Raw genomic sequence first — 288,358 nt, 5'->3', positions numbered from 1 at the left:
ACATAGCAAATGTGAAGGGATTTTTGCAGATAAAATTAGGTTCATAATCAGTGGATTTTGACTTAATCAAAAGAGATATTATACTGGGTGGGTCTGACCTAACGAGATGAGTCCTTTAAAAGAGGGTCTGGAGCACTCCTTGAGCTCAGAGAGATTCTTCTGCTGGTCATGAAAAAGAAACTGACATGTAGTAAGAAGACGTCATTCTATTAAACATTCCATAACCATGTGTATGCCCTCTCCCAGGTTGTAGGACACAAACATGAATAAGACACAGCATTTGCTTTTTTTTTAAAGAGAGTTATTTATTTTGTTTGAGAGAGAGCACATGCATGAGCACAGATGCTCTGGGGAGGGGCAGAGAGAGAGGGAGAGAGAGAATCCCAAGCAGTCTCCATGCCCCATGCAGAGGCCCGATGTGGGACTAGATCCTATGACTGTGAGATCATGACCTGAGCCAAAATCAATAGTTTGATGCTCAACTGACTGAGCCCCTAGAATTTGCTTTTAAACAGGTCTCCTAATATTATGAGAGAGGAAATGCACACCCTTGCAATAATAGAATAAATGGAAATTGAAAAATTTGCAGAAGATAATAGTTGAACCAAAGCTCATGGACTACTCTCTTCTCCCTAGATACAAAGTCTGTCCCAAGAGAAGTCTGCTGGCATGTAAGCTGAATCCTGAGGATATGTAGGACTTGCCTAGTGGATGAAGAGCAGGGGGAGGGAAGAGCATTACTATTAGAGGTAAAGGAATAGCCAAGAACAGAGGTAACAGAGTGCTTACAGGGAACAGAAAGAATGAGGCTGAAAAACAGGTAAGACCATTGAACAAACAGTTCTTTATGTTGTACCAAGAATTTTATACTGTATTGTATAGGGAATGGAATTATTATTATTTTAATATTTTTTTGTTTTGTTTTGGAGAGAGACAGTGCAAGTGGGAGAGGGGCAGAGAGAGAGGGAGACACAGAACCTGAGGAAGGCTCCAGGCTCTGAGCTGTCAGCGCAGAGCCAGATCTGGAGCTTGAATACACAAACCATGAGATCATGACATGAGCTGAAGCTGGACCCTTAACTGCCTGAGACACCCAGGTGCCCTAGCAGTGGAATTATAAGATTTGTACTTTTTAATAACATTCTGAATAAAAATGGAAAATGGTTGGGAGTGAAAAAGGAAGAGTGAAGTAAGGAGATGAGCTATTAGATTGTCCCAATTGTCCAAGCAAGCAAAAAAGAAAAAAAATATATTTGATCTAAGAGAGCACCTGTACCACTGGAAAAGGGTCAGATGTGGAGATGAAGATTTAGGAGTCATTAGCATTTCCATCTAGTAAATGCTCTGGGTATAGATTAAATCACTGTGGGTGAACATATAAAATAAGGACAGAGGGGCGTGAGAAACAAATCCTAGAGTGTATCAACATTTAAAGGGAAGGTGGTGTAAAAGTAGCTGAATATGTAAACCAATATCAACCATCAGAAACATGGGGCAGTTGTAAGAGTCAGGTGAAAGCCAAAAAAGAGAGAACTTCAGAATGGGAGAAATGATAAACTTTGGCATATGCTTCAGAGAGTTTGATTAAGCCAGCAACTAAAAGATACCCACTGATTTTGAGTTCAGGGGAATAATTGGCATTTTGTTTTGCTTCTGGCCTCCCCTTCTCCTTTGCAGCATAAGTACTCAGATTTTGTTTCAGGGCAACTTGACCTTGACTTCTTCACTACTAGTTTGTGTGCATTGGGTAAAGCTGACTCTACCCCAGCAGTGGGGTAGAGTGACCTAAACCAAGCCAACAACAAATTCTAGCTTCCTGGTCATAGAGATTGGCTTAGGGAAAACCTGTAGCACAAGTTAGGCTAACCAGAGCCAAGAAGATAAAATTTCCTGGACTCTTTTTCTTTTTTTCTTTCTTTTTTTTTTTTTTTTACCATAAGCTTAAAAGATATTTCATCTTCTGGGTCAGTGTGAATCAGAGTAGACTGAAGCAGCTTCTGCCATTTTGTGACCATGTTCATCCTGAAAATGGAACCAGTACTGAGGAAGTGACTTGAGAAATAGGGGGAAGCCACAATCTAGCTTGAAACTAAATTCAACCCTGTATTGTTCAGCTACAGGATCTGAAATATTCCATTTGAACCTGTGAAGCAGGCCAGGAGTGTTGGTTCCCTGTAGTGCACCTTTAATGTGCTGATTTCAAATTTCTCTAAGGAAAACAAATTTCTTTTATACATTCATTCAAGAAACATGTATTGAGACCACTCTTTGCCTTATGCTTTTCTAGGCACTAAAGATAGGGGACTTAGCAGTAAATAAGCAGTGCAATGTCTTTATCCACTAGAACATAGATTTTAATGGGAGATACAGAAATCAATGTAACTAAACACATACACACCTAAGTGTAATTCAAATAATAATTCTGGGAAAAAAGTTAAGAATAAAAAGAGTGGGGGCGCCTGGGTGGCTCAGTCGGTTAAGCGTCTGACTTCAGCTCAGGTCATGATCTCATGGTCCGTGAGTTCAAGCCCCACATCAGGCTCTGTGCTGACAGCTCAAAGGCTGGAGCCTGCTTCAGATTCTGTGTCTCCCTCTCTCTCTCTGACCCTCCCCTGTCTCTCTCTGTCTCAAAAATAAAAACGTTGAAAAAAATTTTAAAAAAGGATAAAAAGAGTGATTTTGTGTACATATTTGAGATAGATAAGATAGGGAGTTTAGGGGAGTGAATTTCTTCATATCACATCAGTGAATGGGAACATTTTACTGAAAAAAAAAAACAACTAAAGGGTTGAAATTCATTCAACAATCCCTTGATCTTCAGAGAAGAGTTTGTTAGTTTGTTTGCTTTTTTTTCCTTCCCTCTTTCCTCTTCCATACTCCCAGGGAAACAAAGTCCATCAGTACTACTTTTGAGTATCTCAGGCCCAAGTTAAAAAAAGATTTATGTAATATGAATTGCATCTGGAGCAATAACATTTAATGGAATTGGTTGAGGCCATTCTGGGTCCTACACCCTTAAATGGTTAATATAATATTAATCTCCAAAAAGATGGCCTGAAAGCGACAGACTTTAGAATGAGATGCTCTGTGAAAGGTGAATATTCAATCACAGGCTACAGTTGTTGCTTTTGAATATGTTTCTTTAAAGCTGAGCTAGAAGATGGCTGGCCATAGGCTTACAGGGAAAGGGCGGTCTTGGCAAGGAAACAGACCCTAAGCTGTGTCCTTTTCATCTGTCTTTAAAATTAAAGTGAGGTTCAGCAGATACCTTGAGGAAAGATATTAAATTGCAGATTTTGCAGTTTTGTTGTGCCTGCAGTTTCCCAGTGTTGCTAGTGAGAAGCTGAGAAGGCCCTTAAAAGCCTTTGTGCTTGGCACCTGCAGAAATCTAATTTCTGATGAATAGGGCCCTAATTGGGTCAATTATTCTATTATACTACACAAGAGTACTTCAAACTGCTGCTTCAGTAAAGAGAGAGCTTTAGTCTCCCCACTGGTGTTCTCCAATTTGAACAGAACTCAGATTCCTACATTTAACTTCTCCTTTCCAAGTGTCAATTTGTCCTTCCAATCTCACTTTGTCGTATGTGAGTCAACTGTGAATAGAAGTGAAACCATTTTTTCACCTTCTCAGAACATGGGTAAGGTTGCCAAAAAGGTTTTCTGACTTCTTTAAACACTGTTTCTCATACATTTGCAAATATATGAGGCAACTCCTTCAGAGCAGCTTAGTCAAAGGGAAAATTTTGTTTTTGATTAATTGTTATTATCTTTGGAGGAGAAAGAACAGAGGAGTCTGCATTTTGTTTGTGGATTATATTACATTTTTGTACATTTGTAAGGCTTTGTTTTTGACTTTATTCCCTTATTATTTCAAAGGATTGCACCAGTTACTTTTCCATAACCACATGTAACATGTGACTTAGAAAGGAAAACCATGTTTGGTAGCCTACACATGATGACACTTACAGACTCATTATTTTAGTGAGATTTATTTCTTAGACATTTCCTTTATGCTAAATATTCTACTTTGTAACTTAAAAAAGAAGCTTTTCTAATTAGAATGAATACTTTCACTTGAGAGTTGATCTGTAGTTCAGACTTGACTTGGGAGAATGTAAAATTATGCCACTACTAACTGTATATTAAAAGCCTTGCTGTGTGATAACTTAAAGCCTGTGAAGAAGCTTTTGCTTTGGTATGGGTAAAACAGAAAGGGCATCGTCTTAACTTTTTGTAAGAATCCAAGGATACTTGCGTCACTTCAAAACATTGAATTCAATAATGTACTTAATGAGATGTTCTGTAAGAAACTCTAAGCTTAGTGTCTGGCACATATTAAATATCCTTAAAATTGATTTTTTAAGAAGTTTTCTTGAGCTGTGCAAGGTAGTGATGTTGGCAGTGAAAAAATGAGCAAAGCATAGTCTTTATTTTCAAGTGGTGTGTAGTCTAAAAGGGAGATGAAAAACTGCGTGCTTGATTGAAATATAATATATTCTGTAATAAGTGTCATCAGAGAGTTACAAAGTACTATGAAAACTTAAAAGCGTGTGCACGTGTGTGTGTGTGTGTGTGTGTGTGTGTGTGTGTGTGTTTCCACTGTGTAGTATCCTGGCTTACTCATTTTATGATTTTTGAGTAGATGCACGCATGTCTGGAGTTACAGATACCAGCTGTGTAACTTTCCTAAGGTATATGTTGATACTTCCCACACACTACACTGCAATTGATTTGTCTCTGTCTGCTCTGGAAACTATCCATCTAGTAAGAAACATGCTTTGATTGATTTTATGGTGAGTCAGAAGGAGGAGGACTTAGTACGCCACTTTTTCTGGTTTCTTTCAAGAGGAGCAGGAAAGAAGTTATATGTTTACTATTTTGTAGGAATTCTCCATGGATTAATTTCTCTCATAATATCATTTTGGTTAACTCTTTTTCTTCCTCAAAGAAATTTTGGAAGTTGAAAATTCCTATTTTAAAGCCTTTTACATTTGTCTTCATTAAAATTTGGCATTTTCTCATAAACATATTGACCTCTTTATTCCTCAGGTAGAGCAATATTTTAAATGTGTTTTGTCTTTTTCTCCCTTATCACATATGTATCTTTGCTATGTCCTTTATTATTTAATTTTGCAACTCCTATAAACTTTCAGTATTTCGGAGGAATTCCATTACCTAATTGGTCATAAGTTTAAAAGGGACATTTGGCAAATACTTGTCATATCTCCCATCAACATAAATGGTATGGGTTGTTTATGGCAACAGTGTGTTATCATATATTAAGTATTCTACATGAATTACCTCCATCCTTAGGGATCTTTTAAAGAGGTATTAAAATCCCCATTTTAAAGGTGAAACTGAGGCCCAGATGGATGAGCCTGTTTAAATTCCTATAGTTAATACATACATTCTAAGCCCAACCTTGTATTTTTCACCATTCTGCTCAGTTCCAGTCCCTAAGTTACTCCCTAATATTATAACTGCTTGTGGAGGGGCGCCTGGGTGGCTCAGTCGGTTAAGCGTCCGACTTCGGCTCAGGTCATGATCTCACGGTCCGTGAGTTCGAACCCCGCGTCGGGCTCTGTGCTGACGGCTCAGAGCCTGGAGCCTGTTTCAGATTCTGTGTCTCCCTCTCTCTCTGACCCTCCCCCGTTCATGCTCTGTCTCTCTCTGTCTCTGTCTCAAAAATAAATAAACATTAAAAAAAATTTATAACTGTGGAATCGCATAGTTTCAGAAAGTTGGAAATGCTGTGCTAGCAATGTCCCTTTGAATATTCATTCCCACAAACTTAGCAGCAGCGGCCTAAAGATTAACTTTCCCCCACCATTTTTAAAGCTCAACATTCAATGTTGTTCTCCAAGTAAGTGGAACAGATAAGGGTTTGATCATTAAGCATGTTGCTTTGAAGATATAAAGAGGAAGAATAACTCCTTTGGGCAAAGAACCTTCTACCACAGTTCTAGATGTAGCTAAGCAGATTAAGTCAAACACACTATAGATCTAGACTTCTACTGAACACTTCAAATGAGATCCTCACTCAATCATCTCTGCTGTCTTAAGGCTGTCAGTCAGTCAATAGTGATGTGTGAGAAGAAATAGTCTCTCCCTTCAGAGAGGTCTTAATCTGTTAAGTGAGGCCAGACATGCCCACAAGTAGTTATGAGACAAGATGTAAAAGATGACTTAAGAAGCAAATAAGGTTGATATGAACTATGACAGGCAAGAAAAAGAATCACAGATGAGGTATCCCCTAGTTTTTTTAACTATAAATGCCATGATGGTAGGGTGCCCCAGCAATCAACATAGCACCTGGCATATAGGACATGCACTATATAAAATTAGTTCTGGTAACTAATTTCAACCCATTCTGTGTGCCCATAATGTCTAGGAAAGTTAGGAGGGATAAGCTCCTAGTCAGTAATTTGTGCACAGTGTCCAGTCAGCTGCAAAATGGATCCTTCCCTACTCTGCCAAGTCCCCAGTAGACATGTAGAGTATGTCTCAGATAAGCATCCCTGAGACTCCTTCACACTCCAGGATCTCTTCCTGTTTTTCCCTCAGATCTTCTTGTCTTTTCTGTTCTCTCTCTCTAGTACCCTTCTCTATATTGAAAGGACAGGGCATCAAATACTTTGACCAGGCCCTTATCTTAAGGGAGTCTTAAAACTTTCCAGTTCTCAGAATGAAGCATCATAAAAGGTCAATAAAATTTTCTCTTGCTTATTACTGATCACCTTTCAAAACATAATTCAAATGTGCTATTATGGGAATAAAGCCTTTGTTATTGTTTTATTTATGTTAGTAAGATCTCCCCACTGGGGGAAAAGAAATAAAAGGTTTGGGGGAATACTGTGGCATGGACAGTGAGGGAGGGGGCAGGAGGAGGAAACCCTTCCTGATCCTCTTGAATGAAAGAGCAGTGGTAGAGGATTCCTTGGCAGAGTAGGAGGGAAGAGATTCTTGGTGATTTATAGCATGTTGGGCATGTTTGGTGAAGGGCATTATTATTCTACTGGAACCTAGGGTACTCATAGTAATGCACCAGAGTTGACAGAAAGAAAAGCATCTCCCTTTCTGTCTGCAGTAGAAGCCTTGATGTCCTGCACCAAATCTGCTCTATCCAACTCTGAGTTCACCCGGCTGCTGCAGAAGACAGTTTTGAAAGGAGGTGACAGCTTTCATTTCTGGCACCTTTTGCCCAGAAGCTTTGTCAGGGGGTATAGGAGTTTCTTCAACTAGATAGCCAGAAACTGGCTGGGGGAGGGAGTCATATAATTCTGAGGTCAACTCTCAGACAATACAATACAGAATTTGATGGCTAATGCTTCATATTCAACCAGTGGTGAAATAATTCTAAGGGTGGTTTATATGATTTCTTAGTGTCCTTACAGGTTTGAACCCTATAGCATGGTCATAAACACATCCTTTATTGCCTCTTTTCCCATTCTGGCTTTAACTCCCTGTGCCTCACTTGTGTTTTCTGCAACTAAATTCTTCCTTAGGGTCTGCTTTGGGAGAGACCTAAACTAAGATGCCCTCCTAAAACTTATCTCTATATTCACCAAGCTTTCCTTTCTTTTCTCTTTCCAGAAAACAAAAGAGTATCATTTTTTCCCCTAAAATCAGATATTTTTCTGTTTTGTTTTGTTTTGCTTTCCCTACTTTCTCCTTTCTATTTTTGGCCATTCTCACCATTATGATCCCCTTTCTTTGCTAAATTTGTAATTTCCTCTTTGCTGGTTTCTTATCTTTAAAAAAAAAAAAAACCTCAAACTACATCTAAGCAAGAGAAGCAGAAGGAAATAAAGAAAAGGAAAGAATTTTTTCTTTGATCATGATTATCTCAAAGGTTTTACTTTTATCCTTCTCATTGTCTTCTAGTCCTTGCAGTTTACAAAATCTGTCTTAACCACCAATTTGCTTCTTGATTTAAAATAACTAACAATTCCTGCAACCAGTTGAACATTTTTTTTTTGAAATGTTCACCCAATAACTACCAAACTGGAAAATATAACTGCCCCGCAAATGTCATCTCATGTAATTTCTTAGTATCATGCAGTGTTGTTGAACACCCTTTCTTCCTTTTCCTCTGCTAATATCACATCTAATAATCTTTCTTGATTATTTTCCTTCCTCTCATCTCTTCCAATAATCTCTGCTTAGTGATTTCAATCCTTCCGATGTCTTTATCCTAATATGGATGATTTACAATGTCTTCACTCCTGGCAGGTTCCCAAATGAATTTTATGAAATGGATTTTTTTAAATCTTCCTCTAACCCAAAAAGTAGTTTATTCTTATGTTTTTCCTATATTAATTGATAACATCACTATTGATCATGTTCACCAAACTTGGAACTTTTGGGCTCTTCTTTCTCATATGTGGTGGCCTATTACATCTAATGGCTACCAATTCACATCATTCTTCTTCTGAAATAGCACTTGAGTCCTTCTACCTTACCACATTTATGTTGGACCTTCCTTCCACCGCTTTTCTGCTCTAGATTCCTAACAGATTCTTTTCATGATTCCATTATTTTCCTTCTCCATTTTCCATAGCATGGTAGAGATTACCAATGCTGGTAAAGCTAACACACAAGGGTGATCAGTCTACAGTTAATTTATCAACTACACTGTCATTTATCATAGCTCATTGCCTTGCTGTACACGTGTATTCTTTCCTTCTGTAAGAAAAATTTTGAGTAACAGATACTGCATTTAAAATACTTCTGTCATTCTGGATAATTGCCAAATGTTCTTGAGCTTTAAAATGTTCATTACCAGAAAAAAAAAAAAACTTTTTGATGTTCCCTAATACTAGAAGTAATTTTCTAATGTATTTGCTTTTTTTTTTTCCCATAGAAAGGGATATCTTTTAAGATATCTGCCAGATTTTTAGTACATAAAATTTAGGGTGGGTTGCTGTTGATTCCCTGTTCTTAGCTCTCCTGGCAATGGTAAGGGCAAAGAGGATCTTCTGAACTGTCTGCTGCCAGGATGGATCTGGACCCAGGCCTCAGCCTTTTCCAGGTGCATGGATTTCTCCAAGCAGAGATGTAGCCTGACAAGTAAAACCGGAGAGGGAAGTTGGATCTACATTTCATTTACTGTCACACTGTCTGCATCAGCAGGAAAACTACACAGTACTCCACACCAGGTGTTCTCAAACATACATCCTTAGATTGACAAATGCGTACAAAATCCAAAGGCAGTTTTTTCATTATTTTCCCTTGTAACTTCATTTGGGTTCCTCATTTGTAACTGAAGGATTTACAAAAGAATAAGATTAACCCAGCAAAGACCAAGGAGACCAAGATAAATGGAGAAGCAAGACGTGTTTAATCAAGAAGAGTAATGTTTTTCAAGGATTTATTTAATTTCCATGATCCTATCCCTTCAATTTCAGTGTTGGTTAGAGATGGAGTTTATTCAATAGTAGAACAAGAATCAGATTTAGGGAAACTTACTTTTCTGTCAAGTGACTTATAGCAACCTAGAATATACATTCAGTAATATCATATCATCAAATGTGAATATTTTATATATTGCATTATATATTAGATGATCTTTGTAGAGACTCTTAGTAGTTTGGGTTCACAGGGACACTCCTAAAACAAATATAAGATGCTATTGATGTACATCAAAGCTAACAACCCAGGATTTCTCAGCCTCACATATGGTATATACATTAAAATCACTTGAAATCATACTTACTAGTAAGACATTTTAATAAGAATTCCAAAAATATGACTTACAATTATTCATTAATTCATAATAATTTTAAGTTTACCTATATCTAAACTATTGTTTAGGTAAAATTGCACAGTCTTTAAATTTATACTATCTTAGTTTCCTTAGCAATTCTAAGCAATGCACTGTTAACAAAACTTTTTTGGGAAGAAATCAAAGTCAGTTTCCAGCAGAGAAAATACTAGATTTTGGTTAAGGAAGCAAATGGAAATTTTTGATCTTTACATTTCCCCCTGTAGGTGATTACAGTTCAATCTATGGTCTAAGCCTCTGGAAACTATATTAAAATGAGGATTCTCATTTTGGCTGGTAAAGCGAATACTTTGCATAACATATACTGCCCCAGGTATCACTACTATTTTTATAGAAAGAAAGTGTCAGTACTCTTGCTATCTGAACCAACTTTTTTCAAAACAGAATTTTTTAAGTGAACAAAAATGTTTACTTAGATATAAGGAGAGTTTCTTAAAAATTCAAATAAATAGAGAAAGCTTTCTATCAAAGTGAATGAAAAAAAAAAAACTTCATCAAATTATTGGACCAAATCTGGACTCCCAAAGAAGGTAAGACTTGCCACATAATCCTACTTAATGTTGACTATATTGGCTAGTGATACAAACCAATTGGAACTGCTTTCTAGCATTTCTAGCTTACTTTCATTTCAATTATATCTAACTTTACATTCGTATTGTGTTTGACGATGTTCAGTGTGCTTTCACAGACCTTTCTCCTTTGATTCTCACATTTGATCTACTTTGTTTCCATATATCAAAACTAATCCAGAATGAAAGTTATTAAAATGTACTTTTTTGCATTGATTGATCCTGATAAAGGGCCAACTCAATGTCCAGGTAGATGAAATAGTCTCTTTAATGCCCTGCTTTTTTTCATGGTACATTTGCTTCCTAAAATCTCCCTCACTGGCCTGTTTCATCCTTGGAAAATCTTCATTAAAAAAAATTCATTCATGCATTCAAATTTCAAATATTTACTGAAGTCTAATTTAACATAATTTACTGTATTTCTAGTCATGGAGTAGATATAATATTGGGTCTAAATCTTAGCATTTGACCCTACAGAACATTCAGTGGTTTCACTTTCTCTCTGGAAGCAAAAGTAATAAGCCCAACCATCTGTCATTTAAACAAGAAAATATATTGCTTAAGCAAAAGGTATTTATTATACCAGAAAAATGATATCCCTCAGCAAAAATAAATTCAGATTTTTGCACATTGTCAGTGTTCCAATTAAACTCCCATTGTGACATTTGCTGCATGATTATCAAAGGATGTAGCATCCAATAACCAGAAAGAGTGAAAAATGGATGGTGAGCTGAAGTATCTTTGACCTCTACTCTCTACGATACTGATGATTTTTTTGATTAGGACAACTTTGTAGTTTAGGCAGAGTTGAAAGGCTGTTATCCAAAATAATTCAAGGTGATTATTCATTAGGTGGTTCAAATAATACTACAATGATTCAACCACTATTAAATGAAGAAGGAAGGACAAAGTTATCTATCATTGGGACATTAGGCTGGTGGGACAGGTTTAGATTAACAGGGGCCATTTGGAATATTGCTTGGTAAAAGCAATGATGTAGTTTCTGGGGATAAAAAATACTAATAGTAATACAAGCAGAAATTAGGTTTTATTGCCTTTAAAACATTTATAGCTAAGTGAAGATGAGACAAATTCCTAAAAGAGAGGGTTAAATAATGTGTAAGTAAATGCTATGAAAAATAGAAAGGAGGGTACTATTCTGGCTGGAGGTATTAGCGAAACTTTGCAGAGGAGGTATTTACATTTTATAGCATGGGGAGCTTTTGAATATATGGCAATTGAAGGGAGGGGGAGAGAAGCCCTGGGAAAGTGAATGAGGTAATTGCTGAAACGTCAACAATGGCATGGTCTCAGGGCTGTCGAACGCAATGGCACTGTGAGATTCAGAGCCCCATGATCTCCCAGGACCCAGTTAGGGAACAGACCCACTGTAATTGCCTAGCAGTTCTTGAAACTGCACATCTTCCCTGCATGCTCTCCTGTAAACACCAGATGTGTGTTTGGCCTATCTCTGGAGGCTCCATGTGTTTTCCTCCCAAGCTTTAACATTCTTTGATTTTTATACCTGGTGAACATGAGATAAAGACTATGTGCGGTTTGTTGCTGCTGATGTTGCATCTGCAGAGGCAGCTCTGCATGTCCACTCAGTCTAACTGTCTGAGAACTTTTTCTTCAGTGCATGGCGCTATAACAATGTATATGATCCTAAGGGTAGGTTACGTATAAATTTTGTAAGGGCACACTAGCCAGAATTCAGTTGTAGATGGCATAATCCACTCTAGCTAGTTCAAGCCAAGAGGGAATTAAACAGATGATTACATATCTTACAGCATCAATGGAAAGTTTGGGGAAGGTGCTCAGGGCTGAGCTTCCAAAATTTCTTCATAGTTCAGAATCATATTGTGAAAGTAGCTTAGAAAGGGAACAACTGCCACAGTGGCCACTATAGGAAACAACCTTCCTTCTTTAAACATAATTGCCAAGAGACTGGTTCAAAGGAGAGGAGCTTCCACTTTAGCTCAGCATCCAAAAATAGGAATTGACCAGACAGAAGAGATTCTTAGATAGCTGCAACATGTAGCTATCTCCACATTTACCGAAGAGCCATATGCTTACCATTTGCTCTTTTCACTTTCTCTTCCCAAGTTCTGAAAGGGTGTCTGTTTCTTGAAGCTAAGTCATATGCAGAGACCCCAACTGCAAGACAATTTGAGGCATGCAATCTTTCTTTTCTGAAGTCTGACAGGAAATCACACTAAAAGCTGTTGGAGAAGAATTGAGTTGGCCAATCTATCATATCACTTAATATATTAGATGGTGACACAAAATATGTTACTTAGTGTTCATTGGGAAACCATCACAGATTTCCTTTTTTTTTTTCTTTTTGTTTTCCATCATAGATTTTTAAGTGAAGGAGGAATATATTAAAGACTGAGACTTGGATGTATTAATCTGGTGGATTAAAAAACTTCTGACCATTTATTTCATGTTTCTGACTAACATGAATTATATAGGCTTCAGATGCCAAGTAAATATGTAGCATATTTGACACACAAAGATACTGAATGAAGAACCAGTCTAGAGATTTCAATTTAAGTCACTAAATTGAAGAGATAATTGAGTCTGGGCAGAGAAAATGATGGCCAAGCTCACTTGGAGAGCTTGAAGAAAGTAAAGAGAGAAGAAAGTAAAGAGGAAAATGAAGAAGGGCAGCCAAGGGAATATAAAAGACATAGAAAACACCTATATTTAAGGGTTAGAATGAGCTAAAGGAAATATAAAAAGAGAGCTAAGGAATAGAAGAATCAATCATCATGGACATTTAGAGAAGAGAGAACGCCAGAATGAATCAAGAAGAGGATGATCAATAATGATGCATGTTACAGTTAAATGAAATTGAGCCTGAAAATTTACAACTGAATGGCAGGAAGCTGCTATGTTTTAAAATATAAATTCCTATAAAGTGGTGAGGAGAGGAGTCTTTTGAGGATTAAGGAGTGAGTGCTCTTTGAGAAGTCAAAGCAAGAAATATAGTGGAAGCAACAACAGCTCAGACTTCTCTGTCAAGTGGGGTTGGGATGGAGGAGGGAGAAAAGTGGGGGAGAGAGAGAGAGAGTTTCAGGAAAGGAGAGACAATGAGAATCTCTTCCTTTTAAGTGGAGAGTTTCACTGACAATTACTATAATTATTGATATAATTGTAACATATCTACCCTTTTATTATTTATTTTGCATTTGCCCCCTCAATTCTTTGTTTCTATTTACTTTTCTGCTTTCTTTTGGATTAATCAAATATGTTTCAGAAATCCATTTTACTTTGTTGGCTATTTAGATATATCTACTTATTTTATTACATTGTTTTTAATGTTTACTATAGAGAAGATAGTATATAGTCCTTACTTTTCACAGTCCATTGAGTTATTTCATCAATTCACCTAAAATATAGAAGCTTTGCAACTACATATGTTCATCTGCCATCATATCTATTATATCTGCATATGATAAAATCCTACACTGTATTAGAATATTTGCTTTGAACTACCATATGTATTTTAAAGAAATTTAAGAGAAAAAATATATTTTATTCTTATTCATGTGATTCCTAATGTTCTTCATTCCTTTCTATAGATATAAGTTATCATCTGACAATTTACCTTTATTTCCCTTTCTCCTAGTTATCTTTTTTTCTGAAAATGTGTTTGTTTTCTTCTCATTTTTTCTCCTCATTTTTAAAGAATATTTTTGGTTAATATAGAACTCTATGTTGATGATTTATTTTACTTTTTTCCCCAGCAATTTAAAGATTTTGTTTCACTGTTTTCTAGTCAATAGTGTTTCTAATGAGAACCCAGCAGTTATTAAAACTGTGGCTCTCAATATGTACTAGGTGATTTTGAAAATTTTCAATTGTTCTTTGATTTTCAGCAATGAGTATGATGTCCCTATGTATGATTTTTTATGAATTTAGTCTTAGAGTTTTCTGAGTTTCTTGAATCTTTAAATTTATGTTCTTCAACAAATTTGGGAAATTTTCGATCATTATTTCCTCAAGTATTTTTAGACCCTATGTCTTTCTTCTGTCCTTTTACAACTCTATGCATGTATGTTATACCTTGTAATACTACCTGAGGTTCTTGAGTATCTGCTCATTTTTTAAAATAGAGTTTATATTTAGAAACAATTTTAGACTTGCAGTAAAGATGCAAGGCAGTGCTAAAATTTCTTGCATTTAACAAATATCTTACATTTAAACAAATGTTATTGTGCATTTGTTAAAATTAAGACATCAGTTTTTATACATTACTGTTAAATAAATTGCAGACTTGATTTGTATTTCACCAGTTTTTTTTTTTTTTTAAGTAATGTCCTTTTTCTGTTCCAGAATTCAGTGCAGGATATCACATTGTATTTAGTTTCTTTAGTCTTGTATCAAATCTCCTTAGTCTTCTTTGGTCTGTGAAAATTTTGCTGTGTGGCATGACTTTGAGAATTTTGAAGAATACTGGTAAAATATTTTGTAAAATATTCCCCAGTTTACATTTGTCTGATGTTTTTCTCATGATGAAACTAGGTTAGGGATCTCTGAAAGAATACTATAGAGGTGATGTGCCCTTCTCACCAGATCATATCAGAAGGTAGATAATATTCACACAATATTCCTGGTGATGTTAATTTCACCAGTTGGACAAGATAGTGTTTCCCAGGTCTCTACACAGGAAAGTTCCAATTTTTCCCTTGCCTTTGGAAGTGAATCTGTTAGTCTAGCTCACCCTCAGGGGATGGAGATTAAATTTAATCTCTTGGATGAGGGAGTAGGTATATATATTACTTAGAATTCTTCTATAAGTAACAGTTTGTCTCCATTCCCTTTTATGTAGTTATTCATTCATTTATGTATATAAGTATGGATTTATATGTGTTTAGTGTACACTTTGGGTTATAATCCAATATTGCATTATTTTGTAGCAGATTGTTCTCACATTGACTGTTGGGAGTATTTTCAGTCTTTGTTTGGGAGTATTGAGGTTCTTTGATATGTACCCTTCTGTTTGCTTTTTTGAGCGCTTTGTTACTTCTTGGTATTGTAAAATGTCCCAACCCATCTTACATATTTTTTGGCTTCAGCCCTAGATCAGCCATTTCTCCAAGAAGATCTGGATCCATTTATTGAGAATAGTATTCAGAAAACAATATGTGGGCACTAGGTAGTATTTATTTATTTTTCATTTTTTTTCCTCACTGTTCTTCATATTAGATAATTTGTATTCATTTATCTCCAAGTTTTCTCATTGTCTGGCCTTTTCCTTTTTCTGTTAAGTCTTTCTCTTTCCAGAGATCTGGTCAGGTTTTATACAGAGAATTTTCTCAATCCAGACTTCCACTTAGTTTATTTTTTTTATAGCTTGTGTCTTTCTAGTGAGATTTCATATTTGTTTATTCATTTAAAACATATTTTCCTTTCTTTTTCTTTATTTCCTTGAGCATAGCTATGATGGCTTTAAAATCTTTAAAATCCTTATTCACTAATTCCAACATCCGGATTTTCTTGAGGTTTGTTTCTACTAACTATATTTATCTTGAGAAAGATCACATTTTTCTTTATTTTTCAGGCACTAGTCTGCTTTAAACTGTGTCCTGAACATTGCAGGTCACTTCCTGTAGAGAATGTAGATTCTGTTATATTCCTTTGAGAATTTTAATTTATTTTTCTCCTTTGTCTCCTTGTTTGAAAGCTATAGTTTAATTTATCTAGACTCAAATTGGAAGTTTTGTATCTCTTGCACTGGGCAGCACCTTAAATCTCAGTTGTTTTTGAGCCTTGTCTGTGCTACTTGGGGGCTCCCTTATGCACATATGGTATGGAAAGCTGTCATTTGGGCAGGGTTTATTTGTAGAATTGAGACTACGCTTCCATGACTCCTTTCCTAGATTTACCTCCTCTTGTTCTTCAAAATCATAGACTATAGCTTTCTAATAAAAATTTTAGTTGTTTCACATGGGGCTGATAGGATGAAATTCAGGCTGAAATTTTTAAAAATTATTTTTTTTAGAAAGTTTCACCCAATGCTATTCCTTCTTCTTAGTTAAAACCCCGCCAAAATCTTCCTATTTTTAGTCTCTCACCAGTGTTTTCAGATAATTATTTCTTTTCTATTTTTATCAGAATTCATCATTATTTTATGGATCTGCCAGCTTATAGGCTTATACTTAAAGCAAAAAACATTAAGATGACAAAATTTGGGGGAAATATCCCTGGTTTTGGGATATTTTAGGAAATTATCAAATTTTACCTCCCAGACAAGGTATCATATACTAAATTCACTAATTGGTACCCAGAATGAACAGAAACTTAAATAAACCAAGAAGAGTTGACTAGTGAAAAGAGAGGTATTATGTTAAGTGTAAAAAAAAATGTACACTTAAGAAAATTTAAGACTTTGAGGAATGACTATAAGCTTATTTTTGCTTCATAAGCTCCTTAATAATGTGAGTCATTAATATGTAGAATACACATCTACACTAGGGTAAAGATTTCAAATGATAACAATAGTAGGATTATATGAATATAAATATATAAAGAATATAATTATATTGCATATTTTCTCTTTTTTATTTCCTGGCTATGAAAGAAGGGAAATTCATGAGTGTCTGTTCATTATGTCTATTTTTGTCATCCAACAAAAGTCCTGTTCATGAATAATATTACCTTAGAAAACTTAGAAGTTAAATGTGTGGCTCTCTTGCCAGGTGCACTCAGTGTGAACATTGTCAAGACTGTTTTTCTGTTCATGATGGAATCCAGCCTTTATTAATAAAAGTGTATTCTTCTATACTTGAAGAAATACTTCAAGTAGATATACTTCTAAAATACTTATTTAAATTTAGAGACTTTGTCTAAGTGAAGGGAAGATCAGCCTCCTCTTCCCCAAAAATTCGGGCTATAATTTTACCAAGTTAATTTTTATAAGGTTGACAATAATATAACTTTTTAAATGATATTCAGTTGTTGGTAAAATTGAATTCCACTTTAAGTCCTTCCTAAAGTTACTTTTTTAGTAATTTTTTGTTATTTATTTAAAGAAGACTTTCTAGGGTCAATTGGTTGGCTCAGTCAGTTGAGTGTCAGACTCTTGATTTCTGCTCAGGTTATGATCCGAGGGTTGTGGGATTGAGCCCTGCATCAGGCTCTGCACTGAGTGTGGAGCCTGCTTGAGATTCTCTCTCTTTCTCCCCGTCTCTCCCTCTGCCCCTCTTGCCTGCTTGCCTTCTTTCTCTAAAATTAAAATAAAGAAAGAAAGAAAGAAAGAAAGAAAGAAAGAAAGAAAGAAAGAAAGGAAAGAAAGAAAGAAGGCTTTTTTTTAATATATGAAATTTATTGTTAAATTGGTTTCCATACAACACCCAGTGCTCATCCCAAAAGATGCCCTCTTCAATGGCCATCACCTACCTCCCCTCCCTCCCACCCCCCCATCAACCCTCAGTTTGTTCTCAGTTTTTAACAGTCTCTTATGCTTTGGCTCTCTCCCACTCTAACCTCTTTTTTTTTTTTCCTTCCCCTCCCCCATGGGTTCCAAGAAGGCTTTTTAAGTAGGAAAACAGAACATAATGGGGCACTTATGTGGCTCAGTCAGTTAAGCATCTGACTCTTGGTTTCAGTTAAGGTCATAATCTTGCTGCCATGAGATCGAACCTACAACAGGCTCCATGCACTGGGCATGGAACCTGGTTGGGATTCTTTCTCTTCCTCTCTCTCTACCTCTCCTCCCCCCATCCCCTCTCTCTCTCTAAAAATAAACAAGCATTTAAAACAGCAAACAGAGAATAGTTTAATAGTACTGACTATCTGGGTTTGCATTCCAGTTTTATCACTTATTCATTATGCACCCATGAGCAACGACCTCAGCTTTCTTGTCTACTAAATGGAGCTAATATGGGTACTTTCCACATAGATTTGTTAAGAAGATTAATGGATGAAGTGAGATTTTTCCCATAGAGGTTTCAGAGAGGCACCTACTACATAGAAGGCATGCCATACACTGATTCTACGTATTATGGACTTTCACAGGAAAGTCCCTAACAACCTGAGATTATGTAATATTAGATGTATTAGCAATTATGTACAATAAAAAAACCATTTATTTTACTTTATCTGAAATGTTGAAATGCTTCTGTGTATGTTATTTCTGTATCATTGTCCATTATGACACATGGTTATTTCCCAGTGACTGCTAGTGGAGAATTGAAATCTAAATTCCTAGAGGATACACTTAAAAACAACAACAATGACAACTCGTGAATGGTTCCTCTTTATGGTAAGAAGAATGTTAATAAGAGAATAGTCTCCTTAGTGTATATATCTCTTTCTATTCTCACACCTTGCAGTATTTCTGATTTTTTAGCACTAGCAATATATTTCCAAGCTCTGCTTTGCAATATACCAGGTAATTTCTCTGTTCCTCTTAACACCAGGTGATTTTTTAAACTCTTCTCAGCAACATTGCTCCCACCTAGACACAATCCACTCTGCTTCCTCCATAAAATAGTGATAAATGAGTGGAGCAGTGACCTTTTATAATGAGAAAATATCACAAGACTGTCTTTCTCACAGTATTTCAAGTGCATTTCCTACGGAAAGATCATAAGAAACTACCTTTTATGCTCTTCTCTCTGTAAAATCGGTCAGCTCTTGGATTTTGTGCTGATTCCTTTATGTGTAGAACCAGATAGGATAAAATTCATCATATTCTATTAAAATAATCAAAGACTTTGGTAGCCTGTTCATGTAGGTATGTAAATGAACATATTCATAAAAATAATGTGGCTATCCTTGCTTTATCATATTTTTGAATTTCAGTCAATATTTCCTTATATATTTAGACTTCTGAGTTATAAAGTTTAATCCTAAATACCCTAAGGGTTTAAGAATAATAAGTATATTACAATGAATTGAGCATTTGATAAAATGGGCCTTTGTTCTCACAAGGATAAAACTGAATATATATTAAATTACAGTGTTATCTTCTTGACCAACTCGGGCAGAACTGAAGCATCTGGATTAAGTCAGGTTATCAAAAGCCATCAGTCAATTTTTGGTGGAAGAACCAGTGCTACTGCAGACATTTTGGACTGATACATGTCAATTCCATTCTTTCAGGAAATAAATTATTTCTGTAATTTTCTTAGTTATCATTTGTGATATTGAGAATAAACTCTACTTAAACTCCTGTGATGGTGGGGTGCTAGGTAAAAATTTAGGAAAGACAGTAAATTCTTATCACTATTTCTGAATCTGGTAAGAAATAATAAATAATAATAATAATAGGTAGTGTGGGGTAAGTGCTTAATGCTTTGGAATTAAAAAAAAAACTTTTTTCTGATTAGAAAATAAGGCAAATAAAACATGGAGTAAGTAACCTTTGAGAATAGATTAAGACAAGGCAGACATTTACCAAGGTATTAGAACCACAGAAGCAAAGTAGGTGTGTGTGGAGAGGTGGGTAACAGCAGAGGTTATTATGACACAAATGTGCCACAGAACTAGTTATTGGTGGGAGAAAATGTCCCAGGTGGATGCAGGTGGCCCCTTAATCTCTTGGCATCATATTGAAAAGGATGCATGTCAAACATGGGCGAATGCACCATGATTGTGTTTCAGGGAAGGGTTCCTATCCCTACTATCTCCTCTAATGTGTGACTTCTCTTAGTGCAAGCATGAGAATAACCTTATGAGTAGGAAAATAAATACTTAGAACTCAGCCATCAGAGTCTGAGCAGCAATTTTTGTAAGCACAGAGAAAGCCTTCTGTGCAAAATTGAGATATGGGAGACTGTGAGATATTGCATTCCCTCACACTGGTGGGAGGAAGGAAGTGACTGCAAAATGGGAAGCTGACCTTTGGGTGTCTTCCCTCATGCTAGGAGAGGAGAAAACATCAGTTCCTGTCAGTCTGTTACTAAACAAACCAAAGAGAAATCCTAGGGAATTTGTTATATAAAAAGTATGTTTTAGGATAGTGATAGTTTACAGGATAGTTCAATTTGCGTGAAACTTGGCATATAAGTAAGAAAGTACTAAAAAACTAAATGATAGTTTCAGGATGGATTGTGAATGGTAAGGACACTTTCTGGTGTTGAAACAACATTCAGAAAGTAGTACAAATTTTTAAGCACTAAAAAATGTGTATTATTATCAAAATTTTGCTTGGGAGGGGTGCCTTGGGTGGCTTGGTCAGAAGCATCTGAGTCTTGGTTTCGACTCAGGTCATGAACTCTGTGCTGACAGCATGGGGCCTGTTTAGTATTCTCTCCCTTTCTCTTTGCCCATCGCCTGATCATGCTGTCTCTGTCTCTCTCTAAATAAATAAATAAACTTAATTTTTTTAAAATATTTATTCATCTTTGAGAGACAGAGAGAGAGAGAGAGAGCGTGAGTGAGGGAGGAGCAGAGAGAGAGGGAGACACAGAATCTGAAGCAGGTTCCAGGCTCTGAGCTGTCAGCACAGAGCCCGATGCAGGACCTGAACTCACTGGTAACGAGATCATGACCTGAGCTGAAGTCGGACGTTCAACCCACTGAGCCACCCAGGCGCCCCTAAATAAATAAACTTTTAAAAAAACGTTGCTTGGGAAATTATTCTAGCAGTAAGGTGCAAGATGACTATACATGAACAAATTCCTGGAGTCACAATACCTATTTGAAAGCCATTAAAAATGATCCACTAATAAGAGTTTTTACTGAAAAAAATTACCTTGGAAGTTGAGAAAGGGATGTATATGAGGAAGGTTATAAACATTAAAATTATAGACTATTGATATGAGGGAGTAAACATTTATGAGTTTTCAAGCTTGAGTTATAATCCAGTGGAAAACAGTCTGAAGAAAATACATCAGAGAGAGATGAGAGGCCTGTCAGCTAATGTTGTGAAGCTAGTGGCACATTGAGGAGACGATGCTCTAGATCTTGGACATAGGTTGGAATTGAAAGTACAGATTAAAAGTCATCTACTTATAGATAATGCCCTCAGTCTAAAGAGTCTACCTAAATTGAAAGTGTCTACGTTCACAAGCCAAATGAATTAGCACTTGATGCACTAAGATTGACAACTGGTATGAGATTAAGAGTGGGATGAAGATCTTTAAAAAATTGCCTAGAGTGAAGGACAAATAATTCTGAAGTCTCTTCAACTAAATTCTCTTTAACTAACATTCTGAGGAGTTCAAAGGAAAACATAGTTAAGTGGATAGCAAATTTTAACAGGCACTTTCTTTGATATGAATGTTTTGGGCAGTGATTTTTTAAATGTTGTCATAAGTCTATTCTCTAAAATTTCCACTCTGTTCCTCTTTAAAGAATGTGTGTACAGGGCACCTGGGTGGTTGAGTCAGTTGAGCATCCAACTCTTGGTTTCAGCTCAGGTCATGATTTCACGGGTGGATGAGTTCAAGCCTGGCATCAGGCTCTGCGCTGACAGTGGGGAGCCTGCTTGGGATTCTTTCTCTCCCTCTCTCTGCTCCTCCCCTGCTCTCTCTGTCTCTAAAAAAGTAAATAAACTAAAAAAAAATAAAGAATTAATTTTCATTTCTTTCGGTGACTGTATCATACCTATCATTACCACATATCCTCCAATAACATCACCTGGGTGAGTATCATAATGAAAAGAAATGCAATGTGACTTCTCCAGCTTTGGGAAAGTTTCTTCTGAGAAGAAAATTTAACTCAGCATTCACATAAAAGAATCTTGCCTGAGTTTCATATTTTTCTCAGCATGGTTTATGAGTACCACTTAATACATTCTGGAATCTTATATGAGACAGTATTGCAGAGGCTAACAGCAAATACTAAACAAGTCCAGCTTTCAGTCCTCATTCTGCCATGTCACAGTGCGAGACCTGAAGAGAATTAGTTTCCTGTGTGTTTAAAATAGAGCTGGTAATATTTTCATCCCAAAATCTTATGAGGAAAGAAAGTTTGTAAGCAGCATAGAGACTGTACCTATTGAACACTTAGTAAGTATTTGTTTTCCTTACAATTAATTAAATTATTTTATTCTATGCTACAGCTACAGGGCTCTAATAACCTGTGAATAACCCAAGCCTACCCAATGACACATTATTTAATGTGCTGTTTTCTTTAGTTTATGCTGAGGACTTATCAATTTTAAGTTTCTCAGGAGGTTCTGTTCTTCTGCTTACTGAGTAATTGTTCACATAATGTAGCTGGCATTGGTTATATGAATTAACAGTTTATATATGGAGAGCATTGCATTAAAACTAGAAACTTTTATTATTGTGACATGAAAAATGTAGTCTCAAAGCCAAGAACTCTGTTTTATTTTTTATTTTTAAGAATCAAATATTTAAGGTCTGGAGGCCAAGTTCAATTCTTCAAGAAATCTTAATGAAGTAAAAGTACCATTAATGCTAATGGCTCTCAATACCACTTAGTAGATCTATAGACTGCCTCCTGTTAGCCATTGTTCTTTGTGATTACAATTGCTTCCTTGTCCACAGGAGGTGGAAGAGGAAAAAGTGGCATCTTTCTAATTTAGAATCCCCAAATCCCCTAACTTCTTTTGAAACACAAGCACAAACTTTCTTCTGAGAAATACCCTTACTTAATATTCACTTTCATACTCAGTTTATAATAAAATATTGTATTAGTTTTTTATTGCTAAATAAGAAATTACCATAATCTTAGCAGCTTAAAAAAATAAATATTTCTTATCTTGCTGTTTCCATGGGTCAGGAGCACAAGCACAGTTTATCTGACTGCTCTGCTCAGCGTTCACAAGGCTGTACTTAAGATGTCAGCCAGACTGAGTTCCCTACTGGAGCTCAGTATCCTCTTTGAAGTTCAAGTGGTTGTTAGAATTCTGTTCCTTGTAACTGTAGAACTCATGGTGCCTTGCTTCTTCAAGGCTAGGAGGAAAGAGTTCCTTCCTTTCCTTTCCTTTCCTTTCCTTTCCTTTCCTTTCCTTTCCTTTCCTTTCCTTTCCTTTCCTTTCCTTTCCTTTCCTCCTGTCTTTCTTCTTTCCTTCTTTCCTTCCTTCTTTCCTTCCTTCCTTCCTTCCTTCCTTCCTTCCTTCCTTCCTTTCCTCTAGACCCTCTTCAAAAGGCTTTTCTGATTAGGTTAAGCAGATTCAAGATAATCTCCTCTTTGATTAACTTAAAATAAATTGATCAGGAACGTTAACTGCATCTGCAAAGTCCTTTCAGTTTGTTTTATAATATAATCATAGTAGTGATATTATAACATGTTTGCCATATTCTATTGTTTAGAAGCAAGTTTCATTTGAGGTAGCTTAGGTCTAAAAGCCTATTTATTAACTCTTTGTTGTAACCAAACTAACAAAATGAGAAGAGTTGGGATGAAGATAAAAACAGAGACTCTCATTTCATCAAGATTTTATTTTCTTGCTCCTGTCCCCTGCTTCTGTATGCATGTCAACTTTTCAGGCTCTCAAACCAGCTATTTCCATTAGGCTAAAACCATGGGAATTTATGAAGCTCATGAAATCACAGATTTGGAAACTGAAATACAAGAACCCTTTTTCCTTTTTCTAGTATGGAAAAATACCTCAGAGGTATTATGATTTACTCCATCATAGGTTATATCCTCTTCTCTATAGAAGCAGTAAAATAGTGTGATTGGCAGTCTCTACCATTATCATTTAGATAGGTAAAAGGAAGAGGACAATTTTCCAAAAGAAGGATGGGTGGCACTAACATGTCCATTATGAAAATTGTTTTAAATTGAGGAACTACCTCCATTTTTTAAAAAAGCCAGTACCTGAGCCAGAATTTTACCTTCTGAGATGGAGAGAAAATATTTGGAGTCACAGAGCCTGGGAAAATATAAAGGAATTTGTGTCTGGCAGGGGTGGATTATTTGTGTCTTCTTAAATTTCTTTCATCAATATCTTATAATTTTTACTGTATAGATTTTGTTGTTAATGAAACGATGTATTGCTATAAATTTCCCTCTTAGAACTGCTTGTGCTACATCCCATAAGTTTTGGTATGCTGTGTTTTCATTTCATTTGTCTCAAAATACTTTCTGATTTCCCTTTTGATTTATTCGTTGACTCATGATTGTTCAGGAGCGTATTTTATTTCCTCATATTTGTGAATTTCCCAGCTTTCCACCTGTCATTGATTTCTAGTTTTAGACCACTGTAGTTGGAAAAAATAGTTAATATAGTTTATATCTTCTCAAATTTGTTGAGACTTGTTTCATGTACTAACATATTACTTATCAAACATGTTGTGTATGTGCTTGAGAAGAATGTGTGTATATTCAGTTGCTGTTAGATGGAATGTTCTGCACATGTCCATTGGGTCCATTTGGTTTATAATGGTATTCAAATACACTGTTTCTTTATTCATTCCCTGTCCAACAATGGATGATATATCCATTGTTGAGAGTGGGTGATTAAAGTTTCCAACTATTATTATAGTGCTGTTTATTTCTTCTTATAGTTCTGTTAGTGTTTGGTTTACATATTTAGGTGCTCCAATGTTGGGTATGCACCATTGACTTCTAAGTCCTTTGTTCTGACTCTTTAAATATGTCTATGAAGCAGTCAGAATACTGGTATTATAATTTCTATTTTACAGGTGGGAAAGTTTAAATATATTTCCTAGAAATGTAGTGCTGGTTGAATTAGAATAAAAAACCTTGGTTGACTCCTGGGCTGAGGCTAACCTTGAGGGGAGCTGCTTTGTGTCTATATCCTGACCAGCCCTAACTTTGCCTGTGTTCTGCTCTGGCCGCTATTTTGGTCAGTTTGGCAGAGATACTTTTGACATAGTACTTCCTGCCATCTGTCCATGTGTATGAAGGCTAAGTTTTCCATATGATTATAGAGGTTCATCCATTCCCATTAGGGCCTTTGCACTTGATGCTACCTTTTCTCCAAAAGCTATTCCCACAGATAATCCTATGAATTGCTATAATTTTTCCTTTAGGGGTCTTCTCAAATGAAAATTCCTTGGAGGGAGATCTTTCCTGACAAGCATGTCAAAGAATACACTTAGTTTATTCTTTATCTTCTTACTTTGGTCTATTTTCTGTCACTGTACTCATCTTTCCTTGACATTTATACTCTGTATTTGTCTATTTCTCCACTAGAACATATACTTCATAAGAAGAGAGACTTTTTGTTTTTGTTGCCTCTGTTTACAGCACATAAAACTTGAAGGGTGGGGGTGAGATTGATTGTATACATTGTATACATTGTTACCATATTGAAGGGGATATTAGAATTGGGATGTCCCTCAAGGATCATAAAGGAGAGGGAGAAATTCATTCATGACAACACAGTGACTGAATTAACAGATTCCTTACTTAAATTTCTTGTAAGAACAAGAGAAAACTCAAATATACCACCCTAGTCACACAATCAAGTGTACCAGTTTTATCCTTTGGTTTTGTGCCATTCCAAATAATCATGACAGATTGCTGAAGAAGTTAATTAATAGCTATTAATAGATGTAGACAATAACAGAAACATAGAAAATGTGGAGAAAGTGGGTTGAGATTTAAAAGAAACATACTGTTTTTGCCTCTAATATCCTTAGTACCTTGTTAAATGCCCAAAATTAGGTACTTGAATATTCCTTGAATGTTCTGAGAATATATCTTATACTTCTTTTTTTTTTTTTTATCTTTTACATTTTCTTTATTGTTTTTTACTTGGATAAATAATGCATTCTTGTTGCAACGAGTATACTAATTAAAAAATGTATAAAGAAGAAATGAATAGTTTTATCCATTTATATCCCAATATAACTTTATAATGTAACTTAGTTTGCTTCTCTTTATTCTCTTCTCCATGCCATTAACCAATTATTTGTACACATATTTACAAAAATGGAATTATAGTTCATACTATTCTACAATTTGCTTTTTTCATTTAGTGACATATCATGGTCATCTTTCCAATTTAGGGATATAAAACTATCTCCAATTAAAAGCTACATGTTATTTCTCATGGATATATATTCATTTACTAAACTATTCTCTTATTGATGAATATTACAGTTGATTCCAGATCTTTGCCATCATAAAAATGCTTTAGTAAATATGTTGTGCCAGTATATATTTTGTGAATAGTAGATTCCCAAAAGGGGGATTACCAAATCAAAGGCATTGTGTACCTCTAATTATAAGAGGTAATGAGGGATTATCCTCCAAAAAGATTGTAAAATAAAATATTTATCTTCCTTTAAATTTGTAATACCTAGATACTGCTGAACTTCCTGCTGTTTTATTATGAATTCCAGATGATTCAGGTATAATTTCTAAATCTAAAAAAAAGGTCCTAGTATCAATAATCATAGGCAATCCATGGACATATGCAAATATTCATAAAAATGCATGTTTTTCAAATTCTAGTGAATTGCCTGAAACCAAGTTATTATATTAAAAGCATGTTGAACTTTGAGTGCGATATGTTTGCATAAACCAGAATCTTCTATTCTCTCCATGGAACATATTCAGGAGCAAAAATAATGAAAATTAAAACAGGCAAAATTCCTTACCTGTAAAGTTAGCAAAAAGTAGCATAAATAGAGCATAAGGCATACAGTGGTGAACACAAGTTGTTGAGAGAATTCTCAGCAGTGCAGCAGCTTTATTCAAAAAGTCATGCAGATTTCCCTCCTCAAGAAGAAAACTGTGCCATCTTCAGGATACATTCTTATTTCCCCTATTACTATAACTAGGATTAATTCATAGCATAACTGAATCAGAGCCAAATATAAAAAAGAACAAGGAAGGAAGGTGTCTCTAGCACAAAGGAATACAAGTCCTAGCTTCAGTAACTGGGAGATAAGTACAGACTGAATCTTGAAGACACTTCAGCAAAGGGGTCAGGACACAAATCAAATAAGGGAAAGTTTATTGATTTGGGGGCACTCTTCCGAAATGTAGGATTTCATATTCTGCCAAAGACCACAAGAGATATGGGCAAACATGCTGTGGCTATCTTCAGTGAGGCTAAAATTTCTATGTCAGACAATGGAAGAATATATATATTTAAATAAAATTTTTAAATATACTTATATAAAAAATTTTAAATATACTTATATAAAAATATATAAAAAGCTCAGAAGTGTGCATGCTAGAGTGAATATGCTATATAATATTGGAAGACCCACCAGTTACTGTATTCTGTGGGAATGTGTGGGGGATATACCATTTACCAAGGTAAGAAAGTCATCAGAATCACTGAAAAGTTCAATGATTGTTTTCCTCTGTTGCTCAGGTTTGATTGTAGGAGAGTCCATTACCTAACTAGACTCACTGATGGCAATGAGAACAATAGGACCCAGACACAGAATTCCTGTAGGATGGTAGGTGGGGCTCACCTGTCCAGAGTGCAATAGCTGTAATTGTTATAATGAATGGCAAGGTCCTAATGATAGCCAAGAGGGCCTCACCCACAGAGAATGGTGTCACTGGAGGCATAATAGATGGGTAACCAGAAAGAGTACCAATCAGCTTGAACTACCAGAAGAATTAAAGGATGGATGACCAGTAGGTAAGGATAGTTGTCGCAATAAAAAGCCATAATGCCTGCCTAGTTTCCAGACTTCAGCCAATTTCAGTCTGTAATCTACTAATTGAAGAAAAGGCTATATACCCAGGGAAAGGTCTATGTAATACCACACATACATGGTCAGAAATCTTCATGTTCTTCCACAAAGGAACCTACAATTATTCGCTTGAATAAATATACACTTGGGAAAGGGGAAAGTTTTGATGACTCTTGTCCATGTCAATGTTCACGCTCAGAGATCCAAATGGGTGTTCTGTTAAAATAGGAGCACATAAAGGATAGGTAATGGATAGGGTACTGACCATGTTCAAATTCACATTGGGGCTATTGCAGACTTATTTTCTGATCATTTCCCGGTACTGAATATATAATTGGGATAGACAACCGGATAGATACTTGTTGACGCAAACCCAACACTGGGCCACTGGCTTGTGTGTTAAGAGCTATCACAGTGTGGGAGGTCAAGTAAAAGCTTTTGGAACTAAACCACCTCTGTGCAAGGTAGTAAGTCAAAACAAAATTACATTTGGGGGGGTGGGCATGGAAATTAGTGCTATGTTCAAAGTTTCAAAAGATTTGTGAGGGGTTATCTCCATCATAACTCCATTTAACTTGTCAGTTTTGTCCCTGAAGAAACCAGATGTATCCTAGAGAGTACCTGAAAGGAGAATTGCCAAATAATGAAATACAACAAATAGTAAATAGACTGTTCAAGAAAAGACTTCTCTGAAATACAAGAGCTAAAATTTACACATTAAAAAAGGGAATGTGCCAGGAAAAATTGACTCAGGTTAGCAGCATGACATAGCCTAGTAAAATTATGGACACCAGGATAGGAGAAAACTTTGAGCTTCTAAGGAGAAATACCAAATGTCTTGTAAGGGCAACATGTCAGATTGGCTTCACTTGTCTTTTCACTAACATTCAACGTCAGCGGACAATGAAGAAACATACACAGAGAAAAAAAGAAGTATGCTCTAAAGAGTATAAACATGAAATTGCTCGTCAGCTATAAAGGTCACAGTCATGCTTAACTAAACATGCAGGACCTCAGGAAAATGTTTTGCCATGAGCCTTCATTGAGAAATTGCTAGAGGACAAACTTTACATGACTAAGAGATGACTGGGGATACCATGACTAAAGAATGGGCAACAAGAATTGAAAATATATAACTGTGGAATTATATCTATAATGGGTAGATTAGGGAAATAAAATAGAATGTAAATGTTGTATGTCATGGCAAGTAGAGATGGCACATCTAACCAGATTTGGTAGGGAGTGAGGTATTAAAAGATAAACTGAGGCATATTAAAAATTTTAAGTTTATTTGAGCAAAAATGGAATGGGCAGTGCCAAGCCAGAGCTCATTAGGAGCACTCTGCTGACAGAAGCTAGGAGTAAGACTTACAGAGAAAATGTGGGATTAAAGACCGAAAATTATTTGATTGGCTATAGCTGAGAGCCTAGTTGGCTGTTTATAGTCCATTGTCTTTAGGTTTTGATATCATTGTAACTTTGAGGCACTTACAGACTTGGATTATGTTTGTTTAAGTAGTCTGCCACAACATTAGAGCCACCTCAGTCTAATGGTCTCCTGTATAATTAATTTAACAGGGGTAAGCAAGGTAGGGGATTAAGTGCTTTCTTAGATTGCCTCATTTGTAATAGCTGGAATTCGAAGTATATTAAAGTAGGGTGCCTGGGTGGCTCAGTTGTTAAGCATCTGACTTTGGCTCAGGTCATGATCTCACAGCCTGTGAGTTGGAATCCTACATGGGGTGAGCTCAAGCCCTATTTTGGGTGAACATGAGATCCACTTTGGGTAAAACACAAGCCCCAGGTGAGCCCCGCTTCTCTGTCTCCCATCCCCTCTCTCTCTGCCTCTCATGGGATTCTCCCTCTCCTTCTCTCTCTCTGCCTCTTGCTCACTTATGCCCCCTCTCAAAAAAAAAGTATATTAAAGTATATTTTACTCTAATAGATACAATATAATCATCTTTAACATTGCAAAAGTACTAAATTAGAAAAAAATCTTACTAATATACATTTGTGAAGAAGAGAGTATAGAGGAAGAAATAAGTTAAGTTTAATATTGCTCACAATACAAAATTAATATTCTATTAATTTTGAAACTAAACACACCATGTAAAATTGTAAAGCTAGTCATAATAGAACAACAGAAGCAACTCTTAATAAATAGAAGAATTACGCACACACACATACACACACAGACACACACACATAATTATCAAACATACCAAATTTGAAAAGGATTTAAAAAAAAAACAAGCAAACAAAACAAAAACAAACTGCTAAAATCAAATGTTTGTCATTTTAACCAATGAAAATTTTCTCAATGCATCTATTAAATGCCAACATCAGAATGGATCACAGTGAAGAAGGCAATTCTGGACTGTATACCAGAGAACTATCTAAGACAAAGTGAGAGCGATATTCATTACCTTAATATCAAAGTAGAAGTCAGTTCTGAAGGCAATAAATGAATATCAGCTTCTGCCTTTGAAGGATTAAATGTCGGGACAATTGCTGTCCACTCTAAATAAGTGGATAACGAACTGGAAACAAAGGGAAATAATGGTTTTCAGACAATGGACAAGGGGAGGAAGGACAGGACTGTGATCTCTGAGAGAAGAGACACAAATGATATGAAGTAGAGGTGATATCCTGATTACAGTGCAAGGAGAGGAACTGACATAAAGCACCGATGAGCTGAAAGAACAAAAATCAAAATTCTGAGAAACTGAAGGGCCTGGAATTTGAAACTTTGAATGAAACTGACAGGAGGGAGCTGAAGAAGAAGAAGAGAGAGAGCAAGAGAAAAAAGGAAGAGAGAATGAGAAGTGCCAGGAATGGTAACTATTTGAATAACATAAAAGATTCTTTTTTCTAATTTCTAAACTTTTTGAAAGATACTTGATGTAACAAAATGTGAGCTAAAAATATAAAAAACAAAATCAAATCCAAAAGAAGACAAGAAAGAGAAAAAAATAAAATCACATGAAAAAAATATTAGATCTCAGAAAACTAAACCTTAGCAAACTAAAAATTATAGAGGATTTCTTCAATCTGACAAAAAGACAATATGAAAAATTTACAGCTAACATTATACTTACTAATAAAAATGGGATTTTTTCTCTACTACTGGAAATTAGGTAAAGATATCTCTTCTCATTATCTATATTCAAAAATCTACTGGATGTTTCAGCTAGTGGAATAAGGGAAGAAAAAGAAACAAAAGGCATAAAGTTGAACATAAAGAAATAAAACTATTTTTGTTCACAGATAATGTATGCAGAAAACTCAAAGGAATATACAAAAAAAGTAAACTAGTGAGTCAGTTTACCATGGCTGAGGACATAAGGTCAATGTAAGAAATCAGTTGAATTTTTACATAAAGCAACAAAAAGCTGGAAATTGAAATTAAAACTACCTGTTACAATAACACAAAAGCATATGAAATACAGAGAGTCCTCATTTGAAATAGATGCAAACAGGAAGCATACCCTTGCTTTGCACAACTCCATGGTAACTGAGAGAGGGACACATTTAACAAAAACTATGCACTGTAACCTATAAATTATTGCTGAAATAAATACAAAAATACCTACTAAACCTACTGATAAACCATGTTAATTGAATGAAAGACATGTTATTAAGTTGGCTCTTCTCTCCAAATTGGTCTATAAATCCAACACAACTTCTTTAAAAATACTTGCAGGCTTATTTTTGTTGATGTAAAATTTACAAGTTGTGGGGCACCTGGGTGGTTCAGTTGGTTAATCATCCAACTTTGGCTCAGGTCATGATCTCGTGGTTCATGAGTTTGAGCCCTGCATCAGGCTCTGTGCTGACAGCTCAGAGCCTGGAGCCTGCTTCAGATTCTGTCTCCCTTCCTCTCTCTGCCCCTCCCCTGCTCATGCTATTTCTCAAAAATAAAATAAACATTAAAAAAATTAAAATAAATTAACAAGTTGAGTCTAAAATTTCATGAAAATGTAAAGGACTTAGAAAAACTGAAAAAGTTTGAAAAAGAAGTTAAAGGACTTTGCTGTCATATTTTAAGTTACTGTATGGCCACAGCAATCAAAACAATGTGGTGGTAAAGTACATACAGAGAAAAGTTTCGTGCATAAGACAAGGTAATTCAGAAATCAGTTCATGAATACATGATAAATTGATTTTTAAAAAATTTACTATTATAATTGAATTGGGAAAGAAATGTTTTTGATAATCCTGGCACAATTAATATCTATGGGAAAATTATCGTTGGTCTTCATCTCACAGCATATATAAAAATTAACTCAAAATATATCACATACATGAACAAAGCAGCTAAAACTCTAGAACTTCTTGAAGAAAATACAGGAAAATATTTTTTACTACATTTGATTAATTGAGGATTTCTTAGTGAAGACAGTAAAAGCAAGAATCATGGAAGAAAATAGTTGATAAATTGAAATTAATTGTAATTAAAATCTCTGTTTCATGAAAACTGCATTTAAGAAACAAAAATGACAAGCCATAGACTGGGATAAAATACTTTCAGAATGTAAATCTGGTAAAGGAATTGTATCTAGACCATAAATAACTCTTACAACTGAATAAGATGAAAATTAAGTTCTTTTTTTTTTTTCCTTTTAAAGCTGGCAACAATTTTGGAGAGAAACATCTCCAAAGAACTTATGTGACTGGCACATAAGCAGAGGAAAAGATGTTCAATGTCATTATCCATTAGAGAAAAGCGAAGCAATACTGTAGCAAGTTACCACCACAAATCCACTAGAATGGCTAAAATGAAGAAGATGGACAATACCAAGTGCCATCAGTAGTGTGGAGTAACTTGAAGTGTCACAAATTGCTAGTGGTTGTGGGAGTGCAAAATGGTGTAATCTGGAAGGTATCTTGGCAGTGTCTTATCAAGTTATGCGTATACTACTGCCCTTTCGGGATTCCAGTTCTATGTATTTACACACACACAAAAATGATATATGTCCACACAAAGATACATATTTGTGAATGTTCTTTGCAGATTTATTAGTAACTGCCCCAAGCTGGAAACAACTCAAATTTCCATCAATTAGTGAATGAATAAACAAATGATGGTATTTTCATACAATGGAATACAGTTCAGCAATAAAACAGAATCAAGTACTGATACATGAAGCAACAGAGAAGCATCTCAAAAGCATTATGGAAGGGGCACCTGGATGGCTCAGTCAGTTAAGCGCCAACTTCAGCTCAGGTCATGATCTCAGTGTGAGTTCGAGCCCCATGTCACGCTGTCTGTTGACAGCTCGGAGCCTGGAGCCTGTTTCAGTTTCTGTGTCTCCCTCTCTCTCTGCCCCTCACCCACTCATGCTCTGCCTCTCTTTCTCAAAAATAAATAAACATTTAAAAATTTTAAAAAAAGCATTATGGAAGATGGAAACAGACACAAAAGACTCTTTAGTGTGTGATTCCATTAATGTGAATTTCTAGTGGCAAAAAAACCCCCACAAAATTACTGTAACAGAAAGCAGATCAATGGTTACTATGATGTTGTGGCTTAAAGAGAGAAATTTCAAATGGGCACAAGGGCACTTGTAGGGGAGATAGAAATGTTTTATATATTGATGTTTGTGTTAGTAACACAACATGTATTTGTCAAATCACATTAAATTGTACAGTTAATAACCAGTTGACAAAAATCTAATAATTTCTGACAATGTGTTATTGTTTGTTCATCTTTTTAATTCTGTATAGATATAAACATTTTAAACCATCACTGTTCAGTAGAATTTTCTGTCATGATAAAAATGCTTTATATCTCTGCTGCCCAATATGATAGCCACTAGCTAAATGTGGCCATTAAGCACTTGAAATATAGATAGTATGACTAAGGAACTAAATTTCTGCATTTTATCTAATTGTAATTAATTTAATTTCAGCATCACAGATGATAATTTATATTCAGTGTCAAACAGCTATACTTGGTATCTAAATTTCTAAATATTATTGTTGTTATTGTTTTCTCCTGACTTTCAGTCATGCTGATTTGCTTCCTAATGTGTTGGATTATATTTGGTTGTGAGATCAGTACTTGATTCTCATTTGTATAAACTATATGGGCTTAAGTTAGAGGATTCTTCTTGCAGAGAATAATGTTTCTATCTTCTGATAAAAAAATCCTGGATCTGCTGAGATCCAGGATTTACTTCTGACTTAGGACAACTTCAGCCACTATTGAAGGTTCTGGCTTAAATTAAGAATGACAATTAAAGCAAGACAAATACTTTGATCCTAGTAAGATTCGGTATACCTTTTATAGTGCTATTTTTTCAGGAATCTGAGTACAGGGAAATCTGTATGCATCTTTGTTCAAAACTGTGAGTACCCAGTATTCCTAAAGACCTTTATTAAAGAGACTATATTTACCCACTGCATGTTGACACACTTGTCAGAGATCAGGTGACTGCACGTGTGGATTGATTTCTGGGCTGTCTGTTTTGTTCTGTTGATCTATATGTCTGTTTTAAAGCTAGTGCCATAATGTTAATTTGTAGCTTTGTAATATATTTTAAAATCAGAAAGTGTGATGCCTTCAGATTTCTTCTTTACTCAAAGTTGATTTGGCTATTCAAGGTCTTTTGTGACCTTTAGGTTCTTAATTTTTAGATTTATTTTTGTATTTCTGTCAAGGATGTCATTGGAATTTTGAGAGGGTTTGCACTTAATCTGTAGATCACTTTGTGTAGTATGGACATTTTAACAATATTATTTTTTTCCAAATCATTGGCATGGAATGTCTTCCGATTTATTTCTGTCTTCTTTAATGTTCTTCAGTAATATTTTATAATTTTTAGTGTACAAATCTTTTACTTCTTTGGCTAAGTTTATTCCTAAGTATTTTAATATTTTTGATGCTATTGTGAATGGGATCATTTTCTTAATTTCCTTTTTGGATAGTTTGTTGGTTGTCTAGAGAAACACCATTCACATTGGATCCTTACCTTGTATCATATACAAAATGAACTCAACATGGATAAAGGAGTTAAAAATAAGACCTGAAACCAAGAAGCTACTAGAAGGAAAAATAGGGGAACAACTTTTTGACATTAGTCTGGGTAATGTTTTTTTTTTTTGTTATTGTTGTTTGTTTTGTTTTGTTTTTTGTTTTTTTGTTTTTGTTTTTGTTTTGATGCGACACCAAAAGCCCAGTCAGCAAAAGGAAAAATAGATAAATGGGATTGTGTCCAACTAAAAAGTTTCTGCACAGCAAAGGAAAGGATCAAAACAGTGAAAAGCTAATGATCAAAAGTAAAAAGGGAAACAATTTTGTAAACCATAGATGTGATAGGGGTTAATATCCAAAATATAAGGAACTCATATGACTCAATTGAAAAGAATCAAATAATCCAATTAAGAAATGAGCAAAGGAGGGTGGGGAGTGGGTTAAATGGGTAGCAGGCATTAAGGAGGACACTTTTGGGGATGAGCACTGGGTGTCATATGTAAGAAATGGATCACTGGGTTCTACTCTTAAAGCCAAGACTACACTGTTTGTTAACTAACTTGACACTTAAAAAAAAAAAAATCCCAGGATCTGAATAAACACTTCTCAAAAGAAGATATATAAATGGCCAATAGCTGGATGAAATAGTGTTCATCTTCACTAATTATCAAGGAAATGGAAATTGGTAAAGACATTATGGAAGACAGTATAGAAGTCCCTAAAAAAATAAAAATAGAACTATATTATGACCCAGAAATACCACTTCTGGTGGTGTATTCAAGGAAATTAAATCCTTGAATTCAGTATTAACAGCATTATTAATTAATTGCAGCATTATTCACAATAGCCAATATGTGTAAACAACCCATGTCCTTTGATGGATGAATAAAGGAAAAAATATCTATATGCACATTTATACACACAATAGAATATTATTCAGCCTTAAAAACGAAGAAAAAATCTGCCATTTGTGATAACATGGATGAAACTGGAAGACATTATTCTAAGTGAAATAAGGCAGAAGCAGGAAGACAAATACTGCGTGACTGCACTGATTTGTGGAATCTAAAAATAGTCAAACTTATAGAAGCATAGGTAGAATGGTGGTTAGGGGCTAAGGGTAAGTGGAAATGGAGTGATGTTGCATCATCTTATGCAAGATGAATAAGGTTTGGAGATATAATGTACAACAATTTATAGTTAACAATATTGTACTGTTTAGTTGAGACTTGCTAAGAGGATAGTAGATCTTAAGTGTCCTCACTAAAAAATAAAATAAAAATAAAATAGGGGCGCTTGGGTGGCTCAGTTGGTTAAGTGTCCAACTTTCGCTAAGGTCATGATTTTACGGTTGATGAGTTCGAGCCCTGCATCCGCTCTGTGCTGACAACTCAGCGCCTGGAGCCTACTTAAGATTCATTGTCTCCCTCTCTCTGCCCCTCCCCCACTCAATACTCTGTCTCTGTCTCCCTCTCTCTCTCTCTGTGTGTCAAAAAATAAATAAACTTAAAAAAATAAAAAAATAAAATAAAATAAAACTATGTGAAGTGATGGATATATTAAGTACCTTAATTTTGGTGACAATTTTTCATTGTTTATGTATATTAAGTCATCAGTTGTATACCTTAAATATATCTGATTTTAAATTGTCAGATATATCTCAGTAAAGCTGGAAAAAATCAAGATTACCAACTATAGTCAGTACATGAGTTTTGTTCTATTTATTGTTTAGTTGTTCTACAGTGAGAGTCTCCAGTTACTAACACTCTCTATGCCTGAAATGAAAGTCTTATTTTTGATTTGTAAATGAATAGTAGTTATGTCTAGTACATGATACTAAAGGATGTACCAAAATATTTATGTCTAGTAATTAGATTATGAGAAATTTTATATACCTTTTTTCATATTTTAATGCCCCAATGTTTCTGTATTGAGTATAAATCATGTTTGTAAAAAATTATAGTTTTCTGGAGAAAAATACAGTGAAATAATGTTTACAGCTTTCTTGATTTCTTTGGACTAATACGCTTGAAATTCTTTTGGCCCTTTGCTTCCTTACTTGTATCTAGACTATTAGTAGCTATGGAATGTTTGTTACTTACAATCAACTCTTCTAAACATTGGAGTATTGTTGTTTCCTCTTACTTGAATCTTCAAAAATTACTCTAGCTGCTGAGATTTCCTCTCATTGAAAAGAATCAGTGAGCCAGTTCTAACTGTCCTGTTTTATACCTTTTCCCATTTCTCTCAGTGAGTAGTCCCAGTCTTCTGGATAAAAGATTATGAATACTAATTTACCATATTTACCTATGCCACCAGACAACTGGATCACTTCTGTAGTCATAGCAACCCTTTTAGAGGCCTACTCATACCCTTTCTAATTAAAAAAAGGAGCCATTTTTCATAGACTGAAATTGTTCGGAAGTACCAAGAGCTGAAGCTATATTCTGTGTTATGTATTACGCTATTCTATATTTCACTTGATCCTTTATAAACAATGGTTCACTATACTAATGGGCACATCACTTCTTGATGAGTCACTTTGTTTAACTATTTTGATGTCTAGAACATTTGCATTAAGGAACATTTTCACATGAACTTGAAAATCAATTTTTATACTTTAAAAATTTTATTCCTACAATATTTTCATATGTGTAACACTTTATTTCTCAGTCTCTGAAACTCAAGAAATGCAGAGATGAAATAAGAAATGCACTATATTCATAGTTGATACAATGTTTGAGGATAGAGTAAGAATCAGAAAAGGCTTGTGGTTCCGGGATAAGTTGCGTGTTAGGGCTGGCATAAAGGGTGAGATAACAGCAAGGAGTGGTGTGTTTTATATTTTGAAACAGGAATTTTGGATTAGCTGAGTTAAAAAAATAGCCATTTTAGAATTTTCTACTGTGGCTTAAGGTGGCTGAGTTAGGACAAGGCACCCAGCCCATATAGCGCTTTGTGTTCTAACCAGTTCATAAAACTGAGGCAAACAGATTGGTGAACAGAAGAGTCCTGGTTCTGGGACCAAGAGGCATGCTGTCTAACTTCTCAACTCTTTGAACTTGAACCACCTCTACTAATCATGACTGATTTGGTGCTCTGAAGGGCCATTACTGATGGCTATTCTGATTAATGCTGTGTGGTGTGGCAGTCGTTCCAATTTCCTGTGACTTCCCATCTGGGTAAATAGCTGTCATCATTAGGTAATGGCTGCTTTGCTAGGCTATCAAATTACTAGGCAGTTACTACAATCCAGTGCTGATTTAACATGATTTGACTTAATAATTAGTTATGATTTTCTCATTTTCACTTTTAGAAGAATAGTAATTTAAAGTGTCTTCTTTTTGCCTTCTGTTTCCTTGCTCTTTGATATTTGTGTATTCCCTCACAAATATACTATATCATTTTTTAAGAACAAAATAATAGAGGAGTTAATGGCCACTATAATTTAACTGTCATGATTGTCTTTCATAGTAGGAATATAATCCATAAAACCCTTGTTTTTTTTTTTTTCTTTTCATTTGCATAATTTCATGGGTATAGTGGCCTGGGAGCAATAAAGAGTGAGGTTTTACATTAAAGTTCAGGGAAGAACCCTGACTGGTGTGTGTGATTAAAAACTCTGATGACACCTATATTACTAATCAGAATAGGGGAGAGTATCGGATGGGGATATATAATCCCATTTACCAAAATATATTAGATCCTCCTACACCGAAAGAGTTATAGGTCAAAGGTATTACTTACATGAGTTTTCCATAATGTTGATTACAGACTTGCTGAAGAAATCACTATAAAACCCACAGCCCAAGCAAAGACAAATTTATGGCTTACTGTAGAGAGGGAGGATCCTATATTGACAGAACCCTGGTAGCATCTCCAAAGGGAAAGTTCAAAGGCAGAATATTTCCAAATCTTGGGCAACCGGGTTTTGAGGTATGTCTTTTTATATGAAATACTGAAAAGGACTGAGGAAATTCCATGATACAATAGGTAATGAAAAGTAGTAAAGATGATTGATACCAAGAGTTCCCAAATATTCCACGCCCGGTTTCCCCTATTGGTAACATCTTACGTCATTACAAAATGTCCATTTTCTCTCAAGGATCTTACTCAGGATACTATATTATATTCAGTCATTGTGCCTTAGGCTCCTCTTGGCTCTAACAGTTTCTCAGTCATTGCTTATTTTTATGACTTTGAGAGTCTTGAGGAGTACTGGTCAGAAATTTTGTAGAATGCACCTCAGTTGGGATCTGCTGATATTTTTCTCAAAATTAGACTGGGGTTATATGTTTGGGGAGGAAGTCCACAGAAGTAAAGTGCCCTTCTCCTCGTAACATAGCAGGGTTACCTGCTATCAACATGACTTCAATGTTGATGCTAACCTTGATCACCTAGATGAAGTAGTGTTTATCAGGTTTCTCCACTCTAAACTTCTTCTTTTTCTTCCTCTCCCTATGCTGTACTCTTTGGAAAAGCTCACTGTGTACAGCTCACACTTAAGGGGTGAGGACTAATTTTCTACTTCCTTCAGGGGGCAGTATCACATAAATTATTTGGAATTCTTCTGGACAGTAGATTGTTTATTCTCTCTCATTTAAAAAAATGCAGATATTTGTTTATATCAGTATAGAGTCATGGATATTTATGTTGTACTTTGGGTTACAATCTACCAATACAGCATTAGCATTTTTTTAACCATATTGTCAAGTTCATATCCTATTTTTCCAAATGCATGGGCTATAAAGATTTTCCTAACTGGCTCTTTGTTTATTTTTCCGGACTCTTTCTGCTACTCCTTTACTCATCCACTTAACAGAATTACATGAATTGCCCAAGGCAGCCAAATTATCTGTCCCCTTTGTCTTAGCATATTCTCTTTAATTTGCCTGGAATATTCTTCCCTTTTGCATTCAATTGTTCAACTTCTACATATTCCTCTGGACTCAGTTCAGCATCCCTGGGAAGCTCACCCTGACACCTTTGACACCCATGGTCTTGCTTGGAGCACTTCTATCATTCTCATGAATTTGTTTTTAAGACTTATTAAATATATTGTAAATTATTGTTTTACTTATATTGTATTTTAATAAATGTGAAGACATCCAGAGAATAGGTTTGTTTTAATAATTCCCATATTCCTATGTTAGTAGGTATATAAAACCCCATAATCCATTATCTGTGATTTCATAGTTGAAAAATTCCATAAGAAAGCTATTAAAACCAAAAGATTTTTTCTTACTTATTTGGTGACAGAACTTGGTCTGACGTGAACTTCTTTGGCAGCAAAATTGTATCTGAATATCTGAATTGATGAGGGGCTATTAATCATCTTATACCATTGTTTTGTTGTAGAAATACTGTATTTGATTACCAAGTACTGAGCCAGACCTCACTGTACCATATTACCTCTCCAAATTTGAAGAATTTTTGAAATGCATAGAGTGCTAATAATTCTGTATTACGGATTGTGTCTCTCTATTATATTCTCATAAAATTTTAATATATTTGAATTTCAATAGAATAACAAAAAATGACTCTCAGCCAACCCTGTAGAAAGATGAGACAACCACACAGTATCTGAAAAGCAGCAGAATTTATTACTTACTTAAGTAGTAAACAACCATGTTGGTCAGACTTAGTCTCTGAACAAAGTAACTTATTTTACATGGGTTTTAAAGGAAGCATTCTTTTAAAGTTGTATTGTTTACAACAGAGAGAGTAGGTTAACACAGCCTTGAGAGTGTTCATTGGAGTGAATCTGCCACCTATTGGCTGACCTTCAAAGCATGAGGCCAATACTGATTGTGGGCTTACAGAGGCATGTTCACTAAAGCTAGGTGTCCTTGATTGATTATATGGGTTAAATACACCAGTTCTGGGTTATAGAACTGACATTGATTGATTAAATAGGATTAAAACCTGATCTGCCAGATCTGCTTTAATGACTGACAATCTTTTTCTAAAAGCATGGGGACACTTTCCCCTAATTTTCAGGGCACACCTAAGTGATTTTTTTCTCCCTCAGAGTGTAACTTTAAGAATCTTATTCTTAAAAACCAAAGTCTTGCTTATAACATCTTTTTCAGTACCAAATTGATGAAATGATTCTTAATAAGCTTTTTAAAAAATATTTATTTTTGAGAGAGACAGAAAGAACATGTGCATGAGAGTGTAGGGGAGGGCAGACAGAGAGGGAGACAAGAATCCCAAGCAGGCTCCATGCTGTCAGCGCAAACCCTGATTCCGGGCTTAAACCCACTAAACCTACGAACCCTGAGATCATGACCCGAGCCGAAATCTAGAGTCAGATGGTTAGCTGACTGAGCCACTCAAGCGCCCCTGATGAAATAATTCTTTATATTTGTTCATTCAGATGTAGAAATGAACAGGGCTTGAACTGGATGTCTCTGGCAAAAGCCATAGAAATAATTTTAATAAAAATTTGGATCATTTGGTTAGGATCCTTTTTTTAAAAAAGCATGTAACTCTGTAATAAAAAAAAATCTTTCATTCTTCTAGTTTGCCTTGAAATAGTTTCACTACTATCTTGGCTTTATTTGCTGTAGAAATTCTCAGAGACTTACAGCAATCAGAAGATCTGTGTTGTATTATTTCTATTAGCAGCAAAGGAATCTGGTGTTCCTGGCATTTCACTCAGTTAGAACTCTTAGGATATTTTCCAAATTCAAAAGGATATATGTCAAAGCTTCGGGTGCAGATGAAATGCCTAGGAGTGTGAGGATATGAGGTTTTACTACCAATGTGTACATTTCTAATGAACATATTAACCAAGTCATCCTTAAAGGATTTTGAAACATGCAGTACTATAAAATCTATTGCTTTTTTATCAATATGTTCTCAGTTACTCCTGATGTCAATCCATATACAAGAAAATAGAAGATGGCTTACAGATTATAGAGTTCTTATTCATTTATATAAGATGAAATTTTGAAATAATTAAAAGATCTATGTGGCAAGAAAGAATTTTATTTTTTATTCCTCTTCTTTTCCTTCCTTGTCTATTGACTGCCTGGAAGGAAAAAGGTCTTTGATGAAAAAAGGTCAAATATAAATTGTATATGTGGTTAATCCATGGTCATTGTGCTATGAAGTTGTCAGTGTTACAAAAGATGGCTTGACTTGTAGATATTTCATTCTAGTTCGTCTGAAAGACTTAAAGCCTTCTCCTATAACATACTGTTGGGTTCTGTCTCATTGAAAGGAGTCTGGAAGGCACTCAGAACTTTAGGAACATTGTGCTACTTCTTTGGAAACCCAGAAGGAGGGCAGAAAAGTAGAAAAAGGAAAGTGATGTTAGGAAAAGAGAAGAGGGGAGAAACCCTCAGTGAGCTTTGAATTAAAAAGTGAATGAGCAAGAAAAGTAAATATATGTTTTTACCATCTACTGGATTCTGTATGTAATTAGTAAGCACCTAACTAAAGTTTGGTTCCTTCCCAGAATGTAATTTTCCTGATTGCCTTCCCCTACGTTTCTTCCCTTGTACATGGAACATTCTTCCTCCAGCTCGTAGTCACCCCTTCATTTGTATGTTACCACCTCAGAAAGCCAATGTCCACTCTACCTTAAGCAATCCTCTTCCAGTGAGCCATCACCTTGTCTCTTTCCTTCACTGTACTTTTACTAGAATATGTAATATCCTGTGGAGTTTCTAGTTTTCTTGTTAATTATCTGCCTCTACCAACAGAAGACTGAAATTCCATTGTTATGGTAGAGTCAGCTCATACTGGTTTGTAAAGTCCAGTAGTTATTCTGGAAGCACCACAAGTGGTGTGTTATTGCACATGGAGCCATGGTGGAGTATGTATACGATGGAAATTGGCAAGTGCTACAAAGCAGGACTTTGTTTTCTCCACAGAGTTTATCGTGAATCATTTACCAGCACATCCTTGGTAAGGAAAAGGTCTGTATTGATTACTATCCTCTTGGGCTCCTGCCCTGTGGTTGGCATGTATTAGTGCTCAATAAATACATGCGAATGAGTGCACAATAAATTGAGAGGGTTACAATTATTTTCAGCTGCAGTGTATTTACTTTTTAGCACATTACATGTATACTAAAGACAAAATGCGATTACTTTTTTGTACATTTACTTTAATGCATTACATATGTACTACAGAGGATTTTTTGTTTGTTTGATGCACATTCACAGTGAATGTGTTAATTTGAATCTGTTAATTTCTCCAGATTATTGAGAATAACATTATTTAGGGTAATTGAGTGAGGAAAAAAAAATCAGCCCTGTGCCTTGAGAAGTTGGACGGGTTTGTTATATAGAGTGCTGACCCAGTAAATCAAATGATTGGATCCAAGCTCTGATTCTGCTACTAACCAGTTCTGTGACTTTAAGCAAGTTGTCACGTTTTTACGAGCTTTATTTCCCTACTCTCTAAAATGATAAGATTGTATTTGGCAATACTTAATTTCTTTTAGTTTTAAGATCTTATGTTTAATCTTTGCTAGTGTACTGTTATTTTTTAACAATAATTAAAGCCTATGTCTAAAAATTAGTGTGAACTTATATCCCAGACATATCTTGTCATTTATGATGTCTCTCTAATTACACATATATATCTCATCTCTGTGATTTATGTGTGTGTATGTGTATATATATATATAATGTGTGTGTGTGTGTGTGTATAAATGTATATATAAATGTGTGTATGTGTGTGTATATATATATATATTCTTCTCCCAACTTCTCCCTGCTACACCTGGTAAGGTTGGATATCTTAATGTCCTTTTAACCCTGCTTCCTTTTCTTTTTCTTCCAGAATCTGAAACCTTTCTTTTTCTCAGACTTCCCAGGACTTATCTTCACCATCTTTGATCCATTTTCTACCAAACTTGCTTATAGAACCCGTGATTATTCTTCTTTGTTCAATATTACTCCATTTTCTTTTTAAATACTGTGTCTATGTTTATGGTCTTTTGCATGGAATTGTGTTTATCAAAATGTTCTTTTGGTTTGTTCTTCTAAAAGTAATTATAGTAGGTGGCAAATTTTCTGAGCTTGCCATTTTAAACTTTGTTATAAAATTATCCTATCTCAAGACAAACCTAAATTTCTTACTGTCCCAAACGTGAAGATGCTTCTTTATTTTCTTTCCCTGGTAGAAAATGTAGCACAAAGCGTTACTTTGATAGGAAGGCTTTTAAACATTTTTTTTGATATTTTACTTGGAACATTTATTTACCTTTTCAAAAAGAATCCTTTAGATCTTCTTGGAGAAGTTTAAAACTTTATGCTTGAAAATAAGTTGCAAACATCCAGTGCTGCTCTTGCATATTATGGAAAGTCAGATGATTTGCTTATGTTTTGGACATTAATTGAATATGGGGTACAAAAATGGTTCATTTTCCCCATCTTTCTTTTTTTGCCCCATTGTTTTTGCCTGTGTAGCTTTCATCATCCCCCATTGGTTTAGCCACTTGCCCATCATACTCTCTACTTCACATAATCTCTTTGGTTTCTGTTATAGGTTGAAATTTTTTGTGGTATACCCATGTATATATAGAAAGCATAATCAGATTTGCTTATGAATCAGGCACACAAAGTGTGCCAAGTGTATGCCTAGAACTTTTATAAACCCTTTACTATTATGAACATTAATTTTTACAACAGGACTGTGAGGTAGGTACTATTATTAAGCCTCATCAAAAAAATAATGTTTATTTATTTTTGAGAGAGAGAGAGAGAGAGCGTGAATGAGCGGGGGAAGGGCAGAGACAGAGGGAGACACAGAATCTGAAGCAGGCTCCAGGCTCAAAGATGTCAGCACAAAGCCTGACGTGGGGCTCGAACTCACAAACTGTGAGATCATGAACTGAGCCACCCAGGCACCGTCTATACTCAAGTTCTTAAGCACTAATCTGTACTGCTCTTTAAAGATACTTTCCTGAAATAATAAGAACTCTAAGAAAAAGTCTCTGAAGTAATGGAAATTCCATGGATTTGGGTATTTTATGTGTTTTATCCAAGCAGAACTGATCTTCTCTTACATGAAGCGCCAAGCATTGCTTTTAAAAGGAATGAATGCCAGACCACATGACTGCCTTTGTTATTAGCAATTTCTCCATTTTATTTTATGAATACCTATCCTTTTTCTTATTGAATAGTGAACATTTTAAATAGTAAGAAACTACTTATTGAATTGATTTTTTGAAAATGTGGAAATATTTTAATGCTCTAGGCACAGAAGAAATGTTTAGTAAGATAATTGTCTTGGTATATAGAAGCTTCAGAGTATATAGAAGACAACCCAAAGCAGCATGTGACAGGAAAGGAGAGAAATATAATGTCACTGAATGATATTGTTGGTTAATATAAAATTTTAACTATTTTAGCTTTTATATTACCTGAAAATTGATCACCAGCAAGTGACAGTAATGAAGCCATTGGATAAATTGGGATGTTATGATACTAATTATCTCTTAAATAACTACCCATTTGTAGTCAGATATTTTGTATTTTTATCTTTTTTTTTTCCATAATGGTATATATTATTAATTTGATGAAAATCCTACATGGCAAAATCACCACTTTCCATGACCTATTGTAACAAATACAGTACTATACATCCAACTGAGAACAGGATAAATATTAAAACCAAAATGTTAGAACTAGAAGAGAACTTAGAAACCAGATGGTTTACCACTTACTGTTATTTTTAATAGTTTTTTATTTTTTTTTAATTGAAGTACAGTTGACTTATTATATTAGTTTTAGGTGTACAGCATAGTGATTTGACAATTACATACATTATGAAATGCTCACCATGATTAAGTGTAGTTACCATACAAGACTACTACAATATTATTGACTGTATTTCCTATGCTGTACTTTTCTTCCCTGTGACTTACTTATTTTATAACTGGAAATTTGTACCTCTTAATCCCCTTCACCTATTTCACCTTTTACCCCGTTCTTCTTCCCTTTGACGACCACCAGTTTGTTCCCTGTATTTATGAATCTGTTTCTGTTTAAGCTTTGTTTTTTGAATTCTGCATTAAGTGAAATGATACGGTATTTGTCTTTCTCTGTCAGACTTATTTCACTTAGCATAATACCCTTTAGGTCCATCTATAATGTCACAAATGGCAAAATTTCATTCTTTTATATAGACTGTAATATTTTATTGTGTACATATACCCATCTTCTTTGTTGATTCATCTGTCAATGAACACTTAGGTTGCTTCCATATCTTAACCATTGTAAATGGTATATATCTTGTCAAATTAGTGTTTTCGTTTTCTTCAGATGAATACCCAGAAGTGGAATTACTGGATTCTATAGTGTTTCTGGTTTTAAATCTGAGGACCATCCACACTGTTTTCCATGGTGGCTGCACCAATTTACATTCCCACCAGCAGGGCATAGGGGTTCCCCTTTCTCCAGACATCCTTGCCAACACTTGTTATTGTCTTTTTGATACCAGTCATTCTGATTGGTGTGAGATGTTACCTCATTGTGTTTTTGTTTGCATTTCCCTAATGATTCGTGACAAGCATCTCCTCATGTGTCTGTTGGCCATCTATCACTTAGTTTTATACATGAAAAATAAATAGCCAAAGGGAGAGTGACTATTCCAAGAAAAAATATCTGGTTGTTGGTAGAGTCTGACACATGACAGCAAAGGATTCTGTTACAGGGGTTGAAAATGTTATTTCTTTACTTGTTAGGTGAATTTAGGAAAAGTACTTCCTCTTCAACAAAATGGGAATGTGTTTACTCAGTTATTTATAAAATAGTTATGATAATCAATTCCACATCAATCACTCTTCTAGATTATTGTATTATGGAGATGAATAAAAATAGTCCCTGCTCTGTTAGAACTTCCAGACACATAAATAAACAATGATAATTAATTAATACTATAATAAAAGGTTATGAAGATACTTTCTGGAGAATAAGAAATGAGGAACCTGTCTATAAAGTGAGATTAATCAATATTTGTGCAAAAAATAGTTTTTGAGAGTTGATACTCTTATGGCTTCATAATCATAATTTAGCCTTTGATGTTCTGGAATATTAAGGCTAATTTAGTAAATATTTTAACCCCTCCTTTTCAGTTTGTTTGCCTATCACATCTTTTTCTGTTATTGAACTCTAGATTTCTTTTTTTTTTACTGTTTATTTGAGAGAGAAAGAGAGAGAGAGAGAGCGCACATGTGTATGCAGGAGGGACAGAAAGAGGAAGAGAGAGAATCCCAAGCAGACTCTGTGCTGCCAGTGCAGAGCCCCACCTGGGGCTTGATCTCATGAACTGTGAGATCATGACCTGAGCCCAAACCAAGAGTCCAGCTCTTAACTGACTGAGCCACCCAGGCATTCCTGAAGTATAGATTTCATGAAGTAAAAAGAAACTCAATTAAATAGCATTTGCACACCAGTTTGTTAAGGATTGCATTTTTCATATATGACCAACAACAAAAAATTATATTTATGTTTTAAAAGACAGAAACCTTTGTCATAGCTTCTTGTATGTTTCTTTATTAAATACAAGCAACTTCTGTTAATTTTTGTTGCTCTAGCCAAAGGGTATCTGACAAATGGAAACGGGATGACTTTGACTAAAGTCAATGGTCCTATTCCCTAAATTACTTCTTAAATTAGAAAAAAACTAGATTAGTATGAAATTTAAGTGAAATAGTTATATCACTTCAAAATGGACCCACAAAGATCTACTTTTCAACTATTCTGAAGATGTTTCATAATGTAACTTTAATGTTTCTGCAATTTATTATCTTCTACTCTCTCATATGAAAAATCAAATTACCTATTTCCTAGTAGCAACATGTTGTTTTTGTTTAATAAAGGAACTTAATAAATTTAAAGACAAGATAGCGTAGATTAACCTCTGTCCTTCAAAAATCTTACAAAAATGTTTTTGTATTTTTCATATGATAACATTGCAAACTATTTTTTTCTTTCCATACTTTTGCATTAATTAATAATAAATGATATGAAGAGTGAGGTTGGTGCTTAATCTGCAATGTTGTGTGTGCGTGTGTTGTGGGTATGTCTACTCATTTTGTTGAGGTGCTTAAGTAATGTCATACCTATTCCACCTCTCAGGTTGTGTTTTGTCTTTGTCATCCTAGAACAAAAATTTTCAAAATGTGAAATAGAAATCCCTGGTGGACCCTAAGAGCCTTTTAAGAGGACTTTGAGGTTGTAATAACACTAACATGTCCTTTGCCTTTTTTACTAGCATTCTCTCATGAACATTCAGTGGAGTCTTTCAGAGACTACATGATGTTTGATATTGCATTAGTTTGAATGCAGAAACAGATAAAAGAATTCAGGTACCTTCTATTAAACCAGGTATTAAAGATGTTTGCAAAATGTAAAATGATAATATTCTTCTCACTGAATGTTCCAAATATGTTATTTATGTACTACATAAAGTTTATTAGTGTTGCATAAAATAAGTAAATATATAAATAAATTCAAAATTCTCCCTTAATTTCTAATTTGGTAAATATCGAAAGTGATGACCCACATTGAAACAAGTAGCTTTTTATTCTTTCTACATAATAATAGATTTTGAAACCAAAAAGTTTGAGAACAGCTCTCCTAAATAAATAAGCTAATGAAGCTCATAGCCTTTGTTGTTCTAGTAGCTAAAACATTAACTTAACCAAATGGCCAAGTAATCGCTTAGCATTGCATAGATGCCTAACTATGAATAAGCTTGAATAGGTTGTATATAGTAAAATAACTTGTGCAGATACATGTTAGATATAGAGAAAACTAGACAGTAGCTAAAATAATTCTCACAGTGATTAATAAATCTCAACTGAATCTAAATTAAAAGAGAATGATGATAATGATAATTCCTACTTTAGTTATAATCATGAGGACAATATCCCAATCATTCATAAATAGCTCTACTGATAGTCTCAGAGCATTTCCCTTGCTTTTCTGTCCTGGACAAAACTGCATGATTTAATAATTGAAGATTTCACTGTAATCTAAGAACTGGGATAAAAGTTCTCACTTTTATCCTCACTTCTTCCTACCTGTCTCCTCCACACCTTGACCTCTCTAACTCTTCCAAGCTCTGTCCAGCTCTAGGTGTTACTAATCTGTATTGGGTGTTTTGGAATATGTAATATTACTCCTTTTTCCAACACAATGTAAATCTGTGTAATGAAAGCAGCACACACAAACTCTGTTTACATATTCAAAAGAGAGAGAGCTTAATTTTAAAAATATATTGTTTCAGAGAGGCTAAGGTTTTTTAAAAATATTTTTTAATGTTTCATTTTATTTTTGAGAGACAGAGAGAGAAGTCATGAGTGGGGGAGGAGCAGAGAGAAAAGGAGACACAGAATCCAAAGCAGGCTCCAGGCTCTGAGCTGTCAGCACAGAGCCTGATGCAGGGCTCGAACGCACAAACTGTGAGATCATTACCTGAGCCGAAGTCGGATGCCTAACCAACTGAGCCACCCAGACACCCCATCAGAGAGGCTAACGTTTTAGAACTAGAAAGGAGGTGGAAAGTATTTTATTTGTTTTATTTGTTTTCCATTTCTAAAAACTTTTTATTGAAAGTAATGTAAGTATAGAAAAGTACACAAATCATAAATGAGGGAACTGATGAAGTTTCACAAACTGAATACAATCATGCCACCATATTATCTATTGAAAGAATACATTCCCAGCTCCCCTGAAGCTCCCTTATGCCCCAGCCAGGTCCCTCCCTTAGCCCAATGCACCCCCAAGGCTGTCTTGATTCCTAGCATCACAAGTGAATGTGTCTGTTCTTCACATCAGTGGACAAATACGGCATGCCCTCTTGTCTCTGACTTCTTTCATTAATCACGTTTGTGAGATGCATCTCCGTGGTGGACTGCTTCTTCTCATCGCTGTAGAGAACTTCATCCTATGAAAGTCCCATGATTTGTCCACTCCACTGCTGATGGACAGCAAGTACATTTATGTTCAGAGGAAACTTTGTGAAAATGAAGTAAATGGAACACCAGCATCCCTTGCTGTAAATAGAAAAGGCTAGTGCTATTGTTCTCTAGCTCACATTGGAACCACAAAAGTACAAAACTTTGATCCGTGTACTCCCTGGACTCCTTGTGAGCTCCCTTTCTCAGAGAGATGTTGAACTGGCACCTGCTCCTGCTTGTTGTTAGCACTCTGTGGCTCTCTGCCTGCCCCCTTCTTGCTTCCACACACCTCCTACTGCTTGCAGGTGTGAATGGGCCAAAGGAGACCAGCAGCCAAGAGCCTTGCTGTCCTCAGAGTCCTGCAGACCCAGATTCAAGCCCTGTTTCTCTGCTTCTTAACTGAGTGTCCTAGGCAAGCTGCTTAGGCACTGGGAGCCTTGGTTTCTGGTCCATGAAATGGTGGTTCCCACCCAGGTGTGTGGGAGGATGAAGTGGAAAAGATTTTAAAGGATGAGTCTGATGAGAAGATAGGAAATTCTAAATTTGGTGGGGGGGGGTGGCAAGAAATGTCTATCATTTTTTTCTACTTAGTTATCATAAAATGAGAAAAAATTCTAAAGCGTGGATAAAATTATATACTGAACATGATACTCAAATCAGGAAAATAGTCAAAGATCATACACTCCTTTAAAGTTGTGAACCTAAAGGATTGCTTGAAGTAGTTCCTTTGAAATAGTAATAATCAATTGGATTCACCTTTAAGGGTAAAATTATTCTTTAAAGCATTTGTAAGCTTGGTGTTAGACGAAAAAAGGTCAGTAGTTGACAAAATTATGAACCTTGTGTTACATATTATCACATAGTTTAATAAAAGGAAGACACCTTGTTTGGTCTCTTTTGATGTGGAAAAAAATCTTTGATTCTCCCTGGTGCTGGCTTTTCTTTTCAAAAGGGTATTGCCTGGTGAAATTCTTAAACTTCTTTTTCCTTGCCTTATTCTTTGAAACATTTCTTTGTATGTTAACAATGATCCCTTTAACATTCTAAAGTACTTATTTTTGGCATCCAGATTATGAATGTAACCTGTAGTTTTTAATATAATAAATTAATGACTAAAAGAGAAGCCTCTCAAATTTGTAAATTTTAGAGTGCTAGAAATATCCTTTGATTGTTGATGTATTTTGAAAACTAATTTTATTTTATTGCTGCTGCTATTGTTATTCCAAAGGAACTTCCAAATTTAAGGAAATCATTGGGGTTAAAAATTATATTAAAAATTCTGGGAAAAATATTTTTGCTAGCTGACTCACTCAGCAAACTCTTTTTCCTAAAAGAGGTAAACAGCCATATTGACAGGACCACATGGCAAAGAATAGAGGGCAACTTGTAGGTGAAAGCTAGCGAGAAGCCTAGTCTCTTAGCCTACAAGATAATAAATTCTGCCAGTCATCTAAGTGATCTTGGAAGCTGCAACTTCTTCAGCCAGAACTGAAAAAGTTCTGATAAGAACAGATCCCAGAAGGCACTTTTATTACAGCCTTGTGAGACCCTAGGTAGAGAATCCACTAACCTATTCCTGGACTCCTGACTCAGAGAGACTTTGAGATAATAAATGTGTATTGCTTTAATCTTTTAAGTTTGTGGTAATTACATAATAATAGATTGTTAATAAACAGTCCCATCTAGATTTAAGAAAATTTGTCAAAAACTTGATTACAATATTTTAAGATATTTTATTTAATTGTACCTGCTAAATTATATTATAGAAAAAAAATAATGGTCTCCATATCCTTTGAGAACTTGTTGCAAAATCACTGCCCCATCCTCATAAATAAACAATGAGGCTGGATGGGATTTTAATACCACATGCTTCCCTAAAGCACTTTGTTATCACATCAAATTCGTATATTTTTGCTACCAGGAGTTTTTGTATCTCCCAATGCAATGTGCTGCTCTAGGGGTTTGAGCTCATATTTAAGGAGAGGGCAGGGGGGAGAGAATAAAAATAAGGAATGGACTTTGGCTGATGAAATTAAGCCAGTATAAAATGTGTAGGATTTGCACATAAAATTTGTGATGTTAAAACTGCATCAAATAACCTGTATAAGTGGAAACAAAAGAACATATTCAGTATGTGTATTGTTGTCATTAAGAAAAAAAAATTCCATTTCCTGTCAATGAAGGACTTTATTTTAAAGGGAATATCTCTACTCAGCATATTAGAAATGAGCAACTTTGATTAGGAATAGAGATGCTATAGATTTTATTCTTCAGTGAAAACAAAATTTGGTATGCACAACTGCTAGGCAGGAGGAATCGGATTGCTCTAAAGCTAGTGATAAATATTCATGGAAATAATCTAGACAGATAAGAAAATAACCAATTTTTGTATGTAAGCTTTTATCCCTTGATTTTAGAAAGGATTATTTTAGTAATGTGTTTAGAATTTTTGAAAAAAACTTGAACCAGGGTTGAACAAAGAAAATATAAAGTTGGTGAGTATTGGAATTGAAGACTATATTGAATCTCCCTTGAGCTCTAAAGATAATCCAGACCCTCTAATAATGCAGCTCTTTCAAGGAGGCCTGGTGTTCTGTCAACAGGCTCTTTCTGTTTCAGATTGTAGCAACTACAGGTTTTTAAAATTCTCATTTAATCACTCCATTGAATTTCTTTTCTTTTCAATTTTCAAGATTTGGGGCTGACACTCCTTGAAGTCCACCAACAGGTTCATTCCATGACTACTGAGAGATGAGACTTGGGAAATACAAAAATTATTCAAGCAATATTTTCAGTCTGTGAGATGGGATACATGGGCCCTTTTGCTGCTGATTTCCTTTTGACTTTGTGCCCTGATTTCAGACTGGTCTGGATGGAATCCTGCCTCTACATTTATGAGATCAACAATCTTAGGGAGTTCCTTAACCTCTCCAAGCTGTTTTTCTACTTTCCAAAACGGGAATTATAATAATTTCTACTTTATAATAATGATGTGAAAATTAAGTGAGATACTTCATGTAAAGTACATGTAATTAACATATTTTACATGGTCAATAAACATTGGTAATAATATGATTTTTCCGACAACTAGGCTTTTTTGCCATCGTTTCCTAGGGTCAAACCTAATTCTCTGTATTGTTCATTTCTGCCTTGTTTCTCTGGCTGTGTCTTATAATTGGTTGAGCATCCTGCCCCCAATTTTCTGCTAATGAATCTTCCTAAATTGTCTGTCTTTTCTTTGATTGTTCAAGTTGTATCCAGTCTCAACTCCTTGCCTGACCTATGAATATGTCTAGTTTGGCGGTTTCTCTGACACTCTTAGTACATATATCCTACCCTAATATTGCCCTTAATTGACCTAGTGTAGCAGATAATTTATTAGGTTAGATCTCAAGTATCTTCAGTTTTCATACTGCTTATGCCACTAATAAATTTTTAAATTAATGATTCTGAATCTTAGATATTAGAGTTGTCTATGGAGTTTGCTAAAAATTTGGGGGCCATTAATCCAGAAATTCTGATTAATACCTCTGGAGTATGCCCACCTTTATGAGGTATTTTTGCTTGATTTTTTGGCTTTTTGTTTGTTTGTTTTTAAATATACCTAGGAGAGATACTGATTCATAACTAAGGTTCAAAACTACTTCCTCATTCCCTTAAAATTCACTCACAAAAACTTTGATTGAAGACACAAGGCTGTTTGTTAGGCCCCGAGTGTACAACCTCTAACACCACACAATCCCTGCTTTCATCCCACCTAGTCAGATAACAAATCAGGACTATATCTATTTTTTCAGTAAAATTTTGGTATAGAGTAGATGTTTAAAGAATATTCATTAAAAAGTAGAGTAGGTTTCATTTTTGTTTCATCTATAAAATGATTTAGATTAGTATGTGTCAAACACAAGTTCCAGATGTACTAGAATGTTGATGACAGAAAGGTTTTAAAATTTAAAAAAAAAATAATAAATTTTTAAAATAAAGAATAAAAACAATAAAATACTTTGAGAAATAGAAATAACCATTCATATTTTTAGCACTTCACAGAATATGTTAATATGTTAAAGGAGAAATTCTGAACTAAATAAATCTGTTGAGTATTGAAAGTTCCCAAGTCCAGAACTCACTTTCCCTCCAATATCCTACAGCATCCTACAGTGTTTTATAGACTATCTGTTTAGGAAATACTGATTTACACCATTCTTCAGGCCTCTTGCAGTTTTAGATGTTTCCATTTCTAAGTCCGTAGGAAACACCATCATACTGCAGAGGTGGACTGTTAGAGAGCTTGGGACTCCCATAGCCCTGTGGGTAGAAATACCCCTTGGCCAATGAATATACAGTGATTTAGTTAATATTTTAAATTGCATGTGCCCATGATCCTTCTATGCTAATTGACTGGGCAAGAATAGACACATGACTCCAGGGCTTCCTTCTCATAATGCAGTATTGACTAATTAGTTTGTTCTCTAAATAATCTGAATTAAGAAATATTGGTCAAATGATGTATTTACTGCTGAAACTTACAGATAAAGCAGAATTTGCAAGCTGCAAAGCATACATGTTTCTGTTTTATAAAGTTGTATTGGACAATCTGTTCATGGAACGTGCATTGTCCAAGAGCTTCCCACTCCCTAATTCTTATATCCAGCCGCTTCATTCATGGAGAGTAAATTTCAGGTCCCCAAATATATTTGTGTTTGCTTTCCTTGAAGTGGAACATGTGCGAGGTGGCTGGCATGCAAGTTATAGCTTTAGAAATAAAAGAAGTGGTCAAAACAGTGTTAATCAGGTGGCGTTGTGGCCATTCACCTCAACTCCAGAAGAAAGAAAGGGCAATTTCCAGGAAAAGATACTAAAACAAAATGAGCCCCACCTTGCACGAATGATATGTTGGCCATTTTTGCTTTACAGCTAATTGGTAAGATCAAAAGCAATTACTCACTTCATTGAAGAATTAGAACCCTGCAGGTTCCTACTGTTCCTACTGTTGGCACCTTATTTGAGTCCCAGACTCCCAGACTGTTTCCTGGCAAATGCTAAACTCCTGTGTGGAAACTGGGTGGGAGGAAGGCTGGGCACTGCTGACCAGAGCACTATGAGAGAGGGAGGAGGGTGCGTGACAGTGAGTGGAAAAGAGAGAGAGAGAGCCCAAGAGAGAGAGAACTGACACAGTAGGCACAGCCACTTGTTCAAAGAGAAAAGTGATTCTTCCCTCAGTGACTCAGATTCTCAGGTTTTAAATTCGTATAACCTGCACAGAAACCGCCAGCTCATCACTTTGCTTCTCCTCTGACAGCCAGCAATCCACAGCCTGGTGAAAGGAACTGAATTCCACAAGCTACAAGAGCTCTGTTTCTTTGAATTACTCCTTTAACTTGACCAAGCAAGTTTTGGGTAACAATGGTTACATTTTCTTTCCTATAATAGCTAAATTTTCTCACTCGCCTTTGGGCAGTGAGTTTCTTTTTTGGTGAAGGAACAGTGGTTATAATTTCAAATGAAGTTATTCAGTCTCACTTTTGTTGACACTTAACTGAATCCTTTTTAGAAATAAATGGTGGCATTGAAAGTGTACTTTCATTTCATCAACCACACGTTACTCAGTCCTAAAAGGCCTTTTGAAATGCTGCTACCTCTTGGGGCAGCTTATTTCTGTATTTTGGTTTATTCTGAGTTTGAGAAAAAAAAGGTATTATCCTAGGTACTCATTTCAGAAATGCCAGAAAAGAAATACTTCTTATCCTTTTATTTTCAAGCATTATTGTCTGTGAACTAGTGAAGAAAAGCGGACAAGCAGGGCTTCTGAATGCAAAGAGGGAAAACTGTACATCTTTCACACAGACTGATGAAGCTATTGCAACTATAAGAAGGACTTTGGCCAGAGGCAAAACCCCAAAAAGTAAATCCTTTCTCACCCTGAATTATAAAATACTTCCTGTATTCCTTGCTGCATATATTATCATGGAAGATTTTTAGTGAGAAAAATTCTCCTTCCCCTATAACCAGATAAATTGGAGCTCTTTAAGCTGTGCCAATGTCCTGTCTTACCTTTCACTACACATTGTTTAAATATCTCCAAAGGGTTGATGAGGAAACTTTACCTAATAATTCTATTATTCTTCTATAGAGGAGGAAATAAAAAATACAGTAAAGAGAAACTCATCCCATGTTTTCACTTGATCTCTGATCACTGCAGTACTAGACAGCTACACACCATGGTTTTGTCTTTTTAAAAATGAAAGCCTATTTATCCAGGTTGGCTTCTAATTCAGTCATTATTTTATCTGGTATTCCTACCAATCTAGTACAGACACTGAGTCTCTGAGTTTAGAAGTCAGAGAGACGGGTTCAAATTATGACTTCGTAAATTTCTAGTTGTCTCACTGTGGGCAGGTTAAGTTTTTCTCTCTGTTCTTTATATCTGCCTGGCTAAAATAGTTAAAATATATACTTAACAGTGTTGCTGAGGGGCTGAAATAAGGCACGGACATAACACAGCCCTGCGTCAGGGCCTCATGACCATTGTAGCTTAGTATTCTAAAGTGCATTAAAGCAAAACAAAACAAAAATTTGAGAGTCCACTAATTTGGAAATATTTGCTTTGAATTGACCAGAATTATTTAAATAACATTTTGCCTACTAAAGAAAATATTAATGTTCCATTCATTCAACAAATATTTATAGCACACCCACTTTGTGCCAGCCTCTCTTGGGATACCTCAGTGAGCAAGAGATGCAATTTCCTGCCTCATGATATTCATAGTCAAGTTTATAAAATTATAATATAAATCCTTTATCTGTTGCCATTTTATTTCTTTTACCAAGCCTAAGAATTAAGCCACACTTTTAATTACATTGAATGGCTTTAAGAGTAGAAGGAAACAGATTTAACATCTTAATTTAGACAGGAATTTAAAACTTTTTCTTTTTTTGGTCTTTATTTTTGACACACAGAGAGAGAGAGAGAGAGAGAGAGGGATGGAGGGAGGGAGATGGGGAGGGTCAGACAGAGAGGGAGACAGGATCTGAAGTGGGCTCTGTGCTGAGATGATGACATGAGCTGAAGTCTGGCACTTAACCAACTGAGCCACCCAGGGCCCCTAGAGCTTTTTTTTTTTTCTTTTCTTTTTTAATTTTTTTAAATGTTTATTTATTTTTGAGAGAGAGAGGGAGAAAGAGAGAGAGAGAGAGCGCCAGAGCAGAAGAGGGGCAGAGAGAGAGGGAGACAGAGAATCCAAAGCAGGCTCCAGGTTTTGAGCTGTCAGCACAGAGCCCCACACGAGGCTCCAACCCACGAACCGTGAGATCGTGACCTGAGCCAAAGTCAGACATTCAACCAACTGAGCCACCCAAGTGCCCCCCTAGAGCTTTTTAATAGAAGGATTTGGAATACAAATTTATTTTCTTTATATGTTTTGTAATTATCTACTCTTACTATAGAATTTCTGTCCTTGTAAAAAAAAAAAAAAGAATTTCCATTTTTGTCATGAAATGTTGAAGCCTTTGAATCTCCCCTCAGATCTTGGAAAAATGTGGAGCAAAGATTGTGAAATGCAGGAGACTGGAATCTTGAGCTGGGTAGGCAGGTGGAGGATTGCTTTCAAGGGGACCTCAGGCTTGTTTGGGTCCATTTGCCTCATCCTGATGCCAAGTAACTAGGAGTAATGTGCATCACCTGTGCGCGTAGACATTTGTCTCAAACAAAATATTATATAAATGTGCTGAACAATATCTTCCTAATTGTTTTCCTCGTGTAACTAAACTAATCTTTTTCTATCCAAAATATAAACAAACAAACAAAACACCCAAAACTTTATTACTTTACTCCTTTTCCTCATTTTCTTTTCTCAAGATCAGATTCTTAGAGTTGATTCAAGTCACCTCTATCATATGATGATGTGTAATAACATTTCAATTTATGTAATGGTTTTTCAAAGACTTTTTGAAAACCTTCCAAGTCGTTTCCCTCCTCTTCCCCTCATCTGCTTTTCTACCTTTCTACAAACTTAACTTTTTTCTAGAAGGGTCTTATTTTCTAGAAGGTTTATTTTCAATGACACTGATTTTACTTCGTTAAAGTAAGTAATGCTTTTTAAATTGAAAACAAGCTTTCAGGACAAATTCCTCCAGAGTTGGGTTTTGAACTTCTAAGCATATTTCTTCAAACACATTTAAATGAGTATAATTTAATAGTAATATAAGATACTGAAATAAAATTACCTATAACTACAATTACAGTGCTTGTGAATCTAAAGCATAGGAAGTAATCATCTCCTCAAAGCACCAATTTTATTCATGGAGCAAGGAAAATTTATAGAGAGATCTTTAAGAAATGTGGAACAGTTTGTTAGGAGGAAAAAAGTAAGACAAATTGTAAAAGGAATGAATCCATTGTAGTATTGGGAAGCCGTATTACCACATACCTCTTGGGGAGGCAGTATTTGGATACACAAAGGTGAATGGACAAGATTGAATAAATGCAGTGCAGCTGAAAAGTAAATTCTGGAATAGGAATTCTTCTTTAGTCTTTATTTTTGTAATCTTAATTTGGCAATTAGATGTTGATAAAATAACACATGTTCCTTGAACTTGTCCCAGGTAAAGGGATGAAATTAGCTTCAAAGAGAAATGATGTATCGTTAAAATAAAAAAAGAAAAACATTGTAAAATCTTTTAATTCATTCTTCCTGTAATTCTTATTCAGATTTGGATTGCATTTTTGGAGTAGCAAGAATTTGGTATAGTAAGTACTGACTGATATTTTAGGTTTTTGTTTGAGATTGGGGAAATGGATATCAGTTTTTGTATCTTAGTAGATTCAAGAAATAGAATATAAATTCATTGTGTCACTAAACCTTTTCAGTTCTACCATCAAAATATCTCTTCTGTTTAGACTTCTAATTATACCTTTTTGTTTTAAATCTCTGTCCTTTTATCGATGTTTATTTAGTCTAAAATTTTCTACCACTACATACATCTCAAAAATGACACTTCAAGAAACAAATGAAGAATCTCATCCTCTGTAAAAAATTTCCTGAAATCCAAAAGAGAATTTACAACTTTCTTCATATGTCAGTACTTGTTAGTTTTGTAATGACACTTGTAATGCAGTTTTAATATTACTTGTTTACGTGATGTATCCGTTACTAGACTTTGAGATCTTTGAGGAGATATAGCTCATTTATCTCTACTAGGTAGGAAACCACATAAAGCAGACACTAAGCTCTTAGCTGGATCAATGGAATCTACATTGATTGTTTTCAAAGTTAAGTTTTTATTCTGAAAGCTAAAATTGAGTTTAACAAGTTTTAGGGAGTAGAAATCCCTTTTTTGATATTTCAAAAATGCCATGACAGTTACTGGATTTGAGAATTAAATGCTTCTTGAATAAAGCAGTATATGTTTCTGTAAAAACTGATGTTTTATAAACACTTATAATATGTAATAAAGATGTTATTAACTAATATACGTAATAACTACATACATACATGCGTGCCTTATAAATATATATAGTGAATTAGTAGAGAGAATGTAATGCACATACAACATTTCAGTATGGAGATATATTCTGGTAGTTGCTAGAATGGAGTATCTCTTAAGATATTTTCCACTGCCAATAACTGAAAACTTGATATCAAAACAGCTGAAACAATTAGGGAATATATTATCTTTTATAACAGAAAAGTTCAGAGATAGGCTTCTGAACTGGAACAATATAACTTGATTTTTTTTCCTGCTATTTTCACATGTTTGTCATTCTGTTTGTTTTAAACTTCTACTTTCCTCGTTCAGTCTTTTAAGTATGGTAGTAGATGGTAGTAGATGGGGTTATGTGCTTCCTTCTTCATGTCTAAAGAGAAAAGAAAATCTTTCACCTACACCTGAAGTACAAATTACTTCCTTCTTTCTGAGTAATTCATGGTATATTCATTATTTTGTTTCAGTAACAGTTATTAGGAAAATGTCATGCATTTATTGGTTTAATCCTGAATTCCTGAGCCAGTCAATAGTGGCATGGTTTATGGGTTGATCATGTTTGGACTATTTTGGCCCATCACTCAGTATTTCAGGATGCAGTCAACTTTCCTGAATTGCAGCTACAAGAGGGAAGAGTGCATTTTTTTTTTTTTGGAATAATGCATGCTTAAACAAAATATAGGTTCTAGTCAAATTATGAGGAATGAATATTTGTTGAATAGACATTTATAATGTCCACTATAAATAGTGTTTATATTTTTTAACTATATAATAAAATTAGTAGGCTTCAGAAACATCTGAGTATAAGGTGGAAGAATTCTAGTGTTTTAAAAATCTTAACTGAACTGAAACTAAATAGACTCTGAGATTCTTTTTCCATAATATAATTTATCATATACTGAGTTTTGTTTGTGCTTTGTTTGTGCTTTTTAAGGTACCTTTACTTACCCAAGATCATATTGTATGGAAATGAAAATGCAATTGAAAATCAGTATTCAATAGCTAGAAGATTGAAGAGAGAGTTAATAAATTGGAATTTAGAATTATTGGAAAACATCCAGAATGAATTTCATAGAGGAATAATATTGAAGAATACAAAACAGAATATAAGACATCAGGGGACAAAGACTAGGGAGAGAAGATACATGAGCTATCCAACTCCCCAACCCCTGCCTCACCAAAAGGAAGAAAGAACAGAAGGAAAGGAGAGGAGAGGAGAGAGGAGAGGAGAGGAGATGAGAAAGGAGAGGAAATATAGAGTAGATAAGACAAATACAAAGGAAATTATGAGATGGTAAATTTAAGCCCTAGTATATTAATATGTACCTTACATATAAACTTAATAACCCTAAATCAACTCAAAAAGATAAGCAACTTAATAAGAAGAATACAAACACAAATGAATATAAGATAACATTACATTCTTATCATATTGCTAGAATTAAAAAGATTGACACTATCAAGTATTGGTGAGAATGTGGAGCAACTGGAACTCATCTCAATTTATTTGGTTACTTTAGAGAGAAAAAGGGGTGTAGTAGCTAGAAGGAATTATGAAGGGCTTCCACGTTGCTGGGAATATTCTATTTCCTAATCTGGGTAGTAATTACATGGGTGTGTTAATGAAATGCATTAATCTGTAATTTTATGATATTTTACTTTCTTGCATATATATTATACTTCTGTAAAGTGTTCAGTGGAAATTATCACTTATTTTAACAAGTAAGCCTTGTTAAAATGTAGTTAAACTGCAGTTTTGAGGAAATGTAGTTAAACTGCGGTTTTGAGATTTATTACTACATACACAGTGTTACATAGTTACAATTGACTTTGCAAATTTGTATTCCCTTAAATGCTTCTGAAAAGGATACAATCATGGTAAATCACCAAAAAACAAAACAAAACAAAATCTATAGAAATGAATATGAAAAGATACACCCAATGAATTTAGAAGATTATTTAATGTAATACGTGGTATTGAATTTCATTTTTACGTATCAGATAGGTAAATGCCGGAAAAATTCATCATGTAATATATCAAAAAGCTCTGTGACCTTGAATTTCAAAGTTAATTCTGGTTATGTGACCTCTCAAAATTCTATCATGTCCTCTCAATGGTAGAGAAAATACAATTAATGAATAACCTCTCTTACTAGATTTAAACTTCTTTCCCATTGATGTATCGCCTTTCTTTCTTCCTTGTTCAGATCTTAGCCTAAAAGACTTTTCATCACAATAACCTTTCCTCTTTTTTTTTTTTAAGCTTATTTATTGATTTCGAGAGAGAGAGAGTGCGAGTGGGGGAGAGGCAGAAAGAGAGGGAGAATCTCAAGTTGGCTCTGTGCTGTCAGCACAGGGCCTGATGTGGGGTTTGAACTTATGAAACTGTGAGATCATGACCTGAGCTGAAATCAGGAGTCCGACGCTTAACCAACTGAGCAACCCAGGCGCCCCTCCCTGACTCCTAAGTATGTTGTCTTCTTACCTTTGCGTTTGTTCTTTTTTTTTTTCAATATATGAAGTTTATTGTCAAATTGGTTTCCATACAACACCCAGTGCTCATCCCAAAAGGTGCCCTCCTCAATATCCATCACCCACCCTCCCCTCCCTCCCACCCCCCATCAACCCTCAGTTTGTTCTCAGTGTTTAAGAGTCTCTTATGCTTTGGCTCTCTCCCACTCTAACCTCTTTTTTTTTCCTTCCCCTCCCCCATGGGTTTCTGTTAAGTTTCTCAGGATCCACATAAGAGTGAAACCTTTGCGTTTGTTCTAAAGACTAATTGTTATAGAACTTCACCAACAAGTTTTATGGGTTTACCTATTTTCCCAAATCTTTGAAGTCTTTGAAGTCAGGGATTGCATCAAACATGAAGACATCTTTTTAATCCCTGTCATTAGAGTAGAATGCACTGCCCATGCCCCAAATATATTTATTAAATAGAGAATAAATGAATCAATGAATCAATGCGGTGTTAGCCTCTGGCCGATAGTGGAGTTTGTAAACTGTGAAAGCAATTTTGGGAAATTTCTCTTCTGAGGTCATATTTACAAATGCCAATCGTGAAGTAACAGTTTTTACTGGAAGTGAAAATATGAAGTGTTCCATAGACCATGCAATGTCCTATAAATATCTCTAGAAACAACTTTGCTAGAGTTTTGTTTTCATTTTATGTATGTCTATTTTGAATACTTTGGGTTAGTAACTGCTTTCACAGCAAATAATTTTGACATGGTTGTCTAGATTTGCCCAATCAGGATTTACTCTCCCTGAAACAGCTTTTGGAATAGAAAGGCACAAACTCTCTTCATTTATCTTATTAGAAGACTCAAGGTTTTCAAACTATGTTTAGGTTGTATATATTTTCCATTCTTCTCTCTGCAATGCTTTTTTCTTCTCTCTGCACATAATACTTACACTTAGTTTATCCCTAGATGATAATTTCTCATCATTTTCTTGTTTAGTAAGTACATACTAGTACTTTTTAATATACCGTGAGGGTTAGATCTCCAAATTACCAGTGAATGCTTTGATAATATATATCATATCCTACAAGTATAAAGTATTTCAGTAGCTATTTCTGCTTAAAAAGGCCCAGTGGTGCTCATATTATGTACATTCTCTCTTTTCCTTCTATATAGGAACATACATACAGACACACATATACACACACCCTTATATATTTTAATTTTTTTTAATATTTATTCATTTTTCAGAGACAGAGTACGAGTGGGGGGAGGGCAGAGAGAGAGGGCAACACAGGATCTGAAACAGGCTCCAGGCTCTGAGCTGTCAACACAGAGCCTGACCAGGGGCTTGAATTCACGGAGTGCGAGATCATGACCTGAGCCGAAGTCAAATGCTTAACCAACTGAGCCACCCAGGTGCCCCTACACACCCTTATATTTATATCTACCTGTCTACATAACTTTTTTTCCAAAAAAGGAATAAAGCTATCATAAAAACTAAATTTTCCCAAGTGTGTCATTAAAATTGAAAAGGCCAATCTTGAATATGTACTCAAGAGAATCTCAGAAGTATGAATGATTGTTGTTTTGGGGAGTATATTCCTCTGATGCAGCAATAATCTGATCTGCTTTCCAACTCTAATTGTTTGAATTTTATTTCTTTCTATAAATGAGGTAATGAGATTTAGAGATTGAAGGGCAGAAATTTAATTGACAATGCAATAAACAGCCATCTAAAGTAAGCTTTCACAAAATGACACCACCACTCACTGGAAATCTCAACTATATTCAGAGTGAATATAAATGGTTACTTTTGAAATATTTGATGAAATTTCATACCCTTTGAGAATTCCTTTCAATCAGTATTAAGCAAAAGATTCTTTTAAAAGAAGTGAAGATGAGCAATTATGTTTTGTGATTTTCCAATACTTCTTTAACATTTCTTCTGTAAGTTAGGTGATATATCTGCACATTCCAGGGTAAATTCAAAAGAAATAGTACAAACTGGCTGTGTTTCATTAGGGCAAAATAGAGCAGATATTTTTACACGCAATAATATATTTTATATTAACACCTGCACTGTTTTGCAACAGAAATACTGCCATTCGTGTGATAGTACAACTGTAATTCAGGTGATATATTTGGTTATATTTCATTTCCTGTTGTTTATATCTTCCTCAAAATAACATTAAAAAGTGATGAGAGGCTTATATTAGTATGGTTCAAACTGTGACCACAAAGTCTGTTGTCATGGCAACTCTGTCCAATTAAAAAAGTACCATACTCCAATTTGTGGTACAATATTCCTTGAAACACAATTATACTGTACAAAACATTTGACAATTCCTTGAGATTTACTAGTAGGGTATTTGAACTATAGAAATAATTTTATTGGGGAAATGAAGATAACTAATTTGCTTATTTGTATGGTTTTTTAATTTGATCTAAATTAGTTAGCATTATTTTTCTTGGTCTTAGTATTTCATTAGATATTACAGACATATCAAATATACACATATTAAATAATATTACATATTAATATCACATTCATATTATTTATTCTATTAATGCTATTGTATTGGAGGTTAGTGAGGGTTTATTTAAATCACCTGATTGATTATTTAAATAGGATTCTACTTCAGGGCCAAGAGATTTAAATGGAAGTGTGACTAAATATATTTTATTTATAATCATTTAATCACACGCATCATTTAAGTTTCATTCTTCTGGATCGTATTTTTTCTGTGTCTCACTTTATTTTGATTCTTAGATTTTGTCAGATGGCACCTTACTCTTTGGCTTCATTAGACCACTTTGGACTTTGAACAAGGAATATTTCAAATGATTAAATGATGTATGCCATTGTGTCATTGTACTTCTGATTTTCACACCCATTGAATCTGTAAACGTGGCTCATCTGTGGTGGCCAGCATCGTTCAATAGATCTCACATGACATGTGTTGATGATCTTTGTGCTAGATGTAGGAATGGCAATAAAACCATATGGATTAACTGTAATCTTTCTCCACATTAACATGATGTCCAGAGATCCAGAATTATTCATCACTTTTCAGAGTACTCAATGTACATAACAACAACGTGTTACATCGTATCTATGGTAGACACTTTGAAATCTTGATTTTACTTCCAAAAAAATATCCACACCATCAGCAAACTGGGTGCTACCTTTGAAATCAGATTTTTTTTACTCCTCAGAGAAAATAGACAAAAACTTCAAGTTTAATGAATTCAAAAATTTCAGGCATAGGCACTGCCAAAATTGTAGTAAGTTACAGTAAATGACTTTACAAAGTTGCATTACAGTTCCTTGATTATAAGTATTTAAAAATAAACACATCAATAGGAACTTAAATTAATTTAAGGTAAGTGGTATGCCTTTTCTCTCCTCTCAAGAGTCTTCTGCCAGTACTTAAGGCAAGACTATGTACACATAGTTTGCAAGGATCTGTAGAATTACCAGTGAAGAAATGAGACTGAAATGACAACTACAATGGCAATTCCATTTTGATCTTTGCAATCCAGAAAATTTACCATTGTTCCTCAAATAAACATTGTTTGATATTCATCTAGTCAGTATTCCTCATTTGGTTCTATTATGTTAAAATAACAAATCACCTCATGCATAAAGCTAGCTCAGTAGCATTTATGTTTAGTTATAATTTGTTGAAAGATTCCTTATTGTTTTCCTGATGTTTTATCATATGCATGTGGGATACTGTTGGTTTGAGCAACAATGAAAAGCCAATATCACACTCCAGGATCTTGCTGCCTGTAGAATGGTTAACAATAGATAAAACGCATTTATTCTTGGCAGTCTTTGAAAAGTACCTTGGAGAATTACTGTAGCATTATGTACTGTAAGCTTCAGTGAAACTACAGACTAAAGTGTGATTTTCACAGGCTTATTGTATTCAAAACGCATTGCATGTTGTTAAAATAGCAAAGCTTTTTATGTTGATATTTGTGACATCCCTGAAACAAGATAATGCAATATGGAGAAAAGTCAGTAGAATTACATAGGAGAGGTGTTGTGTCCTGACATATTTACTAAGTAAAATGTAAGATAATGAAAATTATTAATTGGGAAACTGAATTTTAACAGGATCTATAATGCTGCTTGTAGCACAGTTTTCTGGACCATTCCTGCGTGGACGCACCTTTCAATTTATTGGCATTAGCTTTCATAATCATTGTCCAGTAAAACACCCCGGGGTAAGCTCCTTTCATTACAATATGGTTCTGCGGCTCACCATCAGAACTGTCACTTGTCCTGTACAGTGGCCCACCTGATCCCTGGGTACAGCAAATCTCTGGCCTAGAAATGGCCTTCGCAGGGGCTCCTGGGTGGCTCAGTCAGTTGAGCATCCAGCTGTGACTCAGTTCATGATCCCATGGTTCATGATTTCCAGCCCCGCGTCATGCTCTGTGGAGCCTGCTTCAGAGTCTGTGTCTCCCTTTCTCTCTGCCCCTCCGCCCATTTATGTTCTGTCCCCCTCTCTCTCAAAACTAAATAAACATTAAAAAAAAAAAAGAAATGGCCTTCTCAGCCTTTCTTTGTAATAATGGGATAGGAAGGGAAGACACAGATTGGCAAAACAGAAGGAAAAGGAAAACAAAACTCCCAAAGGATTATGTTGGCAGTGAGTATAATCTTTGAGGGTAAAGTTACAACATGGTAAACAGAGGCATAAATTTTAGTGGTAAAGGGAATTATTTTTTGAGGAGTGTTAGCAACTGATACAAACTATATATTTTTTTTGCTTTTGTGAGAGGAAGAAGTTATTTCAAAGGTTAGCTAAGGTAGGATGGGCACTAATGTTTATTATCTATCATATGCCAAGCACTGTATTAGGCATGAATATAGATTTTCAGTAATGCTCATATTAGTTATGCAGGGAAGGCATTTTCATCCCATTTTATCAATGAGGATATTTACTTCTACCAACTTGCATTGTTTTCTATTAACAGCCCAGTAGAATACATTTTTATCTTATTTAGGGTGGCCTAAAGGGTCAGATGCTATTCATAAATCTTGAGACTGAGAATAAGGAAAACAATTTAATGGCAATTGGGTGACAGTGTGTAGAACACTATGCTCTACTAAAAATGTAGGTGTTCTCGTTTCTGATGGAATCTGCATTTAATGTGAGACATGATACGCAAATGTTGAAAAAAAATGAAATAGAAATGCCCAGTAATTGTTTATAGTGCTCTAAAGTTAATACAGCTCCTTCATGAAATTCTCACATTTGAACCCAAAAGCAATTATGTCAAAATGGTATTAGTATTTTTTACTCCCATTTTATGGTGATAACATTGAGAACTGGACAATTTTAGTGAATTGCATAAACTGTAACAGATGAGAAGTATTGAAACAAGAACTCAAACTTAGCTCTTCTTACCGTGTTTTTTTATTACATCATATTGAATATAGGTAAAATATAATAGCAATGATGATGAGTGTATTACGGTGCTTTCCTTATGCAGTATTTATATATTAAATCAGCTAATGCTTACAACAAATCTAGGAGGCAACTCTTCAATTATCCCAATTGTAGAGATGATAAACCTGAGGCATAGAAGTTAAATGACTTGTTGAAATGACTTAGTAGCTATAGAGCTAGTAAGTGGCAAAGACGTGCTTTGGATTCAGATAGTGTGGTTCCTCAGCTCATGCCTTAAATGCCATGTTATATTATCTCTATGTCACACTGGTTTGGAAGACTGTCTATGAGCCCTGCATCAAATAGTTATTGTGAGAATCAAGTGAGTTAATACATATAATGAGTTGGAGCAGTGCCCAGCCCTCAATAAATGTTAGCTGTCATTGGCATAACCTATATATTTATTCAAGCACTAGCAATATACTGTTGCAAATGGAAAAGGATGGCTAGTTTGGAAAATTTCAATGGGAAGGTGAGCTTTGAGCAATATCAATTTATTATTTCTCATGACTCTGCAGATTGACTGGACAGTTCTTTGTTTCATGTGGTAATAGCTGGGGATGCAGTCCTCGAAGCTCACTCGGTCAGACATAGCCTCATTTTCTTTGTTAAAATGAATCACAGAGCCAGCCCAGTTTAGAGATGGGAGGGAATGCACAAGAGTATAAATACCATCTTATTGAAAGCCATCCTTAGACATCAGTTACCAGGGGAACATTTAGCAATGTAGTCATGAAATCCCATTTGCTTACTCTTTAAAATCATATTTATAAAGTTATAATCTATCTTTTTTAAGTGAACAGTTCGGAGTCTTGACAAATGTATACATTCATATAACCATTACCACAAACAAGAAATGTAAACTTTCCATTAACTTTGTTTCCTTGTATCCTTTTGGAGTCAATCTTCTCCCCTCACTTCAGCAGGGGACATCCATTGGTCTGAAATCTGTTCTTTAATTCACCTTTTGCAGAATGTCATTGAAATAGAATCATACAGTTTGTAGATATTTGGAACTGGATTGTTTCACTTAGCCTAATGCTTGTGTTGTGTCTGGCATTGCTAAGTAATCTTTCATTGGATGAATGTATGACAGTATGTTTATCCATTGATGGATAGTGTTTCCAGTGTTTGGTGATTATGAATAAAGCTGCGGAAGGGATTCATATACAGGTGTTTTTTTGTTTGTTTGTTTGCTTTTGTGTTTTGTTTTAGATGTATGTTTTTCTTTTCTTGGGTAAATACCTAAGTATAAGAATACTGGATCATATAATAAATGTATATTTAAGTTTATGAGAACTGCCAAACTATTTTCCAGAGAAAGTGAGCTATGTTACAATCCTACCAGAAATCTATGAGTTGTTTTAACTCCTTGTCAGACCTTGGCACTTGGCATTGTCAAAGATTTTTTTTCTCTGTATTCTAATGGACATGCAGTGGTATCTCACTTAGTTTTTTTTTTTAAGTTTTTATTTATTTATTTTGAGAGAGAACAAGAGAGAGAGAGAGAGAGCTTGTGCATGCACACAAACAGGGGAAGAGCAGAGACAGAGGGAGAGAGAGAATCCCAGTGCCCAGCCTGATGCCAGGGCTTGACCCCATGAATTGTGAGATCATGACCTGTGCCAAAATCAAGAGTCAGATGCTTAACCTACTGAGCCACCCAGGTGCCCTGGTATCTCATTTAGTTTTAATGACTGAGAATGTCAAGTATATTTTTATGCACTCATTTACAATTCATTTGTCTTTTTTGGTAACAAGTCTATTCAATTTTTTGCTCATTTTGGATTGGGTTGTTTTATTTTGTTTTTTGAATTTTGAGAGTTTGTTATATATTCTCAGTCCTAGTCATTGTCATATATAAGTTTTGCTAGTATTTTTTGTTATTAGTGGGTTTTTTCGTGTGTTTTTCAATGAAAGTTTTGCCTAAATAAAAATAACAAAAATGTTTTCTTATTTCCTTCAAGAAGCTTTATAGTTTTAGGTATTACATTTATGTCTATCATCCAGTTTTCATATATGGTAGGAGATGTGAATCATGAGCAGAATTTTGAAGGACAAACATGTTCTGTTTATCACCTGGATATTTTTATATATTTCTTGTATAAAATAATAAGAACAGCACACTTCACATATTAAAATTCTACGGAATCAATTCAAAATTAATTAACCTAACTGTATTAGTGATCCATGAGGAATCTTTGCCTACTGGTTTGGAGTGTTTCATTTGACACAAATGAAAGACAATACCATTTCTTTTTTTTTATTTTTTAATATTTATTTTTGAGAGAAAGAGAGACAGACTGTGAACAGGGGAGGGGCAGAGAGAGGGAGAGAGACACAGAATCTGAAGCAGGCTCCAGGCTCTGAGCTGTCAGCACAGAGCCCAACGCAGAGCTTGATGGACCATGAGATCATGACTTGAACGAAAGTTGGGTGCTGAACCAACTAAGCCACCTAGGTGTCCCAAAACAATACCATTTCTTTAATTGTAAGTTTAGCAAACATTTAGCCAGATTGAGTATACTTCCAAAATAATTTAGTTAGTTACTTTCAAATTAATTTTGACTCTAAGCTAATTTTACTCTGCTCTGGAAGTTTTAAAAATACAAGTCTAAGGAAGAGGATATTTGAGGTAATCCCATCATTGACACCTTAATTTGTGCTTGAATGGGACATTAAACTCTGTTCCAATTTTTTGACAAGCTAAATTGAGATGTTGAAAGGAAGAAGTGAGACATTGTATGTGAAATATCTTAAAGAATATAAAATGCCCTGATGATGATGATGACAGTGATGATATTCTTATTTAACCTGCAACTATTCTAAGTCACTCTAGGCATGTCTGCTAGAATAATCTTCCAGGTTGAAGCTGTAAGCCATTCCATAATTCACTGCCTTCTAATAAGTATCCAGTTCTCAACAGATGTCCACAAACTATAGCCATCTGCTTGCTCTTCTGCTCTGCAATATTAAGGCTTGCCGTATTCATACCTCAATACTTATTTCTTTTTCTTCTTCCTGTCATTGTTGATATGCTTAGGCAATTGTCACTCTTAATTATACTGTGAGTTTCCTGAGGCAGTCTAAATGTAAGAACATGTGGGATGGAAGTAGTAAAGCTTTGAAAATTTTGGATAGAGGTCCATAGAATGAATGTTCTACTTATAATTGATGAGGGTGAGAAGATTTTGATTGTCATAAGGACCAATAATGCTTTTTTTGTTTTTTTTTTTTAATTTTTACTGATATTTACAATGGCTTGACTCCTTTACAATTTTTTTTTGTATGTATTTGTTTCCACATCTATAGATAAGGTTTAATGATGGTGTTTTAAGAATGGTCTGAAAACCTTTGGTAAAAAGCAGTATATAAGTGCAAAGTGTTGTCTTTCTGTTGATTGTGTCTTAGAATTTTGCACAGCTTGAGAAAATATATGAGAAAATGTCTTTTCAAGGCATTGTATCCTAAGCTAATTTTGCTTCTCTTTATTTTGATTTGATTGATATTGAAAAAAAATATCTATTTCAACAACAGTTCTTTGAATATAACATAGACTGGAAAAAATAGAACAATAGTTTATCAGAAAGTGTTATATTCCCAGTTGAGAAATGATTTGTAACAGGCCACATAAATATTTCAATCACCTAAAATACCACATTGAAAACTGCCTGTGAGATCGATGCCTGTTGAAAGAATCTAGCAACTCCTTTGAGTGAAAGTCATCATTTCCTACACATATTTTAAGATATTGTTCACAGAAACTTGTATCTGGTACTCACAAAGTTCCAGTGGGTATAGATTTTATGTCAACTGAAAGTAGCATTGATGTTGCTGGGTTGTAATAGAATTATGCCCTGTTAGCAAGAAAGGCAAGGAAAGAACAAAAATAATCCTCTGGTGTAGGTAAAATAAATTAACTGTTTTATTTTTAAAAATAATTCAGATATTATTTTATACATTCCTCTTTTTTAAATAACTTCTTCTCTTTGTTGTTTACTTTTAAGTTTTATGTTCTTTCCCACCATTGTTTTATTCCCCTTTTTATTAAGAAGGGATGAACACTTTTCATGCTTGAATCCTGAGCTGCTTAATGAGTTCTTGCTAAGTATGTTTTTTAGTGTTTATTTACTTTTGAGAGAGAGGAAGAGAGAGACAGACAGATTGGGGGAGGTGCAGAGAGAGGAGACACAGAATCTGAAGCAGGGTCCAGGCTCTCAGTTGTCAGCACAGAGCCCAAAGCAGAGCTCCATGGGCCCATGAGATCATGACCTGAGCAAAAGTCAGATGCTCAGCAGACTGAGCCACCCAGGCATCCTGACTTGCTAAGGATTTTTAGAGCAGTTGCTTTCTTCATTGTTTATGAAAGAACATAGCTATATATTTTTCACAACATTTTGAAGTATTTTTGTAAAATTAAAGGCAATCCATACTGATAATCTTTATATTGAACTGCTTGAACTGCTTGGAGGAAAAGAGAAGTGGGGCTGCTGAGAAGGAGGGAGGGAGGGAGGAAGGGAGGGGAGAGAGAGAGAGAGAGATCAAAGCCAATCTCAATCAGTTGTTATGGAGGTTTAGAGAGTCACAGTTTAATCTCATTGCTTTATTCTATATCTATTTTCAAACCTCTATAATTATTTTTATTTATTTATTTCAGGGAAAAGATGTTACAGCTTTTATTTCTGAATCTAAACTCAAAGAGAACTTGAATTTTTTCTGTTTCACCCTATTTGAATGCAGAAATCCTTGGGATGTTGTGGTGAAAAGGGAGGGCTGGATGCTCATTGTGCACATCCAGAAGGCCAAAGGACAAAAACACTCCTTGTTTTGTTTTTGAAAACACAAAATGTAATTAGAAAAGAGTAATGCTAATGCTGTGTTAGGGATTTTTCTGTATTCTGTTAAAAGCTAAGAGAATGGAATACTTATTCCACACCAGAAACTAATAATTTTAGAATACTTTAACCAGTTTGGGTCAACTTGGCAATAATGGAAGGATGATAAAGACAACTGTATAATTTTTGCCTCTGTAGATTTATTTAATTTCTCTGCTTCATGCCTCAAATACATGTTCAGTACAATATGGCTTCACATGTCAGAAATAAAGCTGTGCCCTCAATGAATTTATATTATTCATTATATCATTAAATATTTTGAACACTTACTAAGAGCCAGGTGATATGTTATACTTTAAAGAAGATAGAGGCACAAAGTCCTTGCCTTTAAAGAGCTCCTATCTATATTGGGAGAGTTAGGCAAACCAGTGATCTCAACACAGTGAAGTAATTATTATAAAATAGCATCCCCATGAAGCCATAGCATGATGAGTTCTATCCTGGTAGCATTAAGTTTGAGATGTGATATAATATCTAGTTTACAAGTAAAAATATCTCTCTGTAGTTCTGGTGATTGCCTGGATTATCTGTAAAGATTTGGAATTAATAAGCTTATAGCTAAAGCTAAAGAAAGGAATTATCTGAAAGAAAAAATAAAGTGAGATTAAGAAAATACTGAAAACAGAATGCTGGGAACTTAAAAGAATAATGGAGAAGGAACGACAAAGATGGGGAAAGAGAAATTGAATAGTAATGATCAGAAAGATAGAGGAGAATTGGGAGACCTGAATAGCCCTGAAAGGGACTGAGAATGCACAGGTGGATGGAGAAAGGGCAGTGCATGGGAGATGTAATCAATAAATTAAGCAATGCATAAGTTAGTTAGGGTATACCATGAAGTGTGACCCCTGGATTTATCATTTGGAAAGGTAAATGTAGCCTTAAAAATAAGCAATTGTGAAGCTAATGAGGGCTGGAAATTGATACAAGGTAGAGAATGAAAAGCATACCCTTGGGAAGATCACTTACACTGAAGGTATAAACAAAGACCAAAAAACATAATTACAAAGATGGTAGAGAAATAGGCCAAGGATAACATGGGCTATCACAGAAAGTAACAAAAGGAGGGATTTTTCAAAGAAGGTGGTACACTTTACCAATGTGACTGATAAAGCAGAACCATACTGAAAATAATTCCATGGTTTTGGCAATTAGATAGATTTTAATTATATAGTAATTTGTGTGATTATTTGGGTAATTTTTATTCTCTCCATTAGATGGTAAACCCTAGGAGGGCAAGTTGCAAGTGTGTGTTTATATATGTATGTATGTATGTATATATATATATATATATATTTAGGTTAATGGCAGGAGGTCTAAGATAGAAGCTTGGTCACAATGATAGGCAATGGGGAAATAATTGGGAAAGAAGAGATTGAAGACAAAGAAAAGGAATAGCTCACAAAGCAATACCTTGAGCAATACTTTGAGGGGAAGATGGGATTTAGAGCACTGTGTAGGGATTAGCCCAACACAAGAAGAGGGACCTTGTATTTATTTTACTATTTTAAATAGCATTCTTTAGTTTATTTCAGCTTTATGTATCTTTTTGTCAATAGACTGAATTTTAAACATAATAATATTAACTGTGAGATTGGAAAGTCCAATTTGTCAGGTGAAAATATACTTCTGCACATTTCAAAAATACTTTTAGATCCTTTCCCCTATTTTAAAGCTTATATAATGTATACCATCGTGCCTATAGTTAATAATACCACATTGCATATTTGAAAGTTGCTAAGAGAGTAAATCTTGGAAGTTCCCATTATAAGAAAAAAAAATTGTACCTATGTATGGTGATGATGGTAATTAGACTAATTGTGGGGATCATTTTGCAGTGTATACAATTTCAAATTATTATGTTGTACCCCTGAAACTGCTATAATGTTATAAGCCAATTATACCTCAATAAAAATCAAAAGCATGGGGTTACCTGGGTGGCTCAGTCAGTTAAGTGTCTGACTTTAGCCCAGGTCATGATCTCACAGTTTGTGAGTTCAAGCCCTGCTTAGGGCTCTGTGCTGACAGCTCAGAGCCTGGAGCCTGCCTCAGATTCTGTGCCTCTCTCTCTGTCTGTTCCTCCCCTGCTCTCACTCTGTCTCTCTCTCTCTCTCACTCTTTAAAAAATAAATAAAGATTAAAAAAAGAATAATAATAAAACAAAAGCATGTATATCCTCTAAGCATGCTAGGTTTTTTGTTGTTGTTGTTTTCGTTTCTCTGAGCCAGGTTATTTTAACAACTTCAAAAACAAGCACACAGTAGAATTATATAATTATTTAATAATTATAAGTTATATGATTATGTGAGATGTATATAATAAATCTTAATATTTATAAATAAATCTTATATAATATTTATAAATAAATCTTATACAATATTTATAAATAAAAATTATATAAAACTTATGTAATAATCATAAAGGATTGAATTCTTCCTGTCAATGGGATAAATTTAAAGTTTAGTATATCAGACTTTAAGACATTAAAAAATATAACTTTAGTTTACCTTACTTGTTCTACAACTGAAGAAACATGTACTAGGAATGTAATGTTTATCATGTTATTATAACCATTCAGATAAAACCTCAGCTTTTTATTCAGCAAGGAAATATGATAAGACTATCAATAGCATGTGATTGATTGTATTTTAGACTCATACTATTCATTCTGTAATTCTTTGAATTCCCTACTTTTTCATATTACCTCTCCAAAACATTTGGAAACACCTGATAGAGTTGTTTAGTGGTAGATGTCTCTATAATGCTTTTTCTTTGAGCTTATGCAGGAAAGTGATACTATTTAAGAGAAATCAGATATGATAGAGGTGATGCAGATCAGAGTGTCTGTGACTCTTATCCATGTGGGTGGGAAGTGGTGATGAATATTTAGCTTAAGTTCTTCCAGTGTACTTTGTTGTTTAAGCTGACATGTCAAAGGAATTGATACTCCTACAATAACATGCTGGAAGTCATATATTTGTGTACAGTAATGATCTCATTGAAAAATGACTTAATTTGATACATAGAACTTCTCAGCAGAGCCACAAACAGGCTCTTTTGGGTTATCCATTTCCTGGTGGCATAATTATAGTAACAGCATAGCAGTCTTTTCTTATTCTTTCTCTTAGAAGAAGTAAGCATATTTTATTGAAGTCATGTACACAGCTGTGATTCGAATGGCAATATTTCTCTTACATCTGTGAAGGCTAATTTTCCTGACCTTTGCTTCAGCACAATTGAGTTAAATACTCAGGGGACCAAGTTACTATATTTAAGACAAAAATGCATAATGGGTGTTATTCAGCTGAGTAAGATGTGGTGCCTGCCCAGTAGGAGCTCACAGTCCAGTGAGAGAGGCAGACTTACATGTCAACAATTGTTACATGAGGTTAACTGTAATTAAGGGCACTAGGGGAGCAGGAGTGGAGGCCCCTTATGTTTCTCTTATTGGCTGGATCACCTCCCTCAAGCAGCCAGTGTTTTGACCAATCTAAGGTATGTGGTATTTTCATTCTCTTATATCCTGACTTCTGTGTCTCTGTTGGAAATCACTCATCCTGACCTTGAATCTTGACTTCACTCATTACTCAGTGAGTAGTTTGGAAGGCTTCTCTTGGGTCTATGTCATGGCTCTGAGTAATCTTGCATAATGGCTTGGAATGAAGGTATACCAACAGGGTAGCCTGCAGAATAAAAAAAATCCCTAAAATAGCTGTGAGATAAGATGGCTAATTATTTTTTCCCTCAATTATGTACTCCTTGGGAGAAAGAATGCAGACTGCCAATCATGGGGTAGATCTTCCATGAGGCACATGAAGACTAAATCTGTGAAGTCCTCTTTTGGCTCCTGCTTCTTTGTGGTTACCATTTCTACCTTTAACCATTATTCCTAGGCTGAATGGAAAATCACCAAAGATTCATTATCTCACTACTCTCTATAGACTGAGAAGAGCTCACTTGTAGAAAATGTCTTTTTTTTCCTGTTACACACAAGAGTATTTGGCTTAGAAACATTTTCTTCTGGCATAGGTCACAAAATGCTCTATTTAAACATTGGTAAATCATTGTGTTCAAGTACATAGAGCACTTAAACTTTCCTTAAAAAAATTGAAGCAAAAAGAAAGAGGAAGAAATAAACATCCAGTCACTACCATTAACATTGTTGCTATAATTGAAGAATAAAATTTAACTCTGAGCATTCTGGAAGTCAGAACTCAAAATAAAGCAAGATGATAGAAAGGAGTAAACATATTAATTACTAAAGGGATATGTTGCATTCCTGGCTATATGCTGAAATCTTTCCTTGTGGAACATTATATAGAGGTTAATGTTTGCTTACAATTTTATTGCAAGTGAAAGCAGTTTTTAGATAAAAGTTTAGGACATCAAGTGTAACAGAGTCAAAGTGCTCTTAAAACAAAAGTCGAAATTATCAGAACCCAGAAAATAACTCAGTTTTTGCCACTTTTTTTTTAAGACTATCTGAAAACAAAATAACAGGAAATGCATTCACGTAGCCCTCTTTCACCAATATATACATTCCAAAAAACATAGAACCTTTCAAGGTGTGGTATGTGTTCAGTAGAGAATTAACCTTCCTGAAGTTTCTAAAACAGCTCATTTATTGTATAATTATTGTTAAAGAATAAAGAAACTGAGTAATAAAAACCTCCTCAATCTTTATGGCAAATGTTACCATGATTCCCCTCAGTATTTTTTTAATCAAAGTATAGTTGACACACAATGTTACATTAGTTTCAGATGTATAGTATAGGGATTCAGTGATTCCACAAGTCTATATGTTATGCTATGATCACCTCAAGTATAGCTACCATCTGTCACCACACAAGCATCTTACAATACCATTGACTATACAGTAAAACCTTGAATTGTGAGTAATCCTTGTTCTGTGAGTGTTATGCAAGAGGAGAAAACATTTCTAATAAATTTTAACTTGATAAACGAGTGGCTTGCAATATGAATGAGTAGTACATGATGCCTAACATCACATGATCACAACTGAGCCAATGGCTCTTGAAATTTGCTTTGATATGTAAGTGCTTTGGGTTGCAAGCATGTTTCCAAAATGAACTTTTCTCACAAACAAAGGTTTTACTGTGTTCCCTATGTTGTGCCTTTTATCCTCATGACTTATTCATTCTATAACTGGATGCCTGTTTTTCCCACTCCTCTTCTCCTATTTTGCCCATTCCCCCAGCACCTTCCCCTCTGGCATCATTAGTTTGTTCTCTGTTTTTATGCATCTGTTCTGCTTTTCATTTGTTAATCCCTTTGCTTTGTTTTTTAGATTCCCTTTATAAGTAAAAGCATATGGTATTTGTCCTTCTCTGTCTGACTTATTTCATTTAGCACAATGCCCTCTAGGTCCATCCATATTGTTGCAAGTCTCAGCGCCTCAGTACTCTCAAGGACTCTTGGAACCTTAATCTTATTATCAAATTGTTAAGTCTACAGCAAAATCAAACCCCAGTTGTTTACAGTAGATATTGGCTCATTTACACACACTATACTGACTCTCTTCCTTTTTTCTGTCTCACTTTTCCATTATTCCACCAGTGATTCTTGCAGTCATCTCTAGAACTACTCACACTGAAGTCCTAGTTTCAAAATCTGCTTTTGGAGAAGCCAATCTAACACAGTCATTAAAGAAAGAGTAAATTATATTTGGCAAAGTACGTTCTATGTCAGGAAGGATATGCAGAATAATAAAACTTTGATTTTTTAATAATAAAACAAAAGGAATTTAGAGTATCAGTTAATTGAAATTTATTTTCAGGGCACCTGGGTGGCTTAGTCACATAAGCATCCAACTTCGGCTCACGTCATGATCTCACAGTTCATTGGTTTGAGCCCTGCAAAGGGCTCTGTGCTGACAGCTCAGCCTGGAGCCTGCTTTGGATTCTGTGTCTTCAGCTCTCTCTGCCCCTTCCCTGTTCGTGCACTCTCACTCTCTCTCACTCTCTCACTCTCTCTCTCTCTCTCCCTCTCTCAAAAATAAATAAAAGTTAAAAAAATTAAAAATAAGAAAAAGAAATTTATTTTCTATGAATATCAAGTTATCGTATCTTGCTTCTTGTTTTTGGTACTTTACTTAAGAATCTAGTTTCTTTTTATTTTGTCTCCATTATTTCAACTCTGATAAAACCGGTCTGCCTTGCCAACACCTTTGTTTAGAGTAAGTCTTTGATGGTCTATCACAGAGTAGGATTAGAATTTAATTTTGAATATCCCTTCTCCTAACTACGTACTGTCTTAAATTAAGGGTAGCCTAAAAGGCAAAATAGTGATCCCATTTATCGGGAAGTCTCAAGAATCCCAACTTTAACAACAGAATCACTACTACCGACTCTGAGTCTATCAAAAGGAAAATAAGGTCTCATAACTACCATGTGTCAGGTCAGCAAACAGAATGTATTCCTAATAAATGTATTTGGACTTTCCTATGATGCAAGTCAGTGAAGATCAGGCGTTTTCTTGTACAGATTTTGATATGTTTATAAAGGACATTTTCAACTATATGCCCTTCAAGAAGGCATTTCATGTATTGTGTCAGGGAGGTAGCTCATTAGACAAGAGTACCTTCCAGGCTCAGTCACTAATTACACAGATCTGCCTTCAAAAAGATCAGGGTATTAATCAGCTTATATATAACTGTATATTACATAACTAAGATATTACGTAGCTGAAAATCTTGGGAATATGTACATCTGGTTTCTCCAGCTGTCTTGACAAGAAGATATCATTTCTCAAGAGGATAGTAGTAGATTGATTCCCCCCCCCCACCATCGCAACTTGAAAGACATTTTTTCCCCACTGAATGTTAGACCTGGTTTTGATTCTATTAGCTAGAATTTAATGTATTTTTCTATTTTCCTTTAAAAATAACCACAGTTGCTTTTAAATATTTTTAATACTTTTTCTTACAGTCAAATGGAATTATAGGTATTGGATTTACACTTTACTCCCCAAACATTCAAGAATTGGAATATTATAAGAAAAACAGCCGTATTTATGATACTGGGCATTAGGCAATGAAAGAAAGTGATTTGGGGGAAACAGGGAACAAATGAAGTGAGATCCTATGATTGCCCTTTGTAAGAGTTTCCAGGCAAGGATTCCTGGAGAAGAGGAGATGAGCTGAGGGTCTGTGGAGACTAAAGCAGGTAGAATTTTCAGGAAATATTACTAGATAAAAGGGAAATGCATGGAGAGACAACTATGGAGATGATTATTCTACTTGAGTATTCAGCTGGATACTTTCCAGCACAAACCTGTGAAGAAACAACCTTATAAAATTACTTTTGGGGCACCTGAGTGGTTCAGTTAAGGGTTCAACTTCTGCTGAGGTCATGAACTCATAATTTGCTGATAGTGCAGAGGCTGCTTGGGATTCTCTGACTCCCTCTCTCTCTCTCTCCCCCTCTCCCTCTCCCTGAATGAATGAATGAATGAATGAATGAATAAACAAAAATTATTTTTTAAAAAATTACTTTTTTCCTCTTCCTCCACCTCCTGTTCCTTTTTTTGTTTTCTCTTTGACTCGGCCTCTGTCTTTTGGAACAGATTTATCAATATTATTGGTCTTTTTGGTACTTTCATTTTCTTTATTTTTCTTTTATTATTTTCCTCTTTTTAAATTTATGGGGCTTAATTTGCTCCTCTTTTTGTTTCTTCCTGAGATTGAAGTTAAGGTAATGAATTTTCAGGGTTTTTTTTTTTCCAGTATATGCATTTAGGGCACAGCTTGTCTGTTTTGAGTATAAATTTGAGTGCATCTCACCAGTTTTATATGTCAGAAATTCAGTATGATTTGAGTGGCTGAGTGGCTCAGTTGGTTAGGCATCCAACTTTGGCTCAGGTCATGATCTCACAGTTGGTGAGTTCAGGCCCCTCCTTGGGCTTTGTGCTGTCAGTTCAGAGCCTGGAGCCTGCTTAGGATTCTGTGTCTCCCCTCCCCCACTTGCACACTCTCTCTGTCTCTTATAAATAAATAAAAATGTTAAAAAATTAAAAAAAAAGAAATTCTGTATGATTCAGTTCAAAATATTTCTAATTGTCATTGTGATTTCTTCTTTGTTCCACTGGTCATTTGAAATGTGATGTTTTGATTGCCAAACATTTAGGTTTCTTGAGTTACTTTTAATGGTGATTTCTTTATTAATTTCACTGTGATCAAAGTATTTATTTCCTTTGCATATTTTTAATCTTTTAAACTATTGAACACTATTTTACGGCCTAATATATGATCCATTTTGGTAACTGTTACTCGAAAATAATGTGCTCAGAAAGAATGGTCATCTGCAGTTGTTGGATAGGCTTTTCTATAAATGCCAGGTTTAATTTTCTTGCATGCTTATTCTATTTTTTTTCCTATTTATGTTACTGAAAGAAATATATTAAAGTCTTCTATTATTTATTTGGATGTGTGAATTTTGCTTTTATTTCAGAAATTTTAATTTTGTTTTGTATTTTGAGGATATGTTTTTGCTGCATAAAAAATGTAATGCTATTAGTTGATTCTTTATTGTTAAAAACTTCCCTTTTTGTGTTTTGTAATATTTTGTTCCTATAGTCTGCCCTGTCTGATTATAACTGTTTTAAGATATCTTAATATTCTCATGCTTTCATCCTTTCTGTATTTATTCACATATATGTGCAAATATAATATAATTAATATAATATAATATAAAATATAATATACTATAATATATTTATATGTGTTATATCTTTCTAAGCAGAAATAGCTGTATTTTTATTTATCCAGCATAACAATCTTTCTTTGTCTATGACTTAGAGTATTTAATATATATAACACTTGCATGTTTGAATTTATATAATCTTATAATTAATCTGTATCCCATCTGTTCTTTGTTCCATATTTCATTATGTAGTTTTTAAAAAATAAATTCTTATTCTTTTAGTTCTTTAAATGCTTACCTATATATTACAATAGGCGTCTTTTACTGATTACAATATATCTTTATTACTTTTACAGTTTCTTTTATTTAAAAAATTTGTTGTTAATGTTTATTTATTATTTTTGAGAGAGAGAGAGAGACAGAGTGTGAGTGGGGGAGGGGCAGAGAGGGAGAGACACAGAATCTGAAGCAGGCTCCAGGCTCTGAGCTGTCAGCACAAAGCCTGATGTGAGGCTGGAAACCAGGAACTGTGAGATCGTGACCTAAGCCGAAGTCAGATGCTTAACCGACTGAGCCACCCAGGCGCCCCTATTACTTCTACATTTTCTGATTAAAGTGCTTAAAAAATGTCCTTCACAACTTTTGCACTATTCATTCTGCAAATATTAATTCTACATATATTTTGAAGTGCATGTATGTTATTATTATTGTTTTATTTTTTAATATTGTCTAACATTTCCCCTTTCTGGTGCTTTTTATTCTTCCTATATTATTATACTTTAATCAGGGTTCTTTTCTTTTTGTGTAAAGAATTATGTTTGATATTTCATTTAAGACAAGAGCTCTGGCTTTATTGTCTCTGAGTTTTTATTTGTCCAAAAGAGTCTTTATTTAGCCTTCATTTTTGAAGAATTTTTTTTTTCTAAATATCAATTAAGTTGCTTCTTTCAGCATGTGAATGGTCTCTCTCTCCCATTGTTTTGTTTCAGAAGTCAGCTTTCAGGGCGCATGGGCAGCTCACTTGGTTGAGCATCCACTTCAGCTCAGGTCGGCTCAGGTCATGATCTCTCAGTCGTCCAAATCCTGCTTAGGGCTGTGTGCTGACACCTCAGAGCCTGGAGCCTGTTTCAGATCCTGTGTCTCCCTCTATCTCTGCCCCTCCCCCTTCTTATGCTCTGTCTCTCTCAAAAATAAAATTAAACATAAAAAAAAAAATTTAAGTCAGCTTTCAGTGTTATTATTAGTCCTTTGAAACTAATGTGTCTTTTTTTTTATTTAAATGCTTTAAAGTTTTTCCTTTTGTCTTACTTTTTAGTGGTTTTACATGATGTATCTAGGTGTTATTTTGGATTTAGCCAGGCTGTGATTCATAGAGCTTTCTGAATATTACAGTGGCTTGATGTTTTTCATCAATTTGGGGAAATTGTTGGCCAGTATTTCTTCTTATGCTTCAATTTCCCTGTCTGTCTTTTCTCCTTGGATTCCAGTAATATATATGAGGCTTATTTATCAAGGTTCCACATATCTTTTATTTTCCATTCCATCTCTCTTACTTGATTTCTTCAACGATATACTTTGTATGTGTATATGTATAGAATGCTGTAGGTATACATTTTCTTTCTTCTACTGTGATTAATCTGTTCAATTCCTCTATATCTAAATTTCAGTTTTTTTGTAAGGTCCATGATTTATACTTGATTTTATTTTATTTTTTAATTTTTTTAACGTTTATTTATTTTTGAAACAGAGAGAGACACAGCATGAACGGGGGAGGGGCAGAGAGAGAGGGAAACACAGAATGGGAAGCAGGATCCAGGCTCTGAGCCATCAGCCCAGAGCCCGATGCGGGGCTGAACTCGCAGACCACGAGATGGAGACCTGAGCTGAAGTCGGACGCTTAACCGACTGAGCCACCCAGGCGCCCCTATACTTGATTTTAAAATTAAATTCTAATTCTCTGGTGAAAATATTCCATCTTTACATTTATATTTGGAACATATTAAACATAGCTGTTTTAAAATCTACTCCTCATAACTCAAATATCTAAAACTTCTGTTGGTTTACTTTTGCCTTTTTACTCTTAGACTTCTCAGTCATTTGGTCCTGTTTTCTAGCCTGTCTGGTAATTTTTGACTGAATGCCAGATGTTGTCAGTGAAAAAGTCCTGGGACTCTGGATCATATTCCCTCCATCTTCTTGTAGGCCAGTAAAGTCTGTGCAGATGGCCTTGTTTCACTTGAGCATGTTCTATTTCTGGTTTGCTTCTAGTCCATAGGTATCATCTCTTCAGGAGTCTCAAATGAAAGTCTGAAATTTTTATTATATTTTTGTAGTGATCCTCAACTCCAATTTTCATCTCCCCAGCACTACAAGACTGCCCAAATGTATGCTTACATTTTTAATATCTCAACTTCTGCTTTCTGCTTATTTTATTTTCATTTTGTTCTTTACATTTTATCACTCAGCTAATGCCTCCAGGGAAATTTTTACACAATGCCGTGACCAGTCCTCTGAAGTTCTCTTGGTCTAGAAAGCTTGATCTGTCAAATTCTTACTGTTCGTATAGCGCAGAACTCCAGTTATGGTCTCCTTAGCTCACTGAGGCTACTACAAGTTCCAGACACCTACTTTCCTATCATGGTCTATGTCTCATGCTTTTTGTCATCAAAATTCCTAAAGGAAAAGTGGGCTTACATTAGAAACATAAATGTTTGTGTTCTGCTTCTGTTTTTCGCAATGAGTGTTTCAAAGCAGCTGTTAGAAGCATATATTTAGGGCCAAAGGGTAATATCACTCACATCTGAATGGGGTGAGGGGAGGATAACTGAATGATGAAATGTGCTTTAGGAAACAATGGAAGCAAAAAAACAATGCCAGAATGGTGTCCACAGTGGAGAGGAAAAAGCCAAACTCTGAACAAAGGTTGCTAAACAAATCAGTCCCTATGCAATTAGATGGAAAAGCACTTAGCAACAGTATGAAAATGAGACTAGTTAGAAATCAGGCACAATGAAAGATGACTCAGATTCTCTAAAGTTTGCATACTTTATAACATTACTTTCAATTCCACATAGAGTTAGTTCACATGAGATATGATGATACAAGTAATAGAGGAAGAAGAAATCATTTCTAGATTCCAGATATAAAATCAATACTAATCTGTCATTTAGTGAAGGAACTCAAACTCTCTGAGCTGTTATTAATTAATTCCTACTGGAATTCCCCTCAAAATCTTCAGGACTGATACAGTTTGGCATTGTTATAGGTGTAAAACTGGCATTAAAACTTCTGGTCTCGTTAAACATTTCTGGTCTCTTTGTTCTTTTTAAAACCTTGTATTCCAAATACCAAGCTTTACTGGGATCTGAAACATGATTAAATATGAATATGAATTCAGTCCCTCTCCATAAAAGTCTGTTCTGTATGATGCACACATTCCTCTTGGTGTAACATCATTGTTTCAGTTTTACAGGCTTAAACTTATGAGTATTTAGTCTGCCAAACCCTCCTTGAAAGTGTGTGTATGCGCGTGCACGTGGGTGTGTATGCGTGTGCACGTGTGTGTGTGTGTGTGTGTATGTGACAGAGACAGAGACAAACAAGGGAGAGCAAAATGGGCTTCACAATTTGCAGAACCCAGTGCCAAATAAAAATGCAGGACCTCTTTTTCAAGAGTTATTAAGAATTTCAAGAAGATGACAGCAGAGCATTGAATCAAGTATGGGACCTTTCTGAGTACAAGCCTGTGTGACCGCACAAGTACATGCTGAGAGAATGGCCTCAAGGGAGAGAGAAAGAGAGAAGATAGAACAAGTGCATATTTTATTTCACTCACTTCATACTCTCAAGAGAATGTGTCCTAACAGTTTGAAGGCTTGCTTAATCTGATCACTTTGATGATTTGGTTGTACAAGTTTGAGATTAGATGTTAAAGTGGAGTAAATTACTCTGCATAAAACTGGAAGTTCATGGGATTGGGGGGGGGGGTGGAATTCAGTGACAGAGAATGAGACAAGCCTTTGAGACTGGATAATACACAGGAGAACCTGCAGTGTAGTTCAGAGTCTGGGAGAAATATGAGTTTAAATATATACATATAGATAAATTCATTCATATATGTGGGAAACACACACACACACACACACACACACACACAACATGATAGCAGAATGGTCAGGAGAGACTTTGGAGAAGGGAGAGATCTAACAGAGATTTTAAAAATATATTTTCTCTGTGGGCTATATATATAACACCTCTCTTGTATTCTTGCCTTGAAATCTTTAATACAGTTTGCTTTAATATATTACTCACAGGCTAACATTTGAAAAAAACAAGTAAGTTGTTTAAAAAACTCAACATTTCCTTTCCCATATGAGTGAATTATTTGTCACAAGTCTTCTTTTGATATATATGTGTATAGACCGATCGATCAATAGATCTTTTAGTACTTGTCTATCTATCTATCTATCTCCATGTATCTATATCTATGTATATCTTCATATTTCTTCCTGGCTGGGTTGGAGTGCAAGCTCTCTTAATATTTCACTGACAAGAAATGAACCATCTTCAATGTATTTCCACCAGCAAAGAAGACTTTGTTAAGTTTTACTTTCTCTGGTTTGTTTTCTAAAAGCAGCAGTTTACTTCCATTTTCAGTATGAAAATGTAACCATAAATATTCTGTTAGCATATCTACCTACTCCTATCCAGGAGTTTGGATACTATTCCTTTGTTTCCTAAATATTTATCAGTTGGAATTTACTAATTCAAAAAATTTTAGAAAAAATATTTACTTTCTTGATACATGCTAAATTAAGACCCTTTGAAGGTCTTTATCCTTTTTAAATGATAAAGAAAAAATCTTTATCCTTTTTAAACCACAATGATGGAGAAATGTGTGTTAATATTTAGCATGCGGTAGTGTATGCAATAGTCAATTTACGTTCCATTGGTACTATTAACTGACCCATTTCCATTTGGGAATTAATCTGAGTAGATATTTTGGAACTTTTGATGAATGATGTATAAATCTGTATTCAACTCTTCTCTAGTTATTTACTTAGTATCATATTTACTACTATTTTTTTCTAAAACTTTCTTATTAACAGGGATACCTGGGTAGCTCAGTTGGTTGAGCCTCTGGCCCTTGGTTGTGGCTCAGGTCATGATCTCACAGTTCATGAGTTCAAGCCCTGTTTTGGGCTCCGTGCTGATAGTGCAGAGCCTGCTTGGGATTCTCTCTCTCCTTTTCTCTCTGTCCCTACTCTGCTTGCGCACTTTCTGTCTCTCAATATAAGTAAATTAATATATATATATTATATATATTATAATTAATTATAATTATATTATATATATAATATATTTTTATATTTTATTTTTATAATTATATATTTTAGAATATATAATTATATTATATATTATATATTAATAATAATATAAAATTAATATATATGTATATATGTATATATATGTAATATATGTATATATATATATGTAATAAAACTTCCTTAGCAATTTTTTAATACTAATTTTTCCAATAAAGTTCAGAATCATTTTGTCCAGTTTGGAGAAAAAAAAAGGACTCTAATAGTAATTGCCTCAAGTTCACATACTCATAAAAGAAAGACACTTTGTAATTTTTAAGTTGTATTAGCTCAGAAAACAGTATCTCTCTCCAACTACTCAGGGTTTCTGTCAAGTCTCTAAATAAAAGTTTAGTTTTTTCATCTTGTAGGCATTGTAAATTTTCTATTAAAACTCATAATAATGTTAAAGCTTTTGTTGCTAATGTAAAAATTATATTACATATATAATTGCATAATATTTTATTATAGTTGATGTTATTTATGATAAACCATACCAAATAAATTAATTATATTTGTTATATATATTTATAAATATATGTACATTCCATTCATTTATTTAATCAGTCAAGTAATGCTCGGTATTGAGGATACAGTAATGAATATGACCTTTATGATTTCTGCTGTTATGGAGTTTTCTAGTTGGGAAACAAAACATAGGTAAATGCACTAAAAATAATTATAGCTCACAACCAATTCACAAAAGATAGAAACAGAGTAATGTTTTTTTTAACGTTTATTTATTTTTGAGACAGAGAGAGACAGAGCTTGAATGGGGGAGGATCAGAGAGAGAGGGAGACACAGAATCTGAAACAGGCTCAAGGCTCTGAGCTGTCAGCACAGAGCCGGATGCGGGGCTTGAACTCACGGACCGTGAGATCATGACCTGAGCCTAAGAGGGACACTTAACCAACTCAGCCACCCAGGCGCCCCTAGAGTAGTGGTTTTTAAACATACATTATCAAATACACATAGTAGGTAATAATTTTGTATACCCCTTGTAGAAACATATTTGTTTAAATGTATATATGTTTGCATATATACATGTGAGAGTATACAATTATTTTGTAGTATAAGTAATATAAAACATATACACCATAGATATTTGAAAGGTTGTAATAAAAATAAATACAAAGCAACAATGTAGTATTTTCTTCCTATATCCCATTGGAGCATCTATTTGTCCTTCCCATGTACACACATCCCACTTTGGAGGCTAAAAGAATACCTCAGTGTGTGGTAGGGAAGTCTTTTCTCACGCGGTGACATTTAAGCTTAGTTCTGAAGTACAAAAAGTGCCCCTGGGAGGCCATGGAAAGAGCATTCCAGGAATAGATAATTACAGGTATAAATTCCTGACGTTAGAGTATGGTGTGTCTCAGGAAATGTCACAAGGCAGTGTTGTTGGATCATGGTGGCTGATGGTGTTGGGGAGGAATAGAGGAGGTAAGGATAGAGTGATAGGCATGCTCAAAAGAATCTGTATTTTACAGATTTTGTGAGGCATTTAGATTTTATAATAAGTGTAATGGAATATTAAGGAAGAATTGTGGGTTTGAGAGTGACATGTCTAATTGTGGTTTCAATTCTGTATGATGAGTGTGATCTCTGCGAAGGAGTGCTTCTAGGGACAATTAGGGGAGTCAGGACTGAGTCCCAAGGTAGTCACCATTAAAAAGTTGAGTGGAGGAGAAACCTATAAAGAAGAATGAGGAGAAATGGTAAGGTATAGGAGAAAAGAAACGCCAGCATGTATCACAAGATCTCAAGGAGAAAAGTGTTCAAGAAAGCAGCAGTGGCTCATTGACAGATAAATCATTTATAGGTAGGGTAAGATAAAGACAGAAAAGGATCCATTGATTTTGGCCACATGAAAACCTTTGGTAACTGATAAGAGCAGTTTCAGTGGAGCTATGGGACTAGAAGACAGATTGCAAAAGGTGAGTAGGATAAATTGTGGATGCAGTTTTGCCTCAGAACATAAAAGACCATCACTTTTTTAAATAGCTATAGATTATTCCACTCTATGGGTGTATAATAATTTATTTAATCAGTTGTATTATGTTGACATTTATGTTGTTTCCAGTCTTTTGCTAACACAAGCATTGCTTACAAGAATAGCTCTGTATTAAAAGTTCTGTTCACCATAGGAACATACATGCAGAATACATTTTTAGAAATGGAAGAACTGAATGGCCAACTTTGAGAAATATCCTCATAAAACTGTAGAACTTCAAGATTTATAAAATCCTCAAAGTTTTCAGACAAATGAGATCAAATAATATACAAGGGTAAGAGGATTAAATTGGCATGATTCTGGCAAAAGCAGCAGGCAAAGCAGGGAAAAACTCAAGAGAAGAAAGACATTGTGACACAAAAGGCTATAGCTAACTAAACCATCCTTCAAATTCCAAGGCTATGGACAATTATTTTAGTCATTTAAAAACTCAGAAAATGCTTTAACTTTGAACCCTTACTCAGCAATCTACTAGAGAACGAACTTTATTAAAGTATGACATAAGAAGGGAGACTTTGGCAAAATGAATATTGGTGACAGTACTTGTAGATTGAGGACTCACACAAAGCTGAGTTTAAGAGAGAAAAACAACACAAAAACTATATTCTTTCCTATACTTTATAGGAAAGAATAAAATGTGTACATTTTATATTCTGAGAAAGTAGATACAATGAAAATAAAATGAGAGAAGACAAAGGGTATGGACAGAGCAATATAGAATAGGCAATAGGTGAAAGTCAAAGATAGAATTAACCACTGACAAAACAGGTAGTAAAAAAAATTAAGAACAGAGAGTTAAGGACATTTTTAAAAAGGTATAAAGGGGAAGGTGACCACTAGAACAAAAATGCGCACCTTCCAAATTTCAAAAGAAATTTACCTGTTAGAAAGGAAGGAAAATCATTCAACTGCAGAAAGCAAATATCATATAATATTCATAGTAATTTAACAAAAATCGATTAACAAAAATTGATTAATAGATCAAACATCACACCCATATCAATAAATTGAATGGGCTTAATTTAACCTTATAAAATAAAACAATTTTCAATTGGGCTCAAAAAGAAAAACACAATGATAAGCTATATAAAGGAGACACCTGCAAAACAAATGATTCAGCTATTCTAAAAATTAAAAAATACAAAGTATAAAACAAACAAGAGTAAAAAGAACAGATTTTGAGTTTGGAATCAGCCAAAGTAAAATTCAATGGAAAATAATTAGCCCTAACCCTAATGAGGACTTTTTAAGTGCTAAAAGCCATCATTTATAATAAAGATACAGCAGTTATGTCTATATAGCAGCTATGTCTTTCGATCACTTATCTATCTTTCTATCTCTACCATCTATCTATTTATCATCATCATCATCAACATCATCTATCCATAACAACCACCTCTATGAAAGAGAAACCACAGAAGACAAAGTTCACATAAATATGAACAAAGAACTACAAGGACATGCAATGATCGTTGCAAATCATTATTTCCTGAAATATAGTAGGATCTTTCAGTATGGAATTCAAGTCTTCTTTTATTTCTGTAATTTTTTTTTGTTCTGCTTAAAGGAAGCTTTTATACATCGCTCTGTGTTCAAGTCAGATCAAGTGGAAAGGAAAAGTTATAATAGAAAAAGAGCATCTCTCCAGCATTCTCTAAACCTTTAACATTCACTGTCTTTCCATGATACAGTAATTATTAACTTACTTCTTGCCTGTCTTCCCCTGCTGACAATGTATACTCTCTACCAAATCCTTATGACTTGGAGAGAGTGTCTGGTATGTGGTATGTGCTTAACAAGTAACTAGTGAAAGATTGAACTATTGAAGGAATGAATCCTGTCTGGTCATGAGTGATTCCTTTCAATATAAATTAAAACATGTTTTTCAATTGATTATTTCTTCAGTTATTGTTTTCCTCCACAAGTTTACTTTTAGCTTTCTAATAACTTCTTTAATCAATTATTTTTTTTTAGTGTTTATTTATTTTTGAAGGAGAGAGAGACAGAGTGTGAGTGGGGGAGGGGCAGAGAGAGAGGGAGTCACAGAATCTGAAACAGGCTCCAGGCTCTGAGCTGTCAGCACAGACCCCGACGCCGGGCTGGAACTCACAACCCTTGAGATCATGACCTGAGCCTAAGTCAGACACTCAACCGACTGAGCTACCCAGGTGCCCCTAATCAATTATTTTTATCTCCTGGGTGCGCTCCCAAATTCTCTTCCTTTTTATTCTTGAGTTAAAATTTGTTCTTACTCAATATTGTGAACTACTGCTTCTGGTTCATCTTCTAAAGTTCTAATTACATATTTTATTCTTGCATTTCACTTTAAATTCATAAGGCATAATTTATGTGCTTTAATATTATTTATTCTTGTTAGTTGCCATATATGTGTGGTTTTTCTCCTACAGTTTCTGTATTTTTTTTTAATGTTTATTTATTTTTGAGAGAGAGAGAGACAGACCACAAGGGGGGAGGGGCAGAGACAGACAGGGCGACACAGAATCTGAAACAGGCTCCAGGCTCTGAGCTGTCAGCACAGAGCCTGACATGGGGCTCAACACAGGAAGCGAGATCATGACCTGAGCTGAAGTCAGATGCTTAACCGACTGAGCCACCCAGGTGCCCCTTTCTATGTCATTTTTATTAAAGGTCTTCTCTTGTTCCATTAGCTATGAATCTGTAGGAACACATATCCTGGTTATTCTGTTTAGTTTATTTTCTTTAAAACATAAAATACTATGCATTATACATTGATGGTTTGCTAAAAGAGAATGATTAAGATCAGTTTGAAAATTTTAGAAAGATTATTTAGGAAGACTAGAATTTTTGTTTATTATGACTTTATTTTTATTTAGTAATAGTTTATTGCAAAGTACTCTGCTACACACAGGGTGTGTAAAATCAAACCAAAAGTTTGACTCGTAGTAGAGGATACATGTTATATATTTCATGTTAATCAGTTCCCATTATGTATGGTCTGGAGGGAGGCTCAGCAAGAATTAGCAATTGCAGAACACTCAGCAATTACCGACTAAGGGGTATTATGTTTGAAAGCCAAACTGAAGCATTCAGCTTTAGTAAAATCTGTTTCCCAAATTAGGACACAGAAAGTCTGATCTTATGAGTTTGGACTGCTGAAGAAAGTTGTCCTACTTCTGAAACACTGATTTGTTCTCTTTATGTAGTGACTTACTGCCTTTACTTTATATTGCTTTCCTCATCACAACTACACAGAGAAAGTGGGATACATTCCATATTTGTCATTATCAGAACTTCTGTGTTTTAGTTGTGATTAATGGGAAAAAAAATACTCAAAGTTACAACTAAGCATTGGATAATGTTTAGTGTGAAACCCGGGAGATTTTATAAACAGGTAAATGTAAATCATTTCAGCAGTTTTCCTTCTTGTTCATGCCAATTAATTCCCACATGAATATCTACGATCTTTGAAGCTGCTTTAAACTGATTCAGCATTTCCTCTCAAAACTGCAGATATAAAATATCTAGCATTTAAATTTGCTTTAGCCTGATACTGGAAATGAGTGTCAATGTAACTGCAAATACATTTTGAATGACTGGTTTTGATTTTATCTGCCTTTATAGTTTATTAGTCCTATAACTGGATACAGACACAAAATACTTATTAAAATAGGGTTATTTTTTCTGTTCACCAAAATTTGCACAATTAGGCAAGGTTTTCGTTCTGGATTTACTAGCTGCACTTCGCTTTACTGGTAACTTTAAAAGGGCAGAGTACAAATACCTTTATACCTGTGTTACTGACACAGTCGTGTAAAGAGGAATAGTGGTCATGATGTTCCAAAATCGCTTTCTGGTCATTAGGTTACTGAGATTATATCCTTCAGAAAGAGGCTTTTCTTAACAAGGAGGAAGAGCCATCACTAGAGTTTATGTCTTCCAGGCATGCACTAAGACAATTTTCAATGACTAATTATAGCTGGAGGAAGCAGAAAAAGACTACCAGAAAAAAAAAAAATCCATCAGAGGAGTTAATTTAGAGAAAGAAGGAGTGCAGTTTGAAAGCAATTTTGTAAATTCCAAGCATAACTACTTTGCATTCTTCAAAACAATCTCGATTTTACTGACTTCATGATAGGGCATTGGTTATTGAGGAGAGCAAATGCTCATTTCATAACTGTAGTGCCTATATTTGTACAAGGTGTTCTCCAGAAGAAGTCAACCTGATTCCTTTAGGAAAGAATTGGGGGAATATTTGAAATATTAAAACCTATGGTCTTTACAGCTAAACATCTCACAACTTAAAACTTAGTCCACATTTATAATCCTTTATTGATAGTTCTGAAATTTTGAAGAAAGTAGATGTATCCACTCTAATGTTGAAGCATACATTTTTAGTAGTCAAATACATTTTGCAAATTTCTTTAACTTACAAAAAAATGTTAAAAATATAAGTGGGGTTGATCTTATCAAATGATGACTTACAAATTCTATGAAAACAAGTGTTTGCCTAAATCTGTTGGCTACATTTAAGTTACCTTTAGTAATGAAAATCAAGAAATATTTATATAGTTCTAAAGCTCAGCAAAATTCTCATTCTAAAATTGGATGATTATCATCAGGAAAGTTAGCACAGTGACATCATCTACTAACTTATCTGATTTCTGTGCAAAGCCTGGCTAGCAGTGAAGAATCAGCCACCTGTCATGTAGAGTACTCCAAGCAGTACTCAAGTACTGCTTCAGTCTTGACAGCCAGAGTGGTGTTTTATGCTATGTAAAATACTTCAAACATTAAGGAAAAATATAGAGAATAATCTGAATTCTTGTGGAGTTTTTTTAAAATTTTTTAAAGTTTTTATTTATTTTTGAGAGAGAGAAAGAGAGAGCAGGGAAGGGGCAGAAAAAGAGGGACAGAGAGAGAGCCCCAAGCAGGCTCTATGTTGCCAGCACTAAACCATACATGGGGCTCAAAGTCACAAATGTGAGATCATGGCCTGAGCTGAAAGCAAGAGTCAGATGCTTAACCGACTGAGCCACCCAGGAACCTGCTGTGGAATTTTAATAGAATAATATCACAACAAAATAAATAGAGGCACAGATTTGGGATAGTGGGAAATTAAAATTCCCTGTGGTCAAGGAAGCCTGGGCTGAAGAACTAACACTGCATTAGTAAAATGAAGTTCAGAAGCAAAAGGACTCAAAAACATGGTGACAGACTTGAGGAACTATCATCAAGCATTTTTAAGAGTAAAATGATAAAATCAATACGTGAAAAGAATTTATGTGATAATTGGCTGGAAAGGTGAATTAAGCCTGAGCCCTTACATTAACCGAGCATTGGAAAAGCCAAAGTAAGTATTGATAAGGCTTCTGTCTAGGGTGATGGCATAACTAGTTGAAAATAAAAGAAAAGTCTAAGAATATATAAAAGAAAAAGGTGTGTTAGATGTTTACCAGAACTTTGGCATAAAGAACAGGAAAAAGTTAGAAGTGACTCATATTCATAGGTTTGAAGCTTGGGAGAATTATGTTACCATTGATAACCAAAGGAAAATGTAGAAACTGAGGGGGAATGGGCTCAGGTTGCAATCATGTTAAGAAGGCTCAGTAGCAATGAGCAGGTAGAAGTCAGAAACGAGATTCATTTGCAGAGAACAAACAGAAAACAAAGATAAAAGTGGATATTCTAAATATTTTTAATGTTTATTTATTTTTGAGAGAGACAGAGACAGAGCATGAGTGAAGGAGGGGCAGGGAGAGAAGGAGACACAGGATCTGAGGCAGGCTCTAGGCTCTGAGCTGTCAGCATAGAGCCTGACGTGGGGTTTGAACCCTTGAGCAATGAGATCATGACCTGAACCTAAGTCGGACACTTAACCGATTGAGCCACCCAGGCGCCCCAAAAGATGAATATTTTATATTAAATTGTTTCTTGACTTTTGACCTATTAGTCAGGCATAGTCAGAAGTATTTTTTTTTCCAAAACACATGTTGTGAAGGTTAGATTTCTTGTTCTATGAACAAGTGTTGATTATTTTTTCTGGTGAATAATCAAACATTTATGTAGTCAATATAGATAAAAATAAAAGGCAAGCATTTAAATTGTATCAATTTGACTTAGCTATTTTTGATTCATACGTTAGAATTTCATAAATGTCTAAGTTAAAATTTAACAATGACATAATTTGTATACAAATTGAAAAACTGCTTTATGGTTATTGTTCTACCTATAACTCAATCAAAGTGTTAAATAAATTTGGACTATGGTTAAGAATTTGAGTGAATGGTGGGCCGTATGAGAAAGGATGCTAATTTACTTTTAAGCCACTTAGATTAACATCAATATTGTTTGGCTAGCATAGGCCTAAACATAGGAGAATTCATTTAGGAATTAAGCCATTGCAAAGAGTTGTAACTTGCTCAAAATTTCTATTTACTCTTGAATTCTAATAAGACCCATTATCATAACTGATTACTTCCTAAGGAACAGCAAAGTTAAAAAAAAAAACAACAAAACAACAAAAATAAAACTCCAAATCTTTCTGATTAGATAGCGCTTTTACAGAAAAGAAGTGTTAGAATGATTATGGGTCAGTATAGTGGTGGTCCCTTTAAGGGAGTGCTGTAACCATTAATGTTTATATATGACAAGAAGTTCCTCATTTGCAGAACAGAATGATAGTGTTTTGGAATATCCATTTTCAGTAATTACTATTATTATTATTTTATTTTATTTCCGTTGCCCTTTATTAAACCAAAAGCATATCTGGAAGTCCAATACTTAAAGCAGACAGCATTCTTGCAGCTATAAAGTGAGGCTGGGAGTACAGAGCCTGGTTCTACTGATGCCTCCACTCATTTGACCCTAGCTTCCCCTGTTAGGGCTCATACACTCATAGCCTTCCTAACATAAGAGCCATTTACAAGTAAAAACATTTTAGGGCTGCCCACATTGCAATAGTAATAATTTTAGTATCTACTGATGAATAGATCAATGGCTGTTTATATTGAATAGGTTCCAGGGATTTTTTAGTCCCTGGTTGGAAGCTTGTCAACACCCTAGGGCAATGTACTGCAGGCAAATGCTCCCATAAACAGTAACTAGCTGCATTCACCTGATTCCCTATCCTTGAAGATACTGAGCTACCATGATCATCTTTTAATAATTGGAGTAGGCTGAATAATGGCCCCAAATGCATCCACATCCTATTCCCTAGAACCTGTGAATGTAACCTTAGAGGAAAGGTACTTTTCAGATTTGACTAAGTTAAGACTCTTGAGATGAGGAAATTATTCTAGATTATCATGGTGGACACAAAATATAACCAGAAGGGTCCCTAGAAGAGGAAGGCAGAAGAAGATTTAATGAGAGAAAAAGAGATGCAACTTGATGACAGACTAAAGAGGTTGGACTCATGCAAGGAAAGTGTCATTGGCTTAGAGCACAGTTGGCGTCCAGAAGCAGAAAAGGCAAGGAAAAGGGAACTTCTCCTAAAGCCTCTAGAAGGAACCAACCCAGTGAAGCTAGCTTCAGCGCTTAGAACTAGTAGAGAATCAGTTGGTGGTGTTTTAAGCTTCCAAGTTTGTGGTAGTTTGTTATAGTAGCCATAAGAAGCTAATGTAGGGGCGCTTGGGTGGCTCAGTCGGTTAAGCGTCCGACTTCGGCTGAGGTCATGATCTCACAGCTTGTGGGTTCGAGCCCCACGTCGGGCTCTGTGCTGACTGCTCAGAGCCTGGAGCCTGTTTCGGATTCTGTGTCTCCCTCTCTGTCTGACCCTCCCCCGTTCATGCTCTGTCTCTCTCTGTCTCAAAAATAAATAAACGTTAAAAAAAAAGAAGCTAATGTAATAATCATCAATATTTTCATAATCATGTAATAATAAAACTAATAACCATGCATTGTTTATAAATAAAAGGCTTCCCTTTAAGAATGGTTATATGTTTCACTACCATAGCCTTTATAGTTTTTAGTGCTTTTACTTTATTATCGCATTTGATTCTCAAAATAATTCTATAAAGTAAGCAATTAAGATATTATACCTGTTTTATTTATGAGGACACTGGAACTTGGGAAGCTTACACAACTTGCAGTAAAAAGAGGTTCTTTGACTCCTTGCCTATTGTTTCCTGCCTATACAGTCCTGCCTCTTTAGAAAGAACTTAGAAAAGTATGCGTAACAATTTATATAGACCACATTTATTTAAGGGTAGGCAATGGCCTCCCCTAAACTAGGAAAATAGAAAATTCATCACAAAAAGGAAACCTTCTATCTTAAGTTTATGTTGAATAGCAGCTTATTGACTGGTAAATGCCAAGTCCTTTCCACACAAGAAAGAATTGGTCAGAATATTCATCTGAATTCGTATTATTTAACATGGAGTGTACAGTTTAACATGGAACACAAATAGAGATTTATGGAATGAGACCATAAATAAATATTTTCAGAAGTAATTAAATATCTTTTTTTAATGTATGGAGAGCTAAATAGAAAGAATGAAAAACTAAATGAAAGTGTATGCCATAAGAATTCATTTTTAGTGATTTTTTATATTTCTAAATATCATTTAAGGAGAGATATGAGTCTAGAAATTAGAATGAAAGTACATTTTTAGAAGGTATTAAAGAGATTATAACTATGTCCAGCTTTATTTTCATGCTGTGTCTGCAATCTCCTGTAGGGAAGCTGATAATATGCCTATCACCAAGGCTTACTTTCTCATTTTCCATGGTCAACATGATAATTACTCTAAAGGCAAATATCACTGGGTACAGGTATATTCAACAGGTAAAGCATACAGTATAAAGTCTATACTGTAACTATGCAAATGCCCTCATTCTCAAAACCTCAAGCAAATATTGATTAAGAATTTTAAGCTCTTCAAAGGGTTGTTGGAGCAAAGTGAATAAGTTTAGGAGCTTTTAGAAGTTGTTTTTGCCTCAGGTGGGCTTCTGGAACTGAGTGATTCCATACTTCTCAAAGAAGGCAGTGCATTAAACAGCTGTAAATGGTACCAGGCAACAACTCAGGGAAAATTTTAAATGAGATAAAAATTATTTCATTTTTTCTGAAAAAAAAACTCAGCAGAAATCCATTTTAACTCTAACCTTTTCATTATTAACTAGAAGTCATTTTATTTTAGTTCCTTTCATGTAAGTAAGATTGACCATGAGGTATTGCTTAAGAGAGACTCAGGAAAGATGATGTGATGGGACACTACTGTTAAGTTGATTTTATTGAGTCCTTATTGAATTGGTTAAGTCCATAATGTAATGTTAGACCTGGAGACAACTTAGAAATCAACCCCTTCACTTTACACCAGAAGAAACAGAGGCCTAGAATGATGTGTGGATGGCATCACCATCCATGCTGTTAATCAAATTAAAAATGCAAACAACCAACAAAATTAAAGAGTTCTTTATATACCTAAAGGAAGTTTGTTTAGTAATTTGCCACTTAAAAAAAGTTCTAAAGTCTGTCTACTATCTTCTCGCAAAGGTTGATTGCCCCAGCTACCATTTTCTCTCATTTGGAATACTCCGATAGCCTATTACCTTTGCTTCCATCATTCTCTCTCCTTTCCCTCTAATTTATTCTCTTCATAAAGCCAGAGTGACTTCTTTGAAGTTCATATATGACCAGATCACTTCCTACTGAAATGATTTCAGTGGCTTCCCACTGTTCTTGAGATGAAGAATGAGCTCCCTAACTTGAACCCTGGCTTCTTCTCATTTCGACTTTGGCCACCCATTCCACCACATTGGTCACAGCTTTGCAGGCACACATTCCTTCTTCACATGCTCTTCATTATACAAGGCTTTCCCTGCTCTAGTCCGGTTACTCCCTCAGGCCTTCCTTGGGACAAAGCTTCCTTGAAGCTTTCCTTGACTTTCTGACTTATTTTAAAAATCCCTGTCAGACTCTCATACAACATGTGCCTTTCTCTTATAGCACTTATGATAGTTGTAATTTCACACTGATGTGTGGTATTGTCTCCCCTGTGAGACTGTAAGTTCCAGAAATGACAGTGTCCACATTGTAATTTTTTCCCACCACTACTGCTCAACGCCAATTACAATATCTAAAGAATAAAATTCTAAAAGTGAGCTGACAAACCAAAAAAATGTACAGTGATTTTCTAACTATTTTAGCAATAGAAATATTTCATTAAAATCTCACATAAATCCCTAGAAAATAAAGAAAATAGAAGTAACATATTAATAGTATACATTAAGTACAGTTTTATAGGATTTAGGTAAAATGAAGTTATCAAAAATGTGGCTATTTGAAATAACAAAATATCTTAGGAAATAACCAAAAAGTTGAATTAGGATATGTTGCATTTAAAAAAAAATCAAGCACAAATAAGTCTTAGCATCCATTTTATCTTGAAATATTGTTTTGGTTAATTGAACAAAGAAATCCAAGTATGTCTAGTTAGACAACTGAAGCACTAACAGTTAGCATTCTATTCACAGGATGCTTTTCATTTAAAATGTGGCAGAATCCTGAATAGCAGATTTTTTTTTTTTTTACTGTGCAATCCATAGCAACCTCTAATAATTTCTTAGGTCTTCTGATAGGTGAAACATTTAGAATGAGTATAAGTCTGTTTAGCCAGGTTATAACATTATTTTTGAGTAATTTTTAAAATATATCTTAAATATCATAAATTGAGTGATCTTTTAAATTAAATATCAGGTGAGTGACATTTGTCTCAGATATTCTCTTACAGCAGGGCACTCAATATTTATTCTGTTTGTCAAGTTGAATCCAGAATCCATTCACTAACACTTTACCTACAACATTGTACTTTAGGAATCCAATCCCCCACTGCCAAAATGAGCTTAGGAAAAAATAAATATATCTAACCTGTTCTAAATGCATCGTACAAACATGTTTGGGAGAGATTGTATGTTTGAGATATTAAGCAAATGGGTTGTTTTCATCAGCAAAAATAATGAGTTTGTCTTCTGTGACATATTTAAACCTCCACCTAGACTGTTAGAACTATTTCTGAAAAAGTCTTCTATTTAATAAGATTGTTAATACATTTGACAATTCTGTGACATTTCCCAAAAATGTTTTTGAAAGATGCTGGCTTCTATAATTTCTTTGCAACATGTGGTGCTGACTTGAACACATTTGGGCAGTAGATTCATACTTGCCATCTCGGCAGTTGTTGACCTCAGTGCTTTCACACTGTCAGTACAGATGTCACTACATTTTTGCCAACATCCTTTATGGTGTGTTAAAACCTGATCCAAACACTAGCAAAAAAATTCCCCTGTTGTCCAAGTGTCAAGTGTTTATATTAATGCAGCCTCCTCACATGCACCTGCATGTACAGTAAAAAACAAGCAAATGGAAATCAGAAATACGTGCATTCTCATTCAATTGAACTGTAAATGTGGCAGTTATGAATCTCAGCCCATAAATTCAAGTGCAGAGGAATATAAATATTTAATCTGAAGCTTTGTACTCCAAGCCCCCATTTACCGGAGTGGAAGTAGCTTAACCAGTTCTCTGAGTGTGGCTTCTTATGCTCAGAAATGTCTTAAGGTTTTAGCAAGTTTAGGTCTGCCACCTCCTGTACTTGATCCGTGAGCTCCGTTAGTGACTGCTGAAACCTTCACTTCCCTTTTCAGATCCTGTGAGTACTTCTGTTACCTCCATGCTTGCTAGGGTATAGAGGGCTAGGGCATAGGAATCTGCACATGGGAATCTATACCCTTCCACACCATGACACAGCTCTCAAGAGTCATTCCCTTTCAGGAATCTTTGTGCCTCTCTGGCACTCTCCATGCGTTTAAGGCCCAGGTCTCCTCTCTCCACTAACTCCCCACTCTCATCATTTCTTCTTTATTTTTCCTTCCAGCCTGGGGTCATCTTTTTTTTTTTTTAACTCTAGGAACAGAATGTATTATTATTTTCTCTCTGCTTCTTATGAAAGAAAAAAAATCCCACAAAACTCAAATCTTCCAAGTTTTATAAGGCTACGATTTCTGGAATATGTATTCATTTAGTTAGCAAGCACTTAAATACCTACTAAATGCCAACCATGCTTCTCTGGCTGTTTATCAGTAAGAAAAATGACAAAGTCTCTGCCTTCATGGAACTAATATTCTTGAAAAAAAATAATAAGCAATGTAATATATATTTTAAGCATGTTCTCTGATAATGTGAATCTCTGAAGATAATGCGATATATGAGGGTAGATGGAGACAAGTTCTTTGAAAAAGTGATATTTGAGCAGAATGTGTGAATGAAATAAATAATTTAGAAAGCAAAAATCAGTGTGTGAAATGGCCTTGGTGTAGGCTGGACTTGGGTAGTTTTAGGAATAGCAAGAAGGCCAATGTAGTTGGAGCTGGGAATGGCAGATGAGGAATTGTCATAAGATAAAAACCAATGTGGAAATAATAGCCTTTTAAACTTTTTCTATCATTTTCCATTTCTATAATCAGCACAGGGGTGAAAATGGGAAAAAACAAAAATAAATATGAAATAGAAACAGAAAGGAAAAGGAATATAAACTTAATATCCCAAATGTTATCTGGTTTCACAAAGATCCACATTTCAGACTTTGGAAAAATGCATCAGTCTTATTGCATGATCATTCTTGGAATCCTTTCTGCTCTGGGTTATCTGACAGTGGGACTAATTCTATTTCCCTCCCAGCCAATCCATAGCACATGTTTGTTGCAATATTAATAATCTAGGATTTAACTATTTTTTTTCCTAATTTTATCTGTCTCTCTTTCAAATGTGATGAGTTTAACTCACCTTATCTGTTACCTAAACCTTTTTTTAGTAATAGTAAGCTTTTCACAATTAGCATAAAGGAAGCAGAAGCTCTAATTGTTTACATTCTTTATTTTATCTTTCAAAATTATATGTAATTTTGCAGGGACTACAACACTATTGTGTAACAGTGGACAACTTAAAATTCGTTAGAATTTGGACAGTGTCTGCATTTATGAAAACACAAAAGACAATGTTCTGTCTTTGAGTGAACTCACATGAAAATTTTGAGGCTGCCCCTTTAGTTTATCACTATTGTTGATGTGGTTGATATTAGGATAAGAAATACTCATTGGGAGTTGAATAAAAATTGTCCTTTGATCTCAAGTCTGCTTAATCACGTCAGAGTCATTCGTCACCATGATATCTTATTTTTAAATGATTTGCTTTTAAAAGATGATAGAATCTATTTTTAAGAGTAATTGTGCACCACACTTGAAAACAGATAACATTGTAAACATAAATTTAGTCAGGTTTATCAAAAACAAAAAATTTATATATTCTAAAGGTACAGTAAGGTCCCAAACCATTTTTAATACATAATGCAGCAGTATTAGGACATGGTAAATGATATTTTCATTGTCACTATATAATTCTCAAGAGTATGCATGGAGCTTTGCCTGGCATTTAATTAAGTCCATTTCATGTCTGCCATGAAAGAACACTGGCTTGCAGAAAGGAGTCATGCAGACCCAAGTTCAAAGAATGACATGTGCAAAGTTAGAAACTTCTTACTCAATGATACACAGAAAAAAATAAATATATGCTAAGGATGGCAATACAATTTTATCTGGGTTATACAAAACTGAATTAAACTGCCAACAAAAGTTAATAATAGTCGATGTGTTACAGATGCTAAAGTCACATATGTGTGTGTAGCTTACCCATAACATTTAAAATATTTAAATATGTTTTTAAAATGAAAATGAAATCCTACATTTGTAGAATATTTGAAGCTCAACCAAAAGTTGGAAACTTTTATTATACACACTGATCTGAATATAATAAAAAACAAAATGATACACGGATTGCTGGTCTGTACAGTCTGATCAACCTTGTAAACAGAAAATAACATAATATGAACTGAGTATAAAAAAGAACAGTTAGCAACTCTACATTTTTCAGAGATCCAACAAGTTTCACCAGGCCCAATGTAGAGTCAGAGCCAAGGGCATCATAGAAAATGCTTAATAGCACAAGCAAGACCATAGGAACCAAATCAGCAAGCCTTGGTCTACCTTTTATGAAACCACAGTAAACCTGACTTGGATATCGTATATAACTGTGACCTGTCTTTAAGAAGGGTATGACAGAGTTGCAGAAGCCTAAGGAAGACTACTTTTAAATAATCCAGCAGCAAATCAGTTTCTACAAAATAAAAGATTGGCTTCTTCAGTCTCCAAAATAGATTAAGATGGACTGATTCGCTTTCATTTGTCTAACTCGTTGTCTTTTTTTTCTAATTCATCTTCTGATCTATCACTGGAATTCTATTTCCAAAACACAAATCTGATACCACCCACCTATTAAAAACTTTTTAGAGACTTACTACTCGCTATGTGATAAAATCTACTTTCCCTATATGGCATGGAGAGTCCATCACACTGTAGGTTTCAATTATATTTGCGGTCATTTTCTCTTTCCTCACATGTTGTTTAGTTTGTGTAGGAATACTCATCATTTCCCAAGAGCTGCTTGAAACTTTGAATATGCCATTCACTCTAGCAGAAACAACTTTACTCCCAATCAGACTTTACCACCTCATTGAAATTATATTGTAAGGAAAAAGAATAGAAGGAAATTAAAGTTCCCCTCATCTCTATCTCCATTAACAACCTTACCCCCTCCTATAACAATATTTATTTTCTTTTTTTTTTCATTACTCATAGGGCCCCACTTTTTCTATAATAGCCATATGTATTTCTTAAGAAGAAAAAAAGACATTTCCAAGAATCCCTTACAATTAGGGGTGGCCCAAAATAGATAATAAGATACAAGTGGAAATCATTTGAGGATTTCCAGGACTTTCATTTATCCTTTGCCTTTCCCTCTGTGATTGTGAAACATGACCATCTACTAAGAACAATGGTATAAAAAAAACATAAGGAATCTGGGTCCTTGAGATGCTATACTTCCAGATTTCATGTTACATGTGAAAGATTATTCCTCTCAAATTTTAAGACATTGTTCAGTTATGTTCTGTGTACTCCAGCATTATAGTTACCTGTTTGCCTTTAGTCTCCTCCATTGAAGTGTAAATTAAGAAAAAAATATATTCCTCTTTGTTTGCACATAGTATAATATATAGCACAAATAAGTGGTCATTTATTAGCAATGGTAATATAATTGCTACTATTATTAACTTAATCCCATTAAAAAGACAATGTGTCCAATCAGAAGTAGATGGGCAAAAGTTTTGATAAATGTATGGATCATTGATTAATAGATGATTGATAGCAGAATTATAGCTACAGGGGAGTATATTTGACTTTTGTAGTATCATAGGAAGGCCAACCTTCAAGTACCCTTTGAGCCATTATAAACCCTAGAATAGGGAAGAGGATGTAACTTTTACTTAACCCAACATGATGTGTTCTCCTACTAATGAAAAAGTCCATGAGAAGAAAATCATGATGCTGAAGGACTCTCAAAAGAAAATCTGTCACAGATATAAGACAGAAAGTAATTTTGCAACAAAGTTTTGTGCCAATAATCTCAAATTACTTTAAAAATCAGGAGTCTTGGGCTTCTGCTTCAGTGAAGATGAAGTAGCGATGCTGAGAAGTTTAACTACAACCCTGGACACGATATATAAAACAAACATAAGAAAATTCTGACATATGCAGAGGAAGGAAGACTGATTAAGAACTTCAGAATCAAAAGATTGGCACAGTGGGTTTCTTTTTACTTTATACACCCTTAGACATAGAGCTGAAAAAGCTAGCAACCTGGAAAAGCCAACTGGCATGGACCTCTGCCACTCCTTCCATCCTGTTTTCTTAAGCCAAAGGATAAGTAAAGTGAAGCCTAACAAAACAGTAAAATTTTAGGTAATAACCTTTCTATGTGAGTTACACCTCACATATAACACTGTGGCCTGACCCCAACCCACACCACCAAATGTCCAGTGGGATGCCTGGGCTTTCTTTATCACCAGGTTGAAATGAGACATCCTCTCTTCCTCTACCCCTGACCAGAGTGGTGCCAGAGAAAGACAAGTAAGGAGCTGAAACATTCATCCCCTTTGAGTGCCAACACCTAGCCCCCCTGTAGTGTCATTGATGATGGAGGGAAACTGGACATCCACCTCCACCCACAGTGACATGGCAGCCTTCCTCCTCCTTGCTTGTGTGTTGCCAGAAGATGCCTAGGGGAGAGTAAGGACTTTAAACAGTGTCCAGAGATAATGAGCTTGGAACAGGCCTTATGAGAAACAGTGAAAAGGCACCCTTTTACTCGTACCTCACAGCCAGGGAGATATCAGTAGGTTTCTAGTGAGGATCTGAAACGCCCACTCCATCCAGCAGTAACAAGGAGCCACTCCTGGGTATCAATAGAAACTGAGTGGCGAATGTTGACTTCTACCTCCATCTGGCAGCAATGAGATGTAGCTTCCCTTCCCTTACTCTGCTGGAGCAACTAACTACAAAAGAAATCAGCAAAATCAAAAGGTCTAACTAAGGTCTAGTGTTTTATAGCATGGTATCCCAAGAGGCCAGTTTTTAAATAAAAAAGTTACTTATCAGGAACCAGGAAAATCTTAAACTGAATGAAAAAGGACAATCGATAGATGCCAACACCAAAATGACAGTGATTTTGGAATCAGCCGACAATGATTTTAAAGCAGCTATCCTAAAAATGATTCAATAAGCAATTGAAAAAATGAAAAAAAAAAAGTGTCAGTAAAGAAATTGAAAGTCTAAGCAAAGAAATAGAAGCTATAATGAACCACATAGTATCTTACCTACCAGGGCAAAACAGTGTCAATGGCAACAGATTTCTCATCATCATCAATGGATGCTGGAAAGTAGTGTTATATTTTTCAAGAGCGAAAATCTAAGAACTGTCAACCCAGAATCCTATGTCCAGAAAAGCATCCTTTAGGAACAAAGGAGAATTCAAGATGTTATCAGATGAAGGAATACTAAAGGAACTTTTCAGCAGTAGAACTACTCTAAAAGAACAGCTAAAGAATTCTGTAAACAGAAATGAAATGATAAAGTTATCTTGAAACATCACGAGGGAAGAAAGAACAATGTAAGAAAAAAATATGGGTAAATAGACTTTTCTTCTTTTAAGTTTTATAAATGATGTTTCATGGTGAAAGCCAAAATTATAACACTGATGTGATAAATATATGTAAAGGAAATATTTAACACAACAACCTGTTATGTTCATACAACCTTTATGTAAATGTTTATACCATCTGTATTCATAATAGCTCCAAACTAGACACGACACAGGCGTCTTTCAGCAGGTTAGTAGTGAAACAAACTGTGGTACATTCACATTATGGAATACTTTCAATACAAAGGAGCAAACTATTGATACAAGCAACAACCTGGATACATCTTCAGGAAATTAAGCCAAATGAAAAAAGCCAATCTTCAAAATGTGACATACCAGTGTGATTCCATTTATGTAATATTCTTGAAATGACAAAATTCTAGAAATTGAGGACAGATTAATTGTTGCCTATAATTAAAGAAGGGGTGTGGGTTAAAAGGAAATGTGTATGTCTTTAAGAGAGCACCACGATAAATGATTGATCACTAAATCCTATAACTGAATTGAATATTATTTTACTGTATGTTAACTAACTGGAATTTAAGCAAAAATTTGAAGAGATAATAAATAAATCAATGAATAAATAAATAAACAAAAGGCCACCAGGAGGGATCTTTGTTTTGATAGAAACATTCTGTACTGACTCCATTAATGTCAACATCCTTGACATGATATTAGATTATAGTTTTGTAAGATATTACCATGAGGGCAAATTAAGTAAAGAGTACAATGTATTATTATAATACTCTGTATTATTTCTTACAGCTGCAATATGAATTATAATAATCTCAAATAGAGCATTTACTTCAAAAATTAAGGTGAAATAAAGGTGTTTATAAAATGACTGGTCTCACATAGTTTTAAACTTAAATTTCATTAAAATGACTGATGTCACCTGATAGCCACACACAAAGAATAAAATATCATCAAGAGGTGATTTTTTCATTGTTCAGGAAAATTACAATGAGATAGATTACAATTTTTATTTCTCTAAGTTTTAGTTGCCAGAATTCAATTGCTGAGGTCCTAAAATTTTAGCAAATTATTTTTGCAAAAATTTGTCTATCAGTAAAAACTATGTATTTGTTTATTTAGTATTTGATTGGCTAAAATAAGATTTTAACCTTAGAAATTTAAATGTCAGCACTTGGTTTGTGCAGAACTTAAAAAAGGCAATAGCTTTTTTTCCTAATGAAAGCTATCATCCATATTTAGTTTTATCTTAAATATTTTCTATGAATAAATAAAGCCAAATTATATGTGAACTAATCACAGGTCTGTGGGGTCAGAGGAGACTTACAAAGTCATTTAACTATATCCTTGTTCCTCACTTTCCAAATTACAGGGAAAAAAAATCAGTGGTTCCAATAATGAACAACGCAGGCTATTGTCACCTTCTCAGTCACCCAAATGTTCTTTCTATGCAAAATGCATAAATCTGGAGAAATACAGCAATGGAGCTGACTTACAGAGAAAATAATGTCTGTGGGTATTTGTACACACATCTTATATCTTCTCTGTGTAGGTGTTCGTGTACATCTTGTATCTTCTCTGTCTCTTCATATATATTTAATTTTCACTTGTAGAAATTTCTCTGTGCTTTTCCAAAGCTCAGTTGAGCTGCTGTGGCTATAAAGGTGAAGTAGAAGGCCTAGGGGCACTTTGTTTCATAGGTATGCTGTTTGCCTCATAACACAATAGGCTTTACTATAAAATAAGAAAATCCTTGAACAATAAAGCTATAATCTTCAAATCCTACGTAGCTTTGCAGGCTTTCTTTATAGCCAAATCCATCAGAGCACTAAAAGTGGGATCTGACTTCCAATGAAAATATGTGAAAACAATAATCATAACATCTTAGTGAAAGCTCTCTTGCTTTTCTTAGGCATGTTGTTCTTTGCCTACTTTTAAAAAACATTTTTTTTTCTTATTTACAACAACAAACAGAAAAGTGAAATAAAAGTGCTTTTGTTTGCTTCGTTAAAGAGAGACGAGATTTTTTTTTCCCTTAAATGCTTTCCTCATCTCAAAGTTTTATCTACATAGTGGCACTATAATCTATTTTTCTGCTGGTGTAGTTTCTAAAAATTGTTCTATGGGAAACCGTAGTCATAGATATAGTAATAGTGTACTTGTGATTTCTTAATGTTGTTTTAATTTGTAATAGTGTATAAAGTCTCCTTTTTGTGTGGGTCAATTTTTACTGGCAATAAGCAAAAATTATTGGAAAATTATATTATCTTTCTCATATCTAATAATTTTGTATTTATAAAATGCTTTCTTTTCTGAAGTTGTTTTAAAGATAATTCATTACCTTTTTCATCACTATTTTGAAGAAAAATATAACATTTCCTTTTGATTATCTAACCACTTATTGTTTTCCTATATTTCTTATTTACTAAAAGGTAGTATATTAAAAGCATTGTACTTTTCAGTTGGAGTTGGAAAAAAAGTAAAAATCAGATAAATTAACTTTGCCCGAAAATATATGTTTAAGAAATAAGATTGTTAATAGAAACATTCCATGCAGCCTAGCAACCAAGGCAAAAACGAAAATGCTATGAGTTTCATAAAGAATTATACTAGTTCATCAGGGTAAAAATAAAGCTGTAATACAGAAATATGTGTGATGCGAATGTGCTAGAAATTATTACTTTCAATAAATCTTTCATGAAATCTACAGAAACATGATTTCCATGGATTAGAGATTTTTTTATTATATATTTCAGGGGATGTATGCAAAAGCTTTATTCAGAACTATCCTATGTTAGAAGCAGAGCTAAAATTGTGAACCTGATCTTTCAATTCTGCTGTGTTACAGTCTAGACTACAACTTTCCATTTTGGAGAACCAATTCAACTCCATGAAGTTATAAACATAGGTATTATTTAGGATCATTGTATCGGCTGGGCCTCTGGACCCCAGGGTTGGACTTGTTTAACAAATTAGAAAATTGGCTGTAATGAGATGGTTTAAACACTCATATTTGCCTACGTCTAAAATTCTTTTATAGAAAATTAGAAACATTTGTTTCACTATTAAAGTAATGCACATAAAAGTAATTTTTTTCTACAGAAATTAACAATTGTCTCGATATATCACTAAGTTTTGATTAAAGAGAAAACTGATAGCTTTATTATGCTGGACTGGGTTTTAAAAGTCTGTGTATTTAAAAAGCAAATTCTTGGGCTGTCAATGGACTTCATGCAAAGAGGCCATCAATGGAAGGGAGAATCAGCAGCAAAGGCCATTTTGACAGCAGGATCCACAGGTAAAGATGGGCTCCAAATACTCTATAGTGGCCAATCACAAAAAGAGTCTATCTTCCCAAAGAAACATTAATTAGAGACTTTCAAATAAAGCTTGTACACCATAAATCACTCTTTTGAAGCTGAAAATGTGTTCAAACTACTCTTTAATTGCTAACCTTTATGTATGCTTACTATGTGACAGACAGTTTTCTCAGTGTTTTTCATCCATTGACTCTTTTATCCTTGAATTAACAGCCATGAATTTGCCTCTCAAATATCATTTAATGAGAGAAATTTAATTTAATTTTAATATAAGAAAATATACATACCTCATAACATATGACTTGAAATCTGAGGAACATAAAAAACCTACCAGATATTAATTTTAGGATGCATTTTATTATTAACTGAATGCTGGAGCAGCCTTAAGAAAGTCCAAGTTTGAGGGTTTCATGTTGTCCTTATATACTCCTATAGTCGCAGCAATAAGCTATTCTACAATAAACTCATCATCATTCTATTATTGAGAAGAGAAAAACCAGAAAGAAAAATAAGATAAATAAAGAGGAAATGAAGGGACTTAAAATATTCAGAAAAAAAAAAAACCTCAAAGGCACCGAAACTAATGAGGTAAAATGACCTAGTTATAAAATCAGTAAAGCAAAGATTGATGGACTCTCTTTTTGTTTTTTGCCACAAGCACTAAGTGAGTAGGTAGATTAGAAATAAGACCAAAAGACATCAGCTGATAGAATTGTTTCAAAATTATACAGTGAAATAAAAAGCTCCATAATTTTTATAGTTGCTCAAATACTTTTGAGTTAGCTTTGTTATATCAAGGGCTTTAGATATGTTGACATTTATTTTTCACATATATTTTGTCAATTTATATTATTTGGAGACACTTCACAATCTGTGTTACAGGTTAATCTTACTACTTAAAAGTTATTTGTTTTAATTTAAATTTTAATTAACATGCAGTGCAATATTGGTTCAGGAATAAAAGTTCTTTGTAAGGGAATTTTCTTATCCTAATAAAATATATTCTGAGCCTTAGATAATGCATGAAGATTTAGTACAATTGCAAATACAGAGCATTTTAAATTTCATTTCAAATTTTAAATACTTAATCCAAGATTACTTTTAATGTATCAAAGAGGTTAAAATATCTACTTCTTAGTATAGATTTGTTTTCTCACTCATAGCTATGATGGAGAAAAAAAACAAAACAAAATAAAAAAGAAAATGATACATTGAGGAAAAAAATGCCAGTCCTTAAATATGTTATATATTCACATCATAGCTCCACATACAGTAATCTTTTGGATATAAACCTTATTTTTTTTAATTCAATTTAAAGTTATTGCCTAATGAAATATTTTGTTGGGTGTGTAAGGAAAAATTTAATTATGAAAATGTTAAAGTATAATTTTTTTCAAATACGGATAAATCTCTTTCAAAGTAACATATATTTAAATACTTGTCTCTTCCTTTTAAGATCATCTTTATAGTCACTAAAAATACCTTGTATCATCTCTGTAACTATATAAAATCTACTCAAATTTATCTGTGTGAAACAAAGTGAAATATCATATTGTTGTTTTTTGAGTTTTTTTGAAAGTTACTGGACAGTCCATACTTTTCATTCTGTCAGTCAAAGCCACTCTTATATTTTGAAGAGAATAGTGGAGTTTGTTCAACAGATGGTAGATCCCAGGTGTTCTATCATTTCATATTTTGCATCATAGTTCGACTACATGTTTATAAAGCTTGAGACAAATTTATGTTGAAAGGTAAATATCATTCTAGTAATATAATTTATAAATATTTAAAAAAGAATAGAAAAACACAAACATTAAGAATTAAACTAACTTTAATGCATCTGGGAGTCTTTTAGAATATTTCTTTGGGAACTGAAAGAAGTTCTTTTGAACAAGTCATTTTAAACTATTCAATAAAAATCATGCAAAATAATATTAAATTAGAAAAATGATTCAATATGGTCATTTAAAAAATTTCAAGTTTCCTCTAAAGTTGACAGTGATAATATACTTTCCTATAAGACAGGGACCATAACATTTTCAAATGTGCACATTTTACTTACCTTTTTTTTTTTTTTTTAATTTCCAAAGTGTCCCTGAAAAAAGGTTTTCATCCAATTACTGAAGACAAAAATGGCAGGACTAAGGGAGTTGTTGCCTAGAGAAGGGTTGGCTTTGAACCATTCGGCACTTCATTATCCTCTAATCAAGTAGTCAAGTTTCCTCACCTCTAGAATTCACATTCTGCTGATTATCATTTAAGTACATTAATTGGTTACACTGTAATTTCTGGCCAGGCTGGGATGAACAAAGAACAGTTACTGATGGCTCATTCACGGTTTTACTCCCTTTTGTGTAGTTGGCTAAGAGATTCCCTCCAGATTTCTCTATCATCACCTACACAGCTCTCCCACTGGCTATAAAATACTGCAGCAGCTTGTAGGTAATTGATCAGACAAGTGAACTGTAAAATATTCATTTTCTACTTCAACAGCCAGATAAATCTCTTGGGAAGAGGATGAAAATATTGCTTATGCACATCAGGGTCGGGAGAGTAATAGCAAGGTTGCTGATAAGCAGGGGTCCACTACACAGCTAATACTTAATTCGGTGCTATGCCAGAGACTGAAAGCATGCAACATCCCTTTGCCTGAAGCTACAAGTCTTATTATACACTCAACCTGAGGCATCAACATCAGTGCCCTAGTCATGTTGCTCAAAGGATAGTGCTTCCTCTTTTAATTAATCAGGTTCATCTTGGCATAACATGCCAAATAGCCAATTAACACTTAGCTACTGTAACCAACATGCTAAACATGAAATTGCTAATGAAATGAGAGTTTGTAGAAAGGTAACCGTGCAAAGGATGGGAAAGCAGGTTGTGTGTGTGTGTGTGTGTGTGTGCGCGCGTGTGTGTTTAATAGCACCTGTGTTTGGTTTTTTTTTTTTTTTCTCCTTCACTTAGTTTCTTCCCTCTCTGCCAACTTTTCAAATAACTATCAAAGCTTCTTTAATTGGAAGTTGTTAGAACTAGACTGTATTCAGACTAGTTAAGCTAGAGCAAAAAGTAGTACATTATTTTAATCCTTTGCTCTAGGGGTTTTAATAGTAAAAAAAAATGTGCTAAGAGACATTTTCCTTGGTCTTGTCCCTATTTCTTATCTGTAACAGCTTTTTAAGGAGTCTCAAATCAGTGAAATATGAACCTGAAATCGTTACTTTTTTCTACAATCATCACCTTCACCATAGCTTTGATATATTTTCCTTTCCTGTCCTGTAATGGAATCTAGGCAGATTTTACAAAGAGTCCAGAAACTTTGATCATTAAAATACTGGATACTTTATAATTTAAATTGTAATCTAAGTTTCAAAATCATCTACTTCTCTCTGTAGCAAAGGCATGGGTCCTTCACCCTTCCCACTAAAGCCTTGGTTCTCCAATGTAGATGAACTGGGAAGGAGAAGGAGGACTTGTTACAGTCACACTGCTCCCTCCTGTTTCTTAGACTTACTCTGATGAAACACTGATGCCCTCTTTCTGGAAGGTGTCCACAGGATGGTTTTCAGAAGATCATTGCATTGGAGATCCTGTGGAATCTGTCCACAAAACACTTCTCTGCTGTAGAAGGTCTGGCTCTGGCTCAACTCCTGCCAAGAGTCTACTCATCTCCTTCCCTTAGCATATATGCTCTTGCTGAGATCCTCCCACTTTGAGATGGAATACCGGAAAGATAGTCCATGGTTTGTGATGTCCATTTGACTTTTGAAAGGAAACATGCGTTCCTTTCCATACCACATTGCAGGGCATGTGCAGCTCTTTCACCATCCTTTCTCTCTCCCTACTACCTCTCTTCACTTACCTCTGCTGCTCAGACAGGTGTAGAGTTTGGATACTTAAACAGACATCCAGGTAAGGAGTGGAAAATATATCCCTCTAATTTCAGGCACTTCTAAGACCTTTGTTGTACAAGTTATTTTCTTCCCTCTATACTCTGTTGTCTTGAGATTGAAAAGAAGCACTCTCCTCTCCCTCTCTGTCATCAACAAGGTGAGTTTACCAATATGTTGTTTAGGGAGAACCCTGCATGGTTCTTTCTGTAAACCTGCTGACTCTCCCTTTCAGTCTCCTCTCTTATAAAGTCAAGAAAGTTGTAGTGGAGGTAAGGGGTTCTCTTAACTCTTAATAAACTTTGATAAAATGTTCCCGGTCTCAACACTTAGTAATCAGTAGTTTGTGAAGAGCATTGTTTTTAGCTCTGAGCCACACTAATAATTCTGGGGCAACAAGAAAAAAAAATTACTCCATATCCTTTTATGTATCTAATCTGTGCTAAGAAGCTTAATGGAAAACCAAAAAGCAATCAGAAAATGCCTGCACTGCCTTCCATCTGGCTTTATTCCTTACATAACAAAGGAAAATTGGAAAGATAGTTAAAAACAAGAGCTTCTTGTTTAAAATTGCATGTGGCTAGTGGAAAGGTCAGAGAATATAAATTTTTCTCCCTGGAAATGGAGTTCTTCTCTATCAGCCTTCTCTTTCTATGTGTTTAAAAGTTTAGCTTCAGCACAATGAACACATTCCTATATTTTTTTTTCTGGTTTATGTCATTTTTACATTTGTGGATTCAGTGTATTGGAGAAATGAAATACTTTGTAAACATTCTGATACTGACAGGTTTACTCTATTTTTACGGAGGAAATCATTAATAGCCAGCCAATTATGTGTTTACTTCCGTTTAATTGTAATAACAAGTAGTAGAAGTCACTTCAGCATTTTGGCAACAAATAAAAATGGATGGATGGTTGGATGGTTGTAGGTTTCACATCCTCCCCAATCAAGAATATCAAAGGCAGGTAGTTGGGAGAAAGAGCCACACTACTTGAGCAGAATCCTAGTAAAGAAGGGGAGAATGGATACTGAGGTGGCAGCCAGCAGTATCTACTCAAAGGTGATTTACATTTTGTTCTTCACAGATTTTATATTTTGCTGCTGTTCTATAACATGTATGCCATTTTTATAATTACTAAAAGAATTAAGTTGATAAATACATTTAAAATTTTTAATATTTATTTATTTTTGAGAGAGAGAGAGACAGAGACAGAAACAGATCATGAGTGGGAGAAGGGCAGAGAGAGAGAGCGAGTCACAGAATCCAAAGCAGGCTCCAGGCTCTGAGCTGTCAGCACAGAGCCATATGTGGGACTTGAACTCATAGACCGTGAGATCATGACTTGAGCTGAAGTCGGACACTCAACCAACTGAGCTACCCAGATGTCCCGTAAATATATTTTTAAAGGCCAAAAGATCATAATTATATAGAAGCTTATTTACTGGGAAAAAAAGCGGGGGGGGTAGGGGTGGGGGTGACACCGAAATGTTAGCACTGGCTAGTTCTAAGTAGAAGCAATTTCAGTGCTTCTTTTCTTTTTTTCTATTTTAATTTATTTTCCAATTATTTTGTAATGAACATGTAGATCTTTTCTAATGAGGAAATTTAATTATTATTAAATTAATTTTATTTTTCTACTAGTTCTTAAACTGATTAAAATTGTAGTCACATTTTGCAGCTCTGTTGAAGGGGCATTAGACTACAGCTTAAGAGGTATATTGGATATGTCAGTATCTTGTAGTCAACAGAGTCATGGATTCCTGGAGAAGACAAATTGAACACCACAGGTTTTTAATACTAAAGCAAGTACATTTGAAAGAAATGCAACAGTGATGCTACAAATACAACAAGTCAAAGTTTTGTAGAGCAGAACAGTTGCTCAGTTGTTAACCTAAGTTATAGGTGTTCTCATATATGTTACCTTTTGATATTTTCAAATAAATTCTAGAAATAAAAATTATAGCCACTCAATACACTTACTTACAGGGCTTTTAAATGCCCGTTAGAATGTTTTCAGAAGCTGAAGAACGTACGTGCCCCTTGAGATTGACTTCCTTTCCACAGAAACAATTTTTGATAAAATAACCTTAAAACAAGATAATATTTTAATTTCTTCTATAATTCTCAAGTTCATATTGTTATTTCAGACATTCTTCTTTTTTTAATATTTTATATGGAATATTTGAGGCATACAAAAGAAAAATAAAATACAGTAATCCACATATTCATGTGTACCTTAAGAGAAATTAAAAGTTTTCAACAGATTTCCTATTTCCAGTACCTCATCCAAGCTCAGAAGTCACTACGTCATCTTAACAAGTAAAAAGTTTAATAGACTGAAGACCGGCAACTCTTCCCGGTTCCACTGCCCCCAAGATCAGATTAACAGTGAGGCATATACAGGGAGTTACAGCTACCTGGAACAGAGACTTGGGAGTGGAGGCTGCAGGGGAAGCTGGTAATTGATGGGAAAACCTGAACTGTAATTTGTGAATTGCTGGTGGCTGAGTGTGGACAACTCTAAGAGTTAGAAACTCGAGAGGGACTCCGTCATAGAGGAGCTCCTACAGTTTTATGAGATTTACCTTGAATAGCTTAACTGGGTTTTCACAGTAAATATCAGAGAAAAATCCCCTCATGCTTCCAGCAGAGAGAGAGAGAGGGAAAAGAACCATTTTGAAATCTGCCAGAGCACTCTCTTCTTCCTAAGAGGACCTCAGAAGAAAGAAGTTCACAAAAGCATAATCTGCTGGGGAATGATAGGAACCTAACTGACCTGGAGAAAGGAAAATCTCCAACTCCAGTCAGCTCTAACCTTCAGTGAGAGAACGGAAATGCCAAACTACAGCCCACTCTAGGCTTCCTGTCTACTGAAGGGGGGAGAAAAAACTGACAATGTTTGTAAGGTTCACATTCCAGAGGCATAGGCTCCCTGAAAGACTGAGATCTAATTTTCGAGTTATAAAACACTTCCCCTCCCCTGACAACTTAGTACCACATTAGTAAGGGGCTATTTACAACAGTTACTTGTGCTCATTGCATCATGTCTGAGTATAAAGAAAAAATTACAAGGCATACCAAAAGGCAAAAAATACAATTTAAAGAGACAGTAAGCATTAGAAAGTGAAATAACAGGGATGCTGGAATTGTCAGGTTTCTATTATTTATACAGCACTTGATTATTCTTTAAACTTTTACTTGAGAGATTATAATATACATTCTTAGTGCTTACAGTAAATCACAAATAAATAAACGTATTTTTGACAATGCTAGTACCTTGATTTTAATTTTATTAAACTACTTTAATTTTATTTACTCCCTCCAATGTTTTGTGTTATTATTGTCATTTACTTTATTTAAACATATATTCCTCATATAACATATGTTCCTAATAACATACATTGTATTCCTCCTCCTAATAATAATGATATATTTATCATTATTAGTTTACACTAAAAATATTACTTAGATTGTCCGTATATTTATCTTTTCTTTTACTTTTTATTCACTCTTGCATTGTTATGCCTAATAATCATTTTAAGAACTTTCCTTAATGTTTTTATTCAGATTATTTATTTTGAGAAATAGAGTGTGAGTGGAGGGGGGGGGCAGAGGGCGAGAGAAAGAGAGAAAAGGAAAGAGAGAATCCCAAGCAGGCTCCACACTCAGCACAGAGCCCAATGTGGGCTCGATCTCAAAACCCTGCAAGCGACTGTACCACTCAGGTTCCCCTCCCCTTAGTATTTTTAAATGCCTTGTTAGTGAATGTCTGCTGGAGAAGATTTCTGTTTTTGTTATTCCAAATGTTTCTTTTCACCTTACTCTTTAAAGAAATTCTTCAATAGGAATGAAATTCCCGGTTGGCTGTTTTTATCTTTTAGCAATTTGAAGATACCATTCCATTGTCTTTTACTTTCCATCACTTCTGTTGAAAAATCAGGTTAAATCCTATTTTTGCTTCTTTGAAGGTAGTGTGTCTTTATTGTCTGACAGAATTTAAGACTTCGTTTGTTTTTAATTTTCACAAATTTTGCTATTATATGCCTGGCATAGTTTGTTTTGAAACTGCTTTTGGTTAATAGTGGCTCCTCAAACTATGTCTAGATATCTAATTTAGAAATTCTTAGCTATTATCTCTTTAAAAATTATTTCTGCCATTGCCACCTAATCTCCTTTTTAGAAGTATAATAAAATGTACACACTGTAATATACATATAACTATAATAATATATATAACTGTAATAATATATATATACATATAATTTACTATCTTATCTGTGTTATCATACTTTTTTGTATTTCCAATTCTGTTTATTTCTTTTTGCTTCAGCCCTCATATGAAAATATGATTTCTACTGTTCTTTATTTATTTTCTCTTTTGCTTGGTCTAATTTTATGTTAAATCTATTACTGTTCTTAATTTTAGTTGCTATGTAATTTAGGTCTTGATTTTCATTTGATTCTATTTTTCTAAAGTTCAGTTTTCTGATATTTGTTTCCATTTCCTCATCTCTTTTTTAAAATTAGCAGTAGCAATTATTTTTAAACTGATTTATTATATCTCCAATATTTGGAGAAACTATAGATCTGTTTTATCATATTGTTCTTTTGATCCTATCTACTCTACCCTTATGACTAGCAATTTTTGATTGAACATAGTTATGATTTAGGAAAAAACAGTAATCTCTAGATAAGGTGTTTATTGAAAGTTAACACGTATTTCAGACAGGGAGAGAAAGCATGTATTTTCTTAATTTATTTAAACAGTGAGCATTATACAAGCTGAGTTTCAAAACTTTTAAAGCCTTATCTATTTAAACTAAGTTGTAGAGTTTTAGAGAATCTCAATTTTGGTGTGCCCTAGCTCCAATTTTTATCTCTCCTGAATTGTGGAAGGGCTGTATGCTTGGTTTATCTTTTCTTCTACTTACCTGTAAATTTCCATTGAAGTGTTCAGCCTCTCTTCCCCTTTGAATCTTCAAATGCCATAAGGCAAAAACTGAGAGGTTAACTTGAATGCATTTCCAATCCAAGAGATCCTGATATGTCAAATTTTGGTGTCTTAGTAACTCTTCAATGACTTCAAAGCAATTCATTTTTCATATTATCAAGTTTTACTAAATTTTCTCAGCAAGATATTTGTCTGATACCGGTTAATCCATCATAGTCAAAATAGAGTTTCTCTTATATTTTTTCCTTCAGCATTTCAATAGTCACTCTTGACATTGTCACTACTGGACGATCCACTGGGGAAAATAAAATGAGTAGATCACCAACCTCAAACTAAGAAAAGATTCTTGACAATAGGGATTGCATCTTATTTATCACTGAGATATAGCATTTTTTGAATAGAAAATGGTGTACAATGGACAGCCTTTTTATTGAATTAAATTTCAGTGTTTAAGTGAAAATCTTCATTTTGTTTGCAAAGAAGGTCAAGATCATTTTAGCTTTTTCACTGCAGCCTCTCAGAGCTGCTATACTTATAACTGTCAATCAGTATTTTTAATGGTTTACTGGGACTTCCCGTCCTAACGACTTTTGTACTATACTCTTTCCTCACTCAGTCTAACAAAAGCTCCTAACTTTATTTATTTAAAGTCTTTTTTCACTACGAAATTAATTTCTGCAAATAAGACAATAAGAATCAAGTTTAACTTAGATAATCTTAAGACCATGCTTCATCACAGACATTTTTAATATTTTTCATAATATTTGAAATATATAGAAGATAACCTTCTCTGAATGAAACAGGGGTAGAGGGCCTAAACCCTTGATCTTTTAGCCTCTCCATCATACCTAGGACAGTCTCTACCCACCTCCTAAATGTAGTCCTTCATGCTTTGGGGAACACAAATGTACAACTGCTTTAAAGAAAAAGAAAAATATATAAAGGAATGTAAAAAGGGAGAAAGGAGGGAAAGAAGGAAGAGAGAAGAAGAAATAAAGTGGGCAGCAATTTGTTGTCTCTAGCAGAGTAAGAAGCTTTCAGTTAAGCAGAGTAATTGGTAAATACTTAAATGTTTAGTTCAGGTATGGGATGATGATCCATATATATTATTATAAGAGAGAAAATCTAATAATCATTTCTGTTCACTTTCTATTTTGAGCTTGTGCTCTAATTTAGAGGTTGAAATAATCATTCCTTTCTAATCAAAGTGCCTACAACCTTTGTGAAAATAGTCAGCCCTGATTGATACATGATGGTCACACCATATGGTTTTTCCAGCTCTGGTTTGCTTAGAGTTCTCATTGTTCTGTCTGCAAGTATTGGGGTAGAAATTAGGATAGATAAGCACATGAGGGATTCATTTCCAAAGAAGTCACATCTTTTTTTTTTGAAAAGGAAGCATAAAAAACCCAGGCAAAAAATAAAACCCATGAATTATTTTTTGTTCAACTAATTAAGTATACAGGTAAGAATCATGTAAAATAAGGTACTTGTTAAAATTGAAGAATTGGAATTATATTTTAAACTTCATTAGTGTTATTTCCTATGGGCTTAGTAGCATGAAAAAAGTCTCTTTTAACCAAAACATTAGAATCATAAGTTTCACTTATTATATCATACATGAAGCAAGAGATATAAAAGCAGAAATTTTTAGCTTAATTTTCCTGTCTTTAAGTATAGAATAAAGTAAAATATGATGCATTTAATATGCATTAATCATTATATCTTTTCTGCCATCCTTTTCATTGATGATACTAATGAAATGCAGAAAAGACTCTTTTCTAAAATGTGCAAATGTATTATAGGAACTGAGTGTTGTGATTTTTAATGTCTCTATAACAGATACAAGACTGCCTGAGGGTTCTCTTTGAGAAATGAGAAGCATTAAAATAGTATGAAGAAAAAAGTCTCTTCTTTCTCAGCCTGTCCATATTTCTACTTTTAAAAAAATGTTTGAAAACAACTTCATTATTTTCAGTTATAATCAATGTACTTTTTAAAATTCAGTGTGAATGAAGAAAATGTAGTTAGATTCAAATGTTCATATTAATGTGAGAAGTCTACACTTTTAAAGGAAAATATAAAATATAGTCCTAAAAGAGACCTGAGACAACCCTCTCCCCAATTCCATTAATTTTAGCCTTCTAATCCTATCTTATTTTACTTTACAATTTAAAATATAGGTTTGTCAGGTTAAAATCGGCTTATTAATTCTCATCTTTATATGCCCCTCAATTTTTTTTTTTTTTTTTTGAGAAAGAGCCTGAGTGGGGAAAGGGGCAAAGGGATAGAGAGAATCTTAAGCAAGCTTCATGCTCAGCACGGAGCCCCACACCGGACTCAATCCCACGACCATGGAATTATGACCTGAGCCAAAATCCAAAGTCAGGCACTCAACTGACTGAGCTACCCAGGTTCCCCTGTGCCCCTGAATTTTGAGTCTGACTTTGCCTATGGTTCTTCCCTCTCATTGTTCTTTCTGGAACTTTATTTCATGGCAGACAAACACCCACATAGCTTTATCCTATTGATAAAACTCTACAATCTCATGATTTTGATCAAAACGTAGACTTCCCTGAAGCTACTACTTTTTAGATCCTTTCCTTGAGTAAAGATCTCTGCTTATTTGAGATTCATGCCATATGATTGATTTATGCTCTGTCATCCTCATCTCCTCCCATTCTTCCCAGTTTTTTTTCACTCACTAAGGCTTTGGCATCTGGTCTGTAATTTCACAATATTTCCAGATGACAAAAGTGTCCATGTTACGACCTGTCCAAAATCCAGCCTTCCAGTGCTTTAAATTCTTTATTTCTCATGGAAATTTTGAAATTTTCTCTTTTTCACCCTTAACCATAAGGTGCTCATCTCTGAAATTTGTGATAGAGAATATTCCTTCCACACCTGTTCTTCACTTCATCCAAACCTCTAAATTGTTGTCCCTTTCACTTTTAACTCAACATTTTTAAATGTTTTTCACTGTGTTGTAATTATGGTAAATCAGTAAAATAGCAAATGTTGGCTGGTAATAAATATTTATTTGCTTCTTTTCATAAGGTAGGGGAAATAGGTTTGACTCTCTGTCAAAAATTGTCTATTTTTTTATTTTTCTGGACTTTTTATTTTCTTGAGAATTTTTGGCCACGAACTCTTTGGCTATATTATCTTTGAAAAAAAAATTCTCTCATCCATTCTAAATTGAAAGTTTGTCCTACGTGATATACAATGATTAATTGCATCTGCTTCTGAAGATAAAGAAAAATAATATATGAATTTGCTTTGAGTCTCTTTGGAAGAATTTCTTTAACCCTAATTATTCAGTAAATAGATTTTAAATTAAAAAGTAAGTCAATACAATCAATTCAGCTGTCAGTTGCCTGTCTGGATAATCTTTGACCCAACTTCCATTGTTTCAGTGATCTCCAACAATTTTGAAACACAAATAATGGCATATGATGTGATAGAATCCAACATATTTTTAACAAACCCCATAGGTTTCTGCATGTTACTGTAGGAATCTAATCCTATTTAAATAAGTTAACAATATGGAGGAAAACTAGAAGCAGGAGACTGCCCACTAAAATAACCATATGAGTTAATAAGTTATGAGTTGATATTGTTTCATGCATGCTGACATAAGACATGTTTCCTGGGTCATAGATAAAAGGCAAATTATTATTCATAGTAATAGCAGTAGACAGAGTAACATCATTGCGCTGGTTTGCCAAATCTTACAGAGTAGCATGAAGTGGATCCTGCTAACAAACAGTGGGCAAAACAACAGGAGAGGATTCCCGAACTTAGGAAGTCTGCCATTTTTCTAATAAACAATAAGCAAGACTGTTCTTTTCCATAGGGTAACAGGCACAGTTCATGATTACTTAATGCATTTGTGTGGTACATCATTTCACTTTTCAGAAAAAAACTAATTAAACGGATTAAACAATTCTGAGAAATTCATCAGCACTGGTAAAAGAAAAATCATGGCCTTTTGATTCTGGACACTTAATCAGGCTATATTGGTACAGGGACCACAGAAGACTCCTTCCCAAAGTAATAACTTCACTTACTTTATAAATAATTTACAAATATATTTAAAGGCATTATTCAAAGAATCGACTATTTTAAAATTTTAAATCTCTTTCCGTTTTCCAAATTTCATCATTATTAAACACTAAGTATGCCTATAAAAGCATGCACATAAGTGTCTTTGTTTTTCTCATTATACTTACGTGTACAGTTTTCATTTAATGTTATAAGTATTATCAAAAACCTGTCCACATATTTCATTCAAGTAATGCACAATTTTCTGCTTGTTAAGTTTTTTACAACTTTATATAAGTTGAACTCAGTGGTATGATACAATTCAGTGAAATACAGTGAAATACAGGAAACTTTAAATAGCCTATGACATTTTCTATGCACTTATCACTATTTCCACACCATCAATTATAAAATTTGTTTCTAAAGTCAAACACCTCAAGTAAGCTATTATTTCCATTTCTCTGTTTAGAGATACCCTTCCTGAAGTCATTCCTCCCAGTATGGACTGTTTACTAGAGAATTTGTTCTGTGAGTATGATTCTGGGACATTTCATTTATCTTCATCCTCCAAATTCACTTTCTTCTGTTTGGATCTTCTAGGTTCTGAGTTACATATTTTTCTTCACTTATTCCTTATTCAATATTTTTTATGTGTGTATGTGTAGATACAAGTTTCTGACTTCTATTTCCCTTTCCTCTATAGAACTTCTTTTAATATTTCTTGAAAGGTATGTCTGTTTGCAACAAATTCCTTCTTTTTTTATTTCTTTGCTCTGAGAAAGTTTTTATTTCTTCTTCATTTTTGAAGGATAATTTCTCAAGGTAAAAAATTCTAGGTTGATGGATTCCCCATCCCTCACCCAGCCCAGCTTCTTTCAGGATTTTTTTATCTTTGATTTTCAGCAGTTTGAAATTATATGTCTAGGTGTAGATTTTTGGGAGTTTTTGCCTATTTGTTTAGATTTTATCCCGCTTGGTGTTCTCTGAATTTCTTGGATCTGTGATGTGGTTTCTGATGTTAATTTGGGGGAAATTCTCAGCCATTATTGTTTCAATTTTTTTTTCTGTTTCTTTTTTCTATTTCTGGTATCCCATTACATATATGTTTTACCTTTTGTAATTTTTCCACAATCCTTGGATATTATCTTCCTGTTATCTTCCATACTTGTTCTCTTTGCTTTTCTGTTCTTAAGGATTCTCTTGTTATTGCTTTTATCTCAGTGACTTTTTCCTCAGCCATATCCAGTCTACCAATAAGCCCATAAAAGGCATTCTTCATTTATGTTACAACATTTTTTTATCTTTAGCATTTCTTTTTGATTCTTTCTTAGGATGTCCATCACTGTGCCTACACTGCCCATCTGTTCTTGCAGCCCTTAGCATATTAATCATAGTTTATTAAATTCCCAGTCTGATAGTTCCAACATCCCTTCCATGTCTATTTCCAGTGGTTTCTCTGTCTCTTCAAATTGAGTTTTTTGCTTTTTGGTATGCCTTGTAATTTTTCCGGACATAATGTACTGGGTGAATGAAATGTCTATAAATAAGCCTTTAGGAATGTGGTGGTGAGGTATGGAGGGAGGGGAATAATTTTATAGTCTTATAATTAGGTCTCATATAGGATACTTCTGCAAAGGAAAGCAGAATATACCAGCCTATCCAGCTGAATCACTTATGTGATGTGCAGTTTTGGAAAATATTTTATCTCTGTAAAGATGCATCCAATTGGCATAAGAAAATCTCTATAACCATCACTGTGGCAGATTAGATTAGTGACTTTCTAACATTTTGCTCACACTTCCACAAAATAATTCTGGACAACTGTACATTCGCACATTGTTGTTGTTATCTAAATTTTAGCATACTGTGCTGAAATTTAAATTTCTGCAAAGAATGTAATTTATATTTTGCTTTGAGTACAGGTATTGCCAGATGAAATCATATTATTTTAAAAATGTATTCAATGGAATATAAAAATTATGTCAATTTAATATCCACCATAATCCTTTTTTAAAAAGACTGTCAAGGCATTAATCTTCTTTTTTTATAATTAGAAATTTTAAGTGATTACTTTTTCACTTAAAACTTATATATATATTTTTTCACTTCCCCATAGAAAGTTATCCTAACTTATTTTGTGTTTGAAAGTGCTTTGTAATTTCTATACTAAACTGCACTGCAACAAGTGTGTACACACACACACACACACATACATAAATTTACATTTTCTTTTATAAAATTACAAAACAAGTGTATAACTTATTTTAATTTTCTGGGAACTATAATATTCAAATCATTCAGGTTTTTCTTTTGGATTAAATTATTATTGCAATTGCAATTATTATTAGTATATAACTTATCAAAAAGTTAAATATGTTACAATTTTGAAAATAATCCTAAAAAGTAAAATTTTATAGTAAAATGCATTTTTTATTGGTATGATTAAGTGCACTTTTCACAATTAGTTCATACATATTTTGATGGACATTTAAGAATGAAGTTAGTTTTAGCAGTAATTGTTTCCCTGCTTTTTTGTTTGTTTGTGTAGGTGGTTGTTTGTAAAAGGAATCATTGAAGAATCATAGTCACAAAAATTAGTGTAGAAAAAGAAATCAAATTTTTATAGCACTTTTGCTTCATTCTTTGAACGCTGTGTATTTCATGCCAAAAATCACATTGTGACTTGCCATCAAACATTATTTTTCATGAACCAACCAGTCAATCAGGTTCCACTCCAATTTTGTTGAACTAAGCAAAAATTGGAAAGCATTTAACTTACTGAACTATTTGTTACCCTGTCTTTGGAGTCATTGCTTTTCTCATCAAAGACCCAAATTGGCCCTTTATTGGGCAGGCCAGGGTTTTCTGTAGCCATGGAAATGGACCTTACAAAATAAGGGACGAATGGGACTTAGACCTTTGAATATTAAAGTAGGAGAAGGATAATTTCAAAACATTGTGGTGTAAACTGAGAACAGTAAAGGTGCTATCAGGTAGATGAGTTTTAGGAAAGTGATAAAGAATAAGGATCTGGAGGAGAGCCTGTGTGGCTCAGTTGGTTAAGCGTCTGACTTCGGCTCAGGTCATGATCTCAAGGCTGGTGGGTTAAAGCCCCACATCAGGCTCTGTGCTGACAGCTCAGAACCTGGAGCCTGCTTTGGATTCTGTATCTTCCTCTGTCCCTCTGCCCCTTCCCCTCTTACACTCTGTCTCTCCATTTCTTAAAAAATAAACATTAAAAAAATTAAAAAAAAAAAGAATAAGGATCTGGAAATGGAAAACCTGTTTTTGGAAAGTCTTTGTTTATCCCCAGTTGTGCAAGTGCCATAGACTCTTGTTTCTGTCAACCTGCAAATTTTGTTGTTTAAAAAATACTTAAACAATGTAGCCAAAATCCTTAGAAATGTAAAGCTGAGCTCACAAGGCTGTAAAGAAAATTCCTACAGGTCACAAATAAAGAATTATTTAAAAAAAAAAAAATCAAAGGCAGGCCCTGAAGCAATGGTTGGGACTTAGTATCATCAGAAGGGAAGAAAATAAGGCCAAGATCATGAGTGAGGAAGGCGTTAGTAGTGGTATCTCCTCATAAATCTGAGTTTATAAGTGAATAGGAAGTGTTTTTGTCTTTGGACCCAGCACAAGTTGAAAAAACAATTTTCTCAGAATTTATGAAAAGGTTTGTCTTTCAACAGGATGTGTGTGGGGGCAGGGGGTGGTGCAGGGTTGAATTTGTAGTAGCTATATGATCTAGGGACCACAAGTCAAAATATAATCATTAAGGTTGTTCTAAACTTTTGATAAATCTGAACACTAACTTGCCCTAGAGAGACTAATTTGCAGGGCTTACCAGTAGTTCTACAGTTTGTAGACGTTAGTATGTGAGCACACAGACAAAAATGAATAAAACCACAAGGAAAATTCCACAATTAAAAGGAGTCAGCAGATGCTACTAATACAACAATTAGATAACAGGAATAGGGATATGTCATTTAGTGAAACTTATTTAGAGACTATAAATAAATATGTTTAAAGTGATTTGAGAAATAAAAAGGGGAATGAAAATATATAGGAAAGGATTCTGGAAAGATGAAGACAATAGAATAGTTTTTTTGCTTTTATAGCTGTTAAACTTCTATGAATCTCCTCATAAAAATAGAGTTCTTAAGATATCAAAACCAGAGATTCATGGATGATTCTATACAACAAAAGTGAGTCACAGGTTATTCTCTTTTTTTTTTTTTAATTTTTTTTCAACGTTTTTTATTTATTTTTGGGACAGAGAGAGACAGAGCATGAAGGGGGGAGGGGCAGAGAGAGAGGGAGACACAGAATCGGAAACAGGCTCCAGGCTCCGAGCCATCAGCCCAGAGCCCGACGCGGGGCTCGAACTCACGGACCGCGAGATCGTGACCTGGCTGAAGTCGGACGCTTAACCGACTGCGCCACCCAGGCGCCCTAAGTCACAGGTTATTCTCATGAATCTACAAATATTAGCAGATAGGATAAAACCAAGGCAGCCTTAGAATCTACATAACATCAGTATCTGTTCCAGAGGAAATGGAGGGAAAGCAAAGACGTCCCCCTCTCCCGAATTTCCAACAGACTAAGTTGTCTCCATTGCCCCAATATCCATTCCTGCAGTTCTGACTCCTGTCAGATAGCCCTGGGTTCTGGTAGCACTGATTCCTTCCCATGGTTCTTCAGTCTAGTAATGGTAGAGACTTTCTGATTTTGTTTTATCACCTGAATGATGGCCTTTAGTTCTCTTTTCAGCAGTGTAACCAATTCTCTGTATCAAAATCTTTCTGTTTGTTTAAACAGAATATTTTTTCTTTCCTGGCCTGACCTTAGTTGATATAATCTGACTCCATGTCCACTGGCTTTTCAGTCAATAGGAAGCAGAATATTGAAGATAATGAAGAAAGAGGAAACATATACGGTCTCTGGCAACAAGTGCACCATCTCAGTGGCACTAGCTCCAGACGTCCACAGTCATTCTAGTTGGGCATTCATGGCCCGTGGGCTCTGCTAACACCACCTCTGTTCTTTGTCCATCCAGCCTAGGGTTCTTAGCAGCTTCCTATTATGGAAAATCTTTCTCTTATCTCACCATTTTCTGTTTGGCTTCTTATCACATCCATCAATCCTATAAGTAATTCCTTGTATTATATTCTACTTTGAACACCTAGAGTAGTTTTTCTATTCTTGGCATGGATCCAACTGATTCAGTTTCTTTATAATAAATAAAGTTGTTACCCAACATCAAACAGAAAACAAGATTGGAGGAAAATGAGGAGGTAATTACTTACATAATCCCTTTAGAAAGAGCATGGAAGACATCCCCAAAGAATTTCTGGCACTTTAAATAAGGGATCATATTTTCATGGAGTTAATAGAGGGACAGCCTACTTGTTTTGTAGCTGCTATTTTGAATACTTTTATCTAGACTGAAATATTTGAGGAAATTCTGTGCCAATTGATTTGAGTCTTTCTTTTATATAAATATATTGGCAAATATATTTCACTATATTCACCAACTTTATTTTTACATTTTCTATTTTTATTTAGCCATTCTAATTAATCATAACAAAGATAGCATTTTTTGAAATTTTAATATTAGATATCTATCTAAAGAGTATAAAAACTTTATTGATTCAGATTTTCAGCATATATGTGGATATGTGTGAAGATTTTCCTCTTTTAGGCTTATGAATGTTATGTTTGCAAATTATGTTACCTTTAAATAAACAGAATTTAATTAACTTTTAACAGATGAATACACAATATAAATTCAGTATGAAACCTACGATGCTGTATTATGGCCAAGACCAAGACTTGGTGTATATCTGATCTGCTTTGATTAAGTGTGACCTTTTTTACATCAAGTTCATAGATATCTCAATTAGTGTGACATCTGTTGTGAATCTATGTGACTTTAATGACAAAGTAGAAAGGATAAAAAGGAAAATATATATCACAGCTCTGCAAAGTGAAAATATGATTCATTTTTTTACATTTTAAATCATGTTTTCCATTTAGAATTCTATCTTGAAGCATATAATCTGTTATCACATTAATAAATATAAACTATAAATATCTTAATAGAGTTTTAATAGTTACTTGTGTATATCTGTGAGATACTCAAATTAGTCTCTGGCAGATTTGTTCCATAAAATTATGTATTAATTTAATTAATATTTTTATATCATGGTGTTGGTTGAATTGTGTCCTCCCACCTCTGCAAACATACTAATATTCTAGCCTCTAGTACCTGTGAGTATGACCTTAATTGGAAATAGGGTCTTTTCAGGTGATCAAGTTGAGACTAGATCATTAGGGTGAGCCCTAAACCTATATGACTGTGTCTTTTTAAAGAGGGGAAATTTGAACACAGAGAGGCACTGGAAATCTCATTTCATGAGAATCGACTTGTTTTGTAGCAGGGAGACTTTTCAGAATATCTTGCCAAAAACACTGCTTGAAAGTAGTATTCTGTTGACTGTGTATTTTTTAAGCTACTGTATTTTAGAACCATTATTGCAAAGAGTACTTCCAAACTAGTACCTTTGCTACAATATTTAAATTTAAATGCCCTCTAAGAATAAATTTAAACCATTTTAAATAGAAAACCATCAGCTAAAAAATGCAAACAAGGAATTTCAGCTGGACAACTTTTTAAGAACACTCAGAAAGTAATAGAAGGGAATTTAAAATTTTACATATGTATATAAAATTATGTTAATATTTTGAAAACATATAAACTTTCTTTTTTTAAAAAGTGTCCCGTTTTGGGGCACCTGGGTGGCTCAGTCCATTAAGTGTTGGACTTCAGCTCAGGTCATGATCTCGCAGTCCGTGAGTTCAAGCCCCACATCAGGCTGTGTGCTGACAGCTCAGAGCATGGAACTTGTTTTGGATTCTGTGTCTCCCTCTCTCTCTCTCTCCCCTCCACTACTTATGCTCTGTCTGTCTGTCTGTCTCTCTCTCTCAGAAATCAATAAATGTTAAAAAAATTTAAAAAATATTTTAAAAAGTGTCCCCTTTTAATTAATTGAATCTCTCTAGCAATCAAAAAAAATTTTTTTTCATTTTCTTCCTCTTGTTCCATACATTATTTAAAATGATTCTAAGTTTTTAATAGCAACATGTGGTTTGTTTGTTTTTATAGCAAATACAATTGGCATTAGAAAAACTGCTTAAATATATAGATATTTACACCATATTTTTAAAGCATTTTTGTAAAGGATCTTATATTCTGTGTAAATACATATTTATGTATTTGTAAAATAACTTTTGTGGAATGTGGGGACTTTTGAATGACCTAAAAATAAAACAACCCCTTTAGCAGTCATAGCTTGCTTTCTCAAATGTATATTTAAAGTGGCAAAATTTAAAGTGAGTTTTTAACATCCTGGCTCTATAGCAAATCTTTTGTCTGTAGTTAAGGACTTTTAAGTTGTCTCTTTGGAAAGAAAGACAAGTATCTCTTAGTAATAGGATGACTGACTCTTCACAGAATTTCATTAGAATTCACTCTGAACCATTCTAAATCCCATAAGTATTGCACAATTTTCACTAAATTTACTAAGGGACAGAGTAGTGTGGGACTAATTCAAAAGACAATTAAATTCAACAGTATTGAGAGCAGAAGCTATTCTGGTATCAGATTTAGATTAGTTTTTAATGCCCATATCTGTATAGCATTGTATATAATATTTAAGCAATTTTACAAACATTAATTCAGCAACCTAAGTCTTTAGGCTGTTTTGAAAATTTGTTTATAAAGTGACTTGGAGGTTAGTGATTGATGAGGACCACTTAACTTGTTCCATGTTTCATAATTTTTTCCTTCTGCTTTTTCTTCTTTCTTTTTCTCCCTTCTTTCTTTTCTTTTATTCAGTTCTTATTTATTAAATTATTCATTGAACCTTTTGTGTTAGTAGCTGTATTCAATGTGGAGAGGTAAAGCTGGTCCCTAGGTAATAGCCTAGTTGGGGGACATTGAAAACCATGAAAGGTTAAATAACAGTAAAGACAGCATATACTGTTATGGGGTAGTCAAAATGACAGTAATTGCAATGGCCATACCCTCCAAATATAAACACTTGGAAAACATGTATGCTTCGGTTTAGCACGTTTTATATATTATCTTACTTAAAACATAATTCTATTTTATGCAAGGAAGTCTAAGAAGAAATAGATCACAATGGGCTGAGTGCTAAATACTTTTAAAAAGAATATACATAGTCAAGGTTTTGAGGTATAAGTAGTATTTAAGGAGGTAAAGAAGAGTAAGATAGGCCTTCCAAGAGGGATCACGGTACAATAAATAAAATTACAGATTTGGAAATGAGAATACATGTTTAGATGATAAAGAATGTATTTGCCTGATTGGAAAGCAAGGCTGTTTTTGTTTGTTTGCTTCTTCAATAAGTCTTATGAAAGAAAAAAGCCAGGAATAAAAGTTGGGGTAACTCCTTTGGAGAGACTTGGTATCTACCTATAAAATTTTTAAACTATCACAGATGCAGTTAATTGACATGAGCAAATATTTATTATGACAGTAGACATGTTATGGAAAGATTAACCGTTTTCTAATAAATTCTCCAACTACATGTTAATATGTTTATTTTTTTAAGAAACTCTTCTTTGTTTTAAAATTAAATTGGGGCGCCTGGGTGGCTCAGTCGGTTAAGCGTCTGACTTCAGCTCAGGTCATGATCTCGCGGTCCGTGAGTTCGAGCCCCACGTCGGGCTCTGGGCTGATGGCTCAGAGCCTGGAGCCTGCTTCCGATTCTGTGTCTCTCTCTCTCTCTGCCCCTCCCCCCTTCATGCTCTGTCTCTCTCTGTCTCAAAAATAAATAAAACGTTAAAAAAATTTAAAAAAAATTAAATCAATTTGCTTCTTAATGCATCAATATTAAATCTATGAAGATTTCACTTCAAAAAGATGCCTTATTGATATAATTGTTAGAGGAAAATTTCATCTAAATTAAAAAATAGAGGAAAATTGCTATCTTAAAAAATAATTGAAATTTATGTGAGAAAACTCTGTAACCTCAGTTTGTGTCCTGAGAGTAGTAGGAGAGGCTTCGACAGGTAAAGAGAATAATTCTTTACAGGATAGAGCTGAAAAAGGGTAAATGTACAATATCTCCTTTAAAAACAGAGCTAATTCAATGTGGTCAACTAATCTTTGACAAAGCAGGAAAGAATATCCAATGGGAAAAGGACAGTTTCTTCAACATGTTATATTGGGAAAACTGGACAGCAACATGCAAAGGGAAGAAAATGGAACACTTTATTACACCATACACAAAAAATTCAACATGAATTAAAGGCCTAAATGTGAGATGTGTAACCATAAAAATCCTAGTAGAGGATACAAGCAGTAGCTTCTTTGATATCAGTAGCAACTATAGCAACTTTTTTCTAGAAACGTCTCCTGAAGCAAGGGAAACAAAAGCAAAAGTAAACTTTTGGGACTACATCAAAATAAAAAGCTTCTGCAAAGTAAACAATCAACAAAACTAAAAGGCAACCTTGGGGCGCCTGGGTGGCGCAGTCGGTTGGGCGTCCGACTTCAGCCAGGTCACGATCTCGCACTCCGTGAGTTCGAGCCCCGCGTCAGGCTCTGGGCTGATGGCTCAGAGCCTGGAGCCTGTTTCGATTCTGTGTCTCCCTCTCTCTCTGCCCCTCCCCCGTTCATGCTCTGTCTCTCTCTGTCCCAAAAATAAATAAATGTTGAAAAAAAAAATTAAAAAAAAAAAAAAAAAACTAAAAGGCAACCTACAGAATAAGATATTGTAAATGGCATATCTGATAAAGGGTTAGTATCCAAAATATATAAAGAACTTCTAAAACTCAATACCCCCCCAAAACCCCAAAGAATCCAACTAAAAAATGGGCAGAAGACTTGAACAGACATTTCTCCAAAGAAGACGTACAATGGTCAACAGACACATGAAGAGATGTTCATCATCACTGATCATTAGGGAAATGCAAATCAAAACTACATTGAGATATCACTTCACATCTGTGAGAATGACTAAAATCAAATACAGAAAACAACAGGTGTTGGTGAAGATTTGGAGGAAAAAGAACACCTGTGCATTCTTGATGGGAATGCAAACTGGTACAGCCACTGTGAAAAAGAGTTTGGAACTTGCTCCAAGAGTTAAAAATATAACTACTCTAAGACCCAGCAATCACACTTTTGGGTATTTATCTAAAGAATACAAAAACAGTAATTCAAAGGGTTACATGAACCCCTGTGTTTATTACAACATTATTTACAATAGCCAAGATATGGAATCAGCCCAAGTGCCCATCAACTGTTGAGTGTAAAAAGAAGATGTGGTATACATATACAATAGAATATTATTCAGCCATAAAAAAAAGAATGAAATCTTGCTATTTGCAATAACTTGGATGGAGCTAGAGAGTATAATGGTAAGTGAAATAAGTCAGTCCAAGAAAGACAAATACCATACGATTTCACTCTTATGTGGAATTTAAGAAAACAAACAAGCAAAGGTGAAAAAAAAAGAGAAAGAAAGATAAACCAAGACATTCATCCTTAATTATGGACAACAAACTGATGGTTACCAGAGGGGAGGGGAGTGGAGAGGATGGGTAAAATAGGTAATGAGAATTAAGGAGTGCACTTGTCATGATGAGCCCTGGATAATGTATGGAATTGTTGAATCACCGTATTGTACACCTGAAACGAATATAACACCCTATGTTAACTAACTGCAATTAAAATAAAAAGTTAAAAAATAATAAAATAAAATAAATGAATAATAAAAACAGAACTAATTCTTTTGATGGGAATTATAGTGGGGAATGAGTGAGGTTTGCTTTCACATTTATTTCTCTTAGTGACAACTGTGTGAAACTACTTTTCTTTATATTAGATATTTGTACTTATTCAATTCTGTGTTCTGTCAATATGTGCTACATTTCACCTAGTATTGTAAGAAAAATCCAAATTTGAAAGGTTTTATTTCCCACCTTCTTTTCAAGTAGAAGTCTCCTGCAAATAGTGCTATTAGTTTCCATGGGTTCTTCCATATGTCCACAAACTGTTACCTGATAGTGAATGAAGACATCTTTTATACCTGTTGAGCCTAGATTTCAAAACCACTATCCTTTCCTCTTCATTCCTCCTACCAGCAACAGCTCTGTTGAGGTAAATCTCTTGCTGTTCTTAAGTTTTGTCACTCTTACCAATGGTGGAACTAAGTGTCTTGTGAAATTGTTATTGATGAAGAAGATGGAAATCTGTTGCTCTCATGAGTCTACTACTATGATGTGACTTTTACTCAAAACCTCCAAAATATTGAGAATCACTGAGTGAGTGAAAGAAAAGAAAGATATAGAAAATCATCCCTTAAACTCAATATTTAAGATCTGGAAAGAAAAACCAAGAGATGTTTTTGAGAATGCTAAGGGCATTGGATATCATGCAAGCCAAAGAAAGAGTATTTCAAAGTGGGACTAGTAAATAATGCAAATATTAAAGACGACTGAGTAGCATAATATGTGTGGACTATCTGTTGAATTCAGCCACTTGTAACTCAACAATCACATTGGTCAGCTTTTGGGTGTTGAGAAGGGAAAACCATATTTATACATTAAGAAGAGGTAAGTTAGGATGTAAAGAAAATAAACTGGATATCCTAAAGGATAATCCAATGAAGAAGCTTGCACTTGTAAAATGGGGGATGGGTTGATATCTGAGGCAGGAACACTTGGATATGAGCTTTAGGGAGATATGTTAAGGTTGGAGAATATTTTTTGTTTAAAATGTTGATAAGAAAGAGCCATAATAAATGACAGGTTAAAAACATGGAAGGGATAATTTATAGTTTATCTGAGATTATCTATCAAGAGTAAGGAGAGAGGTGACGTTGTTAAAGTTTTGTAAAGAAGGAAGAAATTCTGTGGAAGATATGGTTCTAGGAAGAATTAAAAAAATAAACTAAGGAAATATAGAAGAATTGATCCTCTGATTGAAGAGGAAGGCCACACATTTCTAGATCTCAATGTAGTAAATGCATATACTACTATACACACACACACACACACGCATCACACACACACACACGCTGTTGATTACACACACACATGCATATGCATGTGTGTAACCAACAGTGTGTGTGTGTGTGTGTGTGTGATGCATGTGTGTGTGTGTATAAACAACAGTAGCCAATATACAGACATTAGAAAAGGTTGGAATTTGACAAAATATGATGTTAATGGCAAGACTCAACACATTTGAAAAGGGAGAGTATAAAATCAAAACTGGATTAAGAAAGAGAGAAAGACAAAATAGGATTGAGGGATCAAAAATATGGGAGATCACAAGGCTGAGGGTCTTGATACCGAGGAATAATTGTAATGAGAGTAACTAAGTAAGATAGTCATAAAGAATTGAGGTTGTGTAGAACACGTGGGCAACTGGATTTCTTGTTTTAGAGAAGGAGCAATTCTGAATGAAGTGAAAGGCTGTGGTGAGGCCCTTGGAGTGGGTAGCTGAGGTGGATTAAGTGTAAAGGTCATGGAGGGACTTCTGGGTGGCTCAATCAAGTATCCATCCGACTCTTGATAATGGCTCAGGTCGTGATCTCATGGATCTTGAGTTTAAGCCCCATTTCAGGTTCTGTGCTGATGGTGCAGATCCTGCTTGAGATTCTCTCTCTCTTTGCCCCTCCCCGATTTACACTTCGAGCCCGATGTGGGGCTCGAACTCACAAACTGCAAGATCATGACCTGAGCCAAAGTAGGACACTTAACTGACTGAGCCTTCCAGGTGCCCCTTCTTGTTCTTTTTTTTATACTCCACAGACTGGAAAGTATCAATTGCCTTATCCTCATATTTCCTGATTCTGTTTTCTGCCTGCTCAAATCTGCTGTTGATTTTCTATAGTGAAATCTTCGTTTTAGTTGTATTTTTCAGCTCCAGAACTTGTTTGCTTCCTTTTATGATTTCTGTCTCTCTGTTCATATTATCATTTCGGTTATACATTGTTTTCCTGCTTTCCTTTAATTCTTTGTCCATGTTTTTCTTTAGCTCATATTTAAGACTGTTGTTATCTTGTAAATGTAATGTGTAGACTCCTGCAGACACAGTTTCTGTCATGTGGATGGGCCATACACTCTTGTTTCTTTGTGTTTGTTTCTTTGTTTATACCAGGACTTAGATGATCTGTTTTATGAGTAAATCCTAATCTTTTGCCCCAATCATCTGCTGCTTTTCTGGCCAGGGAAAGTTCAAAATTAGGCAAAACAGAGACAGCTCCTTCAGGGAGCCCCAGACAGATTAGAATAGATCTACACAATTATTTGCAGATAAGATCTCTTCTGAATTCAGAGTTAGGGATCAGGGATGATTATGGGAATACTGGCTGTCCTCATCAAGACTGCCACTGAGTCAGGGAGTGGGTAGAACAAGGACAGATAAAAATTCCATGAAATTTTCTGACTATTTAAAGTCTCCTTTTTCTTGATTCAGCATTCAATTGGTTGCTGTAAACCTTTTCCAGGACTCTGACAAAATTAGTTCTGACAATTTCTGCTTACTTTTGAATGTTTTGCTAGGTGATGGGAGCTTGGAGGTGCTCACTCTGTGGTTTCGCTTACATTATTCAGTACTATGTTTTAACAGTATGTTAAAGAAATATTTATTTTCAATTGGCATACCATACAATTCATTCATCTAAAATGTGCAATCCAGTGGTTTTTAATATTTGCATTGGGTTGTGCAACCATTTCCAGGACCAATTTTAGAACATTTTCATGTCCCTAAAAGAAACTTCATACTGATTTACTGTCATTCTCCAGTCTCCCCACTCATCTTTCCAGTCCCACAAAAACATTAATCTAGTTTCTGTTTCTGTAGGTTTTCCTAATCTGAACATGTCATATCAATAGGATTAACAGTATGTGGTCTTTTTAACTGGCCTCCTTCGCATAGCATAATGTTTTCAAAGTTCATTATGGATACTGTGGATAGTAGTATGTATCAGTGGGTACATGGATACGTGCTATATGGATTCATACAATATGGATACATACTCCTATTGTGGATAGTAGTATGTATCAGTACTCCATTTTTTTTTTAAAGATGAGTGATATTTCATTGTATGGATATTTTATACTTTGTTTACCTGTTTATCAGTTGATGGACATTTGGGTTGTTTCTACTGTTAGCTGTTAAGTAATGCTTCTGTAAATATTTGGATTTTGTATAGACATACATTTTCAATTGTGTTGGGTATATATGTGAGAGTAGAATTTCTGGATCACATGACAACTTTGTTTAACATTTTAAGGAAATGCCAAACCATTTTCCAAAATTGCTGCACCATTGTACAATACCACCAACAATATTTGAGTTTCAATTTCTTCACATCCTTACTAATACTTTTTTTGTGTCTTTTTTATTATACACATTCTAGTGGGTGTGTAGTGATATTTCATTATGGTTTTGAGTTGCATTTCCTGAATGAATAATGATATTGAGCATCTTTTCATGTACTCATTGACATTTGTATCTCCTCTTTGGAGAAATATCTATTCATAACCTTAGCTCATGTTTAACTAGCTAATTTGTCTTACTATTATTGATTTGTAAGTTTTCTTGCATATTCTGGATACAAGTTCCTTATCAGACATAAGACTTATACATACTTTATCCCATCCTATATAATGTTTTTAGATCTATCCATGCTGACACATGTGCACACATACCTTTGTTTCTAACTGCTGCATGACAGCCCATTTTGGTCTTCTACTACAATTTATGTTTTTGACACTTTTGTGGTGGACACCTGTAACTCCCTTCTATCACAAACAATGATGTAGTGAACATCCTTATAGAATTTTATGATATGTATCTTGGGATATATATTTGAAATTAAAATTGGTAATTTATTGGGTAATTTGATTACCTTCCAGAATGATTGCCAGGATAAGTGCCCCAGTCTATACTCGCAAGCAGTGTATGAGGCCCTGTATCGTGTGTTTCCTATCCACATCAACACTTGAAATTATACATCTTTCTACCGTTACCAGTCAGATGCTTATAAAATAACTTTGTTGAAATTTGTGTTTTTATGATTTCCTTGCTTAATTTTGTACTGTCAAAAATGTAGCTAATCCTCTAAGTTTCAGTGAATTCAGCTTTAACATAAGTCAAAAAATATTTCTTTTACAAGACTGCAAAGGATAAATGAAGTAATGTACATAATGCCCTTTTTCACTACCAGGCACATAGTAAGTTTTAAAAAATTAGGCTTTATTTGTAGTACTAGGGTGTTATCGAAAACTATAAGGGCCTTTGCAGATGATGCTACAGGTGGCCTGGTGAGAGAAGAGTAAAACTAGAATATTAGTATCTTAGAAAATGGTAAATGTTCTTGCAGAGATTTCTGAGATCTTAGCCTCTAAGTGTGTTTTCTCTGGTCATTTTGCCCTTTTCTTTTTTTTTTTTTTTTTTTTGGTCCAGTGTTTCCAGCTTTTGTTCTGACAAAATAGATATTTGCTGAATTTTGCCTATATAACTAACTCCATTACCTGTCATCAGTGATTTCCTAAGGTACTGTTGATAGCCTTGACACCAGCCTCAGTGAAATTAGAACTTGTTTCCTTGAGCGAAAAGAAAAATTGTCTTGGATAGAGCTTGGACACTAGAACCATGTTGTCTGAGTTCAGATCCCAACTTTATCATCTAGTAGCAATGTAATTTTTTGTAATTACCTACCTTGTTTGAGATTTGGATGACTCATATAAAATGGGAATCCCTATTGTAAAATGGGGATTCTAATAGTGCCTACCTCAAATAGTGGTCACAAGAATGAAAAGTAAAAAACTTAGTACCTGCCACATAATGTGTCCCAGTCATACTTTTATTTATTATTATTGTTGTTGTTGTTGTTGTTGTTATTGTTGTTATTCTAGAGGGCATCTTAAGTAACCAATAATTAGTTGAGGGCAGCTTGCACTCACATTGTACTTCAGATCCTGTATAGCTAGTGATCCTGCTCATGGCCAGTTAACTATTACTTTGCTTTACATCATGGCAGTTAGTGCTGGTATCAGAACTATTCTCACTTTCCCTGTCAATCCAACATAATTTTACCTTGTAGTTTTACCCTGGAGCTCTACCCTGGGGGAAGGAAGTAGGAAACTTTTGTTTTATTTTGTTAATATTCATTCTTAGTCCTACCAGATTTATCAGCTTTACATATTGACCATACTAGTGACTCAAAGTTGGACGAGATTATGAAATATACAACATATATGTGGCAACTTAAATAAGTTCCTTTAGAGGGTAAGAGATGATTAGAAAGGTAAGCTGCAAGCCAATTTTCAGTTTAAATGAAAGAGGAGAAGAAAGTAGGAAAGCAAAGAAGGAATTGCAGCTTGCCCGGTTGCACACAGATTCGGTAAATGTAAAAAGCCAGTTTAAACACTTAATAATATTGATCTTCCCCCAAGAGTTTTCTTTGTAGCTGACTTAATTAGTGCTTATTAGCCATTTTCCACCAAATAGTTGTCTAATACCTTAAAAGTCTTTCTCAGCAGCTATAATCGCTACCAGTACTAGAAAATGCTTCCCTATCATGCCTGCTTCAGTGGCATAATTTAATTTGTATCTACCTACCTAATGTTAAAACAATGAACTGAAAAGTGAAATATTCATCAATCAATTGGTTGTTTTATTTACACAAAATTAAACAAATTAGCTAATACTAAATTTTTTACTAAGGTGAATAGCAAACTGCAGATTTGTAGAGTACATTTAAGTACATTAAGTACATTTTTGATGGGAGAAGAATACAAATATTTTAATCAGCTTCTGATGAGTTTTAAGCACTTTAATATGAATCTGGAAAATAATTTATATAGAAGTAAAGATTAGAGATGGTTGACTAGATGGAGTGAGAGAAGATACTCTAATATTTTCATAAAGATGAACTTTTAATTTTAAAATGTCTTTACATTTCTTAGATTTGCATAGATTCATAGAAAAAAGGAAAATGAGCAGGAAAAGGAGGAGGAAGGAGAGGATAAAGAGAGAAAGAAAAGTGGAAAAAAGGGAGATAGAGGGAGGAAAGAAAATACAGTTTACCTTTTAACAACATGAGTTTGAACTACAAGGGTCGGATTTCTGCTGACAAACACAATCTAATCCTGTAAATGTTTTTTTTTTTCTCTTCCTTATGATTTCTAATAACTTATTCTTTTTTCTGGCTCTAAAAATATAGTATGTAATGTATATGACATATTAAACATGTGTTAATCAATTGTTTATGTTATCAGAAGGCTTCTGGTCAACAGTAGGCTATTAGTATTTATGTCTTGGGGGAGTCAAAACTTATATATGGATTTTCAACTTCATGGGGGGAGGGATCCATTGCTTTTAAACTCCATGTCATTCTAGGGTCAACTGCAATTGCTCTTCTCAGTGCACTTACACCAGTTCAACTTCTGCTACATTCAAAGTACAAAGGAAGTCTGGGTGACATCTGTGAATCTCCACCAAAGAGCTCCAGCATTCAGTTGGTTTCCAAAGGCAAACAGAGATCAGTAAGAAGTGTTAGTAGAGAAAAGGTGGTGGTATAAAGATAAAACTAGTATTTATTAATTGTTCTGTGTCTGACATGGAACTAGGCATTTTTCATATGTTACCTCATCTGTCTCATGCCCTTTCTCCACCCCCACTTATGATGGGTATTCATATTCAACTTTTTTTCAGATACAAATAAATGAATAAACAGAACAATAAAAAAGGTCTTATTCAAGGTCCCACATTTAGAAGGTAAAGTTTTTAGGAACTGAAGCCATGTCTATCTGGCTCTGAAACTTACATCTTTATACCACATCTTACTGCTGAGAAGACATAACTGCTGTGCCAACTTTCTAGTGATTTTTTAAAATCATTTGGTTAATCTCTGCCTTATCCAGTGGTAATTTCAGCTTTCAAGAGGAAAGTCTAAATTTCTGGCCAGTTTTGATTCCCGAATAGGGGATGAAATACATAGTAACTTAGTCAGTGATTAAATTGATTTGGCCATTAGAATAACTGAAGTGATTGGTCTGTAATGTAATGGCAATACTGACAACTAACTGATTTGATTGACTTGATTTCTTGCTTAGAGATTTCCTCTTTGGTTTCCCATGTGTGTATTTTTTGGTGGCTATACTGATAACTAATTGAGTTGATTGACTTGATTTCTTGCTTAGAGATTTCCTCTTTGGTTTCCCATGTGTGTGTGTTTTTGGTGTTTGGCTAAATCATATGACAATGCATACAGAATCACCGAAGTTTGTGGCTCTATTTCTTAATTTGTTCTTTCACTCATTTACTCAGTTCTATAACCTCTATTCCAGATCTGTGATTGTCAATATTAGATGAACCACGTAGAATCTTTTTTGCGAAAGGAGCTCACATCTACTAGAAGATACAAATAATAAAATCCATGATCTCAACACAGTGCAGTAAATACTCTTAGAGCTATACAAAAAGCAACCTGAAGACATTTATGATTTTGGGGAGTCACAAATAATATTTCCATGAGAAATTCTCAATTTTGGTCCTGAAGATGATTTATACAGAAGAATTCTCGTGGAAAATTGTTGCATTTAGAAGCAAAAGCATATACAAAGACATCCAGGAACAAAATAGTACAGCATTTTAAGAAACAGCAAGCAGTTTCATTAGTCTCAAGGTTGACTATGGAAAGGAAAGGCAAAGAAGATAGAGAACTAGAAAATAATGAGCAACCATAAATAATTTAGATAATTTATGCAATTAGAAGAAAATAAATATTAACACATATGCTTATACTTTTGTTTCTCTATTTTATTTTATTTATTTTATTTTAAAAATTGCCCTCTGTCTATAAACACCCAAAATAAACCCCATTTTTCAGTTTTTGAATGGTTCTGTGTGACCAAGAGTATGATTTGGGGACTCTTATTTTTGCTCAGATCTTTGAAGTTGCAAAACAACATCTCAGAATGGATCAGTAGAGTTTCAAATTGAGAAAATAACTTGTTTCAGCAATATTTAGAAGATTTCTGTCATGTTTGTAGTTTTTAGAAGATTTCTCTCATGTTTGTTCAGGAATCTAGGCCCCATAGGCCTTTGAAACTGTCCTGAGGCAAAAAGAAATCTTAAGTGGGCATTATTCTATTATAAGGAAAAGGAAATGCTAAATGTGTTTAATTTTGCATGATCAAGTATTATTAAATAAAGATGATTTATCAAAATGTGCTCAAAACTTAGGCAAGCATGAGAGATGCAATTGTTTGAAGATATTAATATGCAGAGTCTTAAAAATTAATGTAGCACATTGCTTGCTTATCTCTGTTCACCAAAACATTCTCAATATCTGTGCTTGCCTCTTTATGAATTCCCATTATCTACATAAAAGATGTCAAGTTTTTAACTACTCAATTTGAAAATACGTAAAAAGATTCTTGCTACCACCAAAATGGGTCCTTGGTTATACAATGTCCTAGAATGAACTTGAATGCTTATTCCCTGGGTTTGGAAAGACCACATGTAAATTTATAAAATTTGTGACCCATTAGCTCAGTTGCCTGGAAGACAATGCCTAAAAGCTACGCTTAAAAGGTTAAAATTTTAGTCATCTGTGTTCTGTTAATGAGTTGACTCATTTTCTAAGTCAGTCATTCTGTGAATGGGTGTTTTTAGTAACCATGGATTCTGGGTAATCATCTGGATGTGTCAACATAAAGACATTGCTTTTACCTGAAAACCATCCAAAATATACTTTCTACTGAGAACCTACAAAAAGGAAACTCTCCATAAGAGAGACTAAACATATTATAGCAGTAAAGCATATCACCAATTTCATTATATTTAAGGCTGAAATCAGCTGATCTGGCCATTAACCATAGATTCAGCCTTAGACCTTGAGAAATTAAAACTGTCTAGGACAGAGGTTTATAATCTAGCAGAGAAAGGGGATTGGGGAACATTCAGGTCGTCATTCCCATCTTTAGTAATCTCTTTACATTCTCCCTTACTCTGCTTGATGTTCAAGGTGCATTAGCTACCAGCTGGTATCATTGGTTCTGTACTTAAACTAATAGTTTGCTCCTTTCTTCAAATATTTATTTCCCTTAAAGGTGCAAAAGTGGCATTGTCCTTGGGAGGGTGAAGGGAACAGGGGAGACAGAGTCCAAGCATAATTCTTGACAGTCTGCAGCACTCATGATTATTTCTGGGGGGAAAAGTACTTTGTTTAGGACTTAAGGCCAAAACCTTCCTGCCCACATGAGCTGTGCTACAAGAAGGATGCTAGGAGAGTCTGCATATCTATGTATAGGCTTCCTTATTCCTGTCCTACCAGGAGTATTGCTCTTTCATCTTTCATGTACACCAGAATAGGACTCTATGGCATGTGTAGAATTATTTTGGAAAATATCAGTGCTTTTAACTATACTAATTTAGTAGATTTAAGTACTGCTCAAGTTTCTGATGAAACATACTTCTCCCAGTGGCTTAAAATACTTATTCCAGTGTATTTCTTTTTTTAAGTAAGTTTGATTAGATTTAGTTTTCTAGCTCCAGAGGAAGATGGTGTGAGCAGTTGAACAGCAAGCAGGCCATGCCGTTCATTTTGTCTGTATCCGAGTACACGCATTTTCAAAAGAATACAAAGATCTTGAGATTTTCAAGTGTTAAAAACGCTAATCAAGTTATAAGCCACCTCTTTATCCTATCAAAATGAACTTGAAACAAATCCTAATGTACCATGATAGTACCTACTCCACATTTTCTCTTAAAACTTTAGCCAATTATTTAATGGTATTTCCCTAAGTTAGAATCTAGCTTGGACAGGGTAGAGTTAAAAATACTATTATTTTTAAAAGGAGATGTATAGGGGCGCTTGGATGGCTCAGTCAGTTAAGCATCTGACTTCAGCTCAAGTCATGATCTCACTGCTCAGGTCATGATCACACAGCTTGTTAGTTCCAGCCCTGCATCAGGCTCTGTGCTGACATCTTGGAGCCTGCTTTGGATTCTGTGTCTCCCTCTCTCTCTGCCCCCCTCCCCCACCTCACAATCTGTCACTCTTTCTCTCAAAAATAAATCAACATTAAAAAAAATTTTGGGGGCGCCTGGGTGGCTCAGTCGGTTGAGCGTCCGACTTCAGCTCGGGTCATGACCTCACAGTCTGTGAGTTCGAGCCCCGCGTCGGGCTCTGTGCTGACAGCTCAGAGCCCGGAGCCTGTTTCAGATTCTGTGTCTCCCTCTCTCTCCGACCCTCCACCGTTCATGCTCTGTCTCTCTCTGTCTCAAAAATAAATAAACGTTAAAATTAAAAAAAATTTTTTAAGGAGATGTATACATAATCAGACAAAGGATATTGTGTTTCCAGATATTTGTTTCCAGTTAATTCAGTAGCCTTGCTTGTCTCTGCAAAGAAAAAGATTAGTAAAGTTATATTAATGATTTGGTCCATGGTATAATTTAAATATTGGTTTAAATCATATTCGTAGTATAATACTGTCTGAATTTTCTGTTTGTCTCATCTGTCTGTTCGAATAAGTGAATAGATAGAGATCTTTTACTAGCCTGGAACCTACCAATTCATAGGATCTAGGAGAAAATGCTGACATAATTGAAAACAGGTAAAGGTAGAGGGATTTTAAAGTTGGATATGTTAGGAGCAGAGGGACTTCAGGATCAGACTCACTGTATGATTATGTTGCGTGAAAGCCTCTTTTCAGCAAGCATGTTATGACATTATTTTATAACAATTTTTCCCACAAAAATGGGTAAATAGGGTCATGTTCATCTTAATTGTATATGATTTTTATAATAAGCTCGTATAAATGCATCCTTGGCAAAATTGTAAAACTTGACAAATGTTATCAATTGTTTCCTGGGGGAGGGGGGAAGATCATGTTTTACAAGAGTACTAGAAGGTATAATTCCAGTTTAGAGGCTTAGGTACAACCATGCATAGACATGAATTTTTTGTCAAAAGTGCAATGTATTTATCGCTGACAATTGTGAAATAGATAAACTTAACAATCAAAAGCAAAGATGAAACCTCCACAGATTTAAGATGAAAATGAATAAACTTTACAACTCAGAGAGGAGACATGAATATAATAGATCTGGAAAAATATTAGACATGTGGTGAAGTTAAATACAAAATATTACCTAGACTGGTGTGAAAAAAAATAATGTGCACATACATACATATCTCGAGTCTAACTTTGGAGCACAGGCATATAGATTATAATTGGGCACACCCTTGATGTTCTTCTTTAATACGTCTAGCCCTCAAGAGGCTCAGAACTCCCAACTTAATCTCTTCTCTTCCAGATCGTGGATTCCTTCTTCTGTGCTCTGTGATCATGCAGTCACTATTCTGGGGGTTGAACTTCTATGTTGTCCAGCAGCTGTAATTATTGTGTTTGGTACACTAAGCTGAAATCAGACTATACTTCCTCACATTGGTTTTGGTTCACTGGTGCAGCACAAAATAGTTTTCCTTTGTCTCCCAATAGACAGTCTTCAAATAAAGATTTCATTAGTAAGCTTTTGTAGTTTGACTTTGTTTTAACAATACAAAGCACCTTCAAACCATTCTCAGTGTATTTCCTTTACCGCCTTGATGTTCTCTGGTCTTCAATTCTTCCTCTAAAAATATGCCACTGAGAAATGAATGTGTGATTCCAGTTAGGATCTAAGTAGGGCAGGCATTGTATTTTTTTAGTCAAATCATTGTGTAGCTTACTTGAACTTGTGGCTAACTAAAACTACTCTAATATATTTCATATAAACTGATGCTAAACTAAGTCTAAAATGATGTTGTATTTGCAAAATTACATTTTTTTTCTAAACCTGAAATTAAGGAGTTTGCCTTTACTTTTACTAAATTATATCTTCTTAATTGTAGTCCTTTTTACATTGTAGATAAACTGAGTCTTAATTCACATATACTAGCTATCCCTCTCAATATTGTTGCCTAACACTTTATATATCAAACATTCCGTATAATTTTTTATGTCTCTGAATAGCATGGGGAACTGGAAAGTTCCCTAGAGACATTTCTCCATGTTAAGATCAATCTATTGATTGACATTTTAGGGACATAGATACTGAATCAGCGATTGAATCCAATCCACATTTTTTGACCTTGTCTTTATGGATATAATTAGAAACTTACATGTGTTTTATTGAACTCAACACAATGTATATTCTCTAACATAATAGATCATAATAAAGGAAATTAGGTCTTTTAAGAGAAACTCTTAAGAATGTCATGTTAGCACTAAATAAATATTCCATTTATCTCATTCATGCTTACAAATAATTTTTTTAAAAACCCTCAGGTACGCTCAAAACTGTCCCTATGTGTTCCAGATCAGACTCTGACTGCCTTTGCACCCCAGAAACCTAATGTGTATAGCCCTATCACTCCTTGACTAGTCCAAGTCAGAAAGCTGTGCCAAGAACTGGGCTCAAAAGTATAAGCAGAATAACTGTATCCCATAGCAATTTGCCTGAATAGAAAAACAGAGGGACAATTTGGACTTATGTCATTTGAGCTATTTCATACCTCCAGGGAGCTGTAGTGGGACTCTGTCATCAGGTACTGTACCAGTCAGCAATGCAGCCAGAAGTACACAGACCTTTGAAAATGGATAATTCAAGGAAGATTTATTTACTCAGACTATTTACAGAGGTATGTGTAAGGGAGGACTACAACAGATAGTATAGCCTGTTTCCAGCCTTAGCTTGAGATGATAAAGGGATGGAGTCCTTACCAGGAAACAGCAGGCTGCTAGAAGATACGGAAAGATGTTGGCGTGGTCCATGCTGGCTAGCCAGCACTCTAGGACATAGGCTGGAAGGAAGAGGAATAAACTGGAGTGTCAAACAAAAACATCCAGCACCATTGGCATGGTCTGTCAAAGGTCAGGCTGACAGACCGGAAATAGATATTAAACATATTTTGTGTTATGTACCCCCACCTCCTGCTGTGAGGCCTATAACCATCCTCTCATATCTTCTCAGTGGTCTGCCACTGCTATTACTCAGCTCCTTTCAACCGGATTTCCTTTCTTAGTTTATCCATAACTGATCATTTAAGTTATTTTATTTAATCTTTAGCAGATCATGAAACTGAGGCTTAGCACTCCCACAGCTTAAGTGACAGTCAGGGATCAGCCAAGACATATCCAACTCCAAACTGTATTAATTTAGTAATGTCATAAGCTCTCTGAAATGCAGTGTTTTCATTTATGAAATGAGGATGCAATGACATAGATGTCATCTAAAAACCCTTCAACATCTAACATTTAACTCCGTTTTATGCTAAATATTAATAGTGATATAAGCCATATGTATCTGTAGAAAGAAATACTTGTAAATTTGCCCTTTGGGGGAGCAATTTTATTTTTCCTTTGTGCTTTATCCAATGTCAAGAACATGTAGGTTTTTTTCGACAGATATCAGGCATTTTAAACATCAAGCCAAGATTGCAAAAGACTCCACACTGGGATACACTTTCAAAACAATTTAGCCACTTTGAAATGTAAATTGGATAAGCAGAAGCACTACTGACACAGTTACTATATTCCGTGCAGAACCGTAAGCAGGTGCAAATGAGTTCACTTTGTGATAAGAACCTGCACCTGTTGGAGAGCAGCATTTGGAAGTAGCCTGTTAGCAAATTCTAAGATAGCTGGAATAGGAAGAACATATTAAATTGCAAAGGGAGATCCGAAGTGATATCTACCCATTGATACATATCGGTAATCATGGGTTAAAGTCTGTACAACCTGAGTTCCTACTATTTTAGTTTAATAATGTCACTTCTCCATTTTTGCCATGCCAGTTCAAATCTACACTGTCAGAATTCTTTGTTATGGATATTCCATGTCTGCCTGGTCACACCCTGGTTCTGAAAAGGAAACTCTCAATATGGCCTGAGACTATGTTCCAAGAATTTCTACAGATAAACAATTATTTTTATCTTTTTGTTGGTAATGGTTTTGAGTTGCTTACAATTCAACAAGTGTTTAAAGCTTAGGTTGAAACAAAATATTAAGTCACTTTTAATTTAATTTATTATGCATATGTAAAGAGGCTTTACTTGTGTGCTAATTGTTTTTAACACCTTTCTTTAGTGTCTCCTAATTTTCCTCTGGAAAGGGAAAATGCATCCATACTTCAGGAAGTTTTATCAGAGTAATAAACAATGAATAATATTTTAAGCCAAATCCTGAATTAGGATTCCTATAATAAACCCCACTCCTTCAGCAATGATCAAAAAAGTCTTGAATCTATTTTAAATAATATGTTAAGTCATTTTCTAAAATTGTTATTTGCCATACTTTAATAATCATCCAATGTAAAGGTTACTAGAATTATATTCAGAATTGAAGATGTTGAAGAAAGCACAGAAATAATACTTTACTGACTCCTTCTGACACATAAAATAGTGAAGAAATCAGTATGCCCATATTGCCACTGCTCCTACAGGTTATTAAGAAGAAATATTTATCAAGAAATGCCAAGATTATTCTAAGAACTAATATTCAGAATACTTAACAACAGGCATAGTATAGGTACTAACCAACTAGAAATAATATGTCCATTAATAACTCAGAGGGTTGAAAAGGTGGGTACCCCCTGAATATCAGCCCTGGCAGTAGGTACCATCATTTTCCTAATTTTGTAGATGAGGAACTAACTGAAACTTAAAATGATTAAATAATTTCTCCAAAGTTCATAACCAATATAAGATTGGAACCCTGTCTGTTGAACCTAATTGAGCTAATTCTCAAATTTTCACTCTAACCAGTAGGTAGATATTGGGTATCTCTGTCTAGGGCTTTGGTAAGTATTAAACAATGTGAATTGGACAAGTGGACTTGACAAAATATACAGTACCTTAGTAGATCCAGAAGTGACTTTAGGGTTTGTAATCCAACACTATAATTTTACAAAATAGGAAACCAAAGTCTAAAGAAATTAAGTAATGCTTTTTCCTATGTTATGTTTCATTCCTATTATTTGAAATAATTTTAAGTGTTAGATATTAAAAACACTTGTACTTATTAATGCTGAACTTACTGCTAGAAACACTGGGTGATGAACGTATATCTGGAGATGACTGATCGCAGGTATTCACCATTTCAAACATAATTTAAAAGTAAACCAATTTATAAGCATAATTGAAATATCTCATTCTTGGTAGACTTATACCTATTAGTAAAAGAGAAGATATCAGAGAGCTGTGTGGTGGCTGAGCTTACATTTTTCAGTTTTCCAGCAAAAAATTGAAAGATTGCTAATAAGTCTAGAAGTCTGACCAATAGGCAGCCAGAGAGTGGCCTCTTACACATCTTTCCCCACTCTCTGAGTTTTTCAAGAGCTAAAAGAAGAGAAGATGCAAGTTCCAGGGAAATGTTGCATACTTAGGTTAATTTTTTGTCACTAAGTATCTTAACTTTTTAAATTAGACTTTTCTAGATGTCTTATATAGTATAGGGTTAGCTCATTCCTTGTTTGTCAACTACATTTACATTGTTAAAAAACAAGGTAACAGGCCAAAACAGAGTTGATTATACTAAGCCCCATGTCACCAAACCAAGACTTAACTTAATTACAGTTTTGGCTTTCCCAGAAATTTTTCCCAAAATGGAATCTTAAAATAGGCAATCAAGGATCACCTGATCAGTACTACTGAGGTAATCTACCTGATAGATCCCTTTCATCTCCTAAAGGAAAGAAAACTTGCAGTATCCAACCTGCTTTTTTGCCTATTATAACTTCTTTGTTTCTGCTGTCTTCTATCTATAAAACTCAGATTTTAGGGGTGCTTGGGTGGACCAGTCAAATGAGCATATGATTGATTTCAGCTCAGGTCATAATCCCCGGGTCGCTTAGCCTAGAGCGCACTTGAGATTCTCTCCCTCTGCCCCTCTCTCCCACTCACTCTGTCTCTTTCAAATAAATAAAATTTAAAATAAATTAAAACATAACTCTAATGTTGTACAGCTTCTTGAAGTTTCCTTCTGTCTGCTACATTGGAGGCTGCCCTATTCATGCATCAGTGAATAATGCTAATTAGAGCTTTAAGATTTACAGAGTTGAATTTTATTATTATTTTTTTTAAGTAGACTTCATGCCCAGCATGGAACCCAATGCCAGGCCTGAACTCACAACGCCAAGACCAAGATCCAAGCAGAGATCAAGAGTAGGACACCTAACTGACTGAGCCACCCAGGCACCCCAAATTTTGTTTCGTAACAACATGAATAGCCTACATGTTTTGGATTTAAAAAGTCAGTCCATTCCTTTTCTAAATCTAAATTATATTATTCTTTGATAAATTTTCACTTGATTACTTTCCTTCTGCGTTTCCTAAGGCTGAGTCAAAATAATGTGAAGATTCTGGCGAATAGGTGAATTATTCCTTTATGATTCATTTTTTTAAGGCACGTCTAAGGATATGTTAGGAAAACACGTTCTTTTAAACTAACTTGCCTGATTTGAGGAGTCAGAGTGTTCATGGAGTTGTGATAAGCTTCAAACATAAGCTAGCTGAACTGTTAAGGACAGAGTTACTGAGTCAACTGAGAGAACTTTTAAATTAAAAACAACAACAAAACTTCAATGCACTTAACCAGTTTTTCTTTTATGCCTTTGATTTCCCTTTTCTACTTCACTCCCTTTTCCCCCATAAATACAAGATTCTCTATGATTCACCCCTTAAATACATCTACAGGCATATATTCTAAGAGGAACAAAAAAAGCTATTTTTCCATAAATATACATTAAAATGGAGTAAAGGATTCCTTTCTACACATTTGACTGCCAGCATTCATTGTCTAATAGAATATTGGATTATTTTCTTCAAGGCTCCCTGTTCAAAAATCAATGTTCTGCTAGACTGAGCGCACTGACAGTAGTATGGAGCTTGCTAGACCGACAACTGGATGCCCTCAGAATTGGAATCCAAAGTTGTCCCTGCTAATGATGAGAGGTAAATAAGGAAGAAAAACTACAATTATATATGTTTCATTTGCAGTCATGAGGACCTTTATAATTTTGGGGGGGAAAGGGGAAATATAACTCAAGCTCAAGAAGATATTAATTCAAATAAAGGGATTAAAACTATCTCTTAATTACTTTTAGGGATGGATGAACTTGGCCATATTTTGGGTTTATTGAGTATCTCAAATGTTTTCGCAGATGTCTGCAGTTTAAAAAAAAAGCTTCCTCAGCTACCTTTGTTTTACAGATCTTGTGTAATTTATGGTAAATCCAAATGAAAATATTTTAATTTGGTTTGCAACTAAGAAAACATTTGGCTTTATGCTTTTTCCTATTAATGTTTGAAGTTTAGCTTTCAACTGAGGTCTAAATCTTCTAGAAGCTCTATGTGTAACAAAAAAAAACCACATTTATTTGTAGGAAATAGATACAGCCTTTGTATATGAATATTACATTTAGTATCAAAGTTGGAGAAGGAAATTTTGAAAGAGCACACATTGTGTGTAGCTGTATTGATATTGTTTTAGACATATTCTATTGGTTTGAGTAAGAGTGCAGTACAGCCTTTTGTAAATCTCTTGAGTGTACCAGGATTTATGAAATAAGCCTTTTAAATAAAATTCTAACTAAATTAATTTCACTTTTAGTCAATATGTTGGGAAGCATCATTTTTATTGCTTTTATGTACTTTTTAAAGTATAAACAAGAATAATTTTTTAAGTATTTTATATCAATTTATGTCTAGTTCAAATATAATACAGTGGCAATTTTGTTAAGTAAATTATAAGCATAATTTATATTATTTTCCATATATTACTATAGTGAGCATATATATGAATATCTAGTACTACACACACACACACACACATTTGCATTTATACATACATACATATTCTAAAAATATCAGCGAGAATAGCTTACAGTATGATTGAAGAGGCTGCTTGTTATCCTATACTTAGGCCTATTACAAGAATTATTTCTGTTCAACCGACCCACTTTTGTCATTCTCTTTTTTTTTACATTTGGGGTTTATTTGCAATCCTATTACAGTACCCACCATACAGCCAATGATCAAAATAGTCTTATTCTGTTGGTATCAATAATGATTTTATCTAAAAAGAGCTATCCCACCTGTGAATATAGTAACCCAAATCATATTTCCTATTTTTGTGGCTTTCCTCTGCAAACACCATTTTGTGAATTTCTATAGGAGATATTTGTAACAGGCCATCAAAAACAGCGTCAAGGGTTCATTTTCATTTGTATAGCAGAAATATCGTATTTATTAATTTTCCCACCAGTGTACCCAGAAGTACTTTATCTAGTCTGACATTTTTATGGAAAGGAGATATTGTGTTTTGTCTAAAAGTGCATTTTCATATTTGGGAAAACTAGATACAGAGAATCAACTAAACTGTGGTTGGTTAATTTATTTCTGAGGCAAAACAATTCTTTGTTTACCATTATACACTCAACCCTGCCAGGGGGCATCCCTAGTGTTGAGGTAAAGGTATTTCATATAAATACTTAGCTAAGTTTTTCCTCAAACTGGTTATTCCATTTGACCATAACAAACCCTCAGTTCTGTTATGAATGGGCTATGGTATTTTCCACAGGGTTCTGACAATTCTTTTAGAGAAAATATGTGTGCCGTTACCACAGAGTTTCTTTAACAGATTTGAAGTCAAGATGTGCTAAGGACTGAGGAAGTTAAGAGAAGTTGACAGACTGCTTTTGACTTTTCTTTAAAATGTATATTTCCCAGTAGATTTAGGGTACATAATCTTATTACTTTATTCAAAGAGTTTCTTTTTACCTTATTCCATATGATTTCTATATCTGTTTTAAGAAATTACATGTTAAAACCCTTTGGTTCTTTAGTAACTTCATTGTTCTGTTTTGCTCTGCTTTTAATTACATAAAAGGTATGACCTCTAAAGCAAAAACAGAAGCTTTGAAGTTATGAATGATTTGCTGAAAACTGATATAGGAACATTGGAAAAATAGTTGCTGTGTCCTTCTTAATGTGTGTCATTACTAAGATAACTGTTAACATGAGTTTGTGATATTTGACTTGTATTGCATTAACTTTTCTGTTTTTATGAAAGCTACTCTTGCCTCACATCTTTGTGCTAGGTAGAGTCTTATGTTCTTATTTTTGGAAATTCCTTTGTACCTCCATTATACTGCAATTTTGGGATCTTTTCTGAGTTAATTTTCACTTCCTAAACTTAAGACACCATGATGTTTCTTACTGCTTTTCCAGAAATGCGTATTTTATTTGGCCCCATACCATTCAAGACAGGTTCAATGAAACTTGGAACTGCTGAAAACATTACTAATCTTCTATTGCTATTTGCAGTTGGAGGTAACTGTCTCCTTACATCCCTTTTCCACTCAATTCAATGAAAATTAAAATTGACAGAAACAATTTCTAGAAGGAAAGTGGAAAAAATGAACAAAGGAGTTGAAAATATATATCCTCTTATGTTACATTAGGGCTCCTGTACATTGTTATAAGTTCATTTCTATTGTAATGATATTTCAAATATACAAAGTGTACATATTCAAATTATAAAAAGGAAACCATATAAAGTAACTTTTTTGAATGATAAGACAAAACTGTTTGGCATAGTTTATTATGTACAGACTATATGCAAGTGAATGGATTCTCAAAAACTATGGTGATAAGATGTAAAATTAATGGACATGAATTGAAAAGAATATTAAAATCACACTATATTAGAATTTACACAACACCTTGTTTTAGCATGGTTTTTCAATGGTGTAAGTCAAATAATCTGTAATGCATTATAAGGTAAGAGATACTGCAGGATTATTCTTATCTTTTGATAACTGTGCAATGAACATTTTGCTTTAACTGAGTGAAAAACCTGGTTGACCAAAAAGAAATTGAGTGCGCAAATCTCATGCTTCAGGGTCGTATCCAGATGTTATTTCTTTCCACTAAGAACCTTACAACAAAGGTTGCAAACTGTCATCTCCAAGTACAGTTATTAACAAGTTTGTGGTTGTTTGTTTGTAATGTTACTAAAATTTGGTAATTTTTAATTATTTATCTGGATGTTCTGCATTACTTAAAAAGTAACAGATGGCCACATTGGATTCTCATTCCTCCAAGGCATTGTTGACTGGAGCTAAGCAGTTCTTGCCTTCCTTACAAAAATTCTTTGCCTTCTTTTTTTTTTTTTTTTAAGTTTATTTATTTTGAGGGGGGGAGGGGAAGGGGCAGAGAGAGAATCCCAAGCAGACTCTGTGCTGTTACCACAGAGCCCATTGCAGGGCTCAAACCCACGAACCTTGAGATCATGACTTGAGGTGAATCAAGGGTCAGAGCCTTAACTGAATGAACCACCCAGCCTCCTCCTTTGCCTTCTTTATTAAATTTTCTATTTTCCACCCCTTACTGTTTTGTAGCTGACCAACTTCCTTCATTTGTTTTAACTACCTGGCCCTGTAGGCATTGAATTTGCAATACCTTGAATAAAAGATCTGGCTTCACCAAAGTCCTTCATCTTGAAGTCTACTGGGAATGTTGGGCTATTCTGAGGCCTGTATGGGAATAGAATTTATTCCTAGATAGGTTTGGGATGGTGTATTAAGAGCAATGGTTTTGAATTTTGATTACACGCAATGCCTTCTTCTATCACAAATGTTATAACATATCCATTTTCCAAAAGTGACGTGAAATTTAAAGGTAATGTAATCTAGGGGCACCTGAGTGGCTCAGTTGGTTAAGCATCTGACTCTTGATTTCAGCTCAGCTCTCATGGTCATGAAATTGAGCCCCACCTCCAGGTCCACACTGAGCATGGAGGCAGTTTGGGAATTCTCTCTCCCTCTCTATCTCTGCCCCTCCCTGCTCTCTCTCTCTTTCTCTCAAAATAAATAAACATTTTAAAAAAGGTAATGTAATCTACCTATACACAATTAAAATATATACTGCCCTTAGTACTAATGAAGAATAAAGAAGTATAAGACAAATACTTAGTCAGCATTACATTAAAAGACATAATAAAGTAGTCATACGTACACCTCTAATGAGATTTATTATGAACCCGAAAGCTGTGAATTTAGATTGATCCAGGTGCATATCTCTGATGACTCTAATGGAAAAAAGAGTATCATGCTCAACAACATGATTTTCTGACATGGTTGACATGGTAAAGAATTCCTGGTAAAGTTTCAAACAAAGCAAACTACCCAATTTTTTTTTATATATATCTATACATGGCAAATGTAATTAAAACTACACAGAGCTACTTTTTGCAGATATGACAACCTGTTGGCAAGGTCTTAGGATCCGCTAAGTATAAACAGACATTTCTCTGCTATGTGTATCTGGTTTTAGGGGGGCACTTAGAAAGTCAGATGACATCTGAAAAATGCTTCATTCTGAAAGACTTGTTAGAAGATAGCTAGCTAACATCCCTGGACATATGTAAACCCAGCCCCAACTAAATGCCAATAGTGCTTTTCAAGTGTTGTGCCAACCCAAACAACATAAAACAATAGACATCTCCAAATGTCTACTAAGGAATAGCCCTGCCCCTGATGAAAAACAATTGTGTAATGTAACTGAGTTTCCAGAATTCCTGAGCAAAAATTACCTAAAAGGTAAACAGTGACCTTTTAAATTTGAATTGACAGAGAAGGGAAAAATTTTTTTACATAATTTGCAAAAGTTTACTAAATTAACATATCAGTGCATTTACAGAAACAGTCCTTTCTTTAAATGATTTCTAATATTTGTTCTCAAGTAATTCCCTGATATTTTGGGGGGAAGTCCTTTAGTTAATTCCATGAACTACTTTTTTACCAAAGTACAATATTAATATATGATACATAGTGAAGTTAAGAAATAGTTGCAAGCAAAATGTTTAGTTTTAAGTAAACTTAAATAAATTTTAATTCCATTTTTCATAATAAATATATGTAAAGATAATTTTAACTTTTCTCCCACTTGGCAACTAATGCATACTGCTTTATATATTTAACAAACGTCTGATTTGTAAACATAGATGCTAAAAGTTACATTTTGTCTCAGGCTTAATTTGAGGATTAAATATGGATTGCAATTTAACTCCTTGCACAAAATAAAATATATACCAATACTAAGGTCTTATTTTTAGAATTCTAATGCTTTGTTCTGAAATGATTTTTATATTTCTTGTATTTTTTATGTTATACTTCTACATGAGAAATGAGAAAGCTTTAATTCTTTGTAAGCACTCTTCAGATAACACATTGTACAGGGTTGAATTTTATAATTTTATAAATAAAAACAAACCAAATTGGATATAATCATTACTATTTATCCCTCTTTATGAAATATTACAATTTTTTCTATAGAAGAATTTTGGCTATAAAACACAATTTGTGATCTGATTAAGATTATCCTGAGGCGAATCTGCTGAAATATTATCCTTTTTCTGTTTCTCTTTAACTGGTTTTCTAACAGCGGGGCACTGGGTGGCTCAGTTGGGTAAGTGTCTGACGTCAGCTCAGGTCATGATCTTGCAGTTCCTGAGTTCAAGCCCCACGTCATCGGACTCTGTGCTGACAGATCAGAGCCTGGAGCCTGCTTCAGATTCTGTCCTCTCTGTCCCTCCCCCGCTCATGCTCTGTCTCTCTCTCAAAAATAAATAAACATTTAAAAAAAAATTTTAAATCACAATAACTTGTTTTCGAAAAGCAGTGTTCTTTATGTTGCAAACAATAGTTTACTGTGACATAGGTTAAATAGTCTTTGACCAAGAAAAAGATGTAAAACATTTAAACAGATGTTTAAATAGATGTCACAGTGAAAATACCTGTGACATCTATTATTACTCAGTTTCATTTGTGTGCGAAACCATGTGAGGGCACAGGTCATTGCAGACTTATCTGATTTCCAGAAATGCCAGCTATGTTCTCTTGATATGCATTAAATAGATTCTGAATTTGTAATTAGTTCTGTTTCAAAGGTAAAAAAAAAATCAAATTTCTTAATTAAAAAAAATTGATCATCATTCCTTCTCACTCCTTGTCCACTACCACCATCACCAACCAACTCTGTCCAGGAGTTAAAAATCTGTTATTCACAGTTTTTCTTACGAACCCAATTCTAGATTACTATTTAAAACCAGAGTCGGCAATGTCTCAAGTAATCAAATACATTTTAACATCTGTTATGATCTTTATCTCATCTTCTACCTAATTTTTAGTGCAATGCAATAATCTAAAGTAAGCCATAGGACACAAAGGAGAAACAAAGTCATTGAGTAGTCTAGAAATTATATAAAAAACTTTAAGTGCTAGAAATCAGCCTGAGCTATAGACTGTCCAGAGCTTTTTTGTTTGTTACAACTGAGAGGAATCAGAATAGCATGCAAGAATGCAAGAGTACATTCATTATTAAATAGAAATGACCAATATAAATGCTTAGTATATTTTTTTGATATTTAATACCACTTCATTAAAGATAGTCTTGTATAATATTGAATATTGGCATTTTTCAAAAATGGCCACAACATTTTTGTTATCACATGCTGTTCTAGAAGTTTGAAACTCTCCATTAGGAGATAGAATCTACCATCACTTGGTACTTGAGCCTTTGTGATGGCTTTGACAACTAAAATGGCTGGGATTGATGCTACATGCCTTTCAAAGTTCATCATAAAATGTGACATGCCTTCTGCCTTGTTCTTACATTCTCAGGATTCTCATCCTTGGAACGTGGCCACCACACCATGAGGAAGTAGCCAAAACCCACCAAAGATCTAAGTGAAAAGCCAGTATCAATCACCATAAATGTGAGTGAACGAGCTTTCAGATGATTCTGTCTCCCAGCTTTCAAGCTGCTCCGTTTGACACAGAATGGAGAAGAGATATGCTGTGTACATCCACGGAATCCTGCTCAAATTATACAGGGCTTGAGGGGGAAAAAAGGAGACTGTGGGAACGGAAGCAAGTGATTAACCTTTTTTCATATTGCCCTTCCCAATATATAAGCATTCAGTAGTCTCCAAGACTGCATATTTTTAGGGGAAAAAGTCCCTAATTTAAAATTTTTTACCTATTTGATAAAATCCTAGTTAATAATTCCCTGACTACATTTTATACCATCGAACAAGCTAGATCTCATACACAACCTAGAAGAGCACACGATCAACTACAAATACTTGTATCTTCTCTCAAGAAACCCTTATACAAATATACTTTTACTATAATTAAAGCATATAAAGGCCCTGAAGATCTGTTTCTAGAAAAATTTTATAAAATGTTTATAAAAGCCATTTTATGAATACTAAACTCAAGATATATGTTCCTGACAATTTTTAATGTGTCAGAATATATATTAAATAATTTTAAAGGGATCTTCAAAATCTATTTAAGATATTTCTAAGTGGAATACAGCAAATATTCTGTATTCATTTTGGTAAGGTCCTAGAATGGTGCCCTGTTTGTTCATACAGATTTATAAGAACTGATTTTCCATTTATCATTTGCTCAGAGAGGGACATTTTATTCATTTGCATTTGATAAGAGAATTGCAGAATAATAAAACATTGCAGTACTTATTTCATTTTTATTTTTTAACTTGAATAATATTTACTACTGATCTTTTGTGGATATTGTGAAATCATTCATTTTTAACATCTTTAAATCCTTTTATGCAAAGTGTCATAAAATATACTCTACCACTGTGATTCTTTTATCCCTTTCTAAGCTGTCATCTTACTTGTCAATTTTCCTCTGGGAGCATGTGTTCTAAAGATGTTTTTGCCGAACATCATAGTAGGGCTTTACACTAAGTGTCTAAAACTATTCACTATGAACACAGGGTAAATTGGGTTACGTTGGAATGACAGTATATTCATTTGCAAGTCCCCTGACACAGTCATTTCAACAACTTAACTTTAGCATTTACAGCCAGCTCCCAGCTGCAGAGGGAAATTCAATGGTCTCATTATTGTGTCTGAGCTGAACTGTGTCAGGCAGGAGGAGATCCAGAGTCGCAGGCAGATTGGGGCCTTCCGGTTCATCTGCAGTTTGAGCTGGTTCAGCAGCAGTGGCAGAATCAGGAGGCAGGATAGCATCAGCTCTTAGTGAGGAAGCTCTGGTTCCTCCTTAAATCCTAAACGAATAGCAATTTTTGCTCTTTGAGGCGCACAGAATTCTTTTGAACTCCTGTTGGATTCAAGGATCACAGGGATCAGCTTGACTCCTGGAAGCAGGATGTGTTCATTCAAGGCAGCAGCTTTGGCAGCCAAAGAGGATTGTCAGAGCCTATTTTCCTTTTAGCAGCAGGAGTAAGTACTGTAAAGAAACAGGGCTCAGGGAGGCTGCATGATGCATAAACAGTATGTAATCCACCGAATGTGCTGGGAATTACAGAAGAAGGGGAACAGGAACACAATTCTGCTGATACTATACTGGGGGGTGGGAAGACCTCTATGCCCTGTATACTGCTGCTTCCTAGGGAGGCTCTTGCTATTTGGAGGAAGTAAGATGCCCCGTGCATATTGAGCTGCCATCCCTATGCTTTACCAAAAAAGGAAAACAAAACAAAACAAAACCTCTAAGATTCTGTCACTGAATTCTGAACAGATATATCTCTTACTTATTATATTGCTAAATCATGTCACTTATTCAATCTATTAAATTATTTAGAAAATAATGTTAGGGGTTGTGGCTTAGTATCTAAATCAACACAAGCATCAGTATAAGCAAAGGGCAATGCTGGGGTGGCGGTGGGTGGGCACCTTCTCTCTTGTGCACAAGAGAGAAGAACATATATCTCAGAGAATTGACTCTACTATGTGAAATATGAAATATTTTCCTGGGGATTTATATTAAAGCTAGTATTTGCCTCTTTGAGTAGACTTGCAAACATTCTGGGCAGGAATAAATAAAGAAGCTATCATCAATCATTGGATATTTATGCTAAGGAGGACTGTTTTCTTCTTTCTTTGTCATTTGTTTAATGGCCCACTCAGCATGACTCCTGAAGGCTATGGCTTCAAGCCCTGAAGGCACATGCCCAAAATCCAGCACAAGGTCTCTCCTTGCTATTTTACCAGCACTACTCAAAAGAAGGAAACTGAAAGTGGGAAACAGCCAACAGAAAGAAGGGTTTGGTCAAGCATAATACTTACAGCTGCATTTCTGTTACTGAGAGAGCTCTGATTTGCCAGCCCTTCATAGAAGTATTTTCAGGAGAGCAGGATTTGGCTTGGGTTTCTTCCTGTGGAGAAAAAGAAATGGCAGGAACTCCATTATTACATGTTAAAATTGTTCCCTTACTTCCCATTGAAAGAAAAAGATTTTAGGCTATTTCAAAGGATAATAAAATAACAAACAACAATTAGTCAAACTTTGTGGAAAAAAAGAATGCTTCCTTATATGATAATATTTGTTAGCACAATTGTGTCATTTAGGTACAAAGGTGCCTTTCATTTATAGCTATGGTGTGACTTTCAACTTCCAAACATTTTACATTTAGGAAAATTGTATAAATGTATACTATGTTGCAACCTTAGTCTTGGAAGCAAAAAACATTGGAAGACATTTAAGAAACATGGTATAAGTTTTGATTTATTGATAAATTTTGACGTTTTAAACCATCACACTTACTTTTTCCCGAAGTTGGTGCATTTGGTTTTGAAATATGTCTATATTCACACATAGCGAACCCAGATTAGGTCTGGATGGCCAATATTTTAAAAGTTATGCTCATCTCTTATGACTATTTAAACTTATGGATGGCTCAGTCGGTTAAGCGTCTGATTTCGGCTCATGTCGTGATCTCACGGTTCATGGGTTCTAGCCCTGTGTCAGGCTCTGTGCTGACAGCTCAGAGCCTGGAGCCTGCTTCAGATTCTGTGTATCCCTCTCTTCTCTCTCTGCCCCTCCCTGTTCTTCACACTCTGTTTCTGTCTCATATATAAATAAATGTTAAAGAATTAAAAATATATGGATTCCATAGGACTGTGAGCTACAAGGCATTGGCAACATGTTTCTCAATGACTGAATGAGTGAAATTGCCATTGTGGTTAGCCAACTTTAGAATGATCGAGGCCTCAAAAAGGAGAAGGAAGAAGAAAGACCCAAATGCTTCAGATTCCTTTCCTTTGACCCCAAAGAAGTGAATTAGTTAACAGAGATGACAAGTTCTTGGACCACAGAATGTAAGATTATGGTTGCTTTTAAGAGAAATCTCAGATTGCTAACATGTTCTTACATATTTGGGGTTCATACATCTGTACTCTGTGTTAAATAATAAAAACGCACCTAATGTTTCTATCTTAAACATATTTTCCTAGAGTTTATCTGATTCTAAATACAACTTTTAAACATTTGCTCTATATGCATTTATTGAACATGTACTAAATCAAAGAATATCTGCCAGAGGCTAGAAAGATAAAGATAAAGAAGATAGATTCTTTGCTAGGCTTGGAACAGGTAGTGTATTGAAAGGTAAAATATATTTAGTTTAGTACTAAGAGTACCAATACTGGGCAATGGGTAACCACAGCAAAGACCATTAATTTCAACTAGTTTAATTTTAGATGGCTTTGTGAGGAATTGGCATTTGAGTTAAGCCTGAAAAGGTGGTCAGAATTTCCATTAAGTAAGGGAAATCATGAGCATAGGGACTGAGTTATTAAAGTTCACACTATAGTCTGGTAAAACTGAATTATAGAATGCATGGTGAGGATGACAGGATAGCTGTGAATACACGGAGCAGGAGTTGTTTAGTAAATATCAGTAAAATCTGAATTAAAGCGCAGTATGCTTAGCGGTTGAAATGCATTCTGAGAGACAACATAAGGAAAAGAGAGTGATTATGGATTTCAGAAAAACCTTTCAGGTTCATATCCTGTCACTTCCATTCAACCACAGGGACATTTGTTAGCTTCTCCAGGCCCCAAATGTAAAATACATCAACTGTAAAACCTATATTATAGGTTTGTCATGAAGATTGAACTGAGATACTATATATGAAATATACTGTGCCTCATATCCACTAAATGGGAGCTGCTATTATTATTGCTGTTATTAGCTGTGTTCTTATTGTGTAAGACAAAGTTACAACCATAGTTTGTGGCCAAATGTTATGGAAAGAAATTAAAGTTATGCTAAGCATACCGTAAATTGGAAAATCTACTTTGAAGAAGGCTGTAATCTTATCAAAACAGTTTTAGAATATTGATTGAAGCAGCATGAAATTTGTGGTGGAGGTATGGAAACCAATTAGGAGGGTCCAACAACAGACTAAAGATAAATAAGAACAGATAGCAGCAGATGGAAACTATTGACCCATTCCACTTGATGATCCAAAGTAAGAAGAGTATAAAATATTGATGCCATTTTCATCATGAGAAACTGGAGCAAAGGAAGGGAAAATATTTGGAAAGACATGTGATGTGTTCAGTTTACTTTCAGTGTTTGAAGGACCAGATGACCTGAAATTAAAGTCTTGAGCAGAAGAGAGACACCAATGCAATTGATGTAAATTTTGAAGTTATCAGCACACGCATAATCTTGCAAATGGGTGTAATTTCCCAGGAAGAGAAAGTATTATGAGAAGAGACTCAGTGTAGACATTTGAGGAATCCCAACACTTAAAAAAAGGAGGAGACAGTAAGGAAGATTTAAAGGTTTAAAGAGATAGCTTTATCCCTCGAATCTTTTGTTTAGTTATAAACACTATACTTTAAGAGGAATATGAACTGTCAGAACAACTTTAAGAGAATATGAGGAGACTTAGAATGTGAAGAGAAGGGAAAGAAAATTAGGGAAATAAAGACTCCGATGCTATAAATTCTTGGAGGACCACTACATGAAAGAAATACTTTGCCGTCTTTTCCTCCCTCTCTCATTCATTCTCCTTCCTCTCTTATCTTTCTCTTCCTCCTCTTTATGTAGACAGAAAAACATAGTTCTAACTTAGGATTCAACAAAGAAAGCTGAGACAGATCCACTAATCATAACACAGTCTATTTGAGTTACAAGTAGGTTCTGCCTCAGGGTTACACACTTACTCCCATTCAAGTTCTGTCTTGCTGTGATTTGGGGGATTATGTATTACAAAGTAAAGGGCACATATCTAATGCAAGATTTTTTAATGAGATTAATCATACTATTTTCAAGGCACTCAGTTTTCCATATTTCTCTTATATAGACTTTTAAATACATGTCTTCATGGTCATACAGATTATATAGTTACATCTATGTCTATTCTCTATTTCATACAGTCATTTGATCCTAAAACATGAGAATTTATTCAAATGAGAGGTGGCAGATATAATTCAAACATTTAATATTTTAATCTCAATTTTTTTACCATATTTTGACCTGAAAAATATGATTTGGGTATCAGCAATTTGAAGAAAGTTTCCATAAAGCTGTTTCAATGCAGTCACACTTTTATTTACATCCCACAAAAAAAGTAGAAAGCAGAGAAGAATGATTAAAATCATTAAAATATTTAATCAATATTTTATTAACTGTCATGAAGTAGTATATTAAAATGCTGTTGGTAATTGGGTGAGCTGCATCTATTATATCAAAGATGGGATATTTAAGTTACAGATGGGCTCAGCATCTTTTAATACAATAAGGATGTTTTATTGACATTTTTTCAATATTTATCACAGATAAGATCTCTCATTGTCTTTGTCTCTGTCTCTTCATTCCAAATCACAATGTTCCATATGCCCTCAATAAGAACTTTCCTTTTAATATTGAGTTCTGAGATAATTTCTTAGTTATTGTTGTGTCTCCACAGCCCAAAGCTAATTCTTTTAATTATACTCTAGAGATAAACCAAATGTACTTCCATTTTTTTCTCAAATTGTGCCCAAAAGAAAGTAAAAGTGTTAAGAAACTTTCAAGATGCTATGTTAATCAAACAATGTATAATTTCCTCTTTACCAGCCCTTATATATTAATCAGAATGATGAAACAGGTTTATCAAATTCTGAAAAAGATAATTCTTTACAAAGAAAACAATCTATGGAAACAGAATTCTTCAGAGAAAGTACTCTTAAACATTCAGGTCCATGATTATATGTTGGCTTCCCTGGACTCCACATTTACTTTATTCAACAAAAATGAACATTAAAGAGATAATTATAAGATTCATATAGTGGGGAAAAAACAAAAGCAACAATACACACATTTATTCAGATACACCTATACAAAACCAGGTTTTGTCCTCAAGGAATTCAGCTGATCTATGGAAAGCATAAAGATAACCTTCTAAATTTTTTTAAATGTTACAATTGTTATAATATTGGACTGCATGACAGTTCATGAAAACCCTAGAGGAAGAAGGATTTATTTGTAAAAGGAAGGTCAACAAACTTCCATAAAGCCAGGAAAATGTGTCTATGTGATTCATTAATGTGTTTCCAGTGTTTAGTAACAGCTCATGTTCCATGTTAGGAATTCAGTTTAAAAGTTGAGTAATTGAGTGTAATAATGGATGAATGAATTGATTAATGAAGGAGTGACATTAGAGTTGGATCTTAAAATATCTTATAAGTTCAGCAATTTGAGGGTTCAGATGAAAATGAAGGAAGCCTAATTTAGAACAATGACAAACAAAATGGTATTAAAGAGGTAGAGTCAAGAGAGAGCATCTGAAATTCTACTCTGTAACATTCTGAATTTGAGATGATTGCAGATATCCTAGTAAGGATACTAGGTGGAACGTTGTAATTGATATTAACACTATCAAGAAATTAAATCTATGTGTGTGTATACATATATATGTATATACATATATCTTTTGCAATTGAAATTATGGAAAAGGATGAGGGAGCCCTAAGAGAAGTCAGAGACTAGAGTGGGTAATGGAGCAACATTAAAAGTGATACAATCTCTACAGACACCCCACAATTTCCAGTTACAACACAATCTCTTCAGGATGCTAGTGAAGAAAAAAAGTGAGGAGTCAGTAGGTTGATAGGAGGCGAAATTGAGCTAACATTTATTTAAACATATTTTTTGGTCGAGATGAGGGAGCCAATGAAAAGAAAAAGACACAAGAACAGGAAAACTTGACAGACCAAAAAGCTAGAGAGTGAAGAAGGGGCTGTCTTAGTGAGCATGGAAGGGAGGCCTATACCTCAAAGAGTGTGGTTTCTTTGCTTCTAAGGCAGGAGAAAAGAATCTGAGACCCTTAATTGAGGTGAGAAGGAAGGATATTGGATACTGTTTCTGTTTTGTTCCTCCATTTTCATGATATAATAAAAGCTAGATCATTCACTCAAGGCAGTGGGTTAGTGTGGATCAAAGAGAGCGTAAGAGAACAGTACAAGTTTGCAATGACCTCCATACTGAAGGTATGTTGTATGAGCCAAAAGATCATTGTCAAAACATTTTAAAGACACAAATGAGTGTCTTTAAATTTAGAGAACCTAAATTTGTAACGGAATCAGTCAGCACCTTTAAGCAATTTGTTGAGGTGCTTGGTAACACGAATAGGACAAAATGGAAAATTGATCTATCTTAGGAAGAGAGACTAGCTGAGGGGATAGTGGCAGGTCAAGGGAGTGAGGTAGTGTTTTCAATAGTGTTTGCAAGTGAATCCAAAGAATGGTACCATGGGATGGCATATTTAGAAGCCGAAGGATAGGGAGATTTTTAAAATGCCCAACAGTATATATTTTAGGAGTGAAAGTGAGAATGAGGATGAAGTATGAAAAGTCAGGTTAGAGAACAAGAGTTTTTAAATTGGAAATCAGAGATGAGATGTGGATAGAATCCTGTAAATGAGCATAGTCCCAATGTGGAAGGAGGCATTGGTGGCAGTATTTTTAGTTTATAGATCAATCCAATCAAATTTATTAGTCTCTGCCTTGAAAAAAATTTGTTTCTGCCATGGAAGTTAGGCAGGGGGTGGGAAACTAAAGCAATGGCTGCAATAACAGCAACAAAACATTTTTAGACAGTACTCTGTCCAGACAATGACTCAATGGAACAACTCACCATCACCATAATCATCATCGTCATCATCATCATTCTTTAGTTTTTAAAAGCCTCCACTTAATTCTAATGATATTTGTTATGTTTGCAGGCACAATTATTCCTACTCTAGACATGAGGGAAAAAAAAGTAAGACTATTGAAACTAAAACTGATAAGTGTCGAAGGCAGAACTTGAATCCCAGATAAATTTCAGATAAAAGTATGGTGTTCTTTGCATTATTTACATCTACACCATGGTTTTCTGTTTAAGCTACAGTGCTCTTTCTCTCAATCTGCAATTTGAAGAAGTCAGGTGGCACAAACTAACCTTTCTGTATCAGAGTAGAGAGACTTAATATTCTCATAGAATGTAGAGATAGATTGATAATATATATAAAATATATGTAAAATATTTGCTTTTTATAGACTACATGAAATTTATCACAGGTTGTGCCTCTGTGTGTTCAGACAAAATATGTGCTCTGAACACTGAGGAAATGAGTCTGCTAATCCCTAAAGAAAAGATATTAGATACTTTTTAGGTAAACGTATTTATCTCATGTTAGCCCAGGGTGCATTCATTGTGCTGGCCTGCGACAAGGATGATGGAAAGGAAAGACTTAGAGTAGAAAGCCGCTGAGTAGTACAGTCACACAAGAGCAAATTATTGTGGCAAAATGTTTCTTTTATATAAGGCAATAGACAGAAGACATCAGCTTTTAACTGCATATCCCTTATTAAAACAGACAAAGTATGCTAGATTTTAAGCTAGTGCCAATGTGAAGGTCTTTAAAAAGCTCTATTTCCAAAAACGGGCACTAGTGTCTCAGTCACAGGAAGTCCTAAGAGGCTTACGACGGACTTCAGCTGTCTCTTAAATGACAGTAATAACATGAGAATCCGTCTTTATCTGTGCATATCCCAAGGAGACTCAATTTATCAACGATAATTTTCTTCCTAAAATCTTGTTTGCTTGCTGCTCATGGGGAATTTCTCTATTCTTTTACCCTGAGTTCATCTGTAGACTCGGTTGCTGTATGATGTTAAATATTTGGAGGGACAGCTTCCATTATGTGGAAGCAGACACAGTGTATGCTTTAGTTGTAAATATGACATACAAACGTGCGGATAGGAGGCAGAATTTAGGGATCTCCAGGAGCAAAGGTGTAAGTTCAGCCTGCAGGCAGGTTCTGGCTCAGGGCCCCTGGTAGTATGGAGCATATGCTGATCATGAAGCTGATATGCACGCATGTAAAATGTGCCTGCAAGTATTTGGAGATTTTTAATAATACTGGGTTAGCATTTATCTGTAGGAAAGGTGAGACCAGGTTACATAAAATCATAGCAATGAAAGAACACCTCTGTATACTCTCCCCTGGTGTGTAACCCTCCTTCCTTTCATGTTGCCTCACCATCAACAACAGCCTTGCAGACAAAATTTGTTAATGCTACAGTGTGCAATTATGCTTTTTATTGTTTTTTGTATGCCTCCTAAGAAGACAATCGCCCTTGATATCATGGTGATATTTCAGCAATTCTTTATAGCTTCCTTCCAGTCTCCTATTATTAAGCATTTCAACCTCATTAATAATTGATGTCCACGTTTAAGTCGCTGGTTAGAAAATACCTCTAAGATTTTACTTTATTAGCTTTTGAGTAAATGTTCCCCAAATCTCCTCTGCATTTTGTTAAAAATGAATGTTATATATCTTTTGATAAAACCTACAGAGTTAAGTGCCTAATAAAATACTACATGACTAAAATGACAATTAATATTTTAGCTTTATGCTGAAGTATGACGGTTCGCTTGCAAAGGTATGAATCACTGGTTTTTCATTTCTTTAATTCTGTATTAATTGGTACTTGAGGCAATAAACCATAACATATAACTTTGGCTTCAGATAAGCTTTAATGAGAGCCTGACCTTTGCTTAGATACTTCGGTGACAGTGAACGGGTTCAGGATAACCCTTTGAAGCTCAAATTTATGAGATAAATGTTCTCAGCATTTCCTTATCTTAGCTTGAGCTGATTATTTGGGATATTCTTGGGGGTTATAATTGAGACTTGGAAGAAAATTATATTCTATTATGTCAAGTTCAGTGGAAGCTTAAATAGCATTAGTGTAATTTTTTTTAATTCATTATTTTGCACCTGGAAAGGACTGAAGTTCAGAGATCAGCAAAAGGCTTGCAACTGGCCCCAAAATAGTATAAAAATGATTAAAGGATCACAGATATTTTCACTGTATCATAATAAAATCTTATGTAGATTTTATTCATTCATATGTTTATGTGCTATAATGCAGTGAAATCAGTGTTTAAACTGTATTTTATTATTGACTCATTGAACTTAAGAGTCACAGAGATATTTTATGGTTCCAGCACTTTAAAGGAGATGAAACAAATACAGAGGATTTGGAGTGTTTGGATATAGTTGTTGGGAAATACTTTCAATTTGAATACATTTAGTACCTCTCTTTTTAAAATGTTTTCAACCTGGGGCACCTGGGTGGCTCAGTCATTTGGGCATCCAGCTTTGGCTCAGGTCATGATCTTGTGGTTCATGAGTTTGAGCCCCACACTGGGCTCTGTGCTGATGGCTCAGAGCCTGGAGCCTGCTCTGGATTCTGTGTCTCCCTCTCTCTCTGCCTCACCCCAGCTCATGCTCTCTCTCTCTCTCTCTCTCTCTCTCTCTCTCTCTCAAAAATAAATAAACATTTAAAAAAAATTTTTAATGTTTTCAACCAGAACTAGAACTATGGCATCTGTCATATTGAGAAAGGTTGTATTTAAGTTGACAGAGAAGAGGTAGAAGATGTAAATGTAGACAAGCATGGAGCTACATAGCCTGATGAGATCAAAAAGTTGTCACTTTAGAGTCCTTGTCTTACTTGTGTACTTTATAGCAATGAATAGCTTTGACCATTAGCAGCTCTGGAAAGTCTCATTTCCTTGACAAATCTGATCTGGCTTTCTTCTGGTTCTCTTTCTTCTCAGGCTGCTCTTTATCACCAAGTTTCTGTAAGATGGTCAGTACTTGCTGAATGAATAAATGAATCTCCCATGAGATTACTTCTCATGCCTTCTCACATTTTCAGCTAACACAACTGTGTACTGATTAATGACTGACTGGTAAAGAAAAGGGAAAACCACATGATTCGTCTGTCATCTAGTTCATGATGGAAGACCAGGTTTAGCTCATGTATTTGTTCTGTGTCTCCCTTGAGTTAAAACTAAAATAAATATAAAATGTGTAATAAGTAAGTAAATAAACCCATGGCAGAGGAAGAGAGGACAATGACAAAAGACTAAAAAACATCTGCAATTTTCTGGGAGATAGAAAGTGTTAGGTATGGCTTGAAGATGATCTAGGTAGAGAGGCAGTGGCATCTACCAAGGAGGCTAGTAGAAAAGTCAGAGAAATGTTTGCCTAGAATTTCAGAGGCCCTGGTCTTAGAACCATTGATTTAGTGAAGGCTTAGAATAAGAAGTGGGTCTATATATGACAACTTCAGAAGTTAGTAATGCCCTGTTCCCACCTCTGCCTACCATGATACACACACACATGCACACACACACACACACACACACACACACACACACAGTCTGGGGTTTGCAGCCTGACAGAGAATGCCATTCCTGTTCACTCTAAGGTGAAGTTTATTAATAAATTAAGTTTCACACTATTCAATACCTAGTGAGAATCTCCCCTCGTTGGATGATTTAGTAATATTCTTTTATTTCCCCCAAGAGATTGCCTTGTGTCATCCTGGAAAGTGCAAGTCTCTGCTTTAGGTTTTAACCTAAATTATCTCCTAATCCCACAGAGCCAGTTTGTGTTTCTTTACCAACAGCTGTGTTTTTGCTATAATTAGCATGGTTTCTCTAGAGGTGGATCAATAACCAAAGAGAATCCTGCATGCCTAATACCTTCCAAAATAAGATACTAGGAAGAAATCTCAAATTCCAATCAGCTCTAATGTGCTGTAAGACCCAGCAAGATCACTCTGAAGTCTACCTGTTTCTTTATAGATTTGCCACTGTTGCCTGCTTTTAAAGACCTGTCTTATGGTTGCTAGGTCACTATAGGGAAAGTGGAAACAGGGAACCCAGCCTGGAAAAATAGCAAATAGCAGTTTTCCTTCCCTCCCTCCCTCCCTCTTCTTCCCTTCCTTCCTCCCTTCCTTCCTTCCTTCCTTCCTTCCTTCCTTCCTTCCTTCCTTCCTTCCTCCTTTCCCTCCTTTCTTTCTCACTCTCTCCTTCGTTTTCTTTCTTTTCTTTTTTTCTTCCTTTTTACCATTGTTTCTCTGTAACTAAGAGCCAGAATTACAAATAAATAAAGGGAACGAAGTAAGAGGTATCAGTGAGGCTTTTATGAGACAATAGTCCCAGAGTTGAGTTTCTCCCTCCAGCCTCATCCTTAGTAAAAAGTCACAAGGTGATAGCAACAATACTCTTATTGCTTTTTTTATGAAAATATTTTATTTGTGTCTAGATAGAGAATTGCTCTGAGGTTGGATCCTTAAAAGAACTTCAAATAAAACTTAGAGCAATTCATACAATAGATTATACTTTTAATAATGCAGTCATTTGGTGGGCATTTTGATGAAGCCTATTAATACCACAGTGCTGTTTGACTAAAGAAAAAGCTTTAAAAACAAGACCAGAAATGGGTGAGGGAAAGACATGTGGCAAGTAGTAAACAGAGACATTTTAATATGAAGTTAGGATTAAAAGAAAAATGAAACAAATAAGGACTTATTTCTTAAGAAAAATTGTGAGAGAAGTTATTTTTATTAACAAGGCAAGGAACAGAAGGCTAAGAGGCGTAGTTCTGAGATTCCCCTCAAATATTTTTGCCAAAGCCAGCTTTGCCTCTGGCCATGACTATAGACCTTGCCCCTTCTACTGAGCAATGGCAGTGTTCTCATACTCACCCCTAAGCAAGCATACTAACAACACTTGTTCTGATGTAGACTACGCCTTTCCTCTCCAACTTAGGTCTCCAGAGTTAGCTTGGGTCGGTACACACAATCCAGAATCCCTTTCTATGCTCTGCTGGACAAGGCCAAACATCTACTCAAATTTCATTTTTAGGTCTCTCTCACAAGTCTTTCTAAGGGATGAGGCTGGTGTAAAGATTTATTTACTTTCCATTTCTATAAATTATGTATTATGTAACTCACCTTCAGTTGTAGAAATAGCTACTGTCAGGTTTAGCTCTAAGTAAACTTTAATTTTCTCTTACACATATATCACACATTCTACCTTAGGAATTGCTATGATGCAGCAGAAAAACAATGGTGCTAATTTGCAAGTCAAATATAAGTATGCATATTAAAGTTTTTAGCAAACTATTACCTGCCCAAAAAATGTTAGCTATTTTTTTCTTTTTACTGTAAATATTTGTCTTATCCTGTTCCAGAGAGGATTTAAGTTGAGATACATAGATATAGATACAGATATAAATATAGAAATATGTATTGTCTAACATAGCAACCACTGGCTACATGTGGATTTTTAATATTTGAAATATGGTCTGAATTGAGAGGTGCTCTAAGTGAAAAATAAACATCAGATTTCAAAGACCTAATAATGAAAAAGGAATGTAAAATATGTTCTTAACGTTCTTTTTATTGATTACATGTTGAAATATTAATACTTTGGATATATTAGGTTAAATAACAATGATCATTAAAATTAATTTCACCACTTTCCTTTTACTTTTTTTTTAATGTGGTCTCTAGGAAATGTAAGATATCATATGTGGCTTATATATTTGTACGGTCAATACTAATATATAAAATGCAGTGAGATAAATTGAATCAAATTTAACACTGGCTATGTAACATCATTAAACATTTCTCTGGCAAGAGTAGTTCAGAGGGCCTTATTCTTAAGCACTTAATTTTTATGGAGTGTGGAATAAGACTAATACAAGGAGTAGCAATACTCCTAATTTTTGAAGATTGTTCTGCTACCCAGCCAGAGGGAAAATGAATTCATTTGACTGTGGTCTGGAGCAGGGTTAGGTGGTGGTGCTGAATACAATTGATGAATGTGTCTCTAATCCATTTATTTTGGCAATAGTAGATCTCTTAAATGGCAAAATAGATCAGTCTCTGTAGCATTTGCTTTAGTTAACAGTGGGGGGAAAAATGTTGCCATCTCACAGTTTTTGGACCCAACTGCAAAAATGGGATTAATGAGGCTCATTTCTACACTGAACTGCCCCAGGTCCCACACTACTCAGAGGACAATGGAAGTATATAATTACTTGTGTTAAAGAGAAATGGCCATGGGATCTAGCCTGGTTTCAGTGTGATTTAAAAGGATGGGCTGCGCACATACTTAATTGGATGTAGGTGATTTTTGGTAGGGGTGAGAAGTAGAAGAGCCGTTGCTCTCTGTGAAAAGGTACCTACTAGATATACATGAGAACAAAATTCAAACACTTCACTGAGAAAAGTTAGAACATACAACCCCAGGCCGTTCCCCTGCTCCGCACTGTAAGCGCACCAGCCGAAATGAACATGGTCACTCACTTTTTGCTCACGATTATCCTGAAGATAGAAGTATCAGACGAAAATCAAGAATTACAGACTGTATTTTTTAAAAAGTAGAAAGATGCAACGAAGCTTCCTTTTATTTCATAAAGCATAATAAGAATTTTTTTCCATTTTGCCAGCTCAGCATATCAGTATAAAGTGTTTCAAGTAATTTGTGATCTGAACTAAAGAAAGGTGATAGATGGGTCCAATCTATAGATACCCAGGCCTTTCTAAGTTAAGATTTCAGTTATCAAATGTTCTTAAAATATCACAACAACAACAACAGCAAAAGGGTATTGACAAAATAAAAGCAAAATGCTACACATCTCTTGTAAAAAGGAAAAAGCGATCATTTTATATATATTCACATATAAAGAGGTAATATTGCAGAACAAAATAGATAGCGTGATATTTATTGATAGTTATGGAATCTTTACTGTGCTACATGTAAACATTTTTAATTCATTGAAGTATTTAACCGTCACATAACTATTTCAATTTTAGATGAAGAAAGTGATGGTTAAAGTAATGAAGGAATTTGCCCAAAGTCCTCCAGCTAGTAATGACCAGAACCATCATTTAAACTCAGGCTGTGTGGCTCTGCAGACCCATTTTAATGGGGAGGACCTCTTATCTTCCCTTTTAAAAATCAATAACTCCATATACAGATTTGTAAAATATGGGAATTAATATTTCTTAGCTCACAGGGTTTTTGTGATATTTGAAAATTAAAATAGAAAATGTAAACCCTAGTTCTGTGTCTGCCATGTATCATAAAATGGATAATTATGTATATGTATGTTATTTACAGAAATAGGGGTGCCTGGCTGGCTCAGTCAGAGGACTGTAAGACTCTTGATTTGGGGGTTGTGGGTTTGAACCCCACATTGGGTGTAGAGATTACTTGAAAATAAAATCTTAAACAAAATAAACAGATACATATATATATATATACATATATATATATATATACACACATACATATATATATATATCTATGATAGTATATAAAGTCATTTTATTCTGATATGAAGTTATGTTTTTCATATTCAGGGTTTATATTTTTTTTAATATTCATTTATTCTTGAGAGAGAGAGAGAGAGAAAGTGAGAGAGAGACAGAGAGAGAGAGAGAGAGAGAGAGAGAGAAACAGAGCATGAGTGAAGGAGGGGCAAAGAGAGACACACATAATCCAAAGCAGGTTCCAGGTTCTGAGCTGTCAGGACAGAGTCCAACATGGAGCTCGAGCTCACAAACTGTGAGATCATGACCTGAGCTGCAGTTGGACACTTAACTGACTGAGCCATCCAGGCACCCCTCAAGATTTGTGTTTTTTTTTTTTTATTTGTTGACCATTTTTTATAATCTTCAAAATAATTTAAGGTATTATATGAAAATTATTAGCCAAGAGTAACATCTGGAAGTTATAAATATCTTATGAAAATTTGCAAGTTATTATTAATTATTTTCTACCAAACAATTCATTTGAAACATATGTTATATAAAAAACTGAGATTTAGAACAAGATAATGACAATGTTGTTTAGTTTATTTCAACATCTTTAGTCATGTCTACATAAAAGTATCCTATTTTACAATATGATGCATATTGAATTTAGGATTATGAAATAGAAATTACAGGTTTTTTCTTTTTAGTAATGGATACAAAACTCCAAATTGTTGCATACACACATGTAAAACTATGGTTTGATGATAAAACAGGTTCTAATTTGTGAGGAAAGGATTACATAATTCTGTTTTCTGAAGAAAAAAAAATCCAAATTGTTTCCTCTTTTTACCCAAAGCATCATATATTCCCACAGGTGGAATTCTCACCTATGACTTTGACACATAGTAAGTGCCCAGGTGTTTCTGGAAAAAACAGAATATTCTCTTGTAAGATTTTAGAATTTCTTCACATTCTCTTATATGGATCTATTAAGTCATAATACTTTTATTCTACAGTACCACTTAGTCTTCAGATTTAAGGTTTTGTTTTATTTTAATCCTATGACAAACATTTTACAAAATTAATTTAGGATAAGTTAACTAAAGCAGTATTTTTCATGGATAGGACTCTACTTTTATTCTCATTGCTTTCCTCCCACAGGTTATGTATTATTAAAAATAACATGTCATGTTCTTATAATGAATACCCTAAAGAAAAATGTGGACAGAAGAAAAAGACAGAAACAATATGTGTCAGTCATGAAGGAGAACTGAATTCTAGCTTATAGAGCAAAATTAAATGACTAAAAATATCTAATCAACAGTGACATTTTTGAGTACCAGCTGTGCAACATAACAGGATTCATCTTAGTCTGCAAGAGAGTTTATATAGCTCGTCAGAGCATAGTGAGTAAAGTACGGGACCAAGAGTCAGGAAATCTGTTGGCAGTTCCAGTTTTGGCACTCAATGCAGGAATAAATCTGAGAATATTCATCTGTTTAAAGGAGATGTTGATGACTGTTAGGACATAATTTATGAAGAAATATAAACTAGAAAGTTTATAGAAGTATGCGTTCTGAAAGCTGAATAGCTTCAGTATATCACGGATATTTATTTTAGTCAACAGTTTAGTGACCTTGTATAAGTTACTTTATTTCTCTATGGCTTACTATTCCCATTGAATTCTCAGGGAATTATAATAATATCTATCTCTACGGTTGTGGGAAGAGAATCAATGAAGAAATGTATGTAAAGAACTTAGCACAATAGCCTCTGTGCATTTTAGTTATTTATATTATTATCTATAAATAATGGTACATGTGTCTACATCTTTCACTATTAAATTGAAATTAAACATTATTTTATCATGTGGGACCACTTTCTAATTGATATCAACTAAACAAAGCCCTCTTATGTTTTTGGTAACTGAAAGACCACATGGATGGAATCTAAGAAAAACTTGCCACATACTAAATTAAGTACACGATGATCCAGAATATATTGTTTTCTATGAGAAGTAGAGTGACTGCCTCTCATTCTCTTTGGAATTTGTATAAATAAAAATAAAACCACATCTGGGGCACCTGGATGGCTCAGTCGGTTAAACAGCTGACTGCAACTCAGGTCATGATCTCGTGATCCGGTTCGTGCATTCGAGCCCCATGTCGGGCTCTGTACTGACAGCTCAGAGCTTGGAGCCTGCTTTGGATTCTGTGTCTCCCTCTCTCTCTGCCCCTACCCCACACACACTCTGTCTCTACCTGTCTCTCAAATATAAATAAAAAGTTAAAGAAATAAAAAAAAAACTATGTCTAATTTCTAACCAAATGCAAACACTAACAATTTTGGCTACTTAAGGAATATGTGTGATAAAGATAATCATAGGGGTGGTAGTGTGATTTTACTGAGGATGGCTTAAATCATATGATTTAAATCCTTTTCCATTCTGCTTTTGCATTTAGATTAAATGTAGCAATTCCTTCAAACTATTTCTTAAATATAAAGACTAAATTTTTATTTATTTTTGATATATATATAGTATGAATATGTCATAACAAATTACTTCCTTTTTAGTTTATGTGATAATTTAATAAGTTACTTGCCCATTATTGAGTATCTAAATTATTTCAAAATTTGTTATTTTAAATGCCAGTTTGAAAAATAAATCCAGGCCTATACCTATTTCAGTATATAGATCATTCAAGAAGGATTTCCAGAATTGGAATTGCTGAATGAAAGGGAATGTGTATTTTATGAATTTTGATAGTAAAAAATGATTTTCCAAATAATAGTAGTATTAGACTGGCACGTTCATCATATTGTCCATCAACATTAGATTTTCTAATTTTCCTGACAATAATAATCTCATAGGTAAAAAGTATTATATGCTTGTATGTATGCATTTATGTATTCATATAAGTTGTTTTATTAGATTGAATATCTTAATTTTTTTTTATTTCAGAGAGAGAGTGCAAGTGGGGGAGAGGGGCATAGGAAGAGAAAGAATCATAAGCAGGCTCCATGCCCACTGTGGAGCCCAATGCGGGGCTCAAATCCATGATCCTGGGATCATGACATGAGTTGAAATCAAGAGTCAGATGCTTAACCAACTAAGCCACCCAGTGCCCCTAGAATGAATATCTTTTAATATGTTTATTAAGTCTGTTTCCTCTTTATTAACACTCAGTTCATGTTTTTGCTAATTATCTATTGGGAAGATCTTTTTCTCTATCCTTTTGGTAAAATTAGCACTTTATAAAAATAACCTCAAAATGGATTATAGACCTAAATGCGAAACCCAAACCTATAAAAACTTACTCAGAAGGAAACCTAACTGAGGAGGGGGCCATGCAATTCAACAGGATTTGGGTTGCTCAAAGCACGGACTACAGGCTTGAGTGACTACGACAGAAAGCATGGGCTAGATAGAGTTTGAGACAAAATAGTAGAGAGTGGCTGGAAGTAGACCACAAGAACCATACTGACTAAGTTAAGAACTTTAGTATTTCTCCTAAAAGCACTGTGACAGTATTAGAGGAGTCTGGTCTCACTCTCACTCTGGGCTTGTAGCATGAAGAATTACAAAAACTGACAGAGATAAGTCAATCAAAAGCAATGGCAGAGTCCAGGTGAAAGTTCTAAATTGGTAGAGGAAAAGAAAAGAATTGGATAAAATAAAAATATATTCAGAAGTTAAAACCAAGTGATTTGATGATGAATTTTCTAACAGAGTTAAATGAGAAGGAGGTAACCAGAGTGACATGGAATCTTTTGTGAAACTGCAGAGCTTTTGGTAAACTCTGTAGAGATAAGGAACCATATTAAAACACCTGTTGGAGAAGAGATAAATTCAATTTCGGAGCCATTGAATTATGAGGACTATGTGATATCCTTGTGGAGATATTGTGGAATACAGTGGGGCACATGCAAGTGGTCTCCCTGAAGAATGCAATAGCAATTCATGGGTTTTTAGAAAAATATTGAAACATGACTTAGAGGATATTTTCTATTAACTGAATATTGAGTCTTGAAAGAGCCTAGAATATGTACTTGAGGAATTCCAATATTTAAGATCAAAGAAGATAATTTGGTAAAGGAGAATAAAAATAAGCCTCTAGATGGAGGAGAAAAATGAGGAGAATATAACATCATGGAAACTAAAGAGAGAGAGTATATTTAAAATAATAGGATTTTGGTCTTTTCAATGAAAGCTGTAATCATTGTGTCAGAATTTTGTCCAGAATTGGATTACTTTGATAAATAATACCATAAGGCAAGATCTTCTATTTGATGTAATATGAAGACATCACAGGGAGGCTTAATTATTCCTTATTATAAACTTCCATTCTTTAGATTATTATAACTCTTTAAATTATTAAGATGGATGCCTAGTTTATTATTCATTTTCTCTCAATTGCAACATGCAAAATATAAAACATTTTGACCATGTTTGATATTTATTGATCACTTAATATTTTTGTTCCAATATATTAAAATAATCTTTCATTACATGTGAAATGTTTTTGGGGATGGCGGGATACATGGGTGGCTCAGTTGTGAAAGTGTCCAACTCTTGATTTTGGCTCGATCATGATCTCATGTTTCATGACTTTGAGCCCCACATCAGGCTCTGCACTGATAGCACGGAGCCTGCTTGGGATTCTCCCTCTCTTTCTGCCCCTTCACTGTGCTCTCTCTCTCTCTCAAAACTAAACTAAACTAAACTAAACTAAACTAAACTAAACTAACATAAAATAAAGTAAAATAAAATAAAATAAAGTAAATTAAATAAATTAAATGAAAATTTTTGCAACTTCATATTTACTTAAAAGACTGTTTTTATATTAAGAGTAGCTGAGAAGTCTCTGTGCCCCTGATTGTGCTTTCTATTAATTATTTGTTCAGTACAGCTCTCTGGGATTGATTTAAAGTCATTTAAGAGTTAATCTGGAAAAAGATGTTCAGATAAATTTAAGGATAAAAGATCAAAATTTTTCAGAGGTGGAGAAATATACAAATCATATCTAACAGCATAAATATGGACTCTGTCACTGCTGTTTGCCTGTTTTGTGGGTTTTGTTTAAATTTGTGTTATAAGCAGAGAGTATTAGCCTGATAAATTTCTGTCTTTAGAATTTATCATATATATATTTTTTCTTCAAAGTGGTCTATCAATTCCAGAAGAAAAAAAAAGTGTATTCCCTGTAGGATGCAAGTATTAATAAGTTGAACTTGAGTGGATCACCAAAGATGCAAAGAAACTAAATAAGTACTTAAAAAGAACTGTCTTTCTATTTTTTTGCATAAAGTATTTCTTCATGTTAACTGGAAAATGACATTTAGAAAAAACAAAAAGCAGAGAAAAAAAACTTTATAGAAGAAAAGGAAAAATGTTTATATAATTTTAGCATAAATGTTGAAGTGTCCTATGCTTTCTTTGCTTGATCACAAATAGTACACAAGGGAGAGCAAAGATGTGTTATGTACAGAAGCTTTTCAATCTCTAGTGCCAACATGCACTTTAGTAGAGTTATGAATTCCATCTCACTTTATTTGGAGTATCTTATCTAGCTCTGTAGATAGGAAGAGCAAAGTTTGCTCTAGCTCACCCCAATCAATCTTATTTTAAGAGTATACTGACAAAGACTCTCTCCTTGACCAAACTATGGTCAGGCTCTTCTGAGTCGTCTTCCCGACTGGGCCTTGACCTTGGCCTTCAATGTCCACCCTATCTTTGCCAGGTCTTTGTCTAGCTAGAATTTCGTTAAGTTAGTTTAGAGAAAAGTTTTTGGCCTGTGTTTAGCAAGAATCCTGATGGTTACATTAGCATGAATATCCCTATCCTTCATGTCTCCTTTTAGTCATTTTCTGTTGACTGACCCCTTACTCTGCTCCTTGGCTATAAATTCCCACTTGTCTTTGTTGTAGTTGGAGTTGAGCCTGATCTCTCTTTCCTAACACAATATTTCTATTGCAGTAATCTTGAATAAAGCCATCATTACTGTTTTAACAAGTGTCAGAATAATTTAACTGTGCCTGATCATTAAGAAAAAAAATCTAAAAATAAATATTCTAAACTAGGTCTCTGAAGATAAAAATAAGCAAACTAAATGATTTTGCAAAGAAGTAATGAAAAAGCTGCATTCAGGTACCTCAGAGTCACTTTCTGTTCAGCAGAACACAATACCCTATACTCTGAACTGCCATACTCTTTTCCTTTACTAACACATCCATCGTGCTATGGATATGTATGGAGATACTGTTGAAGGCCAAAGGCAGGTCATCTCAAGATGGACCACATTGACATGAAGATTATTTTGAGGTAAAAAGAAATAAAAACCCAGACTCAGGAAAAGATCTCTACCTCCCCCACAACTGCCTAAAAGATAGATAGAGGACCTGCTTTGGGAAAAGAGCTATCACCATAAATAACTATAGCATGATATGAACCAAGTATGGCAGATGGGGAGGGACCTAGCAAGGCCACTTTGATTGAAGTCCTCCCCATCCCATTGTTTCTGAATGGCCCAGCAAACATTTGTCACACATTTATTATTTTTTTCATCTTCCTGGAAATTGCATTCCTTTATTCTGAAGTGCCAGGTCCCTACTCCCTTCTCCTTAGTTCAGAATGACATAAATACCTCATTTTGCCTGACTGCTTCTGGAATTGCCATGTTTATATGGATCCCCATATTTACGCTATTAAATTGGATTTTCTTCTGTTAATCTGTCTCATGTCAGTTTGATTCTCAGTCCTTCTCAAAGGACCTTGAAGGGGACAGTAATTATTGCTCCCCAAAAGAATCTATATGTGGAGTTCTGATTATGTGGATATGATTTATGTGGATTCTGTTTGGTGAATAACAAGCAACTCTTCCAAATCCAAGAAAGAAACTTAAATTCAATTGAAACCACTGAGTTTTAAATGTGGGAAGAAACAGACCCTTCTTTCTTCTCCATTTTTTTATTGTGTGGGGCATTTGTTAAGACTCTCTCCCCTGCATGCAGTCATGGGTGTAGCCCGTGACCCAGAACCCACGTTATTCTAATATTGTGCCTGTTCACCAAGAACTGAAATTCAGATTTCCTAGCACATTGCATAAAACTTGCCTTACTCTTTTCCTATGTGACTTGATCTCATCTCCTCACATTTTGATGCTTGTATCCTGTGCTTCAAGCTTGTAAACCACTTGTCATTCTCTAACTCTATGAAGTCTCCCATGCCCTCATTCTTTACTGTATGTCTTTCTCACTTCTTGAAATCTTCCTACATGTATCTTGTCCTGTTCTCTGTTTCTTAAATGTGTTTGCTTTACACCTCTCTTACTAAGGCTGAACTTAACGTTACTGTTGCTGGCTGAACTGGGGAGACCCTGGTCTCTGAGGTCTCAACCCAGCCCAGAACAAAGATGTAGCTGAAGGCCCTTGGTCCCTTCAGGGGAAAGAATTCAAGGACAGACACAAAACAGCAGATGATCGACAGGGCAGGAGATTTTATTAAAGTGAAAGTACTCTATCAAGATGTGAGAGCAGGTGAGCTAAAGAAGTGGGGTTTTTGGAAGCAGGATTTCTCATCGTTTCTTCCTTCTTTGGTCAGTGGTTTCTACTTTGTCAGCCATCTTGAGCCTATCTGGTTTTATCCGGCTTCTCATGGCTTTGTTCTAGAACTTTGCCAAGATAGGCCTCTGACTTTCTTGGTAGCTGGCCATTATGTCCTCTTTGTTGGCCTCCAGACATTCTGTTAAAACCTAACTAACTGCCTGTGGTGTTACCTCTTCAATGATGTTTTCCTAATTTTCTTAGAAACTTTGAGTTGGTTCTAACAAAGCAGCTTTCCCAGAACTTTGTATATCATTGTGCATCATCAAAACTAGATCAGTTTATGATTATGTTTATGCCTGTCACTCCTACAAAGGCAAGGATGTTATTCTATTCACCTATGTAGAAACTTCCTCTGTCTGCCATTAGTAGGTATTTAATAATATTTCATGAATTGATTAGAGTCTAAATTATGCATTATTTTTGCATTTTACATTGAGTTCTCTTGGGAGTACTCTGTTCTCACCTATATCCACTTTGAGTGCAGCCTCAGATCTTAGTTGCATATCTCAGAATTTTAACCTCCCCACAAACAAGACCTAGAAGTCATGACAGGCCACCCACTTCATTTCATTAAATACCATTGTGGACATTTGGTTCTCTTTTCACCATTTCCTCTCCAGTCTTCACTCTCTTTCATCTTCTATATTATCTCCCAAAGCCTCTCTAATCTCTTCTATTGTTTTAAGTAATCCAGCTCTGCCTTCAGTCATACATATCTCATGCCACAAAGCAAAGGCCTCAGAAGATGAACCCTTTGAAACAGTTACTCAAATAGGCTGGCATGAGTGGATAATATTCATTGCCCACTCCAGTTAAGTATTAATTTAACAAGATAGGTCTTCTGAGAGAAAGGCTGGGGGAACTTCACCACAAAGAAAGATTATATTTTTTTCATTTTGTATAAATTCTTATTATTTTGGCATAGAACAGCAGTCCACTGTTAAATGATTTCTATAGTGAATCACTTTGTACAATTAATTCTTTTCTAATGCAAATAGTCATCATTAATTTATCCTTATTAAGATTTGGATTTTCATATATTGGATTTAACAGAATCATTTTATTAAAGATATTTTATGGCTTCAAAGAGGCTTAAGAAATGACCCCCTAGAGCTGTATCATTGAAGCATTTATCTCTCACTAATTTATTAGTTTAATAACTAATTAATGAATGCCTATCATGCTTCTTTTTCCCAAAATAAATCATGTCTGAATGAATGAATGAATGAATGAATGCAAGAAATAATAGATGAAAATGAGAGTAGAAAAAGGCTCAGTTTTCTTTAAGTTCTCTTGAGTTGTTTTTCATTCTTTCATAAAGTTTAATGGTCTCTGTCTTTCAAATAAAGCATTTTTGCATTTCTGAAGAAAATATAGAACCAAATTAGGGGTTTATTAACATCACAACTTGGTACATTTTCAAGATATTAATAGGCATAGTTATTTTACGTGAAACCTAACAGGCTTGTGGGTGCAGACCTTCCTCCCTCCTTTCTGTTTCTTTGAAGTGGTCTTGAGCCCAGTTGAGGAGGGAGCTCTTCTTGCCTTTCATTATCAGTCAGTAAATCCTTGACCTCTTTGTTTCTGAACTTTTCCTCCCATAAAACTTAATCCTTTGGCTAAACTCATAGGGCAGATAATCAGAAAACGTGAGCTTGAAGTGACAAAATAACAGTAAAAGTAATGAAAGAATTTGCAACCACCCAATTTGCATATGGAAATTTTCATCAGCAGTTCAAGAAATGGCTATGCTGTAATCACTCAGGCAGCAGCTGCTTAAAATCAGTGGTGAAAGCAGCATGTTTTTTTTCTCCTTTCTGTATGACTTCCCCCCAAACAGATTTAAATTCATTTTTCTCAGAGTTCCATATTTCTATGTATGTTTCTCTGCTAACTTTTGTTGTTGTTGTTGTCATCATCATTGGATGTAATGTGCTATGACATAATGGACGACTTGACACCTGAATACGCTGCAGAATATTTTAAATATTTTCTTTATCAAAAGGAAATGTGAGATCACTCATATTCCTTTTATTTATTTATTTTTTGCTTTGAGAAAACTAGCTGATTGACTTGTCATATGTTGATTTATATATCATTTGTGTGAAAATAATATAAATTCATATTAGATTGAGTAAATCACATGGTATTCATAGAGAAGTTGATAACACTTGTAATGATGGAGTAAAATATAAATTATATTTTAACATTTATGCTTGAGAGGAACAGAGATACCCTGATACCCTGATAATTTGCTAAAATAATCATTTTCAGGCTTTTTTGAATCACCTCTCAAGATTTAGTATTTTGGTGCTTTAGGAAAAAGGTACAGATTTAAACAGGATGCTTTGCAATGTATAAAAGTAAGAAAAAAAATAATATTTTCAAATTGGAGAAATAAGTATGGCTTAATCCACAGGAGACTAGAAAATGGAATTGTAAGTATCCTTCTTCATCAAGAATATAGTGTTTTGAGGGGCTCCTGGGTGGTTCAGTCAGTAAAGCATCCAGCTTCAGCTCAGGTCATGATCTTGCGGCCCATGGGTTTGAGCTCCGCGACGGCTCTGGTGCTGACAGCTCAGAGCCTGGAGCCTGCTTCGGATTCTGTGTCTCCCTTTCTCTATGTCCCTCCTCTGCTTGCACTCGGTTTCTCTCTCCCTCAAAAATGAATAAACATTGAAGATTTTTTTTAAGAATATAGTGTTTTGGACACTGGATTTTTAGCTTTTTTTTTTTTTTTTTCTAACAGATTTCCTTAGGCATCCCAGTGGTGGAAACATTTTTATGGTCCTCATGATATTTTCTTTGCTTGTGGATGAGGAGAGTATTTACTAGGTGACCAAGGCTTGGGTCACCTATACTTAACCAATAATTTTAGGCTGTCCATAAGCTGTGAGTGGCATGGCCATGCTTCCTTTACATCTTGCTCTCCAGTACCTCTGATGATACCTGGCACTTTTTAATAAGTGATTTAAAATACTGTGAAGTCAAAACTCAACATGTTTATTGATATTTAGCTATAGAAAGCAATAAATAAAGGTGGAAATACCACCAAGGTCTGAGTTTTAATCCTGGTTCTTCTAGAAATAGAGTGATCTTCATCTCTATAGCTAAGGGAATTGAATTGTGGAAGAGATAGACTTCGTCACTGCAGAAAGTAGGGTCTAGAATTGGATACTAATGGAAACACAAAGGCAAGACCACTTACCTAGATTTGGGGGGTGACGATGACAGATAGCTTTCTGAGAGAAATGAAGATACAAACCTGAAGCTTTGACAGAGTAGTAGTGATTGGCATACAAAATCCCTGGCCTATTGTAAGCACTCAGTAAAAACATTTGAATGGACTTTGTAAATTTTAATTTCTTCTTGTTCTCTTTTTTTCTCTCTGTCTTTAGTGGCATCTGGCAAGAAATACAGTTCTTATTTTTTGAATTCTAATAAATTAACTGTTGCAGTTTTTAAAAATTATAACAATTTTTTTGGCTTCACTCCCAGTGGTACTTGGAGTATTTGTCTCTCCCTATGAATCTGTATGGGCTTGTGACTTTTTAGAACAATGTAATAAATACAGTGGAAGTCACACTTCATGACTTTTGAGGTTTGGTCAGAAAAGGCCATGCATCTTCTGCTTGTCTCTTTGGGAATAATTACTTTCTGGAAACTCTTTAGGATGTGTCCTCTCAAAATCCAGCTGCTGTGGTGTGAGAAGACTAAGCCACATTGAGAATCTGTAAAGATGTACTCTGATCAACGGTCACAACTAAATCCAGCCTTTATTTCATTCTGTCCCAAGTTCCAGACTACATGAGAAAAGAATCCTGTAGGTGATTCTAGGCTCCAACCATTCAGTTAACCCCCTTTCATTTGAATCTTCCCAGCTGAGTTACCAGAGTTGAAATAAGCCATCTCCATGGTACCCTGACCAAATACCTGAACCAATGAATGTGTTAGCATAATACATTGTAATTGTTTTATGTAACTTATTTTTAGTTAAGTTGTTATGTGGCAACTTTTGTGGAACACCATTAATTATCTATTTATAATATTATTGTACTTCTTATTTACATTCAGGAAATTTCAAATCCTAGGTTAACTTCTTAGCTGTACATGCAAAATATAACTAATGTTCTCTTTTCCTCATCAGTCATGTAAGAGTGTGTTCTAGCCAAAAAGAGTAATATGTGGAAATAAGTGTGTGATATATCCAGGCAATTGAAAGTAATTCATTATAGATGGATCACAGAATTTGAGAAGAGGAATAGCTAGAAACAAAACTGAGAATGTAAGCACCAGATCATGAAAGTTCTTACAAATCATTTAAGAAGTTGAAGTTTAAGCTGAGGGCAACAAGAAACTGCTTACTTAAAGCACTTACATCTCCTGATCATATTTGTATTTCATAAAAATCTGTGTGGTTTCTGTATGGATTGTGGATATCAGGGATTAAGTCTGAGGCTGATGTGGCCAGTTAGAAAACTGTTTTAGTAACTGAGGTAAAATACGGTAGAGATGTCACAATAGTGGCAGTGGAGATGGAGGAAACTTGATGAATCCAATAGATATTTATCAGATAGAATCAATAGAATTTTGTGATTTGTTAAATATAAGTAGCTGGGACAAATGGAAAAGTGAAGAATGGCATGATTAACTAGGTGACAGTAAGCCAGCTGGACAATAACAAAGAAGGCCTACATTGGAGGAAGAGAGAAGAAGCAGAAAATTCATGATTTTGACATGTTGAGTTGGGTGAGTAGATTGTGTTAGTGTTTCCAATTATGGCTTTTAGAGGATCCTCCCATATTGCCTTTGGGCTTGGTGTGACTTGCTTTGGAATTGTGGCCAAACTGACTAAACCAGAGACTTCAAATATGTTTGTACATTCTACTTCCTTGCTTGGATTCCCCCCACCATCATCACAATAAGCTTGTGTTAGCCTGCTAGAGGTTGACAAGTAGAGTCAACTTGATTTATTTTATCCGAGGCTATCCAAGACCAGCCAGATCCCAGATCGCTGACCAGCTAATCACTCACCCATGAAGGAGTCCACTTGTGATAAGCTGGGCCTGGTCTAGATATACATAATTACCCATAGATTCATAAATGTTTGTTTTAAGCCACTAAATCATGGAGTGGCTTTTTACACAGCAATAGGTAACTAATATTTTTTTGAAAGTTCTATTGTTGAGAGGTACACAAATGAATTATGAGACCTGAGCTTGGAAGAAACTTTTGGCCTTCAGGCAGAGCTACTTGTCAGTTTTCAATTGTTCATCCTTACCTGTTGTTTATGCTGAGTGTCCATTCTGATTGGTTGGGCTTGTCTTCTGGTTGAGTGATATGCATGCATGCCTTTTACCCCTTTACATGTAAATGTAGATTCCAGAATCATTTGTGTATGAGTAGTTAAGAGTCCATGAGAGAGGAGGATAAGACTACTCACCACTATTCACAAGAGTTCAAAGGGAAGATGGCGAATAGGAGAACCATTTGAAAGACAATATTTAAGGAATAGACAAGGAGAAGAAAAAAAGAAACTCCAAAACATCTGGGGAAGGAACATGTAGTAAGGCCAGTAGTGGCAAGATAGTGTTCATTGAAACCAAGAAGAAAGAATGTTTAAAAAAGAAGATGTGTAGAAAACACTACTGAGAAGTCAATAAGATTGTGGCTAGTGAACTTATATTGGATTTAGCAACATTAGGGGCATTAATGATCTTGAAGAGGGCAATTTCATGTAGTTGTAAAATGATGGAATTGGGTCCATTTTGATTGCCGAAAAAAAATTCCCTTTTTTTCCTCCTCCATTCCTCCCTCCCTCCCTCCCTTCCTCCCTCCCTCCCTCCCTTCCTTCCTTCCTTCCTTCCTTCCTTCCTTCCTTCCTTCCTTCCTTCCCAACTGAAAATACTTGTCTCTATGAGTAGGATGAATAAATTAGAAATATCTCCTGTGATCAGTCAGATGCTGTAAATGTGAAGTAATTAGAAAAGAGTGAACTGATAAATTAGACAAAAAAAAAAAAAAAGAAAAATATTTTTATATGCTGACAACATCTGGTGATGGCATGCATAGTAAGCCTTGCCAAGTCTACCACATTAAAAAAGCCTCATGTTTAGAACTCATCCACATTCTCTCAACTCTAACCTGATTACAAGGGGATTTTGTTGTTGTGAAGAATAATGAATGCACCATGGTTTAATAGCACTATGACAAATTTGAGTTAAGTAGCTTTCCTGTTGTTAGAGAGGGCAATAGCAACATTGCATATTCACCGATTACTCCCTCTAACCTTCCTATCTTTTCTTTTAATTTATTGCTGACTTAGAGAGGACAGTGAGACAGAGTTTTCTGTCAAAGGAGGCAAGCAGCCATTAGACTGTACAGTCACATGGTCATAAGAATAGATGATTCCAAAGGTTGATTCTGTTTCACAGGTTACAAAATAGTCTTTTTGTGTAGTAGGAGATGAGCTATGACCAAACAGCAAAAATGTTTCCTTGGCACTTTAAAATGACTGAAAATAAATTAAAAACAAATAAAATAGTATCACTTTTTTTTAGTACAATGGAAATTTTAAAATCATTTTATTATTTAATTAGGTTTTAAAACAGATATTTTAAAACTGATTCTAAGTAGTTTTGATCACCTATAATAAATGACATACCTCTGTTTATTGGAGATACAAAGTATCTATATAGAGTATGCTCCTTGCATTTTAGGCTATAGTGATTGATGAGTAAGATAGTCATATCAAAAATAATTGATATTAAAACTTAAATGTTGTTGCATAGGAAACAAAATCTGATGAAAACATATGAGATAAAAATCTTATTTAATTTCATAAACATTCATCAAGCTCCAATCAAGTGCAGGGCATTCACCAATGTTTAAACAATGAGTCTGACTGAATTCCTGTGTTCAGTGAACTTAAGTTCCTCTGCAGTAAATTTCTGAAATTCTCATGCACAAAAAATTTTTTTAAAACATCATGCTATTTGCTACAACATGGATGGACCTATGGGGTATTATGCTAAGTGAAATAAGTCAGAGTAAGAAAGATAAATGCCATATCTTTTCACTCACAAGAAAATTTTTTAAAAGTTTGGGCTGACTTTAGACATAAAATAAAAATTTAAAAACAAACATTATAAAAATAAGTGTCAATCACCCAATTGAAATAGATAACCATTACTAATATTTTATTATAAAATGTTCAGTTTTTTGACAGAAGCAGTTTAACTTAATATAAACATACAACTCAATTTGGATTTCATATTATATCATAATTTTTTAAGATATTGCCATTTTTTTTAAAACTTCAATTTTCTTTTTTGTCTAATGTTAGTGAAATAACTATGTTACAATTCCTTGTATACTTGCTTGTTATCCAGTTAGGTTTTTTTCTTTCTCAGTTTTGGAGAATGAATATATATATATATATATATATATATATATATATATATATGTCAAAAATGTACTCTGTAAGAGTCTGTTAAGAAAATGGAAAGACAAGTTACAATATGAAAGAAAATAGATGAAAATCTCATATGTCATATGTAACAAGGGCTTATATATAGAATATAAGAATCCTCAAAACTCAATAGTAAGAAAGTAAAGAAACCAACTTAAAAATGAGAAAAAAATTTGAATATCCATTTTATCGAAGAGGATATACACATGGCACATAAACACATAAGATGGTCAACATCATTAGACTTTAGGGAAATGAAATTTACAACCACAATGAGATACCACTAAATATTTATTATAAATGGATAAAATAAAAAATAGTGACAACACCAAATCTGGCAAGGATTCAAAGAAACTAGACCACCTACCTATACATTGCTGGTAAGAATATAAAATGGAGGAGTTATTATGGAAAACTATTGTCAATTTCTCATGAAATTAAACATACACTTACCATATGACTCAGCAATTTCACTTGTAGATATTCTACTTAAAACAGTAGTCCTCAGAAGAGCGTGAGAAGGCAAACATTTCTTAATGTCTGGAGACATTTTTGGTTTCTACAACAGGAAGGGAGGAGAGCACTACTGCCATCTAGAGGGTGAAGGCCAAGGTGTCTTACCATCCCACAATGCACTGGACAGCCTCAACAAAGAATTGCACAACTTCAAATGTCAATACTACCAATGTTGAAAAATCCTGCCTTAGGGAATCAACAACTCATGTTCATATAAAAACCTGTACAAAAATGTTTATTATATCAGCTCTCTTTATAATCATCCCGAACTAAAAATACACAGAATTGTCATCAGATGAATGGATAACAAAACAATGGTGAATCCATAAAAAGGAATCCTACTAAATCCATTCAATGGAATACTTTTCATCAATAAAAAGGAACAAACTATTGAAGCACCCAACAACTTGGATTAGTCATTATGTTGAGTGAAATAACTGAGTCTCAAAAGTTTATATAGATTATGATTCAATTTATATGACATTTGCTAAAAGGCAAAAATGCAATAATGGCAGAGCAATTGTTACAGAGAATTTAGGCATGGGATAGAGTGTTATTACAAAGACAGCACAATAGAGTTTTCATGGTGGGGTAATGGAACTCTTATGTATCCTGATTGTAGTGGGAGTTACAGAGATAAAATGTGTTATCATTCAGAATATGTAAACAAAAAAGTCTATTTTAGTGTATACTAATTTAAAAAGTGATTTTTAAAAATATGTGAAGTGCTTCCTTCTCTTTTTTTTAATTTTTTTTTTTTAGTGTTTATTTATTTTTGAGAGAGAGAGATGGAGCACAAGTGGGGTAAGGGCAGAGAGAGAGGGAGAGAGAGACACAGAATCCAAAGCACGCTACAGGCTCTGAGCTGTCAGCACAGAGCCCAATGAGGGGCGTGAACCCACGAACCGTGAGATCATGACCTGAGCTGAAGTTGGATGGTCAACCAATTAAGCCACCCAGGTGCCCTAGCTTCCTTCTTTTCTAAATTCTGGATGATAGTGTATAGTATTAGTATTATTTCTTTCTTAAGTTTTGATAGAAATTACTAGGAAGCCATCTGGACCTGAAATTTTCTTTCTTAGGAGGTTATAACCTCTAAATCCATGATTTCAGCAGATTTAGGAATATCTGGACTATCAAAATGTTTCAGTTACTTTTATTGTATCTTTAAGGGAATTGTCCATTCCTCTAACTTAACATATTTATGGTCATAGATTTCTTCTTTTTTCATTTATTAGCCTTTCAAAATCTGTAGTTTTGGGGCGCCTGGGTGGCTCAGTTGGTTAAGCGTCCGACTTCAGCTCAGGTCACGATCTCGCGGTCCGTGAGTTCGAGCCCCGCGTCGGGCTCTGGGCTGATGGCTCGGAGCCTGGAGCCTGCTTCCGATTCTGTGTCTCCCTCTCTCTCTGCCCCTCCCCCGTTCATGCTCTGTCTCTCTCTGTCTCAAAAATAAATAAAAAAAAAAAATTAAAAAAAAAAAATCTGCAGTCTTCAGTGACCTCTTCTGTTTCGTTATTGATATTTGTAATTTTGTTTTGATAACTCTGGCTAGGGTTTTCTCCATTTTATGAATATTTTCAAAGAACCAGGATTTACTTTTAATGTTTTTTTTTTCCAGTCACTCTGTTGCTAATTTCATTGATTTATGCTATTGTATTTCTGTCCTGTTCTTTGAGTTTATCTAACTTATTAAGGGAAGTTTAGGGGCGCCTGGGTGGCTTGGTCGGTTGGGCCACCGACTTCGGCTCAGGTCATGATCTCGCAGTCTGTGAGTTCGAGCCCCGCGTCGGGCTCTGGGCTGACAGCTCAGAGCCTGGAGCCTGTTTCGGATTCTGTGTCTCCCTCTCCCTCTGCCCCTCCCCTGTTCATGCTCTGTCTCTCTCTGTCTCAAAAATAAATAAACGTTAAAAAAAATTAAAAAAAAATTAAGGGAAGTTTAATAATTCATCTAGGACCTTTCTTCTTTTTAAATATTTTCTCTTAATGCTCTAAACTTCCCTCTAAATACTGTATTAGTTACATTCTACAAATTTTGATATGTTGTCTTTTTATTCTTAATTTTTCTTCATATTTCTTCTTTGATCAATGGGTATTTAAAAGTATATTTAACCTGGGGTGCCTGTGTGGCTCAGTCGATTAAGCATCCAACTCTTGATCTCAGCTCAGGTCATAATCTCATGGTTCATGGGATAGAGCTTCACGTGGGGCTCTGCACTGACAGCACAGAGACTGCTTAGGATTCTCTCTCTCCCTCTCTCTGCCTCTCCTCTGCTTGTGCAATCATGCTCCCTCTCTCTTTCTTAAAATAAATAAATAAACATAAAAATATATATTTAACTTAAAAATATTTGGGAATTTTTCTAAATGGGAATTTTATTATTGATTTGTACTTTGATTACATTATGATTTGAATGCAGACTTTATATAATTGCAATTCTTTTGCATTTTTTAGGTTTTACTTATGGCCAAGCATATGGTTTAATTTGGTGAAAACTACATACACTTGGACAGTTTGTATTCTGCTATTGTTGGGGTTAAGTATTATATAAATGTCAATTAGTTCACCTTGGTGAAATTGATTTTCAGATCTTTAATTTTTCATCAATTTTCATTATTTTCAAAATTCAGCTGTTAGTTTATTGATTATTTGTATTGGCTCTGTTTTCTTCATTGCATTCTTCAACATTAATGAATGAATATCTCTTTATTCCATCTTTCTCAAGTATGTTCTTTTTTTCTTTTCTAATCTTTGAATAAGAAATTTATTTTTCGGTCTTTCGTTTCCTTTTTCTTAGTAAGTACATTTTAAGGCTAAAAATTTACCTCTTAATGCTACTTTGGCAAATCTGGATTTGTAGTGTTTATGTTTCATTACTGAAATAGTTTTATTTTCTATTATATTGTCTCTTGTTTTACAACTTAAAACAATTCTAAAGATTTCTTATTAACTTTTTATTCGTGGACCTAAGTATAATTTCAGTTTGGATATAGAATATAATCAGCATAATTACAGATTTCTGCTATTTTTTGGTATTTGTTTTATATTGAAGAACAATGCCATTTCTGTTTTCCTACTTTTGATGAGCCAGCTTATCATTTTGGCTTGCACACTTAAAACTATAAGACATTTTTTATTGCTGAAATTCCTTCAGGAGAAATTGATTTGTAACTATCTAGTAGGTCATTTATTTCATTCTTTCTGTGATACACAATTTTTTGTTATGTATGATTGATTAACATTACAACAGTTATTAGCAGAATGAGCTATATTCTTTAAAAATATTTTTTTTTTCGTTAAATTTGAGATAGAGAGAGGAGAGAGAGAGAGAGAAAGAGGGTGAGCAGGGGAAAGGGGCAGAGGGAAAGGGAGAGGGAGAGAGAATCTTGAGCAGGCTCCATGCTCAGCATGAAGCCCAATGTGGGGATTGATCCCATGACCCTGGGATCATGACCTGAGCCAAAATCAAGAGTCAGACACTCAATCAACTGTGCCACCCAGGCATCCTGGGCTATATTCTTTCATAATTAAAAAAAGTCTTTATTTTTAAAATCCATTCTAATTTTCTTATTTTAACCTTTTTATTGGATTTTGTAATCATTTATCAATTATATGTTATTGACCATAAATGTATTTTAAGATTTTTTTGCTAAAAGTAAAAAAAAAAATTATTTTATTTTATAAATATAGTTAAACACGCAATGTTTTACATTAGATTTAGGTGAACAATATAGTGATTCAACAATTCCATACATTATGCTGTGCTCACCATAAGTGTAGCTACCATCTCTCACCACAGAAGACTGTTACAATACTATCAGCTGTCCTTCCAATGCTATACCTTGCATCCCTGTGACTTATTCATTCCATAACTGGAAGCCTGTACTTCCCAAATAATTTTTTAATATTAACAAATATAAATGTGGATTCTCTTTACCTTTATTATTTCATCATCTGACTTTGCATGTCGTTTATTTGCTTGTTCTGATTTCTAGTTTCTTCAGTTGCTAACATTTTGAGCTCATTTTTTTCATTCTCTCTATGTGTGTCCCTCTGCCTCTGTCTCTCTCTTTGTCTCTCTTTAGCTCCACCATTACATAAAATTTTATGTGTACGGTGTCCATTTTCACTAATTTATAAATACTCAGATTTGATTCTTTTTTACTTAATTATGATGGAAAATATGTTAAGAGTTTTGGTTAGGCTTTAAAATTACATATATATATATATATATATGCATATATATATATATATATGCTTAAATAGTGACTTTTTAAGATGTCTATTTATTTTTGAGAGAGAGAAAGAGCATGAGCAGGGGAGGAGCAGAGAGAGATAGGGAGACACAGAATGTGAAGCAGGCTCCAGGCTCAGAAATGGTAATGGTCAAATCTCTATTGCTCGGGTTTGTGGTGTGTGTTTGTGTATGTGTGTGTGTGTATATGTATGCGTGTATGTAAGGGAGAAAAGGGGAGGGGAGGGGAGAGGAGAGGAGAGAGAGAGAGAGAGAGAGAGACAGAAAAGAAACAGAGAAACACTGAATAAAAAATGCCATGTTCTTAAAACCTGATAAGTGGGTACACCACTTAACTATTAGCTATGAAGAGTTAGTGATGATTACTATATGCCAGGCCCTATTCCAAATATTTTGCATGCATTAAATCATTTAATACTATAATCACCTGTAAAGTAGATATAATTATTAATCCTCATTTTGTTGGTAAAGAGGGTGAGGAATAGGATAATTTAGTGAAATTTTCCTTAGCCTTTTGACTACTCTAAACATTTGGGTTGTGTCAATTTTCCCTATTAATTATTTAGTTTGTATTGGTTATTTATGCACATTCAAAACATTCAGAGGAGAATACAGAGGAAAGTAAATCTATCTTGCCTAGATTCATCCAATTTTACTTCTCTATAGTGTCCACTATAAACAATTTATTCTTTTTTTCCTGTCTCTTTCTCTCAAAAAAAAATCATACTTTTTAAACATTTGGAAATCATTAATATGATTTGCTGAATAAATATATTGTAGTTGATTATCCTAAAAGATGATGAAAGGATATTTGTTAACATTCAATATATATTCTTTACCTAAAAATATGTTGTTAGAGAAGAGTTGAAGGGAATTTCCTTAACTATCAAGGGCAATTAATAGAAACCGGGTAACTACCTTTTTAGAACTAGTTTTTAAACAGTCTTCAACACTCGGCACTTGTGCAAACTGAGTTCAGATCTAAAGGAAGGACCTCATATTTATCTCTTTATATTTATTGTCAGTTTTACTCCTTACACTGGGAGAAGGGATAGCTGATTAAATTTAATCAGTTAAATTCTGATTGCCATCTAAATTATCTATCGTTAAAAAAGACTTTATTAAGGTACAATCATCAATTAACTACACTTAGTTGAGGTGTATAATTTGATTTTGATTTTGATGTATGCATATATTTGTGAACCTGTTATCATAATCAAGATAATGAAATTATTTATCACTGCAAGAAATTTTCTCTTGCTCCTTTAATATCCCCTCCCTTCACATCCCTCAAAATCTCCCCTCACCATAGGCAATCAGTCTTCGGCTTTTTGTTACTATAGATTAGTATGCAATTTATGGGATTGCATATATATCAAATTACCAAGTGTATCTATGTTTTGTCTGTGCCTTTGACTCAGTGTCGTTACTTTGATATTTATCCATATTATCATAACTATCAATATTTCATTCTTTAAACAAACACTTAATATTCATTATATGGTTATACCACAATGTTTATCCATTCATTTATTAATGGATATTTAAATTGTTTCCAGTTTATAGTTCTTACAAATAAAGTTCTATGATAATTTGCATAAAACTATTTGTATAGACATACGTTATGTTTCTCTTGTGTAAATACCTGGGATTTGAATGACTGGATTATGTGGTAGGTCTATGCTTAACCCTTAAGAAGCTGTCAAGTTGTTTTCCATAGGGACTACACAAATTAAGATTTCCACAAGCAGAGTATGAGAGCTCCCAATACTCTGCATTCTTACCAACACTTGGTATGGTCATGTGCTTGGTTGTGCTAAAGTCTAACTTAGCAATTTTTCTTTGACATATCATATTTTTAATGTTTTATCTAAATGTAATCTTTCTCTAGGATAAGTTGACAAAGTTTTTAAAAAAAATTTTTTTAATGTTTTTATTTTTGAGACAGAGACAGATCGCAAGCGGGGGAGGAGCAGAGAGAGAGGGAGACACAGAATCCAAAGCAGGCTCCAGGCTCTGAGCTGTCAGCACGGAGCCCAACGCGGGGCTCAAACTCAGACTGGGAGATCATGACCTGAGCTAAAGTCGGACGCTCAACCGACTGAGCCACCCAGGCGCCCCAATTGACAAAGTTTTGATACTGTGTTTCCTTCTAGAAATTTTAGAGTTTTAGGTTTTACACATAATTCTATTATCTATTTTGACTTAATCTTTATGTATGGTGCAAGGTATAAACCAAATTTCTTTTCTTTAAATAAAATACCCATTTTTTTCCAATACCATTTGTAAAAAGACTATCTTTTCTCCACTTAAATGCCTTGGAATCTTTGTTGAAAATAAGTTCATTTATGTGAGGATTCAGTTCTGATATCTTTATGCTATTCAATTGGTCTAATTGTCTATCTTTATATTAATGCTCTATGTTTTGATTTATGTGGCTTTATAACAAGTCTTGAAAGAATTAATCCACCAACTTTGTTCTTCTTTTTTTTTACATTGGTTGTAGGTTATTTACATTTCCATATGAATTATAGACCCAATTTATCAATTTCAATACAACAGGTTTCTAAGATTTTTTTGAGATTCCATTGACTCTTTCGATTATTTGAGAAGCATTAGCACCTTAATCAACATTAAATATTCTGACCCATAAATATGGTATATTCTCCACTTATTTGAGTCTTCTTTAATTTTTCTTTGAACTGTTTTGTAGTTTTCAATGTAAAGATCTTGCACATCTTCTGTCAAATTATTACCAAATTTTCATACTTTGTGATTTTATAATTCTTTTATTTCAATTTTCTGTGTTTCTTGCTAGTCTATAAAAATACAAATTGTGCTTTGCATTGATTTTTGCATCTTGATACTTGCTAAATCCACTTATTTCACTATTTTGCAGAATCCATTTTATTTTCTACATACAATCATTATCTTCTGGGAATAAAGTGTTGGCATCTTTCTTTTCAGTTTGAATACTATTCTTTTTCTTTCTTGCCTTATTTTTCTGTCTGGAACCTGTCCTGCAATGTTGAATAGAAGTAGTAAGAGTAGATATTGTTATCTTAGTTCTGATTTTAATAGGAAATTATTCAGTCTTTTAACATTTATTATAATACTAGCTCTTTTTTTCATTGATATTCTTTATCAGGTTGAGGAATTGTTCCGAGTTTACTAGTTTTTTTTTAATTGCGTAACTGATGTGGAATTTTGTGTAATGAGTTTTTATGCTTCCATTGAGATGATCATGTGTTTTTCTGTTTTATGTATTTTTTTAGTGTAATATGGTGTTACATTGATCTTGTTTTGTTTTGTTTAATAAGCCCCTTCTTTAAACCTGGGATAAATTCCAGTTAGTTATAATGTATTATTACCCACTTTTAACTTTTTTTTTTATTTATCTTTATAATCTTTATTTATTTTTGAGAGAGAGAGAGAGACGGAGCGTGAGCAGGGGAGGAACAGAGAGAAGGAGACAGAGAACCCGAAGCAGGCTTCAGGCTCTGACCTGTCAGCGCAGAGCCCGACGTGAGGCCCGAACCCACGAACTACGAGATCATGACCTGAGCTGAAGTCTAATGCTTAACCGACTAAGCCACCCAGTGACCCCTAAATTCGTTTTTTAAAGAAAAGTTTTATATTTTCAGAAAAATTGGGTAGAAAGTATAGAAAGTTCTCATATACCTATGTCTCCTAACACATAGTTTCCCCTATTATCAACATTTTGTATTGGTGTGGTAATTGTTAAAACTGATGAAATATTGATTCATTATTATTAATTAAAGTCTATAGTTGAAATTAGGCCTCACTCTTTATACTGTACAGGTCTCTCAGTTTTGCAAAATGAAAAATGTCTTGTATACACCAATTCATAATCATAGAGCACAGTTTCATTGCACTTAAATATTCCTGTGCACCACCCATTTTCCCTCCTTTACTCTTTCTTCCAATGAATACCACGCTTTTTACTCTCTATAATTTTACATTTTCCAGAGTGCCAAATAGCATGAAATCATGTAGCATGTAGCCTTTCTCACTGGTTTCTTTCACATATCAATACACATTTAAAGTTCCTCCATATCTTTTTATGGTTTGATAGCTTATATATATATTTTTTTCAAAATAGTATTCCATTTTATGGATGTATCAAAGTTTGTTTATCCATTTATCTATTGAAGGACATCTTGGTTACTTCCAATTTGGGACAACTTATTAATATGTGGGTGTAACAATTTTTGTGCACATTTTTGTATAGACTTGTTTACAGTTAATTTGGATGAATAACTAGTTGTACACTTGTTAAACTGTATAATAGGACTGTGTTTAGCTTTGTAAGAAACTACTAAGCTGTCTTCCAAAATGGCTGTAACTATTGTGCATTTGCACCACCAATGAACGAGAGTGCCTACTGACATACATCTTTTCCCACACTTAGTGTTGTTAGTGTTTTGGATTTTAATCATTCTGATAAGTGTGGAGTGATTTCTTATTGTTTTAACTTGTAATTCCCTAATGACATATGATGTTGAACATCATTTCGTAGACTCATTTGCCATCTATATATCTTCTCTGGTGAGCTGTCAGTTCAGATTTTTTATTCATTTAAAAAAATGTTTATTCATGTTTAAAAAAATATTTATGTTTTGGGAGAGTGTAAGTGGAGAGGGGCAAAGAGAGGGGAACAGAGGATCTGAAGCAGGCTCTGCTCTGACAGGCTGACAGCAGTGAGTCCAATGTGGGGCTCAAACTCATGAACCATGAGATCATGAGCTGAGCTAAAGTCGGTTGCTCAACTGACTGAGCCACCCAGGTGCGTCAGGTCTTTTATCCATTTTTTAATTGGGTTACTTTCTTGTTAAGTTTTAAAAGCTCTTTATATACTCTGTGTATCAAATATTATATTTTAGATAGCAAATATTTTCTGACAGGCTATGGCTTCTCTTTTTATTTTCTTAATAGTGACTTTGCAGAGCATATGGTTTTATTTTAATGACGTGTGATGCCACAAGATGGCATGATAGAAGGTCTCCTGCTTTTATTCCCTCAAAGCAACAATAATTTGGCAGCCATCCACAGACAAAAGTGCCTTTGTGGGAGCTTCGGATCTAGACAAGAGCTTTTAAAACTCCATTGGAGCCCAAAACAAAGAGGGCTGTTTGAGAAGGTAGGTCTCTGCACAGGTGACATGGTCCCACCACAGAATTGGATACAGTTCTGCCTCCTTATAGAGTCAACTATTGTCTATTTGCCCTGGGTTCTGCCTCTAGCACAATCTGCACTGGGACCTGGGAAGAGTTATACCTGTCTGTGCCTTAAGTAGCAGGCCCACGGACCCCTGTCATGTCTGTGGACTCTGTAGTGGCCTGTGATTCAGCTACAGCCCTACTCAGCCATGGTCTGGGGGCAGTTCTGCCTATCCAGGGACCTTGAGAGAGACATGCTTCACTATGCCCCAGAGATATTTAGGTCTATGATATATTTTGAATTAGTATTGATCACATTTTTTATCTGATCCATGGCAAATTTTCTAGAGAATATTTTTAATCTGCCACTGTTTTTTGCCTATTTTTTCTTCCACTCCCCATTTTTCCTTATAGTACTTTTATATAAAGCTCATACTAATTCTTGTTTGCTTAACACTTACTGTGAAATGAGTTGAGTTCTTATTGGACAAGCTCTTTGAAGAATGCTACCATGATTTTATAGACACAGATGATTTCCATGCCAGAAGCATGGAAGCTAGCAGCTTCCTGGTTTACGATAAACTTCTTTATAGCATACATTTCTCTAACGTTTTATTCCCTCAACCAACAGAAATTGTCAGCTATAGTGTTACTCATAGTGCAGAATATTTGTCTTTCTCTCTTCTTTCCTAAGAAATGGCTTCCTGGAGGCCATACAAAAGTATGTAACTTCTTATGAATCTTTATGCCTTTATCTTTGCTTCTTCTTTGGGACAGACTTGATCAAGAAATGGTATTGCCTACATCCCATGTATTCTCTTCTTATCATTCAAAGTGAATATTTAACTTTTGCCTCAGAGCATAACACGGTTATTTACCAGTTTTCATTCTCACCAGCTGTCTGCATGCAACAGTACTATTATTTATTTAGCAGCTCTTTCTTTTATAATGTTATTTAAGACTGTATGTGTGTTCTATTTCTGTAAATGATAAGAGTTTTCATTTTGTTTTATTTCCTTTGATATTCTAGGGAGATCTTTGGTGAAGAAGACAGCATTATCTTTACTGGCACCATATTTCCTCTCTTTCTCTTTCTCATTTATTTCAGATGAGTGTTTCTCAGTCAAGGTTCTGCTAAAAGCTGATTGCATTTCTGGAGTCATTAATTAATTGATTTCTTCCCCTAGAGCAAAAAAAAATCTGAAGGATAAACTGTAGGAACTGGAGAGACCTCTTCACCCCACATGCATAAGAAGTAATTAAAACTTTAAAATGAAAACTTACACCTATGACAGCTCAATATAATGATTGCAGTTCAAACATTACCCCAATATCCAGGGAATTATCCTTTTTATAAAAAAAATTAACTGCTGAGTTAATTGAGGGGAAAAAAAAGTGGAGTTTTTGGAGTTAGGGCTTTTGGTGTAAGCAATTTAGACAATATAAAAAATACCAGAAGCTATTATTTATTGAGCACTTACTATTTGCAAGGTACTACGCTATGTCCTTTATAAGGATGCATGACTTTCATTTTAACCCATGAGGCACATACTATACTTATCCTCAAATTACAGAAGACCAAACTAAGATTTAGTGAGGTTATGTAACCATCATAAAGGAATATGTTTAACAAGTGACAAAACAAAAAATACAATCTACCACTGCCAAAAACTGTCTTGTGGCAAAGGCAAATGACATTTTACATGCATTTGCTCATTTACTCTTTCATACCTTTAGTTATCCAACAAATATATGAACATATACTCTGCTAGGCAATGCTTAGGTTTTAGGGGCATAGCAGTAAAACAAAATTAAAATAGTCTAAGCTGAGTTGAGAAGATAGACCCGCATCAAACTGTAGCACACAACATGAAAAATAACAACTATGATGAAATGTGTAAAAGAAAAGTACATGGTCTGCAGAAGCATCTAAAATAGAATCCAAGGTATTCTGGTGGATATTGGCTAATGTGGAGAATTAAGCTTTGAAATAGGGTGTGAAGGATAAAAATGGATCAAGTAGATGATGGTTACTAGAGGGGAAGTGGGCAGGGGGACAGTTTACATGAGTGAAGGGTATTAAGGAGGACACTGTGATGAGCACTGGGCGTTTTATGTAAGTGATGAATCACTAAATTCAACATATGAAACTAATGTTACACTATATGTTTACTAACTGGAATTTCAATACAACTTGGAAAAAAATGGATTAAGTTATTAAAGGGGATGAGGATAAAGTTCCAATCTAAGAATAGCAGAGCACGCACAAAATCCCTATAATAAGAGCACACCATATTTGAGGAACTAAAGGGTCAGTTTGTCAGGAACACAGAACAAGGAGAAGGAAATGGTGGTTAATGAGACCAGCAAGGTTATTGGGATCAGACTGTGATGCTTTTTGTCCCATATTAAGCATCATCGGTGTCATAAGAGCACGAAGAGCTACTGAGTGTTTTAAGCAGTTGGATGAAGTATGTGATTAACCCGTCTGCAATATGAAGATCTTTTCAAAGGTGGGAACTGTTTAAAGAATGTGTCAGTGTTCAAGGTGAAAGATGATGGTTCCTGGGACTAGAAAGGAGAAAATGTAGATGGAGAGAATTAAATTGAATAGAGATGTATTAAGTATATTAAACTGAAAGAATCTGATGATTGATGGACTATGGTATGATAAAAGAATGAGTTATTGATGATGACAGCCAAGTTTTTGGCTGGAGAAACTTAAAGACAGATAGTGTCATTCCCTAAGGTAAAGAACCGTAGAAGGAAGATCATAGTTCTTGTAAAAAATCACTAGTACATTTTTGGACATAGTGAGTATAAGATATCTTAGACGTTCAAAGCTCAATGTTAAGTTGGCAGTTTGACATGCAAGTCATAAACTCAAAGCATAGGTTTTTAACTAGATATCCATGTTGGTGATCATTGACACCATAGTTTCAGATAGAATAAGTTGAAAAAGAGAAGAAAAGAATGCAAGTGTAATTTTAAAGGCATTCCAACATTTAAAGTCCAGGTAGAGGAGAAGAAGCCTATAAGCAAAAAGAGAAATGGCAAGAGTTAGAAGAACCCGGAATGTGTGTCAGTACAAAAAGATAGAATGTTCTATCCTTCCTGATGTCAGGCATGAAAAGTGCTGCTCTCCCTCATGGAAAAGCCTTCTTTCATTTACCAACATGCTCACTCCATTGCTAAGTTCATCACATTTCCATTGAAACTTTTTAAATCATTGTTTAAATTTGAATTTCTCACTCAAACTCACCCAAGGCAACTTCTCTGCTTTATTTTACTTCCATATAGTATGTTATTACTTATTTAGCATTTTCATTGTCTGTCTCCTGCCCACCCTCCAATGACTTATGGTGTTTGTAACTTTTGTTTACTACAGTGGCCCCTATAGCTAATTTAATGTCTGGCATATAGACTGTACCCTTCAGAAATCAGTAAGTAATGATGAGTGATCTAATGAACAAATGAACAGTAATAAATAACACTGAGAGAGCATGTGCATAAAGTAAGGATTGGCATGTGTTTTTTTTTTTTAATTTTTTTTTTAACGTTTATTTATTTTTGAGACAGAGAGAGACAGAGCATGAACAGGGGAGGGGCAGAGAGAGAGGGAGACACAGAATCTGAAACAGGCTCCAGGCTCTGAGCTGTCAGCACAGAGCCCGACGCGGGGCTCGAACTCACGGACCGTGAGATCGTGACCTGAGCCAAAGTCGGCCGCTTAACCGACTGAGCCACCCAGGCGCCCCAGGATTGGCATGTGTTAACTGGACTTGATGGGGTTGTAGCAGTAACCAAACTGAAGTGACTTGGAGAGTAAGTACTAGGCAAGCAAATTAAGAAAATCTGTCTTTCTTAGTGAATAGCTGTCTAAAAAGGCAATTCTTTTTACAAGTATGATTACAGAGAATGAGAAAAATAAATACGGTAATCATTGATTGAGATGGGAACATTAGATAGAAGGAAACTCATCATTTGCCCCCTTTTTTTCATTTTCTTGGAAAATGGACAAAAGATTGGACATGTTTAAAATGCCACCAGGCAGAGGCAGTTGAGAGGGGGCAGGTGAACACACAGAAGACAGTAATGAACAGAAAAGACAATTGAGGACAGAAAAGAAAGGATCATTAATAGACTCAGATTCTGATGAAGTCCATGGAGAGAGTGGTCTTTGGAGGAGGTGGAGGACTCAAGGATGTGGGAAGTTTAAGAGATGAGTTCATATATTTAGTGGTAGAAGTCAGGTAAAATCTCTGTGAGGTGGCACTCTAGGGATTAGTGGGGTTAATGTTATATTTTAAATGAAACATTTGAAAAGAAGAAGATTGAAAATAGTAGCTTCAGAGTGTGGTTAGGAGAATTGAACACAGACATAGGTTTGCTCTGGATGCTGCGGAATATGCACAAATAACTTGTACTAAATACAAGCAGAAATAAATATTTTGGTTTTAGAAAACACTTTTCAATCAATAAAATAAGGAAACTCATAGTTGAGAAATTTATGAAAATTAGACTATTGATAACTTGGAACTCTAATAAAAACAATGCTTTCTAAACTTATTTGACCTAAGTCCCTCAAGTCAATCTGCAAGGATAAAATTTGATTCATTTCTAAAAGTTCATTCTTTCTTCCAGGAACATTTCCAGATTGCTGAGTTTGAAGGCACATAAACTTGTGACATTAAGTTTGAAAAATTAAATTTCTCTATGTACATGTACTCATATACACATACTCATAAAGGCAAATGATGCATTGTTGATGTTTGATTGTAGTTTGGGTTGCATTTTAACAAAACAAAGCAAAATAATGTGGTTTGACATCTTTTCCTAATTGTTTTGAGTATGTAATTTAAATAAACTGCTTCATCTCTAGCATTCCAAATGACATAACTTTCTCCGGGATTTGATCTGTCATTCTTCCAATTAGAAAAGCCCAGCAGCCGTGCTACATAGAATAGCTTTATAATATATCTTCAGCTTTAACAAGGAACTTTTTGATGTATTTCAATTATGATGTACAAAGTAGCATCTTCTTAATTAAAGGAGAAATTTCATTTTGAGGCTCTTTAAAGTGCTATTAAAGTTTATGGTTGAAAGCTTCCAGTTAAGATGAATCTGCCCTCTATATTTAGTGAAAGGGAGATGGAGCATTTGGGCAGGAGGGGGAAAATAGTCAAGAAAGGATACTGAATACTACTGAGATTGGAGAATAAAATTTATTTATAAAATGATGGTTTCTAAGAAACCAGATTACATACAAGTAAATATTTAAGCCTAGTTCTATCGCAGTAATTCTTTAATCATTATAATTTGGAAAGGATGAAAAGTTTCTTTTGAAATTGAGGATAAGGGAATTCAAGGATGAAAATTAGGTGTGATGAGGGCTGTCTGACACGGTGATCCTGGGAGTGTGCACAGAAGAAATCCCATTTTATATATGTCTTGAAAAAAACCTTAAAGAAAATAAAAATAAATTGGTGTATGGTCCCTTTGAGAGACATACATACGTTCGTACACACAAATCAAACTCCCCAAACAGAAGCTAAGCCATAAAATACATATGTGATTCTAGCTTAGATGGAACAAATATAATTTTTCCTCTTTCTCCAAACTAATTCTGCATATTCCAAATAAAGCTTTGGACAAGTGCTCTGGCAGCATGTATTTTTAGGCCTCAGGAACTTCTAACATAGACAAGATGGTACAGCTGACTGTGGTCATGGTTGATGACAACACAGATTTTACAAGGTTGTTGGCTTGCTAGTGAGAGGGAACAAAAATCAGATGACTTGTGCTGTATGGGAAAATACTATTATGAAGCACTAAGAAAGAATGTTCGTTACTAAATATAAACATTTATCTACGTGTTTAGATACACACACACACACACACACACGTAGCATTGCAAGCGCATTAGTATATAGTGGTGCCAACGGGTCCTGTTGTCTAATGATTTACTACCGATGGCGAGTTAAGTTAAAGAAGTCAGGTTATTAAATACTTCAGCACACTGTTAATATATCCTAACCAGCCTAAGAAATTAATACTCAATACTTAATGTAATTTAAAGTCTGAAGAATAACTGCTACTGATTAAAATTTACATCATTTTTTTCCACATATCTCACTGACTGATGGAACTCATAAACTATATGGTACTATGATTGTAGTTTACTTTTCCCTTTCTTAAGATGTACTAAGATGTACATTCTTATTATCTGATTACATAAATTCTCTCAGAATGGAAGAAATATTATAAAATTCTACCAGGAATACCTTGTTGCCATATGTTTTAAAAAGAGTAACAGATAACTCCATAACGTAAAATAGAGCATCTCTGGTGTGCACGTACTCAGATACCAATGTGAATATAAGGTTGTCTTGGATGGCAAATTCATCACTAAACTGTGAAATTCTGTACAGCATTATGTTGTTATTCAAAATTTAGTGACCTTTTTTATTTTAATGAATTAACATGATTTTGGTAACTAAAAAAATATTGGCTACTGTGATAGAATACACACTCCTTTAAAACTAGTCTTATAATTTATTTTCTAATACACAATATATCTTTCACATTCTACTCATATTTTTTAGTATACATTCTCCAAATGATACCATGATCACTATATAAGATATAAGAAAATCCTTCTTTTGTGGAATAGGCTAGTTCATTGCTGTTGTGGTAGGCACCTTTGGACATGAAAAATGGACAAAGGTTGCATAAAGAAATGCATTATAGGGGTTGTTCAAAGTGATAAGTCGGGGGCTATTGCAATGTGAATTTCTTTATTATTTCTGAATATTCAATTCTGCTTTAAAAAAAATGGGATGGATTCATAAAATTTGTTAGGTATAAATACATGATATGGTATGTTAAAATAGGAGAAAGGAATGGAAGGAAGTAAATATGTTTAAGACTCATGAAGTAATAAATATAAATATAGTATTTTATATTTATATACAAATAAAACCCATGGCTGTTTGGCAGGCTACAGCTCTTGGCCCAGCAACCATGTCCCGTGTCTCTCTGCTAGAGCAAGTGTATATCATTGGCCCAGGAGACCTTCTGTCTGTGAATTTCTTTGTTCAATCACAGCTCTGGTCCTCCTAGCTAAAATACATATAGTTATATACAATACACATAATTAATATAAATACCTATAATATGGGTGGCATATAATATATGTAATTAAAATATTATGCTATTAGTGGGAATGGCTCATCTGATCCAGAGCTGGGATATAAATTAATATTGGGTACCCAGGATTCAGACAGTGTGGTTTTCCATCTACCTATACCTTATCCTAAGTGTGTTAACTTACTCAAGCTTTACTCTTGCTTCTTAAGTTGATTTAATAGTCTGTTTTCTGAGTGCTTTCATTCAGTCTTTCTGTTCCATGAGCCTTTCCATTCCATGACAGTAATGTTCCACAGTGAATTATGTGGTACTTACACTTGGAAGCTACCACTGAGTCAAGTTAATTTCCTATACATCAGCTACCTATATAAATGAAGCAGAATTCATATCTCTATGCATCTTATAGTAATCCTTATATATAGTTTGAGTTTTTAATTTGCCCTCCCTCAAAACTTTACAAGTCATGAAAAAAAAATCTTGTGGTCTTTCATATGGGTATTATTTCTTTCTAGGACTCAACATAAATATAATTTTATCAAAACAGCATTTGGGTATCCTGAAATTTAGCAAGGTATTTTTTTTCTAAAAACAAAGAAAAGAAAAAAAAATACTCCCAGGTATATTCAAGATATCCCTCTTCTTTGTTAGAATGTAATATTTTAAAAAATGTATCTAGCCTTGACTAAGAAGGAGGTTTATAAACATCAGAAAATATGGAAAATAGTCACTCTTCTTCCTAGGAGACTCCTAGTCTGATTAAGTCAATGACCTTTTATGTCACACAAAAGGGGAGAAAGGGTCTATTGGCTCTCTAATTTTCAGGTGTGCTTTTCTTCTAGGATTGCTTGATGATGCAACAGTAAGAGAATTTTCTTTCAGGATACTGATAAGGCCCCGTTTCATACAAATTGTGAATTGAGCAAATTATTTACTATATTAATGATTTCTCTTTGAATAATTACTATAAGTAGTAAATAAGATAATTTATGTGGAAGATCTTCAAAAACTATAGAATAATATTGTTATTACATTGCACCAGGCTGACTTTCCAATACTGAAAAGGATGTTACTTTGTTCAGGCCTATGGCAAGGATGCAACTGATTTTCTCCCTGTGGCTGTGCAAGCGTTTACCTTACAGTTGATTGAAACATTATGCCAACCATTGGCAAAATGCAAAAATAGGTATAGACAACTGAATTACTTCATCATACTGCTATCAAATGTGCTTGGACTGTTAAAAGGGGTAATTAGCAATGAAATATCTCTATTTTCTCTCACAACACACCAGGGCATCTAACACTTTTCACTCTTAAAAAAAGAAAGAAAGTAAAAGCTAGAATGCAAATTTCATGGTAACAGTCTTAAATTTGGTATACTTGTTCTCATTCCATGCCTGTAGCATTGGGATGGATGCATACTTTCTCTTTTTTAATCATGTTTCTCCTCCTCTGCTTCCTCCCTTCTTTACCTTTCCATTTCTTTGACATGGTCTTGGCTTTCAGCCACTTTAAGCTCTATTGTGATTACTATCATTAGGAAAGATTACTTGCCCCCTAAGGTTTATGTAACTGGCTATTAGGAAAAAAGATACAAAAATACATTCTACATTGGTGTTACCTTGACTATGTTCACGGCAAATCTCTGGTTGAACATTTTTTTAAACAATTACATTTTGACCTTTTGAGTTTGATTTTTCTTTTCCAAACTCAACCTAATAATGTAGTACAAAATATTCTCACATCTAATAACTGAGTATGTAAAAGTTAAGGACTTTTTGAAGAATGATTAATCTTTTTCTTTTAAGAAATATATTTTTTTTATGGATTTAGGGTTCTCTGTAATGCCCCTTAAACAGTAAAAATGATTAATCGAAAAACCAGGTGCACTGCACAAGGTTCTGCCTACTAGAGGATTTCCCTTTACCACTGTTCTTCAGGGGGTGTCCCAAAGAAGGATTATAGTGCTGGAGTTGTTCACTGCCAGGTGATACCTGTACACCTAAAACCATCAGGAAACCAAGTTTTCTTTTCTTCTGTCAACTGATTATAGGGAACTCCCATGAGACCAAGTGTAGGCTGTGTGAGACAGTAGGTAATATAGCAAGAGTGGAGACCACAGATATTTGGACACTTCACCAAGTAACTTATTTGGGACTTCAGGACCTACCCAAGCCTACTCTCATATATATCACTTCTGGAAATTGCTGGTGTGCCTGCCTAGATTTATATATAGCTTAGGGGAACAGATAACACTCAATTCATGATAGACAGTTCAGGTCACATGGTAACTTGATGGCCTATGGTTAAGCATTAAGTTTCAAGTAAGGCCTAATAACAAGCCAAAAGGTATTTGTCAAAGGAAGGACAGTTATTCACAGAAGATGGTAGGGCTTTGCTTCAGAATACTTAATCTGTAATGTGATTCCCTGGAGGAGCCTGCCAAAGCCTCCAAATAGCACCTCTCTTTGCCAGTGACACTTCGGGCCTTATCGGGTCTGCTGGATCCAGCCAAGCAACACCCTTGTATCCTTCAAGTCTTGATGGTGGCACTCATCTCTGCAATCTCTCCAGATATGCAAATTGCTTTTTGTTTTACTTAAAATTTTTATTTTGTTTTGGATTCATTATTTCCTAAGTAGGGAGTGGTGAAACTCTTCATTATAATATCTGATGTTCGATGCGATATTCAATAAGAAACAATGGGTGTTTTCAAAACCCATTGAACTTTACAGTGCAGAAAGTGAACTTTAATGTATGTAGATTTGGGAGGCTGGGGGTTCCCGGAATGGAGTGCAGAGTGTGACAAAGCAATTTAACTCTATTGCAAGTGTACAAAACCTCATTTAAGAGTGTGTGTGGGGAGAAAGTACTGGCCTTAGTGACTTTGGAAATGAGGAAATATGTAAGACTAAAGGTTAAAAATACCCTGTAGATAAGCAAGGTACATTAGTTGAGGAAGTCATTTCTCATGGGAGTATAGGTTAGTAACTCTGTTAATTGTACAGTCAAGTAAATGAGAGTTGTAAGCCAGTTGTTTTGTTTTGTTTTTTGTTTTTGTTTTTGTTTTTACTATAGGAGTGAGAGTTTTCAGGAGTCTAGAATGATCCACCTGATCATGGATTAGAGCCAGAAATGTAGGTATACACTCAAGTTTAGCTTCATACAGATATAGATGATTACATTTAGAAATATTTATAGAGATGTTTAAATATAGGTAAGTATAAACACATATATTTTCTTTCTTCTTTAGCTGAGAGAGTCTAAAATCACTTTAGTAGCAATCAGCACATCTAGAGCCCAGTTCTTGATTTCTGATACTGTTCTCCAATAAAAGAAAAGAGATTCTTGGAGAAATGGCTGAATCTAAGACTGTGGCAAGAAATGTACAAGATGAGCCTGGAGCTTCCTGTGGTACCAGAAAGAAAAGAACTGCTCAAAAACAGAAGCAACAATAACACAATAACAACACACAATTATGGAAATATGTCAAAGGGTCTTAAGGCTAACTGAATTAAGCTCCCAATGGTTGAAGTCGGAGCAATTTTACCAAAAATTTAAATAACTTTAGTATGCTTCCATATTTATGTAAATGATTATTTATACAAATATATGAGAGAGAATAACATATCTCCCTATTATAAGAATTCCACATAGTTTATGTAGATAATCTTCCTTCAAAGTGGCAGAGATATAATTCCCTACTCCTTAAGTGGAGAATGTAAGATCTATATAGTGACTTTCTTTCAAAGAATACAGTATGGAAAGGATGAAAAAAGATTAAATTTCCAGTGGAGAATTATGACAAAGATTATCTCAGTCGGGTGATGAAGGTATTTGCAGGGAGGTAATTAATGGTGGAAAGTTCTAATTAATTCCTGATTTATGTATCATATCTATATTTTAATCTACAGAAGCAAATGTTTTTTGTATCTCAAGCTTCATACACATATAAGTGCATCTCATATTATCCTCTTATGTAGAGCATAGAATTATGATAACATAGAACTAATTTTAAAGGCAATATTATATTTATAAGTACCTAATTCCTAGGAGGTATTCTAAAATTGTTTGGTTACTTTACATGGACCATCAACCTTTTTTTTATGTTTATTTTTTATTTTGAGAGAGAGAAAGAGCACAAGCAGAGGAGGGGCAGAGAGAATTCCAAGCAAGGCTTCACGCTCAGCACAGAGCTTAAGATGGAGCTTGATCTCACAATCATGAGATCATGACCTGAGCAGAAATCAAAAGTGGACACTCAACCCACTGAGCCACCCAGGTACCGCTGGACCATCAAATTTTCTAATGGGAGGAATTATGGGGTTGGATATTTTGAGTCTAGATTATCCTTTGTTCAAATCCTGGTTCCAATGTTACTAGTAGAGGGAACGTCAATAAATTTTATAATCTTCAGGAGTCACAAATTCATCTATTGTAAAATGATGACAAATCCATCTATGAGTACGACTGTAAGGACTAGAGATGGTGTACATAATCCCAGTGCAGAGCCTGGTATCATAGATGCTTAATAAGTAGGATATTTTAATATTAAATATTAAAATGTCACACACTCTCACCCAGCATTTCCTGACTGACATCTCCACTGCTCCATGGGATTTATTATCTTACAATGCCATTAAAAAATATTTCTTGTTATAGTGAAAAACAGGCAGTATCCCTTATTTCATGAGTCTTATATCCTTAATTGGTACAGTGGATAATAAAAATAAATAAATTAATACACAAGAAAATAGATTGAAAAGTGTTATAGAGGGTGCTCTATAGGAGGTGGCTAGGTAGCTATTTTGGGCTGGGCATTTAGAGCAGACCTCTCTGAGATTTAATAACAAGTAGGAGCCCAGCTTACAAAAGCCAGAGGGCTGAGCCTAGCAGCAGAGTGAAGATTTGGTCCATAGGTTCCATGTAGGAAGTGAGTCTGGTGTGACCTAGGAAAAAAGATGGACTTTCTAGGCCAGGCTAAGAAGCTGGGGTTTTGTTGTTGTCTTATTTTTAATGGGATGGAATGCTTTTGGAGAACTTTATACAGGGGACTTTTGTTATCAGATTTGTTTTAAAAGATTACTCTGTTGGGGCACCTAGATGGCTCAGTTGATTAAGTGTCCAACTCTTTTTTCCTTTTTTTGAGAGAGAGAGAGAGAGAGAGAGAGAGAGAGAGAGAGAGAGAGAGAAATTATAAGCAGTGGAGGGTAAGAGACAGGGAGAGAGAGAGAGAGAGAGAGAGAGAGAGAGAGAGAGAGAGAGAGAGATTGAGGATCCCAAGCAGGCTCCACAAACTCAAGAACTGTGAGATCATGACCTGAACTGAAATCAAGGGCTGGTAGCTTAATCAACTGAACCACTCAGGTGCTCCAAGAATCCACTTCTTGATTTTGGCTTAGGTCATGATCTCATGATCATGAGATTGAGCCCCACATTGGGCTCCATGCTGAGTGTGGAGCCACCTTAGGATTCTCTCTTCCTCTTCCCCTCCCTTGCTTGCACAGGTGCTCTCTCTCTCTCAATCTTAAAAATAAATTAAATTTAAAAAATACATTAAAAAATAAAAGATTACTCTTTGAATGAAAAGAATGAAAGAAAAAATTTTGAACTAAATTCTCATATTGCATAAATCCACTCAGGATTTTTAAAAACCTATGTTGTTTATTCTCAGGGAATATAATCAGTGATTCAAAAGTGTATGGATTTATGTTAATTTCTATACAGCCTCTTAAGAACATAAAATGAATACTATATGTACGTATAGGTATATAGATATAGATGCATATTCTTTTAGGAACTGAATATTAACTACTTGAATCTAAAATAATTCTGAAATTTTACTTGCTCTTAATATAAATACTCAATTATAATCTAAGATATGATTCAGTGTACTCCAGTGGAAAGTTACAACAGCCATTGATGATGATGATGATGATGATGATGATGCTTAAAAATGCTATGAGTTTCCTTATCTCAAGACACCCAAATATTCTTTTTTCAAGTTTAAGATAATTTATAAGTGGATGAATACTATCTCTACTTCACTTTTTGTACATTTTCTACTAATGTAATTCAAAAGTTTAATTAGGCAACTGTGTGTAGAGGTATAAATTATAGCTTAATTGAAAATTCAGTGAATTCAAGGTAAACTTTGGATAGTACTTGGCAAACTATAATGTCCATGTGATTCACATGGGGATCTTGTCAAATGCAAGCTCTGTTCAGGACCAGTACAGGACCTGTTTCTGCATTTCTAGCAAATTCCCAGATAATGCCAAAGCTTCTGGTCCATGAACCAACTTTGAGTAGCAAGAGACTAAGCTTTCCTACTAAAGAAAATCACCTGGGTATTTACTTGACTTTTTAATACCAATTCCTGACTCCTACCCACAATCAACAAATCAGAATGCTGAGCATCAATATTTCTTAAAAAGTTGAAGTTGATCATGATTTCAGACAAACTTGAAAGCCATAGCTCTGGAACATGTAAGTCATGAATAAAATATCTTCATGACATTACTTAGAGCTAAAATAATATGGGCAGCAGGACTTATGGATATAGTTCTATCAATGTGCTAGGAAAAATTAAGACAATTTGCTATTTTTGATCCTGGCTTAATTTTGAGCAGAGACTAACAGAATGACAATTGTACTAAATTATACTGACTTGCATGGCAGCTTTGTGATAATGGGGCTATTGATGAGGCAGACCATTAAATTCATTTTCACTCAAGACCAAAGGAAAGATGTGAACGGAAGTTTCCAGAGGTGAAAAATGAACGTGTAAGCCCATTTTTATTCATATATTGAGTGAGTTAATTCATTTTCTCTATAAATGGTTTTAAGATAACATGCACTCAAATGACTATAAATAGAAATCATTTTTTTTAATAGTAAAAAATTCATTTTGAGATCCTTCTACAGGAAATTGAAGAGTTATTTCAGAAATATACTACTACTAACTACTTAGTGAGTATTTACTATGTGCCAGGTGTTATATATAATATTCTTTTCACTTTGTATGAAGAGGAAATTGAGATTCAGAGAAATTAAATAACCTTTCTAAGTTTGCACAGCTGGTATGTGGCAGACACAATATTTAACCTGTTTATCTGACTCCAAAATCCATGCATTTTTCTATCCAGCTCATCACCCCTAGAACTATTTGAAATGCTACCTATTTAGTGTGTTAATTCATACGAAACAAATCGAAGTACATAGGGGCTATTTGCTATTTTTTAAAATACCTTCTTTTAAAATCACTTTATTTAAAAAAATCATACTTCATGTGGTTTTTTTTTTCTTCAAATAATATGTGTGCATCTGTGCACCATTAACTGTTTATCAGTGATGCTTTTGTTATAGAAATTATGAGCCGAAGTGTGCAGGTATGGTTACACATTTCAGTTCAGGAAGGCATGGAAGTTCACCTTTTAATTAGTGACTCTAAAAAAAAGTGCACTTAGCTCATTCTACCCGTGTTTCTAATTCCTAGTATCATGTTTGACTTTGAAAGTTTGCTTTAAAAAGGTGATTTATTCATATGAAGAAAAGAAATCATGCCTGTGGATTCCATCCAGATATACTAATAGATGATACATATGATCTAAAGAGAAAGCCAAATTATAAATAAATCATATACAACTAAATTGCATACATGTCTACAATAAACTATTTCACAGAAAATTATATTTTTTATTTAAAACATTATATATATAGACATATATAATTTTCTTTTAAATATATGTGCATGTATAAAAACATTATACATAACTTAAACATTAAAACTATACATATAAATATAAACATGTATTTTTCTTTTAAATATTTTATGATGAAAAAATTCAAACATATACAAAAGTAGCATTAATAATATGACATATCTCCATGTACCTCTCACCTAATTTTATAAATGATCTGTCATTAATCAACCAAATTTGTTTCATCTATAATCCTCTACTCATAACTCCTTATTTTATCTATAATTACACTACTCAGAATATTTTAAAGAAAACTTCATCATCTGTACTTATGTTTAACATAAGTTTTTACCATGATGGTGTTATCATTTTTGCACCTAGTTATAATTTTTAAATATGGAATGTCTACAAAATGTTCAAAAATCTCTAATTGTATTATGATCTTGCTCCCTCTCACTCCCCCTCTTTTTAAAAATTTGATTATATGAGGAGTGTCTGGGTGGCTTAGTTGGGTAAGTGTTGAACTCTTAATCTTAGCTCAGGTCTTGATCTCAGAGTTGTGAATTCAAGCTCCCCATTAGGCTCTGTGATGGGCATGAAACCTACTTAAAAAGAAAAGTTAATTATATGATTCAGGATTTAAAAGAAAAATTAAGACGTGATTAGGTTGCTATATTTTCTAAGACCCTTTCAATCCATAATTACCCCTCTATCAACTTTCTTCCCTACATCCTTGTTTGTTGCTATTGTAAAATACACCAGGATATTTTTTTCTGTACAGCTTCCTACATCATGAAGTTTCATAATTTTCATTCACGTGTTATTTTTACACTTTTTTCTTTGTTCCATGAATTTCCTGTAAATTGTCAATTAGATCTAAAGGCTGATAAAATTTAGGTAAAAGACAATTTTAGATAAGACTATGTCATGAGGAGGTATGTAATATGTATATCTTTTTTCATGACATTAAAAACTCTTGATGATAATTTCTTAGGTCCAATAATTCATTAAGTGTTCCATAATGGTGATACTCTTTCATTCTTATTCATTTATTGGCTGAATTCTTCCATAATTTTTTTTTCATCATTTACTCTTTGTTAAGCCTGAAGGACAATTCACACAGTAAAGATAAAATATGTTTACTGATTTCCAAAGTAATAAGTTGATTCCCCAGCACCATCCAAATTACTTATATGGATGTTTTGTTTTGTTTTGTTTTACTTTTTAGCATCATTATGAACTGATGGAATTACACATACTTGGTTTCTTTCATTTTCTTTTTTTTATTTTAACTTGTTTTATTTTTAATTTTTTAAAATTTACATCCAAATTAGTTAGCATATAGTGCAACAATGATTTCAGGAGTAGATTCCTTAGTGCCCCTTAACCATTTAGCCCACTCCTCTCCCAAAACCCCTCCTGTAACCCTCAGTTTGTTCTCCATATTTATGAGTCTCTTCTGTTTTGTCCCTCTCCCTGTTTCTATAATTTTTTGTTTCCCTTCCCTTATGTTCATCTGTTTTGTCTCTTAAAGTCCTCATATGAGTGAAGTCATATGATATTTGTCTTTCTCTGACTGACTAATTTCACTTAGCATAATATCCTCCAGTTCCACCTATATAGTTGTAAATGGCAAGATTTCATTCTCTTTGATTGCCGAGTAATACTCCATTGTATATACATACCACTTCTTCTTTATACATTCATCCATCGATGGACATTTGGACTCTTTCCATACTTTGGGTAGTATCGACATTTTAACAATATTTGTTCTTCCTATCCAGGAGCATGGAATCTTTTTCCATTTTTTTTTTTAATGTCTTCTTCAATTTCTTTCATAAGCTTTCTATAGTTTTCAGTGTATAGATTTTTCACCTCTTTGGTTATATTTATCCCTAGGTATTTTATGGTTTTTTGTGCAACTGTAAATGGGATCAATTCCTTGATTTCTCTTTCTGTCACTTCATTGTTGGCTGAATTCATGAGTCAATTCTAGCAGTTTTTTGGTGGAATCTTTAGGGTTTTCCATATAGAGCATCATGTCATCTGCGAAGAGTGAAAGTTTGACCTCCTCCTGGTCGACTTGGATGTCTTTTATTTCTTTGTGTTGTCTGATTACAGAGGCTAAGACTTCCAATACTGTTGTATAACAGTGGCAAGAGTAGACATCCCTGTCTTGTTCCTGACCTTAGGGGAAAAGCTCTCAGTTTTTCCCCATTGAGGATGATATTAGCATTGGGTCATTCATATATGGCTTTTATGATCTCGAGGTATGTTCCTTCCATCCCTACTTTCTTGAGGGTTTTTATCAAGAAAGGATGCTGTATTTTGTCAAATGCTTTCTCTGCGTCTATTGAGAGGATTATATGGTTCTTGTCCTTACTTTTATTGATGTGATGAATCACGTTAATTGTTCTGTGGATATTGAACCAGCCCTGCATCCCAGGTATAAATCCCACTTGGGCGTGGTGAATAATTCTTTTAATGTATTATTGGATCCGGTTGGCTAATATCTTGTTAAGCATTTTTGCATCCATGTTCATCATGGAAACTGGTCTATAGTTCTCGTTTTTAGTGGGGTCTCTGTCTGGTTTTGGAATCAAAGTAATGCTGGTTTCCTAGAAAGAGTTTGGAAGTTTTCCTTCCATTTCTATTTTTTGGAACAGTTTCAAGAGAATAGGTGTTAAATCTTCCTTAAATGTTTGGTAGAATTCCCCTGGAAATCCGTCTGGCCCTGGACTCTTGTTTTTTGGCAGATTTTTGATTACTAATTCGATTTCCTTACTGGTTATGGGTCTGTTCAAATTTTCCATTTCTTCCTGTTTCAGTTTTGGTAGTGTATATGTTTCTAGGAATTTTTCCATTTCTTCCAGATTACCCATTTTATTCTCATAATATTCTCATCTTATTGTTTTTATTTCTGTTGTGTTGGTTGTGATCTCTCCTCTTTCATTCTTGATTTTATTTATTTAGGTCCTTTCCTTTTTCTTTTTGATCAAACTGGCTAGTGGTTTATCAATTTTGTTAATTCTTTCAAAGAATCAGCATCTGGTTTCATTGATCTGTTCTACTGTTTTTTAGGTTTCGATAAATTAATTTCTGTTCTAATCTTTATTATTTCCTGTCTTCTGCTGGTTTTGGGTTTTATTTGCTGTTCTTTATCCAACTCCTTAAGGCGTAAGGTTAGGTTGTGTATCTGAGATCTTTCTTCCTTCTTTAAGAAGGCCTGGATTGCTATATACTTGCCTCTTATGACCGCCTTTGCTGCGTCCCAGAGGTTTTGGGTTGTGGTGTTATCATTTTCATTGACTTCCATATAATTTTTAATTTCCTCTTTAACTGCTTGTTTAGCCCATTCATTCTTTAGTAGGATGTTCTTCAGTTTTCAAGTATTTGTTATTTTTCCAATTTTTTTCTTGTGGTTAATTTCAAGTTTCATAGTGTTGTGGTCTGAAAATATGCACGGTATGATCTCGATCTTTTTGTACTTACTTAGGGCTTATTTGTGTCTCAGTATATGGTCTATTCTGGAGAACGTTCCATGTGCACTGGAGAAGAATGTGTATTCTGCAGCTTTAGGATGAAATGTTCTGAATATATATTTTAAGTGCATCTGGTCCAGTGTGTCATTCAAAGCCATTGTTTCCTTGTTGATTTTTGGATTAGATGATCTGTCCATTGCTGTGAGTGGGGTGTTGAAGTCTCCTACTATTATGGTATTACTCTCGATAAGTTTCTTTATGTTTGTGATTAATTGATTTATATATTTGGGTCCTCTCACATTTGGAGCATAAATGTTTATAATTGTTAGGTCTTCTTGGTGGACAGACCCCTTGATTATGATATATAATGCCCTCTGCATCTCTTGATACAGTCTTTATTTTAAAGTCTAGATTGTGTAATATAAGTATGGCTACTCCGGCTTTCTTTTGTTGACCATTAGCATGATAGATGGTTCTCCATCCCCCTATTTTCAATCTGAAGGTGTCTTTAGGTCTAAAGTGGGTCTCTTGTAAACAGCATATAGATAGATCAGGTTTTCTTATCCATTCTGTTACCCTATGTCTTTTGATTGGAGCATTGAGTCAATTGACATTTAGAATGAGTAGTGAAAGATATGAATTTATTGCCATTATGATGCTGGTAGAGTTGGAGTTTCTGGTGGTGTTCTCTGGTCCTTTCTAGTCTTTGTTGCTTTTGGTATTTATATATACATATATATATATTATATATATATATTATATATATATATTATATATATAATTATAAATATTATATACTTATATATTTATATATTATATATATTTTTTCATCTTTTCTCCCCTCAGAGGGTCCCCCTTAAAATTTCTTGCAGGGATGGTTTAGTGGTTACAAACTCCTTTAATTTTTGTTTGTCTGGGAAACTTTTTATCTCTCCTTCTATTTTGAATGACAGCCTTGCTGGACAAAGAATTCTTGGCTGCATATTTTTCTGATTCAGCACATTTTAATATATCCTGCCACTCCTTTCTGGTCTGCCAAGTTTCTGTGGATAGGTCTGCTGAAAATCTGATCTGTCTTGCGTTGTAGGTTAGGGACTTTTTTTCTCTGCTGCTTTCATGATTCTCTCCTTGCCTGAGTATTTTGTGAATTTGACTATGATACACCTTGTTGATGGTCGGTTTTCGTTGAGTCTAATGGGGGTCCTCTGTGCTTCCTGGATTTTGATGTCTGTGTCTTTCCCCAGGTTAGGAAAGTTTTCCACAATGATTTGCTCACATAACCCTTCTACCCCTATTTCTCTCTCCTCCTCTTCTGGGACTCCCATGATTCCGATGTTGCTTCTTTTTAATGAGTCACTGATTTTTCTAATTCTTAAATTGTGCTCTTTTGCCTTAATCTCCCTCTTTTTTTTCTGCTTCGTTATTTTCTATAAGTTTGTCCTCTATATCCCTGATTCTCTGTTCTGCCTCATCCATCCTTTCCGCCACTGCATCCCTACGTGATTGCAGCTCCGTTATAGCACTTTTAATTTCATTCTGGCTATTTTTTACTTTTTATCTCAGAAAGGGATTCTAATCTATTTTCAACTCCAGCTAGTATTTTTATTATCGTGACTCTAAATTCTGGTTCAGACATCTTTCTTGTATCTGTGTTGGTTATATCCCTGGCTGTCATTTCTTCCTGCTCTTTCTTGTGGGGTGAATTCCTTCGTTTTGTCATTTTGAAGGGAGAAAAGGAATTAATGAGGTAGAAAAATTGAAATTAAAAAAAATTAAAATTAAAAAGATATTATAATTAAAAATTAAACACACACACACACACAAAAATCGAATAGATGATGCTAGATCCTAGATGTGTTTTGGTCTGGGTGTTGAAAGTGGTTTGACAGGGGCGCCTTGGTGGCTCAGTTGGTTAGGCATCCGGCTTCGGCTCAGGTCATGATCTCACGGTCCATGAGTTCAAGCCCCGAGTCGGGCTCTGTGCTGACAGCTCAGAGCCTGGAGCCTGTTTCAGATTCTGTGTCTCCCTTTCTCTCTGCCCCTCCCCTGTTCATGCTCTGTCTCTCTCTGTCTCAAAAATAAATAAATGTTAATAAATAAATTAATTAATTAATTAATTAAAAAAAAAGAAAGTGGTTTGACAGATTAGAGAAAAAAGGGGGGGGTGGAATAAAAGGAAATCATTTGAGAATGAAAAAATTAATACACTGAAGTAGACTAAAATGAGATGATGGGTGTAAAGTAGAATTTGAAAAAATATACATAACAGTAAAGAATATAGTAGAGAAAAATCAAATAAAAATATTTTTAATAGAAATTAAAAGTAAAAATGAAGTTTTTCTCTTTCTGCATTCAAGAAAGAGAAAAGAAACGAAAAAGAGAAAGAAAAAGAAAGAAAAAAGGAAATTGAAAATTTGAAAAGGTGAATACACTGAATTAGACTAAAATAAAATGATGGAAGTAAAATAGAATTTGAAAAAAATTACAGAAAAGTAAAAAATATAGGAATAAAAATTAAAGAAAATATTTTTAATAAAAATTGAAAATAAAAATGAATTTTTTTCTGTATTCAAGAAAAAGAAAAGAATTGTAAAAGAGAAAAATAAAAAAGAAAAAGAAAGAAAGAAAATTGAATAGATGAACCTGCTAACAGATTGAAGTAGGACTGAAATAGCTTCGTTTTCCCCTAGAAGTCAGTCTATATAGCTCTTTACAGTCCATCAACTAAGCTGGTGGTGAGACTTGTGTCTTTGAAGGGTGAATATGGCCCGGTTGGGTGGGGCTCAGTGTAGCAGCGCCGCTCTCCACTAGATGGCGCTGCTATCTGCGGTGCTAGCCAGGGTGGATTGTTGCGGAGCTCATAGGTGCGGATGCGCATGCGCAGGATTGGTAAAAATGGCACCACCCAGCGACCCAGCCTGTTCTCCCAGATCAGCAGTCACGCACCCCGCCTCTCTCTTTAGCTTTCGTCCACTCCCCGATTTTTCACTCTCTCTGACCAGGCCCTAGGCAGTACCTCTCTACTGAGTTTTGTCTCAGATGCGGCTGTTTTCCCCGGCCTCTTACTTCTGAAGGACTGAGGCTTTGACCCGTCACGCCCCTTTGCGGGAGGGTCTCACCAAGCAATGGCCAAATGAGCAATGGCCGAATGTCGGCTGCACCCGGGAAAACTTGCTGCACGCTGCTGCTGCAGGTGCCCTGAGACTGCAGCCAGGTGCCAGCCAGTCCCAGAAAAAGTCCGCGAGATAGTGTAGTGGCAGCTTTTCAGGGATTATGGAAAATGACAACACACATCTGGCACCAGGCTTCACCCTTAAGGACCTTGTTCCAGGACCAGCAAATGTGGTTGTTTTCTGAGATCTGCTGGGACCAGGTGGCTTCAACGGTCTCTACCAAATGTCCTTCCAGCAGTGGAACTGCATTTCCCTGTGTGGCCAGAGAACATCCCGGACTCCACTCTGTTCCTGGGGATTCAGCCTTCCCACCAGAGCACTGCCAGGTATCGAGCTGTGGAATTGCAGCCTTTGTGCTCCCCTTGTTTATAGTCTTAATGGAATTTAAAACCTCTCCTTTCTCCTTTCTCCCTTTTTAGTTTTGTCCCTGCGGCTGTTTCCAATCTTCCACTTTCTCTGCAGCTGCTTTTGGGGAGGGGTGCTTTTCCCATATTCCCACCCCCTCGTTTCCATCCTCTCTCCACCTGCAAAAGCGGCTCCCTGCCCGCCTCCGGCTTCTCTCTCCCCAAGTTCACCTCTCCACGCCAAGTACCTGCTGAATTCTGTGGTTCAGGTTGTGCAGGTTGTTGTATTAATCCTGCAATCAGTTTTCTAGATGTGTAGGATGGTTTAGTGTTGGTCTGGCTGTATTTCATGGACAAAACACACAAAAAACTTCCCTGCTGTTTAGCCATCATTGCTCCTCCCACCCCCAGTTTCTTTCAATTTAGCATAGACTATAGTAAGAGCCTGTTTTGTTTGTCTCTTGATCCTGAATGCTTTTGTTATGACCATAATAATTCTAATGCCTTCTTTGTTTTCTCTTATCAAAAAAAAAATCTGAACTACATTGGTACATTGTTTTAACAGCCTCCCCAGAAAGAAAGACATTGAGCGTGTATAAGTAGTTTTAAAAGGTATAATATATTATGGTTCATATTGATATTCTATAATCAAATTCAGTAATAAGGAGTTTTATCCCAATGTCACACATCTCAGATCTCATCCTTCTTCCAAGCTGAAAAACACAGTTGTAAAGGGATTTTCAATTTAAGTATTTATTTGCTATATCACATATACTCACACAAAAAAAGACTCAGGGTAAAACAAAATAAAAAGGTAGTAAAAATCTTATTACTACTGAATGTAGTTTTGCAAAGTAAGATTATTTTTTTGTCCATAGGTTTCCATTTCATTAGATTTGTATAATCAAATTACAGTATAATAAAGTAACTTGAAATAAATGGTTTTTGTGTAGCTATGTCACCAATTGGATACATGCATAATTTAGTTTTATTTCATTTATAATTTTAGGCCATTGAATTTTAAACTATGTAAAATGCATGTTACCAAAGTCAAACTTGAAAATCAAAATATCTTCTAATAAGTCTAACTTATATTCCTGTGCTTTCCACTTGACTTTATCTTTTCAAATTTTATGCATATTAAAAAAAGATTCATTTTATTTTTATTTTATTTACTACTGTTCTAATGTTTATATAATAGCCTGAGTCCCACCCTTTTCCTTAGCAAGAAGAGTTTCGCTTTATGAATATTGAAATTAGATAGTAACCATGTCTTCCCCACTAATATTTCCTCATCATCTCATTTTAAGCAATATGCTTGTAACTGTAGTTAAATCAATGAATTTATCCTACTTTCATATGCTCTCACCTTTTTGTCTCACTTTTCAAATTAATTAGAGCATAGAGCCATTACATTCTATAGTAGCTTCCTTTTATTCATCACTTATTTTACTTCTGCAGTAAATTGTATATATACAAAATAACATAATAATAAATATTATATGTGTATGTGTGTGTGTGTGTAATGAATCATCAACAGTCCTTAAGCCAGTGTCTCTCTGACATTGGGAAGCTTCATATATGAATCTCATTCTCTATTAGAATCCTCTGAAATAGATTAACAAAACATGTCTAGGGTTCTTCCATATTGAGAGTAGTATGTCTTCAGTTTTTTAGTCTCCTTAATTGGATATAAATACTTTTGCTTACTCTTTCTTTCCTTGAGTAACTTAAACACATTATTCTAGTGACTTTCAATTATACTGTTGCTGTTAAAACAAAAAGAAAAACAAAAAAATCTTCTAATAATCTGTTTATTCTTTCATTACCCACAACTTGTTCTTTTTGTCTAGTTTTTTCTTTTTTGTCTTTTTTTTTTTACATTAAAGTTCAATAATTCTGCTAAATTTTCTTAGTTTTGATCATCTAGATTCGATTTTTTCATCTAGATTTGATTTTTTCAGGTATGCAGTTTGTTCTTTCAATATATAGGTTAAAATTTCTTTTTTCTTTAGTAAGCTTTCTTTAATCATACTTTTTGTACTTGTTCCATTAACTTGTACTTCTTAAGAAACTCCTATTATATGTATATTTGATCTTCTTTGCCTATGTTCTCTATTACATTTGCTGAAGGTTCTTTTTTTTAAAGTCTTCATTGCTTTTAAATTTTGAAAAATTTTATCCTTCCTGTTTACTTTTCCTAAGGAACTTCCCCACTGAACTTATTTGCTCTCCTACTTAATTTTGTTTACACTTCATTTCTGAAATAACTTTCTTTAATTTTAAAATATTTTTTCTCAGTTTCATAACCTCTCTTTTCAAATATTTTACACATTTGCTTCAATTTTCTTATAGTGATTTCTTTGATTGTTTCTTAGGTTTTTTCCTTTTTTCAATTTCCTTTTGAAATATACATTATTAAAATGTTTATTAGTTTTGTGTAGAGATCTAATTTCTTACTTTTTTCTCTTTTTTCTTATAATAATATTGTGTAAGATTTGATGGTAATTCTTTTCTAGTTTCAGGAGTAGGTGTGAATCAGTGTCACATTTTTAACTTTGTTGCTCTAGAAATCCCTTTTTTTTTTTATTTTGTTTTTGTGAAGTGATCAAAATATAACCTGATACTTCTAAGATATTTTTCCATTTTTTCTGTTTTTATGCTGACACCAATTTGTATTAAAACTATTAATAGTAAGAACATATCCACTTACCTATTATAGTTCATGAGGATACCTTTTCAGTTTGTTTTTCGGTAAATGTTGCATTTTGTTTTGTTTTGTTTTGTTTTGCTTTGTTATTTTGCAAGTTTTATGGGGAGTTTGAAAAGTTTAGGAACTAACTGCTACTACAACCATCTTTTTCTTTGTATCCTACATCACATAGAATATCAGTGTGCTTCAGTAATTCTTAAAGAATTATTTTTGTTGTTGTTGTGTTTCCAAGGAACATTAGTACTATTGAAAGCTTAAATGTTTATATAAAAATGGTGAGGCTTGTGGTTAAGTAAAAATGTAAAGTCATGGAATAAACAAAATTGAATCACTGCCTTTACTATATGACTTATCAGTATCTTCAAAATGCTAATGTGCCATGTGGATCTTCAGTGAGGGAATATGTTTTGCTCCATTACCCAAAATTACTTAAACTTGGGACTCATTTTTTCTCATGCATCATTAGTTCTGCATGAGTAAATGGAGCCTTAAAGCAATTTTTCCAGCATTTCCAACTGTGCTTGGACCTCTTTAGCTCACTACCAAAAGATAGTCTTGTTGGACTGCTAATGTTCTCTGCTCATGAAATGTTTCGTGGTGATCTTAGTTTCACCGTTTATCAGCTGCCCCCATGGACTTTATCATCAATCACTTCTGACTTGCAAGCTTTTGCTTGCTAGAATTACTACGGATCCTACCTTGAAATGTTTAAATTATACTTTCATATATAATATTTTTTAAGCATTGCAAATGATGTTTCTTGCCTTTGAGGGTGAGTGAAACATGAACAGGCACATTTCTCCTATTAAATCATAAGTTTTATGTGAGAAACTATGACATTGCATGTGGTTTGAAAATACATGTGGTTTAAAAACAGCAAAAAATAATAGTGGTAAAAGTGGATGTTTCCTTTTAGTTTTAGATGAGCACTGATTTTGATATGATTTATTACCAATACATGACAGAACAATGCTGGTTTGCAGAATTTATGTTTAAATGTGTAATTATTTCACCATAACATTTTTTTGTGTGTGGGGGGGCCAAGTAAGAATGTTTTTAAGTGGGTGAAAATAATAGGGTTTTTTAAAGGTGGTCTGTTAGTAATGTAGTCATTTCTTCTTCTCTACATTCTTCGCTTCTTTTTTCTCTCTCTCTTCTTTGTGTTCCTTTCTCCAATTAAGTAACTCCAATGAGAAGTACATACAGTATGTTGTCAGAGAAGGTATTAGAATAAGGCTGCCTGAGTTCTAATGAAAACTGTCATATGTTAACTGGGTGATTTAGGGAAATTTTCTTAATCTGCCTGTGACTCAATTTTCTTAATTGAAAATGGCGCTCAAATAACATCTTCCTCATTCAGTTTTTGTTCGCATTTAGTACAATGCTCTGCACATAATCCTTAGAAAGACCAGAGCAGAGTACATGAAAAATAAGAGCTTCCTTACACGTCCATTCACTTATTCATTAATTCAGGCAGGCATTTATTAATTGATCCATACACAAATATTTATTGAGCACCCCTATGTACAAATCACAATGCTAACCCCTTGGGACAAAATGCTAAACATGACAGACATGTTTTATTCTATGTGCTTAGTGATGTGGTTTGTACATAGGAATGCTCTTCCTGAGGAATATGTGAAGAATACATTTAAATGACTCCAGCATTTACAAATTCTTTGTGATAAAAAATCGCCCCCCAAATAGTGATAAATATAATAAAATAACTACCATCACTAAATTGTTTGCTATATGCCAGTTTTACTGAGGTTTTCAGTTGAATTATATCAGTAAGATTTGGGGTTGTAAGCAACAGAAAATAACTGTTTATATGAAGTTAAAAAGAAAGAATTGGTTAGAAAAATGTGTGGAATTTTCTCCCAGAATTGAGAAAAGTTTTAGAAACCAGGTTTATGAAAAGAAGCAAGGATATTTACAGGTTTAGGTAATGGGAATCAGAGTCCAGATTATGCTCCTGTTCTTGTGACCAACATATCTATCTATATCTATCTATCTATGTATCTATCTAATCTATCAATCATCTACCTATCATCTATTTTTGTGTGTGTGTGTAATGTGCTCAAAATACATGTAAAACACAAAATGGCTAATGTTTTTGAGGGATCTATAAATAGTAGTTATATTTCCCTTTGCTTTTATAATTTTGCTTTAAAAGTGAGTGATTTTTCAAAAATATGTAAAGATTGCTTCAGATTCTGTGTCTCCCTCTCTGCATCTCCCCCACTTTCTCTCTCCCAAAAATAAAATAAACATAAGAATAAAGTAATAAAATAAATAAAATAAAATAAAATAAAATAAAATAAAATAAAATAAAATAAAATAAAATAATAAAATTAAAAGGGGTGCCTTGGTGGCTCAGTCAGTCCGACTTCAGCTCAGGTCATGATCTCGTGGTTTGTGATTTTGAGCCCCATGTCCTCAGGCTCTGTGCTGACAGCTCAGAGCCTAGAGCCTGCTTCAGATTCTGTGTCTGTCTGTCTCTCTCTGCCCCTCCTTCACTTGCTCTCTCTCTGTCTCTCTCAAAAATAAAATAAACATAAAATAAAATAAAAATATGTAAAGAAAAGCAGAGTTGTTTGTTATTTAATTTTTTAAACATAGCAGTTACAACAAATTTATATTTTGTTTTCAGCTGTGAGGGAGATTGATATTAGTGAAATAATGTGCCCCTTAAGCAATTAAAAATCAGAATTCGAATTCAAACTTTTTGAAAGTAGTACCACTCAAAGACATTTTAAGCATTAAACAACATAGTTATTTTTGCCTTAAAGCAATCCTCTAAATGTCCTCAAGAGACAATCATGGCTGTCTTAAACTCTTGCAATAATTAAGATTTCTGCATAAATATCAAAAAGGAGGGCAAATATATCTGTCATATAAAGCGAGAATTGAGTATCCCAATGAAGATCAATGGTCACTTGTCATCTCAGGCTTTTTAAGGGCTTCTTTCGTGGTGGAAATGACTACTTCCATTTCCCTTTCTGTAATCATTAGCTGTTACTTATCCTTAGGCAATGGAAACTGAATGGCTCAATTTTCAAAGCTTCGGTTTAGTCATAGAGGATAATAATAACAAAAAGTGTAACAATAAAGTCTGGCACCATGATACAGAAAACACTGAGCAATCATCAGCCCCAAGGGAGACTGATTCTCACAAATCTCCAGTGACAAAGAGTTTTATGGAAGTTTGCATCATTTAGTTCTAAAAGCAGAGAAACCTTCGAGGCAAAATGGCTCTTTCTACTCCCTGAAAAGTCTCAATTTGGGGCCTCATCTATTTGATATAATTGTTTGGGGTTTTTGAGATTTAGAGTGAACTATGGAACTCTTGTTTTTCTTGGTCTGGAAAATTGACTAAATAGACATCTTGTTCAGATGCGAGTAATGAAGAGAAATTGGATTTTTTCATGAGATAGACTGGATTCTGAAGAAAAGTAATGGTGTTATTCCCTGTGATGGAGGTGGTTGATATGTTCTTATCAGTGAAAGAATTGAAGCAAAATCCAAGGACCAGTTCTTTTTGATGATTTCCATCATAATGAACTTAAAAGTCAAGCCTCTGATAGTGTATATCCTATTTTGCTTTTAAGATACTTTTTTAAAATAGAAAGTTGTTAGGGAATTTTTTCATTTCTTATATAATTTTAATACTAAAATATTTTATTCTCTATTTCAAAACTAAGGGTATATAAATATAGAATATATTTATGGTGAAAAACATCTGTAATTATGTAATAAAAAGTTGTATTTTGGAGTATCTCTTTACTTTTTTCTCTGCTTACTTATTGTTTTAGAAAATAAGATAATATTCTACTGTCAACTACTTAATATATTATAATTTTTTTATTTACATGGGTATTAATACAGTAATTCTTAATGATTTTTATTCCATACTAGAGTTGTGTCATAATGTATGTGATCACGTCTTTAATTGATGGATATTTGAGGTCTCAGTTTTTCAGTATTGCTGGAACATTTCTGGAAATTAATCTTTTAAAAATTTTCCAAGTTTTCTTTTAGAGTAAATTCATAGATGTGGGATTGTGTATTTTCAGCTTAGAAAATACTGACAAATGATCTTAACAAATGGGTTATTCTGATTTTTCCCCCTCTCAATTTGAAAGATGAAAGATGCTTATGTATCATAGTTATTATGTTATCTCTAAAATAAAATGTTAATTTTAATTTCTACTACAAAGTATGAAAATCTTTTAGTAAATATTTGCCTTTCTGATTTATGAGTTGAATATTTGTTTCCTTTGCTCATTTTTCTATTTAGATATTCACCTTTTTCTTATTGATGTATGAAAGGTTTTAATTTAAAGATATCATCGCTTACTCAATTTGAGTTCACAGATATTTTCTTTGTATACCAGTCTGTCCTCTCTTCACAGTCCCCGTAATCCATTCTTCGGCTGTGAAAACATCCTTCAGGATATGACTGTACTGTTATTACTACCACCTAAAAGAAAAAGTACAAACAATCAGCAAACCATTTTAATCCTAATTCTCCCTCCTGATAATGTTATATTTCCAACAAAATTCCTGGAAAGAATTTTCTACAATTGTGTTTTTCTTTACTCTTAATCTGTCTTAAATCTTCACCACTCCACAAATCTTCACCACTCTACAAATCTTCAAGTCGTATTTGCTAGCTCTAGAGAGCAAATTCTCAGTTCTTGCCTTATTTGAACCAATGGCAATCTTTGACATATATTCAATCCCACTCTTCCTCTTAAATTGCTTTATTTACTTCTCTTCCTTTTTCCTACTTTAAGGCTCTTTTCCTTGACTTCTCCTCAACTTTTTACTTTTACATTGCTTCAGGAGTCAATCCTTGGACCTCTCCCCTCTCTGTCCTCACTCTCCATAATTCTAGCTATTCTCTTGGCTTGAACCACCTATGGACCCTGAAGACTTGCAGATTTATTGATTCTAAAATCTCTCCTGAAATTCAGGCGCATACATTAGCTGCCTACTAGACATTTCCACTTAGATATTTCATAGGCATCTCAAATTTAATAGATTCAAAATGGAATTCTTGGTGTTTCTTCAAAAACTTTTTTCTCATGTAGTCTTCCCACCTCAGGGAATGACAATTTTATATTTCCACTTAGGCTGGCAACCTTGCACTCATCCATGATACTTTCTTTTTTCACACTCTGTATGTAATTCATCAGCAAATCCTATGGGCACCATCAGCAAAATATATATAGAATCTGATTATTAATCAGAATTTCCACCACTACTGTCCTACTCTGTACCACTAATGTCTCTAGCCTGGATTATTGCAGTAAACTTCTATTTATTTTCCCAGTTTCTACCTGATTTGCCTATAATTTATTATCAACAAAACCAAAATAATCTTGTCAAAATAGAAGTATATTTACTGTTCTGTGAACTGTCTTCATAGGCTTATAGGTCCTTTTTGATTGCTTTATTATAATTTGTTTATTATTTATTTATAGAAGTTCTTTATATATTATTTACTTATTTTTTTAGTCACTTGTTTTCTCACAGTTATTTTCTTTATGATTTTTTTATTAAATAGAATATTTAGATTTTGCTATGTTTAAATTTATTACTTTCATTGACTTATGCTTTGAGAGATTTGTCTAAGAATTACTTCCCTTTCATAAAGGTCACTTATTATTTTATATTTTCCTTCTAATAGTTATAAAGTTTAATTTTTAATTGGAGTTTTTATTAGAACAAGATAGGCAGTTATATTTTTGAAATTTTTTTTAACTAGGATCATATCATCACATCAAAATTCAAGTATTACCACATCAGATACTAACTGGTTTATTTTTGCTAGACAGTTTTCATATATATATGTTTATTTATTTTTATTTTTTTAAATTTAAATCCAAGTTAGTTAACATACAGTTTAATAATGATTTCAGGAATAGAATTCAGTGATTCATCACATACATATAACACCCAGCATTCATCCCAACAAGTGTCCTCCTTAATGCCCATCTCCCATTTAGCCCATCCCCCCACCCAACACCCCATCAGCAACCCTCAGTTCGTTCTCTGTATTTAAGAGTCTCTTACTCTTTATCTCCCTGTACTTGCTTCCCTTCCCTTTGTTCATCTGTTTTGTATCTTAAATTCCATATATGAGTGAAGTCATATGATACTTGTCTTTCTCCAATTTCATTTAGCATAATACACTCTAATTCCATCCATGTTGCTGCAAACGGCAAGATTTCATTCTTTATGACCTCCAATTAACATTCCATTGTGTATGTATATATATACATATGTACATATGTACATATATATATATATACACATATGTACATATGTATATATATATATGTGTATATATATATATATATATATATATATATATACATATATATACTACTTCTTCTTTATCCATTCATTAGTCAATGGACATTTGAGTTTTTTCCCTACTTTGGCTATTGTTGATAGTGCTGCTATAAACATTGGGGTGCATGTGCCCCTTCAAATCAGGATTCCTGTATCCTTTGGATAAATACCTAGTAGAGCAATTGCTGGGTCATGGGGTAGTTCTAGTTTTAATTTCTTGAGGAACCTCCATACTGTTTTCCAGGTGGCTGCACCAGTTTGCATTCCCACCAGCAGTGCCAAAGAGTTCTTCTTTCTCTGCTGACATCCATTGGCATCATCACCAACATCTGTTGTTGCCTGAGTTGTTAATTTTAGCCATTCAGAGAGGTGTGAGGTGAAATGTCATTGTGGTTTTAATTTGTATTTCCCCAATGATGAGTGATGTTGAGCATTTTTTTTCATGTGTCTGTTAGCCATTTTGATGTCTTCTTTGGAAAAATGTCTATTTGTATCATTTGCTTATTTCTTCACTGGATTATTTGTTTTTTGGGTGTTGAGTTTGATAAGTTCTTTATAGATTTTGGATACTAACCCTTTAAATGATATGTCATTTACAAATATCTTGTCCTTTTCGTCAGTTGCCTTTTAGTTTTGCTGATTGTTTCCTTCGCTGTGCAGAAGCTTTTATTTTGATGAGGTCCATTACTTCATTTTTGCTTTTGTTTCCCTTACCTCTGAAAACATGTCAAGTAAGAAGTTGCTGCGGCCGAGGTCAAAGAGTTTTTTGCCAGTTTTCTTCTCAAGGATTTTGGTGGCTTCCTGTCTTATGTTTAGGTCTTTCATCCATTTTGAGTATACTTTTGTGTATGGTGTAAGAAAATGGTCTAATTTCATTCTTTTGCATGTTGCTGTCCAGTTTTCCCAGCACCATTTGCTGAAGAGACTGTCTTTTTCCAGTGGATATTCTTTCCTGCTTTGTCGAAGACGAATTGTCCATACGTTTGTGGATCCATTTCTGGGTTCTCTATTCTGTTCTATTATTCTATAGGTCTGTTTTTGTGCCAACACCATTCTATTTGATGATTATAGCTTTGTAATACAGTTTGAAGTCCAAGATTGTGATGCCTCCAGGTTTGGTTTTCTTTTTCAGGATTGCTTTGGCTATTTGGGGTCTTTTCTGGTTCTATACAAATTTTAGGATTGTTTATTCTAGCTCTTTGAAGAATGCTGGTGTTATTTTGATAGGGATTGCATTGAATATGTAGATTGCTTTGGGTTGTATCAACATTTTAACAATATTTGTCCTTCCAGTCCATAGCATGGAATGGTTTTCCATTTCTTTGTGTATTCTTCAATTTCTTCATAAACTTTCTATAGCTTTCAGTGTATAGATTTTTCACTTCTTTGGTTAGATTTATTCCTAGGTATTTTATAGTTCTTGGTGCGTTTGTAAATGGGATCAATTTCTTGATTTCTCTTTCTTCTGCTTCATTATTGGTGTATAGAAATGCAACCAATTTCTGTACATTGATTTTATATCCTGGGATTTTGTTGAACTCATGGATCAGTTCTAGCAGTTTTTTGGTGTAATCTTTCAGGTTTTCCACATAGAGTATCTATCATGTCATTTGTGAAGAGTGAAAGTTTGACTTCCTCCTTGCCTGTTTGGATTCCTTCTGTTTCTTTTTTGGTCTGACTGCTGAGGGTAGGACTTCCAACACTATGTTGAATCACAGTGGTGAGAGTTGATATTCTTTTGTGTTTCTGACCTTAGTGGGAAATCTCTGAGTTTTTCCCCATTGAGGATGATATTAACAGTGGGCCTTTCATATATGGCCTTTATGATCTTGAGGAATGATCCCTCTATCGCTACTTTCTTGAGGGTTTTTATCATGAAAACCCAAAACCCAAACATGGATTGATTTGTGGATGTTGAACCAACCCTGCATCCTGGGAATAAATCCCACTTGATAATGGTGAATAATTCTTTTAATATATTGTTGGATCTGGTTTGCTACTATATTGCTGAGAATTTTGGCATCCATATTTACTAGGAAATTTGTCTGTAGTTCTCCTTTTTAGTGGGGTTTTTGGTCTTGGAATCAAGTTAATGCTGACTCATAGAATGAGTGTGGAAGTTTTCCTTCTATTTCTATCTTTTGGAACAGCTTCAAAAGAAGAGGTGTTAACTATTCTTTAAATGTTTCGTAGAATTATCCTGGAAAGCTGTGTGGCCCTGGACTCTTGTTTTTTGGGAGATTTTCATTACTAATTTGATTTATTTACTGATTATGGGCCTGTTCAAATTTTCTATTTCTTCCTGTTTCAGTTTTGGTAGTTTATATGTTTCTAGGAATTTGTCCATTTCTTCCAGATTGCCCATTGTATTGGCATATACTTGCTCATAGTATTCTCTTATTATTGTTTGTATTTCTGCAGCATTGGTTGTGATCTCTCCTCTTCCATTCTTGATTTTATTTATTTGGGTCCTTTCCTTTTTCTTTTAACCAGTATGGGTAGGGGTTTATCAATTTTGTTAATTTCTTTCAAAGAAGTAGCTCCTGGTTTCATTTATCTGTCCTACAGTTTTGTTTTGTTTTGTTTTGTTTTGTTTTTTTATACTGATATCATTGACTTCTGCTCTAGTCTTTATTAATAATTACCCTTTTTCTGCTGGCTTTGGGCTTTCATTGCAGTTCTATTTTCAGCTCTTTTAGGTGTAAGATTCGGTTGTCTATTTGGGACCTTATTTCCTTCTTTGGGAAGGCCTGGATTGCTACATACTTCCCTCTTACGACTGCCTTTGCTGTATCCTAGAAATTTGGGGCTGTACTTCCATGTACTTTTTAATTGACTTCCATGTCCTTTTTAGTTTCCTCTTTAATTTATTGGTTAACCCATTCATTCTTTTTTTTCTTTAATGTTTATTTTTGAGAAACAGAGAGAGCACAAATGGGGGAGGAACAGAGATAGTGGGAGACACAGAATCTGAAGTGGGCTCCAAGCTCTGAGCTGTCAGCACAGACCTGACATGGGGCTTGAACCCATGAACTATGAGATCATGACCTGAGCTGAAGAAAGATGCTCAACTAACTGAACCACCCAAGCTCCCCCCACCCCATTCATTCTTTAGCAGGATGTTCTTTGATCTCCAAGTATTCATGGTCTTTCCAAATTTTTTCTTGTGGTTAATTTCGAGTTTCATAGCTTTTTGGTCAGAAAATATAAAAGGTATGATCTCTATCTTTTTGTACCTATTGAGGGCTCTACCTATTTGTGACCCAGTATGTGATCTATTCTAGAGAATGTTCCATGTGCACTTGATAAGAATGTGTATTCTGCTGCTTTAGGATGGACTGTTCTGAATATATCTGTTAAGTCCATCTGGTCTGGTGTCATTCAAAGCCACTGTTTCCATGTTGGTTTTCTGCTTCGATGATCTGTCCGTTGCTGTGAGGTGTTGAAGTCCCCTACTACTATGATATTATTATCAATGAGTTTCTTTATGTTTGTAATTAATTGATTTATATATCAGGGTGTTCTCACATTTGGCGCATGGATACATACAATTGTTAGATCTTCTTAGTGGATAGACCCCTTAATTATGATGTAATGCCCTTCTTCATCTCTTGTTACAGTCTTTATTTTAAAATCTAGTTTGTCTGGTAGAAGTATGGCTACTCCCACTTTCTTTTGATGACCATTAGCATGGTAGATGGTTCTCCGAGACTTTACTTTCAATCTTCAGGTGTCTTTAGGTCTCAAATGAGTCTCTTGTAAACAGCATATAGATGGGCCTTTTTTTCTTATCCATTCTGATACCCTATGTCTTTTGTTTGGAGTGTTTAGTCCGTTGACATTTAGATTGAGTACTGAAAGATATGAATTTAATACCATTATGTTGCCTGTAGAGTTGGTGTTTCTGGTGATATTCTCTGGTCATTTCTGGTCTTTGTTGCTTTTGGTCTTTTTTGTTTTGTTTCATCTTTCTCCAGTCAAAAAGTTCCCCTTAAAATTTCTTGCATGGCTGGTTTAGTGGTTATGAACTCCTTTAGTTTTTGTTTGTCTGGGAAACTCTTTTCTCTCCTATTTTGAATGACAGTCTTGCTGGATAAAGAATTCTTGGGTGTATATTTTTCTGATTCAGTATATTGAATATATCCTGCCACTCCTTTCTGGCCTGCCAAATTTCTATGTGGAGGTCTGTGGTGGACCTGATCTGTCTTCTTTATAGGTTAAGGACTTTTTTTCCCCTTGCTGCTTTTATAATTCTTTCCTTGTTTGTGTATTTTGTGATTTGACTATGATATGCATTGTTGATGGTCAGTTTTGTTGAATCTAATGGGAGTTCTCTGTGCTTCTTGGATTTTGATGTCTGTTTCTTTCCCCAGATTAGAAAATTTTTCTGCTATAATTTGCTCACACAAGCCTTCTGCCCCTTTTTCTCTTTCTTTATCTTCCAGTTCTCCTATGATTCAGATGTTATTTCTTTTTAATAAGTCACTGAGTTCTCTAAGTCTTGTATCATGATCTTTTGCTTTTGTTTCCCTTTTTTTTCTGCTTCATTAATTCCCATAATTTTGTCTTATAAATCACTGATTTGCTGCTTTGTTGTGTCCATCTTTGCCATTGTGGCATCCATTTGAGATTGAACCTCTTATAGTATTTTTAGTATATAGTAATTTCATCCTGACTAGATTTTATTGCTGTATCTTTGCAGAAAAGAATTCTATGCTTTTTTCAACCCCAGGTAGTATTCTTATTATCATGGTTCTAAATTCTAGTTCAGACATTGCTTCTATCTGTGTTGATTAAGCCCCTGGCTGTCATTTCTTCTTGTTATTTCTTTTGGGGTAAATTCCTTAGTTTAGTCATTTTGGAGGAAGAAAAAAATTAATAAACACAAAAATTTTTAAACTTAAAAACAAAAATAATAAAATAAAGGAAGCTAGATCCTAGGTGTGTTTTGTTCTGCTTGTTGAAAGAATCTTGATAAAATAGAGAAAAAAGGGTAAGAAAAGGAAAAAAAAAAGGTAAGAAAAAATTTAAAAATTAAAAAGTATGTAGAATAAAATAGAACAAAATTTAAAAAGGAAAGGAAATAAACATTTGGAAAAAAATAAAAAAGAAAAGAAAAATAAATTTTTCTCTTTTTATGTCCAAGAAAGAGGAAGAAAAGAAAGAAAGTAAAAAGAAAACAGTTTAAGGAAAAATAGAAGCAAAGAAAATGAATAAATGAACCAGTACACAAAATGAAACCCAAATGAAGTTATATCCAGTTTCCCATAAAATTGAAACTATGAAGCACTCTCTATTCCATATACAAGCAGGTGAAATGATTGTGCTGGTCTTCTAGAGGATGTGTTTGGAGGGCAGAGTTGGGTGGGGCTTAGTGTAACAACTCTATTCTCCACTAGGTGGCACTACTTAGCTTACTGAAGTGGATCAGTGTAGTGGGCATGCGTGTGCACAAGGAAATAGCTTCATTCAGCTCCCGAGTCTCTGGCATAGGAACTTTACACTCTCACAACTCACAGTCAAGTGCCCCTCCTTTGTCTCTGGCCTCTGTCCACTTCCTGCCTCTATCCTGTCCATGTCTAAGCTGCCCGCCTTCCAGGAGTCACCTCCCTTCAGAGTTTTATCTCTGGTGGGATTGTGTTACAAAACCTCTCACTTCAGAGACCCCTGCAGCTTGCATCTTCACTGACTCTCTGGGGGAGGGTCTAACTGAGGAATGGCCAGGTGTCAGCTTGCCCCAGAAAACGTTCATGTGATTAAGCAGAGGTTCAGAGATTGTGGCAAATCACAACACACAGCTGGTGCCAGATTTTACTTCACTCTACATCTCTGTCCCAATTCCAGCAAATGTGACTGCTCTCCAGGTTCCATTGGGACCTTTGCCTTTTGTGAGTCTGTATGGCTGTTGCAAGACCCTTTTTACCACAATACTCAGGTCTCTTTTTCTCACCACTTTGAAGAATGAAGGGGATGGACACAAAATGAGCAATAGGCAAAAGTTAAGAAGAGTATGAAAGCTCTATTTACAGAGAAGGGACATTTGAAAGTGTATGACCATGACTATAGGCAAAGGTCTTTGTTTTATAAGGCTCTGGTCAGCACCTCATTCCTTCTCAGGTTTCACCCTTACTGGTTGAACAACTCTAGGTGCTGGGGTTGTTCATTCCTGACTGGCTCAACTCCTTTTGTGAGGAGTCTGACTGGTCATACTATACCACATATAACAAAACTTTGATGGTTTAGTTAGGTATTTTTATTATAAAATTCCTAAGAGGAACCTAAGGGGAAGTAAGTGGTGTCTGTTGCATTCTTAAAAGGGACCTTATGCCTGGAGGGGTTTTGCTGTACTCAAACACTTCAAGCACTATTCCAAAATATGTGTTTTTCCCCACCCAGGGACCTCAGGTCCTAACCTTTCCTTTTCTGCCTATTTTATCCTATCTTTCAATATTATATGGCCTCTACTTAATGTACTCCAAGTAGGGGAACTGCTTTTCCCTGTGTGGCACATGGACCCCTCAGACCCCGCTGCCTGTTCCTGGGGATTCGCCCTACTTCCTCACTAGAGCACCGCCAGGCACTGAGCTTGAGAAATTCAGACTCTACACTCCACTATTTATAGAATCCTGGTGGTATTGAAATCCTTTTCTTTCTTCCTGTCAATGGTTTTGGGGAACAGATTTCTTGTTCATTCCCCTGCAAGTGTTTTCACTCTTTCTCTCTCTTTCCACCTACTTTTGGGGGATTGCTTTTCTTGCATGATCCTGATGAGCCACACTCCCCCACCCCCTTTTCTTTCTCTGTCCTCTCTCCACAAAAACAGTTCCCTACCCTCTGTGGCTTTTCTCTCCACCAGTTCACCTCTCCACACTGCGTACCTGCCAAGTTCTGTGGCTCAGGTTATGCAGATTATTGTGTTAATTCTCAGGTCAATTTCTTAGGTGTTCAAAATGGGTTGGTGCTGATCTAGCTGCAGTTCAGGGACTAGACAAGTTCAGGGTCTCCTTACTGCTCCACCATCTTAACTCCTCCATATGTGTATGTTTATATGCACTCTGCTGTTCTTTGATCTGTTTGTCTGTCTTTGAGCTAATTTAAGACTTTTACAGTTAATTAATACATGTTCTTTTATTTTATTTTTCAGATTTAGCTTGGCTATTTTGAACTTTATTTTTTTTAGGAGTCAATTTGAGAAATTACATGATAAATGCTAGTGGAATTTTATTCCTTGAATTTGTATATTAACTTGAGGTTTCAACATTTATGATACTGTGTCGTCTCATTTGTGAGCAGGGTACATATTTCATTTATTCAAACTTCTTTGTCATAGTATTTGATAACCTATAATGATTTTTCACATCTTATCTTACATTTATTTTTATGTATTCTATAGTTTTTTTAATTTTGTAAATCGAACCAGTTCTGTTCAGTTTACAGTTCAATAAAATACAAATTTTATTGAATTACAAATTACAAATGAATAAAATAATATTTGTATTGGTTATTGCTAGTATAATAACTATTGATTTTTATGTGATTTTCAATTTTTTAATTTATTTTATTTATTTTGAGAGAGAGAGAGAGGGAAGGAGGACAGGAACGGGATGGGCAGAGAGAGAATCCAAAGCTGGATGCAGGGCTCAGTCCCAAACCATGAGATCATGACCTGAGCCTAAATCTTGAGTAGAACACTTAACCAACTGAGCTATCCAGGTGTCCCTTATATAATCTTGTATTAAACTATAATAAACATAAATAAAATGCCCAAATTTTAAGTGTAATGAATTTCCATAAAATGAACACCCCAGCACCCAGATTCAAGGACCTCCAAAGTCCTCTTCTGTCTTCTCCCAATTATTATCTTTACCCCTTCCAAAAATACCTACTATGTTAATTCCTAACCTATAGATTAGTTTTGCTTTATTTTGAACGTTATATAAATTGAATCAAAGAAGGTGTATTTAAAAAAAATTTTAATGTTTATTCATTTCTGAGAGACAAAGCACGAGTGGGGAAGGGGAAGAGAGAGAAGGAGACACAGAATCTGAAGTAGGCCCCAGGTTCTGAGCAGTCAGCACAGACCCCAATGTGGTGCTGAAACTCATGAACCTTGAGATCATGACCTGAGCCGACGTCAGTTGCTTAACTGACTGAGCCACTGAGGTGCCCCAAACAATGTATATTTTGGGGGACTGCTTCTTTTGTTAAGTAATAGTGTAGTCAAATATTACAAACACCATTTGTGTGTCTATTTCTGACCTTCCCATTATGTTCCTTTCATCTATTTATATATTTTTGTGCCAATCCCGTATTGTTATTTTTTCTACATTTATAATAAGTCTTGAGATCAAATAGGGTGAGTCCTGAACTTTTTCTTATTCATCATTGTCTTGACTATTCTAGATACTTTGCATTTTAATATAAATGTTAATAGTAGTGGATAAATACCCAAAAAGAGTATGTTGGGCTTTCATTGGAATTGAATTACACTTATACGTCAAACTGAATATAAGTAAAATCTCTAAGTTTCTGAATTTTCTTATTTGTGAACATAGAGTTACTCTTATTTAATTTCTTTCATGAATGGTTTGTTTTGTTTCATTAAAAAGGTCTTGGCTATCTTTTGTTAGATTTATTTGGTGGTTAGATCCTATTGTTAATGCTATTTCTTTTTTTTTTTTTTTCCTTGAGTATAAGGATACAGTTGTTTTTATATATTGACATTTTAATTATTATTATAGATGTGAGGGACTCGGTGCTTTTGTTTGCAAAGGTTTTTTAAAATGTCAAGTCTAATATATCTGGTTTTTGAAAAACTGTCTAAAGTAAGCCTCAGAATTTTCATATCCTGAGAACTTGAGAAAGTGCTTGTCACATTGTGGGTAATCTATAAATGATTGTTGAATGAACAATAATTCTCTTTACAATGATTATGTGTAACATCATTGATTAAGTGCTTCTTGAAAATAAATCATGGAGGCTTAAGGCTACCATTTTATGTAACATCAGTGAAACAGGTGTTGTTAAGTGTTTATACATTACCCATTTGTCCCTTTTCCTTTACTATGTGCTGACTTTGTTTGAAGTAGCTAGATGCCTAGTGTTGGATGATGGCTTCCTTACAGTAATAAAGGAAGAACTTCTGGACAATGACACCTGTGGTGTAACCTGATGTCTTATTTTTAAAAAATGTTTATTTATATATTTTTGAGAGGGAGGGAGAGCAGGTAGGGGAGGGGCAGAGAGAGAGGGAGACAGAGAATCTGAAGCAGACTCTGTCTATCAGTGCAGAGGCCCATGCAGGGCTTGAACTCACAAACCAGGGGATTATGACCTGAGCCAAGTTCAAGAGTCAGATGCTTAACTGACTGAGCCACCCAGGCACTCCACCTGATGTCCTATTGAAATAAGTCAGGTATGTCTAGATTTTTCTTTCCTCTTTCATTCTTCTCTGACCTTGAGCTTGGACTTGGTGTTCCGAGGTAAAAAAAAAAAAAAGTATTGCAATAATAAGTCAATATGTGTGAGGTGAGATGCTAACATGATTTTTGTGAATCATGGATGTAGAAATAGATGGGACAACTATGTCATCACTGAGAAGCCAAAGAAATGTCAGAATTTATTCCTGAATTTCTTCATTTGTGAGAAAAGTAACCATCTTTGTTCAACTTACTATTTTTCAGTTATCCTTTTCTTGAAGAGGAATGCATTACTAACTGATGATATGCTTAGTTTGTCTCATATTTAGATAACACTGAATGTGTTATTACTAAACTCAAAATAGCATTGACTATATATAGCACTTACAGTTAGGTTGATCTCTGATCCTCATAAAATCCTGAGACAGTTCAAGAAAATAATATAGAAGAACCGAGTTGAGTGAGAAAAAATGTTGAATGATATAACATTGTATTTATATTGAAAGGATAGGGCTCCTCATTTTTAAAGCTTTATCTAACAATATATAACTTATTCTGTAAGGCTAGATTTGGGCTTTCTTCCTTAGCTTTCCCTAATTATCAAATTGTAATATTTTCAACGTAAAAAATTTCCAGTAGCAGTTATTAAGTGTATCACATTGGGGCTAGTATTATCACCTGTGTTTTCTTTTATGTCTATGTGTTTAACCTCTTCTATAGGTACAGATATAGTCAACAGAGTGCTCAAGTGCCATCTCTTTCCTCTCTTTTTCTCATGGAAGGCATTCCAAACTGATCATGGCACCATTTCCCTCTAAACCCAGATATTGCCTTAAGCTTTTCTTCAACACAGATATCCAGGTTGTTATCACCAATTTATCAGAGTTGGAATGCTAGACATGACTTGATATCCATGACTGAGGTAAAGTATAAACTCACTGAGATATAGATTATAGCAGTTTTGTCTTACTTTCTAAAACACAGGGCTTTTTGCATATATTCAATTAATTGTTGTTAATAAATCAGTGATACAGCATTGCAAGGTCATCCTAATTAAAGTACACATGCATTTGCAAAGTCATGTATGTATCACAGTGACTAACAGCATGGAAACAGGACTGAATTTATGAATGAAGTTACTTTATAATTCAATAATCCTGCAAAAAGCATTCCTTCTTGGGTCCTTGACTAACTTTATATAGAAATGTTTTATTCAACTGGCAATGTTACAGTTCTTTCCTCTATTAAGTTAGTACATCAAAATCTTTTGTAAAAACAAATAAACTCACAATGAACAATAGATTCGGATGAGAATTGGAAGAATTTGTTCTGTTGCTAATCCATTCTAAGTCTGAAGTCAGACCAAGAAGGTAGATTTGTTTTAGTATAAAGAGTTACACTAGAAGTCAGAACAGGTAGATTTGTGGTAATATGATTTTCACTTTACAAAAGCATAAATCAAAGCTTAAAAATATTTTGAGACCTTAAAAATACATAATTTAAACTAGATATAGAATATTAACCTATTCTCTGTCTCAAAGATAAATGTCATTTCTCTAGTTTATTACATACATAATATAATTATGTCTATATGCATGTAAATACTAAGTATTTAGCTCAACTAGGTTTGTTGTTATTTCCTATGCACTTTCTGTCCTTTCTCACTTTCATGTCTTTGTACAACTCTGTCTTCAATCTGGAGTGCTTTAAACTGTCCAAATCATGTCATCATTTACACATCAATATACTTGCAGCTTTTCTGTAAGACTTCATGTAGCCCCTCAACAAAATGATTCTATTGCCTGTGTTTCAATGTCATTTCCTTAGTATCATTATCTTCATACACATTTGTACATTTTTTTCTATATTAGCTCATGTTATTTGTATATATCTTAATTTTTAAACCTGGATTGTATATGCAATAAACACATGCTATCCTATTCTTTTAGCAAGCATTATGTCTCTTAGGTATTAGTGGCTAAATATGTCATTTGGTGTATTTATCAATTGCTGACAAATAACCCCAAAAGTCAGCAACTTAAAATAATAAATATTTATTATCTCATAGTTTCCATGAATCAGAAATCTAGGAGAGTGGTTTTGACTCAAAGTTTCAAAGATGTGGCTACCATTTTATCTAAAGACTTGATCCATTTCCCAATTCTCTCATGGTTATTTCCAGGCCTCAGGTTTTGTTTTTTGTTTTTTGTTTTTGTTTTTGTTTTTTGCCAGGTATTAGCCAAAGACTAAAAGTCCTTGCTACAGTGGTCTTTTTTAGAGTTTCTTGGCATGCAGTCTGGCTTCTCTCAGAGTGAATGATGAGAGAGAGAGAGATTCTCAGATGCAAGCCACGGTCTTTTTATAATCAAATCTCAAAAGTGACATGCTATCACTTCTGCCATGTGCTATTGGTTATATTAACTAACCTGGGGCACTGTAAGCAGGGACAGCACAAAGTTTTCAATCATCCTAGAGGCTGCTTACCGCTCTTGAAATTGAGACAGATTCAATTACAACTTGTTTTGGTCTTAGTGTACTTTCTAAAAAAAATTACCTATACTTTATTTCTTTATTAAAAAAAAACACATTTGTGTCATAATAAACCAATGGCTGAAATATGCAAATATTATTTAAAATAAAATAATTTAGGGAGACATACAAAATTTTTAGATTTTTTTTCTCATTTTCTCAGTTCTGTGACAGGTTTCAATGAACGTTTGATGTGGGCGCATACATGCATGTATGTGTGCATATTTGTGTGTGTCATGTGTGTTTCCTTGCAATTTAAGACTTATTCGACAGTGGCTATCATTCAGAAAGATTATTATCTTAGTTATACAAATTTTACAGTAGTTATGTAAAATTTCAAACATCATTGTTGATATATCAAGTATGATTATAAAGGGTAATGAGAATGGATTTATTGTATACTAAGCAAAAACAAAAATCGATCAAATTGTTTACTCCTTGTTGACATTGTACATACAACTTTATGCTTTCACATAGGAGATTATTTTTTTATTTCAAATTATTTTCAAACAATTGCATAATGTTCTTTATACATTAGTTTAGTACTTTTGTATATAATGTTGGAAAAGTACCTTAACTTTGGGGTCTTGCTCTGTGCATTAAATTACATTTGTAAATGCTTCACTGAACAGTATTTTTCAAATATAATCCACATATAGTAATCATGTTTAAAATATAATTTTTCATAGTTATGACCCATCTGCTCAATACTGATAAGAAGTTCAATAAAGCAGGCTATAAAAATCAGTGCTGTTAAATGTTTATTAATTATCTAACACATTACTTAGCTTACTGAGCACATTTAATACCGCAATACGTATTTCAAGGTATGTATGGAAATTCTGCACTTACGTTTAAAGATACATTTTAAGCATCCTTTTAGCTGTGTTCTCTTAATCCAAATTTATAAGCATTGCGTTTATTCCAGTTAATCTGATCTTTCATTGAGGATACAATTTCACTGAAGGTAAGGCAGACAATTTCTATCTGGGGAAAAAAAATCTTAAAAGTACATAGTACATTAAAAACCACTGAAGCATAATGGGCTAAGCTGCACATGGGCCAGATTTCAACATTTGCCAAAATTATCAGTAAATTTAAGACTCATTCTAATTTTCTCAGCCATTATTTTAAACTCCAGTAGCACCAGGAACTGATCTAATCATTCAGTAAGACATAAAGCATTCAGGTCAAGTAGATCAGCACAAAAATGTTTTCGGGTTCCTTTCATTCTTATCTCACAGAGGCCTTTTGTCACTAAGATTATGGATGCTTGGGTTCTAAAACTATTTCTTGATCCAAACTACACTAAGATATTTTAAAATGGCAAGAAAAGCCATGAAACTTATTATGTCTGCTAACAGCCCCCCCCTTTTTTTAACCATTTTTACCTCATGATCCTTATTCCATTCCCACCGCTGCCCCTGCATCTAACTTAGTCTTAGCATCTAACATAATGCCTTAAACCTAGTATCATTAAAAAAAACCCACATATTTTAAAAAGATGTTGGCTTTGTTGCAGCCTATGTTCATTATTCTGGTGCCAAACTCATGAGGTGAGAAGTTAACATGTTTTTGGTTAGTAGGTGTATTTCGACCTTATCATTGTCATTTTCTGGTTAATTTACTATCTAGCAATAAGTTTATAAGTTGTGATCTAAAATAACCTAATAAAACATGAGTCACATAATACTTTTTCAAGTCCTAATGCCTAAAATTCTGTAATCAGGGATTTTTTTTCTTTGAGTCTTGAAGCTTGTGAGAAGTCTAAAAGTTTTGCCTCAACTGTTTTGATGGCCTAACCACCACTGATTTCCTAGTTATTCTTCATGTAGCTGTTAGGATGAGCTTTCCATAATTTGCACATTTGGTAACTACTTGTCTCATATAAGACTCTTCCATTCGCTGAAGGATAAAATAAAAGCTCCATAGTAGCATCCACAAGGTCTTCGTGTTTGTGCCACAACTTCTCTTCACAGTTTTGCCTGTATGAACACTGCCTTCTCTTCCAGTCCACCCGTGTGACCTCCTCCATCATGCACCCTATATTCCTTACTAATGTACCCTCTAGGCACTCTATATTACACTCCCATCTATCCCTGTACCCTCCATTATGCATCCCATATTATCTTTCCATTGAACTTTTCACTGTTCCCCATGTCATCTCAAAACCTGTATTCCATATTCCTAGGATATCATCAACCCAACCTTTACAATCTTGTGCACTCCTACTCATTTAAAAAATCTGGCTTGAAATTCATGTGTTCTGTGAAGGTTTTTTGACATATCCTGGATTTTCCATCTATCCCTAACCTTATACCGCTATCCCCCTTCCCCATTTTAACTCTTTACAGTAGGATGCTACAGTATATTACACATATCCATATGTTAGCATCTTTCCATTTTTAAAATAATTGAATTGCATTCATTTCCACAAAGTTTAATACCTTGTTATGGCTAAGTTTGAGAAAGATCTCACTTAAAAACGTCTACTACAATAAATTATCCTGTATGTATTCTTTGTTAATTACTAACAGTTGGAAAAGGGATTTAGACAAGTTAAGTCGCTGAGAGACAGCTCAGGAATCTGCTGAGGAAATCTTCCTTCAATGACGAAGAGAGAATAGTCACCTTTATTCCTAGCTTGACCAAATTAGAGAATAAGAAAATACGAGTACTAGATTTAACCTACAAACTACAATCTTCAGGTGCCATGTTTTCCGGACTTGATCTAAACATCATGAATTCTGGCTAGTTGTCCAGAGGCTGCTTTACCTATGATTCTTAAATTCTAATCTGTCTCTGTTGTGAGACAGTCTCACTGAACCATTCCAACTCCATAATGGGTCTTTTAGGGCTTTAACTTTGGAGCGGCAGAGCAGTTTCCAGGCTAAACTGTGGTTGTACTTGCCCGGGTATCTAAATACTCTTGTGCGTGCGTGCGTGTGTGTGAGCGCTCGCATGCTGCATATGCTGGCGTTTTATTGATGTTATCCGATGAAGTCTTTGATATCTTACATATCAAGTAGACATTATCTAAAATTCATCCATTTTTACTAGGGATTTTGTTATGCTTCCTTTGAAGAGGAGAGTATTACTGTAAAATTAAAATTAAATGTCTTTTCAAACTAGGTAATTTTGGTAGGAGAGAAGATAGAGCAATATAAAATATGTAAAACAAAGTAATAGAATTATCACTTGAAGAATATAAATATTATTTTCCATAAAATATTAATTTTGTTTATATTTTAGTTATAATCAAGTGGACCACAAACATAGCGTAGTCTTCTCCAGTATAATTACTACAAAAGAAAACTTAAATTGCTAACAGGAGGCTAAATGCTTGGGGCAATATTCTGCTGATGAATGACTGTGGGATAATGATAAATGAATCTCATTCTAAATTCTGTCAATGAAATAAATCACTAATGTCATCAATTTCATTAATATATTAACATTCCACTCAACCAATATACCTTTTACTTGTCTTTTCCAGGGAACCCTTTTCACTTTAGTCATATTTATCTTGAGCATTATGGAACTGTAAAACTATTATTAATTGTGGTCAACCCTAAACAGGAAAGCCCTTTGATAGGCATGATTTGTATACAAAGGCGAACTTGCCTTTGTATCCTGACTACGTACTCATTCTTGAGGTGATGAAAACAATTTTTCTGCAAAATGGGCACAGTTCCTGGAAAGTATGTGTCACAAAGGACAGTTAATATTTCTTGATAAAGTGTTCAGAATATAGATATGGAAAAGATCAGGCTTATAGAGAGGTGAAAATAGTCATATGTTAAGCTGGCACTGTATGAAAGCAAAATGGAGTATATATATATATTTTTTTAATTTTAAAATTGGAGTATACTTTAAAGTAGAAACTTCCTCTATATCCTCCACCAAAAACTTGGAAAAATTTAAAATGGGATAGTATCCTGCTTAAGCACTTATTTTATGTAAATGTACTCATATACCAGATTATAGGGATTAAGGTTAAATCAAATGGAGAGTTTTCGGGTTGCTTGAAAAGGACTTTTATAAATTTTTTTTAAAGTTTATTCATTTATTTATTTTAACATTTATTTATTTTTGAGAGAGAAAGAGAGACAGAGTGTGAGCAGAGGAAGGGCAGAGAAAGAGGGAGACACAGAATCCAAAGCAGGCTCCAGGCTCTGAGCTGTCAGCACAGAGCCCAACATGGGGCTCGAACTCTGAACTGTGATATCATGAACTGAGCTGAAGTTGGATGCTTAACTGACTGAGCCACCCAGGTGCCTCTATCTATCTATCTATCTATCTATCTATCTATCTATCTATCATCTATCTATATATCTATCTATCTATCTATCTATCTATCTATCTAGTGCTTGTGTGCTCAGAGGGGAAAGGGCAGAGAGAGGGAGAGAGAGAGAATCCCAGGCAGGCTCCACACTGTCAGTGCAGAGCTGGGTATAGGGCTGCAACTCAGGAACCATGAGATCATGAAGCTGAAGATGGATACTTAACTGACTGAGTAACCCAGCACCCCAACTTGAAAAGGACTTATACTGAAAGTTTCATGAGCTAAAGCATCTGTTTCTTATAAAAATGATAATAATAATAATGTTAAATAGTAAATAAAGTATCAAATGAAATAGTCATCTTAAGTTACCTTCAAGTAATGTTGATAATTTTTATTCATACACTGTTTCAACTTGGGAAGAAAATTTATTATAATGGTTACTTATTTTTTTTTTTACATTTATTTATTTTTGAGACAGAGAGAGACAGAGCATGAATAGGGGAGGGTCACAGAGAGAGGGAGACACAGAATCTGAAACAGGCTCCAGGCTGTGAGCTGTCAGCACAGAGCCTGATGTGGGGCTCGAACTCACGGACCCTGAGTCCATGACCTGAGTAGAAGTCGGACGCTTAACTGACTGAGCCACCCAGGTGCCCCAATAATGGTTACTTAAAATATTTTAAAGTTCATGTACATAAACCAGAAAATGTTCATATCTAGTATGTATTATTCACGAATTTTATGAATATATGTATGTTTTCATTCAGTCACTGTGATGGATTGGGGATATAATAGCACACAAGACAAAGTCATAACATTCTAGCAGGGATGATTGCAACTAACCAATAAATGTAATTATAAATATTTTATTTCATTAATTCAAAGATGATTTTTAAAAATATTTTAATTTCTAGATGCAGATGTATCATATGATAATTATAGACCAGAAAATGAGATAAATATAATTTGTATTGTCTGACAACATAGTAAGATTGAGAAAGCACTACCAACAAAACTTGCATCATGAGCATCAGTTCCTGAGGGGAAAATCTTAGAGACGATAGTGTAGAACACCCTCATCAACACTCCTCATGTCACTACATATTGCATTATGTTGAAAACACGGGTGTTGATAATACTAGGTTGAAAATATAAAGACATTGGATTCTAAAATGAAGTTTTAGATATATCATCACCAGTTTATTTCACTTGCTTTTTCCTTTTATGAGTACACAAGAAGAGTGATACACAATTAAAATACAGGTTTAAAATAGTTTCAAAGATCTCTTTTGTTAAATACAAAATGGCACTTGTAAGTGTTGAGAGGATTTTGTTAGTAAAATGGTTAGTACTTTTTCAATAGTGATTTTTAGCTATTGATTTGTAACAACATATTATCAAATTTAATGCTTTAAAATAACAATAAAGATATTAACCTCACAGTCTCTATGGGTCAGGAATTATGGAGACGCTTTGCTGGGCACTTTTGGCTTGTCTTCTCTCATGAGACTGTAATCAAAATGTCAGCTGACACTGCGGTCATCTGAAAGCTTGATTGGACCTGAACAATTCAGTTTCAAGGTGACTCACTCTCAGAGCTGCGAGGTTGGTGCTGATTGTTAGAAGGAAGCCTCACTTCCTACATTTGGCCTCTTCACAGGTTTCATGAGTATCCATGGTTGCTGACTTCTCTTATTCATTTAATAGCCACGTAGTCTGGCTCTCATTGAAGAGGATGGGAATCAGGCTCACCTTTTGAAGGGAGTATCAGAATTTATGTACATATTCTAAAGACACAATGTGGAGAACTAATCATACTTCATACATCATATAAATATGATATGTAACAGATTCATTGAAATATAATAAATGCTAAGAATAAATCAAGCTGGGTAGGATGGGAAGAGTAACAGGGTTTTGCTACTTTCTGGTCTTTCTGAATATGTGGGTGAGGAACTTAACCAAATGTAAAGATCTGGTAAGAAAGGTCTTGACAGAGAAATGCTGATCCAAAGCGTGAAAGTATCAGAGTACCTGGGTGCAGTAGGAATTAGCAAGGAAGCTAGTAGAACTCCCGTATGTATTTTTCTTTAGGTTATTTTAGAAATGTTTTTTTTTTAAGTTTATTCATTTTGAGAGATAGAGAAAGTACAAGCGGGGGAGAGGCAGAGAGGGAGGAGAGAGAGAATCCGAAGAAGGCTCTGCACTGCCAGCACAGAGTCGAATGTGGGGCTCAAACTCACCAACTGTGAGATCATTACCTGAGCCAAAGTTGGACACTTAACTGACTGAACCACCCAGATGCCCCCATAAATGGTTGTAATAAGTGACACTCTCATAGACAAGTACATTTTTTATCAATATAGAGAATAACTGTTATAAGGTGATGCATCTTTCATTAGTTTATTTGAGATTATCTTTTTATAGCATATTCTTTTGGAAAAGAGTACTCAGAAAGACTTGCTCTGCTTTCTCCAGCTTTTCTAGAAACAAACAATTTTAAGAATAAACATTGGTTTTATACCACACAGTTGTATAAATTTTCCATAGGCAATATTCTGTGTTTGGGAAAAACTTCCTCGAGAATTGACTTTATTTCTTCTAGTTTCAAACTGCCAGATCTTTAAATTTATTTATATGGGAAGTATTTTCAAGCTCCCCTTCTTTTATTCATCCAACTCAGTAGTAAATAAATAAATTTTCCTTCGTGAAAATTATTCAGTCAGAACAATCACTTGGTATTTAGTTGACTCTGCCAAAGGGAAGTGCCATGTTGGCCAACATAACAAGTGTTACCTCAGCTCTCAGTATAACAGTGAATGAATCTGGTTATAGCAAATGTCTAATGACTTACTTATCTTTATAGTAAAGCAGCACTTTCATCAAGGGCCATTTCCTTCTCTCAAAATTTCTGAGAGGTTTTTAATTTTTTTAATTATCTTAATTTCTATTATTTTTTTTCTTTCTTTCTCAAGTTTATGGCCCACTAGGTATCAAGATCCAAAGTGGAAATTTTAGTTGGATGGAAATGTTACCTACAGATACAAATGTTTATATATTCTGTTTCCTCTGCTTAACTACTGATTTGTAATGAACATGATTAACAAAGTATGTCAGTGATTCAAAGTGTGATCTCCAAACAGCAGAAGTAACTGCTAAAAATGAAAATTCTTGGGCCCCAACCCAGAAGATCTGGGGTGGAGCCCAGAGCTGTGTTTTAACAAATCTTTTCTTCTATATAACTAATATTTGCTAAAGTTTGAGAACCACTGGGAAAGACAATAGTAGGGTTTACTTATTGCTACTTATATTAATCCTATGAAAGACTTGAGGAGGCTTATTAATATCATTAATGCTTACAGGTAATGATTTTCAAATGATGATCAGTACATATGAACACCATAAAATCAGGTCTCCATAATAAAACCAAAAAAGGAAGAAAGAATTATTTTATTTGTGGATTGACTCTCTGGACTCAACTCACCTCTTCTTTACACAACATTAACCATCAGAGAAACTGAAAATGCTTCAGATAAACCTAATGAGGGTTTGAACTTCTACAGTGGACAATTTGGGTGAAATGATAATTATTCAATCTGTCATTAAAGACATTTGAATGTCTAAAAAACACTTTCAGGGCCAAAAAGTTACATAGACTTTTGAAAAATTCTAACTGAGAGTTCAACACTATTCTTTTCAAAAATTAAAAGAAAAATAGCAAATATGAATATGAGTCACATATCCATTTGCTAACATATCCGATGAAATATTTTCAAAATTCTTATCGCTCATATCTCACTCAGAAGAACGAGAAGATCCAGTAAGTTACTTAAGAGTATGTAATATGTTGTCAGTATAGTTTCTCAAACGGGGAGCGTATGTGTGTGAATGGAGCAATAGACTTTCAGGAAGAGTAAATTAAAGGTTAGGAAATATATAAGTCTCTTGGCTTTAACTGGTTTGGGAAACATAACGTTTTGAAACAACGTTTCAAAACAAAAATAAATCTCTTTCATGAAACATCAGAAACCCTTCTTCCATTATTCTGTCCTTTTTTCAAAGACATTCTATTTTCGCTTTGTAAATTTCCATCTCTTCTCTGCTTTTCCTAGGCAGTTTTGGTGTTACGTAAGTTAAATAGGTAAATATCACGTGTCCTCAGGGGAAAAACAAATAATCTGCTGCTCCATTCAAATAAGGTTGTTATTACTCAATGTGGAAAATAATAATGGTTTTAATCATAACAGATGAGATAAAAACTTCAGGGAACAATAATCAAATGGAGTAGATAACCTGTAGGGTAGAGATGGAATTGATGTTTAGTATATGGAGGCTACAGAAAATAGTGGAAAAGATATACTAGAGTATATTCTTTTTACAATTCCTGGGGAAAAACTTGTATTCTTATTTTGTATATTTAAGAAGTTAAAATGAGTTACCTTTCTGTTAAGGTTCTTATGTCTGGAGACATTTAGATATAATACCATACCATACAAAAAAGTATAATTAAAAATTGCAAGTAACTTTAGGGGCACCTGTGTGGCTGAGTCAGTTAAGCATCAGACTTTTGATTTTGGCTCAGGTCATGATCTCACAGTCTTGAAATCAAGCCCCACATTGGGTTCCATGCTGAGTGTGGTGCCTGCTTGGGATTGTCTCTCTCTTCCTCTTTCTCTCTCTCTGCCCTTCCTCCACTCATGCATGCTCTCTCTCTGTCTCTCAAAATAAATAAATAAACGTTAAAAAAAATTGCAAGTAACTTCAGATGTTTTAAATGCATTAACTGCATTTCTTATTCTTTTAATTGTAATTGACTGATGCAGAAGCAATTTTTTTTGTTCCAAACAGATTAAAGTTGCTAGCATAGTTCATAAAAAACACATTTTCTAAATTGGAATCTAAAAATCTGTGTGAGGATTCTGTTTGTTCTAGAAGGGAAACATGGACATTAGAGTAACTTACATTTAGGTAATTTGTAACATAGAGCTAAGTTCTGTTGCAGGGTAGTGTTAGACCAGGACATCTGACTAGAAGGGGAGACAACACCCTATGGTGTGTACAGAACACATAGATTTTCCCTGCCTTCATTATTAAGAAATGCATCATAATATCTTTGTTAAGAAAAGAATTAGGCTGCATAAAAATCACATACACAAAATTATCTCACATTTTATAGCTTTCGAGAGTTATATGAGAAGTAATTCTTTCTTCTATTGATTTTCACATGTATCCATTAAACATTGAAATAATTGAAAGTAGATATTGTTTTGTGTGTCTTTGTTGGAATTATAAAGATAGCATGTAATTAAAATTAGATCCATTAACTTTCAAATATCATACATTTGATAAATGTTTAGAACGGGCTCTTTTCTTGTGTTTTAAGACAATGGAAGCATTTGGGAATAATTGTTATTCCCAAAGAAAATGTACATGTTCTAAAAACTAGCAACTTCAAATTGTGAAGATACCAAATGAATTGTCTTAACAAGATTACAAAACTTATACAAGAAACTAATTACGGGGGCGCCTGGGTGGCTCAGTTGGTTGAGCATCCGACTTCAGCTCAGGTCATGATCTCACAGTCTGTGAGTTCGAGCCCTGCGTCGGGCTCTGTGCTGACTGCTCAGAACCTGGAGCCTGTTTCAGACTCTGTGTCTCCCTCTCTCTCTGACCCTCCCCCATTCATGCTCTGTCTCTCTCTGTCTCAAAAATAAATAAACGTTAAAAAAAATTAAAAAAAAAAAAAGAAACGAATTACATGGTATGGAATTCAAAACTCACAACTAGGTAGAATGTAAACTTTTGTAGCTGGGGGCACTTAGGTGGCTCAGTCAGTTAACGATCCGACTCTTGATCTCAGCTCAGGTCTTGATCTCACAGTCTTGAGTTCAAGCCCTGCGTTGCCCCCCACCCCCACCCCCGCCACCCCTGGCTAGGCGTGAAGCCTGTTTAAAAACAAACAAACAAAAAAGCCACACCTTTTATAGCTGACATTTTGCTGTGATTTCAGGAGAAAAAAAAAAAATGAGGTAATGGCTAAAGATCGAGGAAACATCCAGGTATGATTTGTGGATCAATATTTCTTCTACAAATGGAATAAGCAAATCATGCATCATCATTGTTTGAATGAAGAAGTATTTTAATGTTTTAGGCAAGAACAAAAATTAGCTCAAGTCCATTTGTCAGTATTTCAATTTGAGAAGTTCTCATTATGACAGTCTCAACTTATAATACTATCTCTGCAACAACAGTAACAACAACGACAGACATAGAAAGTCTACGGGCATAGAGAATTGTATATAAGTTAAGTTAGACTATATATTTTTTAAAGCAGAAATAGTCAAAAGTGTCAAGGTGGCATTTTTGTGAGAATCTTCTGTGTTACAGACATTAGATATTTTCATTTTATCTTTATTGTTGTTTTATAAACAACAGTAAGTTCAATATAAGTGAGATGCGTAACAAAAAAGTAAATTCAATCTCAGTTTGCATTAATAAGATATTTTATTAAGATTGGGAAATGGCTAAGGTGCAAAGAGTGGAATCAAATTGCTCTACCTTTACTAGCCGTTTGACCTTACACAAGTTACTTAACCTCTCTAAATCTCAAAAACTGGGATTAATAATATTATCTCACTAGTTTTTGTATAGTAAGATAAAATAATGTGTTTAAAAACTTTACAAAGTTTGACCCAAAGTGAATTGTCTTAACTCCTAGATATAATAAAATTATTGTTATTACAAAGGTGATAATCATTTGGGACTCTGTTCTATTCAAATCCTAACTGGAGAGGTTATTTAACTCTGATCACAGATACACACACCCCCTTTACAAGTATCTGTTAAGAGAACAAAGAAATAAATAAATTAGCATCATAGGGAGAAATTAAATGGAACACACATTTAAAGTCATTTCCAAGTTTAAAATTTCTAACAGAATTATTCAAAGATGTAATGAAGTGTCTTGAGAGATAATTGTTTTATTTTCACAAAAATGTGTTCAATCATAACCTAGAAAAGCACTTGGCAAACATGCTGTAGAGATTCACAGGCATGTCGTGAGATTACACTAAATGGTCTTTTAAGATTGCATCCTACTTTGGGGCGCCTGGGTGGCTCAGTTGGTTAAGCATCCAACTTCGGCTCAGGTCATGATCTTGTGGTCTGTGAGTTCAAGCCCCGCATCGGGCTCTGTGCTGACAGCTCAGAGCCTGGAGCCTGTTTCGGATTCTGTGTCTCCCTCTCTCTCTGACCCTCCCCTGTTCATGCTGTCTCTCCCTGTCTCCAAAATAAATAAACGTTAAAAAAAAAAAAAAAAAAGATTGCATCCTACTTCAAGAATGTACAATAATCTGACTGGAAGATAAGTGAATTATTTGTCTTTTGTTCATTCCATTCCCCTTTCTTTTTCATCCCTTCTGATAGCTTCTTTTTTTCAAGTTTTTATTTAAATTCAAGTTAGTTAGTTATACAATGTAATATTAGTTTCAGGTGTGGAATTTAATGCTTCATCACTGACATAATACTCGGTGTTCATCACAACAACTGCCCTCATTGATACCCATCACCCATTTAACCCATCCCCTCCAGAAACCCTCAGCTTGTTCTCTCTAGTTAAGAGTGTTTTCTGGCTTGCCACTCTGTTTTTCCCCTCCATGTTCATCTATTTTGTTTTTTAAATTTCACATATGAGTGAAATCACATAGTATTTGTCTTTCTCTGAATGACTTATTTTGCTTACTATAATACTGTCTAGCTCTATCCATGTATAGCAACACTGAGCCAATTGAGACAATGCACTGTTTTTGGCAACTACTAATATGGGAATGGAATGGGAATTAATCATAAAGAAATATAGGAGTGATCCTCACCCCTGCACCAATAGCTTTTGTTCAGCTTCTTGTGTTCACAGCTCTGGATTCATTGGGTTAGGATGCTTGTTCAGAATGCTCATGTGAGGAAAATGTGACCAAAGTATGGGTAACAGTGACAATGTAAGGAAATTCAGTGTCATGGCTTATTCAGAGATAAACTACAGATTAATTTGTAGGATACTGATTTAAGGCATTTATTTTATTAATACCTGGCTGTGCAAAACTAGAAAAGTGGCTTCTGCTCTCTGGGTCTGTTTTCTTACATGGCATGGAAAGAATTATCCCAGATGGGCTCTAAGTTTCTTTAAATCTCTAATACTCTATGAGTCTATGGTAAATTTATAAGATCATATGACCCATATCATCTCAAAATTTTCTCCTTAATTTCTATTTACATAGAATAACGGTAAGAACAAAAATACCGAGTATCTACATTGATTTTAACCTTTACATGATTAGTTTAGTGACATGGTAATTTAGCTTTTATTTTCAGTGTAGGTTTTTCATTGTGATCAATCCCAATAATGATATTCCCAGGAATGTCTTCTTTTTAATATTATGAATATAAATACAAAAATTTTATAAGCACTTCTGTATTATGAAGTAAACCATGTAACAGCAATTACAGTCATGTACAATAAAAGATAATAGATATTCACCTGACAGTTTATTTCTGTACATTCCTATTAATTTCACTCTTCTAGAAATAAAATAAAAATTCATGTATTGCAATAGAACTGTTTCTCATTTCTTTTATCTTCTCTAAATGTTCTTTTCTTGTTAATTGTTTTTACAGTGTTGACTTGCCAAACTGCTTTATATATATTCTTTGTTTTTCAGAAGCAATAAATGATTATATGATTATGGCAGAAAATTAAGAAAATATACAACCCTAGAAATAAATGTTAAGACCAAATTAATTGTAGTCTATTAAGAATCCGTAAACATCTTTGGATTTCTTTCATTGGAACATATTAGATCAGGGCAGTGACATAATATGGCATGTTAAATAAATTCATTCTGGGGACTATATGTTAAGGAGAATGTAGGGAGCATGAGTATAAGCAGGGACATCAGTTTGGAGGCAATTGCATAAGGGAGAGAATAAAAGGCTTGAACCAAAATGGTAGCTGCCATAGTGGAGAGAAATGGTTAAATGGGAGATATATTTTAAAGATAGAGCCAAGAGGACTTAATGGAATGGATGTAAGGTATAAAAGTAAGGAATAAAGGGGCACATGGGTGGCTTAGTCAGTTAAGTGACTGACTCTTGGTTTCACCTCAGGTCATGATCTCATAGTCTGTGAGTTTGGGCTTCGAGTCAAGCTCTGCTCTGAGAGTGTGGAACCTCTTGGGATTCTCTCTCTCCCTCTCTCTCTGCCCCTCCCTGCTCACATTTGTTCTCTCTCTCCCTCTCTCAAAATAAATAAATAAACCTTAAAAAAGGGAAGGAAGGAAGGTGAATATTATGAACCTGAAGAAATGGATGGATGGTTGAGCTGTTTACTAAGGGAGGAGATAAATTGAGTTTTGCTTTGGGCATGAGAAGTTTGAGATATCTAATAAATATGTAAGTAAACACATTATTGTTGGGGGATAAACATTTGGAGTGCAGGGGACATGTTCAGGTTGGAGATAATTTTGGTGGTCTTCCATGTATACATATATTCAAAGTCACGAAAACCATGAGGTCACTAAAGAGAGGGTTTTGATAGAGAAATCAGGAGCTTTGAAGACTAAGTCCTGATATCCTTTCACAGTTGGAAGGAAAAAAAAAAACACAACAAAGAACACAGAAGGAGCACATTGTAATGAAGAAGAACCATAGGGATATGGCATTCTGAGATCAATTGAAGATAGTTTTCTCTCTCTTTTTTTTTAAGTTTATTTATTTATTTTGAGAGAGAGAGAGAGAGAGAGAGAGAGAGAGAAAAGGGGCAGAGAGAGAAAGGGAGAGAGAGAATCCCAAGCAGGCTCCATGCTGTCAGTGCAGATCCCAACGCAGGGCTCTATCTCACGACTGTGAGATCATGACTTGAGCAAAAATTAGGAGTCGATGCTAAAGCGACTGAGCCACTCAGGTGCCCCTGAAGATAGTTTTCAAGATGTGACTACAGCTGTTGCAAGTAATGCTGAGAGGTCAAGTTATATTTTCCTACCTCAAACATGTTTTTAAAACATACTTGGTAATGTTTGAACTAATGTCTCATCATTTATGTGCACCATAATTTATTTATTCCCTAAAACTGAGTAGTAGTTTCCATTTATTGTTTTTGCTTTTGCGCATAACATTACAAATGCCTACATAATGTTTTTGACTGAAGAGATGAGTTCTTAAGATGAAACATAGTGTAAAGTTTGTTAGAAACACGAGCAAAAGATGGAAGATGAAAAGCAGAAAAAGAATGATGATGAAAAGCACATCTTTTTATTTCTCTGAGGCAAACATCTAAGAGAAAATTTTCTGCATATTATAGGCTTAAATTCATAGGAAACTGCTAACAAAGCTTTCAACACAGTTGTATCATTTTATACTCTCACAGGACTGTCTTCTGCTCCGGTTATTTCGCATACCGGCCTACACTTGACATTATTATTTTAAAAGTTTAGTCATCTTACTGGAAATGTAGTGGCATTTTATTGTTGTTTGAGTTTGCATTGGCAACTAATAATCCTTAATAATTTCTCAGGTGCTAATTGGCCACTTAAAAATCTTTTGTAGGGCACCTGGGTGGCTCTTTTGGTTGAGGCTCCAATTCTTGATTTGGTTCATGTCATGATCAGGTCAGGTCATGGGATCGAGCCCTGCATCAGACTCCACACTGTGGGGAGCCTGCTTAAGATTTGCTTTCTCTCTCTCACTCTGCCCCTCTCTCCCACCACCAGCCCCCCCCCCCATACAATAGTAGCACTGGTGAAAATGAAAATACTCTTCCCTACCTCCTCACTCCTGCCTTGATCATAGAGCCTGCTTAACATTCTCTATCTCTTTTCCTCTGCCCCTCTCCCCCATTCCCACTCCTTCTCTCTCTGTCTCTCTCAAAAATAAATAAATAATAATTCTTCTTTGCAAATTGTTTTTTTCTCCTTTCTGCCCAATTTTAAATGGAAGTTTGTCTTTTCATTGATGTATAAATGTTCTTCCTATACTCAATACAATTTCTGTGTCAGACAGATTTTGCAATGATATTCTCCCAAGCTGTGGTTTAGGTATTGAATCTATTAGTAGTATTTGTAGTTTGCACAAGTTTGTTTTTTTTTTTAATTAAGTACAATTGATCAATTTTGAACTTTGTAATTGTATAACTTTCTTTGTCCTAAGAAATTTTTATCTACTAGTCGTCATAAAGGTATTTTTTTCTTTCTAATTTTTTGGGAGTTTTTACAATTTTATTTGAATAACAAATTTAATAAGCATTTACATAAACTTTATTAAAATTTTAATTTACAAATCTGCATACATTGAAATGATTGTATTGTTTTTTTCCTTTTATTTTCTTAATTTAAGTTACATTGATGTTTAAGTGTTTAATTTGCATTTCTGGCTTTGCTTTGTTAACATTTTGTTAAAGATTTTTGCATACCCGTGAATGACTATTATTGGTATAGAATTGTCTTACTGCAATACCTTTGATTTTAGATTCAAGATTTTCTTGCCTTCATAAAATGAATTGAGAAGTGCTTCTTCTCCTTCTGCTTTCTTTTTTTTTTAAATTTTAATATTTATTCATTTTTGAGAGACAGAGCATGAAGGGGGAGAGGGGCAGAGAGAGAGGGAGACACAGAATCCAAAGCAGGCTCCAAGCTCTGAACTGTCAGCACAGAGCCCGACATGGGGCTCAGACTCACAAGCTGTGAGATGATGACCTGAGCCGAAGTAGGATGCTTAACCCACTGAGCCACCCACGTGCCCCATTCCCCTTCTACTTTATGAAAGAATTTGTCAAATAGTAGTATTACTTCCTTTTTAAATATTTGAGTGAATTTGCCAGAGAAGCCATCTATTCCTAAAATTTTTGTTGTAAGAAGATATTTAATTATGAATTCAATTTCTTTCATATGGGATTTTCATTTTTTTCTTGTGTCAGTTGGTAATTGTCTTAGACCTATAAATAAGTCCATTTCATGTAAGTTGTTTAATTTATTGACAAAAAATAGCTTATGTGTGTGGAAATTATAGTAATATTTGTTATTTTGAATCTGTTTTTGGCAACATTTGGATTGTTTTTGTCTATCATTCTATCAATTTAATAGGAAAGCCAATAAAAATTTCAATCATTATTGCACTTTTTTCCACAGAGAGTTGTCAGTTTTGTTGAAGATACTTTGAAGCTCTGTTTTTAGTTGCATATATTTTTAGGATTGTTACAGCTTTCTGTTAGTTTGACCCATTTATCATTATGAAATATCCTTAGTAATGTTCTTCTCCTTAAATATTCCTGTTTAAAAACTTGTCTCTTGTAAACACTATTTGACTTCTACTTTTTAAATCTAGTAACAATTTCTCTCCTTCAGTTAAAGTCTTTTTTGGTGTAATTATTAATATGTTCGGGTCTACTATCTTGTTGTTTGTTCTTTACCTGCTCTTTTCCACTTACTTCTTTCCTGATCTTTGGATTAATTGAATATTTTTGGTGTTTTTTTTTTTTTGTTTTTTTTTTTGTGTTTTTTTGTCTCTAATAGCTTTTGAGTTATGTCTGTTAATTAATTCATTTTTATTTTATTATTTTCTTTAGGAATTACAATATGTATATGTAACATCACTGTCTACCTTTAAATATAGTCAAATCAATATATAATGCAATAATCTTATAACAGTATAATTCTCTTATTATTTTTCATCCCTTATGCTATTTTTGTTGTATATTTGCCTTGCATATATCATAAACTCCATAATGCATTACTTTTGTTGTTGCTATTATTGCTTTCATAGTCAATTGTCCATTAATGAAATTAATATGAGAAAAAAACAGATTATTAAAAGTCATATTGGCCATTTCCAGTTATTTCATTTTTGTGTAGAGCTAGTTTCTATCAGATATTTCACTAAAGCTTGAAGAACTTCCTTTAAAATATCTCATAGTAGAGTTCTGAAAATGGCAATTGTTTTCAGACTACATTCACACCCAGAATAATTTCTGAATAAGTACTATCCTTAAATTAATTTGGAATAAGAGTTTACTTAGGGTCTTCTTTTTGATGAGTGTGTCCTGGGAGAAAGGAAGTGTTAAACCATTCTATTTTTATAGTGCTACCAGAAAAGTGAATGACTTTGCTGAACTTTATTACAAATAATGCTGTGATTTGTTAGTTAAAGGCCATTCTATATTCTCTTTCTCTTTCACTGAATAATAGTAATTTGAAAGAAGGGATATAAGCTAGGAAAGAAAAAAAATACATACTCTATGAAGGAGGTATGCTAGACATTTAAGAAATATACTCCTGTTGATTTTTAGCTTTTATTATACATATTCTTTTTTCTTGTATTTATCATTATCTCATGATTTATTTTATAATGAATATTAATTTTGTAATTCTTTTGTTTTTTAGCTATGCATAGAGGGAAATATCTTTCACATTCTTTGAAATTTTGATAGTTCTAAACATTATTTTTTCTACACAATTTTTATTTTATAAGGGAATTTTACTTTTAAGGGAATAAGGCTTAATGCATTTGTCATATGTAAATGCAAAATCGTACAAAATTACTTTTATAAAAAACTCTTAAGTATCTGGTTCTTGTGGTGAATTTTCAAAGACTTGAATCATATGTTTAGTAAATCTGTCAAACAAAGAGTGCTATTAAAAGATACATAGTATTAGCTGACTCACAAAGGCTAATGGTTAAATTTCCCTGTTTAGTTATTATGTTATAAAATATAGAACTACAAAAATAAACATTTATTTGTAGTCATAATAGCTTCCAGTTCTATCATGGTTTCTAAACGAGCATATAATTAACTAAAATAATAAGCTCACAAATATGTACTTGCAGTACAATTTTTGCTAGGCAGAAACTGGTGAAGTGCAAAGTCCCATACTGTTGCAAATAGTGTTAATATTAAATATCTCTTGGCGCTTTTAACCTCCATTAACAAAAAGAAGTAAATGCAAAAATATTAATGCATTCATATTATTTTGCTTTCTATCAAAAAAGATTTCTGCATTTTCCTCTAAAAAGGCAGCCATTTTATTTTCAATAGTTCTTTCCCTTTTTTTTTTCAATATATGAAGTTTATTGTCAAATTGGTTTCCATACAAAACCCAGTGCTCAGCCCAAAAGGTGCCCTCCTCAATACCCATCACCCACCCTCCCCTCCCTCCCACCCCCATCAACTCTCAGTTTGTTCTCAGTTTTTAAAAGTCTCTTATGCTTTGGCTCTCTTGCACTCTAACTTTTATTTTTTTTTCCTTCCCCTCCCCCTGGGTTTCTATTAAGTTTCTCGGGATCCACATAAGAGTGAAACCATATGGTATCTGTCTTTCTCTGTATGGCTTATTTCACTTAGCATAACACTCTCCAGTTCCATCCGTGTTGCTACAAAGGGCCATATTTCATTCTTTCTCATTGCCACGTAGTACTCCATTGTATATATAAACCACAATTTTTTATCAATTCATCAGTTGATGGACACTTAGACTCTTTCCATAATTTGGCTATTGTTAAGAGTGCTGCTATAAACATTGGGGTACAAGTGCCCCTATGCATCAGTACTCCTGTATCCCTTGGATAAATTCCTAGCAGTGCTACTGCTGGGTCATAGGGTAGGTCTATTTTTAATTTTTTGAGGAACCTCCACACTGTTTTCCAGAGTGGCTGCACCACTTTGCATTCCCACCAACAGTGCAAGAGGGTTCCCGTTTCTCCACATCGTCTCCAGCATCTATAGTCTCCTGATTTGTTCATTTTGGCCACTCTGACTGGCGTGAGGTGGTATCTGAGTGTGATTTTGATTTGTATTTCCCTGATGAGGAGCGACATTGAGCATCTTTTCATGTGCCTGGTGGCCATCCGAATGTCTTCTTTAGAGATGTGTCTATTCATGTTTTCTGCCCATTTCTTCACTGGGTTATTTGTCTTTCGGGTGTGGAGTTTGATGAGCTCTTCATAGATTTTGGATACTAGCCCTTTGTCTGCTATGTCATTTGCAAATATCTTTTCCCATTCCGTTGGTTGCCTTTCAGTTTTGTTGGTTGTTTCCTTTGCTGTGCAGAAGCTTTTTATCTTCATAAGGTCCCAGTAGTTCATTTTTGCTTTCAATTCCCTTGCCTTTGGGGATGTGTCAAGTAAGAAATTGCTATGGCTGAGGCCAGAGAGGTCTTTTCCTGCTTTCTCCTCTAGGGTTTTGATGATTTCCTGTCTCACATTCAGGTCCTTTATCCATTTTGAGTTTATTTTTGTGAATGGTGTGAGAAAGTGGTCTAGTTTCAACCTTCTGCATGTTGCTGTCCAGTTCTCCCAGCACCATTTGTTAAAGAGACTGTCTTTTTTCCATTGGATGTTCTTTCCTGCTTTGTCAAAGATGAGTTGGCCATAGGTTTGTGGGTCTAGTTGTGGGGTTTCTATTCTATTCCATTGGTCTATGTGTCTGTTTTTGTGCCAATACCATGCCGTCTTGATGATGACAGCTTTGTCGTAGAGGCTAAAGTCTGGGATTGTGATGCCTCCTGCTTTGGTCTTCTTCTTCAAAATTACTTTGGCTATTCGGGGCCTTTTGTGGTTCCATATGAATTTTAGAATTGCTTGTTCTAGTTTCGAGAAGAATGCTGGTGCAATTTTGATTGGGATTGCATTGAATGTGTGGATAGCTTTGGGTAGTATTGACATTTTGACAATATTTATTCTTCCAATCCATGAGCACAGAATGTTTTTCCATTTCTTTATATCTTCTTCAATTTCCTTCATAAGCTTTCTACAGTTTTCAGCATACAGATCTTTTACATCTTTGGTTAGATTTATTCCTAGGTATTTTATGCTTCTTGGTGCAATTGTGAATGGGATCAGTTTCTTTATTTGTCTTTCTGTTGCTTCATTATTGGTGTATAAGAATGCAACTGATTTCTGTACATTGATTTTGTATATTGCAACTTTGCTAAATTCATGTATCAGTTCTAGCAGACTTCTGGTGGGGTCTATCAGATTTTCCACGTATAATATCATGTCATCTGCAAAAAGTGAAAGCTTACTTCATCTTTGCCAATTTTGATGCCTTTGATTTCTTTTGTTGTCTGATTTCTGATGCTAGAACTTCCAACACTATGTTAAACAACAACGGTGAGAGTGGGCATCCCTGTCGTGTTCCTGATCTCAGGGAAAAAGCTCTCAGTGTTTCCCCATTGAGGATGATGTGAGCTGTGGGCTTTTCATAAATGGCTTTTATGATGTTTAAGTATGTTCCTTCTATCCCGACTTTCTCTAGAGTTTTTATTAAGAAAGGGTGCTGGATTTTGTCAAAGGCCTTTTCTGCATTGATTGACAGGATCATATGGTTCTTATCTTTTTTTTTATTAATGTGATGTATCACATTGATTGATTTGCGAATGTTGAACCAGCCCTGCATCCCAGGAATGAATCCCTTTTGATCATGGTGAATAATTCTTTTTATATGCTGTTGAGTTCGATTTGCTAGTATCTTATTGAGAATTTTTGCATCCCTATTCATCAGGGATATTGGCCTGTAGTTCTCTTTTTTTACTGGGTCTCTGTCTGGTTTAGGAATCAAAGTAATACTGGCTTCATAGAATGAGTCTGGAAGTTTTCCTTCCCTTTCTATTTCTTGAAATAGCTTGAGAAGGATAGGTATTATCTCTACTTTAAACGTCTGGTAGAACTCCCCTGGGAAACCATCTGGTCCTGGACTCTTATTTGTTGGGAGATTTTTGATGACTGATTCAACTTCTTCGCTGGTTATGGGTCTGTTCAAGCTTTCTATTTCCTCCTGATTGAGTTTTGGAAGAGTGTGGGTGTTTAGGAATTTGTCCATTGTTTCCAGGTTGTCCAGTTTGTTGGCATATAATTTTTCATAGTATTCCCTGATAATTGCTTTTATCTCTGAGGGATTGGTTGTAATAATTCCATTTTCATTCATGATTTTATCTATTTGGGTCATCTCCCTTCTCTTTTTGAGAAGCCTGGCTAGAGGTTTGTCAATTTTGTTTATTTTTTCAAAAAACCAACTCTTGGTTTTGTTGATCTGCTCTACAGTTTTTTTTAGATTCTATATTGTTTATTTCTGCTCTGATCTTTATTATTTCTCTTCTTCTGCTGGGTTTAGGCTGCCTTTGCTGTTCTGCTTCTATTTCCTTTAGGTGTGCTGTTAGATTTGGTATTTCGGATTTTTCTTGTTTCTTGAGATAGGCCTGGATTGCAATGAATTTTCCTCTCAGGACTGCCTTCGCTGCATCCCAAAGCATTTGGATTGTTGTATTTTCATTTTTGTTTGTTTCCATATATTTTTTTAATTTCTTCTCTAATTGCCTGGTTGACCTATTCCTTCTTTAGTAAGGTGTTCTTTAACCTCCATGCTTTTGGAGGTTTTTCAGACTTTTTCCTGTGGTTGATTTCAAGCTTCATAGCATTGTGGTCTGAAAGTATGCATTGTATGATTGCAATTCTTGTATACTTATGAAGGGCTCTTTTGTGACCCAGTATGTGAGCTATCTTGGAGAATGTTTCATGTGCACTCGAGAAGAAAGTATATTCTGTTGTTGTGGGATGCAGAGGTCTAAATATATCTGTCAAGTCCATCTGATCCAATGTATCATTCAGGGCCCTTGCTTCTTTCTTGACCATGTGTCTAGATGATCTATCCATTTCTGTAAGTGGAGTGTTAAAGTCCCCTGCAATTACCACATTCTTATCAATAAGGTTGCTTATGTTTATGAGTAATTGTTTTATATATTTGGGGGCTCCTATATTCGGCGCCTCTTCCTGATGGATAGACCCTGTGATTATTATATAATGCCCTTCTTCATCTCTTGTTACACACTTTAATTTAAAGTCTAGACTTTATTTGTCTGATATAAGTATGGCTACTCCAGCTTTCTTTTGACTTCCAGTAGCATGATAAATAGTTCTCCATCCCCTCACTCTCACTCTGAAGGTGTCCTCAGGTCTAAAATGAGTCTCTTGTAGACAGCAAATAGATGGGTCTTGTTTTTTTATCCATTCTGATACCCTATGTCTTTTGGTTGGTGCATTTAGTCCATTTACATTCAGTGTTATTATAGAAAGATATGGGTTTAGAGTCATTGTGATGTCCGTAGGTTTCATGCTTGTAGCGATATCTCTGGTACTTTGTCTCACAGGATCCCCCTTAGGATCTCTTGTAGGGCTGGTTTAGTGGTGATGAATTCCTTCAGTTTTTGTTTGTTTGGGAAGTCCTTTATCTCTCCTTCTATCCTAAATGACAGACTTGCTGGATAAAGGATTCTCGGCTGCGTATTTTTTCTGTTCATCACATTGAAGATCTCCTGCCATTCCTTTCTGTGCTGCCAAGTTTCAGTAGAGAGATCGGTCAGGAGTCTTATAGGTCTCCCTGTATATATTAGAGTACGTTTATCTCTAGCTGCTTTCAGAATTTTCTCTTTATTCTTGTATTTTGCCAGTTTCACTATGATATGTCGTGCAGAAGATCGATTCAAGTGACGTCTGAAGGGAGTTCTCTGTGCCTCTTGGATTTCAATGCCTTTTGCCTTCCCCAGATCAGGGAAGGTCTTAGCTGTGATTTCTTCAAGTACACCTTCAGCTCCTTTCCCTCTCTCTTCCTCCTCTGGAATACCAATTATGCATATATTATTTCTCTTTAGTGCATCACTTACTTCTCTAATTTTCCCCTCATACTCCTGGAGTTTTTTTATCTCTCTGTTTCTCAGCTTCTTCTTTTTCCGTAATTTTATCTTCTAGTTCACCTATTCTCTCCTCTGCCTCTTCAATCCGAGCCGTAGTTGTCTCCATTTTATTTTGCAACTCGTTGATAGCATTTTTTAGCTCCTCCTGGCTGTTTCTTAGTCCCTTGATCTCTGTAACAATAAATTCTCTGCTGTCCTTTATACTGTTTTCAAGCCCAGCGATTAATTTTATGACTATTATTCTAAATTCACTTTCTTTTATATTGTTTAAATTGTTTTTGATCAGTTCATTAGTTGTTGTTATTTCCTGGACGGTTTTCTGAGAGGAATTCTTCTGTTTCATCATTTTGGATAGTCCTTGGAGTGGTGCTGGACTGCGGGGCACTTCCCCTGTGCTGTCTTGAATAACTTGCGTTGGTGGGCAGGGCTGCAGTCCGACCTGATGTCTGCCCCCAGCCCACCGCTGGAGCCACAGTCAGACTGGTGTGTGCCTTCTCTTCCCCTCTCCCAGGGGCGGGATTCACTGTGGGGTGGCGTGGCCCATCTGGGCTACTTGCACACTGCCAGGCTTGTGGTGCTGGGGATCTTGCGTATTAGCTGGGGTGGATCGGCAAGGTGCATGGGGCGGGAGGGGCAGGCTCAGCTCGCTTTTCCTTCAGAGATCCGCTTCGGGAGGGGCCCTGAGGCACCGGGAGGGAGTCAGACCCGCCGGAGGGATGGATCCACAGAAGCACAGCTTTGGGTGTTTGAGCAGTGCCAGCAAGTTCTCTGGCAGGAACTGGTTCCCTTTGGGATTTTGGCTGGGGGATGGGCAAGGGAGATGGAGCTGGTGAGCACCTTTGTTCCCCGCCAAGCTGAGCTCTGTCGTCCAGGGCTCAACAATTCTCCCTCCCGTTGTCCTCCAGCCCACCCGTTCTGTGAGCAGAGCTGTTAGCTTATAACCTTCCAGATGTCAAGTCACTCTTGCTGTTGGAACACACTCCATCCGGCCCCTCCGCTTTTGCCAGCCAGACTCGGGGGCTCTGCTTGGCTGGCGGGCCGCCCCTCCGCCCAGGCTCCCTCCCGCCAGTCCGTGTAGCTCGCACCGCCTCTCCATCCTTCCTACCCTCTTCCGTGGACCTCTCGTCTGCACTTGGCTCCAGAGACTCCATTCTGCTAGTCTTCTGGTGGTTTTCTGGGTTATTTAGGCAGGTATAGGTGGAATCTAAGTGATCAGCAGGATGCGGGGTGAGCCCAGCGTCCTCCTACGAGTTCTTTCCCTTTTAATCCTAAGTAATTTCCTTTAAAAATGATTAGATTGAAATAATGTATTTTGCTATTTCACATATTTGTTCATTTACTTAAAAAAACTTGTATTTGTTAAATCTTTATTAATTTAATTTGGTAATGGTAATTATTGCCACATTAGCAATTAGCGTCCTTTAGAATCAGTATAAAAAGTATTTAATAAATAATGTGCTATGTCTTGGGAATAACTGTTTCTTCAGAGGTCTCAAAGGATTAAGATTATTGGTTATATTTTAACATTTGGATGATGCATGATCTTTGAAATACAATGGCCACTAAGTTTTTAGGATAATTCTTATTTTGCTTCTTATTATATAGCAAGACAAATTACAACTTGTAGTCATTATTAGTTACCACAACTTCATATGTTGCAGTCACATATTGTAAAGATGTAGAGCCTGCAAATTTTTGCATTGTTGCCTCACTTATAGCAAGTTCATAGTAACCGTTAGCTCTTCTTCTTCCTTCTTTTATCTACTCTCCTTCTCTGCCTTTCTTCTCCTCTGCTTTCATTATCTCATGACTCAGTTACAGTACTTTCACTGTATTATTTATGTAATCTAAGAATCTATGTAATAAGATTAACACTCATCATTCATCAAATGATATTGTGCCCATATGTATCTTTTTTTTTTAATATATGAAATTTATTGTCAAATTGGTTTCCATACAACACCCAGTGCTCATCCCAAAAAATGCCCTCTTCAGTACCCATCACCCACCCTCCCCTCCCTCCCACCCCCCATCAACCCTCAGTTTGGTCTCAGTTTTTAAGAGTCTCTTATGCTTTGGCTCTCTCCCACTGTAACCTCTCTCTCTCTCTTTTTTTTTTTTTTCCTTTCCCCTCTCCCATGGGTTTCTGTTAAGTTTCTCAGGATCCTCATAAAAGTGAAAACATATGGTATCTGTCTTTCTCTCTATGGCTTATTTCACTTAGCATAACACTCTCCAGTTCTGTCCACGTTGCTACAAAGGGCCATATTTCATTCTTTCTCATTGCCATGTAATACTCCATTGTGTATATAAACCACAATTTCTTTATCCATTCATCAGTTGATAGACATTTAGGCTCTTTCCATAATTTGGCTATTGTTGAGAGTGCTGCTATAAACATTGGGGTACAAGTGCCCCTATGCATCAGTACTCCTGTATCCCTTGGATAAATTCCTAGCAGTGCTATTGCTGGGTCATAGGGTAGGTCTATTTTTAATTTTTTGAGGAACCTCCACACTGTTTTCCAGAGTGGTTGCACCAATTTGCATTCCCACCAACAGTGCAAGAGGGTTCCCGTTTCTCCACATCCTCTCCAGCATCTATAGTCTCCTGATTTGTTCATTTTGGCCCCTCTGACTGGCGTGAGGTAATATCTGAGTGTGATTTTGATTTGTATTTCCCTGATGAGGAGCGATGTTGAGCATCTTTTCATGTGCCTGTTGTGTGCCCGTATGTATCTAGTAAGTCATGTGTATAATCTCTTTGAATTAATGCCTGTTTGCTGATGAGGTTGGTGAATGGTTAAATGCCTTAGTCAGGATCACATAGGTGTTTAGCAATGGAGATTAAATTTGAATCTAGTTTTGTGTTATATCAAAATGTGCACTATTCTATTGTATTACGTTTACTTTCAATTTTAAATAGCACATTTTATACATACTCAGTGTAGAAGGTGGAAAAAAATTTAGATACATAAAAAAATGGTTATCCTTTTTCCCTCTTTCTATGCTTATGTTAACCATATCAATATATTTCACGTTGTTCTTTTTAAAAATTTCATATATATATACATACATATATATATGCATATATATATATAGATGTGTGTGTATATATATATATATATATATATATATATATATATATGGCATGACTTATACACATGCACACACATTACTCTGGAACTTACTTTCTTCATCTTACAACAAAGCACATTGCAAACCTCCCTTCAGCACAATAGACACAGACCAATCCATCTTTGGTATACCATTTCATCTTTAACAGCTGTACAATTTTCCTTTGTAACAATGTGTATCACAAATTTTTAGTCCATTCCTTTCTGTATGGGTATTTATGTTATTTTTAGTTTTTTTTTTTAACTATAAGCAATGTTTCAATAGATAGAGACATACATTTCTATTTGTATCTTTATGTACTCATATATTTATTTCTAGATAATAGATTTCCAAAAGTGGACTTACTTTATCAATTGATATTTGTATTTTAACTTTTGATAGGTATTTTCAAGTACTTTCCAGATTGGCTAAGTTTATCATATCCCCACTAAATATGTTCTGGCTCTGCATTCTTACTATTATTAGAAGCAGCCATTGTTTAATATTTTGTCAATGTCTTAGGAGAAATTGTGTCTCATTATTGCTTTAATTTAAAGTTGAAAAAACATGGGTGCCTGAGTGGCTTAGTTGGTTAGGCTTCCATGTCTTGGTTTCTGCTCAGGTCATGATCTCATGGTTTCCTGAGTTCAGGCCCTGCATTGGGCCATGAGTTCAAGCCCCGTTTTGGGCCCACTTTGGGCTCTTGGGTTTCTCCCTCTCTCTCTCTCTCTCTCTGCCCCCCTCCTGTTCATGTTCCCTCTGTCTCTCTCAAAATAAATAAATAATCTTAAAAAATAAAGTTTAAAAAACAGTCAAACATTTCATTGCCTGTTTGAATTTCTTGATCATAAATGCTTGTTTATGCTTTTCAACTGTTTTCTGTTGGATTCTGTATGTTTTTCTTATCAATATGCAGATAATACACATATTTAGTGTCTAGAATAAATATTTTAAATTTGTTTACATATTTTTTCTAAGTAAAATTTTTAAAATTTGCTGTTGTCGGTAATATCTGTATTTTTCTTTGTGGCTTTTATGCCTCTTGTCTTTTTAATGAGAGTCACTATGTCCTTATGTTCCAATATTTTATTTTTTCTCAGTTAACATTTTAGTATTGGTTTTAGTTCAATTGCGTTGTAGTCAGAGAACTATTGATTCAATTCTGAAATTCCTTACGTGTGGTTGCAAATAAAAAAAATATATTTTGTAGTTTTTGTTTGCAATAACAGTGAAATACATACATACACATTTATATACATGCACACTATAAAATCACAATTAAATGAAGTTTCCTCAACGTGCTTTTTAAGTCTTTTGATCAATTATTACTGATTTTGTGGTTTCTTGCTTTATGTTAAAGAGTTAAAGAGAATTTTATTAATACTTTCTTTTAAAGCTTATTTACTTATTTTGAGAGAGAGGAGAATTTCAAGGAGGCTCTGCACTGTTAGCTCAGAGCTTGATGCAGGATTAGAACCCACACATGAACCATGAGATCATGACCTGAGCCATAGTCAGACGCTTAACTGAGCCACCCAGCTACCCCTATTAAGACTTTTTAATAGAGTTGTAGATATGTTTATTTCTATTTTTGCTCTATAATCTTTTGCTTCATATATTGTAAACCTATATTTTCATGTTACAAAAAATTAGAATTGTTATGAATTTCTGTTAGTTAAATCTTTTACCACTGTGAAATGCCCCCCCTCCTCCAGGAAATGCTTTTGGCCCTAATGTCTGATATTAATATTGTTTTATCAATTTATTTTAATTTACCTTTATATGGCACAACTTTTTGCATTCTTTACTTTTATTATTTCTGTATCTTAATGTTTTGTAAATAAGCAGAATATGATCTTTTAAACCAAGTGTAGCACATTTTCCTTTTAATTAGAGTTTTAGGGATGCCTGGGTGGCTCAGTCATTTGGACATCCACCTCTTGATTTCAGCTCAGGTCATGATTTAACAGTCTGGGAATTCGAGCCCTACTTCAGACTCTGCGCTGATGCCCTGGAGCCTGCTTGGGACTCTCTGCCTCTCTCTGTCTCTGTCTTTCTCTCTCTACAACAAATATAATTGAATGTAAATTTATTTTACTGAAGTCTTTCTATTTTCACCCTTGTTTTAGGTTCCTTTATTCACTCATTCTTTACTTAAAAAAAATCTTTTTGTGTTTAAGCTAGAACTTATCACATGAATCTTGACTTATCAAAGTCTAATGCTAATTAGACCCTTTTTTCTCAAGGACCTTTGATTCCTATTTGTTGCCTTCTTGGTTATATGCTATAAGGAGGTTTGTTAATATATGCAAATACCAATACAAGTATATTTTTCCTTTCCTTGTTCTTTATCTCTTTTTGCAAGATGCTATTTGTGTATATTGTTTCCTTCTTGGAGAATTACTTTTAGATTTTCCTTTACTGCAGATTTTCTGTAGAAGTATTTTTTCAGTTTTGCTTGTCTGAAAATGAATTTCACCTTTATCCTTAATAAATATTTATACTGGAAATAGAATTCTAATTTAACAGTTATTTTCCTTCAGCATTTAAAGGTATCATTTTGTTATCTTCTAGTTTTTACTGAGTTGATCGATCAGCTCTCAGTGTTATTGTTTTCCCTTTGAAGGCAATCAATCTTTGATTCTGTGGCTGCCTGTAAGATAGTCAGCCTTAGTTCTTTGGTCAAAGGTATTACTGTAATGTAATTTGAAATGCCTTTTACTTTTCTTTTTAAAACTTGGTGTTTTCAGAACTTACTGAATTTGTGGCAGATGTCAGTCACTGCTTTTGGAAAGTTCTCAGTCACCATCTCTTCAGTCACCCATACTATCTCTCCTTGTCTTTGAGGAATCTAAAATGTGCATTTTATATTCTCACCTTATGCTTTATGTAATTTACTTACTTTTTAAAAATTTCCCTATTCTTTTCCTCTTCATATTTCAGTCTGAATATTTTCTTCTCTCAACTTGTGTGTTAGACTATTCTCTAAGTTCTCTTTAAAAAATTTTTTTAATGTTTTATTTATTTTTGTGAGAGACAGAGTACACTTTGGAGAGGGGCAGAGAGAAAGGGAGACACAGAATCTGAAGCAGGCTCCAGGCTCCAAGCTGTCAGTACAGAGCCAGATGCAGGACTCCAACTCCTGGATCATGAGATCATGACCTGACCCAAAGTTGGAGACTTAATGGACTGAGCCACCACCCCAGGCGCCCCCACATATTTTAGTTATTGTTATTCATAACTCTATATTTCTTCTTTTCTAAATACACTATATTTCTGCACAAATTTCCAAAGAGTTTTTTTAAATCATGAAAATTTAACTTAGCTATCGTATGTTTTATTAACCTGGATCTAATGACTGTAATATATGGATAAACTGTGGATCTTTTTCTTTTTTTTGTTGTTGTTGTTACTCTCACTCATGTAACTTTCTCTCTGTGTCACTGCTTATTTATAATTTCGTGATTTACATTATATTATTAAACTTTGAATTGATTTGTAGCTTAGGATGTCACCTTCATATTCAAAGGTTTTTCATTTACTTCTCTCATGTTCCTAGAGCACTGACAGTCTGAGAACATCTTAATCCAATTTCAGGCATTAAGATAATTTGGAGTTGGGCCATAGTCCTTGGGAGAGCCATATTACTTCTAGCTTAGCCTTTTTCTCAAGGGTATAGCCCAGTTAGGTTTTGAGCTATTCAAAGAATTTACCAGACTTTCCCATGCTTAGATGGCTATGTTCTCCCACCTTTGCCCTTTTAGCGGAAGGAAGCTGCCAACTGATGTACTCAGAATCTCTTGGAATTAGCAAACACCCAAAAGTTGAAAAATTTCTGATATCGAGTTCTTTTGTCTGGATTTGTGTCTTCTCCTTGATCTTGGGCTGGTAATTATTTATTTCTTAGCTCTCTTATGCCTCCAAGCAGAATGTTTCCATCCAGTTTTCTTCAGAAGAAAGATTAGTTGAATTATCTAATCTGCAATTACCCAAATCATAATTGATGTTTAATTAGAAATGAAAGTATTTATATAAAAAAGAAATAACATAGTTTCCAAATGGTCTTAACATTTTGAAAATCTTTGAGGCACCAGCTAGTCTGAAGTTCAGACTTATTAACCTATGGGTGCTTTATTAATGACACCATTTTTATTTTATTCCACTATATAGATGTTCAACATGACACGTCTGTCACTCTAAATATGTACAGATTGTCACTATTTTCCTGCTTCTGTCTTGATCATCAACTAAATTAGTGATTTAATGCATTCTTTTTTTCAAATGTTCATGTCAGTTATGACTGATGTTTCAAATTTATTTGTAATTCCATTACCAAACCCTTTTAATGGTAAGTCTCCTCCAGGCGGTAAATTAAAATTAAAAAAAAGTATAGTTTATTACAGAAGAGGAGATATGAAGTAATGATTAGTAAAATTCCTTAATATGTTTTGAGTAGACGAGATTTAGATATTTTATTTATATATATTCTTACTATTTCAGTTCAGTTTAGTTGTAACTGAATGACAGTAACTGTCATTTATCATAACATGTTGTGGAGATTTTCTGTATACTTTTCTTGTTTTTCCTCCTAAAGTTCAGCCTTATTACTAATTTGACTATGAAATCACTTTAAAATCTAGATAGGCTTAGAAGTTTTTCATCTTTTGAATGTCATCCATTTCAGAAATCTATTTCCCAGAGAAGTTTAAATTCCATTTTCTATCATTTAAAGATGTATTTACAGTAGTTGCGCATCCAATTACCTTAATAACCTTTATCAATTTATGAATCTTTAGGGCAAGAAGATGTCAATATCATTGGTTAACTATCATGTATGGTTATTGTTTGGACAATCTCCAAGTTGCATAAATTGATCTTTAGACAGACTGTTACTTACAATTTTATCATTTTAATGTTGTCAACACCAATAGCATATGTTGATAGTTGTTATATTGCCTTAAGGCTTGAAGATCACTTAAGAATTTATTATCAGATTTTTAAAGTTAACTATACCTTAAAATAAATATGGCATAACTTGTATGTTAAAAAAATTTTCTGTATTTGCTTCTTTTATTAAGCAAAAGATCTCTGTGTATCTAATATGATTTTCTTTTTTTAATATAATTTATTGTCAAATTGGTTTCCATACAACACCCAGTGCTCATCCCAACAAGTGCCCGTCTCCCTACCAATCACCCACTTTCCCGTCCCCCTCACCCCCCATCTACCCTTAGTTTGTTCTCAGTCCTTAAGAGTCTCTTATCATTTGCCTCCCTCTCTCTCTGTAGGGGAGTTGGTGATTTTCTTTTTATTGACTAAGTTTTCCTTTATTTTTTTTTAATTTTTTTAACGTTTATTTATTTTTGAGACAGACCATGAATGGGGGAGGGTCAGAGAGAGAGGGAGACACAGAATCTGAAACAGGCTCCAGGCTCTGAGCTGTCAGCACAGAGCCCGAGGCAGGGCTCAAACTCACAGACCACGAGGTCATGACCTGAGCCGACGTCGGACGCCTAACTGACTGAGCCACCCAGGCGCCCTAAGTTTTGCTTTAAAGTACCAAGTATGGATATAAAAGAAAACACATGGAATTGTGTATCATAAAGAATCATGAAGTTTTTGCTCTTTACTGTTTAACCTGAAACTAAGTATGTGCTTATTGAATAGTTTTGGTTCCATAGATGAATTAATTGTCATAGAAGATGACAGCAGTATTTTGGTAGCCACGGTTTGTGGCCATTAACACCAAGTGTGTTTTGTGCATGACGCTTGATGCTGGTTGCTGAGGGTAAATGAGTAATATTATACACTTCTCCCTCTTCAGGGAGATAGTCACAGAAATAAATAATGATGATGCAATATGGTAACTACTAGAGCTTTTGATTGTAAGATCACATCACAAGACAAAAATAGAGGTGAAGATTTTTTTTTCCAGAGATAATTGAACTCTTAAAGGGATAAGAGATACTTGAGATTAATATTGGGAAAAAATAATTATAACAGCAACAATAATAATAGCTAACTTATTTAATGCTTATGTCAGTCTAAAATATATATGTATATATATATATACATATATTGATATAATTTATCTTAATACAAACATCATAGTAGACATTAGAGTTATTACACTTGTATTCATGAGTAGAGAAGTGTTAGAGAAATTAAATAACTTGACAAAGATTACCTAACAGGTCAATGTGAATTTGAACCTAGCACAGTCTAAGTTCAGAACCTATATATTTTTTCTTTTCTTTTAATTTTTTTAATAATTTATCCAAATTAGTTAGCATATAGTGCAACAGTGATTGCAGGAGTGGATTCCTTAGTGCCCCTTACCCATTTAGCCCATCCCCCCTCCCACAACCCCTCCAGTAACCCTCAGTTTCTTCTCCCTACTTATGAGTCTCTTCTGTTTTGTCCCCTTTCCTGTTTTTATATTATTTTTGTTTCCCTTTCCTTATATTCATCTGTTTTGTCTCTTAAAGTCTTCATATGAGTGAAGTCATATGATATTTGTCTTTCTCTGACTAATTTCATTTGGCATAATACCCTCCAGTTCCATCCATGTCGTTGTAAATGGTAATATTTAATTCTTTTTGATTGCCGAGTAATACTCCACTGTGTATATATACCACATCTTCTTTATCCATTCATCCATTGATGGACATTTGGGCTCTTTCCATACTGGGGTATTGTTGATAGTTTTGCTATAAACATTGGGGTTTATGTGTCCCTTCAAAACAGCACACCTGTATCCCCTGGATAAATACGTAGTAGTGCAATTGCTGGGTTGTAGGGTAGCTCTATTTTTAGTTTTTTGAGGAACCTCCATACTGTTTTCCAGAGTGGTTGCACCAGCTTGCATTCCCACCAACAGTGCAAAAGAGATCCTCTTTCTCCACATCCTCGACAACATGTGTTGTTGCCTGAGATTCTGACAGGTGTAAGGTTATATCTCATGGTGGTTTTGATTGAAGTTGAGCATTTTTTCATGTGTCGGTTGGCCATATGGATGTCTTCCTTGGACAAGTGTCTATTCATGTCGTTTGCCCATTTCTTCACTGGATTATTTGTTTTTTGGGTGTTGAGTTGGATAAGTTCTTTACAGATTTTGGACACTAACCCTTTATCTGATATGTCATTTGAAAATATCTTCTCCCATTCTGTCAGTTGTCTTTTAGTTTTGCTGATTGTTTCCTTCACTGTGCAGAAGCTTTTTATTTTGATGAGGTCCAAGTAGTTCATTTTGCCTTTGTTTCCCTTGCCTCTGGAGACGTGTTGAGTAAGAAATTGCTGCGGCTCAGGTCAAAGAGGTATTTGCCTGCTTTCTCCTTGAGGATTTTGATGGATTCCTGTGTTATATTTAGGTCTTTCATCCATTTTGAGTTTATTTTTGTGTATGGTATAAGAAAGTGGTCCAGGTTCATTCTTCTGCATGTCGCTGTCCAGTTTTCCCAGCACCACTTGCTGAAAAGACTGTGTTTATTCCATTGGATATTCTTTCCTCCTTTGTCAAAGATTAGTTGGCTATATGTTTGTGGGTCCATTTCTGGGTTCTCTATTCTGTTCCATTGATCTGAGTGTCTATTCTTGTGCCAGTACCATACTGTCTTGATGATTACAACTTTGTAGTATAGCTTGATGTCTGGGATTGTGATGGCTCCTGATTTGGTTTTCTTTTTCAAGATTTCTCAGTCTCTCCGGGATCTTTTGTGGTTCCATAAGAATTTTAGGATTGTTTATTCAAGCTCTGTGAAGAATGCTGGTGTTATTTTGATAGGGATTGCAGTGCATATTGCTTTGGATAGTATCCAAAGGATACTATTGGATACTATTTGGATACTATACTATTTGGATACTATTGGATACTATTGGATACTGTTTGGATAGTATTGCTTTGGATTGCTTTGGATAGTATCGACATTTTAACAATATTTGTTATTCCTACCCAGGAGCATGGAATCTTATTCCATTTTTTTTTTGTTTCTTCTTCAATTTCTTTCCTAAGCTTTCTATAGTTTTCATTGTATACATTTTTCACCTCTTTGTTTAGATTTATTCTTAGGTATTTTATGGTTTTTGGTGCAATTCTAAATGGGATCGATTCCATGATTTCTCTTTCTGTTGCTTCATTCTTGGTGTATAGGAATACAACAGATTTCTGTGCATTGATTTTATATACTGCAACTTTGCTGAATTCATGGATCAGTTCTAGCAGTTTTTGGTGGAATGTTTTGGGTTTTCCATATGGAGTATCCTGTCATCTGTGAAGAGTGAAAGTTTGACCTCCTTCAGGCTGATTTGGATGCCTTTTATTTCTTTGTGTTGTCTGATTACTGAGGCTAAGACTTCCCAATACTATGTTGCATAAAAGTGGTGAGAGTAGACATTTCTGTCTTGTTCCTGACCTTCGGGGGAAAGCTCTCAGTTTTTCCCCATTGAAGATGACATTAGCATTGGGTCATTCATATATGGCTTTTATGATCTCGAGGTATGCTCCTTCCATCCCTACTTTCTTGAGGGTTTTTATCAAGAAAGGATGCTGTATTTTATCAAAGCTTTCTCTGCATGTATTGAGAGGATATTGTGATTCTTGTCCTTTGTTTTATTGATGTGATGAAGCACATTAATTGTTTTGCGGATATTGAGCCAGCCTTCCATCCCAGGTATTAATCCCACTTGGTCGTGGTGAATATTTTTTTTAATGTATTGTTGGATCCAGTTGGCTAATATCTTGTTGAGGATTTTCGCATCCATGTTCATCATGGAAAATGGCCTATAGTCCTCCTTTTTATTAGGGGCTCTGTCTGGTTTTGGAATCAAGGTAATGTTGGCTTCATAGAAAGAGTTTGGAAGTTTTTCTTCCATTTCTATTTTTTGGAACAGTTTCAAGAGAATAGGTGTTAACTCTTCCTTAAATATATGGTAGAATTCCCCTGGAAAGCCATCTGCCCCTGGACTCTTGTTCTTTAGCAGGTTTTTGATTACTAATTTGATTTCCTTACTGGTTATGGGTCTGTTAAAATTTCCTATTTCTTCCTATTTCAGTTTTGGTAGTATATATGTTTCTAGGAATTTTTCCATTTCTTCCAGATTACCCATTTATTGGCATATAATTGCTCATAATATTCTCTTATTATTGTTTTTATTTCTGCTGTGTTGGTTGTGATCTCTCCTCTTTCATTCTTGATTTTATTTATTTAGGTCCTTTCCTTTTTCTTTTTGATCAAACTGGCTAGTGGTTTATCAATTTTGTTAATTCTTTCAAAGAACCAGCTTCTGGTTTCATTGATCTGTCTACTGTTCTTTTGGTTTCGATAGCATTAATTTCTGCTCTGATATTTATTATTTCCTATCTTCTGCTGGTATTTGCTTTTATTTGCTATTCTTTTTCTAGCTCTTTAAGGTATAAGGTTAGGTTGTGTATCTGAGATCTTTCTTCCTTCTTTAGGAAGGTCTGGATTGCTATATACTTTGCTCTTATTGACCGCCTTTGCTGCGTCCCAGAGGTTTTGGGTTGTGGTGTTATCATTTTTCATTGGCTTCCATATACTTTTTAATTTCCTCTTTAACTGCTTGGTTAGCCCATTCATTCTTTAGTAGAATGTTCCTCAGTCTCCAAGTATTTGTTACCTTTCCAAATTTTTTCTTGTGGTTGATTTCAAGTTTCATAGTGTTGTGGTCTGAAAATATGCACATTATAATCTCAATCTTTTGTATTTACTTAGGGCTGATTTGTGTTCCAGCATATGGTCTATTCTGGAGAATGTTCCATGTGCACTGGAGAAGAATGTACATTCTGCTGCTTTAGGATGAAATGTTCTGAATATATCTTTTAAGTCCATCTGGTCCAATGTGTCATTAAAAGCCATTGTTTCCCTGTTGATTTTTTGATTAGATATCTGTCCATTGCTGTGAGTGGGGTGTTGAAGTCTCCTACTATTATGGTATTACTCTCGATAAGTTTCTTTATGTTTGTGATTAATCGATTTATATATTTGGGTCCTCTCACATTTGGCACATAAATATTTACAATTGTTAGGTCTTCTTGGTGGATAGACCCCTTGATTATGACATAATGCCCTTCTGCATCTCTTGTTATAGTCTTTATTTTAAAGTCTATATTGTGTGATATAAGTATTGCTACTCCGGCTTTCTTCTGGTGACCATTAGCATGATAGATGGTTCTCCATCAGTTTACCTTCAATTTGAAGGTGTCTTTATGTCTAAAGTGGGTTTCTTGTAAATAGCATATAGATGGATCTTGTTTTCTTATCCATTCTGTTACTCTATGTCTTTTAATTGGAGCATTGAGTCCATTGACGTTTAGAGGAGTACTGAAAGATGAATTTATTGCCATTATGATGCTTGTAGAGTTCGAGTTTCTGGTGGTGTTCTCTGGTCCTTTCTAATCTTTGTTGCTTTTGGCATTTATTTATTTATTTATTTATTTATTTATTTATTTATGTAATTATGTTTTTATTTATTTACCTCTTTTGTCCCCTCAGAGAGTCCCCCTTAAAATTTCTTGCAGGGCTGGTTTAGTGGTCACAAACTTCTTTAATTTTTGTTTGTCTGGGAAACTTTTAATCTCTCCTTCTATTTTGAATGACAGCCTTGCTGCATAAAGAATTCTTGGCTGCATATTTTTCTGATTCAACACACCGAATATACACTGCTACTCCTTTTTGGGCTGCCAAGTTTATGTGGATAGGTCTGCTGCAAAACTGATCTGTTTTCCCTTGTAGGTTAGGGACCTTTTTTTCCCTTTGCTGCTTTCATGATTCTCTCCTTGCCTGGGTATTTTGTGAATTTGACTATGATATGCCTTGTTGATGGTCAGTTTTTGTGGAATATAATGGGGTCCTCTGTGCTTCCTGGATTTTGATGTCTGTGTCTTCCCCCAGGTTAGGAAAGTATTCTGCTATGATTTGCTCACATAACCCTTCTACCCCTATTTCTCTCTTCCTCTTCTGGGACCCCTATGATTCTGATGTTGTTCTTTTTTAATGAGTCACTGATATCTCTAGTTCTTAAGTTGTGTTCTTTTGCCTTAATCTCCCTCTTTTTTTCTGCTCTATTATTATCTATAAGCTTTTCCTCTATATCACTGATTCTCTCTTCTGCTTCATCCATCCTTCCCGCCACTGTATCCATCTGTGATTGCAGCTCAGTTCTAGCATTTTTTATTTCATCCTGACTAGTTTTTACTTCTTTTATCTCTGCAGAAAGGCATTCTAGTCTATTTTCAACTCCAGCTAGTATTCTAATTATTGTGATTCTAAATTCTGGTTCAGACATCTTGCTTGTATCTGTGTTGCTTAAATCCCTGGCTGTCGTTTTTTCCTGCTCTTTCTTTTGGGGTGAATTCCTTCGTTTCATCATTTCAAATGGAGAAAAGGAATTAATGAGTTAAAAGAATTAAAATAAAAAAAATTGAAATTAAAAAAATTAAAATTAAAATATTAAAAACACACACAAATAAAATTGAATAAATGATGCTAGATCCTAGATGTGTTTTTGTCTGGGTGTTGAAAGTGGTTTGATAGATTAGAGAAAAAAGGAGGGGAAAAAAAGGGAAATCATTTGAGAATTTGAAAAAAATCAATACACTGAAGTAGACTAAAATGAAATGATGGAAGTAAAATCGAATTTGAAAAAATTTACACAAAACTAAAGAATATAGTAGAAAATAATTAAAGGAAAAAATATATATGTTTTTAAACGTTTATTTATTTTTGAGACAGAGAGAGACAGAGCATGAACGGGGGAGGGGCAGAGAGAGAGGGAGACACAGAATCGGAAGCAGGCTCCAGGCTCTGAGCCATCAGCCCAGAGCCCGATGCGGGGCTCGAACTCACGGACTGCGAGATCGTGACCTGAGCTGAAGTCGGACGCTTAACTGACTAAGCCACCCAGGCGCCCCTAAAGGAAAATATTTTTAATAAGAATTGAAAATAAAAATGAATTTTTTGTTTGTATTCATGTAAAGGCAATAAAAAAAAAGAAAAAAAAGGAAATTGTTTGAAAATTTGAAAAAGTAAATACACTGTAGTAGACTAAAATAAAATGATGGAGGTAAATTCAAATTTGAAAAAAAATACATAAAAGCAAAAAATATAATAAAAAATAAAGAAAATACTTAATAGAAATTGATATTAAAATGAAGTTTTTCTCTTTCTGCATTTAAGAAAAAGAAAAGAAATGAAAAAAGAAAAAAGAAAAAGAAAAAAGAAATCATTTGAAATTTGAAAAGGTGATACACTGAAGTAGACTAAAATAAAATGATGGAAGTAAAATAGAATTTGAAAAAAATTACACAACAGTAAAAAATATAGTGAAAAAAATTAAGGAAAAATATTTTAATAAAAATTGAAAATAAAACTGAATCTTTTCTCTCTTTAAGAAAAAGAAAACAAGTGAAAAAGAGAAAAAAAGAAAAAAAAGAAAATTGAATAGATGGACCTGCTAACAGATCGAAATAGGACTGAAATTACTTCGTTTTCCCCTAGAAGTCAGAGTATGAAGCTCTTTATAGTTCATAAAATAAGCAGGTGGTGAGACTTGTGTTCTTGAAGAGTGAGGTTGGCCCAGTTGGGCAGGGCTTAGTGTAATGACTCTGTTCTCCACCAGATGGTGCTGCTAGCCTACTTGGGTGGATTGTTGTGGCGCTCATAGGTGTGTATGCGCATGTGCAAGAGCGGTGAAAATGGTGTCACCCAGGTACCCAGTCTCTAGTATCAGAACTCTATTCTCCCTGATCAGCAATCATGCATCTGTCCTCTGCCTTCAGCTTTTGTCCACTCCCTGCTTTTCCACTCTCTGTGACCAAGCCCCAGGCAGTAAACAAGTTTTGTCTCAGATGCGGCTGTTTTCTTTGGCCCCTTACTTCTGAAGGACTGTGGCTTTGACCCATTCTGCCCCTTTGCGGGAGGGTCTCACTGAGCAATGGCCAAATGAGCAATGGCCGAATGTCAGCTGCACCCAGGAAAGCTTGCTGGACGCTGCTGCTGCCGGTGCTCCAAGACTGTGGCCAGGTGCCAGCCAGCCCCAGAAAAAGTTCAAGAGATAGTATAGCAACAGCTTTTCAGGGATTGTGGAAAATCACTATACACACCTGGCACCAGGCTTCACCCTTAAGGACTTTGTTCCAGAATCAGCGAATATGGGCATTCTCTGGGGTCCGCTGGGACCAGGTGGCCTCAACAGTCTGTACCAAATGTCCTTCCAGCAGTGGAAACACTTTTCCCTGTGTGGCCCAAGAACCTCCTGGAACCCACTCTGTTCCTGGGGAGTTGCCCTTCCCACCAGAGCACCACCAGGTATTGAGCTGTAGAGTTGCAGACTCTGCCCTCCCCCTTGTTTACAGTCATAATGGAATTTAAACCCTCTCCTTTCTGCTTTCTCCTTTCTCCCTTTTTAGTTTAGTCCCTGTGGCTGTTTCTAATTTTCCACTTCCTCTCCAGCTGCTTTTGGGGAGGGGTGCTTTTCCTGGGAAAACATGGGAAAGCGCCCCTCTCCCTGTCTCTGTCTTCTCTCTGCACACAAAAGTGGCCTCTTGCCCACAGTGTCTTCTCTCTACCCCAGTTCACCTCTCTGCACCATGTACCTGTTGAGTTCTCTGGTTCAGGTTGTACAACCTTTGCACTCCCCTTGTTTACAGTCTTAATGGAATTTAAACCCTCTCTTTTCTCCTTTCTCTTTTCTTCCTTTTTAGTTTAGTCTGTGCAGCTGTTTCTACTTTCTCTCCAGCTGCTTTTGGGGAGGGGTGCTTTTCCTGTATTCTTCCCCCGCCAGTCTCTGTCCTCTCTCCACCGCAAAAGTGGTTCCCTACCCTCAGCGGCTTCTCCCCAAATTCACCTCTCTGTGCCACGTACCTGCTGAATTCTGTGGTTCAGGTTGTGCATATTGTTGTGTTAATCCTCAAATCAGTTTTCTAGGTATGCAGGATGGTTGAGTGTTGGTCTGGCTGTATTTCATGGACGCGAGACACACAAAAAATTCCATGCTGTTCCGCCATTTTGGCTCCCCCCCAGAACCTGTATATTTAACAGCTATTCTCAACTATCTTTATGATAGAAAAAAAAATTGGGAAGAAGCTTAAGTTAGTAAATGAATTTTTCAACACAAATAATACTATTGAGGTGGAGAAGATAGGACAAGGTATGGAAGATACTTTTGTTAAACATATTAACACTTTATGGTGTTTACTCAGATAATGAAAGAGAGAAAGAGAAGGAAAGTATGCATTTGGCTTAGACAACTTGCAACTGCTGAAGCATATGTCACTTATTTGTGGAGGACAATGGCTTTTTTTCTCAGAAATATTTGTATCAAGTTTTAGGGTATGTGTCTATTGGCTACTTAATTTTTTTTAATGCTTTGCAGTATCAATTGATTAAAATACCCAATATAATATTGTACTTAAACTTTGTAGTCAGATCTTAGATATGCTTTACTCTGATAAGCAATGGGTTTGTGTGTACAGTTGGGGCACACTGGTATGGGGAGTACAGAGACAGTTGGCATGGAGTGCTGCAAAACAGCAGGTCCAACACCAGATGGCTGTCTGTGGTGACCTGAATGTGTTCAGTCTTTAGTAGCCCATGAGTAAGAATCAAATCACATCAACAAGCCTGATATCTCATTGCCTATATCTATCTACCTCCTCAAACCTCCACAAATATCTAAATCACCTACCAGTCCTCAGGGAACACCCCAGACATGCCTAGGAATAAGTATATATATATATATATATATACATACTCTCCCTCTGTGGCTTCTTTTCAGAAGACCACTTCTGAGATAGTGAAACCACTATTGTTCAAATCATTCAAACTGCATTTGGATGTCCATCTTTATATATGTGAAATTATTTCAAAGATGGAATGTTTAATCTTTAACTTCCTTTCCAATTCTAAGATTCTATGTTTCTGTGATCCTATGTTATGAATAGGATTATGTGGAAACTGCGAATATAGGTTCACAGAAGCTAAAGAGTAAGATACTTGTGTTTAGATCCAAATCCTTCATTCATTGGAATAGGTCTATAAGCCGTCATCGATTGCCTTCATAAACCTTGAAGTTGCAAGTGACCTATATCTTCTCAATAGCCTTAATTAGTGTCTTGAGTGACAATGATGTAAGAAGGCAAGATGCTTGTTTTTGGTAAAATTTAATATGTTTCAGTCAATTGGTTCTTAATCTGAACCATGTTACTGAAACAGGAAATGGATAAAAATTTCCTCTCTCAGAAAGATACAACTCTGTTTCTAGGAAGAAATAGCTAGATTAAATAAGTAGTTCATTATTTTGCACTATCCCTGCATCTTGTTTTTGTGGTCTTTTTTTTTTCAAGGAAAGAATATTTTAACCACACTATAGCCTATGACTTCAAACCTTCTTGACTTATTGGATACCTAAGGCCCATGATAATTATGAGACAAATTACCTTCTTACTGTAGCAATTATCAAAGGTAATCTGTATGCCTGAAAGGGAAGAAAAGAAAGAACATACCAAATGTCTAAATTTAAAGTGAAATCACATAATAAATGAATTTATGCTATTTTTCTAAGAGAATAATCCAGTATTCAATATTAATATAGTGGACTTCAGCAATATTGTTGGAGTTTTATCCATCATGATTGCAAACCTACCAATACAAGTGACATACAGATTTAAACAGAGAAGAAGATCAATAGAGAGAAATGTGCATAATTTAAAATAACTGTAGCATAATTATAAACAAAATGTGTTTCCTAGCAAACAATAGTAGTAGGGGGCCAACCTAGTGTAAAGAAGTCAGACTTAGTAGAAAGAAAAATCCTAAGTTACAGTATCTAAGTCTGTATACTTCTACTAAAGCAGAAATAGCTGTCCAAACTAACCAAGAGAGGTACTTTTCCTTAGACATTCCAAGAAGTTGCAAATTTACTGCTCATACAGTATCTTTAATAATTCTGAAAAAGAAAAGTCAGAAATAACATTTAGCCCATCCATTTCTGCCCTATTGTCTCTAAATTGTGAATTTACAAAGAGATGTTTATGTAAACATGGCATCAAAATTAACAGTTTTACACACATTTCCACATAAAGAAAATAACCCTCAGTAATAACCTGTTGAAATAGATGGAGACAGCAATGTTTAAACAATGGTTAATGGCTAAATGGATACTTTGTCAAGGAAATTCTAAAACAAAGTTTTAGCAGCCATAGGAATAGCATTCAACTGAATACATAGGGTATGATATAATCCAGCATAATATTCACTCAAAATATCTACTTAAAGTGGTATATAATAATCTTATACCATATCCTATATATTTCTTCATGTAAAAATGCATATACATTTCTTTATGGAAGCTAACATGATGAGTGTACGTTCATACTACCAATTATAATATAACAAGTTCACGATTCTAAACAAGATCTGTGTGTTACTTGAAGATTGTGAAGCCGATCCATCATTATAATGATTCTATAGGTTGTGTTATCTGAAATTCACCAACTTCCCAGTCCTTGAATGGCTCTTTTGCATAAACTTCTTTTTACTGTTTAAGCATTTTGAGCAACCATTTATCTCTAAAAGGCTCTGTCAAGCAAACTATAGATATGTCTTTGTATGTAATGTTATAGAGAAGTCACTGTAAAAAGAATTTCATAGTTAAATAATTTTAATGTTATGATAGAATCTAACAACAGCCATCGACTCTGGAACTGAAGTAAGCATCATTCTCAACTCATAATATAACAAGGGGAATGAAAACAGTTTTGTACAAGGGGAAGAAACAATGTCAGATGTGAGGTTTTAAGATTTGATCAGGTCTTATCACTGTACAAAACAGGGTCTAAATCTCCAGGATGTGTTAGTATTTTTTATATGCTAGTATTATTTCATCATGCCTCCATATAAAAGATTCCATATACATTTACATTCTGTTCTGTATGTTAAATGTTTTTAACATCTTCAGTATTGCCTTTATTTGTTTAACTTTTAAGGAAATTAACTTTAGTAGATAATTAAACTAAAATATATTAGTCAAGCAGCACCTGGGTGGCTCAGTCAGTTGAGCCTCCAACTCTTAATTTTGGCTGAGGTCATGACCCCAGCATCATGGGATAGAGCCAAATGTTGGGCTCCACACAGCATCGAGCATGCTTAAGATTCTCTCTCTCCCTCTGCCCCTCTCCCCCCTTCACACTCTTTGTCTTAAAACAAACAAACAACACACATGAAAACACACACACACACCCACGCACACATATATATTAATTGTAATAAAATTTCATACAATTGTAGCACTGGTGACAATGAAAACACTGTTCCCTACCTCTTCACTTCTCCCCAGCATTATTATCAAACCCATGTAATGGGGGAAATGATGGGGGTTCTAATCTATAGTTTACAATTTTAAAAGGAAAATATTTTGTTTCCTAATAATTTTTCATTTTCTTGTTGCCTTTGAGTACTATATTTTTCTGAACATTATTGGATTATTCAATTTTCCTTTATTGGCCATCTTTTTTTACAAGGGCCTTGTTGCACATATTAATTGATGCATTTGTTGTTTGATACATACAAAGCTCTGATCAGCATTTAAAAATATTCTTATTTTATTTTAAACACAAGTGAGGCTAAAAAATAATTTGGGGGGGTTATATCTTTGATGTAAACTTATAAAAAGAATTTATAATTAAAGTGCTGACACAATGCATACTATAAAAGCATGAACAGCCTTGCTGTAAAAATGCTTATGATTGCTTTGGCTTACTTTGCAGAGCTTATGCTACAGGACTGCTACATAAGAGCAGTTGTGGTGGCTGTTAATAGTGTGCTTTACGTAGGATTCTTTTCTGCTCGTCAGATGCTATTTTTGCAGTATTGCTGAAATTTTTCCTTCTATACATAAAATGCCATTCACTTTATATTTCCACCCAGGGAAGATAGCTTGTAATGAGTAATCTCAATTAAGCTGAACTTCAACACATCCAACTTTTCAATAAAGTAATAAATTAGATTTGAGGCAATTGACTTTGATGTGCTGTCACACCCTATCAAACCAAAAGCATTTTGTGGCAATTGTAATCCACTTGGAGTTTGTATGGAAAACTTACCAATAGAGTTTAAGGAAATTCAAAAACTCTTTGAAATAATGCTGGTCAAGTTTCTCCTACTCAAAAGCGTTCTTCTGTCCCTGTAATGTGGTGCGAAAATAAGCCTGGGTTTAAGAGGTCTTGAGAGAGTAATGGGGCTCCCATTTGAGAAGAGAAGAGAGTCAAGCCTGATGGCCTAGCTGGGTTGGTAAAACGTAGCCTGGATTTCTAGAAGTCAAACAATTTGCATCTGTCAAAAATATTATCAATATACAATTTGCTAATTTATTCATTCAGTTTTAAATTCCAGCAGAGATGGCAGTGTTTACTGATATGCTAATTTTAAGGGATTATTTCTTTGATACAAACTTACTTCAGTCAATGCTTTGCAGTTTTAGGACCCCCCACCCACTCACCAGAATGTATTGCTATCATTGTCGCTGAGTTCCCTGCATACCAAATCTAAGGATGTTGTATATGTATACAAGTAATATGTTATATATCAGTTTTAATGTATTTAGACTCAAAGAGAGGAGAGTAGTCTAAAAACAAGGATGTTAATTGAAATTCTGTGAATAGCAACTGTATGTACAATCAGGGGGGAGAACTTGGAAGAACGAGGGTAGTTGGTTCACTTCAGAGTGAAGCCCTGTAATTCTATTAAGAGGACTCCAAGCATATGTGATTCCCCACCTACTTATACTAAAGCAGAGCCATCCACTCACAAACTGGAATTCTCAACCAATATTCCTGTCCTCTCATTTTAAACTATGAATAGAAAGTCAAGATCATTATATATTTGAGAATTGTATGACAAAAATTGGCCTAGCCTACCACTCAGGAAAAGTAACGCAGAGAAAATTGAAATAATTTAAGGAAAGAGAAAAGCTTTGCACACGTACATATGTGCACATGCACTTACAAACAGTCATACAGAGGGACATAGACAAATGTCCCCAGGGACTTGCTGAAGTATTTGATAAAATGATGCATCAAAAAAAAAAAAATACATCTGATGCAAACTCAGTAAAACATTTGAAAGAGAAAGCCAAGGTAAAGTCTCAGACTATATGAAATAAATAGAAAATTTGAGGGAAAATTATAATTTAGAGGGTGTTGTTTTGCAATACCAGTTCTCAGGCGAACTTGATAAATACCTGAAAATGTACATTAGTGAAAACAATCAAACATACTTCTTAGCAGCTAGCAGAGCAATAAAGGAAGAACAAAAGGAATGTTATTTTTATTTGCATGCATGCACATTTCATTAGTTAGCTCAGATTTTTTTCTACTGTTATTTCTCAATATCACCAGTGAAGTCTGACACAGATATATCTAATTGAACTTGATAAACTTTATAAAAAACATAATTTTTGAAATTATTTTTATCACAATGTGCTTAGGAAGTTATGTAAAAGCTTAAACTTTATTCATAAAAAATAATATGGATGTGTTTCTTACCTTCCTCTTGAATAAGAGGAAATCTTCCAGATCATAGTAAGCAAACCACATCCATAAAACCAATCCAGCCCACTGGCTGTTTTTGTAAATAAAGTTTTATTATACAGCACCTCCATTTATTTCTGTATTGTCTATTGATGCTTTTGTGCTACAATAGCAGAGTCTAGTAGTTACTGCAGATACTCTATAGTTTACAAAGTTGAAAGTATTTATTATCTGGCCCTTTACAGAAAAAGTTTGCTAACCATTGATGCAGATCTCTGGTCTACAAGTGTGGTTCCAAGAACATCTCAGATTAATATTACATGAGAACTTTTTAGAAATAGAAAGTCTTGGGCCCCAGCCAAATCTACCAAATTAGAAATTTTGGAGGTAGGACCTGCTAATCTGTTATAGCTAATTTTTCATGTGACTCAACGTTCAAGTTTGAAAAATCACTGCTTAGAGCAAGGGTTAGTAAATAATGCCTCTAGGTTGAATCTAATCTCCCTCATATTTTTGTGTATGCCTTCAAGCTAAGAATCATTTTTACATTATCTTGATAATAATTTAAAAAAATTAAAAGAAGAATAACATTCTATGACTCTTACAAATTATGTGAAATTAAAGTTGCAGTGTGCATAGACTTAGTAGAACACAGCTGTGTTCAATTTACTTATGTGTTGTCTATGACTGTTCTCATATTATAAAGGAAAGATTGAGTAGTTCTAACAGAGACCATATGGCTCAAAAAGCCTGATAAATTTGCTATCTGGCATTTTATAAATAAAATTGCCAACCCTGGATTAAGCCATTATTGAAATGTATTTTATAGTATCACTGACTTATAGGAAATTGAGAACATTAGAGATAACAAATTTACTTATTGAAGTGAAATCCCTCCTCTAAGACACTACTAAGTACCAGTGTGAAGCCAGCCAGATGTGCAGACACATTTGCGGAGTGCGGAGATGTTGTAAGCCATGGTTCTGTATTCATTTGCGGTTTCTAGGCTCTTAAGGAGAACTGGGAAGAAACAAATTAGGTGGAGAAAAGTAAAATAACTAAGCAGATAACATGTAAGCAATAACAAGCTCAGGAAAAAAATAGCAATACCAGTGTAATTAAAACCTGTCACTTTTAGTATGAGGTTCTAAAGAGTGAAGGTGGGGACACCTGGGTGGCTCAGTCTTCTAAACTGCTGACTTCGGCTCAGGTTATGATCTCAGGCTTGGATTGGATTGTGAGTTTGAGCCCTGCATCAGGCTCTGTGCTGACAGCTCAAAGCCTAGAACCTACTTCAGATTCTGTGTCTCTCTCTCTCTCTGCCCCTCCCCTGCTCGCTCTCTCTCTCTCTCTCTCTCTCAAAAATAAATAAATATTTAAAAAATTTTAAAGAGCAAAGGGGGTAGTTGTAAAATCTTGATTTTTTTGTTATACACTTTATCTTTATTTTATTTTTAATTTATATATTGTTTAATTTAGTCCAAGTTGGTTGGCATATGGTGCATCAGTGATTTCAGGAGTAAATTCCTTAATACCCCTTACGCATTTAGATCATCCCCCTCCCACAACCTATCCAGCAACCCTCTGTTTGTTCTCTATATTTAAGAGTCTCTTATGCTTTGTCCCCCTCCTTGTTTTTATATTATTTTTGCTTCCCTTCCCTTATGTTCATTTGTTTTTTATCTTAAATTCCTCATATGAGTGAAGTCATATGATATTTGTCTTTCTCGTGACTAATTTCGCTTAACATAATACCCTCCAGTTCCATCCATGTAATTGCAAATGGAAAGATTTCATTCTTTTTGATTGCCGAGTAATACTCCATTGTATATATATATACCATATCTTCTTTATACATTCATCCGTCGAGGGACATTTGGGCTCTTTCCATACTTTGACTTTTGTCAATAGCACTGATATAAGCATTGGAGTGCATGTGCCCCTTCAGAAAACCACATCTGTATGCCTTGGATCAATACCTAGTAGTGCAATTGCTGGGTCATAGGGTAGTTCTATTTTTAATTTTTTGAGGAACCTTCATCCTGTTTTCCAGAGTGGCTGCACCAGTTTGCACTCCCACCAGCAGTGCAAAAGAGATCCTGTTTCTCTGCATCCTCACCAACATCTGTCATTGCCTGAGTTGCTAATGTTAGCCATTCTGACAGTTGTGAGGTGGTATCTCATTGTTTCGATTTGTATTTCCCTGATGATGAGTGATGTTGAGCGTTTTTTCATGTGTCTGGTGGCCATTTGGAGTCTTTTTTGTACAACTGTGTATTCATGTCTTTTGCCCATTTCTTCACCGGATTATTTGTTTTCCGGGTGTTGAGTTGGATAAGTTATTTATAGATTTTGGATACTAACCTAATTTTATCTGATATTTTGTTTGCAAATATCTTCTCCCATTCTGTCTGTTGCCTTTTAGTTTTGCTGATTGTTTCCTTCACTGTGCAGAAGCTTTTTATTTTGATGAGGTCCCAGTAGTTCATTTTTGCTTTGGTTTCTATTGCCTCTGGAGATGTGTTGAGTAAGAAGTTGCTGCAGCCAAATTCAGAGAGGTTTTGCCTGCTTTCTCCTTGAGTATTTTGATGGCTTCCTGTCTTACATTTAGGTCTTTCATCCATTTGAGTTTGTTTTTGTGTATGGTATAAGAAAGTGGTCCAGGATCATTCTTCTGCTTGTCTCTGTCCAGTTTTCCCAGCACCACTTGCTCAAGAGGCTGTCTTTATTTCATTGGATATTCTTTCCTGTTTTGCCAAAGATTAGTTGGCCATACGTTTGTGGGTCCATTTCTGGGTTTTCTACTCTGTTCATTGGAACTGAGTGTCT

Source organism: Panthera tigris, chromosome A2, assembly GCF_018350195.1.
Source record: "Panthera tigris isolate Pti1 chromosome A2, P.tigris_Pti1_mat1.1, whole genome shotgun sequence".
NCBI classification, from domain to species: Eukaryota; Metazoa; Chordata; class Mammalia; order Carnivora; family Felidae; genus Panthera; species Panthera tigris.
Note: the sequence above shows the minus strand (reverse complement) of the source record.